Source organism: Diceros bicornis, chromosome 22 (assembly GCF_020826845.1).
Source record: "Diceros bicornis minor isolate mBicDic1 chromosome 22, mDicBic1.mat.cur, whole genome shotgun sequence".
Classification (NCBI taxonomy): Eukaryota; Metazoa; Chordata; class Mammalia; order Perissodactyla; family Rhinocerotidae; genus Diceros; species Diceros bicornis.
Genome location: NC_080761.1, coordinates 20,722,082 through 21,010,439, shown reverse-complemented (window position 1 = coordinate 21,010,439; position 288,358 = coordinate 20,722,082). Strand labels below are relative to the sequence as shown.

Sequence of the window (288,358 nt, the reverse complement as noted above, 5' to 3'; positions counted from 1 at the left end):
CTTCTCTTAAAGAGCCTAGAAGCCTTCCAGAATGGTTTTGGGAGTATTAACCTTAGAAGACAAAGCTTGATGGATGAACGTTTCCTAATTGTTAGTGTTCCATGTGCTTCTCAGGAATGAGGTATGGCTAGCCTGAAAGATCTGAAGGCAAGAAGAACCTTCTTAGCATCTGTCTATGCCTTTAGGAAGAAGTGAGTTCGTAGGCTGTGTTAGCAGACACAGACTAAAAACTCAAAAAGGGTATAAAATAAAAAGACTATGAAAAAAAATCCTAGGTGAAGTATTTAGAATACTAGAACCAAAGAATCTGACCAGGGAGATGACTTCTGATCCAGGCTCTGACTCATTGGAAAAGTAGCCTTCCCCCTTTGGGCCTCAGCTTTCTAATGCGTAAAATGAAAATATGGACTAGATCCTGTCTTGGTGTTCTCTAATGAGGATTTTTTAAAAATGAGGGAGTAGCTTTACATTTTATCTTTATTTTTATACTTCATCTGTGAGGTTGCCTTTGAGCCTTGAGACAAGGAATTTCCTCGCTAACCCACTTTCTCCCCCATCTCAACCCATGACACCGCCATCCACTAACTGTTTATGCCAGAAATCCGGGACTTCTTGATTTCTACTCTTGTTTACTGCTCCCATCCACTCTGTGAGCAGATTCTATCAGTTCTGCCTCAAATATAGTTCCCAAATCTATTAGCCGGATCTCAGTTCTATCCACTTCTTTCTGTCTCTCTTGCCATCAACTTAATCTAAGCCACAATTTAGATTATTAAAATAATCTTCTTCTTGGTCTCCACATTTTCACTCTTGATCCTCGCCTGTCTATTGCACTGCAACCAGAGATATCGTGTAAAAACATAAATTTGATCACATCACTTTCCTGCTTAAAATACTTTAATATTTTCTTTTGTGCTTAAAATAAAATTTAAATTCATTGCCATAGCCAATAGTGTGCTATGTGATCTGGCCCCTGCTTGCTTCTCCAGGCACAACTCAAGACACTTTCTATTTTACACACTCTCCTTCAGCACATTTACCTCATTTTAATTCCTCAAACATACCTTGTTTTTCATAACTCAAGGTCTTACCCTTGTTGTTCCTTCTACAGGGAATGATCTTAGCCCTGCCCTCCTTTGAACGGCTGGTTCTTTCTCATTCTTCAGGATTAGTCCTTTGTAATTATATTATTGTGTTTCTTAGAAAGGCAAAAAAAAAAAAAAACCCAGAAAAAACCACCTCCTTATGCTTATATATTGGTCTGTCATAATAATGTATGATAATATTACAATTTCTGTTTTCAAGCCTTACCTTGGCAAATTTATCAATGACTTTATTAAAATTGATCTTCTTTGAATATTCAGATTCAATAGACAGTATAACCAGATTTGTCACCCTGTCTTCACTCATAGTTAATCAAAGAATAATTTTTTTAATTTTAATTTCGAGAAGTTTCTTTTACATGAAACAACAGATATAAAAATAGTTCAGAAAAACTTAAACTGATACATTTGGCAGAATCATAAAAATACTATGCACAGTAATTTCCAGAAATTGTAAAACTGGCCATATCACTGCTTCTCCGAGATAGATTCCAGAGGCTTTCAAATGTCTCTTCACTCAAAAAAGTTTCACTAAAGTATCTTCACTAAAAATTCCTTGTAAATTCATTTTACATTTGGTATGAACTTCTGAAGTTTTCTGTAAAAAGTCAGAGAAAATCAATGAATAATAGCAAACACTGACATTATTTAATCCATTGCTTTAGAACAAATGTTCAGTTCTTGGTGAAAACGGTCAAGGCAGACAAACATTGCTCTTTCGATTTTGTGGATGCTGCTGGTCTTCAGAATTTGATTCTTTTTTTCCACGTAAATGTCCATTTTCTTGCATTTGTTGCTGTATATTTATTGGCCTTCTCCCCAATTTTTGTACACTGATCTTCCAGCAAAAATTTGACAAGCCTGGTGTTTCACACACATTGTTCAAAGCTGATTCTGTCTCTTTGCAAATGTGCTTGTCTGACTAATCTTATTTAAAAGTCCACTCCAGAAAAAAAGTTAACTCAGAAAAGAAAAATAGCCTCAGCAGAGAGGAAAATCTGACCGATCTTCCTGTGTCAGCATTTTCTTTTGGATTTTATAGTACTTCAAAGGTTGGGATTAACTTTTCAAAATTGGTCTTTGCTCTGCGTTCAGCTTCAAAATGAACACAGCATTGTGTCTGGGAAAGCCTTTCACTTAAAATCTGCAGCATTTCCCATCAATGACTCTTTTCAAAATTGATGAAAAGAAGGGAGAAATTTTTTTAAAGTTTCCCCAAATCATCATATGTGAAGAAAAACTTCCAAAATTGTGGACCCTTCAATGGTTTGGTGGGTGATTTGCACAAGGCACAGATAAGGACTGGGATTAACCTCGGATTTTTTTTTTTTTTTAATAATTTTATTTATTTATTTATTTTGTCCCCCAAAGCCCCAGTAGATAGTTGTATGTCATAGCTGCACATCCTTCTAGTTGCTGTATGTGGGACGTGGCCCCAGCATGGCCGGAGAAGCGGTGTGTTGGTGCGCGCCCGGGATCCAAACCCGGGCCGCCAGTAGCGGAGCGCGCACACTTAACCGCTAAGCCACGGGGCCGGCCCTAACCTCTGATTTTTTTACCCAAATGCCACAGTAATGGCCATAGTTGTAGCATCGTCATATCCTTGATCACAATAGAGGTTTATATCTAGTCCTTCACCACCCGGAAGAGTTGTGTTGCGACTTTGGTGTGAGTTTAGCAGCAGTTATCCCAGGAATAGGAAAGAAATCCAAGAATGAGTCCTTTTGTTCAAATTTGCCATCTGCACTATCGGCATAACTGAGAACTTCATGTTTGATCAGGGTGTGGAACATCGGGAAGATTAAGCGCTTTGAAAAAGAACCAAAGACTTGGAGACATGAACAGAAACGGCAGCTAACTCATATTGTTCCACACCCGTCACCGCACCCCCTCCACCCTGAACCTAATGTAGAAACAAATGTGTATAGCTGTGTGTCTTAGCTCAGGCTGCTATAACAGAATACTGTAGACTGCGTGGCTTAAACAATAAACATTTATTTCTCGTAGCTCTGGAAGCTGAGAAGTCCAACATCAAGGTGCTGGCAGATTTGGGTCTGGTGAGGGCCCACTTGGTGGTTTGCAGATGGCCATCTTCTTGTTGTATCCTCACATGGTGGAGGGTAGAGGGTGAACAGATCATCCCTCTCATATCTTTTCTTATGAGGGCACTAATCCCATTACGAGGGCTCCACCCTCATGACCTAATTACCTCCCAAAGGCTCCATTGCTAAATACTACCACACTGGGGATTTGGGCTTCAACATGAATTTTGGGGGGCACAATTAACTTCCATGTAGACTGTGGTGTGTATTAAAGGATAAGTAATACAAATGTGCCAAATTATAGTTTACATATATATTATTAAAACTCCACAGTGACTGCAACAATTGTTTAGAACTTAGATCAACTGATCTTTTTTCCAGAAGTATTTTATCATTGACTCTGTTTAGAATCGTGAGTGCATAGTGATAATAAAAAGCAGATTGATTTTAGTCATTTTTATAACTGCTTTTAAACTTTCTAAAGAGTGTACTGCCCCAGCACTGGGTACACATGTGCTCCTGAGGGCAGTCTTCCTTAGGTTTAGTACTTATGCCTCCTTCCTTTAACCTCAATCACCAAATTCTCTTTATCTCCCATAGAACATTTATAACACTTTGCAATTATATATTTGTTTGTTTATGTGAGATGTCTATTCTTCTACTAAATGGTAGTTTATATTCTCCATGATGGAAGAAACTACATCCCTTCTGGCCATCTTTATATTTAGAGCCTTCCACAGTGCCTGGCTTTGAAATAAATGTTACAGGCAGGCAATACATATTTGTGGAATAAATGAATGAAGGAAGATTTTAGCATAGGTCATAAGAAGCAATACAACCCCAGACTAGTGTTTTAAAGAAGCAACTTTACTCACAAACATCTCCTCTCAGTTTTATTACTCACTAGAAGTGTGTTGCAAGGCCTCATACGCTTGAGTGTATATGGCCTTACACACTTATATGTTCCCATCAAAGGTGATGATTAGAAATTATGTTTCATTAAAGACTTTGACTGTGCTTTCTCTTCTTTAGTAAGTCCAACCATATTACATTTTAAATGGAGACAGAATATCAACTTGAATTTGCTGAGGGAGTGCAGGGCGATTAAACCTGATATCCTGACACAAAGATGAAGCAAGACCTTTTTGTAATTTAGGATTTGAAATTATAGCTTCCAGTCCCAGGAAGTGAATACAGGGAGTAAAAATGATGGTGGGTGTGGTAGACAGAATAATGGCCTCCCTAAAATATCCTTTCCTAACCCTTGGAATCTATGAATACGTTAAGTGGAAAAGGAACTTTGCAGATGTCACTAAATTAAGGATTTTGAGATGGGAAGATTATCCTGGATTATTGGGTGGTCTTAATGTAATCACATGGGTCCTTATAAAGGAAAGAGGGAGGCAGAAAAGTTGGAGAAGGAGATGTGGTGATGGAAACAGAGATCAGAGTCAGATTTAAAGATTCAGTGAGATTTAAAGATGCTACATTGCTGCTGGCCTTGAAAATAGAGAAAGGGACCCTGAGCTAAGGAATGCAAGTGGCCTCCAGAAATTGGAAAAGGCAAGGAAACAGATTCTCCCCTAGAGGCACCAGAAGGAATGCAGTCCTGCTGACATCTTATTTTAGCTCAGTGAGATTGATTTTGGCCTTCTGACTTCTAGAACTGTAAGATCATAAATTTGTGTTATGTTAAGCCACTAAATTCGTGGTAATTTTTTATAGCAATAAGAAACTAATCTAGTGGGCTCTGGAACCAATCTGCTGAAGCTCTCCTGTGGCTGCTGTGTGCCTTAAAATGTGGCTGTTTATCTGAAACAAAAGAGCTGATTGCGGGGGGGAAAAAAAAGCAACTCCTTGAGCTTGGGCCTGGGAAGAGCACTAAAAGCCCACGACTAAGCACATTACTGGGATGTCACCTTCCCTCAATGAATTTCCAGAACCCATGGAAGCAGATGGAGTAGAGGATTCAGTCTCTGCCACTGCTTTCTTGACTAGACCTTTGGGGAGAGCTTGGCTGGTGTGAACCAAGCTCTATGGCCTTCTAGCCACTGTTTTGAGGCATTTCAACCATAATGAGTGTTGAGGGTTGAATTGTGTCCCCCTAAAAATACATTGTAGTCCCAGCCACAGTACCTCTGAATGTGATCTTATTTGGAAAGAGAATCTTTGCAGATGTAATCAAATTAGAATGGGGTCATACTGTATTAGAGTAGGCCCCTATACAATATGATGTGTATCATTATAAGAGGAGAAGAGTCACAGACACGTGGGGAGAAGGCTATGTGACGATGGACGCAGATTGGAGTGATGCACGCAGATTGGAGTGATGCACGCGTGAGCCAAGGAATTGCCAGAAACACCAGAAGCTAAGAGAAAGGCCTGTAGATTAGCTGCTGCAGGAATTCTGTGCTTTGGACAGATTTGCCCTTGCCTCCCAGACTGCAGTGTGTGTACTAAGAAAGGTCCAAGCTGGGAAGGAATTACCTCAGAGACTTGAAAGCATCAGGGACCTCTGGAGAACTAACAGGGAGGGGGTTAGACCCTCTGAACTTCTTGTTATTGCTTGAATGTTGGGAGAGGGGTGCAAATATTTTATTCAGGGAGTGTATCACAGATCCTCATTGGCACCTTAAACTGTGACCGGACACTCTGGTTATGCTATAACTTTGTTAACATGGAGCACAAGAGACCTGGAAAAGTAGTTTGCATTAATCAGATTAGGATTAGCTAATTTTTCAATTAAAGAAACAGAGAATACTTCACAGCAAAGAAATGATAGTTACATGGAATTGCTGGCTGTTTGCAAAACTAACCAACTAACTGTCTATATCGCTTGTACCAAGGTATGATAATAACTATATTTTAGCATATTATCATTATTTCTGTTCTGATTTTTATGGTTGTTCTATTTATCATTAAAAAAAGGGATCAGGGTCAGCAAATCTCAGTGTTCTGTATCTTCTTTTTACAAACGATGAAATTTGTAAATATTAAAATTTAAATATTAAATATATGTGTAAATATACATATATATACACTCACATAATTCTCAACATTGCCTAGAATGTGCTTTTAAGGATTCAATTCTGTATATTTTACAACATAATGTTCCAAGATACAAAGCATATTCACGTATCAGTTGTCGTGCTATTGTGGGTTGTTTTCGCCATTTTAAACCACCGCAGGATGAAGAAAAGTGAATGTAGAATTAGACATCTCACTTAATGTCTACTCTATTCAAAAAGAAATCTGTTTATTTATGAAATAACCCAGTTATAGATTCTCTAATCTTCTCTATTGCTAGATTTTGGAAGGACAAAAAAGGAATAAAATGAAGCATGAGATAGAAGAGATAGTAGAATTTATACCACGATAGCGTGCTCCTATTTTATCAGAGCTTGCCTATACTTCTGCTGATACATTCTTCCCCCATCTTGACATTTTATAGGCTTATTTTAAATTTATCTCTCCTGTATCAGGTGAGACGTGGCCGATTCAAGGTATAGAAACTACTATGGCTACTTTTATCGAGATTTTTCTTAAAGGTATTTGGGTTTCTGGGGCCCTAGACACAAAATGATTAGAAATCATGCTACCGTTTCTATGTGGAGCCGTCTCAATTTATCCTTTCTACACATTTTGTGTGTGTGTGTGTCTAAGTACTGGTGTATTCCTACAGCTATTTGAAATGAGTTCAGCTTTTAAGCTAACTGAATTTTATGCCTGAGTATTCCTTTTAACTTTTACAAATGGAAATCTTTTTTAAAAAATTCATTTACAATTGCTTTGCATTCTCAAAAATGTCAGAAAACACCCAACTTAATATTTCTTCATCATCCATAGCACACACACTCTTGACTTCTGATTCTTCAAAGTCTTGGTATTTTATAAGCATTAGTTCCCATTCTTTTTTTTTCCATGCAAGGAACTGGCTGATACCATTGTATTGGGTGTTGTCTTTTGGTCTTTGGTTTTTCTCAGCTGAGCTCATTTGTTGCTGAATAATTAAGTACGGCTATTCCCTACCAAAAATACTTTTTAGGTTAAAATTTTTTTCCTTGAATTTTTGCCCCAGGGTCCTTACGTCTGGATCCAGTGTTGTTCCAGTTTGTTGAGCATTCCAGAGGGCTGGTGTCCAAGTTAGCAAAGGTTTTAAAATGTTGACCATGTTGACCTGAATTCTTTCCAGATGCGTATTTGCATACTTTCAACAAGAGTGGTTATTTCTCATCGAAAGACCAAGATCTGGAAATAGTAGGACAAAACTATGCATTTTTCTCTCGGTGAGATCTTGATCTTAGCATTTTATTCTCCTTTCCCAGTTAGCAGCCTGACCTTTGGAATTAGAGGAGAATAATAGAAAATGGCACATGAGAAGCAATGGGGTATGGCAGAACAATCCCTGGAGTGAAAGTAGGGGAAGTTGGCATTAGGCTGGCATCGACCGCTAGCGAGCTTGAAGGACTTTGGTATATGACTTTCTGGGTACTGCTTTCTCATCTATGAAACAAAGGAGTTGGATCTGGTGATTTGTCAGGGGCTTCCTTGCTCTCTGATATTCGATGGTCTATGACAACAGTTAAAGGCTCCAGAGAGTAAAGGAAGTAGAAAATTCCTGAAATTTACTCAACTCTTTTTTTTTTTTTTTTTTGGTGAGGAGATCAGCCCTGAGCTAACATCTGCCAATCCTCCTCTTCTTTTGCTGAGGAAGACGGCCCTGGGCTAACATCTGTGCCCATCTTCCTCCACTTTATATGGGACGCCGCCACAGCATGGCTTACCAAGCAGTGCGTCGGTGCACACCCGGGATCCGAACCAGCGAACCCCGGGCCGCCGCAGCGGAGCGCACGCACTTAACCGCTTGCGCCACCGGGCCGGCCCCTACTCAACTCTTTTGTTCCTAAACATTGTTAAACTCCAAGTTGGGATCTCTTGGATAAATGCCTTAAGCAACTAGATTTCCCTAGACTTAAGAGAAATGCACACAAGTTGACCTTTCTTAATTTAATTATTAGTGAAAGGCATATGAATGACATATTGGAATGTCAGGAAATCAATAGCTTCATTTTTCATGTGTATGAATGTTTCTTATCAAGATTAAAATGCTCCACAGATATTATCTCATCTGTCCTCACAATATTCGGATGAGGAAGATGGTAGTAGCAATCCCATGCAAATAAGTGGAGTCCCCTTAGGAACTGCTTCCTTGGGTCCTTTTGGCTTTGGGCCTGACTATTAGATGATGTTACTCAGGTAGATGAATTCATGACTAAGGTTAAAAAAAAGTGGGACTATTAGCGACATCCTATTTCATTGGGAAATTTTATAAAATCTAAGTGACTCATTTAGAGTCAGATAGGCCGTAGATTATTAATCAATGTCACCAAATGAACACTTCTTTGCTTTGGGTATGACTCTGCCTGTTATATTATGCAACACAATGAAGATGGGGCAGGAAGCGGAGAGTGGATTTGAATAGGAGGGGTGAGGGTTATTAGGGAAGGATGCAAAGGATCTTAATGCTATTTGCATAAGTGTTCTCTAAGTTTTTCATTCATTCAAAAATATTTATTGAGCACCTGTGTACTATCTGCTGGGTATTGTAGGGAATAGGGATACAATACAGCAGCGAAGACAACAGACACATTCTGGTGGGGGATAGAGGAAAGAAAGATAATAAAAAGAAAACTAATGAATATGATTATTTTGCTTAAGCTATAACAATAAATACTATGAAGGCCATGAAACTGGGTAATATGATCCAGAGCGACTGAGGTGCAGGCAGGGGTGGCTCCATTATTAAGGTGGAACTCTCCCCGAAGAACTGACTTTGGTGATGAAACCTAAGTGATAAGAAGGAGCCAGGAACAGGAACATGGAGGAAGAACATTCCCGGCAGAGGAAAGGGCAAATGCAAAGACCCTGTGGGCAGAGTTTGGAATGTCTGAGAACAACCGTAGGGCCAGTGTGATTGGAGCAGAGGGTATGAGGGGCTGGCAAGACTTAAAGCCTTGTAGGCCAGAGCAAGGAATTTGTATTTTTAGTGTAATGGAAAGCCACAAGACATTTTAAGCAGAAGAGTGGCATGGTCTGATTTACATATTAAAAAGATAAGAGCTCTGCGAAGAATGGATTATGGATTGTAGGGGAGCAAGAGTAGAAGCAGAGAGACTATTCCTTTAGTCCAGATGGAAGATGATGGGGGTTTGAATTTGAATAGAAAAAATCTCCAGGAGACAAATTTAGGGCTGATACTTAGATTAATGGGTCAGAACAAAGAGGGAAGAAAATGTACCCTAAATCACTGGACTATTGCCTTATAAAGACAGAAAACTAACAAGGAGCAGAAAAAAAGAAAAGCACTAGCTTCCGAAACACAAGAACTTCTGGGAATTTCTTGAGTGCCACTTAGCAGAAGGAGTGTAAGTTAAGAAAACCAGATTTTCTTTTAGTAAAATAGATCTGTCATCACCCATGAAACTGGCCATTTTTGGCCAGGGACAAGTGTGAAGAGCAGAGAAGAATCACATCTCATACTAGGAATGATAATTGAGTTGAAATTCAAAAGTCACAGACAAAGACAGTTTTGATTGTGTCCCATATATGTGACTATCAAGTAAGAATACAAAAATTATACAAAGAGAGCCAGCCCTGATGGCCTAGTGGTTCAAGTTTGGTGCTCTCACTGCTTCAGTGGCTTGGGTTCCTTTCCCTGTCACAAAACCCTGTCAGTTGCCATGCTGTGGCGTCGGCTCACATAGAAGAACTAGAAGGACTTAAAAAAAAGAAGATTGGCAACAGATGTTAGCTCAGGGTGACTTGTTCCCTGAAAAAAAAAATCAGACCAAGAGAAGAGTGGAAACATCAGTAGATCAGAAACTCGGTGGATCTGACCACAAATCCACTGTGTGACTTTGCACAAATCACTTCTCTATGAGCCTTCTCACTGGTGAAATGGAAGCTTAGACTAAGTTCTTCCTAAGGAATTTCCTAAAACTTTCCCATATATAAATCTCAAATTGACACTCTTGTATTCCAAAAATATACTATCTGAAGCAGTTGTTCTCAATTGGGGCAATTTTGCTCCCCTGGTGGCATTTGATGATGTCTGGAGACATGTTGGGTTGTCACAATTGGAGGTGGAGGTGGAATGCTATGGGCATCTAGCAAGTAGAGGACAGGGATGCTGCTGAACATCCTACAATGCAGGTGACAGCCCCCCACATACCCACAACAATGAATTAAACTGTCCAAAATGTCAACAGTGTTGAGGTTGAGAAACCCTGGTCTCAAAGAAATGACAGAAGCGTTAACACATTGCTCCTGAAAGGGATTATGAGTGATTATTTTCCTGCTGTTTTAAAAAAGTTCTGTCCTTTCCAAATGTTTAATATTGAGCACTTATTTTATAATCATTAAATGAACAAACAATCACACAAAAAGTTTAACAACTGGAATGCCAACAATACCGCCACCAAACAAACATCTCCCCAGACCTAGGTCATGCGTCTCCTGATAGCAGACATCAGAGGCAACAGGCTTTACAGGCCTTGGCAATGTGAGTCATGGCCGGCAGCGGGAGCAGAGGCCTGAGATGTTTGATCTGGGATGCTGCAGAAGACCTTACTTAGCAAACATTCAAGGTTTCCAGTGAGTCATTTGCCTGTGGCTTTGCTCTGCTTGCTCAAGTCCTCCTGTGTTTTGGTTCAAGAGAAGCTCAAGAGAAAAAACAAGCTGTTTTGCTTCTCTTTAATTTGCTCTGTCATTGAGCAATATGCAGAACTCTGGTTGGTGCCCCTTGTTCTGTGGGCCTCTACAGCCGGGCCAGTATGGAGGGTGTCAGAACCTGGAAGAAGAGTTGCTGGGAGTTAATTATTTTAATACTAATTTTTAATATTAAATTATTTAAATATTAAATACCATTTCAGGTCGTATTTACAGAGATTATATATGCTTCCCTAGCAGCATAAGGGTAGCCAGGAGTAAAATAAAAATGCTTCTTCAGTGAGGAAAGTTGTCCAAACTGAAGACATAGGAAACATTTCTAACTTGCCAGTGTATTTAGTGAATACCTTTCTCTCTTAGCAAAATTCTCTATCACCAGCCCAACCAGATGAGAATTGAATCTTTCCCCTTTCCTGTGGAAAACTAGCATCTTGGCGGCCCATCTCAGTAAAGCTAAACATAAAGTTATGAATTTGTTAAATAATTCAGGTTACATTGTTTTTGAGATCCCAGGGTCACAGGAAAATTATGAACTGGATTATCTGGATGGACAGTCACAATTGGGCACTGCTTTGTCTCTTCACATTTGGCAAAGGCCAAGCAGCAGTCATCCAACCGGTCAACCCGGACTCTAGCTCACACAGCAAAATACAATTTCAGGCTCAGTGGTTTCCAATCTCTTACCACTTGCCATTTTCCATTGGAAGAGCGCAGATTGCTTCACCGATTTCTATTTCTATTTCATCTTTTGAAAAATTGGGTTGATAATGGTTATCTGGCATACATGGTTGTCAGGAGGAGTTATTTTAAAGCACTTTGCAAATATAAAACTGCTTGACAAAATTGCAGAGTCATCCAGACACTGCACCTCCTGTCTCCTCTAGGAAATCCATCAAAATCCACACCCCTCCCCAGCAGACTTTCTGGTCCTTCTCTCCTGTTCTCTCTTTCATTGAAAGATATTTAGATTTCCTTTTAAAATGTTTACGTGTGTGTGTGTGTGAGATCAAAAAGAATTCTGCTAAAATACTAATATCTTGAAAATTGTTTATATGTTAAACCTTTTATTTTGAAAAGTTGTGTAATTTCCCTTTTCAACAGTTCTTTTGAATATAAAAAATCCAAATAAAGTGCACTTTTCTCTCCAAATGGAAGAGTCTACTCTGCAATCACAAGAATTCTTGTTTGAAAAACTGAAGGACTAAGAAAGTTGTGTAACTTTTCAGTTTGATGCCTTACTGAATTCAAATAAGCATATTTTAAGGAATGAGTTGAGAATCTTTTTCTTCTATAACTCTTTTAAAATGAACTTCATTTAGATTTGAGACACTAGAATGAAAACTAACAAATTTCCTTTAGAGGAAAACATTTCTTTTACAGAGAGCAAGCTGGAATAGACAATAGAATAGAGATAGACAATAGAATAAGAGATATAATTTTGTACAAACATAACTTCAATTTTACACCAGAAACTTTACATGACCCGCTTTTATCACTTTCTTAAGGAATCAACTCCAATACCACCTATTCCACAACACCCTCTGAGGACCAGGTCCTATTCTGCGCTCCATCAGCACTCAGCAGTTCTCATATGAAACCACAGTCATGGGTGATACTGCTCAGCAGCAGAGAATCCAGAAAGCAAAGAACAGGGCCTAGAAAAGAAACAAATTTTGGAATGGACAAAGAAGAATCCACAAAGCAGACACTAAACTCACAAAAATATGACGTGATAGTGACCACAAAAAGAAAATGGTTAAATTTTGGAAAACTGAAATGAAGAAAAATCATTTATCCATAATCTAAATAAAAACACATGAAAAAAAGAATGGCTAAAGATAGAAGGTAGTGGTCAACCGTGTCAAATGCTGTGTAGATTAAGAAGCATCCAGATGGGTTTAGCAACAAGGAGGTCATTGATGCTGGATGCAAACACCATACCTCAATTGTCTAGGAAGCATTCGTTATTTTGAAACATGCTGATTTCAGGTTGAATTTAAGGAAAAATCCCCTTCCCTGAAAGCTGTATTTGGCTGAGGAACATTAATTCATTCTTAAACAAGTGTTTTAGAAGGAGCCTCTGGGTCTGATGTCTCCTTGATTATAAGGAAAATGAGTAATAGTTGTGTCTGATATCCATGACACATCACCCCACATTTGTTTCTAGCTTTCTACAGCTCAAAACATTGTTGAAAACACTAATTATTGAAATATCCCCAAGAGGCAGGTGTTAATACCTGCCATATGCAACTGTCAAACTCTGATAGTTGGATGGAAACAATTATGTCACGAGTCATATGTTACTACTGCTTACTTCCCAAGAGTCAAATTACACAGGTGTCTGACTGTGGAAGCAAGGCATGGAAGTATCATGGAATTCCACATGCAAATGTAAACATTTCTGGCCATTGATCTTTATCTAACTTTAATCAGATAAAAGTTAATGCTCTCCTGTGTCCTTATATAACCTGACTCAGACTTGTGCACCCGAACTTCACTCTAATGTACTCTCAATTTGTAAGTATCTTCGATAGAGTTGTTGTCATTTTTCCCCTCTGGGTGTTTATCTCCTCTCTGCTTCCCCAGGTGGTGTTTTGCGTGTTTCACAAGATCTGCTTGACTAAACTTCACTTTACCACCCAAGCAAACTTGATAATTATCGTTTTACTTTTCTGATTGCATTGGGCCTCTGTAGGGACACCGATCAGTGGTGCCATAAAACCCCCATAGTTACCGTTCTTCCACTTGGTTGCCCTTGCACATTGATTCACTGTTTGAGTTGAACTGCTTCCTGCCCTGACTATACCCTCTCATATACTCCAAGGCAAAAGTTTTGCAGGTTCTAATAAGAAAAAAGCACTTTTTCTTTGTCATGGGCTTTACATTACACCATTCTTTTTAAGCTCTTGTATGCACTCCATCCTATACTGAGTCATATGAACCTCTCAACTTGCTGTCTGACAGATATCATGGAAACAGTGCTTTTGTGTGATTTATATAATTTTTATGTAATTTACATTGTATCTATTTAGCAGTATACATTTGTGCCAGGGTATATTGTTTGAGAACCAATCTATTTTTCTGATAGTTGAAAGGTTAAGTGAGATTATACATGAAAATCACTCACATTTGTTATCACTAGGGGAGGGATAGTTAGTTTGATTCGCAAACATTGGAATACTCATTGTGCCAGACGTTGGATTAGGAGTTGGGAATACACGGAAGATACAACCTAATCTATCAAAGAGTTCCCTTGTAAAAAAGTAATCATAAAGGGATAATTGGTATAATAACAGTTTGTTAACTGTGGTATGGAAATACAGAGGAAAACCCAACTAAATCTTTGGGGATTATCAAAGAAAACATAACAGAGATGTGGCATTTGAGCTATCTTTCAGATTAAGAAGAAGGTTACCAGGTAGACAGTGGGAGTTCAGATGCAGGATTTATAAGCAGAAAGTACAGCATAGAGATATAACAGAATTTTTTTTTTTTTTTTTGAGAACAATGAGAACTTTGGGGGTGGTCAAAACTTCGACTGCATGGTTATGGTGGTGGTATGTGATGAGAGGAGGTTGGAAAGTGAATTGAGATTGGATTGGATTGAGAAAAGTCTTTGGATGAAAAAGATGAAAAATTTGGCCTTATTTAGGCAACAGGGAGCCATAGAAACTTTTAGATCATCATTAGCTTTATATTTTACAATAGTCATTTGGCTTGCCGTAAGAAACATGGATTTGAGGTTGATAGGAGCAGACTCCGAGGGACCAATTCATCAAACTCAAGTGCCAACAGTTCAAGACACAATAAAAGTCAGAATTAACACAGTGACCATGGATTCCAGAGGCATTTCAGGCATTTCAAATATGGGCTTTAAGAGACCATATGGAATGGGAGAAAGATAGAAAATGAAGGAAGAAAAGGAGCTGATGTCTTCAATGATGGATGGTGCTTTTGCTAAGATTGGGAATACCGGAGGGAGAATAACTTGGGGGAGGAGAGAAAAATATAGAATTCTAATTTAAATGTATTGAGTTTGAGATGTTATTGGGACATCTGAGCACCTAGGCGCTCCTTGGTTGTCATTTCCTAGGTGATCATGTCAAAGTCCTGGGGAAAACTCCAATCACACATTTCAGTTGTGGGTAAGGGAGAAACTTTGATTCTTGTATACCAAGCCTTTACTCTGCCATTTAGAAAAATTGTATTTTTACCAATGCCAGTTTTTTTGTTGTTTGATGAGATCAGCTAAAACATTCCCTATATTTTCCTAATTATGGTAACCTAGGGAGAACATTAAATTCTGTTGATAAAATTGTTGGCTACAGTCTGGCTGTAATGATAATAGCTTAGAATCATGAAGCAGCAATATTCTAGCCCAAGAGAAAACAAACTTTACCCTGAACACATGTGTTCCTTTGCCTTTCTCATCTGATGTTGCTTGAAAATTTTATTTTTCCAGTTTGAATAGTGGATTCTACCAACTGTTTTAAAAGTTTTTCTCCTTTTAGGGGAGGAGGGGAACAGTTTTTCCTCCCTTTTGTCTGATAGCTGAGGAGTGAAGATTTAATCGGTGAGAAAAATATACACACTACAAACCTCAGAATGTTCCTGCTGCTTTTAATGTTTGATCTGCCTGACAGATTACCCTTTCAAAACAGGATAATAGGATAGGTGGTGCTGGAAAAAAACTTTTCCATCCAAGGCAAAGCCTCATGGACATTGAAAAGAATTGATATTAGCCTAGACATGTGGGGAAGGTGGAGGCACCTCCTTGGGGCACAGATTCTATAGTGAAACGATTCCATCTCTTTAAACACACACTCCACGCTCATTCCAGAAGGTATAATGGAAAGAACAATTGAGCAAGATTCAGTAGACTTGGCATCTATTTCTGACTCTCCCACTTTGTAGGACTGGGCAAATCTTACTCCTCTCTGTGCTTTAGCATCTCCATTTGCAAAAATTAATGGGTGCATTAGATAATTTCTGAATTTAACAAAAAATAAATGCAACATATTTTTGAACACCTGCTGTGTAACTACTTTCACTGATATTTTTGCACTCAATATAAATTGATTATGAAAAAAACCCAAAGAAACTCACATTATCCATCATTTACTGATGAGGAAACTAAGGCTCGGAGAAACTAAGAGATTTACTCAGTACCAGGCAGTTAGTGTGCATTTTTGAGGCAAGGTCTTATTTTCACCAGTGTCCTTTCCATAATATTGCACTGCTGCTATACAATTTCTATTATTCGACTCGAAGAATATGACATATAGGTACATCGGAAACAAAACTACCTACTATTCCTTACCTCAGGCAGAAACAGAATGAAGAGCAACTTTGACTAAGAATTTAATGAAGTCTTTAGGACAAGTAATCTCAAAGCTTTGAATAGGTGCTTGGATATCTAGAAAGTGACTGTGAAGGGGTGTTATAACTCAGCAACAGGCCTTTCCTTTTTCTTGCCAAGACTGAAGAAGCACAATTTGAAAGCTAAGGAGGAAGTAAAACACCGAATCTATTGTGTGAGAGAGGCACCTTGTAAATTATGAAGTAGTTAGGAAAATGTTTAGCTTTTTCCTTATCATTTTATAGACTGTATATCTTTGAGGATTACTATTTGTCCTTTGGAGGGGTGGGTCTGCATTCAAGCGTTTTGTGTGTGTGCTTGTACATGCATGTGGTTATTTTAATAGTGACCGATGGACCATCTGCAGAATAACTCAAGAGAAGGGACTGATTCATACTCGAGGTGAAATCTTAGAAGAGACCAGTTGCCTGGAAATCCCTTCTCTACTGCTTCATCTACCCTCAACACTTCTGAAGGTCCTGGGGAGTCAAGGGCTATCGCTGTCTTTTCTATGGAAGCCCTCAGGAAGCCACTCCATAATGAACATCTTAGGCTTTGAGATGTGTATAGTATTGGGGTGGGTGGGAAGGGGAGAGACCAACCCTCCGGATTGGGGGGCAGAGGATGGAAAGTAGACCACAGATGTTAAAAGAACACACCCTTTGTGGAAAGGGGAGATTCAACACTGATAGGATGTGAAGGCAGGAGAAACAGGAAGAGGCTATAAGGAGACCACACTGTGAATAACTGAACATTTTGTGGTCCTTGGACTCTGATAAGAAAGCTTATTCAGCATGCAGCTTTAGGTTCTTCTCCTTACCCTTGTTGATTCTGCCACAGACTTATCTTTCAAAATAATTCCATCTACTTCTGTCTAATCTACTGCCACTATTTTAGTCCAGGGACCCCCTCCTCCTTCCCGAGGTTACCACCACCAACTCCTACCTGACTTCCCAGGACCAAGTACCATTTTCAACTTTTAATACATTCCATATAATATAGCCAGAGAGATCTTTCTAAAAATACAAATCAGGGGGCCGGCCCGGTGGTACAAGCGGTCAAGTGCGCAGCTGTGGTGGTCTGGGGTTCGTCGGTTCGGATCCCAGGTGTGCACTGATGCACCGCTTGTCAAGCCATGCTGTGGCGGCGTCCCATATAAAGTGGAGGAAGATGGGCATGGATGTTAGCCCAGGGCCAGTCTTCCTCAGCAAAAAGAGGAGGATTGGCAGATGTTAGCTCAGGGCCGATCTTCCTCACACACACAAAAGTAAATAAATAAAAATAAAATAAAATACAAATCAGATCTTGTTGCATCCCAATCTTTAACCCTGTCGTTGCCCTCCACTTTGCCCTCACGGTCAAATTCAAGCTCTCTAGTGCGGGGACATAAGTCCCTTTGGGATTTTCCTGCTTATTTCTCCTGTCTCAGGCCTCACCACCCTCCACCTCACAGATGATGTCACAGCCATAAAGAGCTCCTAGCAGGACTTTGTTTCTCTTTCTTCTCTGGCCTTAAGGCTGTTCTCTCTGCTATGAGATTCTCTTTTCCCTTCCCATGACAACTCTCTGTAAACTTTTCCTGAATAACATGTATTAATCCTTCAGATTTCAGAGAAGATGTCACTTCCCCTGAGAACACTTCTGTGACTCCTCACTGCAAGCATATCGCTCCTCTTTATGTTCCCCTGGCACCTGGTGATCACTCCATGGAAGGATTTATCATACCTTCTTGCAGTTGTCCGTGTGCTTGTCTGTATTCTCCACTATACTCCAGCTCCTTTTCTCAAATTTACTGCTTCCTCCTCCACCTCTTCTCAAACCACCAAGCTCAACTGCCTTCTTCACCATGATCTTCTCTGCCCCAGACTCAATCACAAAGCTTTACCTATGGAGAAAATGTATTCCTTGACACAACAGAGGTAGGAACACCTACTCTAAACATGTTTCTTGAACTTTTGTCTTGATCTAAATTCTCCACTTTCCAATTAAAATGGAAACTAGATTAGAATCATATTCTAGTGTGGATATGATCAGAACAAATAAAAGAAGAGGATAGCTTCGAGAACTTCTATTAATGTTGCAAGGAATCAACAACTATCAATTGAGCTGTGCTGTGAGTTGGGCACTGTGCAAGGCACTGCCGGTTCAAAGATGTAGAGAACATAGCCTCTTCCTCAAAGAAGCTCACACTGTAAGCTTCACAGTTATTATAAATAATTATTGCTGCATTACAATATTCTTGATCTGCATTCTTAAATATTTTGGGTCTTGAGAAATTTGTTTATTTCTCATTATTGTGCGATGTCTGTTAGCTCAGTGGATTCTAAAACAGTTGGCTAGCCTTCTGACCCAAGATAGCATACTGAACATTTGTATCTACTCATTGTAAGTATCCCACACCTCCCTGAAATAAAAGTGTAGATGTACAAAACGAAATAAACCTGTACAGCAAAGGGAAAGGAAGGAGACATTATCAGCAGATGAGCGATTCCCTCCAAAATTTTAGGAAATGAAAGATAATTGGGTAGTAAGACATAGAATTATCAGACATGTTTAGAAAACCAGCAGCATGAACAAGACAATCCAAGAAAAACAAACTGACCCTTGTAGAAAATGGAAGTAATTTGAGAAATATAGACAGGAACTAAAATGTAAATAATTAAAACCAACAGCTTTTATTTAGTATACTCAGAAAGAATTGGGAAATCATTAAATGTATAAAATAAGAGTAGGGTGCAGTGAAAAAAGCTGGAGTCTGTGACCAACTGTGTGTGTGTTTGTGTGTGTTTGTGTGTGTGTGTTTGAGTATATGTGGGTAAGAAACAGGAAGATGTTGATAAAGGAAGTGCTGGGCTGAGTCTATTGGTAAATTAGATGTTCTGTTCTCCAGGTGGAGAGGGGCAGGGCATTTTAGGCAGAAAGCAACATAAACAAAACACTGGGTGAAGTCCAGGAAACTACAGGTAACTAGAGAGAGATTATAGGGCTGAACTGTGTATGGAAAGAGGTCAGCCTGGCAAGGTAGACGGGAGCTAGCTCATAGAGAGCTCCAGACTTTTTTTTGTGTGTGAGAGAAAGATCAGCCCTGAGCTAATATCCATGCCAATCCTCCTCTTTTTGCTGAGGAAGACTGGCCTTGAGCTAACATCTATTGCCAATCCTCCTTTTATTTTTCCCTTTTTCTCCCCAAAACCCCAGTAGATAGTTGTATGTTATAGTTGCACATCCTTCTAGTTGCTGTATGTGGGACGCCACCTCAGCATGGCCGGACAAGCGGTGCGTCGGTGTGCACCCGGGACCCGAACCCGGGTCGCCAGTAGCGGAGCCTGTGCACTTAACCGCTAAGCCATGGGCCTGGCACCAAAGAGCTCCAGACTTTTGAAGCCATGCTAAAGAGTTGGTATTTTATGTTGTCAGTAATGAGAAATACGGACACATTTTGTGGAGATGATTGAGGAAGGGATTTATGATCAAATGTGCTTCAGGTTTATTGCTGTGAGCACGGTGTGCTACATGGATTTCAAGGGTTAAGGCCTGAGGCAGGAAGAAGAATTAATCAATGAGAGATTTTGAACTAAGGTTGTGGCATTGGGGCAAGAGTGGAGGGTGGTGGTGGAATTGATTGGACTTAATGAGCCTAGTAGCAACATTCCTGTAGACAGAGAATACAGGATGAGGAGCAGATTTCAGAGGAACATAATGAGCCCTTTTTTTAGCTCTTTGTGAATGTTCAGAAATGGCAGCTGGTGTTGCATAATTGTAAAATTGAGGCTTAGCTCGTTATTGGCTTCTAAGAACATAAACACATTCCTTTTTTCCTCTGGCCTACTCTTTGAAAATTGACTCCAAGGGGTGGGGCTCAAAGGGTGTTTTTGAGTAAGGACCTAAATGTAAATGTCTTTACATCTTTCTTTATCCCTTCTGCCCCTTTTCAACATGCTGGCTGGTTGTTCTGATTAGAATCATGGCAAAAGTTCAAACAAAACAAAACTGTGGAAAGTAGAGAATAAAATCCCTTAAGTATCTTTCCCAGAGACAACCATTATTAACAGTTTGGTCTACAGTCTTCTCAATTTTTTTTTACTGTATATCTTTTTATTTGATCGCTCATTATATTTATGGGATCCTACTATAACACTGCTTTTTAATTAATTTCTTCCATTTTTAATTTGAAAAATTTCAAATACACAGAAAAGTAGAGAAAATAACATAACAACTCTATACCCAGTGCTTAGATTTAAGAGAAATCATGTTGCCAAATCTCCTTTTTTGTAAACAAAATTTTAGTGATAGTCAAGCCACCCAACTGCTATCATGTCTTTCTCTCTTTCTCTTTCTTCTCTCTTCCTTTCTATATCCCAGAAGTTTGCACTATCCTGAAGTTGGTGTGAATTAGCCTCTTGCATGCTTGTTTTTTAAATAACTTTCTAAATATGTATATATATAACCAGAAATAATATATAGTAACATTTTCTACTATTCTATTATTTACATTAAATGTTTACAGTAGTCCCCCTTTATCTGTGGGGGATACATTCCAAGACACCCCAGTAGATGCCTGAAACCTTGGATAGTATTGAACACTATATATAGTACTATGTTTTTTCCTATATGTACATATTTGAGGTGCGACGGGAAAACTAGCACAAATTTCTTTTTTGCTTCACCGCAATTTCACAGATAGAAAATTTGTTCTTACCATAGATCTTAGCAACCTCAGCATACGATTTTTTTTCTTTCTTTATTAAGTGGAGAACTTTCACCTTTTCCCTTAAAGGAAGCACTTTATGGCTTCTCTCTGGCGTATCTGAATTGCCAGCATCACTACTCTTGCGCTTTGGGGCCATTATTAAGTGAAGTAAGGGTTACTTGAACACAAGAACTGTGATGCCATGACAGTGGATCTGGTAAACAAGATGGCTACTAAGTGACTAAGAAGCAGGTAGCGTATACAGCATGGATTCATGTCCTAGGCGGGATGGCGAGAGATTTCATCATGCTACTCAGAACAGCATGCAATTTAAAACTTATGAATTGTTTATTTCTGGAATTTTCCATCTAATATTTTTGGACCTTGGTTGACTGTGGGTAACTGAAACCACAGAAAGTGAAACAATGAACAAGTCAGGACTGCTGTATGTTCATGGTATCATCTTGTATGTATCCTTTTTCAATTTGCTTTCTTTAAATGCAATGCTATATTTTGGAGATTTATCTTGTTGCTTCATATAGATTAATTTTACTTTTTAATCTATTCTATAATACACAATTCCACATTTCTTAATATTGTCAACAGTGTCATAAAGTGTATCTTTGAACATCTCTTCTTGTATAAATATAAAAGACTTGATAGAAGTGGGACTATGCAGGTGCCCATACTCAACTTTACTAGAGATTGACAAATGGCTTTCCAAAGGGGTGATGCCAGTTTACATTCCCACTACCAATTTGTATACTTTCCTAATTCCTTTCATTTCTTGGCAACACTTGTCTTTTTTTTTAGATTTTAAGTTTTTGTCAATCTTCTTGTTAGAAAATAGTATCTGTGAAGGTTAATTTTATGTGTCAACTTGACTGGGCCACAAGGTGCCCAGATATTTGGTTAAACATTATTATGAGTGTGTCTGTGAACCTGTTTCTGGATGAGATTAATATTTGAATTGGTAGACTGAGTAAGCCCCACCCCCTTATAGGTGGGCCTCATCCAATCCGTTGAAGGCCTGAGTAGAACAAAAAGGAGGAGTAAGGGAGAATTCTCTCTCTGTCTGACTGTCTTCAAGTGGGGATGTGGGTCTTCTTCCTTCATAACAGGACTTAAACTAGACTGTACACCATTGGCTCTCCTGGTTCTCAGGCCTCTGACTCAGACTGGAATTATACCATCAGTTCCCCTGGGTCTCCAGCTTGCTGAATACAGAGCTCGGGACTTAGCCTCCATAACTGCATGAGCCAGTTCCTTAATAATAAATAAATAAATAAATAAATAAATAAATAAATAAATAAATAAGTAAAATCTCCTATTCATTCTGTTTCTCTGGAGAACCCAGACTAATACAATATCTCATTATTGTTTAAATAGGCATTTCCCTTTATAACTGGTAAGGCTGAACATTATTTTTCACATATTTATTAGCCATTTGGATTTTTTCTCTCATGAATTTTCTCTTCATATACTTTGCCCACTTCATATGTGTTTAGTCACAGTCCATCCAACTGTTCTCTCTCTCAGATACTTCACTTTAGAGTGATCCTTTCCACCTTTATCCACCTATACCCAGAAATTTCATGTAGTATCTGTTTGAATATAAACTGAAGAAAATGAAGGCTAATTCAGAATAAAGAAGGCAGATGGATAGTGTGTCCTTCTATAAATGGGGGTTTTAGAATAAGAGGAGGTAGAATGAATGTGCAACCTCAAAATCCACCACCCACGAATGGCCTCATAGTACAAGATGACATTGACGTGCCGTGCCAGTACTTCTACCCACCACAATGACCCAGAATGAAGGACAAAAGGGATGCTATTGCTAAGTCCTATGTGTGGGACTTGGAAGAAAACATACCTCACTCTAAGCCATTAAGGAAGCAGAGAATAGTTTTCCAAAATGGCGAGTCTTATTCTCCTTTGTATGGTTTATAATGATCGTAAATAACTCTCAGAAAAAAATCTCACTCGTTTCATCCTTTCTAATTAGGATTTCTGTTTCTGTAACATTTTAGTGGAATTTGTGTCAAATGTTTACTTTTCAGAATATCTTTCTTTTTCTGTCTTTTTTTTTTTCTGTTTTGATTAGGCTATACCATGCTCTGTGCTCCACATGAGTGTTCCTTGGAAACAAAACATTTTTGAGATGGCAGGATTTGGACTAGTAAAATAGAACAGAAAGAGCTATAAGCAGAGTCTCCTCTAGTACAGATGGTTAAAGAGTATTGATAGGAGATTGTGTTGAGTGACCTTCATTTAATGGGGTGCCCAAGCCATTGTATGCTCCAGCATAGGTGGCCATCCTGACTGACCTCTTGGCTTAAGAACTGCCATAGCAATATCAGGGATGCAAAACAAATATCTGAGTTATGCTGCAGAGACTGCTTCCATTGCAGAGGTTGTACTCATTTGGACTGCTCTCCAGTTGAAAATTTTCCTTTGCTACAGTCCCAATCAACCCAGATTAAGGCGATGATCCAATTTCTTTATTTTTTTTTTATAATTTTATTTATTTATTATTTTTTTCCCCAAAGCCCCAGTAGATAGTTGTATGTCATAGCTGCACATCCTCCTAGTTGCTGTATGTGGGACATGGCCTCAGCATGGCCAGAGAAGCGGTGCGTTGGTGCACACCCGGGATCTGAACCTGGGCTGCCAGCAGCGGAGCGCGCACTCAACCGCTAAGCCACGGGGTCGGCCCAATGATCCAATTTCAAAGACTGTTTCCTTTTACAAAAGGCATTTAACAACACTCTTTCCTCCAATAATATGGAATCAGTTTTGAAACTTGACTAGACATCTTACCCATTCACAAGGAGATTGTAAAAGGCGACCTGCAAACTGTAGGAAGCCCAGACTGATACAGAGTGCCAAGTTAATTTCAGATCACTTTCTGTACCTATCCTTGCTCTGCAATAGGGGTCATGAGAAGTATGATGCATGCCAAAAGTGAAGCTTTAGAAGTCAACTCCTCTGAGGAGTATTCTCTGACCACTCACCCTTTCTACAGTGCCCACATACGTTCCCACATCTCCCTGTGTGTTAGGGTTTTCCAGAGAAATAAAACCAATAGGATTGGGGCAGGCCCCGTGGCTTAGCGGTTAAGTGCACGTGCTCTGTTACTGGAGGCCTGGGTTCGGATCCCGGGTGCGCACCAACGCACTGCTTGTCCGGCCATGCTGAGGCCACATCCCACATACAGCAACTAGAATGATGTGCAACTATGACATACAGCTATCTACTGGGGCTTTAGGGAAAAAAAAAGGAGGAGGATTGCAGTAGATGTTAGCTCAGAGCCAGTCTTCCTCAGCAAAAAGAGGAGGATTAGCATGGATGTTAGCTCAGGGCTAATCTTCCTCACGAAAACAAAACAAAACAAAAAAAAACCCAATAGGATATATTGAGATATATATAAAAGGAGATTTATTATTAGAATTGGCTCACACGATTATGGAGGCCAAGAAGTCCCATGATCTGCTGCCTGCAAGATGGAGAACAGGAAAGCTGGTGGTGTAATTTAGTTAGAGTCCAAAGGCTTGAGAACCAGGGCAACCAATGAACAAGGGAAGGAGAAGATGGATGTTCCAGCTCAAGCAGAGAGAGTAAATTTGCCCTTCCTCTGCTTTTTTGTTCTTATGGAGGCCCTCAACAGGTTGGATAATTCCCACCTGCATTGACGAGGACAATCTTCTTCACTCAGTCTACCAATTCAAATGCTAATCTCTTCTAGAAACACCCTCACAAAACACGCAGCAGAGATAATGTTTTACCAGTTATCTGGGAATCTCTTAGGCTAGTCAAGTTGACACATAAAATTAACCATCATGTTGTGCTCACCCCCCATTGTTGGAATCACTCACTCATTGCAAGTGTTCACTTATCTGTCTCCACCATGAAGCTTAGACTCCTAGAAAGTTAGGCCCAGTGCTGATTGTCTGATCCCTCAGACCTAGCACAATGCCCCCATGTACTTGTGGACTGATTTCAGTGGCTAGAATTGAGTGTGGTGAGAGGAGCCCATTGCCAACTGTCATGAGGCTCTTGTACTTCTTTTGGTCAGGCTTTTCTTCCCAGTCCCTACCCTGACCTCCCTTTCACATCCTTAAAAGGAGATAAATAATCATACATTTTTACACGGGTTTACATGTATTGTCTCATTTGTATTATTATTCCAAAATAATAGATGTGGTTTAAAAACTAAATACCATGTTCTTAAATTTGCAAATCTCTGGACAGAGTACTGGGAACAATGACAACATTCTGAGCTCCCAGAAGGTAATAACTATGGGGAGTTTTGTGGACATCTGAGAGAAGTACAGGCACAGATGGTTTGCCTTTTATTGGCCCATTCCTGCCCAGAAGGCAACACTAACTGAAAAAAAGGAGCCTTATACCAGGAAGCTGTGGGGTCACAGCAGCCTTCAGGGTGGCCCTGTGTCCTTGCTTTGGTCTCTCTCTCTCTCTTGTCTGTTCTGTATTGCTCATCTTGTTACTTCACAATCCAGGGCTTGTGACATTTTTTTTCTTTAGAGTGGAAACGACAGAGCTATAAAGCATTAGTTTCTGATTGATATCTCTGAGTCAGGCAAGAGGGCTGGGGTGATTAAAACTGGGCTCACACATATGTTCCCATCAGCCAAACAAGTGTTCAGAAGAACAGGAAGAAGTGGTTAGGGGAAGGCCCCAGGAAAATGTTTTCGGTGGTAAAGTCTGTAGAAATAAGGCAAGTTTTCTTTGTGCCTAAAGAGATGCACCACTCGAGCAGGAGCCTTGTGGCAGAATCTCCATTAAGATGTCAAAGCAAGCTGGATGAAATCGCTTCTAAAAAGTAGCTCAGATGCAAAAAGAAGCAAAGTCCAATTTCAAAGAGCAAGAACTGCGATCAAGAGTTGTGTCACTCAGCTCCCACAACTATAGCAGTTGGCCGGGAGGGTAAAAATACACTTGAACTCTGAGGATCCCCATACATATCTTGGATAATCTCAGCTTGTGTGCCAAATGTGTCACGGTCTTGCCTCTCTCCTCTCACTCCTCCTCTCCTTTCTCTCTTTTTTCTCTTTCCTCTCTGACCTCTCTTCTCTAGACTTTCCTCTGGACCCTCTTCTTTCTGTTCATTCCCTTCCCTCCTCTATCTTCTCAGATCTTCCCTTCCTCCTCTCCTTCAAATGCTCAGCGCCCTTTTGCTGCAAAACACATATACCAAACTCCTGCTTGTGTCAGTTACTGTGCTATGAGCTGGGGTGTCAAGATGAATCAGTTCTGTCTCCTGCCCGGCACCAAGGGATGGTTGGGTGGGTTTTGCTCAGCCTCTCCTAGTACCGCCAACTTCTACCTCCTGGAATGCTCCACTCACCAGCCTCGGCATTCTTATTCTGTAATATGGATAACTGAGATTTTTCTCAATGTTCTCAAAATTATCCTCAGAAACACTTCACCTATAGCTATAGTTTTTTATGGACCTCTAGCATATAATGGAAGGATAAATAATGTGCTTACTGTGCAACCATCATTTCAAGTCAAGTCCCCTGAGTACAGCCTCCAACTGCTCTTTTCCAGTAACATCTCTGCCCTTTGCCCCTCCTCTTAGAAATTCTGGAACCACGTTGCTGTTCCTGCCCTCAGGTGGCTCACCACCTACGGGAGCCACATTTAGATTAATTGCCTCAAAATTCTTTAATCACTGTGAGAATGGATATGAAAAGCAGGCGTAGCTGATTTAGAAACTCCCACCCTAGCAGACTGTTGTGCTTGGGCCCACGGGGATGGGTGAGCAAAGGAACAAGACGGCAAAAACTCTCAGGGCATTCACTGGGATTGTATAAAAGAGAGGTGTGTCAATTAACACTAGTACTGGCCAGAACACCTTGCAATGCCTCCATTTCCAGTCAGATCAAAAACAGTTTACCCTGTAAATAAATAATATCTTAGTGTCTGTAGCAGCCTGCTCGAGATCAGCTAACCTCCAGGTGGAGTGCACCTCTTCCTTGCTAAAGGTTTTTGCAAACTCTTTTCAGCTTTATGTGAGGGATTACGTTAACTGTTGCAAAACTGGTTCACCAGGAACAATGACTAAGTGGATTTTTTAAGAATCCAGCATATTGTGTCTGAGCAGATATAAATATATTTGCAAGCTGGAATTTCAAGCCTTGCTGGAAAACAAACCAACTGAGTTACAGGCCTTCTCCCAGCTGGCATACTTGGTTTTCATCTTCACCTCTTGCAATTTTATTTTCTTTCTCAAGGACTTTGATTATGTCATTTTCTCTTTAACACTAATAATTTCTCTTCACCCTACTCTCGGGGGTGTGTGTGTGTGTGTGTGTGTTTGTGTGTTCTGATCTCCCCACAGGGGAGTGGAGACTCCCACGCAGGTATGTCCATGTTATTAAATGTACTATCTGCTTATTAACCTCCACAGTGACGAAAGCCAACCGACAAACAAGCAATGTTCTTATCCCTCATTTTCAGGCGGTGAATCTGAAAGCCTAGAGATGTTTTCTTTCAAACAGGAAGCGTTTCGGAGTCTGAACAACTCTGCATGTAGACAGTGAAGCTTTCAGTTCTGGATCTTGGCAATGGTGCAGGCAGAGGGTTTGCAAATACAGACTTTGCCATAGGGCAGTATTTCCTATGGCATGTTCCTAGGAGTTAGTGACAGGAGGGATGCTACAAAAGCGTTTATTGAAATGGGGATTTCCAATAAGGGAGCTTTCTTAAAGTATTAAATATGCCAGTGCGCCTTGGGTATAGTCAAGGATGAGTTATAATATGTGTCGTTTTTCATATTTATCATTGAAACCACATCACCCGCAGCCTTTCTGTAAGCCTAGCCTTCTGAGAAACATGCTTTTGTGGTGCCTGAGGGCCTAGGGAAAGAATTGAAAGAGTGAGGCATCCCAGAATAGAACAATCCCCGGTGGTAGTTCCTGTCGATGTTGGTCGGTGGATAATTTTCCTCTTTCCACAGTTGGAATTGATCTGAGGCGAGCAGACTTGAATTGGGGACTGCCGTTTGAGGATCCAAGCCTTCTGGAATTTTCCCAGTTCCTTTTTACTTTTTACCCTTCTTTGAAAAATCAACATAATCCATTTGATTACAGAGCTAGGCCCTTCTCCAGAGTGAGGGGTTGTAATCATGTGTATATTTAGGCATTATCTATAATCTGTTCATTATCAATAATCTGCCTTTTTTAAAGCTCAAGTCAAAGTTTGGTAACCTAAGCACACACTCAAACTGATCCTTTCACCACTCCCCTTTCTTCTCTGCAAGCTGCTTTCTCTGGTTTCTCCTAATTCCATTACTGCCCTTGAATTGACAACAGTGTCTGTCCAGTTCCCTGCATCACTTGTGTGGTCTCTGCTGTCCAGGACTCTTCTTGGAAGTCTCAGACTCACATTTCTCTATGTCACTGGGCTCAACTCTGGCTGGCCTCAGAATCACCCAGGCTCTTCGTCTGTCCCATTGAATCCACTTGGTCCTTTGACTCAAGAATGGGGCCCAGAAATCTCCACTCCTCAATGGCACTCCAATTGATTTTGATGCCCATCCAGGATTGAGAAATGCTGCTCTAGATCCCGGGTTCATAGCCCCCTATCCTTTTTTCCTGGAGCCTCTCCTGGGTCAAGATTCCACTTCCCCTACCTCTGCCCTCAGAAGGGGTAGAATGGAAGTATTTGTAAAGTTGCTACTGTCCCAGGTGCCTTAAATTCGTTATTCATTTACTCTTCACAACCCTCTTGTGAAGTATATAACATCATCTCTATTTTAAGGACGAGGAAACCAAGATGCAGAGAGTCTGGGTAATTCTCCCAAAGGCACACAATTAGGAAATGGCAGAGCAGGGGTTCAGACTCAGATCTGTCAGCATCTACAGTCTTGCTACCTAAAAAAGTGTGGTCCCTGGATCAGCAAAATCAGTGTGCCCTGGGATCTTGTTAGAAGTGCAACTACTTGGGTGCCATCTCAGACTTACTGAATCAATTTCTCTGGGGGTGGGGTCCAGAAATCTGTATTCTATCAGGCGTCCCCCCACCCCCAAGTAATTCTGGTGCTTCTTGAAGTTTAAGAAGCACGAACCTAGAATACCATGCATTTCCCCACTATCTTGTCTTGTCTCTTTCTCCTTATTTCTTTGCTCAAAAGAATTGCCTTATTTCTCTCCCAGCAACCCTATTATCAGCTCACTGTGCAGTCTCACTCATATCTTTCTCAACCAGCAGTTTTATTATACACATCCTTCTCATTTCCTTTACAACATTCACGGTATCTGACTGAGTGAGTATGGGGACACAACCTGGCTTCTGGTTTTGCCCCATCTTGCCTCAGTCTCTCATTATCTTCTCTTGCACATTTCAGGGCATGGAAGACATTGACTTTCAACTCCACTTTTCTAAACCTGGGGTGCACATGTCCATGAGGGTCTACACTACACACACACACACACACACACACACACACACAAGGTTAAGTTTGATTGCACCAACTGGCTACTTCATTAATTTATATACACCACAGCTGGCAAATCCCTGCTTGTGGTCGACTTCAAGCTTGGATTCCCAGACAGAGAATTGCAAACATCCAGTGGCCTTGGCAAGTTTCATTTAGCATTGAACTGTATCTCTTCAAAGTGAAGCAAGGGTGGGGAGATTTCTGAACATGGATCTGCTTGATAACATGGCACCTCCTCAAAACTATAATCTCATTCAGGGTTGGATGACATCCAAGTCAAACAAGAAACGCTCCCATTCTACTCTGTCCTTAGTCAGAGGTTTCAGGGTGGCAAACACCTCTTGCTGACTCTGCCTCTTTCTATATGTGCAGAAAGTCCAGGTTACTGGGCAAAAGTCTGATTACTCTGTACCCTAGTTTGATCCTAACTTCAAAAGAATTTTTACGCTATTTGGACTACATTTGAGAAATGAATTTATTTCAATATCTTTAGCTTCATAAATAACGCATAACGATTGGTGAAGGATTAGCATTTTGGAGTTCAAAATACATAAAGTTTCCTTGGATGGCTGATACATCATTATTAAATAGAATAAGGGGAACTAGAAGGTTGACAAGGAAATCTTAGTTTAGGGGCCTTTCGTTATTTATTTTTCTTCAGTTACATTTAGCTGCCAAGATTCTTTCTTCAATGCCACCTTAAACAAGAAAATTCCATGAATAAATATTAGGTTATATGTCTGGCTGTCTGTAATGGTCATGTTATTCTGTTCAATGGCTTGTTCATGGGATTGTATCCTAACTGGAATTGCAGTTGGTACACTGAGATGCATTGGCTACATTTATATTTTTCATTTTCCTTTCTAAATGGATTCTCATTGGATTAGAGCTCCTATCTGTGGGTACTCTTAGGTCAGCTTAATGACTAAAAGAAGAATTACAGTTTCACCATACAGTGACCTTGCAACAAGTATCAGTGCAGCTCGATTTCAAATTCTGCTTAAATTTCAATTTATTCTTGGTATACTTTGCTTAGCAGTTTATTTGCCTTCTCATCTCCAGTGTTTTTTCTGAGTAACAGCACAATAAATAAATAAATAAATAAATAAAACCCAATAATGGGGAGTGACTCAAGAGTCTGGTTATTTTTATTAGTAAACTATTTTAGGGGTGAACACTCCACATTTTAAATTCTCATGCTCCACAGCACTGTAAATAAGTCTGATTTTTTTTCCCTTGGGTTCAAGAGAATATTTTGGAGATGATTGGTAGAAAACAGAATTAGCAGAACAGTGCTATCAATTTTCATGTTGAATAACTTTAGAGGGAATGATGACATCTTATATATAACAATAAACATACAAGGATTTGGAAAAGTTGGCAAACTAAGAAAAACACATTTAGAAAATTATGCTATGATTTAATGTTCTGTCTATACAGCTGATTTACTTGTTTTTTTTTGCTAAATGTTTAAAATGAAATTTAAAGCACAGTTGATCTTGGCTTGGAGAGACAGCCTGTATGTTAACTGGGGATTTAGTTAATATCCAAAGGCTGATTTCCTTCTGACAGTGATACTCAAATAGTCTCTTGAAGTTTCCAAAGAGGTTGACTAGTCTTTTTAAATCCTTCTTTTCCCCTTCTTTTTGGCCTCTGCCTTTTCTAGTTGTATGCTAATTTGCCACATAGAATTCTGATTTTCTGGAATTGCTGCCTCAGTGTATAGAGGGAAAACAAAATCTAATAAAACCCTTGATTATGAAAATCTTGAGTTTTTCACATTAGATTTTTTTAGGGGAAATCATTTTAATTTATTTCTGTTTTAATAACCTCCATGGGTTAATGATTAAATGTAAGTTATTCAATATCGTTTTTTAATATCCTACTTGTTAACCCATGCTAAGCCTCAGAAATATTGAGTCAATGATCTACAATTCCCCACTGAAAATTTCCACAAAGCAGAAACATAAATGTCTTCACTGTTATTACAAACAAACAGACGAGCAAAACCAATGACAACAACAAAACAATTTTTACACCTACTTCTAGAATGCTATGTTAGGCTTTGCATGGGTTTTATTTGTTCAACTTGTTCTAATTATCTTTGTTATTTAAGAGCAGATAAAATAACTTCACTACTTTAACTAACCTGTTTGGCTCTGCTTCTTACCATATGACCCTTCATTAGCAGTCCCAAGAACAAATTATGCACCAAAATTCCAACTGACAGTCAATTGTTTGCCTAGTCAAGATCCCCTGTGAGAAATACAAGAGATTTTGTTTTAGAACTAAGTGCCAGGAAAATTTTGCTTCCCCCAAGCAATGGCATGTTTTCTCCTTCTAGACAACGAGAACAATGCAATTGTACATATTTTCCTCTGTGCTTTGGCTGCCAGGAAGCTCAGAGCCAAATTTGTAGTCCAACTTCTATGGCTATATAGGATCCTATGGCCCACATATCTGGGCTCTTCCTTTCTCCTTCATGTTGATCTTCAATCCTGACTTTAGTTTACAAAATATGCCATTATAAAAAAATTGTATAAGTGTCTATAGGCTGCCTGAAATTATTATGGAATAAAGTAGGTTATACATAAACCAATAAGTCAACTGCTTGAAAACCAATGCATTTTTGTAGAGAGTTAACTTTGTGAGTGGTCTTTAGGTTTTTAGTACAACCCACAGAAGCCTATTTCATTTCAGTATACATTTCATGTGCATTTACCGTGTCCCAGACAGATGTGCTCCCAGCAGGGCGGTTTACAAGTGTTAACAGGGCTCAGTGTCTCAAGTGCCTTGGAGGCTCTGGGAGGAGAAACAAATACAAATAATGCAAGACGAAATGCAATAGGTGTTAAATAACAACAAAAGCAACTTGACGTAACGGTACAGAGGAAGGAACAATTCACTCTGCAAGGGCTTAAAAGATAAAGAGGTTTTTCAAAGGCCAAAAATTGAGGGCAGCTCATATCAAGCCAAGGAGGCTGCGCGAAGAAAGCATCATGTCACTAAATTGCAGTGAGAAATGAAGGACAAACCATGTTGCTACAAAGCATTATTAATAAGCAATAGATTATCATTAAAACTGCTCCTTGAGGAAGACAGATTTATGTAGAGGTGAGTAGAATTTTTTAAAGGGGACTTCTGGGTGTTTCACTACGCTAGTCCTTGCCACATCTATTTCAATTTACGAATTATATTTCTCCTTCTTCTTGATAGAGAAGTATCATTGGGCCTTCTCTAATGTCTATCAATCATGATTGGGGCTATTTCTGAATTAATAGCCGTAATGAAGAAAGGAAGCAAAAGAGGAAAGGAGAGGACAATACAAGAAGAAAAGGGAAGGAGAAAATGATGACAGAGATTAACTGTATTTTCTGGAGGTAGAGGGAGGGCGTGAGGATAAAGAGCATATGGAAGTCCTCAAGAGAAAGGGTTTCTCTAGATTGGAATTGAACGGAATAGAGAAGGATGAAGTGAATATGGCATATGGCGACTTCTAGGCAAAGACGTCAGTGGAGAGGTCATTGGGTCAGATTGCTCTACTGTCAGGCTGGAATCTGTGATGACTGACAAGCAACACAGTTTGATACAATGAAGCCACCGAGCATCATAAGGTGTGCTGTGAAGGGATGGGGAGGTGGGTATGGAGTGGTCAGGGTGTAGGAGGAGGAGTAGGAGGAATCATATACCCTGGGGCTTGACCGTATTGATGTTGGGCTTCCACTGACCATGGCCCCACTCTGCACTGTTTGACTTTGGTAGCTAATTTACAACATCAAAAGGAGCTGCTTGAGCAGAACCAGAGGGAAATTTCATAAACAGCAATTGCATTTGATTCCCCTTGGCTGTGTGCTTTTGGAAACAATTTACACAAGGGCTGATTTCAACATGCACTAATGTATACAGTTTAGCTGGCGTTTTACATGGAAACTTTAATAAATAGTTCTAATTGTTTCTTGATTTACATAAATTAGAGAGTTCCACAGGCCCACACATTAGGGCTTAGGGATTTTGGGTCACTTGATGTAGATGCCAGTTTGATTCAGATAAATAACCAATGTTAGGAAATCTTGCTAAAGTTTACCTGATACAAACTAGAGAGTCTTTTTTTTTTAATGTCCCATGTTATTTACGTAAGCAATGATTGTAATAGCAAAAGATTGGAGACAACTTAAATGCCCATTAATAAGAAATATATAAAGTATGTCTATCCGTAAAATTAAATATGTGCCTTTAAAATAATGAGACGTAATGATAAGGCACACTGTCTAAGGTATATGTTTAAGTTAAAAAAGAAGATTCAGAACAATGTGTAGAGTATGCTAGCATTTGTGTGTTAAGAAGAGGAGAAGCCCTATATATACATATCACTTGTATATGCCTAGTATTCTTCTGGAAGGCCACAGAAGAAACTAATGACAGTGGCTGGCCCTGGGAGGGAATATGGGAGTCAGGAGTAGGAAGGAGACTTACCTTTTCACTGTCTTTCTTTTGAAACTAGACAGTCTTAACTTGAATTTCTTTTACTCACTCTTGTCTAGTGGCTTGAACTAGCTTTTCATCTCTTTCCAAGATTCAGGACAAAAGGAATCCCTGTGTGAACATCAGGCAGGAGAACTTCGATTTTTCTAGTCCTGTTCTAGGTGGGTATATCCCAGATTCCTTCACAACCTGGGGCAGAGCAGTGCTGGCCTTGGTGTGAAAGTTTTTAAAAGACTCTTCTTCAGACAGATGAAGGAGAAAAACTCCCACCCTCCGTGTGGAGGTAACGTACTGAGCAGAGCGGGATGAATCTCTGTCACCACTGTCCCTGTGGTTGGATACTGTTGTGCAGTCTGTGCACTGCACAGCCATTTGCGGTGGCCCTGAACTGGCTCACCTTTTTGGGAGAGACTGTGAGTTCTAGCCACCTCAGCTGAAGCATCACTAATGGAAAACTCAAGGTCTAGGTAGATCACTGCGCTGGCCCTACTTTTCCACCTGCTCTCACAGTCTTCAGAGTGACGAGGTCTGAGGAAGTAACTGTAATTCAGTGTAGTGAATGATGTAAGAGCTGTAGATGAGTGTCTGTGAAGGGCTTTCAGAGTGGGAAGAGGATGCAACTCGTTCTGCATGACGGTGGTTACATCAATTGGAGTCTTCCAGGTCAGTAGTTCTCAACAGGGGCCCCTTCTAGGGGATGTTTGGCAAAGTTTGGGGACCTTTTTGGTTGACTCAACTGGGAGTGGTGGTGCCACTAGTGTCTAGCGGGTGGAGGCCAGGGTTGCTGCTGAACATCCTACAGTGCACAGGACAGTGTGCCCCAACAATGAATGATCCAGCCCCAAATGTCAGGAGTGCTGCCATTTAGAAACCTGACCATATGCTGTGGTAACAAATAACTTTAAAACATCTCAGTGGCTTAACCCAACAGATAGTGATATCCCCCTCATGCTGTATGCCCAGCATGGGTTGGCAATGCAGCCCTGCTCATCCTAGTCCCATCAGGGAGGCCGGCTGATGGAGATGCACTTCCCTGTGGGCTTCTACCATCACTGTGACAGGGGAAGGGAACATAGCGGATTGCACAGTAGATTTTAAAGCTTCTGCCCAGAATTGGCACATATCCTTTCCTACCACATTCCACTGGCCATAATCCTATCATATGACTGTGTCCAAATTCAAAGCAGGTGGGAAGTGCATTTTTGTCTTGTACCCAGATGGAGGAGAGAATGGGAACAATGGTGAACTGCCCTCATGACAATCACACTGATGGTAGTGGTGGTTGTGGTGTGGTGCGAGGATCTAAGGAAGGTTTCTGTTCTTGTTACCTGTTGCTGTATAATAAACCACCCCAAACTTAGGGGCTGGCGATAGCAACAATCATTTAATTTGCCAATGAAGTTGAAATTTGGATAGGACTGGATGGGAACAGCTCTTCTCTATACCATGTGGCATCAGCTGGGGCAGCTCAAACATCGGGGGCCAGAATCATCTGGAAGCTTGACCACTCCCATGTCTGGCAGTTGATGCTGGCTGTAGACTGAGACCTCAGCTGTGCCTGTCAGCTGGACCACCTACACATGGCCTCTACATGGGGCTGTTTGGCTTTCTCAACATAGTGGCTGGCTTCCAAAGCAGCAAGTAAATGCTGCCAGTTTCTTAAAGCCTGAATCTAGAAACTAGCATAGTGTCGTTTCTGCCATAGTCTTTTCCTCGAGGAGTTACAGAACCCAAATTTAAGAGGAGGAAACATAGACTATGTTCCAATAGAAGGAAGGTCAAAGAATCTGGGCGCCATGATATTTTTTAAAACTGCTTCCCAGGCCAGTGTCAGGGTTAAAGAAATCGCAAGATTTCTGTAGATGGAGTTTGGGGAAGGAGCATTCTGGACAAATTACACAGCATGAGCCAGGGCACATCAGAGCAAAACTCATCTGTTTTCCAGCTGATCCTGCCTCATAGCCACTCACTCCCAGTGCTGACATAAACCTTACGAAAATGTTTTGATCCAACTATATAATATATATTCAATACATTGTGTTTCATGAATGTAAACTGCAATCTAGGTTTATTCTGATTTGTCTAAAATTATACACGAGTCATTGTAATGTAAACAAAGGAAATTATTAAAAAAATAAAAAAATCCCGCTACCAAATTTTTCTGTTATATGTTTATTTCTGTAATAATAGTTTAGTTTACCTCAGTTTGGGGATTTAGCAGATTAGTGGCATTCACTCTGCTTTGGATTTATTTTGCTTTGAACTTCATGGTTCAATTTAGACTTCAAAGCAGGCTGGACTTGACTTGAAGCAGTTTTTACCAGGAATCAGATGCAGGAGGGATTGAGGAATAGCATAAATGGGCCATCTTTTCTCAGATTTTGAGAAGACGATTATTATCAATATCCATGCGTGTTCCTATCTTTCTGGAGTCAATCCTAACAGTATTGGCTGCGGGTCATAAAACCATAGAATTTGAGAGCCGAGAGCATCGTTCAAGGTCATCTAAATTGAACGTCATCTTTTTGCATATGAGGAAACTGAGAATCAAAGAGGCAAAGTGACCTCCTGGAGTTTCAACTCCCTCTTACGCTTGAAGAGGAAGGGCAGCTGGTACAAGTGGAGGGAACCGCTGATGAGCTACAGGGAACTGAGTGTTTCCCCTTGGGTTTGTGTCGAGAGAGAAGCAGCTTCTTAGCTTCTGCTCCATTGGCTTCTCTTGTGACCTCTGTCCCAGCCCTTGGCTGCAGCTCCTCCATGTCCCCAGGCTTGGCCCATTCCATCTGCTTCCTGATTATGCACTGACAGCTGCCTTTCCCCTCAGCCTTTGTTCTCACTCTTAAATCCAAGCGGGAGTTGCTCCACTGATAGCATCTGAAAGCAGCTCATGAAAAATTCTATAAGAAGTGTACTTGATCGTTTGATCTCTGGCTTCTCCCACACATTTGCCCTTTATACCCTGAGAGCCGCAAGCTTTATTTCCTTGGAGCAGATTGCAATTTCAATGGAAAGGAAATAACTGTGTAGCCTTCAAGCTGAGCTCAGTTCTAATAAAGACCAAGCAAAGCTCAATCCTGGGCTACTGTGGAAACTCAGGCGCTGAATCAGGCAGTGGGAGTCTCTCTGCAAGCACAGCCTCATGGTTACGACGTTGACAAATATCCGACCTAGGTTCAAATTCCAGCCTCGCCATACCTGCTGTGTGATCTGGGCAAGATGCTTAAACACTCTAGACTCAGTTTCCCCTTATATAAGATGGCAGCACTAATTAGTGCCCACTTCACAAGGTTGTTCAATCACTCAACAAATATTTGTTAGTGTCAAACTCTTACAGTTTACAATACAGTGAGGAAGATGGAAATAATCACAAATAAATATAAAATTATAAATAAAAATAAACCCATAAACTGTAAGTCCATAAGTCAGGACTTCCTGGGCAAACTGGGATCTCTGGATCCTCCTCACCCCACCCCCACCCACCTCACCCTAATCATGATGAAGAAGGCTGGGAAAGACTTCCCCGGGGAAGGGAAGATGGAACTCAGATCTACAGAATAATTACTAGGAGGAGTACTTGGCACGAAGTGTAAGACAGAGCAACTTAGGCCAAGAGAGCAAGCAGCAAGTGCAAACCCCAAGGCAAGAGGAAGCATGGAGCCCACAAAGGACTGAAGATGTCAGTGTGGTAAAAGACCCCAGGGGTGTTGGTGTTAAATGTAGGCGCTGGAGCATTTGCCTGTTTCATGGGTGTTGGGAAGGTGAGCTTGATCCTGGCTGGTTTTAAGTAGGGGAACTGCAAGACCACATTTGCATTTTTAAGAGCTCGGTCTGGCTGCAGAGTAGAACAGGTAAGAGTTGAGTAGTGGTTCTCAGTCTTGGCCTTCAATGTGAAGCTTTTAAAAATGCCAAAGCCTAGGCCCCGCCCCCAGAGATTCAGATTTAGCTGGTTTAGAATGGATCTCACTAGATTATAATGCATGCCAGGGGTGAGATTTCCCCTAGAAGCAAGCTTTAGTGGATGTGGGGAAAAACAATTGTAAAGCTGCTGTAGTAGCCTCGTTAAGAAATGATGGAATAGGGCTGGCCCCGGTGGCCTAGTGGTTAAGCTTGGCATGCTCCACTTTGGAGAGCCGGGTTCAGCTCCTGGGTGTGGACCTACACCATTCATCTGTGAGTGGCCATGCTGTTGAGGCAGCCCACACGTACAAAAAGAGGGGCAGCGGATGTTAGCTCAGGGAGAATCTTCCTCAGCGAAAAAAAAAAAAGAAATGATGGAATAGGTTAGAGCAGTGGCAGAGGGGCTGCAGGTGTAGGGCAGTGGACTTCCAATCCCCTGAAGGGTTCGTTAAAATGCAGATTTGATTCAGTAGGTCTGGAGTGGGGCCTGAGAATTTGCATTTCTGACAAGTTCCCTGGAGATGCTAATGCTTATTTGGAGACCACACTTGGAGTATCACTGATCTGGAGAAAAGTTATCAGATTTGGTAGACAAAATGAACAGGATTTGGTGGTAGATTGGCTGTGTAGCTAAGGGTGAAGGAAAATTCAAAGATTCTTTTTGGTTTTCTGAATTTTGCAACAGAATATATGGGTCATGCCCTTCTCTGATATTCAGAAAACAGCGATCTGACAGGAGAAGATCATGAGTTCAGTACTGCACATGTATCTGAGGGTGCCTTTGAAACAACTAAGTGGATATATCAAGTAGGGACATACATATGGAACTTGGAAGAGAAGATGATTAGATACATAAATTTGGGGGCCACTATATAGATGGTCATTGAAGCCAGGTTGGGAAAGTATTGATACTGACGAATCAATAAGGATCACTCAATTCTCCTCTTCTCATTTGCTCTTATTCTCAGGTTCAAAGCTCTAGCTTCTCTTTTTCTTGGCCTTTCCAAAGCGCCATAATCCTTGCAGCCTCAGTGCCTTCTTACCCGTCGGTCCTTCTGTTTGGGAGAATGCTTCCCCTCCCCTCTTCCATAATTTAGCTCCTTTTGCTCTTTTGGATTCCATCCCTCAGGATGGTCGTGTGTGGCATTAGCAACCAGGTACCTCTGTTTCCTCCTGGAGCACAAATCAGAGTTGGTGATGATGTGTTTATTTGTGTGACATTTGCTAAACGGCCATTTCCTCTACTAGATTCTAAGAGAACACCACAGCACTTAAAGGGCTTAGCTCAACAACAAACCCTCTGAGAGAGTTGCTCAGTGTCTAGCAGGTCAGTTACGGAGACGATAGTTGTTAAAACAATGGCAATTTCTCCGGAAGGGGGAGAAGCAGTTATCTCTGGAAGCAGTTGCTGGTCTTTTGTTCTGTAGAGATTACGTTTTGTAGGACACCGGGTGTGCGTACCAGCAACAGCGCCATCTGGTGGAAACAAATGATGCAACAACTATAATCTCAGACTGTATTCAGTGTTGTTGAAACAAATGTTGCTCTGAAAGAAAAGACTCCTTTTTTTACCCTTAAAGAATGAGAGTCAAATTTGATAGAGGGAAGATAGACTCTCTTTTGGAGAGAGCTAGTTGGAAAAATTGGATATTTATTGAAAATAGTGTTCAGTTTTCAAAGAAGAGAGACACCGTAATTACGAGGGGTTTATTAAAAGGACACGCGAGGAAATAAGGAAGTTAAGAGATCTCCTCCCAAAGCCAGCACCACAGAAAACGGGAACTGGCATATCGCTGGGCTTCTCTGACTGATTTGCATTTTAGAGCTGACTAGTCAGTGACGATATTGCTCCTCCAGCCAGTTGTCTTGTGACCCCCTCCGTGATAGGTGCGGGCCTCAGTTACTTTCTGAGCTGATGCTTTGCCATTAGGCGCCTCCCTCCTGCAAAGGCGTCGTGGTTGTGGCAGGGGCTGCGTGATACCACGGAGTGGGCGTATAAGAGTGGACTCATATTTTTTCTTTATTTCTAATTTCTCTCATTGTGGGGAAGAAATGTGGCTTTTTAATTCTGTGATAGGAAACTAAAACTGTGACTATATCCCACAATTTATGTGATTGATTTCATGTGCCATCATGTCTATTTCATATTCTATCACATTTTTCTAACTCATAATTTTTCAGTGGAATGCTGGAGAATTTAAGAAATGGTTTGGGGGTGTAAGATGATGTTGGTGGGAGAGGGGCATACTCCACAATCTCCCCTCCCCATCTAGCTTGCAGCTCTCCTCTGCTTCTAATTCAGTTGCTCCTGCTGCTACCAGTAGACTCACTGCAGGACTTGAAGACTCAAATAGACTGATTTTGGTGAATCACTTCCCTGGATATGTTGCCCCTATTGGACAGAGCTTTTGTATCTGGCTACTTCATAGAGCACTGCCCAGCCTGCATATTGGCTCAAGGGTCTGATGCCCTCTTGTTACCAAACCAAGTGGGCTTGCCTTGAGTTAAATAAGACTCTATATCAGTTGAAGATGTCTCACAAATTAAAGTGTATTTGCAACAAATAGGAGGCCATGAGGAATCATTTCCAAAGGCATGGGAGAATGCTTTCCCAGAGCAAAGGGAAGCAGGAAATTTTATTTCGGTTCAGGAATGAATATCGAAAAGGGAGAGGCAGGTATTCACTTGCACAGGCTCAGTTGGAGCACAGGCTTCGGCATAATGAGGCCTAAGCTCCTCCTGGAGAGATGTTTGCATTACAAATAAGGCAGAGGTCATGGGCATAGCTCTTGTGCTGAGTCTTGGTCAGTTTCAGGATGGCTGGTGGTTATATCTCCCTTGAGTTTCTCGCTTGGTCAGTTTCAGGATGGTTGGTGGTTACATGTCCTTAACATACAAAAAGAAACAACTTGGAAAAAACAGTTAATTGCTTCCAAACCCACCTTTGAGTTTCTTGAGGCGCCTGGTCGGTGACACTCTCTTATTCCATTCAGATATTGCCATTGTTGAGAGTCACATAATATAGAACATAATCACTGTACCAGTTAGGTGTTTTTGATTCAAATAGGCTTAAATTATATGAGAATTTATTTCTTATATATTTGGAAAGTCTGCCATTAAGATGACCTTCAGATAAGAGTTGATCCAGTGGTTCAAAGATGTCAAGAACCCCGTTTCCCTTTCTACTCTGCTATCCATAGCGTTGGCTTCATCCGAAGGTTGTCTTCCCTTACAGCCATAGGTTTTATATCAGACAGGATAAACTACATTATGCTATAGTAGTGTTATAGATTGAATGCTTGTGTACCCCAGATCCATATGTTGAAGCCTTAATCCCCAATGTGATGGTGTTAGGAGGTGGGGCCTTTGGGAGGTAACTAGGTTTAGATGAGGTCATGAGGTAGAGCTCCATGATGGGATTAGTGCCCTTAGGAGAAGAGGCAGAGACATCAGAGCTTCCTCTCTCTGTCACGTGAGGATTCAGAGAGAAGGCAGACATTGTTGCAAGCTTGGAAAGCTTTGTTACCAGACACTGAATCTATTAGCACTTTGGTTTTGGACTTCCCAACCTCCAGAACTGTGAAAAAATAAATATGTTATTTAAGCCACCCAATCTATAGTATTTTATCTGGCAGCCTGAGCAGACTAATACAGAAATTGGTACCATAAAAGGGGTGCTGCTGTAACAAATACATAAAAATGTGGGAGCGGCTTTGGAACTGGATAATGGACAGAAAATGGAAGAGTTTTATGGTGAATGCTAGAAAAGCCGAGATTACCATGAAGGGACTATTAAAAGTATTTCTGATGAGAGCTCAGAAAGAAAAGAGAAGAGCTGTAGAGAAAGCTTCCACCTTCTTAGAGAGTACATAAATAATCATGAACCGAATATTAGTAGAAATATGAATGGTAAAGGCCGTTCTGATGGGATCTCAGAAGTCAATGAGGAACACGTTATTGAACAATGGAGAAAAGGTAATCCTTGTTATAAAGGGGCAAAGAACTTGACTGAATTTTTTTCATATTCTAGTGTTTTGTGGAAGGTAGAACTTTCAAGTGATGAAATTAGATATTTCACTGAGGAGAATTCTAAGCAAAGCATTGAAGGAGTGGCTTCATTCCTCCTGACTGCTTATAGTAAAATTCAAGAAGAGAGAAGTGAATCGTAGAAGGAATTGTTAAGCAAAAAGGAACCGGAACTTAAAGATTTGGAAAGTTCTCAGCCTATCTATATTGCAGAAAACACCAAGGGTGTGGTGGAACAACTGTTTGATAGGAAATTGGTATGGTGTGAACCATGAACCTAATCAGCCACTCCATCAGAAACACTGCCAGTTTGAACTAAAGGTGGTGGTGATGGGATGAAATGAAGAAAGGCTGCCAAACTTCTCAGATCCTACAGGACCGGACCCTAATGCTTTTCGGCTGTGAAAGTGTGCTGTTCTTTAAGACAAGGGAAGAATGACCCGAAAGGCCATTCAGAGATCATCAGAGCTACCTCCTTGGTTCTCTTCCTTTCCTTTCAGGCATTGTTTCCTCCTTCTCTGTAATATTCTCCTTTATGCAGATGAAAGGGATCAGATTCAGTCACTACAATAAACTAATTGCACTAAGGCATTGGTGCTACACCTATTTATCACTCTTTTCACTCTGTGGTCTACGTGGGAAAAGATAGCTGCTCACTCAGCTCTCCTTCTCTTCCTGCAGCTAGAAGAAGAATCAACAGTTGTTTTTCTGAGGCTATTCCCAGGATTTTCTGGTGAGGATGGAATAGTTAGTGTTAGAAACTTTTTTGAGTCACGGACATGGGGGTCCAACCGCATGGAGTCACGGTCCCCCTACCGATAGGGATACTGTCCTTTCTGATTCCTCCTCCAGGCCTCTCTCTTTCTATCCCTTTGCCTGAGGACACATAAGTTTTTCCTCCACTTCTTTCCAGGGCAATGAGGTGCTGATGACTCAAGAGCAATGCTTGTAATTACCTCTTTTTCAAGCCCCATCACCACAGAAACGGAGTGATAGTTTTTCCAGCCTCTAAAACATGAAGATAGTGTTCCCAGTAACTGTCATTGCTTTTTGGCACGTAGAAGACCTGTTAAAGAGTGGATGTAGGCCACAAATTGGACTTAGAAGAAATGGATAAATTTTTAGACTCATACAACCTCCCAAAACTGAATCAAAAAGAAATAGAGAATCTGAATAGTCTAGTCACAAGTAAAGAGATTGAAACAGTAATCAAAAAGCTCCCAAAAAACAAAAGTCCAGGACCAGATGGCTTCTCTGGAGAATTTTACCAAACATTCAAAGAAGATTTAATCCTATCCTTCTCAAACTATTCCAAAAAATTTAAGGAAGATGGAATTCTTCCTAACTCATTCTAGGAGGCCAACATTACCCTGATACCAAACCAGACAAGGACAACACAAAGAAGGAAAATTACGGGCCAATATCACTGATGAACATAGATGCCAATATCCTCAGCAAAATATTGGCAAGCTGAATACAGTAATACATTAAAAAGATCATACACCATGATCAAGTGGGATTTATTCCAAGGGTGCAGGGATGGTTCAACATTGACAAATCAATCAATGTGATATACACCACATTAACAAAATGAAGAATAAGAATCACATAATCATCTCAATAGATGCATAGAAAGCACTTGACAAGATCCAACATTCATTTATGATAAAAACTTTCAAGTGGGTATAGAAGGAAAGTATTTCAACATAATAAAGGTCACATATGACAGACCTACAGCCAACCTTATACTTAATGGTGAAAAACTGAAAGCCATCCATCTGAGAACAAGAACAAGACATGGATGCCCACTCTCACCACTCATATTCAACATAGTACTGGTGGTCTTGGCCAGAGCAATCAGGCAAGAAAAAGAAATAAAAAGAACCTAAATTGGAAAAGAAGAAGTGAAACTCTCACTGTTTGCAGATGACATGATTCTATATATAGAAAATCCTACAGAATCCATCAGAAAACTGTTAGAAATAATCAACAACTATAGCAAAGTTGCAGGGTACAAAATCAACTTACCAAAAACAGTTGCATTTCTATACACTAACAACGAACTAACAGAAAGAGAAATCGAGAATACAATTCCATTTACAATCGCAACAAAAAGAATAAAGTATCTAGGGATAAATTTAACCAAAGAGGTGAAAGACCTATACACTGAAAACTATAAGACATTGTTGAAAGAAATTAAAGAAGACATAAAGAAATGGAAAGATTTTCCATGCTCATGGGTCCAAAGAATCAACATAGTTAAAATGTTCATATTACCTAAAGCAATCTACAGATTCAATGCAATCCCAATCAGAATTCCCTTGACATTCTTCACAGAAATACAACAAAGAATCCTAAAATGTATATGGAACAACAAAAGACACAAATAACTAAAGCAATCCTGAGAAAAAAGAACAAAGCTGGAGGCATCACAATCCCTGACTTCAAAATATACTACAAAGCTATGGTAATCAAAACAACATGGTACTGGCAAAAAAACAGACACACAGATCAATGAAACAGAATTGAAAGCCCAGAAATAAAACCACATGTCTATGGACAACTAATCTTCAACAAAGGAGCCAAGAACATACAATGGAGAAAGGAAAGTCTCTTCAATAAATGGTCTTGGGAAAACTGGACAGCCACATACAAAAGAATGAAAGTAGACCATTATCTTGCACCATACACAAAAATTAACTCAAAATGGATTAAAGACTTGAATGTAAGACCTGAAACCATAAAACTCCTAGAAGGAAATATAGGCAGTACACTATATGACATTGGTCTTAGCAGCATCTTTTCAACACCATGTCTACTTGGGCAAGGGAAACAAAAGAAAAAGTTGACAAATGAGACTACATCAGACTAAAAATCTTCTGCAAAGTAAAGGAAACTATGAACAAAACAAAAAGGCAACCCACCAACTGGGAGAAAATATTTGCAAATCATTTATCCAAAAAGAGGTTGATCTCCAAAATATGTAAAGAACTCATACAACTCAACAACAACAAAAAAACAAACAACTTGATCAAAAAATGGGCAGAGGATATGAACTCACATTTTTCCAAAGAAAATATACAGATGGCCAAAAGGCACATGAAAAGATGTTCAACATCACTAATCGTCAGGGAAATGCAAATCAAAGCTACAATGAGATATCACCTTACATGGGTCAGAATGGCTATAATTACCAAGACAAAAAACAACAAATCTTGGAGAGGATGTGGAGAAAAGGGAACTTTTATGCATTGCTGGTGGGAATGCAAACTGGTGCAGCCACTATGGAAAACAGTATGGAGATTTCTCAAAAAACTAAAAATAGAAGTACCATACAACCCAGCTATCCCACTACTGAGTATTTATCCAAAGAACTTGAAACCAATGATCCAAAGAGATTTATGTACCTCTATGTTCACTGCAGCATTATTCACAATAGCCAACATGTGGAAACAACCCAAGTGCCCTTCTATGGATGAATGGATAAAGAAGGCGTGGTATATATATATACAATGGAATGTTACTCAGCCATAATAAAACCAAAATTGTCACATTTGCAACAACGTGGATGGACCTTGAGGTACGATGTTAAGTGAAATAAGCCAGACAGAGAAAGACAAATACTGCGTGATTTTACTCATATGTGGAAGATAACAAATACGTGGACAAAGAGAACAGATTAGTAGTTACCAGAGGGAAGGGGGTTAGGGGGAGGGTGAAAGGGGTAAAGGGACACATATGTACAGTGACGGACAGTAATTAGGCTACTGGGGGTGAGCACAATGAAGTCTATCCAGAAACTGATCAACAATAATGTACTCCTGAAATTACCCAATGTTGTAAACCATTCTGATCTCAATAAAATTAATTTGGGAAAAAAAAAGAGTGGATGCATGCAGGAATTCTCAGGAATCTCTTAAGCAGAGGCATCTGATGGGGCCAGGGTACAGATATGTGCTGCATTTAGTTACTCATGCAAGTGTTTATTTAATTTAATTTTGCCTACTAAAAGTGGAGACTAGTTTGTTTATTTTAAAGCAATATAACTTAAATGCAATAAACAGCACAAATCTTAAGTGTACAGTTTGATGAGGTTTGCACATGTGCACATCTATGTAACTACCATGCAGAACAGATAGAGAGCACTCTAGTACCTCGGGGAGCTCCTTATGTCCCTTCTTGGTCAGAATATCCCCCAAGATATTTACATTTGAGAAGAATTATATTACAAATGTTTCAAACATGAAGTATGGAGGACAACAAAATGTACCCCCGTACATATATCATCCTTACACTTATCACCCAGACACAGCGACTCTCAAGATTTTGCCACACAATATTCATTTCTTCCCCTTCCCTTTATGTGTGTGTGTGTTGAGTATTTTAAGCAAATCCCAATATCATGTCATTCTATTCCAGCATGCTTCTCTAAAAAGATGGAGATTTTCTTACATAACCATAATACCACTATTATCCATAACTAAACAATAAATCCTTGGAATGATTCAACATACAGTACACATTCCTATCTCCCCCATTGACTTTGCATAATTTATTTTTTCAAACTGGGATCCAATCAAGGTCCAGAGTAGTTCTCTCTCTTTCTCTTTTTTTCCTTGTCATTGACTTGTTGAAGATACTAGTGAGTTGACCTGTAGAATGTCCTATGTTCTGGATTTGTCTGTTTCCTCGAGATGATGTTTTACTTGTTCGTCCAGCTGCCATTTTCTTTTTCAACTGGAAGTCAGCTCTAAAGGTTTGATCCAGTTCAGGTTCAGGTTTTTGCAAGAATATGAAGTTGTGTACTTCACATTGCATCACTTCAGGAGGCACATTATATCTGGCTGTTTCAATTTAATGATACAAATATTGATTCTTGAATTAAAGTATTCACCACCTGACCTTTCCATTTCTTTATCAACCTTTCATCTAATGGTTTCCACATTAGCTTTAAACATTTATTCTACAAATATTTATCAGAGCTTCTATTGAGTACCTTTTATATGAAAGATGCTGGGGTTACAATGAACATAGGAGTGTGTATATCTTTCAAATTAGTGTTTTCTTGTTCTTTGAATAAATACCGAGGGACTGCTGTGGTAATTCTATTTTTAATTTTTTCAGGACTCTCCATACTGTTTTTCATAGTGGCTGCGCCAATTTACATTCCCACTAGCAGTATGTTCATTGTAGCATTATTCACAATAGCCAAGACTTGAAAACAACTTAAGTGCCCATTGACTGATGAATGGATAAAGAAGATGTGGTATACATATTCAATGGAATACTATTTGGCAATAAAAAAAGATGAAATCTTGCCATTTGTGACAACATGGATGGACCTTGAGGGTATTATACTAAGTGAAATAAGTCATATGGAGAAAGACAAATACCATACAATTTCACTCATATGTGGAAGATAAACAAACAAACAAACAAACAAACACATAGATGCAGAGAACAGATTGGTGGTTATCAGAAGGCAAGGGGTAGAGGGAGGGCAAAAGGGGTAAAGGGCCACAAGTGTAAGGTGATGGATGGCAACTAGACTTTTGATGGTGGACATGATGTAGGCTATATAGAAGTCTAAATATAATGATATACACCTGCAATTTATATAATGTTATAAACCAATGTGACCTCAATAAAGAAAAAAAAAGATACTAGGGTTTAGAAAGGTGGACAAAATAAACCCGTTGCTGACAAGTACAAAGACTCTTCGTGTATCTTGAACCTATTAGTATACCCCCCAAATTTGTGGTTTCTATTTTTGGAGCAGATTTTCTAGCCAGAGAAAGATGTGAATGGAAAATGCGATGGGAGCCGGGAGCTTCCCTAATGTCTTAATCAATCCTGTTACCTTCCCTTCTTTCATCTCTTCCTCATTCCATTCTTTTACCTTCCCCCTTCCATTTTCCATTATTATGCCCTTGCAGTGTGCTGAGTATAGTGAGGATAGGTGTTAGAGGTGTGGTGCACTAAATTATTCTTATCTGTATGCCGTGGTGATTTGTGATGGAGCTAGCAGATCATGCAACTACCTAATTTTGTGAAAGAGAAAACTGAGATACAAAAACCTTGTTACTTACTCAAGTTTACACAATAACTGATCCTGATCGTAAAGGACTTCTTTATTGAAATTACCCGGTACCACACCTTCTGACAAGCAGCAGGGACTCTTCCAAGATGAAAGATAGTCAAAGTCACATAGTGTAAATCTACACCATAGCACACTCGATAAGGAATTGTATCCACTGTCCCCTCTGGAAACCCAGTATACTATGTATTTTACGTAGTTGCATTGGGCAGCTTAAAGTAGTTAAGAGTTGTGTATCAGTAGGCTTCCTTTGTGGAATTCAAATGTTAAAGGCTTTCATTCCACCTTGAAGAAAACACGTAACTAACTAGAGAAGTGAAAGTTTGAAAAGTAGGAAAAAAGAACAAAGAAAAACCGTTAGAGTCTCTGGAAAGAAGTGTGTGAGATACCTGCTTGTTGGAGGCTTATATAGCATGCACCAAGAAAATCTCATGTTCCTACTTCATTTAGTGAGAATGTGGGGGGCACATCGACCCCCAGCAATCCTGGCAAATATTTGTGGATTTGAATCTCACAAATTGAAATACAGTCTGCTGAGGGCTTTGCTGCTAGCGTTACAGAGCTTTAGGCACTATGTCAAAAATGCCACGTGGGAGACTTCTCAGATGACGAGATGTGGAATTCCTAATAAGAAAAGTTTATTAGAAGAGACTTTCTAATGCTGCCTCTTTAGAGAAACACAGTTTACCTTTGTATTGGGCCAAAGTGCTAGCCACTGAGTTTTCTTCCTGCACAGAGAAGAAAGAATGACACAAGTGCTGTTCACATGGGGCAGGAGAACTGTTCTTGCCAAGTGGGTCAGCGGAACACGGGGACTGCATGCTTCCCAATAGTGCAGATTGGCTCAGATTTAGTCAACTCTGTGGAGTTACAGGGCTCTGTGACAGATTTCACTTTCTGGAAAAAGAAGGGCCACCTTGAGGGCACCTGCTGTTCACTCTCCATTAGATTAAGATTGAAGAACCTTAGTAGCCATTTGTAGCAACTGGCATGGGGTGATCCTGGCTACCCATGTGTCAGCCCCAGGAAATGGCCACATTTTCCAAGCTTCTCACCAGGTGGCCCTGAGTATGAACAAAAGTTAGTGCTTATTGGGGGCAGATAAAGGGTTGATAATGATACCTCTCACAAGTCCCTGGCCCAGATATAGGGACCACCTTTGATGTTACTGGGGGCTGTGCTGTGTGTGTTCTGGTTGACTCTCTTAATGGAGAATAATAAGAATAACAACAGTATTAATAGTAAAACCTAGATGTCAGTGCAGACTCTGTTTTCTGTCTTCTCAAGCTTTCTAAACATTCCCAGGAATGAATGTTGGTTCAGAACTGGCTCCTACTTCCCGCTTCTGGGAGAACTCATTCCCTATTCCTAGCTTCTCATCTCCCACGCACGTTCCCTTCTTTATCTCATGCTGAGCCAAATGCCATACTCATCCCCCCTTTTTTTTTTTAAAGATTTTATTTATTTATTTTTTCCCCCCAAAGCCACAGTAGATAGTTGTATGTCATAGCTGCACATCCTTCCAGTTGCTGCACGTGGGACATGGCCTCAGCATGGCCGGAGAAGCGGCGCGTCAGTGCACGCCCGGGATCCGAACCCGGGCTGCCAGCAGCGGAGCGCGCGCACTCAACTGCTAAGCCACGGGGCCGACCCTCATCCCCTTTTCTTTGAATTACATGAAAAATATACCCTCATGGGGCATTTATGTGTAACGGTCTTTACTGCATGTTTGAGAACACAGATGGGAGTTTATATCCTAGCAGAGCAAACATCTTAAATAGAAAATGGAAAAAACAAAATGCAAAAAACCAATCCTCAGCTTTCCTATTATCTTTTTGCTCCCTCCTTTATTTCTGTAGCTTCCTCCTCAGAAATAGAAGTAGACCATATCCTCAGTCTCTGCTCTGGGGATCTTCTTATAGATCCAAAGACAAATGAATGTGCTCTTGCTCTGCTAAACCATCTACTCTGGGTGTCCTTCTCACCCACCAGTCTCTGCAATTGAAAAGGGGCAGCATAGAGATTTATTTTCCCAGTGACAGGAATTAATTCCTCCCCTTGTTCTTCCAATTTGGAAGGCAGATTTGGTTATGGTCAGTTTTAAGTTATTTTTCCTCCAATAATAGAATAATGGAGCATTGTGAGGTGCTGATTGTTCTTTGTTTCGTAATGTTATCTATCATAACTAGTATCCTTTTCTGCTCCCGGAGATTGCCGCCGAATAGTGTAGCAAATACAGCAACACAGAGCCCTGATAAAATTACTGCATTCTCCAAGGCCGATGGTCTAGGTTTAGGTCATGAGATTCCTAATCCTTGCCTTTCTACTGTTGGAAAGGCTAAACTGGTTTCACAATCTTTGTCAGTGTACCATATTGAAAGAGGACTGGGAGAGAGGAAGATGATGTTTTTTGGGAGAATGCAGAATTCATATTGTAGAAACTATTCTTCCCTACACTTCTTCTTGTAGGGAAGAGGGACTTTGGACTTTTTCCTCTCCTTTTCCCTTACATTTGGGGATGTCAGAGCCGTCTTATTCCTCCTCTCCACTTGGTTAGCTGCTGACAACGAGCTCTTGTCTTAAAGTTGCTTCCTATTGGACCAGCAGAGCGTTTGAAACTGATGGGTCTAGAAGAAAGTGGTAGGAGAGACTGGCTCAACTAGGAGAGGAAAAACCAGTGGACAGCTGCATTTCCCACCATTTTATTTGCAAAGACACTTGGATTTTCCTCCATTAGGTGGATATCAAAGAAGATGGTGGTATGAAAGCCTTCTTGCAGATATCTCCAGAAAGGGCTGACCAATGGGTGAGTGGATCCCAGTTACAAAACTTCTATAAGTTGAATTTCCCAAGGAAAGGGCTGGGGAGATGAGTGCCAGGAAACCAAATCGAAGCTGGATTTTCCAAACCAGAGACTGTGCAGAGGAAAGCCCCTTTAGGATCCTCCAATGAACCAACAAATGCATGTCCAGTACCTGGACACCTGCCGTGCAGAGGAGAACAGTGGCCCTGACACGTTGGGGGAGAAGCAGCAGCAACAAGCACCAGAAAGGGATGTCAGGGTTTCCATCAGCGGCTTGAGGTTTCTCAAATAAGTCAACGTTGCCCCCTCCCTCATCGATTGCCTGAAGTTTTGGGGTAGACACAAGTTGGAGAATTGGAGAGGAGAAAGGGAGAAGGTAGCCATGAGAAAGTAGACCATGACTTCAGTGACATACTGGCAACAGTTCATACCTGATCATGAGACTAACTTTAAATTTTCAGATATTTTGCCAGTTGTTCATTGGTAGCTTGAGTCAGCCATGACAGGAGTATTCAGTATAGCGCTCAATACACAGTGGAAATAAGCCAACACTACAAATTGGGGCTTTTAGATTTTCTCTTCCCTGGAGAGCAGGTTTACCAGCACACCACTGCCTTCTTCCCACCTGCAGCAGGTGCCATCAGGAGACAGCAAGAGCCTGAGGTGGTAGCTGGTCTGACCGTTTTAATAATCAAAAGAGATTGAAAAATTTTAATGCTAGACTGAAACATAAGCAGTGATTCTTGCTCCCCAGCAAGAAAAGAGAGGTCAACAAAACAAAATTGTGTCAGTTATTAGAAAAACAAAATATCATTCTATATTTTTACCACAGTGGGTTACTATGCCTTTGTAGGGGAGGAAAAATAATTTCCCTCTACCTTTCTGAGATATAGCTGACACTCTTATAATAATAGATAGATTAACAAGAGAAACACAAACAGGAGTTTATTAACATGTATACCTCGTGTTTACATGAGAGATACCTAGAGAAAAATCAGTAACTTTCTGAGGTGGCTTAGAATTCAGACTTAAATACCATCTTATAGGGAAAGGGCAGGGGGTATGTAGTCCTTTTCGAGGAGAGTAAATGATTTTTAGGAAAGATGAATGAGCCTTTAGAAGAATGAGCCCTTAGATGGGAGATATGATAGTCTGTGACAAAGTTTGTCTGGGTGTGGTGTCGACTTCTAGTCTCCTCTCCTGTGATAGTCAGTCTTTTCTGGTTGATGAAATTCTCTGGAAGGGGATTTATGACAATTGAGTCCTTTTTGGAGGATCTGTCTTTAGGCAGATAAAGGGAGTTCAGAGAAAACCTCTCCCTACGTTTGCTGTTTTTCAAGTATCAATAGCTCAAAACAATCAATATACCAAAGTTGCATATTTTGGGATAACATGTCTTGGACTCCTACAGTCATATTTTGGAGTGACATATTCTGTTACCCTTCACCTCTGTTATGGATTGAATGTGTCCCCCTACAAGATATGTTGAACTCCTAACTCCCAGTACCTCAGAATGTGACTTTATTTGGAAATAAGATATTTACAGAGGTAATAAAATTAATATGAGGTCATTAGGTCCTAATCCAATATGACTGGTGTTCTTATAAAAAGGAGACATTTAGACACAGAGACAGACACACACAGAGGGAAGATGATAAGAAGACACACAGGGAGAAGATTGCCATCTGACTAGAATGATGCATCTATAAGCCAGGGAACCAAGGATTGCTGGCAACCGCCAGAAACTGGAAGAGATAAGGAAGGATTCTCTCCTAGAGGCATCAGAGAAAGCATGGTCCTGCCAACACCTTGATTTTGGACTTTTGGCCTCCAGAACTGTAAGATAATAAATCTCTATGTTTTAAGCCAGGTTTTGGTACTTGTCATGACAGCCCTTGGAAACTAATACAGCCTCCAAAATCCAATTGCAATAATAACTACCATTTATTGATTATTTACAGGGTGTGTGGTGTGTGCCAACACCTTGCTTTTGATAAAAATAATAAGAATAATAAGAAGTTTTTACATATTGAGGTATATGGGGAAGCCATTCTGGTTTAAATCTGATTCGGCCTAAAACTTGTTTTTCCCAGTGCAGCCTGACTTATGGCCCACCAAACATGCAATGCACTTCTGTTTCAGACATCTTCTCAAAGCAAGGAATGCACTCTTTAAAGATAGGGATGAATGTCTCCCTTTCTCTGATGCCGATACCACTACTTCCTTGAAGATAAGCTTTTGTTCCCAGAGATCTAAGGTCAAGTTGACCTGCTGTGTATGTGCTAAACTGCAGCAAAACATCCCCTTGTGACTTTGGGGGGAAAAAAGTATATTCTTCTGGTGCTTGATGTATGTTCTTTGTTCTGAAATAGTATACAACCATGCTGTAAACCATGCTTCCCCGAAGGGCTTTCTTCCCTGGTGGAGATAGTGCTTCTGGGCTAGTCCTCAGCTCAATATCATTCTTTCTTAACTGCAGATTGGTTATTGGTTATTTGCATTGATTCTTTATTTATATTACCTCAATTAGTCCTTACATAAGCCCTGCAAGGAGGAGAAAACTGAAGCATCTATTGGTCGTTGCAAAATAACATCACAGAAGTTCCCAGGGAAGGAGGAGCCTCAGACATCTCAGAATCAGCAGCAGGGAATTGTCAGTAGATTTCTCAAGGCAGACAGGGAGGAGCTGGGTACTTACAGGGAGAATTATTGTCATTCCATCTAAACTCACCCATTGCTCTAATTCACTTAAAAACTGGAATCTTTTGGCCTAAGGGACATGGCAGTAGACAGGGAGATGATCATAAACAACCAAACAAATAAGATATTCTCAAACAATTTGCAGTTAACTCAAGGTATTGTAACTCTGAAGCACTGAGGGCTCCAGGGAAGGAACTGGCTTAGATACTTGGTAGTGTATTCTGGCTACCCAGGGCCAAATGCTTCAGGCTGAATGATTTAGCAAGAGTAAAATACCAGGGGCACAGAGCAGAGCTGAGTTGAGAAGGGAAAGTATTCTAAAATGCCAATCTGAGAGGTTGTGAAATGGTAGCAAGGCTGTGAGGGAAATCAGATGCAGAGTGGTGAGTTGTGGATGAGCAACTTATTACCAGGATCCTGGAGCCAGGAGGAGTACTCAGTAGGCCAGCAAATGCAGGGTCAGCTGCTTTTAAACTGCTATACCAAGCTTATTTTGCAGCTTTGACTGAAGTCTTCAAGCCATAAAGCTTATGATTTAGAGCTTGGGGTAAAAATGGAGAGTTTCAATCCAATATCACCTGATGTAGTAACTTTGGGGTTCAGAACATCTTAAATGAAATGAGTTTTAGTGGCTGTCAGAAGAGAGTGGCAGGAGATAGGATGTTCTGTCTTGGAGGCTGTGTCTGCTAGAATGAGGATGACACCGGAACCTTGGAAGTGGCAGGGCTTTTTCTCAAAATTCAAAGATTTTGACGCTTATACAGGTGGAGGGAGGCTCCAGGCGATCACTGGGTTATCCTGGGCTGATCCTCTGACCCATGCATAGATATCACATTTTAGACCCACAGAAAGTCTGTATTTACTAAGTGTCTCTTTTGTGCTGGGTTTTATGCCAATTGCCGGGGGCACAAAAATGAAAATGCACTTCTTCCTGTCAGTAAAAGTTAAGTACAAGTCTTGTTGAGAGACAGACATTCAAACAACAGTCGTAATATGATGTGAAATTTACTACTAGAGGTCTGCACATGGTCATCAGGAAGCTTTGAGTTAGGAGAGACCCATTCCCTAGTGATGGGGGGGTGGGTCAGTGAGGAAGGATCCATGAAGAAGGTGTCATAGAATTAGGGTCCGTGCAGTAGCCAGATTACAAGGGCTCTCATGTGTCAGGTTTAAGGGAGCCATTTAAGTCTTTTAAACCATACAGTGACATGATTAAATGCGTACTTCAGTAAAATCTCTATGGCAGCAGTGTGAAGGATGAAGAGATAAAAATATACATTTTGGATCACTTTGTTCTAAATGGCAATTTTACCTTTAACTATGTATACATCTTACTGACTATATTCAAGCAACAAAATGCACAGACTTAGAAATCCTGAGTTATATGCCCGTGTCTAGCTTTGTCACTGATTCAGCATATGCCCATGCTCCAGTCTCACAGTCACACAATATCGTTTATGGAAATAGTTAAGATTAATGAGTAATAGGCTGTGTTCCAATGTACAATCTCATGATTATCACCAATACTGTAGGCTCTCCCTCCTTTACGTGAGTTTTTCCATTGTATCTTTGGCTTTACAAAATACATGAACACAATTCAATAATAGATCTCTTGGAACACAATTGTGTGGTGTGAAGTAGTCTATCTAGCAAAGTCAAAAATTAGATGGTAAGAATTATCCTACTGAAATCCTACTGTTCTCAAGCCATTGTTGGAATTCTTTTCCTAGTTATTTAGAAAAAATAAAATCAAGCATTCTCTCTCATTTAAATAGTCACAAAAAACAGAAAAGTTCTTAGTAATGAATTCTATTAGAACTTATTTTGTGTTTTACCCTATATTCTATAAGCGTGATTCTCAAACTTCAGTGTGTACCAGAATTACCTGCCGGGCTTGTTAAAACAGAGTGCTGTGTCCTACTTCTAGAGTTTCTCGTTCATTTGGTCTGGGGTGAGGCCCGAGAATTTGTATTTCTGACAAGTTCCCAGGTGATGTTGCTGCTGCTGGTCCAGGGACTACACGTTGAGAACTGTTGCTCTGAAATAATAATGACTAACTTTTATTAGGCACTTTCTATGTTCCAACTGTGTTCTGAATACCTTACTCGTATTAGCTCCTTTCACTTTCATGGCAATCCTATGATGCAGGCATTTTTAGTATCACATGGAAGGGTAACAGAATATGCTGGCCCAAAATACGCCTCTTGGGCATAAGGATTATTTTGAGCTGATTATTATAAGAAACAGCAGACACAGGAAAACCTCTGAAAACAGAGTAGAAGTTCCCCTTTGTAAGGAAAATTACATTTATACAGGAAATCTCCATGTGTAAGGGTGGTTCCCTCTCTGTACCAGGAAGAGAAGGATGACTCTAAATCACAAGAGAATCTTAGTAATGGAGAAGGCACCAGACTTCTCTTATGAATCTTTTATTACAGGAGTCTCAGCTAGAACTCAGCTAGAAGAACTCAGCTTTTCCTCAGAAGAGAAATTATTTTTCCTTCTCTACAAAATTATTGCAGATGGAGAAACGGAGACTTGAGAAAGTAAGGTAACTCATTGAATGTCACTCAGCCAATAAGTGATGGGCAAGGATTGAACCCAGAATTCTATATGAGAGTGAATTGCTGTGATTTTCCTGATGATGAATTCCTCTCTCCCAAGCATGCCACCCATCCAGAGACTATGGAACCCTGAGAACATTTTGTTGATGTGTATTGTGACTAATATTGCCTTGTTCTGGGATGAACATTGTTCTTAGTAAAAACAGTCACATTTTTAGATAAAAATTTACTTTATCCCCAATGAACATTTCTGACTATAGAGAAATTGCCAAGCTTCCTGACTCAAAACAAAAATAAAGAGCATCTACTATTTACTTTATGACTTTTAGTTTTGGGAGGTGGTAGGAGAAAGAATAGATTGCCACCCACATAAATCATTTTATTCAATGGTGTTTACAGTACTGTGCATGGAGGTGGTCTTGAGAGCTTTGTGGAGATTATTTTTTCAACAGTACAGATGGCTCTGCTAAATATTTAAGGGATCTTGGGGATGATACAAGAGTATGATCCTGACTCAGGGGAACTTGGTCATGTAAATCATTTTGTTTCAAGTGCTTTGGACTCTGAACATCTAAGATGGACACATACTGTATTGGTTTATTAACTCATTACTGGAGTCACTGCACGCCCAAGTACAACTTCATGCCTGACCACACACCAAGGACTTTTTATTGCTTATTTTTCTGGCTCTTTGCCCATTCTCCTCTCTCTACTCATAACCATGTATGTATAATGTCCAGTAATCTCGCTGTCTCTCTCACATACACACACACACACACACACACACACACACACACACTGCATTTTTCATGGATATGTTAGGTCAGAAAAATTTCCATATTCTGAAGCTAACTGTAAAACATATCCTCTGACCATGGTAATGTCATGTTTACTTTTAAAACTATTATTGTCTCAGAATATAATGGACACAAAGGCCGTCAGCAGTTGGTGATAGTTTCCTATAATTACAATCTCATTATCAAGGAGAAAACATTGATACCCAATATTCTTTTAATTTTTATGCTAATTGAAGACATTTCAAGTATATACAATTCTTCTGCTGATAAACTCTCATTGTAATCTGAACATAACTGCAAAAAAGAACTACATGTTGAAATAAACCATGAAAATTAGCTTAAAAATGAATAGCACTGAAACAAGAATATACCCTCACCCCTGAAAGTTTACAAGATATACTAAAAATTATTAATATGGTATTACTTACAAGAGACTCCTCTACTTACCAACCTAACATCCTCCCATTTCTACTCACCATCCAAAGGGAGTTGGTCGTGGCCAGAAATGTTTCTAAGTGTTGGTGTGTTATTTTTATGTGCTTATCACTATCCAGCATATTATATATTTTACTTATTTTTCTTGTTTATTGCTGTCTCTTTCCACAAGCTCCATGAGCAGAGATTTTCACCTGTTTCATTTACTGCTATATCCTCCTGTCCTATAACAGTGCCTGACATACACTAGACATTAAGCACCTGCTGAATGAATGGATAATAAACAAATCAGTGAAGAGGTGAAATATGTTGGTTTAATATTCATCATCAGAACTGAAAACCAGTTTAAAGACCCTCTATTAAGTTATGTAGAATGAATAGTGATAAGATTGGATAGAAACATTTCCTCTATCTCTGAGACTTTCCTTTCAAGAGGAAAATAGGATAAGAAGTGTTTACACATGCACTGTTAAATATCTAAGAAAGTAAGTCAGATAGAGAAAGACAAATACTGTATGATTTCACTTATATGTGGATCTAAAAAAGCCAGAGTCATAGAAATGAAGAGTAGAATGGTGGTTCCCAGGGGCTGGGAGGGAAGTGGGGGAATTGGGGAGATGTTGGTCAAAGGGTACAAATTTGCAGGTAGAAGATGCATAAGTTCTCGGGATCTCATGCACAGCATTGTGATTATAGTTAACAATACTGTATTATATATTTGAAAGTTGTTAAGAGACTAGATCATAAATGTTCTCACCACAAAAAAGAAATGACAATTATGTGATGTGATGGGGGTGTTAGCTAACGCAACTGTGGTTATCATGTTGCAATGTATAAGTGTATCAAATCAGCATATTATACACTTTAAACTTACACAGTATATGTCCATCATATCTCAATTTAAAAAAATAAGCAATAAATATTAAAGGGAAATTTTGTAGAATTATAGATTATTTTTAAGGTATGTATAGTTTAATCCATTGTTTATGTGCTATTTTCTTCCCTTTAAAATTAAATAATGTGGATGGAAAAAATAAACTCCATGCATAAATAGTTTCTGGGCAATACAGACCAAAAAAAATTTGTCTGTAACATATGCCAAAAACAATATGGCATTTAATTATAGCACAGATTTAGAAAGGCAAATCACTTGTCACCATACCACAAGGAATTTAAGCATTTAGGTCTTATCTATTTATCTTATCTTACTTATCTATTGCAGAATAAGAGATTACCCCCACATTTAACAGCTTAAAACAACAATCACTGATCATCTCACAGTTTCTGTGGGTCAGGAAGCTAGGAGCAGCTTAGCTTGGTGATTCTGGCTCAGGAGGTCTGTACTGGTTTGCTAAAGCTGCCATAACAAAATACCACAGACTGAGTAGCTTAAACAACAGAAATTTGTTTTCTCACAGTTCTGGAGGCTAGAAGTCCAAGAGCAAGGTGCTGGCACGGTTGGCTTCCTCTGAAATCTCTCTCCTTGGCTTGCAACAGCTTGCCTCTCATGCCTCTTCATGTGATCATCCCTCTGTGCACACACTCACTGGTGTCTCTTTTTGAGTTCAAGTCTGCTTTTATAAGGACATTGGTCAGATTGGATTCTGGCCCACCCCAATAGCCTCATTTTAACTTTGTCACCTCTTTGAAAGCCCTATCTCTAAATATAGTTACATTCAAAGGTAGTGGGAGTTAGGACTTCAACATATGAATTTGAGTGGGACACAATTAAGCCCATAACACTCTCTAATGAGGTTGTAGTCAGCAGTTGGTTGGGGCTGCAGTCTCATCTGATGAATTGATTGGGGAAGGATGATCTTCCAAGCTCACTCCTGTGACTATTAGTAGGCCTCAGTTCCTTACTGGCTAATGGCAGGAGACTTCAGTTCCTCCCATGTGGGATTCTCCATAGGCAGGCCAAGTGGCCTCATAACATGGCAGCTTGCTTCTCCCAGAGCTAGTGATCTAAGAAAGAGGGAGAGAAAGAGAGAGAGCATCCAAGACAGAATGTACAGTCTTTTTATAACTTAATTTTAGAAGTGACATACAATTACTTCTAATTACTTCTATATTCTATTGGTCACACAGACCAACCCTGGTAAAATGTGAGAGAGGACCCTTCAAGAATACACATACCAAGAGACAAGATAATTGGTGGTCATCTTTCAGGCTGGCTGCTGCAATTGGATTCAAAATAAAAATTCGGACTGTAAAAATTTAAGTATTTATGTTACTTAAAATATTTTGACCAATTAGTGAAATATGACATTAAACTATTTTTAGCTACTCTGATAATTGAGTAGGAATTATACTTTCTGGGGCTGAGTTATTTTTACTAAAAAGACATTTGAAATTCTTTGTCAAACAAATTTATAAATGTTGCAAATATTAGTGCCTGCAAGTGTATTCTTCTAAACAAAAAACATTGGGAATTAGCATAGTTTTGACTCCAGTCTCTAGTGGTAGAATGCCAAGGTTTTTTTGTCTATTTGTTTTTTTTTGTTTGTGTTAATAAATTTAAATCAACTTTATTGGGGTATAATTTCCATATAATAAACTACATCTATTTAAAAAGTGCAATTCGATGAGTTTTGACAAATGTCTAGTCTATGGAACTGCTGCCGCAATCAATATACAGAACATTTCTATCACTCCCAAAAGTCATCTCTACCCCTTTCTAAGGGGCTTTAACCCCAGGCCACAACTGATTTGCTTCCTGCCAGTATAGTTTTGTTTACATTTTCTAGAACTTCATATAATGGACTCATACATTATATGCTTTTCTGCCACTACTTTATTTCACTTAGTGTTATGCTTTTGAGATTCATCTACGTTGTTACATGTATCAGTAGTTTGTTCCTTTTCTTTGCTGAGTAATATCCCATAAAATCCATTTTCTTGTTGAAGGACATTTGGATTGTCTCCAGTTCTTGGCCATTAGGAATAATTGCCAATATATTGAATATATTTTGAATACATTTTTATTGACTTAGGAAGTAAGGCTTAGCTAACAGATGAGAAGGTGGGGGAGGGGTTGTTCTCCTCAAAGAACCTCCTCTTGCATAAGAAATGTATAGACTGCCTGGGTTTGAATATTGACTCTGATATTTAAAGTTGTGAGAACTTGGGCGATTTATTCCATCTCTGTTCTTCAGTTTTCTCATATGTAAAATGGGAGAAACAAATAGCATCTGCTTCATATGGCTGTCGTGAAGATTAAACAAGTTAATACATATAAAATTCTTAGACTAGGGCCTGGCACAAAAGGCATGCTAAAAAAATATTAGTTGTTTCTCCTCCTCCTCCTCATTACTACTACTACTATTTTCATTATCATCATCATCATCCAGAACCTGGTGTAATGCCCAATACATTGTCGCTACTCAACAAATATTTTTGTATGAGCCATGGACATGGCTCATAAGGAATTTACAATAGCATTCACACCAAAAGGTGGTAGATGGTAGGTACCATGGGAGCATTAAAAACTGATGACCATATGAATTTAAAAGAAACACATATTGATTTCTTTGTCATGAAAGGTGATGACATTTAAGCTAAAGCTTAAGGCTATGAAGAGTATCAGTATGTTAAGATTATGAGATAAATTATTCCAAGAATAAGAAACAATATGAGCAAAAGTTCTTTCTTCCTCTCTTCAATGGAGCTAGCGCATGAGGCATGAGAGGTGAAGTGAGAGAGAGCAAGCATGGATGGGATTGAGTTGGTGTCAGGTAACGAAATAACTTTAACATCAGACCATGAGTTTAGATTTCATTGTGTATTCACTAAGGAGGTTTTTAAACAATCAAAATGATGCCTTAGGAAGATTAATCTGGTGTAATTGTGAAAAATAAATTGAAGGAGAAGCTTCAGCTTTGGCTTGAACCAGGCTTCAAATAATATCACCAAGATGCATCTCTCAGCTCTGCTTTCTCTAGGTTGGCTCTGCCTGGGGCTCCTTATGAAGCACAGAGAAAAGAGAAATGTCTCTTAAAGAGAAAAATGAAAAAGCTTCATTTCTAGAGGGGGAAAATACCTTCTTGTATCTCATTGAGCTGAGTTCAATAATGTTGCTATTTCTTAACTAAACATCATGTCCAGGATATAGAATGGCTGCTTGGAATAAGGCACTGTGGTCCCATGCCCACAATAGGAAATGGATCAAGCTCAGTCAAATTCCCTTCTACCACTTCAAGATTTCATGTCTAGATGGATGGAGAGAATGATGTTATCATTAGGAGAAATAACCGTAGCGTTTAAGCGATGATCCACATAGATTAGTCCTTGAATTGTCCTGTCGTTTAAATAGGGCAAATTCGAAATAACTGAAATGCAACTATTTCTCTCACATCATAAGGAGGACATCAAGTCCCTCAGTAATCATTCTTTAAATAGGTATTTTTTCCTTCTTCCATCCATTGCCCTTATCAATGTAGTTACTGTCTCCGACAGTTTTATTCCCATATAAAAACAAAAACACTACCACCAACAAAAAACCAAAAATTGAATACCTGCTAGCCCTAATCTTTTTTACCTTCTAATCCTCCCTCCCTCCCTTCCTTCCATTGAAAAGCCCAAAAACTGGATTGACAGGGCAGGATCTCCTTGGAAGGCAAGGAAGGGGAAGGAACTAAAAATTTACACCGAAACTGTTTCTAACAGACACATAGAGGAAAAAATTGGGAACCTGTATACTTCAATAATTTTATTCTCATCATACCTGGAAATCATAATTAACTCTTGCTATTCTTGAACACCTAACTACTTTAATTTCCACAACTATTTCATTGACTTCCTTTGTATGTGTTTTTTACTTTGCTGGAAATATTTCTCTCTATCAAATCATCCTACCTGTCCACCAGGTGACCCTTGCCCCACCAAGCCTTACTCCTCAGGCAGTCTTTCCTAGTAGCAGCCCCCCAACCCAGACAGTGTACTTCATGCCCTCTGGACTAACGCTTTGCCTTGCACATTTCTATTATGGTGCTTGTCACAGGGAATTGTGACTTTTATTTTTTTGTAACATATCTGTTGACTCTGCTACTCAATAAATTGAGGCCAGAACCCCAATTTACATACCTAGCACACAGTAAACATTCCATAAGTGCTTATTGAGTGAATAAGTCAATGGGTGAATAAAATGGAAAAAAATTACATTTTGCATTTATTGAGTTGGAGCTCCCTGCAATACACCCTGTTGGAGAGTTAAGCTCGGTTTTGAGAATATTGGACTAGAGCTCAAAAGCAGACTGTATTAATCAGGGTTTTCCAGAGAAACAGAACCAATTATATATATACAATTTATTTTAAGGAATTGGCTCACACAATTATGGAGGTTGGTAAGTCCCAAGATCTGCAGTTGGCAAGCTGGAGACCCAGGAGAGCTGATGGTATAGTTCCAGTGCAAAGGATGGCAGTCTCAAGACCCAGAAAGAGCTGATGTTTCAGTGTGAGTCTGAAGACAGGAAAGAAGCCATGTCCCAGCTCAAAGGCAGTCTGGCAGAAGGAATTCTCTCTTACTCAGCCTTTTTGTGCTATTCAGACCTTCAACTGGTTGGATGAGTTCCACTCACGTCAGAGAGAGCACTCTGCTTTACTCAGCCTACCAATTTAAATGTTAATCTCATCCAGACACACCCTCACAGGCACACCCAGATTAATGTTTGACCAAATGTCTGGGCACCCTGTATTCCAGTTAAGTTGACACAAAATTAACTATCACAAAGACTAAAGCCTGTAGATGAAGATCTGGTAGGACTTCACAGAGGGGAGAGTTAAAACTATTATAAGATCACTAAGGCCAAGAGGGAAAGGCTAATAAAAGGAGTGGCTGGAATATTCGCTTAGAACGTTATTCGAATGCAAAGGAGATGGCAAGTTAATTTCTCATCCATAGAATGATGGAATTGAGGCAGATGATTTTGAAGATCCTTCCAGTTTTAAAATGTCTATTCTCTCCTCACTTTGAAGTTTCAGGGCTGGGTAAATGGGAACATTAAAAGAAATGGATAATGTAAGAAGATTTTGGAGGGAAATGATATCTTGTTATTTACCAGTTGCACAGAAACTAATTATTCATAAGATTCTTAGTTTTCCAGAAAATGTTATTGGCATTCTACAAGATGTAGCCTTCTGAAACTCTACTCATTTTATTTGCTTTAATTGTATTGTTGGGGTTATCATTTATCATTAGGTCCTTTGGAGAAAATTCTTTCCCTCAATTAGAAGCACCTGTAAAGGATACAAAGAGGAGCTGGTCAAAGAAGCAGGAAAAAAATCCCCTAGAATATATGGTGCTATGGAAGCCAGAGGAAGAAGTAAATCAGGAGGGAAGGAATAATGGCAAGATCTTTGCTGCAGAGAGGTTAAGACTGACAAAGTTTTGGGAAAAGGCTATCAGATTCAGTGATTAGGATACTCAGGGCAGTTTTAGTAAAGGCTGAAAGTCATGGGAAACTGAGCAAGCAGTTATGACCCTGTTGTTGTCTGATATTACGAAATTGTGTTGGATTCAGTAATCAGGGTATTTAAAATTTTTCTATCAACGTTTAGCAGCTTGAGGACATGAGCAGAAAAGGTAGAGAGCAGGGAGGGATGGGGGCATGTCTGGTACATGGGTTTGAAGGTTTGAATGGTGGGAATGGGTTTAAGTATTGTAGTTTGTTAGAAAAGACACCACTGAAACATCTGACTATAGGATTTTGTTTCAGAAAAGAGATAAATGAGGTCAGAAGGCCAGAAGAGGATTTAGGACAGAATTTTCAAACTGTGTTCCATATTTCAACCTGGATCAGTGAGTCAGAGAAAAGGCCAGTCTGTGCTGATCTCAGCATGTTCTCCTACTAACATCACAGAAGCTTTGCATTGATCAGTTTCAGATATTGAGGCTCCATGCTGGGTGTCTTCTGTTTGCCCCCAGATCCACTCTCCACCCTTCTACACTCTGCTTTGTGACCCAGGAGCCTGACCTATAAGTACCACATCAATGGGTAATCTTGCCCTCTTGCTTCTGTTTGGATTTGGTCATTGGTGATCACTAGCGTGAGATTGGGATGGGGAATGTGAGGGAGGTATTCATTCCTCTGGCCCCCTTCCTACAGCGTTATCTTAGTCCTCTCCCCTTCAGGGCTAGAGATGGTAATACAGTAATGGCCAGCTTTCTTAGCTCTTTGTGATTTCTTTATATTCTGCCATACCTTTGAAATTGCCTAGAAAAATTATTCCACATATGCTTTACTTCTTCAAATTACTCAAGTTGAATGTTCCATCTGGACCCTGTCTGACACAAGTTTTATGTAAGACTTCATTATAAAAAATTGTCATCACTAAAAAAATGTTTGAAACCAGTAGACTAGGACAAGGGTTGGCAAGCATTTTTTCTAAAGAGCCAGATAGTAAATATTTTTGGTCTTACGGGTCATACAATATCTATCACCACTCCTCCACTCTGCTGTTTTAGTGAGAAAGCAGCCATAAATGATAAATAAATGAACGAGTGTGGCTGTGTTCCAATAAAACTTTATTTACAAAGACAGACAGTGGCTTTTTCTTTTGGTCTATTGGCTGAGTTTACTGACTCCAAATCTAGGACAAGTCTTCAGTTTAATCTATGAGAGTGGTTCTCAATCTGGGAAGATTTTGCCCCCTAGGGGATGTTTGGAGATGTCTGGAGACATTTTCGATGATCACAACTGGAGGAGAGGTGCTACCGGCATCTAGTAGGTAGAGGCCAGGGGCACCACTAAACATTCTACAATGCACAGGGCAGCCCCCACAACAAAGAATTATCCTGCCTAAAATATCAATACTACCGAAGTTGAGAAATGCTGGTCTTGAAGAGGTTAAAGAGATTGTCAGTTTGCTTACCATGTCACTGTGACTTTGTGAAAAGTCACAGAATTAATTTTACAGCTGTTAGGACTGGTAGAGTTGTTACTCTTCTAGCTCTAATTTTAACATTATTTTACAGTACTTAGAAAAGTGGGATATGATACACTTATTAGGAAATGTGATCATCTCCTCACCAATTTTTTCATCCCTCAAGTCATTAGTCGTATTAGTCTACCTTAATTTACTCTTTTTGTCCCCTAAGTATCTTTTGGATGGATAGTGAAAGTGTTCATTCCTCTTTTAATAAAATTATGTCTGTCTGGCATCCTGAAGCTCTGTCTTCTTGGATTTCCTTGTCTTGCTGGTTAAGATGAAGGACTACCTGGTGAAAGAATTACATTTGGTCCAATGGAATAAACACAAATATGGTATAGGTGTGGGTAGTGGGTGCTGAGGGGGTGGGGGATGAAAAGCTGAACTTGAGAAACATTAGAATACTGAAAAGAAGTGTGTTTTCTTTGTGTGTATGGCAGCAAGGTGGACTAGTGTAGATAGACAGGATTAATGAAGATGTCAAAAGTTGGGAGACTGGGGACCTTTTATTAATAGGGAGAGGGCAAAAGAAGGAGTGCTGGGAAAATGAATGGTTAGAAAATGTGTGCTGGGGAGTGTGCCACTGAGCTAGTTCTTTTGATTATAATCTTCTGGGGCTCTGTGTTTATGATCGGCCACCTTAACATTTCAGAAGGGGAAGGAGAGGAGTGGATAACTCGGAAATGGGTTATTGTACTATGAGTTTTAAATGAACTTATATATTATCCTAAAACTATTGAACCAAAGCAAAACTACAACATTTGTATTCCCAGAACTGATACTTCCTTTGACTAATGTCCTTGCTTAATGAGGAGACCATGTCTCGCTCTCCATATTGTTAATTAGTGGACAAGTTGAAGAGCAAGGACACGTGAAAGTCTGTGCCTGGATGACATCATAATTTTGATCAACTGAACAGCCTGGCAGTGGCCTTGAGGAGATGCTTAACTTTTGGAAATCACTTCTTTATTGCAACCAAAGCTATTAAGTTTAAAGGTCCATAAAGATGAGATAAACAGTCATAAAGGCCTTTTGAAATTATACACAGTGTGTTAAATGGATTTAATCACTGTCAGTTAAATATGGTGATGTTAAAGCAATGTCCATCCCCTGGGAAAAATCAAATCATTGACTGCTTAATGGGGGACAAAAATCTTGAGAAATGCAGTAGATGAAATGTTACTTACATACGATTTCTGATTCATTTTTGCAGGGTTTTAAGGGAATAACTTGACCTTAGTGTACTGCAGTGGAAAATAGCTCTATACTTGGGTCCATCCTTCTTAAAAATAATTTTAGAGTTCATTTTTCCTAGTGGACACTTTTATCATACTCTAACTCATAGACTGACAATCCTTGAAAGATCATTTTAGAATAATTCTGATCCTGAATACCAGTGAAAAAAGTGCAGTTGAAATATTAAACCAAATTTAGCCAATTCAATGCACAGTCTAATCTTAATGCTAGCTAATATCATTTCCTGTATGCCAAGTAACATAATAAATAGTTTACATGGATTACTATTTTAGTTCTCTGATAAACTAGAGGTATGTGCAATTATTGTCACCCTCATTTTACAGAAGAAGAGACATGAAGAGGTTATATAATTGGCTCAAAATCACACAGTAAGCGGTGCTGCTGGAATTTGCGCCCAGGCAATTTAATTTCACAGCCTACACTTGACCAGTCTCTTATACTGCTTTCTTTTTCTCTATTTTTCATGGTGAATATGAGAAAATAATTTTGAGGGCGTTATCATATGTTAGATCTCAATAACCCAGATAATAAATCTGTCTGTAATACAAACAAACTGTGTGGTCTGGGGAAATCGCATAACTTGCATCAGTAAAATGAGAGATTGTACTGAGTGATTTCTAAACGTCTTTTCTATTCCAACCTGGTGATTCCAAAATAGCATATAGCTTTTTTAAACTATATCATTTAATCAAATAGTCATCCTTTTAGCATTAAATTACTTGGAATAGACATGTCCCAAATTCGCAGAATAATTTCCCAGTCCTTCTTTGACGCCATTGGTTGATGCTTACATGGAAATTCCACAGCAAAAAGGGAGAATGCTGCTTAAGTCATTCCTCTGTCATATATGGAATGTTTTGCCTGCATAGAAAACTCACAGAATTTTAGAACTGTAAAGGGCCCTAGCCATGATCTTATTCAGCCCTCTCACATTACAGATGAGGAAGCTGAAATCCAGAGAAGTTCAGGAACACGTCCTAGTTCACGAAGCTAGTAGTAGAGCTGGGCTACAGTTACCTGGATTCAGATCCCAGGGCTCTCCCAATAACCCACATCCACTTCCACCTTCACTTCCCCAAGTCATGAAAAACCACTGGCCTGTTCTAGTTTGGTGGTTTGGTGGAACAGAAAGGCCTGGGTTTGAATCTCAGCTCTAGTGCTTACTAGATGTGAAACTTTGGGAAAAATTAAAATGAAAATGTGTATATGTGTGTGTGTGTGTATATTCATGTACATTCCTATACGTATATATGTAATGTTCAGGGTCATCAGACTGAACCTAAGTCTAGTACTGACGTGGTGGGGGTTGTGTTAGCGTAAGCGGTGTATCTGCAATTGTCAAATAGGAACATATGGGAACAGAGGTCAACCTAATTTATAGTAATTGAGGCCAAGTGATGGAATGGGGCTGGTGTGCTGCAGTTTTCACAGGCATTTGAATAGAGTTAAGTGATGAGAGAATCAAACCATGAACAGGGCACAGAAGGACGGCGAACTAAATCCCAAAGAACCTGCCCTTCCCTCCTCCTGAATCAGTACAATGCTCACAATGAAGGGGATGGCTCCACTCTGTGAAAGCCATTATCATCTGTGAAGTTAAATTTGTGCTGTTGCTTGGAATGTTATTAGCATTGTAGATCTGTTTGCTTTGAGTTTGTAAAGTTGTTTAGTCTTGTTATTATATAAGAACTGTAATCCTAAGTAGTTTATATCTCATTTTGTGTTAATAGTTAATTAACATTATTATAATATACAAAATTAAGTAAAAAATTAGAGAGAGAGAGGATTTTTTTTTCTTCAAGAACTATTCATACAACTGGACAGGTTGACTATACAAGGCTTGGGAAGAGTACTACAAGAACATGGATCAAGCCATGTCTGCTCCTACTGGTGCTTCACCAGGTGGTCAGCCAGATTATAGTGCAGCCTGGGCTGAGTACTTTAGACAACAAGCAGCCTACTATGCCGGACAAGTCCCCAGGGAATGTCTCAGCGTCCTCCAGTATCTCAGGGCCAATAATAACAAGTAGACGATACAGTATTTGCTTCATTGTGTGTGTGGGGGAAACCTTTGTTAAATATATGGATGCAGACGACTTGATGATCTTAATTTTGTTTTTGGTTTAAAATAGTGTTTTTTCTAAATGTACAAAATATCTATCACTACTGATAAGAGGTTAATATTTCTGTGTAGAAATGAAAATTGGTTTGTTTTTAGTATTTAGTGTAGATGTACACATTCCAGCAAATGTATTTGCAACTATTATGTGGTCAATGCTTTGTGATATAAATTACTTTTTCAATGTATATTTTCACTTTTAAAATGCCTGTTTTGTGCTTAACAATAAATGATAGAAAATCTAAAAAAAAAGGACTATTCATATTTTTTATTCTGGGCATGAAAAATGCTTGATAATCCAGTCTGAGGATGCCTTTTATTTTATTATTTTTTTTTTTGTGAGGAAGATCAGCCCTGAGCTAACATCCATGCTAAACCTCCTCTTTTTGCTGAGGAAGACTGGCTCTGAGCTAACATCTATTGGCAATCCTCCTCCTTTTTTTCCCCAAAGCCCCAGTAGCTAGTTGTATGTCACAGTTGCACATCCTTCTAGTTGCTGTATGTGGGACGCAGCCTCAGTGTGGCTGGACAAGCAGTGCGTTAGTGCGCGCCCGGAATCCGAACCCCTGCCACCAGTAGCGGAGCGCGCACTTAACTGCTAAGCCATGGGGCTGGCCCGAGGATGCCTTTTAAATGTTAGAGATTCTCTTAGACTCTCACATGATGGCAGCTACGTGTTTCAAAGACATTAACTGACACAATACCAAAGGGTAAAAGACCACTGTGATTTGAGTAATGTTCCAAAATAATTTCATTCCTCACATAGGCATTTACATGCATTTTACAAAATGATAGCACATGAAAATAGTTACATGCAAGGCTATACACTGTAGCCTGATTTGTAAGGCGAAAGAGTGAAAACAACTCAAATGTCCACCAATAGGGACGGTGGGAATCCATGATGTTACATCCACATAATGTAAGACCACGCAGTTGAAAGAAGGAAAAAGGACTACTTCTATACAATGCCAGAAGTAATTTCCAGGATAGATTGTTAAGTGAAAAAGCAAGACAGAGAAAACATGAATCCTAAACTACCATTTATCTAAGAAGAGTATGTGTATATGTGTGTGTTTGTGTACATATATATACAAACATACGTATATAAATATATATGTGTATGTGTGATGGTTAATTTTGTGTCTACTTGGCTAGGCTACAGTGCTCAGTCATTTGGTCAAACACTAGTTTAGATGTTGTTGTGAAGTTACTTTTTAGAAGTGGTTAACGTTTAAATCAGTAGACTTGGAATAAGGCAGATTACCCTTCGTAATGTGAGTGGGCCTCATCCCATCAGTTGAAGGCCTTAAGAGCAAGCCCTGAAGTTTCCCAAAGAAGAAGGAATTTGGCCTTAAGACTGCAACATCAGCTCTTACCTGAATCTCCAGCTTGCTGGCTTATCTTACAAATTTCAGACTTGCCAGTCTCCACAATTGCTTGAGCCAATTCCTTAAAAATCACCCCACCCCTGTCTCTTTTCTCTCTCTTCCTCTGTCCCTCTGTTTCTCTGTGTCTGTCTCTCTCTCTTTCTCTGCCTCTGTCTCTCTCCATATATATGTGAATGGAGATAAAGGTGACAGGGATAGAGGCAGGACTTCTGTGGGTATAGCTTTTTAGTCAATTTGACTTTGAAACCAAGTTAATATTTTTATAATTAGAAAAAAAGGGCAAAATAAAAAGGAAAATTTCTAAAGAGAAAGTAACAATAAGCATATTAACCTAACTGTGAATCAAGTTGGCGGCAAAACCACACAAAAGAAATTATTACAAGTGATTTTAAAACATAGTAATTTAACTACACATCCCTAGTGAGATATCAACAAGGGCAAAAGAACTGCAACAATCAGAGTTTTCAACGATTACACTGTTGGGGCCAGCCCGGCGGCGTAGCGGTTAAGTGTGCACACTCTGCTGTGGAGGCCCGGGGTTCGGATCCCTGGTGCGCACCGACCCACCGCTTGTCAAGCCATGCTGTGGCGGCATCCCACATAAAATGCAGGAAGATGGGCACAGATGTTAGCTCAGGGCTGATCTTCCTCACACACACACACACAAAAAAACAAAAAACAATTACACTGTTAATGTTGATATTGTTATTCTAAAGCTATTATATATGTTACGTATATTAACATATCATGTTTTGCTTTATCTTAAGTTGTGGATGTATAGATATTAGAATGAAGCATAAACACGATTATGTTTATATCATCAGGGATCAAGATTTTCAGAGTAAGCAAAAAGAGATGCAAACATAAAATTAAAGAAATTAGTAAAAACCTTATTATCATAAGTTGGGATTTGAAACATCACTGTAAACTCATAATGCTTTTTTTCTTAAAAAATTATTTTCTAGCTCCGTCCCCTGAAAAGACCTAGCAATAATTGGCAAGCCAAGAGCAGTAGCAATAAGCTCCTCTCCTGCCCAGATGGTGCTCTCTAAATACCATTTCCACTAACAGGGATGAGGGCTCCTTGGAGAATTGGCTGATTTCAGGTACAGGGCAGAACACATACAAATGGTGCCTGGAATATCGATCATACTGGCAAGCAGGGAAGCTGTGAAAGACTCTAGGGGTTGTATCAAAACAAGTCAGGAGCCACCACGAAGAGGCTCCTGTCATCCTGAGATGGAATAACTTCAGCGTTAATAAGAATAACAATTCTAAATATCACAGATGTTCATTGCAGTATTGTTAAAAATAATGAAATATCAGAAACAATCTAAATACTCAAAAATAACAATATGTGCTCAGATATAGGACTGTCATTTAAGCCTTATAGAGAAATAGTTTATGATTTAGGAAAATATTTATGGTATATTATGAAGTAAAAACACAAGTTATAAAATATCATGCCTAGAGTATATTTCAATTTACTAAAAATAATATACGTATAAATACGCATAAAAAGAAAACTTGATGAATATATAGTGAAATGTGAATAGTCACTATGTCTGTGTGGCAGGATCATAGGTGATTTTATTTTATCTTCTCTATTTTCCAATTTTCTAGAGTAAGCATGTATAATATTGCATTTTTTTATACAAAAGATGCTGTTTAACAAATATTTATTAGAATAAAAAACAAAATTAAGAATTCAAATTTTAAACAAATGATAGCATATGAATGGCAAGATATTTTATTTTTCAGACTATAGATGATGCTTGTGCTTGTGTTCAGAAATTCAATATCCTGGGTAGGAAACTACTGATCTAGATCAACATTTTTCATCTTAAATACGAGCAAAGAAGACCCCAGAAAAGTGAGGTGACTTGCCCAAAGCCATCTTTACCAAGCAAAGAAAAGAAAAAAGTGAAAAGTAGAAAATATGGCTATAGTTTTAAAATTACATTTGCATTATTTTGAAGTTAACCTGGATCCTTCATTTGTGCACAAAACCTTACTTATCTCCTAAACCTAGAGAAAAATGGCCAAATTTGTACAAGTGAATTTATCACGGACTGATAAACAAGTGACTAAAAGATTGACCTCCAAGGATCTCAAGATCTGGCCAGTGTAGATTTGTAATGATTACGTTGCACCTCAAGAGGTATTTTCAGTGCATTGGTGTAACTAGCTGGTAATTCACCATTTTGGAGAAATTCAGCCTTGGAGAGGGATCCTTCTCCCAAGTACCTCATGTGGTTCCGAAGGAGACTGACCCCATCAATCAACAATCCCAGTGCAGCCAAGGAAAGTGCTCTGGCACAAGAGGGCGTGTGCAAGGGTTTACATCAGACCTATGAAACTCGTTTTCAGCTGACTCTAAGCATAAAGCAAAAGCATTTATGGGGGCAACAGAATATAGTCAACCACAATTTAGGGCCCAAAGAAAAGAAACATCCAAAGGAGAATAGAAAAGAAACCTCAGTAGGGAGAGTATCTCACTAGGCTGTCAAGTTTATTGTATTTAAAAAAAAGGTGCAATTTAGAACATATCTGTCTTAAAAATAATTGAACAAAAAAACTAGATAGAATAAAGTAAAATGCAGCTAAAAACTGAAAGAATAGGAGACCTGTCACGTCTTTTAAGTCTGGGGTTGGTTGATGGGCCCTTTAGCCAGACTGAGGAAAGCAAAGAGCTTTGTCGCTAGCTTTCCCTCCAATCCTAACCTTGAATCTGCAGAGCTCGACAGAGAGTTTTATTCTGCCTAACTCTGTGCTCTGTTTGCTCACCTTATCACATGAGTTCTGCTCTGATTTTCTCTGGATGTTGGCTGAACTGAACGTGCAAGAAAAGCAAAAAAAAAGGTCTCACAGATAGCAAATTAGTGGTTGCCAGGGGCTGGGGAGAGGGGCGTGGGGACTGCCTGCTTAGTAGATAGGGTCTCCTTTTGGGGCGATGAAAGTGTTCTGGAACTAGATAGTGGTGACGGTTGCAAATCTTTGTGAATGTACTAAATGCCACTGAATTTTACGCTCTGAAATAGTTAAAATGGTGTATTTTATGTTATGTGAGTTTTACCACAATAAAAAAATAAAGGCTTCAAATGTAGAGCATTGGGGACAATGATCAGAGGAAGAATGGGGAGGTGTTGGCATCATGGAAGCCAAAGGGAGACAGAGAGAGCGTGAGGGGCTGTAGAGATTGAGCTAGAATCGGTGGAACTTCTGGCTCGGACCTGATTCCTGATTTTCTTTGGTTAATCCATTTTTACATCTTTCTTAGCAGTACTTCAGCTTCTAATTCGGTTTACCCAAGAATTATGCAGAAATCTCAAGTGGGCCATCTTATAGTCTAATGTAGCTTGTAGATTTTTTCCCTAGGAGTATGTTTTGTTTTACCTTATTATTTTATTTTGTATAAATGTCTTTAGATGGGGGACACTTTCTCCAGTTTTTTATGCCTCCCAAGGATTCCTATCATTTTAAATTATTCCTGCTTCATTAATTTATGATGCATGCCTGGCCCATGAAAGCATTTGTATTTGCAACCCCTGATTTTTAAGGAACTTATCCATGCTAGGCACAATGCTAGATATAGTTTACTTCAAATAGGCTCTTGCTTCACAGCGTCTTCTTAGGATGAAGACACAATGTAAACGGCTTATTACAATACATGCAGGATAAGTGCCCAAACGGTAATACAAATTAAGTGTTTTAGGAACAAAGACAAATGCAAAGATTATATAATATCTGATTCCCTTCCACTTCTCTCATTGTCTTGAGATTTTATTGCAGTGAAAGCAGTTAAAGAAGACAAATGGTGTTTGTTAGGAAGCTGGGAAGAAATGCCATCAAATCTGTAACTACTAGTCATCACGGCATAAAGCTTTACTGTGACACACTTTTAGCTTGGGCATGAGGAGCATATTTACATCCTTAGTGAAAAAAACTTTGCCAAAATGAAAAATATATATTTGAAAAATATATATGCTTGGACCCTTAGCAATTTAGCAACAAAGCTCTCAAGAAATAAAGCTACTATTCATTGACTCCTCCTGTGTACCTTACATATGTTATTACTGATCCTCACAACAACTCTGCAAGTTAGTGTGTTAGAGGAGAAGCTTGACATTAGTGAGGGACGTCTCAAGTCCTCAATTCCAAAATGCGGACGTGGCTCTTGCTTTCCGGAATCACATTTCTTTCAAGAATGAGATGTTGCTTGAGAATATTCTCGTGTTTCATTTAAAAAGATTTTTTTCAACTATTAGAACTTTAGTTTTATCTTTGCTTTGATAGACATTTTAACAAACAGACACACAAAAATCACCTTAGAGAAAGACTCCACAGAAAACGAGTAGAGAGCAGGAGCTGGCTAAGTCAGGCAGTCAGCTAAGATTACTCACTCTCTAAGGATTTGTTCTAGCGCATCAACCTCTTAGAACTGCCCACAGGGTGCTTATCCTTCATATATTCATATTCTGCTGGAGCAAACATAAATTTGCACAGCATAATGGAGAAGTTTTATTACTATATATCCAAAGCTTCAAAAATGTTTGAATCTTTGGACTTGGTAATTCCACTTCTCAGAATTTATCCTAAGGAAAATAATCTTAAAATAGCCACAAAGAATTATGTGAATGTAGATAATAGTTTTAGTTCTAACAATGCAGACTTGCAAGGTGCCAGTTATCAGTTTACTGACTCAGCTCCAAATCCACCCTTCTTGGCCCTGCTTTGAGTTACTGTAGCTGGGTCCTATAACCATTTCTTTTGCCAGCTGGTGGTATACTCAGTTTCATCAATAGGGGGCGCCACAGTGCACTAGTGTCAGGAAGACACTTCTCTTCCAGGTTCCAGTCCTCCATAGATATGTGGTGAGAGACCAGCAGCCATAAGGAAGAGCCTGAACTGCACCCTCAGCCCATCTCTCCCTATCAGCAGCCACTTTAGAGCAGCTTCAACCTGTCTCTATGCACCAGCAATGGTTGGCCAATTCTATAGACCAACTCTGGCCCACCCACAGCACCCAGCAAAGGCAAGTCACTCCTGCAGACCAGCTTTTGCCCACCCACACCCACCAGCAATGATGAGCTGCTTTACAGACCAGGGCCAGCCTGTACTCTCAGTCACGTGTCTTTGCCACTGCAGGCTGCCTGTGGTAGCTACTCTCTCTTGGAAGGTGTTTGAATCTCAGCCTTGGGGCAGGGAGGTCCTCTCCTAGTCCTTAGTTCCTTTATTGTCTCTCTTTCTTAGCTCTTAATTTGTGAGGCCTGGGCCTCTTAGAGTCCTATTTTACCTCTTTTAGTAGGTAATTTTGGGGGCATTAAATTTTCCCCTTTCAAATAACTGTTGTGGTTTCTGTCTCTCAACTAGACCTTGACTGATAAAGAAGCTGAAGACTCAATAATAAAGGACTAATTAAATAAATGAGGATACATCCATATAATGGAATAATATTGTTTTGTTTATATATTGTTTGCTTGTTTGAGAGGGTCTTTTCTACCTTGTTCTTGTTGGCTCACTGTTGCTATGATTGCCCATTTGCCAGTATCACGGGACACAGAAGTACCAAGAGGTGCCTCAGTGAATCCCCTGGGTTTTAGACATGATCTTCCTTGCTCCTATTGAAGAGTAATTTTAGCTCCTCAAGGAAATCATGATCTACGACCTCTGCCAATACATTAATTCCTTTCTTTGTATGCTGGTTCATTCATTTGAAGAACCCAATGTAACCAGTTGATAATTGCATCTTCACGTTCAATGGGGACATTAATATGTTCCTTGGTAGAAATATCACTCTATATAGGGGCCAATCCCATATTTACCGCTTAGTTCCTGGACCCATATATTCTAGCTATTGGAGAGAAAATCATATATCAGTTATTATCTTTGTGCATATATCATATCCTGAAGGACAGTACTCAGCTCCACAAGATTTTGTCCCCACTCTGGTGCCTTAACTGAGCCTTTAACAGACTATTCCATCATTCTAGGAGTTTTTGGCCATGGGGTAAATGGTAAGAGCAGTGACTCCTGTGGTGATGAGCACATTACTGCATTTCTTTTACTGTAAAATGTAACTTGATTTTAGGCAATATTGTAAGGGACACCATGTTGATGAATCGAGTATTTTGTAAGCCCTTGGATAGTGGCGCTTGTGGAAACACTGCAGAAGGAGAAGGCAGATGCATATCCAGAGTGTGTGTTGATTCTGGAAAGCAGAAATTGTTATCTTCTCTAAGATAGCTGGTTCTGATATAATTAATATTCTACCAGGTGCCTTAGCTAGTTTTCCTGAGGAATGGTGCTATATCAAAGGCTTGGCTTCAGACTCTGCTGCTGACAAGTTGGGAACTCAACAGTGGAAGTAGCTAGATCGTCTTTGTGAGAGGGAGCCCATATTGCTAGACTATTCATAGCCTCTATTGCAGTGCTACAGACACTGGTTACGGGCTTGCTGCACAGGCACTGGGGTGGCTGAAGATAGGGGTTGACTAAGGGTCACAGGATGGATCATCCTGTGCACAAGGTCATTGAAAGTCTCCTTTACAGTAGATACCCTTTGGTGGGCATTAATGTGAGATCTGCTTTGTGTTCATGCCCAAAGATTCATCCATATACGTCTTTTCTAGACTTTCTTTTCTCTGATATTCACATCTTTTTTTCTTCCAAGTTCTTGTCCAAATGGTCAAGCCATTCACTACTGCTTAAAAGCAAGTGTATATTTGAGGATCAGGTCTCTTCTTCCATTGGTTGGAACTGGAAAACCAAGTGTGTTGCTCATAGTTTTGACCACTTGGAAGATCTCCCTTCACCTTTCTTCTTCGGGGCCACCCCAAGTGGAAATGCAATGCGATAGTAGTCTATTTCTGGTTATAGTTAATATATCACACCAACTCAGTTATGAAACAAGCCTGAGTTTTTTCTCCACCATTATTTGTTTGTAGGTAGCAGTTATGGCTGCTCCCAATGCACCACACAGAGCAGACACAGGTGGCACAGCTGCCCAAATCCATCACTCATCTGCAGTGGGTTCTGACAATGGCACCTATGTGTGGCTCAAGGACATCTACCCTAAAAGACCAACTTGGTAAAGGATGAGATGGCTGGACAGCAGTGAGGATGACCTGGAGAGGAAGAGGCTAAATCCTGGGGACAGGTGGGACTGAGTGAATGTTGGTGAAAGGCACGTAAACAGGGGAATAGGTCATGATTTCAATATGGGAAATGGTGGCTATTGAATCCCTGTGGGGTATCTGCATATAGATGTTGTGATGGTTTTAAAATATGTTTGCAAATTCTTTGACATTCCTTCTATCAAGAGGTAGAGTCTTTGTGTGCTCTCCTTGAATTTGGACAGGACTTTGTGACAGTCTTGACAAATAGAATGCAGCAGAAGTGATGTTGTGTGATGTACAAGGCTAGTTTAGAAAGGCCGTGCTGGTTTCTCTGGAGACACTGTTCTGGGAGCTATCAGTGCCCATCAACCAAAGCCCACCAGAAACACCTTGTAGTTAAACAAGTTGGCTTTATTATTCGTAGCAAGGGAGAATGCACATCATGGGGAACCATGGCACGTCTTAGTGAGAAGGTATTAGAAAGAACTTATTATAGGATTTGGGCTTTGGTTGAGTGATTTGGGGGAAGGTTTAAGGAAGCAAGGGTTTGGTCTAGATTCAATGCTGTCAGAAAGTGGGGGTAAATTCTATAGTTGGATATTTTGTGGATACCATAGGTGACTTGTTTTGGTCTGTGCTTCCACAAATTATGAAGCAGACTTGTTTTGTTTCATTTTGTGGTGCTCTCAGAGTAACCCTGTCTGTGACTGGTAATCTTGAGAGCGTTTATGTCCAACAGGAGAATAACCTGGCCTGGCTGTGAATGTCAGATCTGTTCTGACCATGAAAGACTGCTTTTTTTCTTTTTGAGAGCTTTCAGCTGTCATGTAAGAAGTCTGACCGCCCTGAGGCCACCACGTGGAGTGACTACCTACATACATATATAGGTGGCCCAGAGTTCAAATCCCCAGCTAAGTAAGTCTTCTACCCCAAGTGACAGATATTTGAATGAAGAAGACTTTGAGATGATCTCAGCCTCAGCCAGTGTCTGACCACAACTGCATGAGAAAGACACCTTTACGCAATGAGAACTGTCTAGCTGAGCCCCATTCACCTCCAGATTCATGAGTAAAATAAATAATTGTCATTGATTTGAGTCACTATTTTGTGTGGTTTATTGTGTAGTAATAGATAACTTATACAGACATCTAGTAAGCAATTGGCTCTATTGGTCTGGAGCTCAGGAGAGAGATGTGGCCTTCCTATAGATTAGGAAGTCTTTAGCCAGGAGAAAGCATCTGAAGTCATTTGAAAGGATGAAGTCACCAGGGAGATAATGTACACTGAGAAAGAAAAAAAGGAACCTACAGTAGCACCTTTAGTAACAACACTGAAGGGATCAAGAAGAAAGAAGCATTTGCAAAGAGACTGAGAAGGAGTGTACAAGGTGATCAGATAACATCCTGGAGAGATGATGTCAAGGACACCAAGAATGAGAGTACACAGAGAGAAGGGGGTTTTCCACAGAGTCAAATGCTGTGCAGGAGGGAGATCAAGTAAGACAGACTGAAAAGTGTTCTTTGGATTTAGCAATGATGAGTTTACATTGTTGACAAAGCAGTCTCAGGGAAATTGGGGGCTAGGCTGTGACGGGGCTAGAAGCCAGATTACAGAGTTAAGGAGAGAAGAAAAGATGAGAAGGAGGGTACTAAAGCTTGTGCTGTTTTATTGCATCATGTTGCCTTTCTCCATACTATTTGTCTGCATATAATTCTTTTTCTACAATTCAATAACCCATAAAAAAAAAAATCACACCATGTCACGAATGCTGCAATGCCGCAATAGCATGGATAGATATCTCCTGGTGTATATTTAGTGTTACACTTTAACCTGTAGTTTCCCGTTATAAATGTGTAATTCTGTGTGTGTGTGTGTGTATGAGTGTGTAGGTGTTTGTCTATCATTATAATCACTTTAAATCTCTTATTGTTTATTTCTCTTGCAATTAAAATAGTTCATCATTTAAAATAGAACTCAGTGTTCAGTCTTCATTTGTGCCTTGTAATTACTTCAGAAAAACAATCTCAGTTTACAAGTTATAAACTCTTGAGGCATCTCTGCAGGAGGAAGGGCTTACTTTTGCCAGAGAAGTCTGGAGAAAATTATCGTAGTCATAGTCTGCTAATTCATTGGCCTGATTGCCAGGGATCTCATTCCAGTTCACCCTCCTGGGAGGCTGGTGTGGGACTCTGCTTATCCAAGGGTGAGGGGTGAGGGGTGAGGGGGTCGGGACTGGGGGGTGGGAGGTGTCAAGGCCTCCTTAGTGACAGTGAATGCGTTGCCAGGAGATTGTGGAGAGAAATTCCTCTCAGTTCAACCTGTAAGTAGATCTTGCTATAATGGCCTCATTTGGTTCCTTCAAGCCTCTTTTTTCTACCTCTTTTCAGGGCAAATCTTACCCCATCTCCTTGATTATTTGCTTGTGGTTTCCTTGCCAAAGATTCGTGGAGGCAAGCACTATGGTGAGGATGGGAGTAAGGCCTTTTAAATGAAGAGTTTACATTTCAAAGGACTTGAAATTTATATTTCAAATGTCACTTCCAAATGAGGCTTTACACACAGACAAAAACATGATTAACAGATTTGGAAGATGACAAGTAACATGCATCATAAACTCCTGTTGTCTTCCTGGGCTACACTGGCTGGAGCATCTTTTTACAAATCCTATAGTTACCTTGTAAATATCACAATGGAGTATACTGCATTTTGAAGCATTCTTTCTTTCCATGTAAAAGTTTAAAATGTAGTATTATTTTTGAAAATCTGTTTTGGCATTTCTTCATATTTTCAGAAGCCAGAAACCTCTAAAATGGAAAATTCCTGGGCATTTCTCAGCATCTGAGAAGCCCTGCTGGGGGCAATAAGTGTGATCCTCTGTGGAAGGAACTGTGAGATGCGGAGGATGATCCTGCGAGTGCTCAGAGGGATTTGGAGAGGTAGAAATCAAACACTTATGTATCGAGCACATTTTTGTGCTGATCACTACACTATAGGCTTCACATCCTACGTTTAGTCATGTAGAATTGCACGGAATGAGGCCTGAGAAGGCAAAGTCCTGGGGCAGATGGTCAGAGCTGTCATTAGAAGGGAAACGGCAGCATGTGAGACTTAAAAACAGCTTGAGATGGGGTTTTAGGTAAGGGTAGAAGGAAAAAGATCTTGGCAAATTTATTCTGCACAAATACTTGTGTCACCCTCATTTGCGTAGTCTTTGTGATTTTTTTCTCTGGATTTATCTGGTTGGCAGATGGATGCAAACGCCTTTTGGCCTCAAGGAAGGCACACAGAAGGCGCGTATGGATTACAGCTGTGTGATAAGCAGAAGCCGAGCCTCAGAAGGCGTCTGGTGTGTGCGCGTACTCGTGTTTGTGTGCGTGCGCGCGTGGGTGCACGCGCTCGTGCTGAACGTACTACCGGTTTAAGTCTGATTTTCAACTGGGAAGGTATCACATGCTTCTCTAGTGTGTCCCAAGTGAATATATTTTTAGAAATGAAAAGTAGAGCATGTTCCCAAAGTTCTTTTCTTTTGACATCAGGGATAGCAGTACTTTTATTTATAGTAATTTCAGGTCTCCAAATACCTTCAACAATATTAATAGGGCAAACAAAAAAAAAAAATTAAGTGGTAGATGATTAGATCATGTGTTATTTTACAGAGAACTTTATTTGTCTTGCCTTTGGAAAATGTAGGCCTTCTTTTCTCAACTGTGTTTATAACTAATTCTTTTCTAAGGTTCACTTAAAAGGAGTATTCTTGCCTAGGCAGCAACAATATGGGCAGTACAATTGGCTTTGTTTCTTGGCCTTGATGATTCAAAGGAAAATAATAACATAAGAATCAGATCCTTTGAATTTGTTACTATTTGTTATAATGGAAGTATACATGGAATGGAAATATGCAGCAATAACTAGAAAAATGTCTGCTATTTATTGAGCCACCACTATGTGCCAGATTCTTTACATATATTAATTACCTCATTTGCACTCAAATAATGCTATAAGGTATGTTTTATGATCACCATTTGTTCCAATAAAGTCTCAAAAATATTAGGTAATTATTCCAAGGACACTGAGCCAATTAGTGGCAGAGCTGGGAGTTCGAACCTAGGTTTGGGTGACTCTGAAGCTTATATTCTTTCCACTCAAACAAGTTGCCCCTCAAAGTCATGCAATTACTGGGAATGACACTCAGTTCTATGGTCAGGAAGGCAACTGTGTTTATTATTCAATACTGTCCATATTCAAACAACCATTCACAGAAGAAAGCTTCTGCTTTCTTCCAGGAACGACAATAAATGATGTGGAATCTAGAGATCAAAGATGAGATGTCCTTGCCCTCATGGAACCTGCAGGCTAGTGGGAAAGTCTAAAACGAATATTAATGATTATGATGCAGGACATTAGGTGCTATGAGAAAGGACACAACAAGGTACTCTTGGAGCCTGGGAAGGGCCACAGGCTCTGTGTGTGTATATGTGTGTATGTGTGTATGTGTGTGTGGGTGCGTGTGTGTGTGTGTGTTTGAGGGAAGGTAAAGGACATTCCAGGCAAGGGAACAGCATGTGAAAAGTCATGGGGCTGAGAGCACATGGATTATATGAGAAACTGCAAATTGCTTGGTTTAACTGGAAAATAGTGGTTATGAGTGGCAGAGTGATGAGAAATGAGAATAAAAGGCTCTGAGAATGGTGAAACCAGGAATTTGACTTTTTGTAATGACCATAAACTTTCAAAATTGTCTTGGTAAGATAAATAATGTTCATTTTTCTTTTGAGTATCTATCTTTCGAAAACACACTCTTGTATTTTCCCAAAGAGGAAATGCAATTAGTACACAAATGTGTGGAGAGAATAGTTTTATTGGTAATCAATATAAAAAAAAATTTAACCCAACCAAAGCATAAAACTAATGAAAATATCTGATATTGGTAAAGACAAGATGAGATAGGCATATTCATGTTTTGCTGATTGGTCTATAAATTGGTTCCGTACTGTTGTAAAGCTATGTATAATACATACTAAGATACTTTAAATGTTTATGCCCTTTGATTCAATAACACTAGTTTTGGAACTCTGTAATAATAAAATTATTACAAATATTTGTTGCAAGTTTCTTTAATGGTGAATCATTAGAATCAGCCAAAGTATCTATGGTACATCACTTTGATGGAACTTATTGCCGTTAAAAATTATGTTTACGAATAACATTTAAAATGCATTTGATATAGTTCTAGTTGTAAAAGTAGGGTACTGAGATATATGTATCTTGCCTCCCCAACTCCCCCTCACCCTAGAAAAAGAAACTGGAAAGAAATCTACAGAATGTTAATGGTGGTAGCTGTATTTGGATGGTAGGACTATGGATGATTTTTTCTTTCTACTTTTATGCATTTTCTACATTTTCTTTAGTCACTTTTTAACTTTTATAGAATAAATATTTGTGTTAATGAACAAGAAAAGATGCCAGTCTTATTTATTTATAGTCCAGTTTTATTTTATGTTTCCTGATGTCTGGGAAACTATTTCCAGATCTATAGCTGGGCAGCAGGTGGATAATTCTATTTAAAAATTCCCAGTATTGGCAAACTTTCTCTTGGGAAAGCTTTGCTGAATTCAAATGAGATATTTTCCCCTCAAGCCATTTACCTTTTTGACTTTCTGGAAAGATGGAACTCATGAAAAATTACAGTGCACAATCTACAAATTACTGTGTACTACAGGGTCTATTAAACAGTATGACGTTTATTTTGTGAACTGTATCTCCCAGGATACAGTGCGCACAGCTAGTCTCTCATCAAATACAACCTTCTTGAACAGTCGTTTTCTCAAAGCTCCTATCTCTTTAGAAAGCAAGTTGTTGGGAGAAGCATGGACAGCAATCTGGTGGCTCTGAAAGTGTCAGCCATCCACACACTCTGCCTATTTGAAAACACCAAATCTGAACATGTGCTCTCTGTTAAGAATGAACAATCAGGGGCTGGCCCCATGGCGTAGTGGTTGAGTTCCACATGCTCTGCTTCAGTGGCCCAGGCTTAGAGGTTTGGAGCCCGGGCACGGACCTACACCACACGTCATCCATGCTGTGGTGGCGACCCACACATAAAGTGGAGGAAGATTGGCACAGATGTTAGCTCAGGGCTAATCTTCCTCAGAAAAAAAAAAAAAAAGGAATGAACAATCACAAAAGACATCAATGAAGCCTATAAAAATAAGAGTAGGATGCAAGAAAACATGACTTATGAAACAGGAGCACAAAGCCATTAAGAGAGAGCAAGCCAAGATGAAAAGACGTGAGGTGAGATTGAAATAGACATGAGAGAGATGGTAAAGAGTGGTAAGGAACTAAAGCAAAACAAGAACATAAAACATCCATGCTGAGGCAGTAAAGAGTACACTCACACTGCAGATACTCACGTGGAGAACCAGCTTGAGAAGTTTTTCTAGAACATAGAGTAAAACGACAAGAAGATGGAAAAGGAAAGGTCATGGGCACGGAGGGCAGAGAATGGAGTTATAAACTGAAGCTAAGAACTGTAAGTACTCCTAAGGAACCAACAAAGATAACATAAACTGAATAAATATTAAAAATGTAATGGAAGAAAATGACCCTCTGTTGAAAGAAGTCCAAGTATGTGGATTGGAAAGGCTCACAAATTCTAATAAAAAGCATTAAAAAAAAGCTGCAAAGCCCCGTCTTAAAAATGTATCAATTATGAGGTTTTCGAAAAATAAGCACTCAGATAGTAGAAAAAAGTCTGCCAATAAAGGTACCAAAATTAAAGTAAACTCTAACTTTTCTTACATAACACTATGTTCCAGAAGAACTTGGAGATTTATCTGCAAGCTCTGCAAGGGAACTAGTTTATGATGTAGGTATTTAAAATTAGACAAACCCTCTTTCATTGATAAAGGCAATAAATAGATGTATTTTCGAAGTAGAAGCTCTCTAACTTCTACTTGTCTGCAAAATGGGCTTGAGAGTATACATTAATCACTGAGAGATGATTTCAAAAAACAATTTAATAGTAAGAATGTTAACATTTAAAAGGCTGTGTGAAGTTTTTCCTTATCCAGGTTGTTCAACAAAGTCATGGAGCCAGTATAACCTGATAGATTTTGTTAGTTAAAGGGAAAGCTTATCTCTACTTTTTGCGGTTTTGCCCCTTTCATGGTACAGGAAATACAGTTTTGTTAACCAATTATTCACTTCACATTTAAGGTCACCTTTGTTGCTATGTTGAATGGCTACTGTAAGTCAAATGTAGTCTCCTGCCTCATGCCCACACCACTTTAAATGATGTGACTCTGCCCTCAGTTCCTGCTATAGGGACCACACTCTTCATCCTACCCAGGTGCAGCCAAAATTGGACCATGGTGGGCACCTAGCCCATGGCCATCAAATTATAGGTACTGAAGAGCATGGGAGCTGAGTCAGACTGTCTGAGTCCAAATCCAAAGTTTGCCACTTCACTTTGATCTTCATTTTCTTCTTCCATAAAATGAGCTTAATGATTATTCCTATTTGATTTGTTTGAAGTGACGATTAAATGATTTAATACATACAACACTCTTTGGTGCATGACACATAATCCTGTTGCATGTTATTACTATTATTACTATTATTTGAAAAGATGGGATAAGTCAATCATATTCTCTCTCCTTCTTGTGAATTTGATTTGGGAAACTCAGAATCAGGCAGCTAGAGATGGGAACAGGAGTTTAAAGCATGCCTAGAGAGAGGCTAAGAGATAGAGTAGGGTTCAAGGCGTGATGGTTCGCTGGAGTTTGGAGATAGTACAAACTGTGATTAAGCAGATCATGTTATTAGGTAAGTCTGGTATAAACCCAGAAACAGTCACATCACCTCACTGAGTGAGTGCCCTAAAACACTTGTTTTAGCACAGATACATTCATCCCCTAGGGATGGTTTGTCCCTTCTGTGACCGTTGGACCTTATAGCTCCACTAAGGATGGTTCCTTGTTATGGACTGAATGTTTGTGTCCCTCCAAAATTCTTCTGCTCAAATCCTAAATCATAATATGATGACATCAGGAAGTCGGTGTCTTTGAGAGGTAATTAGATCATGAGGGTGGAGCTCTCATGAATGGGATTAGTGACCTTATAAAAGGATACCAAGGAGCTCTCAAGTCCTCTTTCTGCCCTGTCAGGACACAAAGAAAAGATTGTGGTCTGCAACCAGAAGATGGCTCTCACCAAACCTGACCATGCTGGCCCCCTGATCTCTGACTGATAGACTAAGGCAATCCCTGTATAGAGAGAAATCTGCCAGAGTTAAGGTAAGAAAAAAGAATCTGGGATCCAGAATGGGGTTGAAGTGATCTTCTACCCTTCTTGTGATTTGTAGACTGCATTCTGCCTCTTCCAATCAACAGAATAAAGACCAAGCTTCTACCCATAGCAGGTAAGGCCTGATCTGATCTGAGGATGGTCCAGCTTGAAGGAACCTTTCTAAGTATGCATGGTCAAGAAACTTGTGCACATTTCAATTAGTAACATCTCTATATTGCTTGGACCTGGACAAGTCTAAGAATAATTATGAAAATTGAGGTAGCTCAGAAGACTCGTTTCCTAAGGTTTTAATATATAATTAGCAACGTGGTACGGAATAAAATAAAATGGCACAGTTTGGGGGTTGGTGCCTTATATCTTTCTGTCCCAGATCTTTCCTATGTTTTAAATACTTTCACTAATAAACAATCCAGCAACTTGTGCCTCTTTGATTCTATGGTAGATAGGAACACATCACCCTAAAGCAGTGGTTCTTAACCAGGAATGATTTCGCCTGATAGGGGCATTCATCAATGTCTGAAGACAATTTTGGTTGTCATAACTTGGGGGCTGGTGGGATTGGCATCTAGTGGGCAGAGGCCAGGGGTGTATTTGTAGGCTAAATATCCTACGATTTAGAGGCCAGCTCCCCACAAGAAGAATTATTTGGTCCAATATATCCAAAGGTCCAAGATTGAGAAACACTTCCCTAGAGAAGAAGCCTAGAACTTCTAATGAATGTTTTTTTCCAAATAACTAATGAGAAGAAATATGGACAAGACAGGCAAAAATGTCAGCAGCCTTTCATGGTGTTCAGAGTCTCTTAGGTCTGGATCATTTCAGACATTTGCTGTTCACCAGTGTCAGCCAATTTGTTTATTTTCTGTGGTTTAGAGATTTCACGGGAACATATTATTAAAATGCCTATTATTTTCTCTTTTCGTAAGTCTATTTTAATTGCCTAGTATGGAGATGACTGATATAGAGATCCTTTTGTTCTGTGTCCTGGATCCTTTTTCACTTACTCAAGACTTTCTTTGTCAATACTTCCTTCACCCTGATAATCCAAGAAGTATGAATCCACTCCACGGTTCTGCCCTGCCCCTATCCACAGTTGGTGGGTTTTCCACAATGATAGAGTAGATAGATATATAGATATAGTATATATAGCTATAGTATATATACATATATTGTAGATAGATATATAGATACATAGTTAGATATAGTAGCTCCTAACAGTTTCACAGTTAGAACACCCTATTCCTCTGAGCAGGTCAATTTTTAAAATTAATGTCTCTGTAGTTAACCATAACCATTTAACTCTTAATCATTCTTCTAGTGTCAGTATAGAAAACTAAACTATTACAATATTAGAAGACATTCTCAAAGACCAAGAAAGCCTCATGGATATCCACTATAGTAAACATAGTCTATTTCCTATCAGTATCCAATAGGATCAGATATATATCTTGAATATTTTCCAGATAAATAAGTTGACAAATAATATTGCTAAAGAATCCTAGAAAGTAGTGGCAAAATCTCTTCTATTCTAAGTTGTTCCGAGTGCATTCTTGGATGTAGAGGATTCTGCATGAACATCTTTGTAACCGGAAAAGTACAAGAGAATGAGTATTCCAATAATAAGGAATCTTTGATTTTTTAAAATAAAGATAGTCTTGCACAGGAATGGCTACCTAGTAAATTTTGAAGTGAAATCTGAGGGAAATTTTTTGAATTGCTGTAATTTTCAGAGTTTTGTCCCAAAGTAGTGTAGAAGATGATCATGTCCTCCATTCTGGAGACCTCGTTTAGGTCTCAACTCAAATGCAACTTCTCAGAAAGTCCCTTCCTGGTCACCTGTTTAAAACATATGCCTTCTCTCATCCCCTATCACCTGTGCGTGTTATCCTACTCTCTCTCTATCCTATTACTCTTATTTTCTATCTAAAACAGTCTTATTTATTTGCTTATGCATCAATCATTTATTGGTCCCCTTACGCTATAATGTCTGCTTTCATTTCGTGAGTAACTGAAGCACAGGAGCCTGGGAGTTATTTTTGAATCCTCCTTTTCCTTGCTCTTTCCCACGATTGTTCTGTTTCATCCGCTAGCCTTAACTGTTCTAATTCCAAATATGTCTTGAACTCGTGTGCCTCTCTCAGCGTCTGCTGCCGTCGCTCTAGTCCAAGGCCGCCATCCACCCTGGCGGCACTGCAGCAGCCTCCTGCCTGCTGCCTGACTCGACTGTTCCCCTCTCTAGTCTATCCGCACAGAGCAGCTGGAGACTTAATGAAAATACAGGCTGTGTGGCGCACTGTCGAGCTGGAACAGAGACTGCCATATGTGGCTTCTCAATAGTATTGGCTGAAGGAATGAGCAGGAAGAAAGAAATGAGCACAGAGAATGAATTGACAGAAAGTCTCCTTCCGTCTTACCTTACAGAGAGGGCTAGTGACACTTGGTTAAAGACACCGAGCTACTACATGTCAGACTTGGGACTGAAACCCATGTTTTCTAAGAATAGTCAAGGGTTTATTTATAGAAAATACACTGCCTCATCACCTCAATCCTTCTTACTCCCATCAAATTAGTAGCATTCTATTTTACTTACTGCACAAGCATTGTTCATCTTGATTGGAAAATTGATACCCATTTACTGTAAAAGTTGTTAAATTACTGAAGAGTAGAAAGAAATTAAGAACTAATTCATAATCTCTCCATGCAGGTAAGTTTTATTCATCTTTATACTTTTCTTCGTTATTATTTTTTTTACCGTATGTATGCATTTATTTTTATAATCAGAAAATATATAGAATTATATCAATGTGTAAAGAATTTCATTCCTGGGAAATAACTGCTGGTGATATTTTAATGTAATTTATTCTAAAATTTGGTGGGTTTGTTTGCAATTTGTGTGATATGAATTTCCATAATATGTAGAAAGATAATTTAAAGAATGCTAACCATAAGTTTAAGAGAGTAGACTTCATAATTTAAGCATAGTCTACACAATTAATAAATATAAGAAATTTAGCATACTACCTCTAATCTCTTGAGTTTTTATAACTGTCTTTAAGAACTGCAAAATGTTCAGTTTTAGAAACCTAATTATTTCTTAGAAAAATCCTTTGAGAAAGGGAAAATAAATTTACAGCCTTTTTATTAGGTAATGATAGCAACAGCAAAACTCTACCTATGTATTTATATTTATCTATGGAAGCCACATTGATGTGTATAAATACTTGACATTTTCTCAAGGGTCGTCTTCTTTTTTTTTTTTTTTTTGTGAGCAAGATCGGCCCTGAGCTAAGATCTGCCAATCCTCCTCTTTTTGCTGAGGAAGACTGGCCCTGGGCTAACATCCATGCCCGTCTTCCTCCACTTTATATGGGACACCGCCACAGCATGGCTTGCCAAGCAGTGTGTCAGTGGGCGCCCAGGATCCGAACGGGCGAACCCCGGGCCGCTGCAGCGGAGTGCGCGCACCCAACTGCTTGCGCCACCAGACAGGCCCCTCATGGATCTTCTTTACAGAAGTGTTTTTGGATTTATGTATAAAGACCTGAAGTAATTTATAAATTTCATCACTGGTCTCCACATATGTTGGCAGAGTCACTCATGTGAAATATGTGCTTGAAATTTGTTTAATTACTCTGACATTTGTTATTAAAATAAACATTCTTACCTAATACATAGGGGAATAAGTTAAAGGAACTTTAACACCAAAGTTATCCTTTCTTAATTAAACAAGAAAGACTGTATTTTAAAATTACATATATTCAAGCTGCTCTCAAATGTAATTTAATTTTCCATTATCTACATTTTAAAATGGCTATTGAATTTTCATTGCTCATCTCTCAATTCTTTAGGCGCTATCCCTCTCCCTACTCCAACAACCAAAATTAATTCCAATTTGCATCAAAATAATTTAAAATAGACCAAAGAACCAATTTCATAGCCTGATTTTCAAGAGCATTATGCATCTATATATACTATCCAAAAAATGTATTTCTGATGTTTTCTGTCTAAAATTAAAAAATAAAATTAAGTACTTAGCATAGTGCCTGGCACAGAAAAAGCACTTGATACACGTATGGTAATGTCTTTGTGTCATTTTTATTGATGATGTATATCGAGACTACTCAAGATGAATGGGATGCCTGCATTATGCATGATAATATTAGGGTGACTCTGTGTCATAGCTAGCCTAGCAGAATCATGGTTTAGGTCCATTGTCCCAGTGTCCTCTCCAGCTTAACATTTTAGCACTCTTAAAAGTGTCCTGATTTGGATGGTCAATTGTATGGTCACCAACTTAAGTGCAAAAGTAACTGTGATGAGAAGGCCCCAGGGCAGTCATCACTCCCCTCTTGATTTGGGCTTCATTCCGTCCACACCTAGTGGAAGGGAGAGGAGCCTGAATGGCAGTCAGCTTTCCAAAAGTAGGCAGATACATTTAAAATTAATATACTCATTCCAGTGCCTAGCTCCTCTTATATTTTGTAGATGAAGAATCAGACAACTTTTAAAAGACTGAGACCACAAGCCTTTACCTCTCTTCACCCTTCCTGTCAAAGTACATTTTAGTTGGGATTTGGTTTTGGATGAAAATTTAAAGACATTTCTTAGACATGTCTATATTTTCATTTGGCAGACAAGGTGGACTAGAATTGTGGTGGTCACAATTATGTTTGTGGATATGGCCCAAACCAGCACACTTGAGTGTCAGTCTTTTCCATACAGCTATTTGGGATTTATTTTGAGATTGTAGGCACTACCTCCATTCTTGCTCTTTTTTTTTTTTCTTTCTTCAGTGGCCGTCTAATCTGTCAACTCGAAAATAGCCATGTAGTCTGATTGCCTCCCTCCAGGTGGTTTATCTGTTGCTGCTGTGGTTTGTCAACACACCTCAATTAGGTCCTATAACTTGAAACTGTGCTTCCCTCTGTCTCTTAGATCTTTATGACAATGTCAAATGGATGTACCATGTCAAAAGCACTCCTCTTCACTGTCCTCTAATAGAGAAAGCTCAGTGATGGCTCCAGAAGCTCCTGGATTTAGTACTCGCTACATAATTTGTGGGGCATAGTGCAAAATGGAAATGTAGGGTCTCTTGGTCAGAAATTATTAAGAATTTCAAGATGGCGGTAGCAGAACATTGAATTCAGCATGGGGCCCTTCTATTCCCGGGGTCCTTGTGACGGCACAGATATTGCACCCATGCAGTCGACCCTACTTGGATCTTTCATCTTTTAGTCGTCTTCATTTTCCTTCCAACAATTATGGACCACTTATTATGTATGAAGCGCTATGCTTGTTACCGAAAATAAAAGTATGCTTACTTTTAGATTCTAATATCCCTACTATTATATTCTGGTGATTAAGACCTCCATGAGATAGATGAAATAGCACCCAAATTGTGGCTGTACTTTTGTCTCCTTCAGATCAAATCCTCAGATGTAATTTCCTATATATCAGTCTTAAGTTACAAATCCTCTCCTTCAGGTTTTTATGATCAACGTACTAACTATGTGATCCCAGCAGTCCCCAGCTACCTGGATCTCTTACCATCCTACCGTTGCCTGTTCCATTGCTACAGATCAATTTTATTCGTGGCTAGGTAACAGATCGTGCTCATAAAGGTGTTAGTTGAAATGAGTTTAAGTCAGGGGCTTAAACACTGATGTTTCTGGGGACTGGGCAAGTAATATGCCATGAACAGTAAAACCACCAGGCAGAGGTTGACTAATGACTGCAGAGAAAAGAGCAGGCTACTTAGCTACAGAGGGTTATTGCCATGTAAGAATGTGGTCACAGTGTTGTCAAATCTTTTCAAAGAAAAGTTAAAATTCCAAAAAATTATATGAAATGTTCTTTTTCTGTTGTCAGTTGATTTCATTTTTAAAAAAGACTCCATATAGGCAGAGAAAAATAACGGCAGCCCAAAGTTAACACAAGAGGTATCAGTTTCTAATTTTTCTTTTTGGTGATATTTATTGAGATATAATTCATATATAATAAATTCACTCTTTTAAGTGTGTAGTTCTATGAGTTTCGAAAAACACCTACATTTGTGTAACAACCACCACAGGCAAGATATACAATAGTTCTACCATCCAAAAAAAATTCCCTTGTGCCTCCTTGTGGTCAATTCCTCCAGCTCCCAACAACCACTGATGTGTTTTCTGCCTCTATAGTTTTGCGTTTTCCAGAATGTCATATAAATGGAATCATACAGTATGTGGCCTTTGGAGACAGGCTTCTTTCACTTAGCATAAAGTATTTGAGGTTTACCCATGTTGTTGTGTGTATTTGAATTGTTTCTGTCTTTTTAAGTGTATTTTTTTGTTCCTTGAAGTCTTGAAGTTAGGTAGTGTAAGTCCTCTAACTATTTTCTTCTTTTTCAAAGTTGTTTTTCCTCTTCTAAGTCATTTACATTTATATGTAAATTTTTGGAATCACAGCTTGTCAATTTGTTCACTTTTATTGCCACATATTCTGTTTTGTAAATATTCCATAATTTTTATATTCTATAATGTATACATTTATATATTTTTCAATGTTTTGTTATTATTATCCTATTATGAACAGTGCTGATAATATGAACAGTATATGCCTCTTCATAAACATGTGCAAGAGTTTCTTGTGTATATTCTTAGTGGTAAATTTGCTTAGTCATAAGTTTAGCAAAAATTCACGTTTAAAGAATATTACTGGATTGTTTTCCAAAGTGTTTGAACTAATTTCTACTCCCATAAGCCATATATAAGAGACCCTATTTATCCTAATTCTCCAAGATCTGGTATTGTCAGACTTATTGATTTTGCCAAATGGGTGACAGTTGATACCCTGTTGGAGAAGGTCATCAAGAGAACATGACTGCCGGTTGACCCATGAGCTGGGCCTGAGCAATCAGAGGCTTCTTACCCACTCCTTTCTCCTTGGAATGTGCGTTCCACCCATCGTTCTCATTGCTGGAGCCATTTCAAGGGCACAGCCTTGAGAGAGTAAGATGTTGCTGAGACCATCCGGACTGATTGCGTGACTGAACCCAGTTAAAGCCTCTATATAAACTCTTAAGATTCTGGAGTGCTGGTGTAGAGATCTACTTGTCTTGTGGACACCCAAGACAAGCCTCACATGTAAGTTTCCTTATTTATTAAAATTGCCATCTACCAATCTGAAGTGGTCTGCCTCTTTTTTCGGTCTCCCTTTGCCTTCCGTGCATAGGTGCCAGTTTCAAATTTCACCCAGGGAACTCTCAAGGCTGTGAACCAACAGTTGGCAAGCCAGGCAGGAGACTGAAGAAACGGATCCTGGGAAAGAGGCATCTGTGGGGAAAATCTCAGGTTGGCCATTGACCTGTATGCAGGGAAGGGTGGCCCATATATTAGATGCTTGTAGATCACTGCATGAGTATGGTGACGCCCCAAAAACACCTGCTGGTTTAATGCATTTGTTTGAAGAACTGCATGTAGCCCACTGTGGCAAAGAAGAGAAATGAATGGCTGCTGCAATGGGCTGGTCTCTACTGTGGCCACCAATGTCCAACTAGAGGCTGAAGCTTGAGTTAGAAAGTTGGAAGGAGAGCTGAGGTTAGAAAAGGACATGTGGGTGTCCACCACTCTGCTAGCTAGCAGACATGGTGGGAGAGCAAGGTAATAAGTCAGAGACTTTAGCACGCCATTTTGCAAAGCCAGGAGGGTGCAAGCTGCCTTGGATTAAGGACCCAGTACTTGTGACAAAGCCTGGATTGGAACGCTAAGAGGTGGAATTTCTCCTTAAGGCCAGATGGGCACGTTCTATTGTCCACTGATACCATCATCTGTCCGCTGTTTCTCTTCCCTACATTGGCCCGGAGGACATCATAGCACACATAGAAGCCCTTACTAAATTCACCCAGCAAGCCTTAAATGATAGCCAGCAAAGCCTGTCCTTACTAAACACTGAAATGTCTCTAATGAGAAAAGCCGTTCTCCAAAGCAGGGTGGTATTGGACATTATCACTGCCCCACAAGGAGGAACCTGTGCCGTTATCTGAGCAGAATGTTGTATGTTCATACCTGATGAGCCTGCTAATGTATCACCTTTATTAAAGCACATGAGGATACACGTGGATGCCCTGAGTGGTCTGACCCCAAGCCTAGGGGACTTAATAAATCAGTGGTCTGGATTACTGGGCTCTTGACGGAAAAAATTGCTACCTACTTTGGGAATCATGATCTTAGTCTGTGTTTTCTCTTGCGTGTACTTATATTGTTACTGTGGTATCTGCCTGCAGTGCAGCCATATAGCCGCCAAATGAGCCACCTCTGTGCTAATGAAACCATTTACTGACCGCTCAGGGCACACTGTGGAAGAGGGGGAGCATGTAAGATTATAAGGGTCAGTCACGAGGGGTGGAGTGTTGGAGGAGGTCATCCAGAGAACATGACTGCTGGTTTTCTGTCAAGCTGGACCCAGGCAATCGGAGGCTCCTCACCCACTCGCCGGTCCTTGCCTGCCTTTCCCGCACCAGAAGCTGCCTCAAGGATGCAGCGTAGAGAGAGTAATGTGTTGTTGAGACCATCTGGATGGTATACACAACTGAACCTTGTCAAGGCCTCTATATAAACTTTTAAGATTCTGGTGGACAGGTGCAGAGAACTACTCGTCTTGAGGCAGCTCAAGACAAGCCTCCTAAGTAAGTTTCTTTGCTTATTAAAACCACCACCTACCAATCTGGAGTGATCTGCCTCTTTCTTTGTTCTCTCCTTGCCCTCCATGTACGACGGCCAATTTCAAATTTCACCCAGGGAACTCTCAAGGTCGCAAACCAACATACTTATACCACTAGTGGCCTTGATTTGCATTTCTCTAGATGAGATTGGGCCTTTCCTTATATGTCTATTGGCTATGTGCTTCATTCTTCTGTGAAATTACTGTTCATGTTTTTGTTCATTTTTTATTGGGTTACAGGCAGTTTTATATCTTTATGTGTGAAGTATTTGTTCAACTATTTTGCCACTTTTTTTTCTTTTGGGGTGCTTCTCTTCTTGTTGATAGGTAAAGTTTTTTATTTTTTATACTGTTATGAAGTGCTATGTGAGTTGTAAATATCTTCTACTTTTCTTTAGTTTCGGTGAAACGTCTTTTGATGAATAGAAATTTTTTTTCTGTTTAATGTTGTTTAATGTCTGTTTAATGTTGAATTCATGCATTTTTTTCTTTTATGGCTTCTGTCTTTAATATTTTATTTAGTATTTTTTAAATAATTTTCTGGATACAAGGAGTGCAGAACATCTTTTGCTAATTTATTCATATGTTTATTATGGTTTTTGTCAGAATAGTATTTAGAATTATTTAATATATTTATATTTAAGTTAATGTAAATTAAATTGTACATTGTTCTCACTCTAGATTATAGGTCCAATGATTTGCAACAAAATTTCTTAATCTCTTATAAATTTCCAAGTTAAAGAACCACTCTGGGTATCTTTAAATATAGGTATTTGTATCAGCTATAGCCTATTTTACTATTACAGTTAAGATCTACTGTCCGGAGGGAAAAACTAAGTGAACATTACCTTTACAGAACTTTGTTTTAAGCCATAATTCTGAGTGTGCTACACACTACTTTGACTAGAATCTATGTACTAGTTTTATATTCTCGAAGGGTCAGATCTGTGTACAAACCCATTTGTGAAGCCAAAAATTGCTCTGGTGTAAATGTGTCACCAGGATCTATTTCAAAACACCGCTTCCTCTTGCCAAGGTCAGTGGCTATCACCGAGGTAACCAGAGAATGTCAGTGTCCCCACTCTCAAAACGGCAGCCTCTTCTGCAGTGTTAAATTCTAGCACTTTTTGTCCCTTTCTCTCTTTTCAAAGATGGAAATCTTTTTTGTTTATCATTTTAAAGCAAAGATTACTACCTTCTTATGAGAAGTTTTGACAGAGAGAAAAAAGGTTTTAAAATTTTGCCCAGAAAATAGCAATTTCCTCTTATAGCAAGTTTTGTCTTCAGAAAAGTTGAGAAAATGAATACAATGTCTCCAGGTTTCCCCACAATGGAGATGATGACTAAGGTGAATGCTCTATAGCTTTGCTGCTTACACCCGAACTCCAGGTGTAAGAGTATCTTCTTTATTTACTCATTTAATTTACCAAGTATACTCAGGGGTCAGTATTTCTCACCTCTCTAAGAGTCCACTCACATTGTCCTCAGTATATGTAATTAGGATAAAGCCCTAGCGTGGAAGGCGTTTAAAATGAGGCAGGCAAGCACATACGGAGTGGGAGGAAGCCAGATTCGCTTTAAGTAGGACTTACACGATCAGTTTAGCTTTATTTCAAACATAAGCACCAAATACAACCCTTTTGACCGGAGTACTCCATCCCTAAATGGCAAACTAAACATTCATGAAAATTTAATGGTGAGGAAATTAGTACCTTCTTAAGTTTCAGACTGTGAAATGGCACCAGGGAGCACTTTCAGCAAGAGGCAGAAGTGTGTGGATGTGCTGGACCAAACCTGAAACGTTTGCCCCTTCAACCTGCCACCCTTCCCCAAGTCAGCCGGCAGCTGAGACGTTCTGACAGGACACCCCAGGATGCCGCCCAAGAAAGGTATTTCAAAGTAAAGACCTGGTTATAAAATACTCTACCTTTCTTCGGGATTGGGCACTTTGAAAAGTTTGTTTTCACAATTTTTGTTCCCTCTTTGGGGCTTTCCCCTTTCTATTTTTCTGTATTTAGAGTCCCTTTGTTTCTTTTGAAGTTGCGAAGTGTTCAACATTTCTTCACCTTCTTTTCTTTAATACGTGTATGATTTCACCAACTGGTAAGGGCTTGAACTTACTTTTTTGTCGTTTAGGAAGACAATGGGGGAAGGCAAAACACACTGCGATTCCAGTGCAGCAACTCCGACTCAGGATTCGGTCCGCAGCAGTGACTGTTGTCGGACTGCTGTGTGGGACAGCTGTGTGAAGGAGACCTGTCCTGCTTCAGTGTGTAAATTAAATGCAGTTCTGAACCGAGTAAAGTTAAAGAAAAGAGGAAAGTGGATTGAGGCAGGGAAAGCAAAGAAATGAGACATATCCTATTGGAGAGGTATTTGGGTGAAGGGATGAGCAATATGATGAAACACGCTTTTGGGTGCTGTGACCCGGCAGGGGTGCATTTTCAGTACCGTGGAGATAATGTGTGGCATGTTCAGCTGTCATCCTGTGATGCTTACGTAGCTTGTGTTTGGATCTGTCGTCAGCCTCATTTTAGTCCTCAGAAGACAAACTGGTAGGATTTTCCATCGGGAAAACCTGGAAATGTTTGCTTTTCAGTATAGAACTTCTAATCCAGATGGCCTTGGTATTCATCATTCCTTTAGCTGATGTATTTAATCTTAGAATGAAAAGCGGTGACAGAGACCTCAAAGACAATCTATTAAAGTCATCCAGCTTTAGGCCTCTGTCTTGAGAATCTGAACAGTATCTTATTTAATAGTTTCCATCATTTTATTGACTTCAAAACATCTGGACAGTCTTAGGAATATCATTGTCAAGTAGGTCATTGCTTTCAGAAAACAAAAACAAAAACAACCACTTCTTGTGAGGCTCTCCACATTTTCCAAAGAAGCTATTGGAAATGGCCCGGAGTTGTGTAACAGCTTTTAACAAGGTGGGGTTGGTTTTCCATTAGTAAGGGCAGAGTTCAAATCTTATGTAAGATGTTCGACTTCAGCACCTTTAGGATTTCCCAACCTGGGATCCTCAACCTCCTGAGGCTATTTCAGTAGTTATGGTATTTTCAGACATTTTAGATCTCCAACAATTCTTACAAAAACTCACAATAAGTCCACCCAGGCTATGTTAAATGCCAATCATCTCATTAAACAAGTAAGATTAGAATTGATTATTCTTGCTGTTTATTAATGCTCTCTATTAATTATCACTTATATCATTTATTAATATTATTATTTATCATTTATTAATCATTTTTTGTTATGAATAGAATATGTTATTGCAGAAAATGTTTAAATTTTAGAAAGCTATATTAAATGATGACACCAACAAAAACACAGAATCCCACCACAAAATATCACCATTGACATTTGGGTATCTTCTTCCAGATTTTTTCTATGAAAGTTATGTTTGGTTTATATTTAATAAAGTGGATACAAATGAATTAATACATAACAAATGTAGCTTCTTACACGATGTTGGGGCTTCATAAGAAGGGAAAAGAGCAATAGCATTGCCTATTTTGGTTACATAATATCATAGTATCACAACAATAGCTTCCATTATTGAGTGCATATCACATGCCAGGCTCTGTACAATGTGCAGTGATGAGTTACCATAATGGCTAGATGTGAAGCAACAAGTGATATCTTACTGTGGTGGTTACCACTTTCAACAAGCCATGAAGGGTCATGGCAGTTCAACTGGTAGGTGCATTGCTCAGCATGTTGAACTTCTCCACATAGGATACAAGGAAAAACTGTGCCTAGGGGTAGCCCATGAAGAGATGAAGGAAGGCAAATTTATCTGCCTGGTCCCTGATGTCTCCTGTTTTCACCCCAGGGAGACATAACACAACACACTTCTGAGTTGTTTTACCCAGCCCCTTCAACAGGGCATCGCTGTAAGTTGCCAGATACCTTACCATACCAAGTTGCCAGATACCATCCCTTGGATGGTGTGGTGCTCCATCCAAGTCTGAAAGTGGCAGAGACCCTAAGATCTGGGCTTGCAGGTGATCGGCTCTGCTGTGTGCTTGGCACTTCAAGAGCAAGTGATTCATTGAGGCTGGGGTGCTGTGGTAGCTGAAGGAAGGAGTTTGATGATGTAATAAGGTTTGCGTCTGATACAGAAAGGAAGAACTCCAAAAACATTTGGAATATAGAAATACTAGTACCTGGTGAAATCGAATGCAGGAAGATGAGGGAGAGGAAGTTGTCTAGAATGATTGCCAAGTTTCTGGCTTGGTCAACTGAGTAGAGGAAAATTCCAGTAGATAAAACAGAGAGGCAGCAGCAAAAAAAGGTTTGTTTGGAGTATGACTTGATGTCTGCAAGGTGTTTTCTGGAGCTCAGGAGAGAGGTGGGTGTTGGTGACAGAAATGTCAACATCATCTGAAAATTGAAGATACCAAAATCATGTGGCTTCCTGGGAAGAGTACATATATAGAATGACAAGAAAGGATAGCCAGTAATGGCCCCCTGGGCAACGTCAGCATTTAGTGGTGGGTGGAAAAGGATAAACCCATGGAAGAAACAGAAAGGATGGTTCAGAGGGATAAGAGGAGATCCTGGAGAAAGAAAGTCACAGAAGCTAAGGGAGCAGAGTTTCCAGAAGGAGGGCTGACGGTCAGTTAAGAACAGTAATACATTTCAAAGAAATATCTTGCAATGTAAACTAACTACCATTAATGGTAAACTAGTTTTACAAACTACCATTTGTAAAAATTATAATTCTGACCTGTAATTTAAAATGTAATCATGTTGAGATCGCTCTCTCTCACTATTGTTTAAAACAGATTAGCAAAGTGTAAACTAGAAAAGTCCTTGGAAATTTTCCTTCAGTGCATCAATAGATTCTGTGATCTATAGATAGAAACTGCCTATTGGTAAAGTAGTCCTCCCAAATGGCTTAAATGAGTTAATGCTTGTAAAGCCATTTGTAAACTCTGAAATGATATACAAAATAAAGGTGGCAATCATCACCATGTTGTATATGTATGCTATTGTTTGACCATATGATTTTTCAAAATGCAAAATAAACCTCATCCCGGCTTGTACAAATTCTTCAAAATTCTAAATTTTTGGTGCTCAACTGAATGATGTTTTACTATACCTAAAGATGAATAGATAGCATTTCTTATAAGAAATAAATAGTATATAGAGATGTGTTGGGATTACAAATTCTCATAGAAATTCATTATATTCATTCATTTGGTCACTTATTAGTGCATTCAACAAATAATTCATTTGATTCTTTTTATGTGCTCTGGGAAGAAAGTGATGTGACACAGTCCTCCTTCTTAAGGAGTTTATAGATTAATGTGTTTGGGGCAGTATTGAAAAATTATCAGAACAAAACCAGAGTCAGAAACATTGCTTTGCAAACTATAGAGGGCCTTTAAAAATTAGGAACATTGATGCATTTGTTTCTAACTTGGCCCGTGCTTTCAGAATTTCTCTGAAGTGGACAGCACTTCTTGGGTTTGAAATGTCCAGAAGTGATGACTAAGGGACAGTATTCCTCTGACTGATAAAATGTTGGCACCACTTTATTTCCATTTCTTTCATTCCACTTTTAAAAACATCCTTATTGAGGTATAATTTATGCACAGTAAATCGTATACATTTAAGATGTACAATTTGACAAGTTTTGACAAAGGCATACATGCCATAATGACCACTGCAATCAATATTTCCATTTCCTCCGAATGTTCCTTATGCCTCTTTGGCATAAATCTACACATTCCACCCCTACCTCCCATATACTCCATCCCTGGACCCAAGCAACTCCTAATCTGCTATTTGTCGCTATTGATTAGTTTGCATTTTCTAGAATTTCCTGTAAATGAGAATATACAGTAAGTACTCTTTTGTGTCTGGCTTCTTACATTTAGCGTAATACTTTTGAGATTCATTCACCTTATTAGGTGTATCAATAGTTTGCTTCTTTTTATTGCTGAGTAGTGTTCCATTGCATGGGTGTACTGCATTTTCTTTATCCATCCACCTATTGATGAACATTTGAGTTTTTTTCCAATTTGGGGCTATTATGAATAAAATTGCTATGAACATTTGAGTACATATGTGTCTTTGTGTGAATGTATCAATTGGAATTGCTGGGTTGTATGGTAAACGTTTGACTAACTTCATAAGAATCTACCAAATTACTTTCCAAAACGCCTACATAGTTGTGTATTTTCACCAGCAGTGTATGAGAGTTCTAGTGATCTATGTCCTCACCAAAAATTGATATTACAAGTGAATCTTTTCAATTTTAGCCTTTGGGAAAGGGTGTAGTACTATCTCATTGCAGCTTTCATTTGCATTTCCTTAATGACTACTAATGCGTAATATGTTTTTGTACTATTTTCTTTCTCTGGTCCCATCTATTCTTTGTTCTTTATTCTCTTTTCTTATCTTATTTTGGATTAAGTATTTTTTTATTCCATTGTATCTCCACTATTGGTATATTAGCTCTACTTTTTTTTGCTGTTACTCTATTTTAGTGGGTTTACATATACACCATTAACTTATCACATTCTACCTTCAAATACTGGTATACCACTTTACATATATTTTAAGAATCTTACTATAGTATAATTTCATTCTTCCCTCCTGTACTTATTGTTTTTGTACATTTTCCTTCCACATATATTATAAATTCCACATCTATCATTATTATTTTTGCTTTAAACATTCAATTATCTTTAAAATAAATTTTGAAAAATAAAAAAAAGTCTTTCACATTTATCCTCATATTTACCATTTCCAGTGTTTTTTCTCCCACCTTTCAGATCCAAATTTCCATCTGGTATCATTTTCCTTCTGCATGAATAACTTCCTTTAATGTTTCTTGTAGAACAGGTCTGTTGGCAACGAATTCTCTCAATTCTTGCATGTCTGAAAGAATCTGCCTTAAGTTTTGAAAAATATTTTTGGATGAAATTGAATTCTAGTTTGATAGATTTTTCTTTCCTTTTAGTGCTTTAAAGGTTTCTCTCTTTCATAGTTTCTGATGAGAAGTCTGTGATCATTCTTATCTTTGCATCATTTTTCTCGGGCTCCCTTTAAGATGTTCTCAGTATTACTGATCATTTTAGCAATTTGTTTATGCCACGCCTTAGTATAGTTTTATTAATCTCTTTTCCTGCTTAGAATTCACTGAACTTTTTGGATTTTTGGTTTCTAGCTGCTATCAAATTTAAAACAATTTTGGCCATTGTTTCCTGTTTTTGTTCTGACTCCCCCTCTGAGACTCCAATTACGTGTATTTTAGATTGTTTAATATCATCCCACAGGTCACAGATGCTCTTTTTATTTTTTAATCTTATTTTTCTTCTGTGGTTCATTTTGGATAAAATCTATGTCTTCAAGTTTGGTGCTCTTTTCTTCATCAATCTCTAATCCACTGTTTATTCCATCCAGTGTAATTTCTCATTTCACATATTGTGTTTTTCATCTCTAGAGTTTGATATGTATTTTTAAAATATTTTTTATTTTTCTCATTATGTTCTTAAACATATGGAGTATATTTATAACAGCTGTTTTACTGTTGTTGTCTGCTAGTTCTATCACACGTGTCATTTCTGGGTCTTTTTCTATTGATTCATTTGATTGCCCTCCTGGTTGAGAGGCATTATTTTCTTGACTTCTTTGCTTACCTAGTAATTTTTTATTCACTGTTGGAAATGTTGAATTTAACATTTTGGGGCCCTAGATTTTTCTGTATTCCTTTAAATATTGTTGCATGATTTTCTGGGGTGCAGTTATGTTACTTCAAATTAGCTAGATGCTTTTGAGATTTGCTTTTAAGCTTAGTTAGGGTGGGATCCGAGCAGGGCTAATTTAGTCTGGGCAATAACCTTCTGAGGACTCTAATCAATCCTCCATGAATTAGGAGGTCTCTCCTCTCTGACTGCTGGAAAACCTGAACTGTTCCTGACTCTGGTGAGCTCCAGAAACAATTCTGCCCACTCCTTCTGGCGTTCTTTCCCTGGCCTTGGTAGTCACCATACATCTATGCATGCATCAACCAAAGTTTGAAAAGATTTGTCTGCAGATCTCTAGAGAGCTCTCTCTGTGTAGCTCCTTTCTTTCTGGTACTGCACCCCACAAATTCCGGCTGCCCTGGACTCCCTGAAATCAGAACCTTGTCTCTTCAACTCAGGGAGACCACAGGCCTCTGTTTGGGCTACCCCCCCACCCCCCCCATTTGCAGCCTAGAAACTCTCCTCAGGCAAAATGATCAGACAATGTCAGGGCTCCTCTCATTTGCCTCCCTTCGTTCAGGGATCACTGTCTTGGACTGTCCGTTGAGCAATGTCTGAAAAGAGATATTTCATATATTTTGACTGGCCTTCTCGTTGCTTAAGGACAGAGGGTTAATGCATTCCTAGTTACTTCATTGTGGCTGGAAGCAAGATTTCAATACTGTGTTTGTAGTATGTTTTGGCTTAAGTGTTTGAGGATTCCCTTCAGTTATCATAACTTTTAGATGATGTAAGGAGGTAAATATCTTCAAAATATATTTTTCTACTTTGGGGTAACTCTCACAGGCCTTATTTGTACTAAAGATATAGATTTTTAGTTTCTGGGTTCCATATGCCAATATTCATAAATATTAGGTGTATGCATATAGTATGTTACAATGGGGGGAAAAAGATGAAATTCCACTCTCATCTGATGTCTTCATAGTTCTTGGAGATATTGAAGAATGGGCGTGAAGTCCATAATTCTTTCTCAAGTGGGACATTAAAAGGATCCAAACCAAAATTGTCCTAGACAACGAAAACTATTTCTATGAAGATGCTGAATCTCTAACGCTTTTCTTCCAGTGACACATTCTACAACAGTTGCTTCAATTTGGAAATTTATCCCTAACACTAATTTAAATATCTCATATTAGTATGTGAGAATTCTTCCTCCTCTTCTCGTTGTGGTGTGGGAAAAGTCAGTCCCCATCAATGTAGAGATTCATATTTACCAGTACTATTATTAAATTATCCTCTTATTCCCTTGTGTTTGAACAAGCTGTGTACCTTTAATTTTAATTCAACTCAATATTTATTGATTATTGAATAGAACGAATAGTATAATAGATACAACTTCACTTCAAGAAGCTCATAACCTATTTGAGAAGATGAGACAAAGACATAGAAAATATTAAAAAGCAGTATAAGACCATAATGAGAAAAATGTTTGGCTCCAGGATATGAAGTATCAACTGAATTGCAGAGGCAATATATACTATGTGCTTTTTCTCATTTCCAACTCCTTAATCTTCTTCTACGGGTCTCTAGTGAACATTCTTCAGTTTATCCAGATCATCCCTTAGATACAAAGCTGAAACATTCAGCAGATATGAATCTGATCCATTCTGAATATGTTTGGATGATTACCTTAAAGTTCTGAGTGCTACAGTTCTGCTTATGCATCCCAGACCTGGTCTTGTACTTGTACCCACACCATATCATTATGTCTTGGCAGTGTGAGTAGTGGGACACATGTTGGAATCATGCAGACCTTGTTTGAATCCTGCTTCACTTCTTGCAAGCTTTAGATATTGAGTGGGGGTATTAGTTAAGGGCAATTTGGTTAAAGACAACCTATACCAGCTTAGCTAGCCTAAGCTAAAAGATAGCAGGGGGGGACTCATGAAACTCAAAGGCAAGAATGAAGTTGAGTCTCAGGCTCAGCTAGACCCAGAGATGGAAGCACTGTGGCAAATCCAGAAAATTCTTTGTCTCTTTCCTCTGCAGATCCTCTTCATTCTTCTTTCTGGCTACATATGATTTTCCCTCTTTTATAAGTAGATGTGACAGGTAAGCCCGAGGCTAAGAGTGCCTACAGCTTTCTTTTTCTCAGCCAGTGGGTGAATAAATGTGTGTATGTTTATGTCAGTGCACAGTTTACAGAAAATGTTGGGGAGGTGATAGAAAAGTTCCCATAAAAGCAGGGTAACTGGGATAGTAAAATGATGGTTGTTCACTGTAATTAATCATTTCATCTTTTAGTCCAACCTATATGCATGAGGCCCTCCAAAAATATGAACTCTCTTTTCCCTTACTTCTTTTCTAGCGAATTTTCACTCTCTGTCCTAGGCAATTTTTCTACTAAGAGTATACAATATGTGCTATCCACAAACAGGAATATGTCTTGATTTGAAATTATTGAAATATTATTGAATTATTGAAAACAGCTTACATTTCCATAATTTATCAAGGCAAATAGTCATATATATTCCTCCTGGGCCAGGTAGTTGCAGTGGAAAGTAGCAGAGATTGAATGATTTTAGAGTCATCACCTAAGAAGGTTGCTTGCTGGGGTTAGGATTGTTCAGATATGGAGGCTGCCTGTGGGGTGACCTATTTGGGTAGTACCTATGGAAGTGTTGCAAAAGACCCTCAGGTGAAAGCATTAACCAAGTCTAGAAACCATAGTGTGAGAGTTCCCTCAGGGAAAAAGGGATGGTTCTGAAGAACTCACAAACTTTCCTACGCAACAGCACTGTGTGGGCCACAACAAGGCATGGTAGCCACCCAGTGCGAGCAAAGATGCTTCACTTTTTGCCCTTCTAATACTCATTCTACTATTGTAGGCCATGCAAGAACCAGAAGTCACATAGTAGTGGAGAAGGAGGCATAAGTCAGGAGAAATGGTCAAAGATATGCCTCCATTCCCTTCCCCATTACGTCTCCATGCGTGAATTCTTGGCATGAGTTGGGGAGAAGCTTAGAATGGGATGTGCGATTGCAGTTTTAATTTAGATTGGACTGGATATTTTAATACCTTAATACCAGAAAATTAGTATGAATTATCAAAGTGAGGTGGTTCTTATAACTGTAAACGATCAGAAAGCTACAGGATCTGCCTGAAATGTTATCCAGGGCTGGGAAAGTGAAATACGATGGAGCCTATTAAAGGCAGCATTTATTTATCCTTTAAGCAAATGATCTACACTTACTGAAGTGAATTATAGTTGTAGTTAACAGGGCACACAGTAGATTTTGACATAAATATCAAGTTCTTGCTCTTAAGGGAACTAGTTAGAACCTTTAAGCAAGAGAGCTACAGAATTTCTTATGGAGTGGTGTGGCTCATCCACCAGCTGTGTGCTCCATTCTGATCCTGGTCTGATCTTAGCTGGGATCTCTATTTGTGAATTCTGCACCTTAATTACCTAAGACAGAGAGTTCACAATCTTTGCTTTCTAACTCTGAGTATGGCCACATGATGGTACAAATCTTTTTCTACTCCTGAGGACTAGTGATCTATCTGTCTTATTGCTCATGTCTGTCCTTTCCCCTTGAGGAGAGGTTGTCTACACACTGTGTAGATTGAAGAGGCCTTCCTATGCCCTTATGTTAATGCAACCTTCTGCTTAAAGTCTAAACTCAAAATGGGTACCTCATTTATGCAGCACCATGACACTTCCCGGGTAACAAATAAATAGCCTTCCCAACAGTAGTACCTGTTTTTTTGTTGTTGTTGTTGTTGTTCTTGTTTTTCACTTCATGGCCAATATTGGGTGCAAGTTAAACTTGCAACTAGCCCAAGGCCTCACATATGGTGATTTTGTGAAATAGAATTCTCTACTTCAATTATAGTTCCTTTTCCTTGAACTTATTGAATTACATTCAAGTCAATTCTCCAGTTCTTAAATATCTGGTTTTTGTGAGGTAATGACAAATGCAATAGCATCTTCTCCCCCAGTTCTATCTGCTTTTGAAAATATACATATATATATATTTTCTGCTGAGGAGGATTTGCCCTGGGCTAACATCCATTGCCAATCTTCCTCTTTTTTGCTTGAGGAATATTCGTCCTGAGCTAACATCTGTGCCAGTCTTCCTCTATTTTGTATGTGGGTTGTCGCCACAGCATGCCCACCGACGAGTGGTGTAGGTCCACGCCTGGGAAGGGAGTCTGGGCCACCGAAGAGGAGTGAGCCCAACTTAACCACTAGGCCATGGGGCTGACCCCTTGAAAAAATATTTTTGACTCAAAGAAGAAAAATTTTTCTTCCCTTCTACTTCTGTTCCAACTCCCTAATTACATTAACAGTTTTTCAGAGTTCCAGAGTTTCTCTGACTCCACACAAAATATTTTGCATATAGATACATATTGTCAATACTAACCTTCCACTGAACACTTAGAATATAAATGTATTCTAGTTTTCAATGTCTTCATGGCAATATGAATAGACAAGGTTTTTCTTGCAAAAACATCTCCTTGGACCCTGCAGGAGATGCTTGCAAGTTTCAGTCAAAATTATAAAGTATTTGTGTCTTCCTGTGTCTCCTCCATATTGTAATAATACCATTGAGATCTAGGATCTGGTACTCCAAAGCTCTCAGTCCTCCTTTTCATTTTAGCTTGGTTTCATCCAGGTATCTGGGTGGAAAATGTCAACATATTATTTTTATACTAGAATGTAAATTATTGGTAGTTAAAGGTGTACTTTTTAGTTTTCAGCCATAGCTCATATTTTTTCAGACTGCCTAATTCCTAGAGTATCATTCAATTATGTCTCCTCCTTCATCAGAAAGCTTAGATGGTTTTGCATCGCTGCCAGGTGACATAAAGACTCTCCAAAGTGGTATCTCATTGTCTTCTGCCATTTGAATTTTGTGTTACTTTAAGTTCATATCTAATCTTTTTGATCTACTCTCCATTCCCTGTGTGTCCAGCACAATTTCCAACCTCTATATTTTATTTTATTGAAGTAATCACCTTAGCCTTTCTCAATCTTTGCTTATCCTCACCCTGTCCATCTTCAAGGCTCATCTGATTACCACTTCTTCTGTGCTGCTTTCCTGGATTTCCTCAGTAAGACATAATTTCTTCCTCTTGATACTTCCTGTGGCATTAAGTATGCATTATTTACATGTCACTCTTCTCCAAGTGCTTTGGAATGATGTTATTTATGTCCCTTATATGGATAATGACCACTTTTTCCAGATCAACTATTGAGACACTTGGCCAGATATTTTTATCCCAATTTGTGAGATTATTTATATAAAATGTATATTTTTTTACCAACTTATGAAATTAAATTACATTTTGTTAGGTTGTGAGCCTGAAAAAGTCCAAGGATGTGAGCTTGAAAAAGTCCAAGGATGAGTCCAATTGGCTAGTTGCTAAGCTCACTGAAGATTCGTGTCTGCTGGCCAGCACATTATTGCCCTTGAGGAAATCTATATGGAGACCAGATCATAATGCAAACATTGCTTGGAGAGCCCATAATCAAAGCCAAGATAGATTGATAGACTTAAGGGATATTTTGCCAGGTCTGATGGAACATTCCAGTTTTGCCAGCAGGAAAAAAACATTGCAATGGCTTGTCTTCTCCAGAATCTGGATCTCTTTAACTGGATCATGGTTAGTAAACACTAACATCACTTTCTCTTTGGCTTCTCGTTTTCTGTGCTTGTTTTTCTGACCACTTCCTCTCTTCCTATACCTTTGTTTTTCTAGTGTATCAATGTCATCATTTTGGCTACTTATTCTGCCTTGGTTGTCATTCTGTCCCTTTAGGAAGCCTTTGCCTGTGTCAGGTCTCATCTTTAATAGCATTTCATGTTTAATAGCATTCAAAAGTTTTATTTTGTTTTTTAATGCTATGAGAGGAAGTGTGCTCATTTAATAAGCTCTATATTCAATAATTTGTTATTTTTTTAATAAAGAAAAATAAAAAATTCTGCAACAATATGTTAGAGCTGGCAAAATATTTGTAATCAGGACTCATCCAGAAATTTCAGGGTGTGTCATTATATCACTGAGTACATTGGAAGATCTGGGAAAGCAGGGATGTGGCTAACTTTCAATACTATGTATCCCCTACTGCCACAAGAATAGAATAGATAAGATGTAGTAAATATTTGTTGAGTGAATGGTAGACTGTATGAATATGTAGATGGAAAATGAGTGGAGTGAAACTAGGTTTTATTAGACACCTCCTGAGACCTGCTTTCCAGTGGGCATTCTAGGAAATTCTAGTCAAGGGCCCTACTCCTTGTTCTTAGTTCCTGCTTGCAGGGGGTATTAGAAAAGGAGGTTTGCCTCTGGTACTATTTTCTTTGGTAGATTATATGGGATCAAAGGCAGAACTTAAGGAAGTACATCTGTTTTTAGACTTGGTGACTTATTTAGGTAGATTGCTATAGAAAGTGGTGCAAAGATACTTTACACGTAGAATATCATCACATCCAGGGTGCTTTAACGCAGCATTCAAATGACCTGGGACGGGATGGGTGGAAGTGTCTGCACACTGAAATAAGCCACTGCAAGCCCCTCTTTGGAATGCACAAGTCTGGCAACTGGTGACTCAGACTGTGGGTCAGGAGACCCGAATGTTATGTCTGGCACCGTGATGCCACCTTAGTTTATAGACTTGGAGATTAATCTAACAAACTTCAATAGTTTGCTTCATTAAAAAAATCTGTTTAGCTTTTTGTTCCCCTCTAAATTTCTCCTGGTCTATGTCTAGATGTAGGTGAGGGCGCTGGATGCTTGTGAGCCCTCAGTACCGACTGTTAGGAGGAAAAATGATCCCACTCCTGAGCGAGTGACATTTGCTTTCTCTATGAAGAGGAATGATCTGCATTATGACATTTAGAAGTGGGGAACATAGCTTGCAGTCCCCTGCCGTGGTTCCTGTCAATTCTGCAGTGGTTGCATCTCCTCTGAATGGAGCAAGCTTGGGTTATGTGAGGGGCAGAGCTGTCAGGCTGCATGAATGCAGTAGTGAGAAGATGGAGAATTAAAATATCAGAAATTTCAAGAGGAAAGTTTTATAACAGCTCCATTAAAAATGCTTTGATATTGAGAGGTATGAGAGATGTAGTTAAGGAAAATATAGGATCTTCTTTATGGAAATTAGAGAAGAGCCCTGAAGAAGCAGTCCTAACCTAGTCTGGCAAATCTCTACTCTATTCCCTCCATGGCCTGTGCCTCCTTCCATGTGACTTTGCTCATGATCTTCCTTCCTCTTGGAAAATTTTGTATACTAATCCAAAGACCCCAAGACTCAGGAGAAAATGTGGTAAGTCTGAGACTAGAAGGAAGTTACCATATAATATCCCTATTGTTCATTGATGGATTGGTTCATTCATACATTCATTCATTCACTCATTCATATCACAAATATTTACTGAGTGCTTATTATTTGCCAGGCACTAGGACAGAGTTGAAGATCAACAAAGGTCCTGTCTTTCTGGAGCTTACTTGTTTGTGGGGAAAACAAACAGTGGATCAATTAACAAATAACTAGATAACATAATGTCAGGTGGTGACAGTGCTATAAAGAAAACTAAAGTAGGGTGGGAGAACTAGTGATAACTGGTAGTTTTTGGTTTCTCCGTCTGTCTGGATGCTCTTGCACCCCGGTGAGGTGGAGTGGCAAAGGAAACTTCCAATGTTGGCTTTCAGGTGAGGGCAGTTTTCTATCCCACGTCTCACCTCTACCCTTTCCTTCCAGCCTCTAAGATCTGACCCCTGGATTCTGGTAAGTGAGCTTCCTTCCTCTTGATTGCCACCTCACTACATTCCTCTGCCTAGATAAACCAGAAACCTCTTCTCTGTTTTCTCATTTTTGCAGTGTTGTAGAAATCTCTCATCTGCTGATGTTCTTTCTTTCCTTTTGTCTTGTGGGTTTATAGCTTTTAAAATTCCTTCACTACAATATGTATTTGGGCCATGAGAAGTACTGATGACAAACACATATATACAATCCACCATATTTCAATGGACTTGTCCACTTAGTCTATTTAAAATTGAGATAATAACACAACCATCACTCAGTTTTCTCTGTGGACCCTGGGAATTTTTAATCCTTGCAGTTTTAAAATTGTTTAGCAGTAATATGGTCATGTAACAGCACTCGTTGTTATAAATTCACCCACCCTTCTTTTACCCCAATAGGGCTGTCCTTCCTCTCTACCAATTCTACTTCTTTTTTAGAGATTTGGTTTTACCTCTCAGAATAGTCCACATGGAACCTCCAGCAATTCATTAATTACACTTCAGATTTTGCTACCCAGGACTAGTTTCTGCAGAGCAGAGGTTTCTGCTTGTGGATTTCTACTCCAGTTAAGTTGTGATTCTCTGTGTCTGCCTGTCTGTCTCTCCAATCTGGGGGCAGTGGTTTGTCTTGTGACCTGAATTCTCTGACAGATCTAAGAGTTGTTGATTTTCAGTTTGTTCAGCCTTTTTCTTCTTGTTAGGATGGGAGTGATGACTTGAATGGATTAAAAATTGCATTGTTATAGAGCTAGAAAAAAATTTATGTATCAAAAATGATAATAGCCTTATACTGAGTACAAATAATACTTAAAAGCATGTGAAGATTTAATCATTTGTGATGTTACTTATAAAAAAAAGAAGAATAGGGGCCAGCCCAGTGGCATAGTGGGTAAGTTAGTGCACTCCACTTTGCCGGCCTGGGGTGTGCGGGTTCAGATCCTGGGCGTGGACTTAAACACACTGCTCATCAAGCCATGCTGTGGCGGCATCCTACATACAAAATAGAGGAAGATTGACAACAGATGTTAGCTCAGGGCCAATCTTCCTCACAAAAAAAGAGAATATAAACATATTTCTTGAAGTGTTGAAAGGAAAATAATACTTTACATTCTTTATCATATTACTTTTTGTAAGCATTGAATATATTCCTGTTTATTTTTCTATGTTCTATTTTGTAGCCTTAAGAAGTATTTCAAACATATCTAAATGTATAAAATAAGAGTAAATGCCCTACATGGTGGGATGCTGTGTTATACATAAAGCTGTGTGCATATATTTAAAAAAAGGTCCTTACATCTAGAGACTCGGTTTAACCTTACCTCTTTCACGCAGCTTGCTCTGAACATTTCAGCTCCCTGGGATGTCTCCTCTCTCTTAGTTCCTATCCTCGACATTAAATATTAGGATACTTAATTATATTTCACCTCACACCAACAGTTTTATTTGTGCATATCTTATCTTCTAGCTAGATGAGGACTGCCTGGAATGAAAGGAAAATACCATATTCACTTTATGGCTCCCCAGATCTCATTACATTAGTATAGATTTGAGTGCTTCTATATAACAGACACTGCCACATATATTTTACTTCTTTATTTATCACAGCACTCCTATGAGATTATTTTTCTTGATCTGTTGAAATGGAAGCTGATGCTCAGAGAGGTTGAAAGTTACCTGTGGTCACATTTTCTGAAGTGACAGTGCTAGGTTTTGAACTCAGGTCTGTCCGATTCTGAGGACATGAAGGTACTCCAACTAAGCCACACAGTCCTTCTTAGTGCTCTGTCTCCATAGACACTGTGGAGTCTTGTTCATTGTATTCTTGTTGATTGAATGAATTAATGAATGAATTTTCTGGACCTCCCTTCACTACTGTTCTCTTCTCTGTAAAGTGACGATAATGGCAAGAACCTGACCTAAGAATAAAATAGTCAACTGAGGTCTCTTAATTTGGCAACTAAAAGAAAGTAGAGTTAATTAACTAAAACTGTCTCCCATTACTTCTCTTTAAACTTCCAGAATGTTCCAGAAGCAATTTTCTGAGCTCCATTACAAGGTGGAACATTTTAGCCACTACTGAAGAAAGCACTATTAACATTTTATGAGTTGGCTCCTTTTTTCCTAACAATGTAGGAATAAAATGTTGTTTGCTAAATTCTGGCTGCTTTATTCCCCTTTTTTTCATGATGTTTTATAATCCAGGCCTTCTTTATAGGGACACAGGGGGTATGTTTTATAACTGCAAAAGTCAAGCAAATAAGAGTTTGCGTGAGATCCTAGGAAAATTAGCTAAGCAGTAACCTCTGACCTTCTGTAGCTTTTCCCCCAAATTTTCCCTCACTTTTTGTCTCTCTAAATCTCATTCTTAAAAAACAAAAACAAAACACAATTTTGCCTTTTTATAGATAATATTCATCTACTTTTTTAGATGATGTATAGATAATATTCATCTTTCTCAATTATTATTTCCAACAATAATAATTTTGAAAATACAGGAAAGGTCTAAAGAAGAAGAAAATAACTTCTCACAATCTCATCCTCCAGATATGGCTGCTAACATTTTGGCATATTTCATCTCAGTGCCCTCCCCCCACTTTTTTTTGCATGAGGCGTTTATTTCAAATATCTTATATCCTATAGCATATAGAATTTTCGTAATCTTTTTGTGTGATATATATCATAAATATTTCTGCATGTCATTTAAATATTTATAATCATTATTTATATTTAATGGGTGCATAGTTAATTGATGTAACCATTTCCTTAAACTTGGTAATTCCATGTGGATTGGATGTGAAACAAAAAAGAAAGGGGTGAGAGGCAGCCACCCCTCTTGACTCATGTTTTTTCCCATGCGACTGGGAAAAAAGAACTCAACTTAGAGACTTTTAGAACATTTAGCATGAATAGATTTCTCACTTGGTCAAGATGGAGTACAGGTACTAATTTTACTCTTGTATCTGAAACAAAAAACTGTACAAAATATATGAAACAACAGTTTTCAAGACATTATATCTCAGACAGCAAAGGATAATGACCTCTGAGAGATGGAAAACGAATGAAGTGAACCGCGTGATTTCCCTAGCTGACTGTCTGGAGAGAGTCTCCAGGCCACGGTGCAGGGAGGGGGCATGTAAAGGGAGACTAGTGAGCTCTCTGAATTGAAGAGAAAGAGCTGAGAGTCTGGGAAGACTAAGGCAGCTAAAATTTACAGAGAAGACTCCCAGAAAAGAGAAAGCTGAGCAGAGAGAGAGAGAGTTCTAGAGATCAGCAGAATCTTCCTACTGACTCTTCAATTGAGTAATGATCCACCATGCACGTGGCTGGGAAAAGAACCACCCAAAAGGATCAGAGGTAACAATCCCTAAAGCTCACACAGGTCTTGGAATAGTCCCTCTTTGCACTAGTAAGAGTATAAAACCTCATAATTCATGGGATACCACGTAGATTACTCAGAAGGGTTTGCCACAGCAGTAGGGAAAAATTAGACCTAGACTAAAGGTTGTTCTGGTGCAACCTAACATAGCTTAAAAGTGAGACCATAAAGTATAAAACTGTTTTGAGGTAATTTAAATGTGTACCAGAACAAAGCTGAAGAATATTTATAGACATATGGAAATATCTAGCATCCTATTAGAAAAATTCATAACATCTATCATGCAATCAAATATTAACATGAATATAAACAAGCATGAAAGTACCCATAATTAGCAAAAAAATCAATTAAACATAATTGCCCCATAAATAACACTGGTGATGTAATTAGCAGACAAACAGTTGTTATAACTGCATTACACATATTCAAGAGGCTAATGGAAAAATTAAGTAGTGACATAGATGAAGTTAAAAAGACAAAATTAAACTTCTACAGATGGAAATTACGATGTCTGAGATAAAGCATATGTTGCATGGGATTAATGGCAGATTAGACATTGCAGAAGAAAAGATTAGTGAACTTCAAAACATGTATGACAAGAGTTGCACAAAATCTGGAAGGGAAGAAATGGAAACATATTGGTGTGAGGTTTTACACTATACATGAAATGGTATAATATCACTTGAAGGTAGAGTATGACTAGCTAAATACCGCTTTACCCTAAACCAACCACTTACTATAGAAAGAGTTACAGATAATAAGCCCTAAAACGTGATAAAATAGAATCATTGGAACAGTTAATTCATCTTTTCAAAAGAAGGAGGGAAGCAGAAACAAAGAAAAAATGGGACAAATAGAAATTAAATAGCTGGGAAGGCCCCATGGCCTAGTGGTTAAGTTTGGAATGCTCCACTTTGGTGGCCTGGGTTTGGTTCCTGGGCACAGATCTACACCACTCATTGGTGGCCATGCTGTGGCAGCAACCCACACACAAAATAGAGAAAGATTGGCACAGATGTCAGCTCAGGGAGAATCTTCCTCAGCAAAAGAAAAAAAAGTTAAAATTAAATAGCAAAAGGATAGCTTTAAACCCAACCATGTGGACATGTACATTAAATACAAATGGTTTAAATACCCAAATTAAAAGTTAGAAATTGTCAGATTGGATTAAAAAAAACATAATATCCAACTATATGTTGCCTGTAAGAAACCCACACTCAGTGTAAAGATACAAATAGGTTAAAAGTAAAAGGATGGAAAAAGACATACTATATTAAACTAATCCAACAAGCTGGAGTGGCCATATTAATATTGGGTAAGTTTGATTTCAGAGCAAAGAATATTATTAGGAATATAGAATGCCATTTCATAATGATAGAGATAATTTTTTCAAAAGGAAATAACAAATGTAAACAGTTATACACCTAATAATAGAACTTCAAAATACATAAAGCAAATACTTATAGAATTGCATGGAAAAATAGACAAATCCAGTATTATAGTCAGATTTCAGCACCTTTTTCTCAATAATTGATAGACTAAACAACAAAAAAAAATCAGCAAGCATATGGAAGACCTATACAACACTATCAACCATCTGGCGCTAATTGACATTTATATAACTCCACCTAAGAACAGCAGGATACATATTCTCTTCAAGTGCACATAGAACATTTAGCAAGATACACCCTGTGCTAGGACATAAAATAAATCTCAATAAATTTAAAAGGATTCAAATTATAAAAAGTATATTCTCTGACTACAGTGGAATTAAATTAGAAATCAATAACAAAAGATAGCTGGAAAATCCAAAAATATTTGGAAACTAAATATTACACTTCTAAATGACTCATGGGCCAACAAGAATTCAAAAGAGAAATTAGAAAGTGTTTTGAACTGAACTAAAATAAGCACACAACATTTTTAAATTTTTGAGATGCAGCTAAAGCAGTATTCAGAGGAAAATTTGTAGTGTTATACTCCTATATTAGACAAAAAGGAAAGATCTCAAATCAGTGATTTCAGTTTGTATCTTAAGAAACTAAAAAAAGAGGAGTAAATAAAACCCAAAATAAGCAGAAGAAAGTAAATAGTAAAGGCCAGAGCTGAAATCAATAGAAAATGGAAAAACAATAGAGAAAGTGACATCAAAAACTTGTTCTTTGATGGGGCCGGCCCCGTGGCTTAGCAGTTAAGTGCGCGTGCTCTGCTGCTGGCGGCCCGGGTTCAGACCCCGGGCGTGCACTGAAGCACCGCTTGTCCGGCCATGCTGAGGCTGTGTCCCACATACAGCAACTAGAAGGATGTGCAGCTATGACATACAACTATCTACTGGGACTTTGGGGGGAAAAATAAATTAAAAAAAAAAAAAAACTTATTCTTTGAGAAGATCGGTAAAGTTGATAAACCACCGGCCAGACTAAGCAGGAATTTATCAAGAGGAAAAACAATTTTAATTAAACATTTATCCACCTAATAACAGAAGACAGAAAGGAGAGAGGTGGCATCACTACAAATTCTAGACACTAAAAGGATAATAAGGCAATAGTATGAACAACTCATGCTAGTAAATTTGACACGTAGATAAATTGTACAAATTACTTGTATGATAACCTACCAAAGCTCACTCAAGAAGAAATAGAAAACTCTAATAGCCTTACATATATCAAAGACATTGAATTTATAGTTAAAAACTATCCCACAAAGAATATATCAACCTCTGACTGCTTTCCCTGAAGAATTCTACCAAATATTCAAGGAAGAAGTAATTCTGATTCTGCACAGACTTTTCTAGGAATTGAAGATGCGAGAATATTTCCCAACTTTCTCTGAGACCAGCATTACTCTGACACCAAAATCAAAGACATGCCAAGAAAACAAAACCACAGACCAATGTGCAAAAACAACAATCAGAAATCAAAATTTTAAAAATATCATTTATAATATCATAAAAAAATTGCAAAGCACTTAGGAACAAATCTGACCAAAGTGGTGCAAGACCTGAACTCTGAAAACTATAAAACATTGCTGAAAGAAGCGAAAGAAGGCCTAAATAAATGGATATACCTCACTTGTGGGTTGGAAGATTCAATATTATTAAGACATCAATTCTCCCCAAATTGACCTATAGATTCAACACAATTCCAATCAATATCCCAGTAAGCTTTTTAAAATTTTTGCAGAAAATTGACAAGCTGACTCTAAAATTTATATAGAAATGCAAAGGACCTAGAAGAGGCAAAACATCTTTGAAAAAGAACGCAGTTGGAAGGCATATACTTGCCCTTAAGGCTCATTATGAAGCTACAGTAATCAAGAAAATGTGAGATTGGCATAAAGATGGACAACCAAAGAAAGACAATTTCTAGGTCATGAGAGTTATGTTTCCTAAAAGAAGGTGGCACGTGCTTCTTAACAGGAGCCTTATAGCAGTGGTTCCTAAAGTGTGGTTTGAAGACGAGTAGCATTAGCATCACCTTGAAGATTTTTAGAAAAGCCAATTATTGGGGCAATGCCAGACCTACTGAATCAGCATGTTTGTAGATAAGGCCCAGGAATATGTATTTTCACAAGCTCTCCTGGTGATTCTGATGCACATTAAAGTTTTACAAGCACTGCCTAGGCCTCTCCTGCTAGAAATCCTCCAGGGTTTGGGGGAATGGGGTGAAGGGGTTTGGAGACAGTGGCATAATTCAATGTTACAGAATGAGGAAAACTGATGGCCTTTGACCATGGAATCCATTAAGATATACTCTCAGTGCTGCTAGGCTGAGCTGGTGAGTAAAATATAAGCTAATCTTATTTCTAGCAATTAGGCTATTGATGATAATTGGGCTTCAAGGTGAGCAAACAGCTTTACCAAGCACAGGCAATTGTCAGAAGTTGTCATTTGGAACTAAATTATTGTTAAAGTAGGTGGTTAAGATGAATGCAGAGGCTGTGAAGAGAAATCCAAGATTCTGGGATCTTTCCTTAAGTTTTTAAAAATTCTCTCTTTCTTTTAAAATTCTCACATGGACAAAGATGACAGATTAATGGTTACCAGAGGGGAAGGGGGTGAGAAAAAGGGGTAAAGGGGCACATGTATATGGTGACAGATAAAAATTAGACTAGTGGTGGTGAGCATGATGCATTCTATACAGAAACTGATAAATAATATTGTACACCTGAAATTTCACAGTTATAAACCATTATGACCTCAATAAAATTTTTAAAAAAGACAAAAAATCTCTCCCTCTCTCTCTCTCTCACACACACCCACACACCCACACACATCCATGCACACACACGAGCATATGCATGTGCACATGTGAATTCACAGTAAGATTTCATGACACTTGAGGCAGGATGTGGAACTGAATAGTTCTGATGAATATCTGAGTGATAAGATCACCTTGAAGAGCCAGAGCTGAAAGTCTATTCTAGCTAGGTATGACCTGGGAACTAGTTTCTTGGGGACTATTTGATTACATTAGGGAGGGTGAGTAGCTTCAAAGGCTGCCATCAGAATTTTAGTCCTACCTTTAATCGTCTGAAAAATATACTGTATTGGCTTAGGGAACTGATTGTAATGTAGTGTGGTTCTACTTTCTGGAATTAGAAATAACCAAAGTAATTCTGTCTCATGGACAGGAAAGGAAGGGATAATGGGGAATTAAAAATATAATGAACACCTGAACTTATTTGTTGCTCCTTTAATGGGATCTCTCTTTATCAGCATCAGCTTTCTTTCCTACCTCCCACCTGGCTGTCAGAGAACTAGGTTTAGATCTTAGTATTTGACAATTGCTCTTCTCTACAGGACATAATAGTTACAATTACAGTCCTAAACTTCTGGCATTTAATCAAAATGAAATTGATTACCTTTAACTGAAAACAAAAAATCACTTCTAATCAGGATACCACTATATTAGCAAAGACAAGGTCCTGACTTTTAGTGGACTTGGCAGACTGTCAGGCTCTTACTAAGTACTTCCCACCCTACACCTCTTTTTTCTGTTGCCACACAGTCACAATAATTTGTCTTCTGGGTGCCAGAGTACTGTCAAGAAAAGGGATTCGGAAGCTGGTCATGGGAGAACATACAAATCTCTCATTCCAGAGTCCACTGACTTGTGTTTCTTTGTATGGAACTAATTTTATAATTTCTGTGGCACTAAAAGATGATTACTTGCGATGGCTGTCGGTCCCTTGTTTATTGGTCAACCTAAACCTGTGCTACAATTGCTCCTCCAATGCTAACAGGCAAGAATCAGATGATTAAGCTGACCATTGGCTCAGGCAGCATGACTTTCAACATTGGTTGGCATCAAAAACAGGCACAGGGAGGAGGAGCTAAGAGGACCAAGAGACAAAGTTCAGAGTAATATTTTATTCCTTGTCTTTATCTTTTGGTGAAATGGCTTTTCATATAATCTCAGACTGAATTATTATGGCAATTTTCCTACTTGCAGAGTCCAAAGTATTAAGGTAATGGTCAAAGTAGATGTATCTTCCTTATCTTCTGAGAATTTTAGGTGAAAGATGTCAAAATTGTGTGTGTAGGTATGTGTTAAAGCATTTGAACATCGCTCGTAGATTATTTTAATCTTTGCTATGTTCCAGGCACTATATTATGTACATTGCATGTGTTGGGGAAGAGGGAGAATCCCGCTCCACCCCTTCCCTTAAGGTTCTTGAGGATGACCAAGTAATTAAAAGACAGGTTAGCAGGAGAAAATCAAACATAGTCTAACATGTATACATGGGAGAAACTCAGAAAGAGAACTGAGCAACTCGTCATTCTGACTAAGCTGCTCGCTTAAGTATTTTTAGCTAAAGGCGTGGAAGGTATTGAGGGGGTAGGGGTTTGGGATTTCAAAGAGGAAGAAGACAATTCACATGGAAATGGAAATGCAAATGTTTTTCCAGTTGCATTTCCTGACAACTCTTTTCAGGGCCACCTAGAGAATGTGGCTGGGGAGAGACAGAGTTTTTGATAAGATGGGCTTGGTGCCTTTCCTATCTTTTCTATGGCAGCATCTATTTTACGTTATACTACAGCCATCATATGGTAGTGGCTCCTTCCTGGAACAGGTCTTCTATGTTAAATTCTTTAGGCAGTTTGGGGGAGGTCAAATGTCCGTCAGAGAAAATAATCAAGGTAAAGAGACATGTTTCAGGGTGGCCAATTTTGATCTCCCACACATACATTATTATTACACTTAGTTCTCACAGTAACCTTGTATGATAGTTAATGTCCCTTCCTTTCACTAAGGCGTAGAGAATTTAAATAAATTATCCAAAGTTATAAGATGGCATAAAATTGTGGCAGAGCCAAAACTCAAATATGAGTCTGACTCAAAAACTCAGAATCTTTCTACTAAGCCAGTTGCCAACTTGAAAGCTCTGAGCTGTCTTTTCTAGTTCTATGGTATGAATGCAATAGTCTTAGGGACCCAGAGGAGCAAAAGTCTTTTCTTACTCATATTTCTCAGTACCAGTTTAGTCATGGAAATAAATTTTGTTCTTCATGGCCATGGTCTTGAAGGAATCAGGATTAATCCAAAGGAAAACATATGTTTATTTATATTGATTAGTCTGCTGCCTGTTTTCAGAAATATTTGTAGAAATGTAAGAGAAAGAAAATATCCTGAAACTCCTTAATGAATGTGGTCTTGCTCTCTCTCTTATGGACTCTAACAGAACTTTTGCTTGTATTTCTTGATGGAACATGTCAAATTATATCTTATGTTATTGTTTCTAGTATTTGTCTGATTCCATCAAGGTAATCTTGAAGGCCGAGACTGTATATTAGTCAGGGTTCTCCAGAGAAACAGACCAATAGTTTAAACATCTCTGTGTCTATCTGACTATATCTATCTCCCTATATCTATCTATCTCTCATCTATCGAGAGATTTATTATAAGGAATTTTATTTATTTATTATTTTATGGTTGTTTTAAAACATTTATATTTATTATTTTAAAAATAATTTATTTTGTTAGTTATTTATTATAAGGAATTATAATATATACAATATCATATTATAATAATTTATCTGCCCTTAGGATATAAATTAACACATATACCACATTCTATGTGAACCATTTTAATAAAATTACAGACCATATACAAATTGCTTATAGGTTTAGTCTAATTGAATATTATAAATTGAGTCTATAAGAAAAAAAATTGGAATGGGTGGATGGGTGGTCACAATTCTTATAAACTCATGAGGACACCTAGAATTCAATTCCTTTTCATTAACTGACAATGATGTTAAGTAATATTCCTAGTTGGGTAGGAAATCCTACAAAATGTGATTTTTCCCAAACAATGAAAGAACAGAAAAAAGAATGATTCATTTTAGTTAATAACTTGCTTTTTCTTTTCCTCTCTTTTTTTTTTAGAAAAAAATGTACTAAATCATATCATTCTTCTTGATGCTGTTACTATTTTTCCAGGAAGACAGGTCTTCCAAACCTCAGGACACTACAAATTCAAGTCCTAAGCCATTCTTCATTTTCTTTTTCCCTTGGCCTGCCTTCTGTTGCAGCAGAGTTGTCTCTCACCACTCGGCCTTCGTGCTGACTCTACCCTGCCCCACATTGCCTTTTGTTCTTTAGAAGACACTCATTAACATTTGCTAATGTATACTAATAAGCAATAATTAGCATCTTCTTTGCAAACAAAAGCGGTGCTAGGAAGGAAGGGTAAAGACTATACAGAGCTCTGCCGGCCTTGCCTCATGCTTCTTTATGTTCTAGGAACAATCATCTTCTTTCAGTTGTTGCACAATTCTTTATTATTTTTTGTTTGTTTGTTTTATTTTGTTTGTTTATCCATGAATCTTGACGACCATTCTTCTTCGTGACTTGGAATATTGCAGCAATGCTTTGGGGTACAGAAAGATTCCTTTTTATTCTAAGCAATCCAAGGATATAAGCCTAGCCACCAAGGCTTTATCACACATTATTTTCATCTGGTTGTTATTTTGGTCTCCTATTAGTATAAAAGATTTTAGCCACAAAATCTCACACAAGAGAATGGGTTTTTGTTTCAGCACACTTATTTACAGGGGTTGCCCTTTATGGTGGTAATTGCAATGTGAGAACACACTCTGAATATGTGTAATGACAGCATGGTTAAATAACAAATGTCCCCTCCCTGCAAATAATCTAAATGCAAAGAAAAAGCAAGACACAACACTTACTTTTTTTGTAACCACGGAGAGCTCTAAATGTCTTTGTAAACAGCTATTTATTTATTGAATATGTATAGTTAAAAAGAAAAAAGCCAACCCTCCAAACCACGTAGAATAAGAGAGGTTTTTGTTCTTTCTGTAGACTAATGGTATCATGAAATATCTAATTACAGTTTCTCACAAATACTCCAGTGTATAATTCGAGATTTGAAGAGCTATGCTTCAGCGTTTCCTATTTACTCCTCCAGTTCAGGAGCGGTAGAATTTGGTAACATACCAGCTACCCACTTCACTCAGCCTGCGTTCAATTGTAATTTCATGTACAACAAAAACAGAAGAAAAAAGTGCAAAAAAAATTTGGTGTGCATCCCCTTCCTCTCCTTCTTAAGCATATAAAAAAGATTTATTTTCATTGTAAAAGGATAGAAGAGATTAAGTGGATCTTCTTTCTTTTCTCTCTGTTCTTCTCAGGGTTAGCCATTCTCTCTCGGGGACTTCATAGTAAAATGTTTCCCTACAGAATACATCCTGTTCCATATGACAACTACAATATATTATATTGTGTTTTTAATAAAGCACACATCAGCAGCTATTTATTCCCTACCTTAAAAAGGGCCCCAGAGCCTCAAAAAATAAACAGAATCTAGAAGGAAAAACATTGGAGAATGACGGCTTCTATAGCAGTTGTATTTCTTGTCTGTTCCCCTTTTTGGGTGAGTCTTACTAAAAGACAAAATTATTATTCTTTTTGTAATTTTATAACGATAGTGATTTAAAATAACTATATAGTATCTCCAAGATATTATAATGTTTGAAAATATGACTAGCCTTGTGGCATTTATTATACAATTTTCCGTTAGAGTGTTTTTAAATTATGTGCACATGGTTTGTTTTCTCAATGGTCTTAATGGAGATAAGAAAGATGCTGGCACATAGACAGAATTTCAGCCTAGGTCTGTCAAATTAAACCTTTTTTCCCAGATACTTGGATGATATTTAAGTGTAATGATCTCATTCGGTTTTTCCCACTCCAGAGGATTTTTTAAATGCCCTATGGTTTACAGGTTTATTAAGGTATTTGATTGATATAAGAACTAAATAATTCTTCTCTTTACTCAATAGCTTCCAAAATATCATGCTTAATTCCATCATTTGAAGGACTTGGGATTGTTATAAACGAATGTCATGAGCATCTTCCTGTCTTTACCTAAGTAGCAAAAATGAAGGGAGCTGCTGAGTTAAACTGAAGCAGATTTAATGTCTTGGGTAGATATTATTATTGAGGAAGAAGAATCACAACCCATCATTTTCATTCAATTTTGCAAACAGTGGCTCCTGTTTCCTACTTCACAGCCACCAATAATAGTATGATCATAAATGAATGGAAGCAGAACACAGTGGTGTTCCCTACAGGGAAGATGATACTTCAATATGGTTTAGTGACCTAATCTAGCATCCAAGTGGCTCACCATTGGGAAATTCTTCTTCATGCCCAACTATTCATTCCTCTTGAAATTTAAATTGGCTTACCTTCCATTTGGTTTTTAGAAAAGCAGAATATCTAAATGCTGTTCTTGGCTGTAATTTTCTCCATATAATAATCTGCATCACCATCATTATCATTGCTATAATCAAAAATTAGTAATTTAAGCAGCTACTGGATGGTATCAGGCCTAGAATTTTCTTCAGAGCATAAAATTCACAGTGTCTATTTATAAGTATGCTACATTTAAAAGAGATTTTTTTTTTAGTTGTAGCTTTTTTTAATAGTTTCACTAGTCTGTCTTCTCTCTCTTTTCTTTTTTTTTTCACTTGAGGGGAGAGATTTCATGTTTTTGTTAAGGGGCTCGTAACTCTCATTCCTTATAGAACAGGGCAAATTTTACTTTGAAATATACTATCTTAAGAAAAAAGATACCTTTATTTTGTTCACATGTTTTAGCTCCTTAAACTTCAAGTTCTTGTTAAAGAAAAGTAATGATAGGAGAAATAGCTGAAGATGGTCTAGTTTTTGTTAACTTGAGGTATTTCTAAAATATAGAATAAGTATGTGAATTTAGAATTTATAATATTTTATGTTTATAATATTTGTTTATATAAACATAAATATACAATTCTATTTATTTATGATAGGTAACAAAGACAACATGCAATTTTTTGCTTTATATTTATACTTTTCCCCTATGATTTACTGTAATTCTCACCCCATCTTTAATCTTCTTTTTGTGTGTGTGAGGAAGATCAGCCCTGAGCCAACATCTGATGCCAATCCTCCTCTTTTTGCTGAGGAAGACTGGCCCTTCTTTGTCTCTTGTTACAGTTTTTGTTTTAAAGTCTATTTTGTCTGATAGAAAGATTGCTACCCCAGCTTTCTTTTCATTGCCATTTGCATGGACTATCTTTTTCCATCCTTCCACTTTCAGTAGGTAAGTGTCTTTAGGTCTGAAGTGTGTCTCTTGTATGCAGCATATGTATGGGTCTTGTTTTTTAATCCATTCAGCCATCCTATGTCTTTTGATTGGAGCATTAGTCCACTGACGTTTAAAGTAGCTGTTGATAAGTATGTACTTACTGCCATTTTGCTACTTTTTTCCTGTGTGTTTAGTAGTTCTTCTCTGTTCCTTTCTTCTTCTCTTGTTTTCTTCCCTTGTGATTTGATGGCTTTCTTTAGTATTATGTTTGGCTTCCTTTCTCTTTATTTTTTGTGTATTTACCATAGGTTTCTGGTTTGTGATTACCGTGAGGTTCATATATAATAACCTATATAAATAGCAATCTATCTTCAGTTGATGGTCTCTTAAGTTTGACCTCTTACTGAAAACTCTACACTTTTACTCCCCTCCTCCTATATTTTATGTTTTTTATATCATATTTAACCTCTTTTTGTGTGTGTGTGTATTTCTTAAAACTTTTGGAAATAGATATTTTAGTACTTTTGTCTTTTGACCTTCATATTAGCTTTATAGGTGGCTGATGCACTACCTTTCCTGTGTATTTGCCTTTACCAGTGATTGTTTTCCTTTGATAATTTTCTTGTTCCTATTTGTGGTCTTCTTTTCCACTTAAATAAGTCCCTGTAAGGCCATTTCTTGTAAGGCCAGTTTATTGGTAATATCCTCCTGTAGTGTTTGCTTGTCTAGAAAACTCTTTATCTCTCCTAACCTTGCTAAGTAGAGTATTCTTGGCTATAGGTTTTTTCCTTTCAGTACTTTGAATATATCATGCCATTCCCTTCTAGCCTGTAAGGCTTCTGCTGAGAAGTCAGCTGATAACCTTATGGGGTTTCCTTTGTATGTAACTTGTTGCCTTTCTCTTGCAGCTTTTAGGATTCTCTCTTTATCTTTAATTCTTGACATTTTAATTATAATCTATCTTAGTGTGGACCTCTTTGGGTTCATCTTGTTTGGTGCTCTCTGTGCTTCTGGAGTACCTGGATGTCTGTCTCCTTCCTCAGGTTAGGGAAGTTTTCAGCTGTTATTTCTTCAAATAGATTCTCTGCCCCTTTGTCTCTCTCTTATCCCTCTGGGACACCTGTAAGACAGATGTTAGTATGCTTGGTATTGTCCCAGAGGTCCCTTAGACTGTCCTCATTCTTTTTAATACTTTTTTCTTCTTTCTGTTCAGCTTGGGTGATTTCCTCTACTCATTCATCCAGATAACTGATCCATTTTTCCATGTCATCTATTCTGCTGTTGATTCCTTGTAGTGAATTTTTCATTTCCATTGTTGTATTCTTCAGTTCTGATTGGTTCTTTTTTATATTTTCAAGTTCTTTGTTGAAGTTCTCACTGAATTCATCCACTCTTTTCTCAAGATCAATGACCATCCTTATGACTATTAGTTTGTACTCTTTATCAGGTAGATTGTTTATCTCTGTTTCATTTAGTTCTTTTTCCGAGGTTGTCCTGGTCCCTTATTTGTAACATATTCCTTTGTCTCCCCATTTTGCCCACTTCTGTGTGCTTATATCTATGAATTAGGTAGATCAGCTACATCTTCTGATCTTGAAAATGTGGCCTTATGTAAGAGATGCCTTATGGGGCCCAGCAATGGGCTTCCCTCTTGTCACCTGTTCCAAATGTTCCAGAAGTGTCCCCTGAGTCAGTTACATTTGTCCTTCTGTTGTGGAGGGGTTGCTCTTGCTTTGGGCATGTGGGTAGTCTAGGCTGGCCCCTGGACTGGCTGGTTGTAAGGCTCAGTCATGTGCAGTTGCTACAGTCACTGTAGTCACTTTGTCGGGCAGGACATGCCCCTGAATGGCTGGTTGCAAGGTATAATAGCACACCACTGCTGCTATTTTGCTATTAAGTGAGTCAGGCCCTCAGCAGGACTGGTTGCTAGGCTCAGGGGTTCACAATTGTTACAGGCCTCCAGTGAGGCTCCCTGTGGTGCCAGGCTGTTGTCAGCTCTCTCAGGATTGCAGATGGGTGGGTCTGGCCCCAGGTGTGACAGCACACAATTGTTTCAGGTGTTAGCAGGTGGAACAGATACCCTGGGTGGCTGTTTGAGATGGCCAGCTGCACAAGTCTGCTGTGGCCAACATGCACCACCACCCATGGGTCCACACACCCTGCCAGTGCAGGTCTGCTCACATGCATGCCCCACTGAGGCAGACCCACTCATTCCACTGCAGAGATCCCACACATCCTGCCTATGCAGGCTCACAAGTTCACCGCGAGCTTGCTGGTGCATGGGGCCAGTTCCTAGGGGGGCTGCCTGTCTCAGCTGTGCTGTTTAAATCAGTGCTCTAGCGGGCAGGGCAAACCTCTGCACTAATAGGCAAGAGGAAGAAGTCCAATGGTGTCTGCCATCATCTGTGTCAGCATAACTGCACTAGGTCACAATAATGGCTACTGTCAGTGTCTCAGTCTCTGGGGGAGGCTGGGCCCCGTTGTCTCCTGCCTCTTTGAAATATGCTCAGAGCTTAGCAAGTGAGTCTCTTTTACTAAAGGATTATGCATCTTTCCTTCCCGTGTTTTTGTGTTGGTTTCTGGAATGGGTGAATCTGTGTGTGGGCTCTTTAAGAGCAGGCTTTTCTTTCTTTGAAGTTTGATAGTTTTTCTGGGGGTATTCCTCATTGGTTTTAAAAGCCAGCAAAGCCAGGTATTATGGGAACTCATCTGGGTTGTGCTGAATTCAAAGGCTGGGATGTCTACTGTGGCATAAATCTCCTGCTCAGATCCCCCTGCTCCTCTGGGAAAAGCTTTGTACCTTTAAGATTGCTCCCAGCCATGAAGTGACACAGCTAGGATGTGGTTTTCTCCTCAGTAGAGATGTATTTCTGCCTCTCCCACCCCTGTCAGTGTTGTCCCTTGTTGTGGGATTCTTTTTATCCAGTTTCCAGATCTCTCTCAGAGGTAATTGTTCCACAGGTAGTTGTAGATTTGTTGGGTCCATGGGACGAGATGAGTTCAGAGTCCTCCTACTCTGCCGTCTTTCCAGAATCCTGTCTATTCTCTCTTAAAGACACTCAAATTCAGGCTTTTTCTTATACCACTTCACGAAATCTATGCTTATCTAAGTCATCATTGACCTCTACATTGCAAAATCCAATGGTCAATTTTCAGTCTTCGTTAGACTTGACTTACAAGCCTATGACACATCTCTGTGTTGCATATCACTTGCCTTCCACAATTTCTCATTTTCCTTCTGCTTCACTGATTGCTCATTTTCAGTCGGTTCAGTTGGTTCTTCTTCTCCTCCCTGTCCTCTCAATCTTGGAGTCTTCTTTTCCTGTTTTGTTTACATTCATTTTCCTGGTGATCTCACTTGGTCTTAGGGCTTTAAATAGTATCCATATGCTAATAATTCTCAAATTTATATTTCTAGCCCAGACTTTTCGTCTGAATTCTAGACTCAAATATCCAACTGCCTACCCAACTCATGCTTGGATGTCTAATAGGCATCTCAAATCCAACGTGTCAAATTAGACTCCTGATCTTCAAACCCTCCCACCTACGCTATTCGCCCTACAGCCTTTCCATCCCCTTTTCTTGCAACTCTATCCTGGCAGTTGCCCAAGCCAAAAACCTTGTGATTGTCCTTGATTCTTTTCTTCCTCTCACAGCCCACACCACACCCCATACTGATGACATGGGTTTTTCAGGTAAGATTTGGAAATGTCCTTGTTACGGCAAAGACTAATATCCCTCTTAGGGCAACTTAGTCTGAGGCAAAATTTACCCCATTTACATGCGAGTGGCCAATGTCAACATTTTCTCACACACAAAAAGGAACCCTGAAAAGAAACACACAAAAAAGCCTAATAAATGTAACTAATACATTGCTGCTATAACCCAGTAAGCTGGATGAGATACTCATACCTAATCTTGGATCTCATTATTATAAAGTTATTCTTTTGCATAAAATAGCAAGACTCCTTACAGACAGTGATATTTTCTTCTACCCTACAAACTCCCGCCCCAGAGCATTTTGCTCTGTACTCCCTGTGAGCGCACAAGAAATGCTAATTGAATAAATGAACTTTCACTTCCAAAGTAATAACCTGGTGCTACAAACATCCCTTAAATAGCTAAATACAGGTCAGAGGAACAGGCAACACCATTCAACTCTTCCAGCTACTTGGCCACTCTGATCCTGAAGAATCGTAAAATATTTTCAGTGCTATAGATTGAAAAAGACAGCTTGGAACAGCATCCACTTTCCGAACAATTCCAATGCCTCTGAAATGTGACATTTTACTGTTGTCTCCTTTTACTGTTTTTAATTACTGGTCTATTTGCATGAAATGAGGATCTGGGTTGCCTAGGAGTTCATCTGCTCCTATTGCATATTCATCTCTTAAATAAGCATCATTCAGTGAGTTTGGATTGCTGCCTCCAGCATTTTGACAGGACTTCCCCCTCCTCTCCTTTCACTGTCCTCCTCTCACTCCCCAGGAGAGAGTATATCTTTAAAGTACATAATCAATAGGCTTTCGGAAGCAGCCAAAGCATGAGGGGGTCATATGATTGGGAGTAAGCTACCAGGGATTGCTGAGAGAAGGGATGGCAACAGACCATGCCAAAAATTGTCTGAGAAGGGAAAGAGAGTCCGTAGCTCCCATTTAAGTGTTCTGAGTTATTCTTTTGCACAGGTTTTTGTCTTGGAGGGTTTCCCAGCTTGGTTCTTTAGCATCACTTTGAGTTATAGGAGATACAGGCTAGTATTGACAGCTGCTTTTCAGGCCAACTAATGTCCCGTTAAAATCAAGCTGGGTCTGAGGTTCTTGGTGGAATCTTAAATCTCCTGGTCATAAGTGCTGCTGTTGAGTTCTTGATGCTGAGGATTTGAATCAAAAACAAACCAATTATTATCTCAATAGCTATAAAAACGACTATTCCACGCCCCCTGACTCATCTGCCAGATAAAGGAATGCTGTTGAGGAAAGAAGGCACCTGATGAGAATGTGCAGATGATCATGCACAGATGAGTGTTACAGTTGGAAAGTCATCTCAACAGAGGGTAGGAGCTATTTCTGCAATACCCTCCATTACATCATTTAGAAACAGTAGCTCTTTTTTAGTTCTCTGCTTGCAACCGCAGAGATGTCTCCTTTTATGGATTTTTAGGTTTTACTTAATGGTCATTTATAACTATCCTTCCTGTACCTGAGAAGATAATCCATGCCTCCAGCTTTGCTTTTTCTCTCCCTGGTTATCACAGGAAATTGATTTGTTGCTCATTTCCTTGTTTTGGGACATTTCATTCTGCTGCTTTCATTTAATATGTGATCCTTCCTAAAGATTTTCTTATATTTTTGTTTGTTTAGCATTATTTTCTATTTCATTATTTAACTTTATTTAATCATGTCTAGTGAGTTGGTTATTACAAATCAGTATAATATTGTGTGTGAATTTTTGCTTTGGCTATGCATGTTGCAGAAGAGGCCGTGTGTCAGCCTTTGCTGTTTGTCCTCAGCTGTATCTATATTACCCACACTGATCAGACTCTGCTCCAAAGCTAATCTTATATCATTAAAATGCCTTCCTGGGGAATTCTTCTTTGACTGAAGAAGCTTGGTGGCGGCATTAATTGCAAATAAAAGACAACATCCTATTGTTGAATGTAGAATATTTTCTAAGAAGTGTCTGCCCTCACTATTGTGAACTCTCAGCAGTGACATAAAGATCTTTGTCCTGTGCAGATCCAGTTACAGCCAGTGACAGAAGGCGTATGTCCACTGTGAACAAAAGAACACTTATTTTCACATTCCGTGGCTGATGTTGAATGATAACATTTTTGCATATCCTAAAAATTTTTATGCAGATGCTGTTTAAAGGCAAAAATGCTTTTACAATAATCTTCTTTGCGAATGGAATTTAAACTCTTGGTATGTGTTGCCTTTCAATATGCCTGTCAAGTTCTGAATAATAACCTTTGACAGTGTGTGAGCAGAAACAAAACCAGAGGTTGTTTCCTCTGTTTGCAGCAACGTTGTTTGTCATCTGTGCTTTTTTGGACTTATGCCCATCCACGTTAAATAAAAATAAGATAAAATTAATATTTTATAAGCAAGTTACTGGACTATGGTTCTAAACAAAGTCTACTGTAATTTTTACCACGGCAAGTTGCAGATCTTTGTCTCTGGCTGACTAAACCTCTGATAAATGAACAGTAGTTGACAAGGGGAAAAATCTGCCAATTAATACATTTTCCCGTCTTACTGTACCATTACAAATTTCATAAAACCTTCATATGCCTTTATAAAAACGGAGCAAAACTAAAAACAAGACACTGTCTGAATATGGGGTGAGAAATAAACAGAAGATATGTTCTTTGTCTTGGAAAGAACTATAGAATCACCTGTCTCCATATTGTCAAGGTAAATTATATATAGGGAAATTTAGGCTGTGTCCATATTATACCTATACAAATAATTGAAATAGGAAATAAAGCCTTTAAGTATTTTTTTGAAAGGCTCTTTGACACTGGGTAGCTGGTTAGAATGAAATATTCTCTATTTCAATAAGGTAATTTCGTTATAATAACCAAATTGTTTGTGCATGTGGATATAGCTTTACTAACAGTTCAATTTATTATAGAATGAAATAACCCAAAAAACCTCAAGTCTACTTACTGCAATACAGAATTTATTTTGGTTGAAGTTATTTTGAATTGAGCTGACAGGCTTATAATTGATATGTTTTGCAAATCCTTGAAGGCAATGAAGCAGAGAAGTCTTTGCATAACACTGTACAAGATGCTGTAGCTGTATATCTTTAGCAAAGAATGCTTTTTGACAAATTTATTGGAAAATGTTTTTATTAACTGCACAAAAAACTTTATGATGAAAATAGTAGCAGAAAAAACCAGTTACTAACAATTGTACTGTCATTTAAAGAATTGCTATATTTCTTCTTCTTCAACAGTACAAATCCAAGTGGAGGAAAAAGAAGATGATACTGAGGAAAATTCAAGTAAGCGGGGCTGGACCCACTTGGGATATGTTTCCTGTGAAATAGCATGAATTCAGGGGATTCATCTTCTTATCTTGGGGGATTTTACTACCACGTGTAAGCAGAGGAGCATGTGTGGATGACTTTTGATGGTCTCACAGAAGAGATCAAGTCCAGCAAATAGAATCTCCTTTCTAGATTCCATTAAACTGACACACACACATTCCACCCAATTTGTAAGTTACTCGTGATCAAGTAGATGGTAGTCCAGAAAAATTGGCTTTTTTATTTCTCTACTATTTTCCCTGTTAAAGTCTTTGTCCTAAAAGCTTTTCTCTAAGGCTGAATCTATTACAATAGAGCAGATTGGTCATTTTGACTGAACTGATCAGGTGGTTCAATTAAAATGAATAAGCACATTTTTAACACTGAATTCATGGGTATTTTGTCCAAATAGCTCTGTTGTTTTTACTTTGTTTAGGTTCAGCTCAAGAGCCTGGACCGTGATCCCTTTCCAGACACACAGGCCACTCATGGACTGGAACATGAGAAAGATCATTACATGAGCAAAAGCTTTGCATTTAGCAAAACTGAAAAAAAGAGCAGCATCTCGAGAAGAGATCAATAAGAGAATATATCAACACCATCAATCTAACAACCTGAGCACAAAATGGCAGCCAGTGAATGTTCATGATGCCAATTGTTTTCGCTAATTTGGTGTATTCTATGTGAAAACAGCTCAGAGTCTCACACAGATCCTGAATGCCATGGCTTGAATACTGTAGGGGAGGAAAAATAATTTTCTCTCTACTCTTCTGAGTTCTTAACTGAGACTCCTGTAATATACGACAGTTTACAAGAGAAGAAAACAAATAGAAGTTTATTAACACGTATACCGCATGTATACACAGGAGATACAAGGAAAAATGAGTAACTCTCTGAGGTAGCTTGGAATTTAGACTTAAATGCCATCTTAATAGGGAAAAGCCAGGGGGATGTAGGCCTTTTAGGAGAGGAAAAAATGATTAAAAATTTTTTTTAATTTTTTTTTTTTAATTTATTTTTTTTTGAGGAAGGTTAGCCCCGAGCTAACATCTGTTGCCAATCCTTTTCTTTTTCACTGAGGAAGATTAGCCCTGGGCTAACATCCGTGCCCCTCTTCCTCTACTGTTTATGCTGCCACAGCATGTCTTGATAAGCGGTGTGTTGGTCCACGGGAACCCCGGGCCGCCATAGCGGAGTGTGTGAACTTAATGGCTACGTCACTAGGCAGGCCCTGAAAAAATGATTTTTAGAAAAGATGAACGGGCCCTTAGAAGAATAGATAGGAGGCATGGTAGTTTGTAACAAAGTTTGTCTAGATGTGGCAGACAAACTAGTCTCCTCTCCTGTGCTGAGTCAATCTTCCCTGGCCATGAAGCACCCGAGGAGGGGATTTATGACAATTGAGCTCCTTTTGGAGGATCTGTCTTTAGGCAGATAAGGGGAGTTCAGAGGTAGCCTCTTCCAGCATTTGTTATTTTTCAAGTGCCTACAGCTTAGAATAATGGATATACCAAAGTGGCATATTTTAAGGTGGTATATTCTGAACTCCTGCAGTCATATTTTGAGGTGGAATATTCTGGTACCCTTCAATACTGAATGGAGCCGACTCCAAAAGGTAACATTGTAAGCAAATCTTATTAAGTAGGCAACCGTAAAATATTCATTTTTTTTTTTTAGAACTTGAATATTTAGAAACTAGTTAAAGCACTAAAGACTGCCTTTTTGTTCCTAAGAGGTAAAAGATAAATCTAATGATACACACTTCATCCATAGTAAAACTCTGCAAGTTTAATAGTTTAGTCTTTTTTTCTCTCTCTTTTTTTCTTCTCTCTCTCTCTCTTTTTTTTGTGAGGGAGATCAGCCCTGTGCTAACATCTGTTGCCAATCCTCCTCTTTTTGCTGAGGAAGACTGGCCCTGGGCTAACATCCGTGCCCATCTTGCTCTACTTTATATGGGACGCCGCAGCATGGCTTGACAAGCGGTGTGTGTCGGTGGAAGCCCAGGATCCGAACCCTGGGGCTGCGCAGCGGAGCGTGAGCACTTAACCGCCACGCCACGGGGCCGGCCCAATAGTTTAGTCTTAATACAAAATGTACTAAAATGCAGAGTACTAAGTGGCTGCTTGAGTTTTTGAGTTACTTGTGGGTGAAATTGTTTCGCAATCCCTATCAAGTTCTTGTCCTTTCTGTAATTAATGACTAATGTGACTAATAAAGGCTGGGTAAGTTTTCAGAATGCCAAATGGCATTCAAATATCACACAACACTTGCCACAATATTTAAGAAATGGAAACTCATTCTTGGTTTTGATTACAGAGTATAGTTTTCAAAACCTAGTTAGAGAAGTTAGCCTCCTGTTTCTTTCTGCTAGCCAAACTTTAGTAATATAGGTGATATTTAGATCTTAGATTTGAAATGTCAATAAAAAGTTTTGATAAGTAACGTGAAACGATAATTTTCACAAAAAGATAAAATCAGGACATTCACATATGTAAAAATGAACATATGTAACTAATTAATGAGGACTTTGGTGATGTGTTATAGCCAGTTCAAAAAAGAATCCAAAGGACAGATACATTTATGGATCAGGAATATTGAAATGATCATGCAAATGGAGGCATAACTGTTTTGTGGTTTTTTTTTCTTTTGGTAGCGGAAGATCGTCTCTCCACTGGACAGAGTTCATTTGCATGCCTACCGACAAGAATTATTTTTGCATTGCTATCCAGTTATCTATGTCTTACAGAGTTACAAATAGCTCCCATAAAATCAGAATCAGATAACATAGAAGGGTATGCTACAGACAATTCATAGTTTTCCATTGAAGTATAGATTTTTTCCTATCGTAGCTTCTATTTAAGAGGATAGTGATAATTATGGGTAATGTTTGATTTTCTTAATAATAGTTGATTCTCAACATCAGAAGTTAAGAAGTAACAAAAATGAAAGAGAAGTAGGGATTGTATGTTATAAATTGTGAAGGAAGAAGCTGAATTCTCTCTCTACTCTTTACCTGGAAGCTTCCTAAAAAGTTTGGACATATGAGACATTAATTGTTAGTTGATGAATAAAATAATGTCATTTCTCTCAGTTCTGCATTAAAATGATATTTACAAGTCATCTACTTCCATTCATAAGGATAGAATGATCAAGAAAATGTATTTATTATCAATTTCTTTTAAGAAAGGGAAAGAAATATTCAGGAAAAAGACAGAAGGTATATTGGAATCAAGAATGAGGATAATTTGAATTGGGAGGAATCTCAAGCAATGAATTAATTTTTTCAAAATTACTCTAGGTAGCATTTCCTTGTCATTCTTGTCCTTTGTTCTAAGATAGAAGTACCAGTAAACACATAGTGGTTAATCACTCAACCTTTATGTGTTGGATTGGTAACTCTAAACTTGGTCTTAGAGGTCATGGTATGACATTAAATTTCAAGTCATCTAGTTACCCAAGTAAATGAAGACTAGAATTCTAAGGATTATTAAAATGTGGGGATCCGTATTCACACACTTGAGTAAATGAACCACAAAAGAAATGAGAATCTAGGTAAATGTGTTTAAACGGCAGGCTATGAAATATATATGGCATGGTGCATCTTGTGACGTGGAGAATTGCTGGATTGTGGTCTCAGAGGTGTTACAATGATAATTAAAAAGTAAGAATACGTTTGGTAGAGGGACAGAGCACTTGCAGAGACGGCTCACTGAAGCATTAACTCCTGTGTTTAGGTGAAGAGGAAGAAGAGGAGGATAAACTACCTCGAAGAGAAAGTTTGAGACCAAAGAGGAAACGGACCAGAGATGTTATCAAGGAGGATGACCCAGAACCTGAACCAGAGGATGAAGAAACACGGAAGGCCAGAGCAAAAGAGAGAAGGAGGAGGTTGAAGAGAGGAGCGTAAGTTAGCTCTGATCTGTAACTGAAATTGTTGCTCATTCGGAAGTGCCTAACTCTGAAAGAAAACCACTCCCTTTAGACACTCTCTGGCCTTAAACTTGGTAATTAAAACCACTTTTAGAAAGACAGGCTTAATCTGATGCTGCCATTTGACTCCACTTAGTTAAATGCACTTTAATATTAAAATAGAATTTAAAAATGAATATATATTAAGATGGACTATGAGAATTTCCCTTATAAAGAATCTAAATTGTCATAGGTCATTAACATACTATAGTTAATTCAAATATTTTAAAGTTATCCCATTAATTATATACATTGTTATCAAAGTTAAGTGGAAAACTCCTTAACGATGAGCCCAAATGTCTTTATCTTACAGAGGAGGGATTGGCAAACTACGGTTAATTCCAGGCCAAGAGCTTAGAATGGTTCTTACAGTTTTAAAGTTATTAATAAAAAAGCAAAGATGAATATGGGACAGAGATGTATGTAGTACTCATACTAAAATAGTAACTATCTGTCCTTTTACAGAAAAAAAATGTTCTGGTCCCTGTTACAGAGGATTGGGGTTGTCATTTCTTTTTTAATACAATCTTGCACTTTCAGTTCGACCAGGCCAACATTTTACTGAATGCTGACTTTACGTGGAATGATATATTAAGCACTGTTTAGGAAAAATTCAAGAAAATAATTTTCTGGTCTTTAGTTTCTGGAAACTTGCAGATGGTAGGCAGGTAGGAAAAGTGTGCATCTAATAATAGGAAACCTAGACCTCTTAGAAAGGATTTAAGAGAATGGCTCCTCTGCCACTCTCAAGTAGCAGGGCCATGGGAATCAACACGAGGTAATGGAATCTCTTCCAAAACGCTCCTAGGACTTGACATGATGAGGAACTTTCTCAGACGTCCTCTCAAGAAGACACATTCCAGTATTCAATAACTAGCTATTATTTTTTTCCTCATAAATAATTAGAATTAAATACAACTGTATGAAAATTTTGTCAGGTAGAGAAGCTTAGTGTTAATAGGCAATGGTTCCCTTTAAAATAAAAGAGTAATTCCACCTACTTCTTCGTTATATTTTTGTTGATTTAGGGTTTTTTTTTTTTTTTTGCTGAAGAAGATTTTCCCTGAGCTAAAATCTGTTGCCAATCTTCCTCTTTTTTTTTTTTTTGCTGAGGAAGATTAGCTCCAAACTAACATCTGTTGCCAATCTTCATCAATTTTGTGTGAGCCACCACCAAAGCATGGCCACTGACAGACGCCTGGTGTAGGTCCACACCTGGGAACCAAACCCCGGCCGCCAAAGCAGAGCACGCCAAACTTAACCACTAGGCCACCAAGGCTGGCCCTTGATTTAGGTTTTTAAATCTTCCTTCTACTCCTCTTTCTCTTCCTCTTCCTTTATCTCCTTCTCCTCCCCAAGCTCCTCCTCTTCCTTCCATCTTCGAATACCAAGACATCAACTGTTTTAAATTTTGACTCTAGTATTTTTTATTTGTATTTTCTTTTCAAGTATCTTTATGCTTTGTTCCTTTAAAAAACAAGGTGCCTCACAATTCTAAGTTTCATATCTTATTGCGACTGTTATTACCATTATTAAGTAGTAATATTTTCTATTAGTAAAGCTTATGCTCTCTGACAGTGGTATTTCACTGAGAATACATCATCAGTAGACGTATGCATGATATAGATTGTGTTCCAGGATTTGCTTTTCCTCTCCACTTGTGCCTCAGAGAGGTCATTTTAAAAAGGTGAGTCAGGTGGGAATTCCTCTGCTCTCTTGGTCTCCTTAAGGCCCTCCTGTCCACTACTCAGCCTCTAGGAATAGGAATACATGAATCAGCCGGGTCTTGACTCCTGCTGCCTGAGGGAATCTTGTCCCTGTGACGGTGTCTGTTCTTAGCTGGTCCCGCTCATCCTGATTCTGAGAAGCCCACAAGACCTCTGTTTCCCCACAAGCACCCCTACCTCTCCACTCCTCCATAGAGCCAAACTTGGCTAAAACGCACTTTGTCTCCATAAGTTTTTCAAATTATATTATTACTGCCATAACTTGTGCAAGTTATCTAAATAGTATCATAAATTGTTTGTTTTTTTGTTTTTTTGTTTTTGTGAGGAGATCAGCCCTGTACTAACATCCGCCAATCCTCCTCTCTTTTTGCTGAGGAAGACTGGCCCTGGGCTAACATCCGTGCCCATCTTCCTCCACTTTATATGGGACGCCGCCACAGCATGGCTTGCCCAGCAGTGCCTCAGTGTGCGCCAGGGATCCGAACCGGCGAACCCCGGGCCGCTGCAGCGGAGCACATGCTGTTAACCGCTTGCGCCACTGGGCTGGACCCTCATAAATTATTTGTGATGATTTATAGTTCTGATCTCTATTTTAGAGTCCATTTTCTATTGTTTCCTTTGAGATAATCATTTTTTTAAAAGAAAATGTATTAGCAAGTATATTTCGTGAAAGATTAGTAGGCAAATCAGGGCACGTTTATTTAGGTTAATTAATTCATGATCTTTTTTTATTTACATGTTCAAGCGAAACATCTTAGGGAATTTCCCTTGCGCTGACAAAACGTTTAAAAACAACTAAAACCAAGGTTGTAAAGCTAACTATCTTTGGAGATGGTAAAAAAACACTGCCTTGTTAGACATTTTGGGATATTTCTAATAATATTACATGCTTTTCCTGACCCAGTTTTAAGTGAATAAGTAATATGTTCATAGCAATGAGCAATTCAGCACATTATGCCTCTTTTTTCCTAACAACTGTTGTTTAAATAAATCAAACTTAAGATAGAAAGTGATTCTTGCATAGATTAGCCCTAAAATTTTAGAAGATGAGGTGTGTCTATGCTATATCCCTTCAATGTGTTTAGCACTTTCTTTGAGTGGTTCCTAGAAAAGCAGTTTCCCTGTAATGTACTGGTGAGCAATATTTTAATTACCTGCATATTTGAAGGTAACTTATCCAATAACAACTATACCTTGTAGCACAGCATGATCCTCCTGGAAAAATCAGCAATTAAGAACAAAGACTTTAAAAATATACTAGTCTAGAATCACTTAGTATAGGAATACATGTCTTTCCCTACTACACTAATCTTGGAGGACGTTGTTATATTTTACTGTACTTCAAGCTCTGGGTTCATGATGATAACCATGTCATCCAGAAAAATTCTGTACATAAACATTATTCAATAAATATTTATCCAGCTCCACTTCTGTGGAAGATAATTTGCTAATTTTGGGGGAAGACATGAATATGAATATGCAATTTCCTGCATTCTCTAGAAGTTAACAATCTAGTAAGGGAAAGGCCATGTAGACGCAAATTATTACGAAACGAGACAATATAAACATACCAGAGAAAGAAAGTACAAAGTGGTTTGGAATCTTAGAGAAAACTGTTCTCATAGGGATAATGAGAAAAGGGGTTATTAAAGACATTTCATATGGGTTTTTAAGGAATCTTAGAATTTGGATAGGTTAAACATATAAAGTATGTTTAAGAGAGCAAGAAAGTATATAATTAGTGTCAGGAAGGTTTCCATTAAGTGGTTTCTAAAAAATGGCATGTAAAGAAATAAGCTTTAGTTACATGGTAAATCCACAGGTCAAATAGATCATTCTTTCATTCTTTGAAGATGCTGGATTAAACGAGATGCTGTTTTATATATGATTCTTAATGGAAGTTCAGTAATGTAAAAGTTTAAGGTACTTACATGTAAATGTCATGAATTATTTTGGAAGGATGGGCAAGTTAAAGGTTTAAATATCAAGCAATTGAATTATTAATCTTAATTCTTTTTTTTTGTTGTTTTCTAATTAACTCCATTCTTGATAGCTTCTGGACTTACATTTTCTTTTCTTTTTGCCAGCTTCCATATAGATTTCAGTAAAGCAATTATCTATGTAATTTAGATTTTGTCTACATCTACATGGAAATAATTTCAATCATTTTTACTAAAATGTATTTCCCTCCTAAGACAATCCAACTGGCATATTATTCTAATTGGCCAATTAAACAAACAAACTGTGCATATAGTTGTAGCAAAAAAATCCTCAAGTATTTTATGTTGTGGTTGTACAGCACCATAGGTTTTTATATAATAAGCATTGAGTAATTAAAACAGAAGCAACCTAATGGCAATCGGAGTTGTATCTTAGTAGAGTGTACTTCCATGGTTCTCCTGAACCAGGGTTACTATTCTAAGCAAAATATCTGAAAGTGTTATTTTAGAGGGTAATATGAATTTCTGTTTCAGAAATCATGACATGATTAAAAACTATGGATTGGTAGGAAAGAAAGGAGATTGCAAAGTCATTTTGTAGGGTGGGCTGTAAAACCATGCATGTGTCCTCCTGTTCCTCAGGTGGAACTTTCAAAAACAACTTTGCCACAGTGCTGCTGTGTGTAGTCGTGAGTTTAGTGAACAATAAAATGTTTCTGACTAACACTTAGTCAGATTACAATTTCTTTGTCAGTCAGGGTCTAGTTAGGAGAAAGAAACTTCCACAATTAATTGAACCGAGAGCATTTAATAGGAGAACTGTTTAGTAAGTACAAATAATTGTTAACTAGGTTACTGGAAAGGTGAAAAGAGAACACTAAGGTGTCATGGTGACAGCAGCTCTAGGAAGCAGCTACCAACCCAAGGACTGGAGGGACAATGAAAGGGGTTGAAATGAAAACTTAGAAGCATAGAGGAGAGACCCATGGAGCTGAGACCCAGACTTCTGCAGAGGTCCAGTGGTGCTGGTGTCTACGGGTGCAACGATGAAGCTGCTTCTGCTAGTGTTGGAAAAATTGGCAAACTAGATTCACCCGTGGCTATGGGAAGGCCTTGCAGCTCCTGGGATGAAGAAGCATTGCTAAAGAAGAAGTGCCATCCAGGAAGCAAACAAGAAACCAAAGGAAAGACAGGTCCCTTATTAGTATCCCCTATTGGCCTCCTAATTGAGGCCTAATTGAGCCAGCTGACATAGCAGAAATGTGCCCTACAGAGTCCCAGCCCCAGCGTCACAGTATTAAGTATAGAAGGGTAAGTTTGAAGTTGAACAACAATTGCTTAATAACCGAAACAATCTATTACAAAAAAAATTGATCTCCACAATAGGGCATTACATTCTTCTGTTTAAAATCATGTTGCTCATGTTTAGATTTTGTTTTCTTTGAGTTCTGAACCCTGGAGTATTTCTCAATACTAGGAACATAAAAGAGAAAGATTCATCTCATTTGCTCAGCAAGAAACTAAATTCCTTTGAAGATCTCTTCAAAGGATTCACTTTCACCAAATATACTTCAAGTTGAATTTTATCAATTGAAGTTTTGAATTTAATTAACAGATTGTTACCTTTGAGAAATAGATTTTTAATTTTTCCATAGTTCAATTTTTCTCTTTCTCTTGAGACAGGACTAACTTAAAATTTTTAAGGGCACTTCAAAGATGTCTTTCACCTCTAATTTACTATCCTTATTGAAAAATAAAGCTTTTAAATGAAATGTAGAATTGGTGGGGAATGTGTATAAGGCAACAAAGAAGAGAGAAAAATATCTTCATAGATTGGTAACTATTCTTTCTACAGATTTTCTATTTCTGAGAGTTTGAGGCTGTGGACTATACAGTTTCAGGACACCAAAACATAAACACTATTATTTAAAGTTATAATAATTCCATATATCCTGCATCAGTGTTCAGATACAAGCTCTAATGCTGATGGATCTTAGCATCCACTATGTACAGCCAAGTCGATATACATGGACTGAATTTCTGATAGCATTCTTAAGTTTGGAAGTCAAGCAAAAGTAACTTTATTAAGGTATTTTTTTTTCTTTTATTTTAAAGAGAAGAAGAAATTGATGAAGAGGAATTGGAAAGATTGAAGGCAGAGTTGGATGAGAAAAGACAAATGATTGCTACTGTCAAATGCAAGGCTTGGAAAATGGAGAAGAAAATTGAAGTTCTCAAGTATGTTGCTACTTTCCATAATTAGAAACATGTTACCTGATACTTATCTCCTAAATCTTCTATTACCAATATTTTGTAGATAATAGTAATATAATATATATATAATACTCATATATACAATCCTCACAATCTATTCATATATAATATATCATACATATATTTCATATCACTAGAGAAGCTGGACTAATGATTATAAATTAAAAAGAACTGTAAGCAAATTCATTGTTTGGAGTCTTATAACCTCTGTGGTCACCTTTAACCATGTATTCCTCGAACTGAGAGTTTCCTTAGTTTAATACATTCATCATTATCTCTCTGAAAGAGACAACAGGTTTGAATTTTACATGTTTGCGTGGATTGCATACTCCTGCTTCTCTGCGGGGTCCCAGCCTCAAATGACATTTTCATGTGACAGCTCTCATTAAAGCGTAGGGAGGATGATATACCATGAGAACAGTGAATAGAATTCCGATTAAGGGTCATGCTACTAACTATTCCCTAGTAACATGTCAGTGACTGAATTTCAGTCTAATGTGGATGCTGATGGGAGTGCAAACACACTCAGAGGCACACATATTTACAAACTCCCGATAGGAAAAGTCAAATGATCATCCTTTCCTGGGGGTTGGAAGCAGATTCCCCTCTGAAGATCACACTGTATTTCCTCGCCATGGTGATTGGAGGAGGCTGGGTGTGAAAAAAGGGAACATGTCTGTGATAATAGCCATGTTTGCATCTCTCAGTTGTTCTACAGATTGCATTTTTCCACAGAACCATTTTTTAAATAGTGGTAAATTTCCAAAGCTATCCCTTCACAAACCTATTTAACTAATAATCTTAAATATTATAGTATACATATAATAAAGTTAAAATTATAGTATAGTGTTATTTTCTCTAAACTGAAGTAGATATCAAGACAATTCATTTCTTGACTTGGCTCTGCAAAAGCTTGTGTGTCATTTAAGGAAACTGCCTAACCTCCTGTGGCCCCAGTTATCTCATATCCAAAACAGAACAAGATAGTCTAGATCTACCCTGTGAGGTGGGAACCTAGCCATCATTTATAACGGTGTTGTTTTGCTTTGCGGAGTAAGATTTTCCGTGTTCCAAACGGTGGTCTCCCCAGCACGCTTTTGCAACACCACTCAGTTGCAGACTTGGAACTCCTTGTGTGGGTGCATGTACTCACCCGCCATGAATGAAGGCAAAGGGAGACAGCATCCTGGTTCCATGGAGCAACTAATGTGTGTGCACCTGCATATGCATGTGTGTGTGTGGGTGTGTGGGTGTGGGTGGGTGGGTGGGTGCGTGGGTGTGCATGTGCACATGCGCTTATGTGTGTCTGTGTGTCTATTTAAACTGTTTTGATTCAGTGAAGTAATAACGATGCTAAATGATAGGTTTAGAAATATCCTGGGGCTGGCCTGGTGGTGTAGTGGTTAAGTTCGTGCATTCTGCTTCAGTGGCGTGGTGTTCCCTGGTTCAGATCCTGGGTGCGGACTTACTGCTCATCAAGCCGTGCTGAGGCGGCATCCCACGTAGACAAGCTACAACTCTACAACTATGATACACAATTACGTACTGGGGCTTTGGAGAGAAAAAAAAAGAAAAAGTGGAAGATTGGCAACAGATGTTAGCACAGGGCCAATCTTCCTCAAAAAAAAAAAAAAGAGGTCAAGTTAATTAAAAAAAAAATCCTTACTTGGCAAAACAGAAGTTCAGTAACCTTATGTTGGCTCCCAATATACATTTTGAAATATTACTGGCCATGAAATCCCCAAACCTGGGAACCACAGGTAATTGTACATAGAAAGTTATAAAATTGGAAAGCGATAATATTGTGAACTTTCAAAGCACGGTGTGAAATTGAGTAAGAATGCAAAGGAGTATATCCTCCCTTTCCACCTTCATGGAGGTGTAGAAATACATCCACCCCTCTCCCTTGCCTGCATCTTCCATGGCATGGCTTCAGACTTGAGTTTCAATCTCAGATCTTCCATTTAATAGCTGTACAAATTTGAATGTATTATGTAGTCCTCTGATCTCAGGTTCCTTATGAAATTAAACTAATTTACAAGGTTATTGGAATCATAAAGTGAGATCATTCATTTCAAGTACTTAGCATGGTGCTGGAACACAGCGCACAGCTGAGAAATACAATCTGTAATTATTATTTCATCTCAGGACCTACCTAATGTTGCCTGATTCCCTGTTGTGTGACAGGAGAGATGGAGAGGGTATGGGACCCAACAGGGCTAGGTGGAAGCAGACCTAGCCACTGATAACCCCAGGAGCCTTGGGGGATGGTAACACAATGGTTGCAGTCTGGAAGGACAAAAAGATTTTGACACTCCAACAAAGGAAGTGGGGTATCTTGACAATTTGGCAGAATCCAGGGCCAGATCACTCTGGGGATTTTCAAAATGTACCCTCAGCGTTGTCTTGTGGCAGATTCCAGGACCTGGGGCTTTGGGCTGGAGTCCAGGGATTAAGCCATTTTTAGAAGTGGAGAGAGATAGGGATTGAGATGGAAGGAAGGGCAACAGCAGACTCTATTACTAGGGCAGAGGTTGAAAGTGGGGAGTCTGCAGCTGAGTCTAGACTATAGGTGGTTTTTATTTGGTCCACATGCTTTTTCTTTTTCTTTTATTACTTTTTTATTGTAGCAAAATATACATAACATGCAATTTACCGTTTTAACCATTTGGAGATGTCTTTTTCTCTAATAATATTTTTTCTTTGTTGTCAAACTTTTAAATGTGGAAGTTTTCACATAAAAGGAATCTGGATGTCCAGTTTCTCATGGACAAGTGAAAGATCTTGTCCAAGACTCCTACATGAAAATAACAGCTGGGGCTAAGCAATAGCTGCTGCCTACAAATAGGGCCTTCACTCTTCAGTGTGCACGTTGCCAAACCATCCACGTCACTTGTTCATGCTACTTTGCTGGACCTTGTAGGCGTTCGAGTTTACTGCTTCCTACCTGTGCAGCTGTGGAGCAAGTTAGGCATGTTACCAAGACAGTGATTCAGAACATCAAAGCCAAAGCCAGCTCACAGAATGGAAGCACAAATTTAGCTCCAGAGAAGAAATAACTGTAGCTTTCACCCATCAGCAATGCTCATTGTCTTGCAACAATTCTCCATGGCCAGAAATGGCTCCTGCTTTGTGACAGCGCAATTCTCTGCACAGCTGGTGCCAATGGCCATGGTCAGCCTGATTATCTTGGTTTCAGCCTCTGTGATGAAGTCGTTGGTACTATAGTGCTCGACTTGTCTCCCTTGGTAGGTTTCTGAATGCTGTATTGAACTTCTCTTCCATGTATCCCAATCACGTTAGAACAAGTGGTCAATGCTTCACAGTACATGTAGGTAAAGGTTTCTCTGCCCAAAGTTACCATGGGAGTCAGGCAGCTTTCCTCCCACCCTTTATTTCTTTCAGAACATCTGTCTCTGAAAGAGTGTTTCTAATGATTATGTTATTCCCAGAATTAACCCTCACTCATCACTCCTGGCTAAGTCTATGGAATCCAAGACACTAGGCTTAATATAACTGGAGCGGATATCTTGATAACAGGTTTGGATGTGTGTCTACATTTCAAGGCTTCCCATCTGGCTCTGGACTCTGAAAAATGTGTGGAACAGATTTTAGAGAAGGTCAGGGTTTCAAGATATGTTTTAGAATAAAGTGTCTGGAATGGTGGCTTGTGGTGCTGAGGATGTTGTGAGAGACTCAGGGATAGTTCCCACATTTTGAAAAAATATCTACCACTAGGAACACGAGCATCCTCAGGGCTTAAGGTCAAAAGATGGTTAACATAAGCAATTAATAAAGAGACAAGAAGCTCTAAGAATGGGTTCTAAATCCATACGAACTCTTAAATATGGCTCAGGAATTGGAGGTTGGCATTTTGAAGGCAGCAGAGTTGGCTCTTTAGGGCTGAAGAGAAGCTGTGTCCTTTCCACCGTCACTGTGGAATGGTGGTTTTCAATGTATGTTTTCCTGTGTATTAATACAGTTTCGTACATTCATGTAGCCTTAAACCTATTGAATAAGAATCTCCGAGTGAAAGGACAGGTGTGTCTTGCCCAGACCAGGAATGTGTATTTTTATTTTTCACTCTAAAAGTCATTGATATATGGTCAGAATTGAGAGCCCCTGTCTTCAACTCTGAGAAACAGAACACTTCATTAAGCAGAACATTCTACTCTGTGGACTGTTTATTGAATGGGTGAGAATATGTGTGTGGGGCTGCTGAGGAAAAGGAAATGGTATATTTTCCAGTGATTTGAAAGTCTATTCCTATTTTTTATTAGTTACCTAACTAAGAAATATCCAACAGTGAGGATTTTAAGCATAATCTGTTTTTAAGTTGTTAATAGGTTTAACTCAGAAGTTGGATGACTAGATCTTTCCTACCTGTAAGAGGTGGTCGCATTATCCTGGCAGCAGCCACCACGGGTGAAATAAAATAGCTGGTGGAAAATAATGGGTCCACTTATTACTCACCCTGAAACCTAAAACCTCCAGAACATTCTTGGTGGTAGATTAAAAGCCCTCATGACTAAACCTAAATAAGCAACCACCATATTTTGTTATACTAGAGTAGGTTTTGGATTGAAAATTAAGAGATTTGGACTCCAGTCTAAGCTCTACCTCTAAATTCACCTCTCTGAGCCTCAGTTTATTTATTTATAAAAAGAAAGGATCAGATTGTAGTCCATGGTTGTCAAACTGCTGTCCTCAGAATTCAAGTGTTTTGGTGAAATCCTTTCAGGGCAAGGGCGGCTGACCTATGAGGGAGGGCTGCTCGGCCACAATGCCAGCTTCAAGCAGAGGAGACCTGTGGTTTCTCTCTTCTACACAATGTATTTCCATGTAAAGCATTCATTTGAAGAAAAATGCTTCTGTGCCTATTAACGTGATAAATAGTTTAAAAAATCCCACTTAACTAGATATTTAAAGAAACTTATTTTGGGGAGGGAGCAGTTTTAACATTTTATAAGTCTACAAGTTAGGGTATGGGAATACTCTGTAGGGAAGGAAGACAATTCCGCTGCCCTCTAGGTCCTTCTGGCTGGTCTAAGAATCAAATTGACATGAGACAGAATAACAGGAGAAAACCAAACAAAGCTTTATAACATGTATATGTGGGAGACACTCAGGAAAACTGAGTAACTCTCCAGAATGGCCAAACCCACTGCCTTAAATACCATTTTCAGCTAAAGACAAGGTAGGATGTTGGGGGTAGTAGTTTGGAGCTTCAAAGGGGAGGAAGGCAATTCACATGGAGATGGAAAAGCAAATGTTTGGTGGACAGAGCTTTGATAAGAATGGGCTTAGCAAGGACCCTCATAGTCTACTGATACCCAGAGTTATCTATGGTGAGGGCCTGTCCTGAGGACAGGCCTTCTATCTTAAATTCCTTTAGCCAGCTAGGGGGGGAGGTCAAAATTTCTTTCAGATTCTCTTGTCCTTAACCAAAGAGACACATTTTAGGGTGGCCAATTGTGATCCCCCACAACTCCAATGTGCTTTTGCATGGAAATGGCTCTAAGGTAGAAGCCATTTTAAAATTATTTATTTTGATAACAAAAATGTTTACTTAGCTATTGTACTGACTGCTTTAATTTCTGAACTTTGTAGCACTCTGACCCAGTGTTTCTGGGAGTTGTCCATTAGCTGACCAGGCCTGGTGATTTATTCATGAAATACCCAGTAAAGTCAAGAAAGTTATTATTAGGATTTTGTTTACATTTTAATAGGTGCTTGAAACTGTCAGCTGGTCCTTAAGGTAATATTCTTACTTACTTAATCTCCCTTCATCCTCTCACACTTCTTTTTGTTTTTTATTTTATTCTACTTTTTGGTTGGGGGAACTAATATATTCCTAGGAAAGTGAGAATAGACCGGAGTTGATTTCCTCTGTTGCAACCGTCTGGGAAAACTACCCCTTTGTCTCCCATTCTCACCTCTTTCTCTCAAGTTTCCTTGGAGCTTAAGATTTTCGTAGGTAAGAATCATGATTTCTACTTTGGTTCACAAAGGCCTTTCCTTCATCCATCATTGTGAAGGAATGAGGGATTCCACACAAGAGGACTTTTAAGCATGGGTACGCACCCACTAACACACACTTCAACCATTTGGGCTTCTTTTTAACCAATAACTCAACCAAAGCATAGGTCTTCAGTTCCTATACATTACAGGTATCTTGGGCATATAGATTTTCTCATCCAAAGAATGGAGAGTCTATAGGCGATCAGTACATCTGAATTTTGTTGATCAAAATGTGACATTGACATCTGAAGGGGGAGGAAGAGTATCCTCTACCCACTCTGGGTCCTTTCTGGCTGGGCTACAAGTTAAATTGACATGAGACCAAATAGCAGGAGAAAATCAAACAAAATTTAGTAACATGTATACATGGGAGAAACCAGGGAAACTGAGTTTCTCAACAAAAGGTGGAAGTTTTCACCTTAAATAGATTTAGATAAAGACAAAGGAGGATGTTGGGGGTGGGAGATGAGACAGCTGTGGGAGATTACTAGAAAGCACAGCAATCAAGAGTATGCAGATTTAAGTCCTCTCCTTCCATACTGATAAGAGTTTCCAGAGATAAGTTCATTCCCCCCTCGTTCCAGCACAGGGAGGGAGATACCTTTACAAATGTAAATGTTTGGTAAACAGAGCTTTGATAAGAATGGTCTTAGCTAGCACCCTGCCAGTCTAGCCATACCCAGAGTTAAATTTGTTTAGGCAGTTAGTGGGGGAGGTCAAATGTCCGTCAGAGAAAATAATCAAGGTAAAGAGACATATTTTGAGGTGGCCAATTTTGACCTTCCACACATCCAATTTTTCTACTATTTAATAAGTGCCTACTAGGTATCAAGCATTATGCTGTGACCTTTGGCAAGTTTCTTAACCTCTGCATCCTTGAGTTGCCTCACTTATAAATGGGGATAAAAGTAGTACTACTTCATAGAGTTATTGAGAAGATTAAATCAGTTAATAGATCTAAAGCACTTAGAATGGTGACTGGCACATAGTAATCATACATGTTAGCTACTATTGTTTTACTATCATAATTTCATTTATCACTCTCAACCATCCTTCAAGGTAGATATTGTTATTTTGGCTTTGCATATAAAAAACCCAAAGCTCTGGGAGGATAAGTAATTGTTTATGTTCAGATAATTATTAAATAGTAGAGCCATGATTTGAATTTGTGTAGAAAATTACCATGATATGATGGAAGTCTCTAAGTATACTACCAGGCAAGCTCTCCCAGAGGTCATGGGACTGAAAGGTTCACAGACCAAATTAACATGCTCAAATCACATGGTTTATTAAGTCAATTTAAAGCATAGTGAGAAGTGAGGGCAAAGAGATGGGATAAATTAACATGCTGGGCATAGAATGGCAATAAAGTGGTACAGTAGGCCACGGAATCACACTTAGGGAATCCTGAGTTTCTCAAAGTTCATATGCCCTGTCCCTTTCATCCTACTGACGGTGTGATTAAGAGGATGGAGTCCAAAGGAGCCCACGGAATGAAGATGTCTTGGGCCAAGGATAGCCATTTACTCTATCAGAATGATACAGGGCCAAGTACGTCTGACCATAGCAGTACCTAGTCAATTAGCCTGTTGAAATGCCACGAGTTATAGCTGCTTTTCTTGAGCAGAACACATGTGGGGGAAAAGAACCATATTGGATGTCACCAATGGGTGGTAAATTTAGCAATGACAGATATCAGTCTCAAAGTGACAAGATCACCACTGGTCTTTCCATCCCTTTCTAACTATAATATTCTTATTTGTTCATCATATTTTCTATCTATTTTCTGTCTTTCTTTGGAAGGTATTACAGGTTACTAACTTACTATCCTGTATTGGAGCACATCTTATAAATTAGGCCTATGTGTCACATGCTGCAAGTCTGTTTATTAGTTATACTTAACACATCTTATGTGCGAGACCTGTAGCAAAACGAAAATGCAAGAGTTCTGAAAATGCAAGAACTCTTGTTAAAAAATAATTAAGAATTTAAAAATGGCAATGGTAGAACATTAAATTAAGCACTGGGCCCATGTGAGTGTGGGGCCCCGTGTGATTACACAGGCCACAGGCCCAGAAATTGACCCTGCCTATGAGTTTCACCTGAATATTATGAGCCAAGAGCTTTCTTATTATCTATCCTTAATACTTCTTGTGAGTTCCATCCATTCCAACTGTAGAATTCAATATTCTCAAATAATTCAGCAAACTCACATTACAGAATTCAAGCCTATATAACTCCAAAGACAGTGCACTATAGCCAGGGTGTTCTTTTTAAACACCACTTTGAACATTTCGTCTCCATATTCAAAGCCTTCAACATCTGCCCAGTAATTAACAAAGTTTAAAAGCTTTTGCTTAAAAAAATTAGTGAGCTCCACAATCTGAATTCACAATCTGAATTCCAGCTCTCTTTCCAAATCGTAGGTTTTTGATGATGATGATCATGAGAGTTTGGAGATGGACAAAACCATCTCCAAATTTTTCTGAGTGTCTACAACATAGATTCTGTGCTAGGTGATATTGCACACATTAACTCATTTAATCCTCATAAGAACCTTGAAAATGGAAAGCTATCCCCATTTTACAGATGAGAAAACTTTATAGAGGTCAAGTAGCCTCACACAACTGATAACTGTCAAGGTGAAGATTCATATCCAGATTTCTCCATCTCCAAAACCTCATGGTTTTTCTATTGTGCCACACTACTTCTCATTTGAATCATGTTTTCCAGTGAAATGAATTTAATCTCTAGAATTCCGTGTAGATTTTCTCACTTCGCTCAGGTCTCTTCTCTACTTTTCTGTATCCTATGCTTCCTCTAGGCCTGAGTTCTATGTTCTCCATGAATTATTGTCTCCTCCCTGTGGTCCTTTCTCTGCCACTCCTATAGAAATAGGACTCAAACAGACTTTCTGTTATTCAGTTGGTTCTGTTGTTATGCTGCATTGTTTTGCATTTTTAAATTTGTATGTAAATCTCCTTTCTTTCAGAGTAGATTTTGAGCTCCTCACGATGGGAAAGGTGTCTTCCAGGTCTTTATTTCCCTAAGGCCTAGCATCGTGATCCGTACATCCTAAGCGTTCAATTACTGTTTCCTGTGTGGCTGACAGTGTTAATGGTGATTTCTTTTGTTGTTGGGCACTCATTCCCAAGACAAGAGAATCGTTAACATGACTGACATCTTTTAAGGGCCTGGATGCATATGTGAGTAAAAGGAAGAAATGTGCTGGTAAAAAGCCTTGATTTGTAGTGTTTGCCGATTTATATGGAGTAAATACTCCCACTATGATCAATTTCAAGCTACCAACAATTTAAAACCAGCTCACAAAACTCCTGAAAATTTAACAATCAGTGGTTGAGTCAGCTCCAGTGGGGGATCTAGTAATGCCCTTTGATTAACTAAATTTATGTTAGAGGGACCTTAATCTGGAATAGTTGAGAGCAGAGGCTAAAGAAAGAACTGTTTGTTATGCTATCACATATTTTCTTTATTTAATCTATAATCAACAATGAAATGCTTGAATTAGAACTGCCCGCGAGAGGGACAAGCTTTATTCTATGATTTCACAACTCCAGATAAAGTCCAAAGTGCATTAAGAACCTCTCATCCTAGTTTTTTATCTTAACATCCTGCTAAATGTCTTTCATTTTATATTCTAAAATTTCTTCTCAAGTATGTTAGCATGCACAGAGAGTTTCAATCTTTCCCCTTATCCTCCTCCTATTCTGCTCTTTTTTCTTGGATTAAAATTCATCTTAAGAGAAAAAAATTTCATTTAAGAGTAATCAATTCTTGATTGAGATCAGAAATCTCTTCTGGCTTATTCACATTAGAGTACATCTGGCACAATTGCATTGTCGTTTTCAGTGCATTAGAAGGATTCTTTCCGTATTAAATAAGAACAACGTCCCTGACAATTCTTTTTGTCTCGGGATTCAGCCTGTTAATATTTGGTGTATTATTATTATGAGTGCTTAGAAAATTATTGTGGTTAGTTTTAATAATGCTTTTCAAATCATATTTTGAAATTCTTACTTAAAGGATACTGAAAGGAACTAAATGAGAAACTTGTTTTTTCTTGGAACTTAATGTGTTTTGGAAAATTTTTAAATTGTTAAGGAAGTCAGTTCTGAAGCATTTGGGATAAATATACTTTTGTCTACCTAGAATTTTCCTTCTTTATTTCTTTTATGATCCATTTGATCTCTCTTATCTACACTGTACCATTTTACCACTGAACCTGGAGATGTTCCATTTTTCACCTTGGTTTGGCAGGCTTTTCAGGTTGCCCACTGGGCTACTGCTCCTATATCTTTTGGAGAGATGTGAAGGCATTTATGGCTCTTGTACTTACCACAAAATCTCAAGCACACAGCCTTGTTAAATCAGCCTGAGATTCTGCCCAGATGGTTGGTGGAAGGATAATAGTCATTGGGACAATGGATCTGAAAAAATGTTAATATTCGAGGATGCTTTCCAAGATTCTTGGCAATCGATCTTATTTGCTACCTTCCAGAAACACTTACTTATCCAGAATTCAAATAACCCCAAAGTTCAAATAAATAGGGATTTTTTTTACAGTACACTATAATTATAATAAAAAATATATATAGCATATATATTGTATTGTATATATTGTATAGATATATAATTGTGTATATATAATTGTAATAAAAAATAAATATTAGACATAAGAAAGTTCTAAAGTTTTCTTCTAGATAGTTGAAGTGTGGATATTATCATCTTCTTCTTAATTGCATTTCATCATACCCTATTTCCTAGAACATTATCAGTCAATGTATTATATATGATAAGACACTCTGAATCAGTTTTCTCAGCTTGTCAGAGCATCCTACCTTCCAACAATTTTTGATAAATAGCAATTTACATAATTTACACTCTTTAGAATTTCAGCTATCAATGACAGCTAATTTTCACAATTTGTTATTAAACTATCCATAAATATACTATCTTTGAAAAGTGATTAAAAGGAGAAATTCATTAATTATCACTTAAAAATTATCTAGAAATGCTTTCAAATATATTTGACATAATACATTAACAGTAAAAGGAAAGAAAATATGCACTTGATAAGTACAAAATAAGATTAATTTGAGAAAGGTGTCCTTATTGTTTCGGGGAAGTGTCATCCAGATCCCAGATAAGGTACTAATTGGGAAGACAATTCTTTACTTTATCAGGTTTATAATAATAGAATAGCCACGGCCTTTTTAAGGACGTCTTTATGTACATAACCAAAGAATGGCCAATGGAATACTACTTTGGAGGGCTTAAATAAACTTGTTATTATAGGATAAAAAGGGTTAAGCCTTAGTAAAAAGCGTATACTAAAAGTAAATGTTTGAAGAACATTATATTAGAATGTCATAACAAATTAGACGAGAGGAAGAAAGGAGAATAGTTTTATATATCTAATATAATGTGTCAAGATTCTCTTCTGCAAATTAGAAATCCTGAAAATTAAAAATTTTTAAATAATATAAATCACTTGTTTTAAATAATTGTGTTAATTATGCTTTTGCAGTGTGTATGCATGAGTTTACATATATACACGTATATATATATGTATATATTATTACACATATACACTTAGATATCTGCGTAAAGATACACGACTCTTTTGATGAATTGTTATATTTTACCATACACTATTATAGTATTTCTTGACCAGTTCTTGGTCACAGGGATCAGGAAAGGTTAGAAGAGTGGCTATGGAAGGAAACTGTGAAATATTAAGACTGCAAGTCCACTTGGCAGAAGGACTAATTCACATAGGAGCACCATGTGCTGTGTGGCTGACCTCACCTAAGTTGTGTTGTCAAGCGCTTAGGGCAGATCTCCAGATTTAAGTTTGTCACGTGGCAAGCAATTAGATTTATCAGATCGTCTTGATTATTTGCAGAGCTCACTGAACTGCCATCATTTTAAATTTCTTGCCCACTCGCGGATGGAAAGGCAAAACACACTGTTCCAACAGAAAACTAAGGCTTTTCAGCTCTCCTAAATATCACCAAACATTTAAAAAAAAATTTTAGTAATACTTAGAAATGTTTACCAGGGTATAAATATGAACACACAGGTATTGTGCAGAAACATTTCAGCCATACTTTCAAAGCAGAATGGCTCCTCTCTCTCTAAGGCAGCACCCTGTGAATTCTTCTGTTTCACAGTATTCAGAAATCACTAAATGTGCTTGATGAGAATGCAGACAAACCAAGCAAAATTAGCACAATCTTTCTATCAGCTCCTGTAAATTGTTCTGTGAAGAGCTCAATGTTCGTATATCTAAGAATATGAGATTATGTATGAGATTCATGGTGGAAATATTTCCTTTGTTAGGGAAATTCCTGCAAACTGATGCCTAGAATGCCTTTCTCTGCCTACTTAAATTCTATCAGGCCTTTAATGTCCAGTTTAATTTGTTTTCAACAAGCTCTCAAACCACCACTCTCCCCCATGTCACTTCTTGGCTGTCTAGTACCGCTATGTAACAATGCTACGGGCGTATATCTCATTTTTCTTAATAGAGTTGAAGCTTCAGAAAGGAATCTACATGTGCCTTTTATATCTTTCAAAGCACTTAGCACATTCCTAAGAACATAAAACACAATAAATACTTAGAAAAAATGGTCAAGTAAAAGACAGGATGAAGGTATGATAGAAATAAAGTAAATTTGCTTATTGACCAGAATTTCAGATGGGTCCCTTTTGCAACTATATATAGCAATCTATATTTTCAGTGCTATTTCTACCTACTTCTGAGAATAATTTTCCCACAGTGAAGAAGGGGAGAGGAAACACCTCCATTTTGCAAATCTTTAGTGATGAAAGTGGTTGAGGTAAGGTTTTACACTTAGCTTTTCTTATCACTCTTGGGATCCTGTCCTTAAGGATTCATTTGTGGCTTTAAGAACACATTTTCTCCAAATCTCATTTCTGCTCAAAAACCAAAGCAATAGTACTAAGCTGGGATCCACCTAGATGTCTTAGGGACATGGCCTAGAATTCTGCAATCCACATAATACCACCCCTACTTTAGGTATGTGTTGCTAATTTCATGCTTAATTGATTTATTAAAACAAAAGACAAAAAAATTAAAATAAAACAAGACATCCTTGATATAGAGCTTAATAAGAAGATTCAGAGAGATCTTTATAAAGTTACTATTATAGACTGCTTTGCACTGAGAAACAGTTCTTTACAGCAACTTACTTGTACATTGTCTCTGCTGATAAGGTTACAATTTTAACATTTTTTGGTGTCCTTCTGTGGAGGAAAGCCAATTTACGCTGTGATCAATATCTAAAACTCAACATAAGCTTTTAGCTCCTGGGGAAAACTGTATGGTCTCTCTCCTGCTATTATAATATGAAGGATTTTTTTTGTTCATAAATTGAATCTGAAATTAACCAGATAGAGAGCAGAATTAGGAAAAGACTTAGCGAGTAGGAAGAGGATCTACTATGCTGCTTCTTCTTATTATTATAATTATTATTACTGTTAAACCACTAAAGCCCAGCTATGTCGTTTCTCCCTTGATTTATCTAAAATCACTCTAAGATGTCTGACTGACTTTTAGGGTATGACTAAAATGTGTTTGAGCCTTTGACATTTAAACTAGCCGTGAAAATTAGTACTGTCTCATAGCCCCAGGGAGCAAAGAAGTCATCCTAGGTCTGAAGAATTTTTATAGGTAGTAACTTTGAACTTAATACACGTTTGACCTGCCCGATCTTTGCTTTCGTTATTCACCAACACCAGCGGCTGGCTTTGACACGTCTCCATGAATGTCAAGAGCCAGTGAGAAAATTGCCTAAGAACTCTTTGTGCACAGATCACTCTAATGTTTACTGCTGATAAAAATTTTAGAGGTCTTGGGGCCGGCCCGGTGGCGCAGGCGGTTAAGTGCGCGCGCTCCGCTGCGGCGGCCCGGGGTTCGCTGGTTCGGATCCCGGGCGCGCACCGACGCACTGCTTGGCAAGCCATGCTGTGGCGGCGTCCCATATAAAGTGGAGGAAGATGGGCACAGATGTTAGCCCAGGGCCGTCTTCCTCAGCAAAAAAAGAGGAGGATTGGCGGATGTTAGCACAGGGCTGATCTCCTCACAAAAAAAAAAAAAAAAAAAAATTTTAGAGGTCTTGGTAACCTCTCCCTATGTGTATATATTTTTAATCTGTGAAGTGGTGCTATCTAAAAGGAAGCACACCGAAATAAGCCAGACATATAGGCTAAGAGGTTCTATGAATGCACAGACCACTTTTCAGCTTACTGTGTTTGTTGTTTGTTTTCAGACGGTCATTTAGTCAGTTACCCTTTAGGGATATAAGATGAAGAGTGAGCTAGGGACATGAAAAGTAAAGTTATTCATCAAAGGCAATTTATCCAGTTTCAAAATATGTACAGTACTGCCAGTCCAAGGGAACACCAAAACAATTTTATGTGATATAGCAGTTTTTTAGCCCAAACCTCCAACAACTGCTTGATCAATGTAAAGACTTCTTAAATTTAGCAGTCCCTGCAAATGAATATTGGTTTAGTTCAAAATTTGGCCTCCAACTTGTTGCATATTGGAATCATTTAAGGAGATTAAAAAATACTAGTGCCTCTGTCCCATCTCTAGAGATTGTGACTTAAGTGGTCTTGGAGTGGGGAGACTTGGGCTTTGGAATTTTTAAAAATTCCCACCGGTGATTCTCAGGTATAGGCAGTTTAGGAGCCACTGGCCTGACTGTCATCCAGTGTTCTTAAAGGTGTTCATTCATTCAGTTAGCATTTGTTGAAACTCACTTCTGTGCCAGGTGCTATATTAAGCACTGGGAAATTAGAACAAAAGACACAGATCTTGCCTTCAGGCAATCGCAGTGCAATGGTGAAAATGGACCACGCGGTAACTACTACATAAAGGACAGAGGTTAAATCAGGCTGACCTGGGTTGGGAGGAGAGTGTTGGAAAGAATCAGGAAAGGCGTTATGGAGGAGCTGTAGTGTTGACCTGACTCTTGACCTGAAAATGAAGAAAAGGAAGAAAACAGGTAGAGAAGAAGGGAAAGGCCATTCCAGAAAGAGGAAACAAACTATATAAAAGCATTAGAAATCAAGGTGCATCCAGCCTCTCATTTCATTTTCCCCTAATTCATCTTGCATATCATTGTTGCAGCGTTTTTCATACAGCACTGTATACTGTACTGCACTTAACACTTTCCTGCTCAAAAACACTCATGGGTCTTTACTGACATCAGAATGAATTCTACACTGCTGAACCTGGCATTAGGGCATGTCAACTCCTTCTGTAAAGCATTTAGACTGTCTTCATCGTCCACCTGAAGACCCCAGGTACATTTCCATCTCTCCACCGTCGCTCACACCATTTCTCTGTGCTGAAATGTGCTTCCTGTTCCCTTGAACTTGTAGCTGAATCATCCCTCCCTTTGTTTAGGCTTCCTTCTAACCACCCTACTCTCTCCTCTGAATCTTATCGCATTTACTTTTACTGGTAGTAATTACATGATACCCTAAATATTTTTCTATATCGTGGCTTCCTAATAAGGTTGTAAATTCTTTACAGAAAGGTGTAGGACCACCTTCTCTCTTATTTTTTCCCCTCTTCGTATGGCACAGTGCCTTGAAACAAATAAATAAAAATCTCTCTTTTTATTACTGTGAACAACACTGTATGACAGTATTATAAGTTTGGAAAATAGACAAATCAATCATTTGCATAATTGCCTAGTCTTTGGTCATTGACTCACGCTATTTTTATATAGTTATAAAGAGAGTGTAAAAATTGTTCTTTATTCAGAAGTTTTATCTGACATATCATCAACATTTGCCCAGAAAAATAATAAAGATCTTTGAGTAATAATCAACAGTACCATTTACCCATGATGTACCAAGTACTGCTTTGCTTATGTTATCTCAACTTTTATATATCCTTTTACCAATCCCACGAGGTAAATCCTGGTGTTATTCTGGGGAAACTGAGCTCAAATCTCAGCCAAGCTGAGCCACTTTGTCTTTCGGTAAACTTGGGCACTTATTTTACTAATTTAATCCTCAGTTTCCTCATTTCTGGGATGGGGATAATAACAGTTCCCACCTTGCAGGATTTTGTGGGGTTTAAAGGAGATGATGGACATAAACAGTGCCGGGCATATGGCAAACACTCGGTATATGTCAGCTGTTGCTGCTGTGACTGTTGCTGATCACATTTTACAAGAATGCTTGGGATCAACATCACCCCAAGAGCACACAGCTATTGTGTGACAGAGCCAGGATTCAAATCCGTGTCTCATTTGTAAGATACAGGACACCAAATTGAATAGAACGAAGTCCTATTCAAGGGAGAGAGATCCCTTTTTGCCTCTTGTCACAGAGACACCCACGTGTCCTGAGCTCTCCGCAGCGGCACGGCGTGGCTGGAGCAGGACTTGGGTGAGAATCCACGGCTGCATCCTCCTGGGCTGCATCATAACTGCGGCTTCTGCAGCCCGACACCTGGGCCCTCTCATCGGGTCTCAAATGTGGGGCTGAATCCTCTCCTGCACATTTAGTAACAAGAACAATTCCCACTATTCCCACATCTCATTAGGGTGACAATCTGAGGGGAAATGGACTGGCTTTCCGTGGGATTTTGCCTGGAAGTATCCAGTCCTTTCTCAACTTTATAATTTGGAGACTCAGCATAAAAATTGAAGTCAGCCCTATTAGTATTTTGCTATTAATAGTAGTTACTATTTATAGTGCTCTAACTGTTTGCCGTGGACACATTACATACATTATTTTCTATAAAGCATGCTAAAACCCTACGGAATAGCTGTTATTGTCTCTATTTTATAGATGAAGCTACTGAGCATCTTAACCATTACAACTACTGCCTCCAACATCCTCTTTAAGAAACATGTTTTGAATCATCACTTCCAATAATAGGATGATTTTAAATAATTCTACCAATCTAATTATAAAGTTACATTATCTAGGAGGCCTACAGTCCTTATTTTCAATGTCTGCACATTAGAATAGCTTCTTACCTCTGTACCTTTCTTTCAATTCCTCAGTAATATTTTAGGAAAGTCTGAGTTCTGACTTTTAGTCAGTTTAAATGGTCAAATTTTTAAAAATGACAGTACTTGTTAGGAAAAGACTTCTCAGTCGTCTCGTCCCTTTGCTGGGAAGTGTTCGTGAGTATAAGTTTTGATTACAGCTGCCTTAAAGAACAGTTTTGAAATGTCTTTCATTTGCTTAAGCAATAAATTGGTTGCTCAACTATACTATCAAACTGAAAACAAGAGGAACAAAAAGTCAACCTAACCCAAACAGGGAACATGTTTCCTGGAATGAGAATGTGTCAAAGGCAGCATAGCATGTCCTAATTCCCCTGTGTCGTCAGAGTTGCATCATGTGTTACGGGTAAATTATCTATTTTGTAAGTTAGGCCAAAGTGTGCTCCTTCAACTGACTGTGAAAGCATTCTTGAAAGTTCATGAAACCTTATTATTCTAATTACCAACACAAGGAGTTGATAAATGAGTTATGAGGCCAGGTATTATTATCATTAAATAGACCTCACTCAATTATTTATCCCTGGGCCTAGCGTTACAGCTCAGAGAGCTGTGCGTATTGTACCAGGGCTTGCTTGAGCTCTGAGATCTGGAGATCGGATTACAGTCTTGGCAGGTATCTTTTGTTGAATGCAATTTAAGGGCTTGACACACATTTTTTGGTCAGACATTTGGACGGTTTGAGGCCAATAGATATTTAAAGTGTATCCACAAAAGCCTATTTCATTTTAGCTGTGTAGGAAAATCCCTTTAAATTATCCAGATAAATACAAATGGGTAGGAAAATGGATTAACTATAGGAAAAATATGAAGACATTTTCCTGCTTTTTAGTTCTCGAAGATTCAGCTCTTTATTTTCTTGCATTCTGATATCTGTCCTGGGCACCTTAGTGTAATAAGTATTAGTCAGGGTTTATCTCCATACTGGATGCTTTCTTTTTGTATCTTGTCTCTAGTAACACAATGAAAGATGTTGACTTCTAGTTAAGAAATCTGTTATCAGGGGCTGACCCAGTGGCGTAATGGTTGGATTCACATGCCCTGCTTCGGAGGCCCGGGGTTTGTGGGTTCGGATGCTGAGTGCAGACTTACGCACTGCTCGTCAAGCCATGCTGTGGTAGCATTCCCACATACAAAATAGAGCAAGATTGGCACAGATGTCAGCTCAGGGACAATCTTCCTCAAGCGAAAAAAGGAGGATTGGCAACAGAAGTTAGCTCAGGGTCAATCTCCCTCACCAAAAATATAAATAAATAAAAGAAAAAAAAGAATTCTGGTATCAGGGAGGATGGGGTTGGGTGACGCTAGTTTTCTTCCATCCTGAAATCATGCCAGCTCATGGCAAAGGTTAACCCTGAACATGAGGTTAAGGCCTGACCTCTTCCAGCCCATTGGCCCTTCTTCTAGGCCTGCAAACTGTAGGAGTGCATCTTTACATCCCAAGAACATCAGATTAGGGGGATCAAGCATCTGTTACTGCTAAACAGTTATTCTCTGCTATCCCATGGCTTTGCTGTAAAGTCACCCCCAGATTTCTTATGAGTGGAGTCTAGTAGTAATTTTGGCCAGGGTGAGCAGTGGGGAGCAGGAGGAGCCAGAATGGCTGTTCAGTGTTCCTTTTAGCATGAAACTTGGGGGAGATCTCTCGGAGAATGGAGGAGGGGGTAGGGAATTAGGAAAGAGAAGAAATTCACACCTGAGATTATGTGGACTAGAGTGAAGTCCAGACTTTTGTCTGAAAATCAAAGTCAGGGTATGTATGTGGATGGGTGGCTGGAACAGTAGTTGGGAGAGAAATATGAAACTATGCCTAGCATCAGGGAAAACTTGGCGACTAAAGAGACAAACAACAAAAACTTGTTTAGGTTGTTCAAAGGAAAATTATATTTATAATAACTGACAAAAGCCTTATGAATGCCATGTAAATAGGTTTTTATAATGTTAAATGAATTTATAATTAATTTTGTGGTGATTTTCGTTTGGTTATAACTCTGACTTCCCTCTCTCTCTCCCAAATCTTGCAAGTTTAATGTTCCTGTAATATAATCATCAGCTCACAAAATTAAAAATCTTGTCAGAAATATGGAGTAGAATGACTATTTCTTTATACTTCTAACTGATTAGAGCAGTCAAGTTTTCTAATTGGCCACTGATCTGGAAAGTTAAATAACTCTAATAGGCCAAACTGAGTGTCTTCTAAATTATCTGCTAAATATCTAGAGTAGTGGATATGCCCGTGAAGTAGACACTTATTACACTTGAAAAATAAATTTTAATTTTACTACTAAGAAGAATTTTTGATTCCTTATTTATATGTGTTTATTATAACGGAGAATAATGTGATAATTTCTATGTATACTTGGTTTTATGAATTTCAAATTTCTTGATGTCAAATAATTGAATTAGAGTCACTTCTGCTATAACACGATGTATGGGCTCCTAAAAATTAACACAATGTGTAAAATTGGGAAATGAAAACCACAGGGTTTATATAAAAATGGTGAAGGGGCACAATATTCAGAAACGTCATCAGTGACACATTAAAAAAAGATAGAAATTTAATAAGATGGCAGCAACATTTTACTAATGTAAAATGGTTAAGAAATACATAAATACTGCAATAAATATGGCATTTACCTTGAAAAATACCTGAAGTTTGCTTCTGGAAATGCCCTTCAGCAGTTTTGCAATTTGTGATGTATTATGAAGTGTGGCAAGCGGGTCATTGTAACATCAGATGTGAATGGATGTGGTTTTTCTAACACGTGTGGTGCAGTGAGGTAGCTGGTCGATGAGGTGTGTGCCCTTTTGTGTATTCCTGTATACACTGTTAGGTTTAGCTGGATGCAGTTTTCTGCATTCACCTCGCATTTCTTGTAGATAAGATCGCACGTAAGCAAACACAAAATTTGTGTTATGCTTAAATTGTTCCATAATCTATCAATCATGTTAGAACAAATCTTCAGTTTCAAAACAAATGTTATGGGAGAATCAACTGTGTAATAATTCTTTCAACACTTTCATATTTACGATCTCACCTTATTCTCGCCACCAGCTTATTCCCGGCAGGCAGGGAAGCAATTGTCCGCCCATTTGTTTGTTGGGAAATTCTGACCTGTTAAAGGCCACATAGTAACTGAAGGAACATAGGCCAGAACTTGCTCAGGTGTATGCGAGTCCTGGGTAAGTGCGCTTTCCTCTGAGAAGCAGGACACTCCTGAACGTGTACAGAGAGCATCAAAAACGTGGGCAAGGTCAGAGAGGCTGGGTTAGAACTCAAGTTACCTGACTTTCAGTTTAGATCAGTTCAACGTTTTATAAATGTCTGCTAGGTGCCCTACTCACTCCTGTCTTACTATCTCCAGAACGCCTTGTTAGTACTTAAATGTGATGTGTTTTCTTGATTGCATGGATCTAAAAACCCAGCCATGAGAACTCAGTTTATACTTTTTGATATGTCTTTATTGAACATTTTTAAATGTGTAGAATGTTTTAGAAACCATTTTTTAATTAATCTTCACAACCCAGAGTCACACCAAATGTCAGGGCAATTGACAACAAGGCTACTCTAGTAACTGTTCCTCATTTCCAAGAGTCTCTCTATTAAGTTACTCAAAAGACTGATGAAGAAGGGTGCAATCACAAAGTCTAGGAATGACTTTGCTTTTGAGCATTAATTGATGTGGAAAATACGATTATTAGATACTCGCCTATTTACATCTACCCTGAGTTATGCTGTTCAGCTCTATTTCCAGAAGGTTTAGGCTTATTGAGCACCTCCTATACTCAATGTAGTGGTCAATGCTGTGGGAGATACAAAAGGACAAGACATTGTCCCTGCCATCAAGTAACTGATTTGGGGGGTCTGTTTGATGACTAAAGAGAATCTTCTCTATTGTGCTTGTATTTTTATGGCAGAATATGGATGGGTGCAAGTGCACAAGTGAGTAATGAGGCACCATCTCTAGCAATCAGCTAAGTCAACAAGTGTGTGTTGTGTTTTGATCACTGGGTGTTATAAAATCATGAGTTTAGCCCTGACACTAAGGAACATCTTACAAAAAAATCCTTCACCAGCTTTTCATTTTTTTAAGATTTATTTTGCGTGTTAATAAGTTTCTTTATAATCAGGTGTCAAAAGGTCTTGTCTGTAAACCCCACATCCCAGGGGCCATCCAACTGATGACAGCACTGCACCTGTAGAACCACAGCCCAGGTTTGGGTTTTCCCTTGGATTCTCTTGGGTTCTGCCCTCTACACCCTCCGAGGGGTCAAGATAAGCCTGGTCTACCTCTATTTTCTAATTTCTTTTCATATATCAAATGACCAACAATAGCAAAAATGACCAAACAAGGTTACAAAATTATAGTATATTTAACATGTTCACATTATCCAGTTTGATGAATTAATGCTTTTTCACACACAAAGACACTACTGTGACTACTGTAAATGTATAAATGTTTGGGAATAAAGTTAAAGTTTAAATTTGAAGCTCTTTCTGAATGCAAGCCCAAAAGATATTCTTTCCCTTTTCCCTCTTTCCTCAACCCCATTCGTTTCACATAGTATGATTTTTCTGTTTTAAGTCTTAATTGCTTTTACGAGATTAAATACCGGGTCAATAAACGTGTTCTATGTCAGTTTGACCTAAACTCTCTGACCTATTTATAAAAAAAAAGTAATCCTTAAAAAAGAAAGAAAGAAAATATTTTAAAATAAACATTTTGACTGCCAGAATCTGATGTAAACTTCAGATTCAATTTTATTGAAATGAGAACTAGGGTTCTCTATTTTTATTTTTTTATTTTTTATTTTTTTGAGGAAAATCAGCCCTGAGCTAACATCCGTGCTACTCCTCCTCTTTTTGCTGAGGAAGACTGGCTCTGAGCTAACATCTATTGCCAATCCTCCTCCTTTTTTGTTCCCCCAAAGCCCCAGTAGATAGTTGTATGTCATAGCCGCACATCCTTCTAGTTGCTGTATGTGAGACGCGGCCTTGCTGCCGGAGAAGCGGTTCGTCGGTGCACGCCCGGGATCCGAACCCCGGGCCGCCAGTAGTGGAGTGTGTGCACTTAACCGCTAAGCCACGGTGCCGGCCCTGGGTTTTCTATTTTGATACAGCATAAATTCCTTGCTTTTCAATGACTCCAGCTGATTAATAAATAAGAATAAAATACGTATCTTATTCTCCCTGGCCAGAATTTAAAAACTTAAACATCCGTTATAAATTCCTAGGTTGTGAAATTCAGTTTAGATTCACTTGTTAAGGGTCTGGAATAAAAAGATAGCAGATCTAATAAAATTAAATGTCCACTACTACCTCTATATTCTATTAATTTCAATCCACCCCCCACCCCTTATTTTGTTTTATTTTTTCAGGGAAGCAAAAAAATTTGTGAGTGAAAATGAAGGAGTTCTTGGGAAAGGAAAAGGAAAACGGTGGTTTGCATTTAAGATGATGATGGCCAAGGTAAGTATTTCGTAATTCAGTTTGGTTGACACCATGTATTCTCAATGGAAGCCATATTGCCCCCAAGGGTGAGAAAATTGGTTCCGTTCTGAGGGAGTGAAAAAAATCTTCTACTCTATATGTAAAAAGCACAGATACATATGTAGGACATACACAGCATATCTGTGGTATTAAAATTTGGGGCAGGGGGCAATTCAGAAAAAAAAAATCGTCAAAAAATGCTCCTTAGAGGAGTTAACATGAAACATAAGTTGAGAAACCTTGATTTATGGCAAAAGACTGACATGTGTGATTTTGTCACTTCCAAATGTAAGATTGTGCCCCTTTCATTTTCATTTCCTGGTAGTTAAGGGGTTCTGGGCCAAGGTTTCTTTCTCAAAATGTCTGCAGGTTACAGGGATGTATAGCTCTTCTCTACCAGGAACATCAACTATAAATTGGATAGAAAATAAGAAAAAAAAAATGATATACCAATATAAATGCAAGTTTTTGGAAAAGATAGAAAAGAACTAACATTTATTTAGTATTTACTATATGCCAAGCACTGAATTGAATCCTTCTATAAAGTTACCATATTTAATTCTCAAAGCAAAATACGTACGTAGGTACTATTATCCCCTCTTTACAAATGTTATGCCACCTGTAAGCTAACTGTATTCTCATAAAGATGGAGTTTTGTGAATAAAGTTTATATAGCTTAAAAATGAAATATATGTAGATAGACACATCTATGATATATTTATATATCTGATTAGTTTTGCCCGTTTTTACAATTTAAATAAATTGAATCATGTAGTATTTATGCTTTTATTTCTGGCTTCTTTGATGAAATATTATGTTCATGAGATATATCCATGGTGTGGGAGTTATAGTTCATTTTTATTGGTGTGTTGTATTCCACTGTATGCAGATATCACAATTTATTTATCCATCCTATTGTAGATGGACATTTGGATTGCTTCTAGTTTGGGTAATCTTCTGAACTTCAGACTTGTCTCATATTATTATTATTATTTTTTAATTTTTTGTTTATTGCAGTTTATAACATTGGTTTATAACATTGTATGAATTTCGGGTGTACATCATTATACTTCTATTTCTGCATAGATTACATCATGTTCACCACCCAAATACTAATTACAACCCATCACCACACACATGTGCCAAATTATCCCTTTCACCCTCCTCCCTCCCCCCTTCCCCTCTGATAACCACCAATCCAATCTCTGTCTCTATGTGTTTGTTTATTGTTGTTATTATCTACTACTTAATGAAGGAAATCATACGGTATTTGACCTTCTCCCTCTGACTTATTTCACTTTGCATAACACCCTCAATGTCCATCCATGTTGTCATAAATGGCTGGATTTCATCGTTTCTTATGGCTGAGTAGTATTGCATTGTGTACATATACCACAGCTTCTTTATCCATTCGTCCCTTGATGGGCACTTAGGTTGCTTCCAAGTCTTGGCTATTGTGAATAACGCTGCAATGAGCACAGGGGTGCATGTATCTTTACGCATTGGTGTTTTCAAGTTCTTTGGGTAAATACCCAGCCGTGGAATAGCTGGATCATATGGTAGTTCTATCCTTGATTTTTTGAGGAATCTCCATACTGTTTTCCATAGTGGCTGCACCAGTTTGCACTCCCACCAGCAGTGTATGAGAGTTCTCTTCTCTCCACATCCTCTCCAACACTTGTTGTTTCCTGTCTTGTTAATTATAGCCATTCTGACGGGCATGAGGTGATATCTCATTGTAGTTTTGATTTGCATTTCCCTGATAGCTAATGATTTTAAACATCTTTTCATGTGTCTGTTGGCCATCTGTATATCTTCTTTGGAGAAATGTCTGTTCAGGTCTTTTGCCCATTTTTTAATTGGGTTGTTAGTTTTTTTGTTGTTGAGATGCATGAGTTCTTTATATATTTTGGAGATTAAGCCCTTATCAGATGTATGGTTTGCAAATATCTTCTCCCAATTGTTAGGTTGTCTTTTCGTTTTGTTGATGGTTTCCTTTGCTGTGCAGAAGCTTTTTAGTTTGATGTAGTCCCGTTTGTTTATTTTTTCTATTTTTTCTCTTGCCCGGTCAGGCATGGTGCTTGAAAATATGTTGCTAAGACCGATGTCGAAGAGCGTACTGCCTATGTTTTCTTCTAGAAGTTTCATAGTTTCAGGTCTTACATTCAAGTCTTTAATCCATTTGGAGTTAATTTTTGTGTATGGTGTAAGGTAAGGGTCTACTTTCATTGTCTTGCATGTGGCTATCCAGTTTTCCCAACACCATTTATTGAAGAGACTTTCTTTTCTCCATTGTATGTTCTTGGCTCCTTTGTAAAAGATTAGCTGTCCATAGATGTGTGGGTTTATTTCTGGGCTTTTGATTCTATTCCATTGATCTGTGTGTCTGTTTTTGTGCCAGTACCATGCTGTTTTGGTTACTATAGCTTTGTAGCATATTTTGAAATCAGGGAGTGTGATACCTCCAGCTTTGTTCTTTTTTCTCAGGATTCCTTTAGCTATTCGAGGTCTTTTGTTGTTCCACATACATTTTAGGATTCTTTGTTCTATTTCTGTGAAAAATGTTGTTGGAACTTTGATAGGGATTGCATTGAATCTATAGATTGCTTTAGGAAGTATGGACATCTTAACTATGTTAATTCTTCCAATCCAAGAGCACGGAATATCTTTCCATTTCTTTGTGTCATCTTCAATTTCTTTCAGCAATGTTTTATAGTTTTCCGTGTACAGATCTTTCACCTCTTTGGTTAAGTTTATTCCTAGGTATTTTATTCTTTTTGTTGCAATTATAAATGGGATTGTACTCTGAATTTCTCTTTCTGCTACTTCGTTGTTAGTGTACAGAAATGCAACTGATTTTTGTATGTTGATTTTGTATCCTGCAACTTTACTATATTCATTTATTACTTCTAAAAATTTTCTGGTGGATTCTTTAGGGTTTTCTATATATAAAATCATGTCATCTGCAAATAGTGACAGTTTCACTTATTTCTTTCCAATTTGGATCCCTTTTATTTCTTTTTCTTGCCTGATTGCTCTGGCTAGGACTTCCAGCACTATGTTAAAGAGGAGTGGTGAGAGTGGGCATCCTTGTCTGGTTCCCGTTCTTAGAGGGATAGCTTTCAGTTTTTCACCATTGAGGATGATATAACCTGTGGGTTTGTCATATATGGCCTTTATTATGTTAAGGTACTTTCCTTCTATACCCATTTTATTCAGGGTTTTTGTCATGAATGGATGCTGTATCTTGTCAAATGCTTTCTCTGCGTCTATTGAGATGATCATGTGATTTTTATTCTTCATTTTATTAATGTGGTGTATTACGTTGATTGATTTGTGAATGTTGAACCATCCCTGCATACCTGGAATAAATCCCACTTGATCATGGTGTATAATCTTTTTAACGTATTGTTGTATGCGATTTGCTCGTATTTTGTTGAGGATTTTTGCATCAATGTTCATCAATGATATTGGCTTGTAATTTTCTTTTTTTTGTGTTGTCCTTGTCTGGTTTTGGTATCAGGGTAATGTCGGCTTCATAGAATGAGTTAGGGAGCTTCCCCCACTCCTCAATTTTTTGGAAGAGTTTGAGAAGGATAGGTATTAAGTCTTCTTTGAATGTTTGGTAGAATTCCCCAGGGAAGCCATCTGGTCCTGGACTTTTATTTTTGGGGAGGTTTTTGATTACTGTTTCGATATCCTTACTGGTGATTGGTCTATTCAAATTCTCTACTTCTTCTTGATCCAGTTTTGGAAGGTTGTATGAGTCTAAGAATTTATCCATTTCTTCCAGATTGTCGAATTGGTTGGCATATAGCTTTTCATAGTATTCTCTTATAATCTTTTGTATTTCTGAGGTGTCTGTTGTAATTTCTCCTCTTTCATTTCTGATTTTACTTATTTGTGCCTTCTCTCTTTTTTTCTTGGTGAGTCTAGCTAAAGATTTGTCAATTTTGTTTATCTTTTGAAAGAACCAGCTCTTGGTTTTATTAATTTTTTCTATTGTTCTTTTAGTCTCTATTTCATTTATTTCTGCTCTGATTTTTATGATTTCCCTTCTTCTACTGATTTTGGGCTTTGTTTGTTCTTCTTTTTCGAGTTCCTTTAGGTGCATTGTTAGATTGTTTATTTGAGATTTTTCTTGTTTGTTGAGATAGGCCTGTATTGCTATAAACTTCCCTCTTAGAACTGCTTTTGCTGTATCCCATAAATTCTGGCATGTCATATTTTCATTTTCATGTGTCTCCAGGTATTTTTTGATTTCTTCTTTGATTTCTTGGTTGACCTAGTCATTGTTCAGTAGCATTTTGTTTAATCTCCACTTATTTGTGTCTTTTCTGATTTTCTTCCTATAGTTGATTTCCAGTTTCATACCGTTGTGGTCAGAAAAGATGCTTGGTATTATTTCAATCTTCTTAAATTTATGGAGACTTTGTTTTGTGGCCTAATATGTGATCAATCCTGGAGAATGTTCCATGTGCATTTGAAAAGAACGTGTATTCTTCGGTTTTTGGATGGAATGCTCCTGGCTCAGGGCCCCGCTCCACTAGGGAGGGCTGCGCACCTTTGGGTTGCTCCCTGGCAGCCGTGAGGCGCTGCGGCTTGTGAAGCCGGTGTTTTTTCTCTCCAGAAGGGAGTTTCTGCCTCTTCCACCTCAGTTAGGATTGTCTATTGTTGCAGGAGTTCCTCTTATCCAGTTTTCAGTTCTGTCTCAGGGGTAATTTTTCCACGAGTAGTTGTAAATTGGCTGTGTCCGCGGGAGGAGGTGAGCTCAGAGTCTGCTTACGCTGCCATCTTGACTTCTCTACCCACATTGTATCATTGTATTTCTCTCATACTATTATTTAGGCTCTACGTGCCTGTCCAGCTCCCACATTATCCCAGCAGAATGTGCACATATGCAAAGTTATCTGCCTCGTTCCCATTCTTCCTAGTGGTCAGCTTGACCATGGATTGCCCAATAATGTGGAGTAATATGGAAGCAAGAACTTTATAAAAACTAGTTTATGATACTTTCTCTTCTTTCCTTTCCTATGACACCAGACCTTTCCATTTAGCTGACTGCTCTACCTCTACCAGAATGAAAACTGTGCCGTCATCGCACTTACCATCCTGTATTGAAGTTACCTGTTTGCGTACAGTCTACTCTAGTAGACCCAAAAGCCCTTCAAGGCAGGAACTATGTCTTACTCATATTTCATTAATTCCTTCATCATGAATATTAAACACATACCATTTGCTGATCACCTTATTACGTGCTAACTCGTCTCCCCAGAATAAACAGATCTTTCTTGGTGGTCATTATTTTTACTGTGAAACAAGGAGTCAATAAACATTTGAATTGAATTGGTCTAGGGGTGGGTGGGGAACAGGGAGGCAAGTGAAACCTACTTTTACTTTTTTCCAAAAAGCAATATGCGGTGCCAGAGAGATCTTTCCAAGCTCATTGTCTTGAGATATTTTGGGATGGGGTGGGGGATAAATATCTTGACGAACAAGAAGTTGGGTTTTACTGTTGCACTTGGCTTCCTTTTCAGAAATGGGCAAAATTTCTCCGTGATTTTGAGAACTTCAAAGCTGCTTGTGTCCCATGGGAAAATAAAATCAAGGCCATTGAAAGTAAGTGCTCAGCAGCTCTCATTAGATGGAGAAGGTTGTCTTAGACAAATGTCTCACAGGCTTATCAGATGTCTTTCTCAGTTTCTGTGTTATTGGAAGATTAAAAACAAGAAAACAAATAAATCAACAAAAACATTTTTTATATCCTCTTTGCTCACTGTGAAGATTTGCTAGCACTTATCAATCACGGCACTGGAGATGCCACTTTCTCTTTCTACGTTAGATCAAAATATTCTCATTTTGACCTGTTTTATCCCCTACACAGGGAAGTCAGTATTGTGCACAATGACACTGAGTCATATCATTGGGAAGGCAGAGATTTTATTTTGGCAATAACATGACATTGAAAATATATACTCTCATGAACGATAGACATAATCAAAATGAACAATGTCTAAAAACAGTGAATAAATCTTAAAGCCTCATTTTCAAACCTCTGAAGTAGAATAAGCAATCATCATCTAGGAACTTGCTATGAATATCGTATTGTGCCTTCATTTTTTACAATATTCATAGTGTACAGAGAAGGTGGGAGAATATACTCAATCAAAAACCTATCGAGTACCATGTTCTAGGCTTAGAAGAAGGCAAATAAAAATGTCAAAATATTGTAAATATAAGTAAATCATTTTTAAAAATAATAAAGAAGGTAAAGAAAAAGAGATAACATTTAAAACAGTTTTGAGCAAATCTTGCCATCTTCTGGTTTCTAAGAGTTGTGACTGGGATCTGATTTTCTTCCAGGCCACTCTAGATCGCGAGGCAGGTTTTCCTGCTGGTTAAACGTGGCGTTGCGTAATTAAAATGGAGGCTCCATAGGGAGCTAACACAGTTGAGGGATATTGCACTGACATGATCGGGCAGGTTTCAGGAGTGACTATCCCTCAGTCCTCTGTCTCTCAAAACAAATAGCAATGAATTAAAATACATCCACTCATTAACTGCGCTTCTTCCCACATATTCCTGTACTATCCCTTTCCTGCTTTGTTTTCCTCCTTAACACTTATCACTATCCAAAATACTATATTTTTAATTAAATTTAGTTAAAAATATTTTGGTTTATTTTCCAGTTTTATTGAGAAATAATTGACATACATCACTGTATAAGTTTAAGGCGTACAGCATGATGGCTTGATTTACATAATTTGTGAAATTATTACCACAATATGTTCAGCTAACATCTGTCTTCTCATATAGATACAATAAAAAGAAAAGAAAGAAAAAAAATTTTCCTTGTGATGAGAACTCTTAGGATTTACTCTCTTAATAACTTTCCTATACATCATACAGCAGTGTTAGCTATACGTAGTCATCACGTTATACGTTACACCCCTAGTACTTGTTTATCTGATAACTGGAAGTTTGGACCTTTTGATCACCTTCCTCCAGTTCCCCCTCCCCCTGCCCCAGCCTCTGGTAACCACAAGTCTGATCTTTCTTTCTATGAGTTTGGTTTTTTTCTTTTTTTAGATTCTACATATAAGTGAAATCATAAAGTATTTGTCTTTGTCTGATTTATTTCATTTAGCATAATACCTTCAAGGTCCATCCATCCAAGGTCACAAATGGTTGGACTGTAATTTCATTTCATTTTATTTTGTGTTCATTTCTTCCAATGGACATGAAAGCAGAGATTTTGTTTTGTTCATTCCTGGATCCCCAGGCCTAAAACACACTTAGCCTTAATAAGCATCTCAAATAAAATTAAATAGTAGAGGGGCTGGCCCAGTGGCACAGTAGTTAGGTGCACGCGCTCTGCTTTGGCAGCCCAGTGTTCACAGGTTCAGATCCCGGCACGCACCAATGCACTGCTTGTCAAGCCATGCTGTGGCAGCGTCCCATATAAAAAGTAGAGGTAGATAGGCATGGATGTTAGCCCAGGGCCAATCTTCCTCAGCAAAAAGGAGGAGGATTGGCATCGGATGTTAGCTGAGGGTGGATCTTCCTCACACACACACACACACACACACACACAAAATTAAATAGTAGATACCCTCCAAGTGTCTACCATTCTAGGAAATGGAAAAAGGAATTTAGACACATCAAAAACGAATAGGCATCATGGAATTCTTAGGTTTCAACTGTGCAGCTGAAATATGGTACCTTGAGAGGCATTGAGGAACATAAGGCCATTTGGAGCATTAAGATCCTCATACAATTTGTGTGGGAAGAACTCTTGATTTGCTTCTTACTTTGCCACAGATTAGCTGTTGACTTTGAGCCATCATTGAATCTCTCTGGGCCTCAGTCTACTCGTTTGTAAATGGTAGGGTTGAATCTCCAGTTAAGAGATGTATCCCAAGAAATTCGTAATCAATGATATGTAAAATATATACATTTAAAAATTATTTATTTTTAAGGTACACTACAGCAGGTTCCAGCCTATCTCAATAATAATGTCATGCTCACTTATGTTACAATAGCATATTCTGAGTGGGATAGAAACAGATGGGATTATTTTTACTGCCAAAAATTGCACACAGGAATGATAATTGCTGTGTTTGTGATTGCACACAGGTAATAATTTCACAAATTATGTAAATCAAGCCATCATGCTGTACGCCTTAAACTTATACAGTGATGTATGTCAATTATTTCTCAATAAAACTGGAAAATAAACCAAATGACCACAATAGATCATGTGTGTCACAGTGAGAAAGACAGATTGAGAGCTATTCAATAATACTTTCAGTTATCTTCCCTCTTCCCCTTGTCCTTCAGAAAATTTGGAACAGTCAAGCTGAAGAATTCAAGCAAATGTAGATTATTTACCCTTCCATATGTAATTTCTTATTTGATTAGGTTGTCCTGATTTTTTCACCTTTAATGGTGTTTTGCCTCACTAGGTAGAATTGACCCTTGTTTTCTATTCTATCAACAATCACCACAACCACCGTTTATTGAGTGCTACCATGAGTCAGACACTCTACAAACATTATTTCACTTAACACTCTACAAACATTATTTCATTTAATCTTCAACGCGCCTGCAATGTGCACATTAGCCTTCCCATTTTAGAGTTGTGGTTACATAACTATACCAGAATTAGTTAGTAGAGGGGCCGAGATATAAGGTGAAGTCTGTCTGGGCCCAAAGCTTGTGCTTTTCTCAGTGTGGCATGCTGATTTTTACTTTGAGGAAGATTTTATAAACATTTTCGTTTGCACCAGGTCCTAGAGAGGATTCTACCAGGCCAATGGCAAGATGAGTAGTTGTAGATTTCCTTGATAGTTATCCTGTTTGCAAAATTATTTCCCATTTTCTTATGTATTTGTTTTTGAATAAGTTATTTGTTTAATTATATATTTCATATTCTATATGATGCTTAAGATGCTTAATATACTAAGATTTTTGTGATAATCATAAGCACACCATATGATTTTGGACTATTGTGTCAGTTGAAAAGTATGAAACCTATGTAAGAGTGTATTAGCAGAGTCATTGTGTCAGACTAACCATCTCATAGAAAGTACTCTACCGAAGATAGGGAAAGAGTGATGATCTCTGAAGCTGGACTGAAGGGAGAGGGGGAAAAAATGGGACATGAAATTGGTTTTCTAAAAGTCAAGATCTTTTTGCCCCTCACTGGTTCCATAGTTTGGGCAAAGTTTTACATCTTTGGCCTTCTGTTTCTACGTTTGGAGTTTCCACAAAATTCGGAGTTTAACTAGTTACAACACAAGGCCATTTCCAACCCAACATTCTATGATTTATAAATTACCATCAGTTTTAAATGTACATGTAAGCAAGTGAAGTTCTTTACTTTATCCTTTTGAGGGATAAATTATTAAAACAGTTAAATGGAAACATTTATACTGAGAGACCTGCATAATTTACATTCTCTGCAAATTCTTTTCAGAAAAAAGTAGGTTAAACATGTATCCTATTTATAAAATACATATTTTATATTATAAAATGAATGTAACTGCTTTTCTCTTAAAGAAATAATCTTACAAAATTTTCAGAAATATTGTTATATTCCTTTTGAAAGTCAGAATCGTCTAACATATATCTCATTTAATCTTCAGAATAAACTTGATTAATTAATTGAGCAAATACATACTGAATGCATACCATTTATTAGGCATGTTTCCAGGCATTGGGGATGCCATGCTGATGAAGAAAGGCAAGGACTCTGCCCTCATTGATCTTACATCCAAATGTGTTAATGTGTGTGTGGAAGGGTAAGGTGGGTGCAGAAGACACATTATAAGATATAAGCAATTAAATAAAGAAGATGATTATGGGTTGTGGTAAGGTGCATATTCAATAGAGGAGCAGTTGATCTCCATTCCCAATGGTCTATCTAATGCACCTAACCCTCACTCTCTGCTCAATCTCTAAATAAATGCTAAACAAATATTTTTAAAATGTGGTTTTAAAGGAGTCCCAAATTGCCAGGCTTCACTAAATTTCCACAAAGCTCTGCCCAATCATTGGCAGAATCAAGAGTGGAACTCAAGTCAGAGTCTAATACTCATGCTGTTTCCATCTTGAGTCCAGTAATTCCTGGAGCCTTTTACTCTTGTGGACCAAGTATTCACCTGATGACTCCCAACTTTTTTTTACATAGAAAATAGATCTGATAATTCCTGCCACACAGAGATGCTGTGAAGTTCTACATCACATGGGGATGCTGTTGAGTTTTACTGTCCTGCCAGCCTTGTGAAGGGGTCACACCTAAAACCTTGGGGTTGCCCACAAGAATGCACCTTATTTAACCACATTGTATTGCATATTGTGCTGAAGAAGCTGTATATTTGTACTCACAGGAAATATAATCTATACCCATTGTGGCACCAGCATTACTGTTAAAACCATGAATTAAATCGTTGAATGTCTTTCTAAGCTGGAGATTACAAACCTTTCTCAGAATTGAAATCCACTTCTTTCTAATAGTATATTACAGCATCAAAATTAAAGTGTGAGAGACCTATTTTTATGACTGGAAAGATCTTCAGCTAGGTAACCCTAAGCATGGAGTTTAAACTTCATGTTTCTTTATTGGCTTAAGGGCTCCAGAAAATACAAATCAAATTTGCCACATTTAATGCCTTATCCCTAGACCAGGCTGAAAGAAGCTACTTCACGTCTTAGCCTCACAAGACGGTGTTTATATTGTACTCATACAGCAGGTGAATTAATCGATCTTTTCCCATTTAGAAATGTTTATGTTTATCTGCTTGTCTCATTACCCATCTGTTCAAGGGGAAATTATACATGATGACAGATTACAAATTACTTTGCCTTAATAATAAATAACCGGGGGGAGAGGTGAAACTTCAATCTTAATTTAAAAGAAACACAAGAAAATTCGGGAGCAAGAATATTGCATAAGCTTAAGGCCTCACATTAATACAAACCAAAGACTCTGTTTTAATATATTAATAATTCACGATGGAGCCAGCATTTATTAGTTAGATTAAAGAAAAAAAGAATTGGTCATTTATGGGCACTGTAAATTTGTGAATTTGACCAGCATTAGCTGATTGATGGATATTATCTGTATCTATTCTTTCAGACACACACATTCATTGCATATTTATTCTATATAGCATAGTTTTTTAAAGAAATTAATTTAACTATGACTCTACTTGAAGGGCAATATTATAGCATTGTGGTTAAGGGAGATCTGGATTTGGAGTCAAACCTCTATAGATCAAGACTACCTGGTATAGAACCCTGGCTCCATCATTTACTAGCTATGCAACCTACGGAATTAAGTCTGTAAAATGGGAGTACAATAGACTCTCTGGCAGGGATTTGAGAGTTAAATGAATTAATACAGAGAGATCAAAATAGGTGTCTGAAAGATTCATTAAATGTTAGCTATTATTACTGTTAATCAAGTCTTAGATCAGTCAACTGCTATATTCAAGTTTTTGATTCCCCATCCACACAGTGGGACTAATAATACTTAACCAGGTTCTAGAGGCGGTAAAATGAGTTGATTCCAGTAAAGTTCTTAATATACGTGATTGACCATCAAGATACTTTAGTTATTATTATTATTATTATTACCCATTATTGTTCTTTTCAAGAATGAATCGGTTTTATCTGATGGACTAAGCACAAGGCAATGACTGTTGTTTTCATTTATGATCTTTCAGCCACACTGTACTAAGGTTTCTGTTTTTGGTGAACACCAGTTTCAGTCAACAACCTTTGGAAGGATAGAACCGCTGGAATAAATGGGTGTGAAGAAAGAAGATTTCTTTTTTTCATTTTTGTGTTGAGGCAGAGAAAGGTCCCATGGAGCTTTGATGTCAACCAGTTTTTCTCTCCCTTAAGCTCTTTGTTTTGTTATTGTTCTCTCCTCTCTGCCACTGCTAGGTGTGATGTAGAAGAAATTGTCTTCTGGATTCCTCAGTCCCTTTCACCTGTTTCCGGGTCGCTCCTATAATCACTCTAATTTTAACGAAATCTGTTTTGCTACAATTCATTTTCTTTACACTTAGGATTCTGCAAAGGAAAGGTTTAGCCATCACTTCTCTACCTCCAAATAAAATAGTTGTGAAGCCACTTTCAAGTCTAAAAACTGGAGTTTGGAAGCTTTGGGCTCTAAAGTATATTTCATCCATAATGAATATGAATTATATATGGGGAGGGGATACTTTCTGAAACATTTTAATTTGCTCCTCTTTTTTGTCTTTAGGTATATTTACACTCTAGACTCAATGTAAGGAACTCATTTGCCAGGGGTTGTGAATAGGGGGCTGGGAGAGGGTGAGCTGTGGTGCTGATTAGAAAAGCAAAACTGTAAAAAGCCAGGAAGGAAGGAAGGGAGACAGGAAGGAAGGAAGAAAGGAAGAAGGGAAGGAAGGAGGAAGGGAAGGCAAGAAGGAAGGGTGGGTCAGTATCCTGTGCTTGGGACTCTATACCAGATGGTCTCGTGTGTTTCCAAGGAAAAATTTACCCTGGATACCTAGAGAGGGACGTTCTCCTCCAGTTAATGAGTAACTGTAATGGCTAATAAGCTGGAAGGCCACTGCCTTCAATAAAATATGACGAGTGAACCTGGCTGAGGCAGTCCTCAGGTAGTCGTTACCAGAGAACATAGATAACAGCCATGACATGACATGAAATCACTGGAAGCCGGGTGGATGATCAGATGTCCTAGCTGGGGTGGATCTGCTTATCATTTCTGCAGATAGACCATTGCATCTGGTTACAGCACCTGGGGGCAGGGAGTGTTTATCAAAAGCATACGCTTCTAGAAATGTTGTAGAACTCTGCACCCCTCCACAAAGTGAAATGAATTGAGGTCTTTCTTTTGAGCATAAAGAAAAACAAATATTCAGACTTCAAAATAATTGATTTCTTTCAAAATGTCCAATTAAACATTGACTTCCTTCTAAATTTCTGTAAAAACTGTTGCTGTGTTATGGGAATAGGTAAGATGGTACCTAAAGAATAGACTAAGTTCCAGAAATAGAGGGATGACTCGCGTGTGAGATCAGCCTCACGTTAGTAAGCAGAAGCTGCAATTTGCTCCACAACAACCTCCCTCCTCCTGAAATAATGTTTCCCCACCGGGAATGTTTCAAAGCCAGAAAGCCCAAGAAAACCATTGGTCTCACTGGAGGTACTTTGCTGAACGGTCAGGACAAAGGGGTTGATGCAGCGGGTTGCTGAGGATGTTTATGGTTTCTTCTTGGGCAACTGAGAATGGAAATTGGGCAGATTAGGAAAACTATCAACTTGATGTTGAACCTTAAGTGATTATCAAAGAACCTTTGGCTTTTGTTAATCTGCGAAATCTCGACCTGAGACTTCAAATTCCTGTTTGTTTTGCCTCTTCTAGTCTCTGATTTAAGAAAATGCTGTTTTTTCCCTCAATCAATAAGAATTGGACAGATCACTTCTCTTTTCACTGGGGTGAGTGCGAGTTGACAGCACATCCTTGCCTATCCCCTCTCAATTCACTCCCCAAGCTGAAGTGATTTTCAAGGTCACGTTCCACCCCACCCCCCACCCCCACTGCTTAACACCTGTCAATGACTTATCACATGTAAAATAAAATCCTCACTTTTTCCCTTTCCTTGAGAGGCCCTGACAATGTGGTTTGGCATCTGTCTTCATGCTCATCTGTCACCACGTTCCCTTCTTCCCTGTCCCCCAACCACATAGGCCTTAGTTGTATTCCTCAATTGTCTCAAGCTCCTGCCTCCCTCACAGTATTTGTTCCTGCTCTTTCCTCTGCTTGAGCTGCTCTTCCCCAGCTCTGGGCATTGCTGCCTCTTCCTCCAACTTCCAATCTCTGCTCAGATGTCGCCTTCTCTGATACACGTTCCTCAACAAACCTATCTAAAGTCAGTCCTCTCGATATTTTATCTTCCTCCCTCTAGGACTTATCTGGCTATAATGATTATATATATATAATTTTTATAATAATATAATTCTATGTAATATTATATATCATATATATACAATATATATTATATACAACATGCATATATAATATGCAATATATAATATGTATACATGCAGTATTACATATCATATCTGGTATAATATACCATGTTTAATATATATATGATATATATCACAATAACATGCATATATAATATATAAAGTACATACATATAATATGCATAATATATAATATTACACATAATATCATACACCCATATAATATGTGATATATTTTTATTTTTTATTTTTTAATTCCTGCATATTTATTGTTTCTACCCCTCACTAAAATGTAAGTTGTGTTAGGGCAGCATCCCTGTCTGTGACATTGTGTTTCACATCCAAGATAATTCCTGACAGAAGATACTTTAAGTATGTGAAGAGTGAATGAGTGAACTTCAGCTTCTATGCTGTCCCTGTAGAATGCCTGTTATGCAGGGAAACAGCACAGGATGGTCTGTAGGATAATCAGTCAGAAAGAATGAGGTCAACTTTTTTGAGGAAAGTATTGTTTCCTGAGAAAAAGGTGGAAGAAGTACAGTAATTATAGTGATAATGATAGCTAACTACTGGCCAGGCACTGTAGTAACCACTTTACATATATTTGCTTGCTTAACTGTATTAACTCAAGGAACAAAATGGGCTCTTCAAATAGCAACTCTACCTGTTAAGCAAAAGGCAGCTTTCCCTGGATGGACTCTAGAAGCATGGGTCACAGTCATTCTATACAACTACATCTACATAGCAGAGAGGACTTTCATCTGATTAACAGTTTCTCTTCCTGGTTAGAAAAAGAATACTACACACTGTAAATGTGGAGAGAACCAATGTGTGGCAATGAGCAGATTTGTTTTGGAAGGCACCAAGTCATGACTTTTGTTTTGTTTTGATCTCTCTTTCAACCTTTTTATTTTCTTTTTAATAGGTCAGTTTGGCTCATCAGTGGCGTCATACTTCCTCTTCTTGAGATGGATGTATGGAGTAAATATGGTTATGTTTATCCTGACATTCAGCCTTATCATGTTGCCAGAGGTGAGATTCTGACTTCCAGTACAAACCATGCCGAAACAAGTGTCTCATGCTATCACTCTCTTAGAACAGTTCTTTTCTCTTCTTTAAGTGTAGAATGACTGGCTACATTCACTCTTAGAGTCACAGTGTTTGTTAACAAGGTTAATGTTCAAAATGGTGCCCATGGGCCAAAGGTCCTAATCCTTGCTCCAAAGGGTATGTGAGCCTCTTGAAATCATATATAAAATGTCGTGTGTATGTTTAAATATACATTTTTATGTGGAAAGGTTCATGGCTTCTATCAGATTCCCAAGGTGGTCCCTGTGCCCAAATGTTAATTGCTCAAGAGGAAGGTTTTGACACCTTGTGAGTTGTATTTATTTATTTTGCCAAGTTTGCTTTGAAATAAATGCTTCTTAACACAACTCAAGACATCCAGCTGTTCTGTCTGAAGAAACACAAAGTGAGCAAATTTTTTTCAGATATAAAGTAAGATAACCCAGACACACACACACACACACACACACACACACACACACAGTGGGGTGGCATGGGGTGGGGTGGTGTGGGGTGAGGTCTCTTTCGACCAAGGTCAGAGAGGAGAGTAAAACAGATAGTGGGTCCAGATGGAAGAAGAAGGCAAAGCTTTGAGCTGTTTTAGAGAAAAGAGTCAACCAGCTAAGGCCAAGAAGAAAGACTGAGGTTGGGGTCTTCACCCATTAGAAGTTAAATGACTCTGACCTCCATGGATGCTTAGCATGCAAAAGTTGGGTTAGGTATGATTTAAGCTACAAAGGGTCTTTTCAGGTATCAGTATTTCAAAGCCAATTTGTTCGATACAGCATTGGCAACGGCCAAAACGAAGTGTTTTGAGTGACTTTTTATCCCCATGGTTTCATATCAGGGCCAGTTTCTGGATCAAGCCTCCACAGGAGCATAATAATACTAACAGTGCCTTACATTCATGAAGAGTTTTAGCTTTTAATAGTGCAAGGCACTTTCGTTTCTTTTACGTACTGAGCCTTACAACAAACTTATGAAGTAGACCATAGAAGAGTTTTTCTTCCCTTATTTTAAAAATGTGGAAACTGAGTCACATAATGCTTATTGGACTTAGTGTTACCACACAAAGGGCATGATCTGCTTGCCGCGAGACAAAAACAGTTTGTCAAGAGGCAAGATGGTGGAAAAGAAAGGGCAGTTTATTACAGCTTGCTAGCAAGGGGGAAGATGGCTGACTAAAGTCTCAAAGAACCATCTTAAGGGGGCACAAAATCTTACAGCAGTTATATAGGCTGGTGGGTGATAGGGGAGGGGTTTAGGAATGTTGACCCTCTGGGACCAGAGGGATGTTGACCAGACTGGGAGTCGCCAGATCTTTCAGTTTTCACTGATGATGGCTATCAGCATAGACTCTCTGTTCGGGGGTCATCACATTCCTAAGGAACTCAAAAGAACAAAGTTATCATCTTATCGCAGCTGGGAGGTACATGCACAAGCAGTGGTTGTAAAATCTACAGAGCAGTTAGATCTCCTGGAGGGTGCATATCCAGCTGGGTTAGTTTGTCAGAGGTCATTCCAAGTTAAATAGGGTTTCTTTTCTACAATATGGTTTCCCTTATGTCAACCTTGTCTTGAGCCGGTATCATTAGCTAATGTCTCCAAGTGAGTTTTGTTTTTTGTTTTAAGCCGATCTGAAACTACGACTCATGATTCCATCTTTTGTCCCAAGATTTTGCACCCTAATCCACTAGTTTTACAATCCTTGAGATAATTCCTGGGGTTCTATGGCTATAGGGCTCATAGAAGACTTAAATCAGAGGTCCTGTATAGTTTATTTCCTAAGCAAAAACTTTCAGGCAATGCAGCAGAATGCATGTATTTCATCTATTTCAAATTAACTCCAGCTTTATTTTTGCTCTTCTCTCTAAGGAAACCTGAAACTCCACCACCAGCTACTATGATGCTCCTTAGTGTCAGATGCAGGGTATAGTGGAGTTTTATCAGCTGCACTTACTCTTTCCCCCACACCATGCTGCCTCCATGTGGAGGAAATGAAAGGCTGTAGCTAATTCGTTCCAACTGTACGAAATTGCAGAATGCCTAATGCGTAGTGGAGGGAGCTGATATGTGTCCGATTGGATGTATTCCTACAGGTTGTGTTAGATGCTGAGGGGCATCCTGTTTTCTGGGCAATGATTACCAACTCCAGTGAAAGAACAAAAGAGGATGGGCACTCTGTATGCTGTCTTTACAGAACCACCACAGGGCAGGACTGGTCACCTTCTGGCAACAAGGCTACGTGTTTCAGCCGCCTCCACCCAGCAGCCTCACTCAGCATTTCTCTGATGTCTTTGCCCTTTTGCCCAAAGTAACTATGTCCCTGGACAAGCCTGAGACCCTAATCTCCTCTGTCCTCTGTGGTCCCCAACTTTGGGGTGAGATAGCATGGGTAGAACCCACTCTCTGTTCTGTTCAGTTCCAAGAAGGCAGGAGGCTGCCCCGGCAGCCATGGGGCTTGCATCAAGGGAAGGAGTAGGGGCTGATTTCCAGCCCTCGCCCAGTCAGGCTCTGCACCCAGGCTTCCATCCACACTCATCCTCCACCCCCCAGCCCCAAAGAAAGGAAGTTTTCATCTCACAGGAGCAGCAGCATCTGCTTGGCAAGCCATATGCCTGCCCTGGGTGCTTTTTCCATTTCTCACCATGGCACCTAGTATGACCCTATTCTTTGCCCTCACTAGCTGGCTCTGCCCCTAATAACTTCTCTTCTAATCTGGAGCACCAGATCAGGGCAGTGAACCTGAACTAGTGGTGAAGCAGATATCACAATCAGGGCGCAGGCTTCCCTCCTACTTGACACCCTCACATTCTGTGAGTGAGTCTCTTGAGTCCTCTCTTCCTTGACACGAGGGAGGAAATCTCCCTCCATCCCCACCCCTAAGGGGTCTTCTCATATAAAGACGTGGGTAGGACAGTTTTCTCGAACACTGTAGTCCCTCAAAAGGCCACCTCTTTCCTTTCCAGACCTCCCCTAAATGAGACCAGTTTGGAGGTGGTGGTGGGTACTGGGGCTTCTCAGCAAGCCTCTGGGCAATGTGGTTGGCCCAATTGCTGGTAGTCTGTCCAGTGAACTTGGAATGCAGGGTCCTTAGCACTCCCTTTGTTCTTAACCCAGGATTTTGTAGTCGATTCCCAGAAAATGGGACCCCACGTGGAGACCCACAGAGTCCCTACGAAAAAGTTTCAGAAGTGCTTTTAAACAAAACCATTTGTGATCACGTGTGGCTCAGATTTTGTTTCCAATTGTTAACTGCTTTCTTTGCTTCTCCATGTAGTACCTCTGGGGTTTGCCATATGGCAGTTTACCTAGAAAAACGGTTCCCAGAGCTGAAGAGGCATCTGCAGCGAACTTTGGAGTGTTGTACGACTTCAATGTGAGTGTCCACACGGCTCTGCTGGTAGGAGGACGGATGTTTCCTTACTCTCTGAAAGCCCGTGGCCTCCTTTTCCAGGGCTGGATGAAGGTCTTAAGAGAGATGTCCCTGCCTTCTATTTAAAAAAAGAAAGAAAGGAAAAGAAAAAAAAAAGTGAATTCGGGTTTAGGAATATGATAATATGATTAAATAGGAATATAGGTTACTGAGTGAAGGTGACCTCAGAGTTCAAAGACTTGAAGCAAATATTCTTATCTCTAACTTTGGAAAAGAGCAAAGGAAGTTTGCAAATGTGCTTTTTGGAAAATCTTGTTGGATTCTTAGGGAATTAGAACTTTTACATTTCATGTTAACCTCTTCACTTCCTTAACAAATCTAGTTAGTATTACCAAATAGTCAATACCAAGTAAAGCTAAATACTAAATACTAAACAATCCTATATTCTAACTTCTAAATAATACTCTAAATATGAGTATCACTCAATTGTGGTACCCAAATGAGCATTACTCCACTATAATGCTAAAATAAATATTACTCTCTGAGCTGCCCTGTGTGGGGATTATTGTTATGGCAGAGACTCATTCCTGCCCATTGAAAAATCATTTCGGAGCATGATGCAAGTCTGTGACAACTATTCAATTCCACACATTGTTTTTAAATAGTAACCAGACTAGAAATATTTGAAAGTGTATGGAATGAGAAAGTAGCAAGGTGGAGATCGGGGGAAATGATATTCAAAGAATTTTTGAAGAGTAGCAAATGAGAATAAAATCTTATGTAGGATGGGGAATGAAGGAAGGACAGAAAAAGAATACATAGTTTTCACATTCACAGTGTTAATATATATATTTCACAGATGTTTTGAATTCTACCTTCCACTCCCCTAAATTGTGAGCTTCCTAAAGAGAGGATAGCATCTGCTACATCTTCTTTGAAACCTCTAATATACCCAACCGGTAGAGGCTTAATGAATCTTGTTGACCGACAATCCAGAGTAAGGCGGAGGATTTGGAGAGCCTTGAGAGAAGAACCATAGAAATTAATTTGTGTGAGCAGTATCAGAAAATGTCAATTTTAAGAAAGGTTCCCAGTCAAGCTAGCTCGTAAGCAGAAGGCATGATGGCAGCTCTGACTTTGTGGCATTTGGAATCTTAAAACACCCCTGCCTTTCATTTCAATTCGGCATTTATTTATTGAATGTAAACATGCGCTGGCTTTATAAAGATGAATGTGACATGATTCTTGACCTCAAGGTACTCATGACAGAAGAAAGATACATAGGCAAATAGTATACAATACGTTGTGCACTAAGATAGCAAAATGAAAAAAAAATCATGGGCAGCCATGAGAAAGTGGTTGTTAATTTTGCTTGGGAGGGTCTGGGTTTCATCGAGGAGATGGCCGTTGAGTTAGATTTTACTTCTTACGTTTTGTTTCGCCTTTCTATCACTTCTTACTTCTTCCATCTCTCTCTCTCCCTCTCCCTCCCACTCTCATTTAAATTTCAAATAATTTATTGCTATGTCCTTTGAAACTATTTTTATTTCTAATTCTCTTCCTTTAATTAGCAACATAATAAACTTCCAGGCTGGTTAATAAGAACAAGAACTAATAATATATCATTGGCATTTTCTGATATTTTAGTCATACCAGAGGAAGGAAGAACTAAAAATATGAACAAAAGGCCTTTGGATTTTTAAATATATATTTCTAATGTTTAAGCATTTATAAATTGGTCAACTAACTGAAATAAGAAGTTTTGGAAAAAAATGTCCATTTGAGATTTGAAAGATATTAATCAGTGGAGGAAGATGAAGAGGAAGCTAGGGGAAAGGGAAAGCTAAGCACAGTAAGTGAGCTCACCAAGAGTTTATTACTGCCCTCGACAGCTCTCTCATGTCCAGTTTGATGAAATACTACTTATAGGTGGATAGAGGAAGACAGAAACCAGAGTATCCTACGATATTCATTTTTCTTTATAATTTTAGGCTTGCCTGACAAACAATTCTAAGGTGATGAGAGAATATTAAAAGGCCAAGAAAAAGTAAGAAAGTCATTAAAATGATATTATTCACTTATAGCCTTTCTTAATTTTTCTGCACACTGTAACCACTCAATTATTTGGCATGTATCACAAAATAAGAGATTTTTAGAGGTAGAAGTGCTTTTAGAGATCTTCCATCCCATGTCCCATATTAGAAAGTTAGGGAAACTTTGAGTCACAGAAGCATGTTTAGGGTCTTATGGCTAATAAGTAGCTCCTAGTCTAGTGCTCTTTCTATGTCCTATATCACATCAGTAATTTTCCTGTCACAATTTCCAACATCCTTCTCACTGACTATTTCTGGAATGCACACTGATTCCATTTAATGCTATGTCTATCTCACAATGGGGGAAGGAGTTGAAAAAGTTGAATTCCATTTTCACCTTTCATAATAAACATGCAATTCCCAAATTAGCTTCTCAAATAGAAAGGTTTGATATTTACTCTTGCCTGAGTTCTTGGTGCCTGGACCGTCTAATTGGGCCATGGGTTGGTTTGTTGCATCTAAAAAGGTTAATGCGCCAGTTTAGCTAAGCAATCCCATATAGATACAAGTGAAGAAAGGCAGAAAAAAATTTATAGAACATTGTAAAATAGATGCAAGCATGACCTCTTGTGGCAGAGGAGCCTCTAGGACGGGAAGGCTCAGAGAACCTTTGGGGTGGAGGTGGGGGAGGTTGTGAGGAGCTGCTTCTCTGTTGAGTTTCATGCTGGAACCTCATAACTTTCCTTTGGACCCCCCTGGAAATACTTTCCTGGATCTCAGTGTTCTATCACTTACAAGCATGTATCACAACTCATCCAAATTCCCTTTAATTAATAGTAGTCAATTACCATTTAATATATGCAAAATCAGCCAGTCATATGGCATCTCAAAGTCACCATGTACAAAGCACCATATTTTTGATCCTTTTATTGAGTACCTAGTGATGGGTCTTACTCATTAGGAGGGAAATATATTTTACTAAAATAGTAAGAAATTGGGAGATTGTCTAGTATGTATGCTATGAATCAAATTGGCAGAAATGGTGTTATTTGAAACAGTAGAATTAGGAAAATGAGTTTTAAGTCAGTAAGAAGAGGATGTCTTCGTTGGCAACATACTTGGAGACACAAGAATGATGTAGGAATGATAAAGAGGAAGAGACGCTATGGTTTTGATATTCTTGTAAGGGAGAGAGAGGGAGGAACTGAGGTGGAATTTGGAAGGAGCTTGAGATGATATCAGATGGTGAGATCATATGGGTGAAGATGAAAAGGTAATGCATTTAGCTTTCCAGCTTCAGGGCATCTTGTACATTGCATGTGGATAAATGGTGAGTCAAATTTGCCTCCCCTTTTCTGCTGGTCCTCATAGATGTGGGAGGAGGGGGAAGCCCTAGAAGGGGCAGGAGAGGAGAGTGAACACCTTTTGTGGGTTAAGCAGGCATATACGTTAAATTTTATCTTCATAATTACCCTTCAAGATGAACATCAATAATCTCTTTTGTTTTTGTTTTTTTGTGAGGAAGATTGGCCCTGAGGTAACATCTCTATTTTGTACGTGGGACGCCACCACAGCATGGCTTGATGAGCGGTGTGTAGGATCCGAACCTGTGAACTCTGGGCCACCAAAGCGGAGCATGCGAACTTAACCAGTACACCACTGGGCCAGCCCCAATAATCTTTTTTATAGTTGAGGGAATTGGGACTCAGAGAGGTTAGTTAATTTGCCAAAGACAGTACAGATAACTAGAGGAGGCACTGAAATTCAAGCTAAAATGTGGCTGACTGTAATGTCAAATTGTTTGTTTTACTCTAAAATATCATCCCAAGCCTACTGCTCTGCCCTGCCCACTTTTGCCACATCTTGTCCTTGAGAATAGACCGTCTCAAGGAGACTGTCACAGATATTCTGAATTTTAACAAACAGCACTTCAGTTCCTTTTTTTACCAGCATCAACAGTTCTTTTAAGTAATAATCTTCCAAAGTAACAACGTCTCCTCTCAGACTTATCTCAGTTCTCTCAAGTTCCTTCATCTCTATTGTACTGGCCACATTTAGAAGAGATATTTTTGGATTCACATATGGAATAACATGTCTTTTCTTTAGGATTATTTTAGTAGTTCAAATACATCTTTATTTTCAAGGAGCCCTTATGAAGGGTGAATCATTTTAGGTTTCCTGAGAAGTAGACACCAAAACAATATTAGATGCAGGAGAAATTTGGGGGTAAATGCCTATAAACGAGAAAGAGGAGAAGGAGCAGGAGTAGGTGGGGAGAGTCTTCAGACGGCAAAGCAGGTCTGATACCTGTGAAGGGAGCGAGGGAAGAAATATTGAGGAAGAAGAGTCTCAGATTACAGTACAGTTCTGAAAACATCTTGGTCAGGCTAATGGTGAGTTTCCAAGCAAGAATGTCCACTGGAAGATTCCCATATCACTCAGGAACAACCTGGCTCTAGTATTCCTCACCAGGCTCAGTCATTGGGGGCCGCCTGGGGAGATGTGGTCTCAGGATGAACACATGATGATCCATTCTGGTGAATCCAAAGTGGCGGCAGCTGAAGGCTGTCTTTTGAAGGAGATCTGAGCAGCACACCTGTATGGCTGCTATCGGGGGTCTGTTGGCTCTGAAAATGTGACTTGGCTTCTCTACTCTAGATCAGAACTGTTGCTGTTGCTGCTGTTGTTTAGTTTCAACAAGCTTCAAATACACTAGCATGACCTCTTTGCCACAGCCATTGCCTCAGCCTAGCCTAGGCTGGTTCAGCAGAGACTGAACTCCTAGATCATAAATAAGCCCTTGGTGAGGGCAAAAGTAAGACCCCAAGCCAGACTGCTAAAGCCTCTTGGGGGCAAAGCTAGGCTTGTAGATTCTCGATTCCACCCAGAGATATGATTCTACCCTGGAATGGAGATGATGAGACTGGAAAGGGTGAGGATCTTCTCAGCTGAATACATAGTAAGACTCCTTTGAAGACTTGACTGAGCAGAGGTGGGTGCTGCTCAGGCACAGGGCACTGGGATTGGCAGCATCTAAGGGCTGTCCACCCTTGGCTTCTATATTTGCTTCACTTCCTCAGTGTCCAGTGCAGGTCCCTCTGGCTGAATAGGCTCATGAGGTTTGATGAAAAGAAGAGGCATCTCATATTCTGTTCTCAGTCATAGGTTCTTTCTCTTGCTTCACAGGCTTTTTAACCTGCTACTCCGGGACTTCTGAATGTCACAGCTATAGCTTGTGACAGGAGAGATCGCTGGGTCTGCTTTTAGCTTTCTTGGTATCCTTTTGTCCTCCTAAACTTGGAGAACCGATAATCTGCAGTCTTATCAGTGCTTTCTTTGCTCAGCAACAACTTCCAGTTTTCAGCACCTCCCTCAAGCTGCACCTGACCAAACCAAAGATGAGCTTTCTTTTTGCAATGTTTGGGGTACCTATGACCCTGATGCAAGACTCACAACACGAAAACAGCATCCTTTCTTTGGATGTGATCACAGAAACGAGTCTTCTTTTCGTGAATTCAGTGAGCATTCATTGACCAGTTGGCAGGAGCCAGGTAGTGTGTCAGGCATTAAGCAAAGGTGAGCAAAATCCAACAAGGTCTCTGCCTTCAGAAACTTACAGTAGAGCAATCAAATAATCACAGAAACGAATGTAACTGCAACTGTGCCAAGTGCTTGAAAGAAAGGTAAATAGTATTAAGAGGATGTATGACAGAGAACCTGACCTGGTTTGTGGCCTAAGGGAGGTGCATAACAGAAGTTTTTCTGAGAAAGTAATATTTGAACTGGGCTCTGAAGAGTCAGTACAGCTCCCCATTTGAGAGAAGGAAGAGGCATTCTAGGTAATGAGAACAGCAAGTGCAAAGGCCCTGTGGTCAGAGAGGGTTGCTTTACTCAAGGGACCAAATGACAGCCAGTGAAACTAGAGCTCAGAATGTGAAGGGATATCAAGGGGAGATGGCATTGGAGAGATAGAAGGGTATCAAACCATGTGGGACCTTCTAGAATCTAGGCCATGATACTTATTTTTTTCTCAGAACAATTGAAAGTAATTTAAGTGGATGGTGGGTAGGTAGTGGCATTGTCAGACTTGGATTTTGAAAAGGTCAACAGATTGGAAAAGGGCAAGAGGAAGGTGAGGAGACCAAGTAAGACTCTATCAGTATGCCTAGGTGAGAGGCTAAGATTGTTTGGGAGCCCTCAATTTACCTAGTAGGAATTTGCTGATATCTAAATACAGCCAACCTAATAGATTAAAGCTGAGCCATTGAGTTAGGTTAAAACCTCATGACCTGTGAAATTATATTCTGTAATACAAACAAACGTCACCAAATTATGGGTCTGACACATCTGCTGTGACAAATAGATTATTAAAATTTACAAACATTTGAAAGCAATTCAGTAAAAACTCTATCTTATGTTCCAGCATCATATATCTCCAGTAGATATTATTTGCTTATAAATTGTACTTTAAATTAATTACATTCATTAATCTTAAATACTAGAAGTAAAATGTATGCTGCTCATATGGGATTGAAAATTTCTGAACTCAATTCATTTTTTCCAAGTAGTTTCAGTATTTTCTCTACCTTTTTTTTTTGTATTTTTATTTATTAAAAAACTCCTTTTTAAATAGATAATACTAAAGTAATTCCCAGTACAGGCTATGTCCAGATAACCACACACATCTCTTTTCATGTATGAATTCACAAATCCAGAAATCAATTGAAAAACAAAACTCCATAACATACTGCTTTTAATCTCTACCTTGTGAAACAAAAAAACCATTTTTATGTGTGAAGAAATCATACATAGCAGCTCATTTAATAGCACTGAGATTATCTCATTTTGTAAGAGTTTTAGACAATTAGACAGTAGAAAAAGTAAGACATTTTGCCAGCTTTGGTGTCTCTCAGACACTTTCTTGGTGTTTTGATTCATTAAATCCCAACATAGATTGTTATTGTCATGTTACTGTCTTGAGTGATTCACTCTATTTTATTAAAATGGGTAGAAGACAGCAGAAAAATAGAAAAGGGTGGTTTAGATGATAATTTGAAGGAGCTTAATCTAACTGAGGATTGCTAACAACCAGCAGAAGCAGTTTCTCTGTTCCTTCAGTCATTCCACAAACACAAATTGAATGTGAGATGCTGGGAATACAAAGATAACTAACATGTATTCCCTGCCCACAGACACCTTGTGGTCTAATTGGATGTGCAGACAAACAATTGCCATACCATGTGACAATCTCAAGCTAACAGATATATGTCCTAGGCCCACAGAGGCATAATGGAGGGAAGGTTCAGTGTTGGAGTTTACTGCAGTTTAGTTTCTGGGAATCCTGAGAGGACCCAGTAAACAGTCACTCTATTTCCCATCTGAGTTCTGTTTTGATAATTTGTTTGAACGGAGAGGCAAATGGGCACCAAAATCCCACATTCATTGCTAATAGAGGCCAAATTGGAGGGCCAACCTGGGACTCTTAGCCAAATGGCCTTGCTAATATGGAACCCCAAATTAGTCCAACTTACATCTTATTTCCTATAGAAAGAAAGTTATACTTGGGCTAGGCAAGCCCAGTGAATTCGTTCCAAATTTACGGATCAGGGAAGTCACTATACCTCCCCTGGGGCAGAATGAGTAAAGGAAAGGAAGAGGGCTGAGGAGTAGTCCATCTAGTGGAGCTTCGTGCGCCAGAAGGAAATCACCAATGATTCCCCCGAACAACTGGCTCTGGTCTAGACATTAGTAAAGGCTTTACAGAGGTATCTTGAACTAGTTTTAAAGTAAGATTAGGAATAAACTAGGCTCTGAAATGGGGAGGATAACTGGGAGCAGTGTTCCAAGCAGAGGGATCAGTATGCACAAAGGCATGGAGGCACAAAATGGTGCTCTGCACCCAATACCCACGAGTGATTCAGCAAAGCTGGTATTTGGAGAGAGTAGAGTAGTGAAAGATGAGTGTGTCGTCCAAAGAAAGGGGTCTAACCAGGAAGGACAATTTCGTTCATTATCTTAAGGAGTAACTTTATTCTGTAGGCAGTGGAGAGCTCCAAGTGTTGAAGCAGGATGGAAATATGGTCAGAGTTACCCTTTAGGAGATTCTTTGTGAACATGGTATGGGCTTGGTTGGACTTGGTGTGAGATGGAGGCAGAGAGGCCTGTAAATGGCAGTGGTGTGCAGAGAAGGGATCAGTAGCAGAAATGATAATGAGGCAGAAACCACAGGACTCAGCGAGTAGCTGCACATGGCTTATGGGTGAAAATGGGAAGATAATGAAAATACCCAGGATTCTGGCTGAGGTGACTGGCTGGTGTTGGTGGTGTCATTCCACCAGATAAGAGGAAGAAGCAGGTTTGGGGCAACTTTTTAAGTGTGCTGAGTTCAAGGTTCCGGAGGGACACCCAAGTGGAGTGAGATGTATAATGGGCATTGGGCACAGGATCTAGAATTCCCACCATTAGTGTCAGTTGTGGACTGGGGCACAAGAGGCAGTGCTCTTTACAGAAGCCAGCATAGTTAACAATACAGTGTGGCATGATGAAAAGAACTCAGTCATGGGATTTAGAGACTTACATTTGAATCCTGCCACATACTCCCTGTGAGACATTAGACAACCACTCTGGGCCTCTTAACTGTCATGTGTGAAATAGTAGTATTAATACCTACCCAGCAGGCTGGTGTAAAAAATAAATGAGATTGTGTGTGTAAAGTGTTAGCACAATGCCTGGCACATGGTAGATGTTTAATAAATGGTTCTTTCTTCAAATGCCCACTGAGGATATTTAGCTCATGAAAAATGCCCATTTCTTGGAGGGACAAGAAAACAGGAAGAGGGAGCCCTGACAGTGAGACATGGTATCCACAAGCCAGACGGGGGAACGGGGCACCAGCTGGCTGGGAAGGAGGCAGAGGGACAAGGGCATTGATTTATGGATGGGCACCGGAAGAAACTGTCTATTTCACAGCGTTTGGAGGGCCAGAGCTCACTGTCTCCAGTCCTATAGACAGGTAGAAGTTTATTCCCTCTACTGAAATTAGAAGATCTGCTAAGGCTCAGCCCAGCTTCCTCTTTGTAATCTACATGCTAAGAGCCATGGAGAGTCAGTTTCATAACTCTAGATCTGGGTTGTAGCAAAAGGAAAGGAAACTCAGAGGTGAACCAAGCATTGGGTGGAAGCTTGGCAAGTCTGGTTGGAGAGAAGGAGAGTGGCCATGGGCTGGATCTCAGCGTGTACCCCACAAGTGCCAGGCTGACTGCTGTCCTTGTGAAGTTAAGCGAGGTTTGGTCAGGGTAGTGTTAGCCTTCTGACTCCTTGCTTCCCTCCTGTGTCCCATGCTATCAGATATTAAGTGATGTCATTCCCTGTCTTTCATCCACACTCGAAACTTTCTTTAACTTTAAGGTAGAAATGATAAGAGCTCAGAGAAAAGTAGAAACATACCCCAACTAGTGTGGTACCACTTCTCCTTCACATACTCTCAGCAGGCGTGGTTCAGAAATTATGTCTTTCTTTCTCACCAGTTTTGACTTCATGATTTTTTTCAAAATAAGGGGTCTGACAATTACCACAAACTAAAAAGAATTTCTACGGACAGTGAAACTCCTTTATCATCCTGGGGATAGAATGTTATCTTTCACAGTGAGTATTTATTTATAGTCATGAGAAACACAAAGGGATGGAGTTCTAATATAATTTCAGGTGACAAACACTTATGAAGGGGATATTTTGCATGCAGAACTTTTTTATGAGGACTCTGTAATCCAGTCTCCTACTCCATCTATGCATAGTATTTGGCAAATAGTAAGTTCTCAATAAAAGTTAGTTAGATAAATAAACATATGAGTTGATTCCTAGCAACCACAGATCAAAACATTCTCTTTCTTGTGGAAATGTGTTAGTGACTATGGACTAGACCAGCAGCAGCATTTAAACAGAAGTTAGAGTCTTAACAGATGATGCGCAAGCATGGAACCCAGAGTTGAATGAGAATTTTCTGTGCTCATTTGAGTCTTGGCTCTGACTGTGGTTTCTCTGTCACAGATTTTGGAGAGGGAGAGTGCTCCCACAGGGAAGGCCATGCGTGCTGACATGGAAACCAAATAGAACCATGGCTAGGCTAGGAGTCATTGCTATTTTAGTCACTTCCAGATTCTGCTGTGGAGTTTTAAGGGAAAGGGAACGATACGTGGAGTGCAGTGGGCCAACTGGGTGGAATGGGAGGGGTGTTCCTCTTTTAAGCCTTTCAACTAGTTTTTAAAGCCACCCTTCAATATGCTACCAAGATGGATTGGATAAAGCTTTTTTAAAATTGTGCTCTTCAATAGTACCTCTTTCATTTACATGCTTGACTGCATGTGTAGTAATAGGCAAACTGAAGAAACCTTTGTGTAATAGTCAGGATTTAAAAAAAAAAAAGGACCTTTATCCCTTTTGGTTACAATCTAATATTTATGAAGGGTCAGCCATTGAACATACATTGAACGGTGCATACACCAGATGAGCTAAGATGCTCCGGTAGCTACTGTGCTAACCTAACAAGCTCACCAGATGCTTGTTATATATCTACATTCTCCTTTCACGTTATTTTGGAGGTGTCTTTTAATCCCAATACTGTCATTATGAATTAGAAAAAGATGTCAGGTTATAATGTTTGTGTATGTGGAGACGAGTCCCTTTGAAATCTTTTCAAAAGGAGTGGTCAGGTCCTTTCCAAGAGGTCCTGGTACCACCATGGACCAATCCAGGAGTATAAGTCTAAAGGCCCTGCTGGGTTGGTTGGGTTTTTCATTTCTTTGTTTTACTGGGAAGGTAGGGCGTTAGCACGATACAAGGCCTGGTAGGCAAAGAATGCATAGGAGAAGCAGTATAGCACAGCTGTCGAGGACATGAATTTGAAATGGACAGAGCCAGTTCAAGTTCACATTCTGTCACTTACTAGCTATGTAAATGTGGGCAAATTATTTCACCTCTCTAAAGCTCAGTTTCTCCATCTGTAAAATAGGTGTAGGGCTAGCAGCTATCAAGTCTTTGTTGGGCAGCGGAGTCATGATAAATAACACCCCCTACCTTGTCCAACTGGGTCGTGAGCTCACCAGAAGTAAGACAAAGGGTTAGACAGATGAAGGTCAACATGTCACCTTTCCTGTTGATATTAAAGAATGTGGCCTCTTTTTCTGGGCAAGTGGGCTTCACAGCCAGACCTTTCTACCCAGCAGCCCTAGACCAGGACAGGACTCCCCCTGCAGGGACAGAGCACAGCATGCGCTCTTTCAGGAGGAGGAAGAAAGGTGAGCCACATTGTCCCCATTTCTTCATCCATGCTCTACTATCAGAGTAGTTTCTCCTCCCTGGGGCTAGGGTGAGGTAGTGGAGAGAGACTGGGAGTGTTACATTTGTAGATCTTCTCCACATAGAAGGAAACATCAAGTGGAGGAAAACAATTGCCCCTAACAGTTGCAACTTCACAGGTTCTTGGGGGATTCTGTGAGATGAAGTAGCGTGTTCAGTAAATGCTAAATGCTTAACAAAATTTACTGATTGATATTATTACTGCAAACGTGATCACCAAGTATCAGGATGGTGGCAAGGAAATGGGGCAAAGTTCAGTCGCAGGGAAAAATAGAGGAATTTGGAAAATATGTGTTGTACTCATGGGAAAAAAATAAGCAGTTCAGGATCTCTTTAAACCAGACAAGAGGGCAAGTACCTATACTTACCAGGTTCTGTTATTGTTACCCTGGGACAGGAGGGCCAGTCTGAGGGTTTGGGACAGAATAGAAGGAGACTGGATTGAAATAGCTGAGAGGAAGCAGAGACCTTAACTAGATGAGTGTCAAACAAGATGTCATGGAACCTGGTGCAGGGAAATCCTGCCAATGATGATTCTCCTGGGATGATTTCTGGGTCTTGGGCAGTTGGCCAATCCACATCTATTTGGTTTCCTATCATGGACACAAGATTAGTCCACTTGCTTCCCTTATTTGTGGTTTCTACCAGTTGTTTAGCCCAAAATTTTCTTTTGGGTTGAAAAATGCAAATATAGGTAGGTGAGGTGCTCGGAAGCACTTCGGTTTTTAGCTACACCGCTCTCGTACCATCCTGATACTACTTAAGCCCATGAGCTCTTCTAAGATTTTCTGGAAATTTTTTTCTTGCTAATTCTTACAGGCTATTAAAATATAAATATGCTGCAAATTTTGAAACCAATAGTTTTCCCAGATCTCCATTGGCCTCTGATTTGAGCTAGGTATGATCTTTGTTTAAAACAATTTTCTAAATTACTTCTCTGAACTCTTCCTCTGGAAATTAGCCTCGAGGGCACCTCCTCCTCTTCCTCGTCCACCCATCCTCCCCCGATTCTTTTCCTCCCTTCTTCAGTAATGGGTGTCAAAGTCCCTGGCTTGGTATAAATGAAGTTCAAGGCAGCCAATTGGATTTTGTAAGATTAAAGGGTGACTCCCTTGACCTCAAGAGGAAGCCTCACATTGGCAAGTTATCTTCTCACTTCACAAAACATAGTAAATTTAAGTTATCTCTAGAGAGATGAAGTCAGAGAGAAGCTGGGAAAGTGGATATATAGTAACAGGAAACAGTGCTTCAATGCTGAGGGTGAAAAACACAGTGAATATGAGAGAGAGAAAGCTGAAGAATGTTACAGGGAGGCCGCATCAGAAGACGCCACTGTTCTGTGTGCAAAGAGAGGTTACACAGGGGGCTTTGGGAGATGGTGATTCCAACCCTGGCAGATAATTTTTAGGAAAGAGCTTATTATTGGAGAATGCTATAACAGCCTTGATGAATAGAAGGTTGTGTAGATTGGTTCCAGTTAATCTCACCTGCTCTTTGTTTTTGCTAAGTGTGAGCTGAGACACGGCCTCTGTGGTTTAAGGAGAACCAATGTAACTGTGGCTCAGGTGACTGGAAGTGGAAACCTGCCGTAGCACTTTGAGGAAACACGTTTCAGATCCTCCCCCTAATATCAAGCAAGCTCTTCAAATTGTAAATCTAAGGACACCATGATGTGTGTTTTGATGTTTAAATCAATTGGCATTTCACGGTAATGGCTCCACAGCTGAGCAAGCCTGTATTTGGTTACAAATTTGGTCTATTAAGAAGCCCCTGAATTTCGAGTAAACTGAGAGGCTGCCAATCAATGTAGCAGCTGAAATATCTACTCTATGAAATAACACAATAGGGCTCATGTCAGAGCCATCTCCCAAGTTTGAAAATCAATGTCATTTTGTTATTCTTTTTAAGAGTTGATCTTTTTCTTTGAGTTGCTCTTCACAGCATCTGCTAAGTGGCTTTGTTGTTGGATTTCAGGGCTTGGCTCAATATTCCGTCCTCTTTTATGGCTATTATGACAATAAACGAACGATCGGATGGATGAATTTCAGGCTGCCGCTCTCCTATTTTCTGGTGGGGATTATGTGCATTGGATACAGCTTTCTGGTTGTCCTGAGAGCGTAAGTTTCATTTGTCTCTTGGGAAGCAAGCAGTGATTTCTGGAATCAAATGGGGAAATTGAGAATTGGATATAATTTTGTTTTCTGTTTTATGTCTAGAGGATGCAGAGTCTGTAAGAGATAAAATGCGTTTTAATACCAACGCTAATGTTAGACTATGACAGCCCCCAAACAAAAGGGTTGAACATGCTTGTCCTACCTAAGCATACTTTTAAAACGTGCCTTTTTGTACTTTAAGGTGTGAATCAATGTCTTAAACAAAACGGGGAAACAGCTACCAACCCCTCTTTTTGTGCAGAGAGGTTTGCGACTTGCAGAATCAGGTCGATCAGCAGAATCTGTTGTTCTCTGTTCTTTTTTTTTTTTTAACAGAATAGTCACTCATCCAAAACATTTCAGCTGTGTAAGACAGCAAAAACGAATGGCCCCCAATGAGACCATCATGATCAACTGTATAAGCATGGTTTGTCTTGGAAAAGGATTGATGAAAGCGTGGGGAAGAATTTCACTTGGGAACTGATGGAACTGCAGTTCATTTCTTACTCCTGCTTGAGACAAATTTGTAATACTCCGCTTGACGACACTGCGGGAACCTAGCACAGTCATTTGGGGCTATGAATAATCCATCTCTTAGCTAATTTTATGAACTAGTTTAGAAGTGTTGAAACATCTCAATTAATGTCCCCACCCTTTTATTTGACTATGAACAAGTTGAATTGGCCTTTTGCCTCATTGCCGGGAAGGATCTCTGACTGAGGGTCCAAGAGGGATAAAGTGCACAGTGACCCTGAACAAGAGCTCTCTGGAACAGTATGTGACAAGCCTTGTGTCCTGTCCCTGCCAAACTTACTGGTTCCTCCAGAGAAAACTGTCATATTTAGTTTTCAAGCCCTTTCAGGACTTGAAAAAAGCTTAATGGAGATCCTACATCCAAAATCTGTATCTATTTGTCCAAGCATAATCAGAGATCCTAAATAAAAGGTGTCTGTCTAGCTGATAGACTACCACATTCCAAAAATCTAAGATATTTCTAGTCTTTTGACCATTTTGATTTGTCAGAACTAAAGCCAAGAGTACCAGTTACATTACAGAGGCCTCATGAGTATCATTTCTGTATTGGTCCCTCAGTCTCCACAGTCCCTGGGGAGGCACATTTTTGTATGTCCAGTTTCTCAGCTTTTCAGTGACTCTGCAAAGGCTGTGTAACCTAGTGGGCTCTCAAGCTGTTCTGCATGGATTCAAACCTCAACTCTACCATGTACTAAAAGACCTTTGACAAATTGCTCAGCTCCTCTGTTCTTGTATGTCCCCTCTCTAACACAGGTGTAATAACATCTTCGTTTTAGTATGACCATGAGGACTAAACGAGTTAATATATACAAAGCATTTAGAACATGCCTGACATACAGGAAGTGATTGACAAATGCTAACATTTTATTAGGATTATAATTCATAGGCTTATTGAAGAACTAAACAAAGCCAGCATGATTGGAGTTGACGTCACATGATAGCCCTAACAACAAGGCAGTCACATATGGCAATGCAGTTGCACATTAATAGACTTGTGTATTTATTATGACAATTTTCTGGCAGATGAATTTAAAGTATCTAGAACAGCATTGTGCAAAGAAATACAAGATGAGCCACATATATAATTTAAAATTTTCTAGCAGCTATATTAAACAAATACCTGGGTAAAATTAATTTTAATAATTTCATTTAACTCAATATATCAAAAGTATTGTTTCAACATATAGTCAATCTAAAATTATTAATGAGATATTTTCTCTCTTTTTTGGTACTAAGTCTTTGAAATCTTGTGTGTATTTTACACTAGTCACATTTCAAGTGCTCAGTAACTACAAGTTGCTGGTGGCGACCATATTGGATAGTACAGCTCTAGCAGAAATGGCAGCTGTTTCAAATTAGCTCACAGATGCCAATTAGGATAGCTGCAGGGCACCAACTCCACATTTTCCCCCTCAAAGTCATCCACGTTATGCCAACCAAACCAGCTTGGCTTTGGTCCCTCCCTCCGGCATGGACCTTTAATTCCTTGTTACCTGACTGGCAAGTGGTTTAAGCTCCTTGGCTTGTATAGCAAGAAAATTCCAAAGCAATACATGACTCTAACTCTTCTTCCAGACTTGGAGACAAGCCTTGGTAGAAAAAGAACTTACAAGATATAAATGATTGTAGAGAATCATTTATCATCTCTTCCTCTTCCCTGCCCCAATCAAATATATTCTTGGATTAACGAGAGTGGCTTAATGGGATACATTACTCAAACCAAGCAGAAGGGAAGCACAGTTTTAAAATCAACTAGGCTACTGATGGACTTTGTCATCTTGCCCATACTGTTTGTCTCAGCATCCTCATCCACAAAATGGGGGCAAATATCTATTTTTAATTTCCTAATAGGGAAATTGGAAGGTAAAATGAGATAGAAACTCAAGAACGTACTTTGAGGTTTTAAGACAGAGTGTCTAACTGTGTTGACCCATTACACTCCTGGTTTTAGCACTGAAAATCTTGTGTTCTGGAAACCCAGTCAGTCCTTGGCAAACCAAGATGGTTGGTCACCCTAGTTTTAGACTGGCCCTTCCTTCCTTGCTTCCTTCCTTCCTCCCTTCCTTCTTTCCTTCCTTCCTCTTCCTTCTTTCCAGGGCAGTATACATTATTAACCACATCAGAAGCTTAGAGATCTTCCTTGTAAATAGTTATATAAGTATTAAAAGCAAATTAATACAGTATAATGTAAAGTTACATAATACGGAGACCGTTAGCTCCTTCACATGTTGTCCTCACCAGTTTGAAGTTTCGTATCCCAAAGTAAATGTGGTTTGGTTTCAAGACCTAATTGTTCCTATTAAAAGCAGTTCTCTCAGCTAAAACTTCTGGTATATTTCACAGCAGCAAACTTCTGGGAACAGCTGAATCATTCAGGACAGGCATGCCTTAATGAGAAACTCCTTACTGTCTATGTTATCCCAATAGGTTTTTCCAAGACTTTCCCCTATTGCAGAGTTCTTTGGGATTAGATATACTTCTTTTTCTGTTTATGAGTCTGGCCATAATAATACTCATAGAATAGGCTAACAAGCATATCATTGAATACCTAAGTAATGTGCCATGTATAACCCTCAAATGGTGTTAAAAATTTTGTCCATATGGACTATCCTATATTTATCATAAACTTACATATACCACAAACCAGCCTCAAAACATGCATATAAATATTTTTAAATTTAGCAAAATGGGAATATATTCATCCACAATTCTGAATCTGTAACAATAACCATAATTTATATTTGGAATAATAATAATTAACATTCCCATCTACCATGCATCAGTTTAAATTACAGTATCTTTAAACATTACAAAATAGGGGTTTGTTTCACCATTTTACAAATAATGAAATAAATATTAGAGATACTCAATGACCTGCCCAAAGCCATTTGACTGTAGGACATCTTTGCACCTCTATTTTTCTAGTTCAAAAGGCATTTTCTACCCAGTATACCTCGTGACCTCTGTGCTTCTCCATACACAGGCTAATTTGTTCCTTCCATCAATCTTCTATACTTGGTTGAGCAGATATTACTTATCCCTGTTATATAGATGGAGAAATTAAGGCTCAGCCGAGTTTGATGATTTGACTAAGCTCAAATATCCAGTAAGTTGCGAACTGAGCTTTGAACATCACCCTCTAATTCCAGCATTTTTCCCCTAATCACTGAGGATACATCTATGGTGATGAGGGCAAGGACATGCCTCTATTTTGACCTGGGTAACCTTTTAACTTCTATATTAAAATTGTTTCTTATCTGTTGCCAAATTCTTTAGGAGTTATATAGACGTGATTTAACTCCTGTGGTCGAAAATTTTGTAAAAAGAACAAAATTATACCCATCAAGACTATGTCTTTGTCTTACAAGACTACATTAAAATCATTGCCAACCTCACACAACATTTCTAAATAAGTGAAAATTTATTTTCTCCCTTCTACCTTGATTTCTAGTGTCTTTATGTACTTTCACATCTTTTATACCCACTTACCCAGCCAGCTGTTACTTTCCTGATTCCCTACCCAAAAGTCTTTTATGTCTCTTGACACCCACACACAGGATCTTAGCCTCAAAGTTGTTTCTCCTTCCTCCTCCCAACTCAACTTTTCTTTGCTGTAGGAATCTCTCTTAGCTAGCTGTCTCAGAGAAAAGCTCAGAGAGAGAAAAGCTCAGAGAAAAAAATCAGAACCCATCATAGACTTTAGTCTTATGTGTTACTTCTGAGATATTTTCGCTGGAGATAACAATGTTGAAGTCTCTAGTGATGGATTTCAGACCCCCCAGCAGGCCATGGAAGAGTAAATGCGGCTGGCTTATGGAACAAGAAGTCCTGGTAAATCCCACAAAGCACCATTGTCTACTCTTCCTCACGCTATGGTTGACCTCGTTTCAAAAGTGTCAGAATTTTCTGCTTCAAGCGGAAAAGTGGTGAAGTATGAGAAACTTGAAGTCACCACATTCCATTTCATATTACAGCTTAATGAACTACATCTAAGATTATGTAATGCAACTTGAAAAATTCTTCTCTTGTAAGCATAGACTTGGGATAGTAGTGGTCCAGGATGAGTGGCAACCATTTATGGAGATGATGTTGTCAAAACCTATCATGATGACAAGGACAGAACTGAATAACAATAGCATAAGGAGCATGTGATATGTATTGTACCATGTGAAAGCTTTTTATGCTATATGTATTTATTTGGTGAGGCTCTTTCAAGTTCTAAATTTACTTCCAGAATCACAATTCATGTATTTTTTCATTCATTTAATAACTATAGAGCACTTACTGTGGGCATTCTGTGGGGCTATCTAGTGTCTGAGGCTAATGGTGAACAGAACAAAGTCCCTGCCCTCATGGTGCTCAGTTGAGGAAACAGACTGTAAACTGAGGAACAACCACTGGTGTGGCCAATATATTATGACTTTATATTTTTGTGTTATTCTTTACAGTCAAATATTTGGTGCAGTTTCTTCTTTCTCAAGAATCTAACACAAGCTGTTTAGCATAGTCCTTGCTATAATTTTCTCTTCCTTGTGTAGTGGTCTTATTCTATGATCTTCTAGAGAGTTGCTTCCTACCTCCCTTTCAATCCCCTTGCTTTCATTTAAGCAGAGCCTACATTAGAGCGACCCTTGTTGGCTTAGGATTTATGAAGGCATTATTGATTTATTACAAACCTCCACATGCACCCATAAAATGACCAAATGACCCCAATGCATAAATGGAGATGTAAACTTGTGGTCCAAGGCAAGAAGTTCAGTATAAAACCCGAGACAAAGGCATAAATACAACAATTTCTTCCCACAACTTCTCAGCAAAGCAAATGATATGTTGAGGTTGCTTCTCATAGATACAGCAGTTCAGAACTGTAGCCTCCTTCACAAAGGAAGAATTTTCATAAGTAGGTACTTTTCCTCTCTAGGCAAGGGACAGAGATGTCCATGGAACATTTTATAGCTCTTAGGGCCATCTCTCAGCAAAAAGGTAACGTGAGCAGTTTGCCTTCGACATCCTTCCCTACTTCTTTCGGTATTCAACTTCCTTTCTTGTCCATTCCCACATGCGGAATGTTCCCAGTTTGCTTGTTCAGCTAGAGTTCCCTTCTCTGGGAGGCCGTCTACAACTACGGAATTTTGCCAGTGATTAAGCTCTGTCCAAAACTTACCTGTCAAGTGACCATTTTTACTTGAGGCCTTGCCCTTTGCTCAGTGACAGTACAAAAATGGATGATGGCATCGTAACAAATGAATAATTTTCTCCCTAGGTTAAACCATCTGAAATGTTTGATTTCAACCCTTTTTGGCCTACAAAAAGGCACTTTAAATGGTTTAACATATCTCACGGTGTCCTAGCTTGGGCACCAGAATCAAGTCAGAAAACCTAAGCCCTTGACCTACCTCTGTGGTTGATTGCTGGGTAATGTCCAGCAAATCACTTCATAATTTTAACCCTCAGCTTTCCCATCTGTAAAAAGAGAATAATATTAACTACCTTGACCTGTTGCTAAGTTTTTGAGGACAAATATGATAATACACATAAACACCATTTGCAAAGGGTAAAGTGGTAAACTGATGTAACCAATTATTTTTGGTTATTATTTATAACACATTAGCCCATTTAAAATATATAAACCTCTATAAGGAGTGGGACTAACAGAGGGGGAATTTAGATGACCTTAAAGTTGCCTACCAACCTATAATGTCAGCTTTATGTCATTCTAATCCTTTTTTTTTTCAGTTTCACATCACCATTTAATTTTAAAAACCAAAACCTTATGGGAACATTCTATAATGTGTATCACATGAAAGTTTAATTTTGCTATTTATAGTGATAAAGGAAAAAAAGGAAGTGGAGTAAGTGGAATATAGATCTCTAACCACTGAAATACACCTGTAAGTAAAGGCATTTTAAACTCTCCAGCCAAAAAAATATTTAAAAAAAATCACTGATTAGATATACGTAACTACTTGGCATCAAGGGTGTGTAAAAATCTCGAGTTTTGTTCAAAAGTTGTAGAGTATGGAGAAATTTCAGGCATTCAGTGTAATCACTCTTTAGGAAGAGATTTTAGGAGGAACTGAAATCTACGCAGAAATTTCCTGACCCGAGTTAGTCCATCCCTAGGCTTCAAGGTGTCTGGAAACCAATTCAAGTTGTGTAGAACAGCTCAAGAGTCTATACATAGTTTCTTTCCTGGGGAGGGACCCAATGATTTTCATCAAATTCTTAAAGAGATCCTTATTCCACCAAAGGTTAAGAACCAAGTATATGACTTTAAGAAGACAAAAAAATATGTATTTTTATATAACTTGTTAAAATCATGAATACTCAGTAGTCTTTCAATCTTGAAGGCCTGGAAAATGAAGAGTTTAAAAAAATTTAAAAATAAACTTTTATTTTCTGGTTATTAGAACAAACGTTTGAAAATATATGTCTTTTAGATATTGCTTCTCCAATTTGCCTGTAATTATGATGTTTTGAAACTCCCTACCCTCCCTCTTTCTTTTTGTATTCTGGCTGCTGGGTTAAACTCTCTGTTTTTACAGGATGACCAAAAATATTGGTGATGATGGAGGTGGTGATGACAACACTTTCAACTTCAGCTGGAAGGTCTTCAGCAGCTGGGACTACCTGATTGGCAATCCTGAGACAGCAGACAACAAATTCAATTCTATCACCATGAACTTTAAGGTAAAGACTCCAACTTCAAGAGAGTCTTTGTATCTTTGTATCTCTGAGAGTAAAATTGGAGCCATTCCATATGGTCTAGTAGCGAAGCATCTTGACAATTAAAAGAAAGATTAACTCATCAGTTCTGCCTACCAGGATCTGGACAGGGTTTTGATCCTGACTGGAAAATATCTGATGACCCATGAAAGCACTATTTCTTCTCTAAATTTGGTAATAAAACAATGCCATTGGCTTGAAACAAGAGACCATTAGTAATAGAATCAGATATTTTAAATAATAGAGCAATGCTCACTAATTATTTACAGGAATAAGTTAGCTCAATATTTAAAATGACTCTAAAGTATTATTTTGTAGCTTTCTTTTTAAACTCTATTGGAAGAGATTAGAATGAAGACTATCCTAGTACTAAATCAATCAGAGTTTGTAAGAATTCTTCCTTCTTTCTCTCATTTGTTCTCACTTGCTGGCAATATTCACCTGGTTTATGGAATCCCAGATTTAGTTTACATATTCATTCCTCATATTCTAATGTTTGCAAAAATAATTCTTGAGTTCCTGATACTTTCTGTAACTCAGATATTCCTTTTTTTCTGTTTTGCTTGGGTACAGGAAGCTATAATAGAAGAAAGAGCGGCCCAAGTGGAAGAAAACATCCACTTGATCAGATTCCTGAGGTTTCTTGCTAACTTCTTCGTGTTTCTGACACTTGGCGGGAGTGGATACCTCATCTTTTGGGCTGTGAAGCGATCCCAGGAATTTGCACAACAAGATCCTGACACCCTTGGGTGGTGGGAAAAAAATGAAGTTCGTCTCTGCCTGCTTTTTATGCGATTAGAACATGACATTTGTGATTTTGTGGATTGCGTCTATGGTGGAATGTTAAATAAGGGCACTCTTGACCTATCCCCTCCATCCTGCCCTGAGAGTTAACCAACCCTGCTGCACATTTTCCACTCTTTTCCAGCCTTATTTCCAAATCTATCTGTCCATCTGTTTTTCATTTTGTGACATTATGGAAAGTTAGAGTTGGAAGAGGAATTAGAACGCATGTATTCCAACCAGTACATTTTACAGGTGGGGGTAATAAAACTCAGATTAGGTGATGTGTTCACGGTCATAGAACTGTGGAGAAGAGTGCGAGTTAAAACCTAGGAATCTTGATTTCAAGCCCAACACTCTTTCCATGACCTAGAGTTGTTTTCTCCATAGATCCTGCACCTGTTGTTGAAAGATCCAATTGTTGCCTGAATTCTTTAAAGCAGCGATGAGAAAGCCCTTGGTTCTTATGTTTATCTCACTGGAAACATTCAGATTGCACCCCTCTCCCCTGCTTTGGGCAAGTCTGGGCTTCTCTCTGTTTTCACAAGCAGCCTAACTGCACGTCTCCAGCTGCTCCTCCCTCTGCTGTATTTCCTCCCCCTCCAAGTGCTATTCAAATGAGGAAGGCCAGCTCTTTGCCAGGAATTAAATATTATGATTGTGATTTTTCTTCAGGGTGTCTGCCCATTTAGCAGGTCAGAGAAAAGAGGTCAGAAGTGGGTATATAGAATCAGGAAATCATTGATCATGTGTTGTTGCTAGGGCCTGCTCCCTTTCATAAAACGTTCTGGCGTACAATGTGGTATCATTTTGAACTTTGGCATTTTCAAAGTATGTGTAGATTTAGGCTGTGGGAAGTCTAGACTTCCCACACTGAATCTTCTGCAGAGCCTTGTAAACCAAAAAGATTAATAAAGTCTTCATAACTGTACAATTTTCTAGAAAAATCTTGGACAGAAAATGATATAACCTACTTACAACAAAAGGCTCCAAATAAAAATATTCTAGGTTTTTCAGTAACACTGGAGATGAGAGATCATATATTCAACACAGACATTTTGTGGAAAACTGTAAAGCAGAAAGTCATTAGATAGAGAGATTTTATTTATTTAAAACAAAGGAGAACCTCAAAGCATTTCCTAAGTTTGCTGTCAAATTCTCTTGTATAGTTGTAATAGTATTTACAGGCAAAATTATCATGCCACTTTGGTCCATGGTTCATATTGATCATATTTTTTGTATAAATGAACTGTATTAAAGTATGGGTAGTTGATTATCACTAAAAGGGTCACTCTTTCTAAGAATCTGTTTAACATCCATTTTAGGGGACCCTGAGCCTTAGGGGCCAAAGGTAATAATGGGGATTCATGAATAACTTTACAAATTTGATGAAAAAGAATTTAAATTTACCTTATATAAGATTGCACAGGATCTGCTAAGTTTTTACTTTAGCCTGAAATTATATCATGCTGACTTTATATTATGTCATGCTGATTTTTGCTCCTGTTAGTCATGCTTATATAATGTTCTTAATAAAAATGGAAAAAACACATTCACAATTATTTTCTAAATATAGTCGGGTAGTTCTCATCATTCAAAACATGGAGTCCACAGGAGGAAATAGGAAATGTTTAGTGGTGACAATTTGAGCCAGATATTTAGGAAAGACAGTTGCCAATGTTACTTGAAAATTTTATTTAAAGGAGGCTTTTTCCCCATCATAAAAGTGGTACACGAACTGGACTCTTTTCTGTGACTTAATTTAGCCTAATAATATAGTCATAAGGGTGCCAGTCAGTCAGGAGATAAGGACCACACATTTCTTTCTTTTCACATTTTCGTTCTCTCTCTCTCTCTCTCATCATTCTCTAGCCTTTGGCATTATAAACCAGTTCTTCTTTTTTGAAACTTTCCTGCCTTGGCTTCAATAACATTATGCCACGTGTTCTTCTTTTGTTTCTCTGAATGGCCTCTGTTTTCTTTGATAACACTCATTCCTTTCTTTTGTTTGTTTGTTTTTTTGCCTCCAGCAGTTTGCCTTCTCCGGAATTCAGTATTTAGTATGTCTCAGGGAGTTCATCTATTCTAACTCATTAACCTAACCCATACGCTGATGATTGTCCAATTAGTGTTTCCAGTTTGGATCTTGTTCCTCAAGCAGCTCATTTTCCATTTCCTTTAGAAATCTTGTTGTGCAGTGTATCACCATACCAGAATCGGTTACCATGTAGAACAATATGTGTTTTTTGGATAGAGAGTGACGTAAATCACATCCTTCCTTATACTAGAAAACAGACTGTTATTTTTGCCACATACACAAGCTCTTACACAAGCACACCTTGAGAATGTGAGTTGAATGTTGTCTTTGGTGTTTTATTAAGAACAAATTTAAAAAATGCATGAGATAATCTTCTTTAGTCTTACAAAAGATCAAAGGAACCTAGCTGGAATCTTGCAAAATTTCTGAAGGAAAGCAGTAATAATTTTTAAACACCATTAACCTAGTTCATCCCTTATGTCTCCTTGTAGATGAACATGGTCATATCCCTCCTGGGGATGTTCTGTCCAACACTGTTTGACTTATTTGCTGAATTGGAAGATTACCATCCCCTCATTGCTCTGAAATGGCTACTGGGACGCATTTTTGCTCTTCTGTTAGGCAACTTGTATGTATTTATTCTTGCCTTGATGGATGAGATTAACAACAAGGTAAGTCTCATGTCTGGATTGTCCTTGCCATCAGCATGTTGTTACATTCTCAGTCTCAAGATTGCCAGAAATGTCTTTCAAATCTCTGTTCTCTTCATTTTTGTTTCCATCGCTTTGCTTTCTAGATTGAGGAGGAGAAGCTAGTAAAAGCCAATATTACTCTATGGGAAGCCAACATGATCAAGGCCTACAATGCATCCCTCACGGGAAATACCACTGGGCCACCCTTTTATGTGCATCCTGCAGATGTACCTCGAGGGCCCTGCTGGGAAACGATGGTGGGACAGGTAATGGCACAAACAGAAGTGCATGACGATTAATGTATTAAAAAAGAGCAGAATCAACATTTCTTCCATAAATGTGGCCTATTTTTTTATTGCTCATTGATATAAAATAGCTAACATTTATGGTTTGCTTACCATGTGCTGGCTGTGAATTTTATATATATTATCTCATGCAGTCCTCACATCCATCCATTGAGGGAAGTACTACTTTTACACCCCTTTTACAGTTGCCTATAAAGGAAGGATATTTTCAAATGGTGTGAGGAGATGTTTACTATCTATTTGTGTTGTAATAAAGCACCTAGATTTAGATACAGACCCAAGTGAATATTTAAATGGAACTCCATTTAGTGTAATCTGTTTGTCATAAAAAAATAGATTCTTTTGGGAGCATACACCAATAGTAATTTCAGTAATGTCAATTTTTGTCAAATAATTGCCCCTTAAGCATTAAAGGAAATACTGTTTTAGGTTAGTTGCTTTCATGGTGATTGTGTAAATGGCCCTAAGCCAACACTAGTGGTATTTTATCAGAGAAAAGAAATAATGTTTCTTATGGCTGTCTGTCCAATAAGGAAAACCAAACCAAACAAAAATGACAAAAAAACCCTATTTCAGGTCTCTTATTTCTATAAAGATCCAATTTATATTTTGAAAGCCTTTAATTTTGTCTCATTAGAATTGACATTCCTATTGTGCATTTCATAATCTAATTTTGGCCTTTGGTTCATCAGTGATGAACAGATATTTCTAAATATATCATAGTACTTCTGTCTGTTAGACAATAGTTCAGTTTCAGAAGTAATGTGATCTTTGTGAAATTTAGTTAGTTTTTACTGTGTATTTATTTTTGTAAGATAAAAGGAAAATTGAAAGATAATATTAGTCTTATAAAATTAATATAATTTAAACAAAGATGGATATGATTAAATATCCTCAGGCCTCAATCAGATGCTCATTGGACTTAAGCCAATCAACTGTGATTTCAATTGTGGAAAAATAAATAAGGAAAATGTTAAATGCTAGACATACATCATTGAAGACTAAGTCCGAAAAGTACGATATAATTAAGGATTTTCTTTTACTTTATTTTTTAAGCTTTCAGGGCCGAGATAAACCCCTCTCTTCCCAGTTACATGTTATTAAATACTTGATGTTCAGCCATGCACATTTCATGCATGTTAATAGGAAGGTATTACATATGAAATAACAAATGAAATGAAATGAAAGCTGCCTGTGTTTAGTGGAGAGGGGCTTGTGATCCACAGTGTGATGGACAGAATGACAGCTCCTCAAAGATGTCCACGTTCTAACCTCTGTAACCTTGACTGTGCTACCTTACACGGAAAAAGGAACTTTGCTGATGTGATTAATTTAAGGATATTGGGATAGGAAAATTATCCTGGATTATGTGGGTGGGCCTATTGAAATCATAAGCGAAGACAAAAGAGTCAAAGTTAGAAAAACTAGATGTGACAGTGCAACCAGAGTTGGGAGTGATATGCTTTAAAGATGAAAGAAGAGGACCATGAGCCAAGGAATGCAGGCGGCCTCTAGAAGCTGAAACAGGCCAGGAAACAGATTTATCCCTGATGCCTGCACCTTGATTTTAAACATCTGACCTCCAGAACTGTATGAAAATAAATTTGTGTTGTTTTAGGCTGCTAAATTTGTGGCAATTTGTTACCATAGCAATAGGAAATGAATACACAGGAGTACATGTGTTTCCATATCTCAAAGTTCCTTGAAGCAAAATATGATCATGGTGCTTAACACAAGTCTGTTTTATCACATAGCCCTGAATCTTCAGCAAAAGTTGAGATAAATTAAAAATATGAAGTAGAGTTTTCACAAACTCAAAGAGTTTGAGACATTCTCTTCTGTACATCCTAGTATGCAGGCTGGCATGAGGGCTAAGAAATTTACCCTTTAATAGGCAAATACCTATTAAACAGGATGGATAGAATTAACTGTAAAGAATAAGATTGGGGCTGCTCACTTCTGAGAAGGAGGAAATGTTTAATAGTTATGAATGCCAATGCAGTCTAGGAGAATACTTAGGTTTCTGATTTTGCAGAAGCCTCTGTGTTAGTCCCACAACACTCACTTAAAGTAAAGGAAAAGTCACTTATTTAATTCTTCTTGGAAGCCCTTGGACCACGCTACTTGTCTTGTCCTTTTTTTAAAAGACTCCTGTGTGTAGTGCTTTTCCTTGCTTCATCATCTTTCCTTACTGCCGTTCGTAGTTGGGTTGCCCCCTTCTCTTTCACCTTCTTTTCTCTGAAGGAGCATTCAGCACTTGTGGGAAAGCAGGCAGAAGCTGACCAGAGGGAAGGGGTTGTGGTTCTGAATGGAATGTTGATGAGGGAGGTGGAATCCATGGGAACAAAGAGAACACAGGGGACATAAAAACCCTGAGTTCTGGGAAGGTCTGGCCCTTCAGACACCAATCTCTATACCCATGCACCTGGAAACATTTCTTTTAGCCACTTAAAGTGACTCCAGAAGAAATAGTAAAGGCAGCTGCTTTGCAAGTAGTGTTAAAGATGCACCCCAAAGACTTTCATTGTTCTATGAGAACATTCCAAATGTTCCCTCTTCTCCTCCATGGATGCCCTCTGCTTTGTTTTTCCTCAAGCATGCTGTGGGACTCAAAGCTCTCTTTGAATATAAATATAAGATAATTTGGTGGCTCCTTTATCTCTCCAGAGAATCTCAAGATATAGTCATTTAGTCTCATTTCCAATGGTATCTGATAGGTAAGCAACAGAGTCATTCTTGAGAGATTGCTACTTGAAGCTATATACTGAGTCTGCATTTCAGGGAAGGAGAGAAAGCAGCCAACGGCTGAAGATAACAACAATGGCTAACATTTATTGAATACTTCTAGCGTGCCAAGCATTACTTCCTTGGATTTTTCAATTACCCTCCGAGATAAGTTATATTATTATCTCTATTTTATAGATAAGGAGACTATGACTTAGAAAGGCTCAAGACCTCAAAGGAAGTCAATGTGAGGAGCCCAAATTTAATCTACAGTCTGATTAGAGTTTGTCTCCTTGTCCATAGTGCTGAATTATCCCCCAGAAACATAATCAGCATCAACACATACTCTGCAGACTCCTGCCATGGAATATCTACAGTCTGTGGCCCATTGTGATGTCTCTTGACTATTGTTTTCTCTTTACCTGCTAATCATTCTCTTAGGTTTACTGATCAAAGCTGCCCAGATGTTTTAACTAAATGACATGAGTGTAAAGTCGTTAGGCATGGAGTGCAGTGCTCAACAGGAGGCTTGTGTGGAGATCGTGCTCCCATCCTGACTAGCACGCTAGGGACTCAGATTGCATGATGTCCCCGAGATGGGCCGGGCCACCTTTCTTATAAAGCAGTGTATTCTGCCTATGGTGTGTGAATAAACCTTTTTACATTTCCATATAAAGTTTGAATCCTGGTATTTTATGTGAAAGTTACGACACTGCTTGGGAGAAACAGAATTTCAACCATTGAGATGAGGATGCTTAGAAAGACATGGAGGACTTCAAAACCACTCTGAAATTTTCTTTCACCTGAGGCAGTCTTCCTGACCTGGCAGTGGAAACCTAAAAATAGCCCTCATAGCCTACCTCTAATTGATGCTGGTTATTAGGATCTGAACTCAAATTGCTGGGGGAATGAAAATGAGAATAAGAGTAGGGAAGAGAAAAGTTATGGCTAGAAATAACTACAAGAATTTACTATCATTCATTCATTCATTCCATGTTTATTGAGTGCATGCTCAGTGCCGGGCATTGTGCTAGATACTAGAGGTACAACAGGTACAATAGTGCTGCCCTTGTGAAAATTACAATCTCTTTGGGGAACAAAGCCATTAATTAAATAATTATGAAAAAATTGCAAATTTACAATAACAACAAAGCACTACAAGAATGAAATGCATGGAATCTGAGAACTTCTAGGAGAGCTTGTTCTTTTCAGTGAGGTGAGAGAGGCTTCTCTAAGTTAGTGATTCTGCAGTGATGTATACTAGTTGGAGTAAACTGAGTCAAGAGGTGAAGTAAGAGTGATTGAGTAAACTGAAGATCACATGCAAAGGCCCTGTGGCATGAAAAAGTATGGAGTTTGGGGTTCTGAAAGAAAACCAATGGGGCTGGAAAGGAGACGACAAAGAGAAGAGCAAACACAAGAATAATTTGGAGAGCTAGAGTCAGATTATACTGAAACTTTCAGATTATGCAGAAACCTCACACTCCTGGCCCACCATTTGAGTCTAGCTGTTGCTGCAGCAAATAACTGCATGCAGCTGTTACCTAATAGCATCTCAACTGAGCTGTGCACATAGTCTCACCTTTATCCCAGAGGCTCTCTGCTGTCACCAAGCGAGTTGTTAATGTCACATGGCGCCATCTTTGACTAAGGGGAATGGGAGCTAGTGGATCAATACTTCCTTTTTCTGTCTCTTGAGTGGGTAATTCTGAGGCTCATTATATATGGCTACTGAGTGGGTCCCCGGAAGAATCAAGACCATTTGCCCCAGTAGTGATAGCTTTGAACACATCCTTGGGTTAAGATTTTCTCTCCTTTCCTGTTTCATTCTTCCCAATCCCCACTCTGTTCTTTGACAACACTTCCCACAATGCACTACTTGCTTACAAGCCCTTGTCACAGGTGCTACTTTTGGTGAGAACTAATGCTGAGATAATCTTTTAAATCTATATTTTTAAGTTTTCAATATAATATTTTTTGCCTTTATTGTATTTATGTTACAGTTAATTTCTACTTATGGCATGTGATATACACCTTCTATTTAAAATAGTAGCAGTTATCTTTTAAAAACAAGTATATTAAAGTTAAAAGAAATATTAAGTAAATAATATTTCAGATAGTACTTGGACATGACAAGAATCGTGACGGTGGTACATGACTACCCGGAGTTTAGGAAGCATTGCTCTGAATTATGAGGCTAGAAATCAACCTAATGACTGCTAGTCAAATGTCCCTTTGTCCTATGAGATAATTCTTTCTCACTAGTTATTATAGAAGGGAGATTATATAGGTAGCTGGAAATACAAACCAAAAGTCTTCTCATATTATGGGAGAACACTAGTATTTCTGGAAAAATATATCTTAGATATTCAGTGTATTCAGTCTTAGGGCACAAATATTTTGGAAGGAACAGAAAGGGAAGAGTGGAAGTGACTATCATGATGAAAATTTATAATTATATATGTCTGTTCTTATATTTATTGCCCATGGTCATACAAGTCCCATGAGGAAATAGTGAACTTCCTCTCCAACCCACAGCACACACACTTTGCACAGAAATTCAAGTCCACACCACCGAGGTAACCAGTTTCTAATTTTTCAAACCTTTTCTATGCATATATCTATACATATTATACATATACATATACGTATATATACATAGGGTTTTTTGTTAACAAATGACAACATATCACATCTCCTGTTCATAAATTTTTAAAACCCTGTTTCTTATTAGACCATAGCATTTTAGCACTTTTTAAACAACTTCATTGAGACATAATTCACATAGGGTACATTTCACCCATTCAAAGTACAGTCCTCCCTCGGCATCAGCGGCGGATTGGTTCCAGGACCCGCCAGGGACCCAAATCACCCACGCTCAAGTCGCTTATGTAAAATGGTGTAATACAGTGAATACAGTCAGTCCTCCGCATCCACAGGTTTTGCATTTGCAGGTGCAATTCAATTCCTCTGTATCAGCGAAATTTTGATCTGTGGTTGGTTGAATCTGCGGATGTGAAACCTACGGATACAGAGGGCCGGCTGTGTATAATTCAGTGGTTTCTAGTTATATGTTTGCATAGTTGTGCATCCATAACCACAATAGCAGTTTTTTTTAAGAGCTCACAATATTCCGTTGTGTGGACACCCTGTTTTATTTAATTTATCTCCTCCTGAGCACACTTAAATTATTTCCAATTTTTATCTGGAAGAAGCGATACTCTCATAATTATACATATAGATTTGTGCACTTGTGTTAATATTACTGTAGGAAATATTTCTAGAAGTGAATTTCCTTGATCAAACTCCACATAATTTAAAGTGTGCTGGATATTCACAAATTTCCCCCCAAATGTTGCACTAGTTTAACTTCCCCATCAGTTTATGACGGTGCCTGTGTCACCTCACTCTCACCACTATGAAGAAGCACGGATTTTTAAATAAATATCACTCTGTGAAGCAACAGCTCACTGTTTTAATTTTCATTTTTATTAGTGGGGTTTAAGTATTTTTTAATGTTTTAATTGTATATTTTCTTCTGTGAATTTCTTATTTGTTCCATGTACCATATTTTTTCATTATTGGATTGCCCGTCTTTTGTCATACTGATTCATAAAATTTTGAATGCGTTAAAAAACCCAATCCTCTATCATATCTGCTACAAATTCTTTCCAAGTTTTTCTTTTAACTTTATAAATAGTGCTGTTGGCCAGATTAAAGTTTTAAACTCTGTATGGTCAATGTCTTCCTGTCTTGGGTTCTTGTGTCATGCTTATTTAAGTTTCTCAGTAAGAAGGCTTTTGATACAGTGATTTTGGAACAGGAAATAATTATTTTTAGACTAATAAAATAGGGCTGAAACATTCTTCATTTGCTAAATATGGCTAGCTACTTCCTTTACTATGAATTGAAGTTTCCAAGCTGATACTATTTAGAAACGACAAATTTGATGTTAACAGAGAGAAATGTACTTTTTTCTTTTCTTTTTGCTGAGGAAGATTCACCCTAAGGTAATGACTGGGCCAATCTTCCTCTATTTTGTATGTGGGTTGCCTCTATAGCATGGCTGATGAGTGGAGTAGGTCTACTCCTGGGATTGGAACCCGCTGCCACACTGGCACACGCGGAACTTTAACCACTCAGCCATGGGGCTGGCCCCCGAGAAATGCAAGTTTTAATGCAGATAATATCTCAATAGGAATTTGTGCGGCTGACCGTTTCTGATGTTCTGACCACCTATGTCACAATCCTCATCGGGGACTTTCTCCGGGCATGTTTTGTGAGATTTTGCAATTACTGCTGGTGCTGGGATTTGGAATATGGATATGTAAGTAAGATATTCATTTTTCTCTTATCAGATTATTCTTTTATAGTTCATCACTTACACACACCATGCAAGAGGAAGACACGTCAGAATTTAGGGGGTGAGATCACCTTTGTAGATGTCAGTAAATGAAGATCAATGAGTACTGTTTTAATTCAGAGAGAGTCAGACTTGAGTATCATGGCTTACAGTATTCTCATAAAATTAGCATAGGATAAGCAGTAGATCTTAACCTGTCAGTTAAAATGGTGAACTCAGTAAATCTTGCCCCTCGTCAGCTCCCTCCCCATAAAGCTTGCTGGCTTTTCTAGAAGCAGTGCAAGATGGATAGGATCAACTGCACATTCTATTAATTCCTTTGAATCCTACTAAACAAACTCTGGGATACTTATCATATACCAGTCACTGTGAAGTACATTGGGGACAAAAGGAGTCAATAAATAGGGTGCTTGCTTCATAAAGCTCACAGTCTGATAAGAGCTCAGCAGAGACACAAGCAGGGAGCTATAGAAGTTTCAGGGAACACCCCGTTTGCTGATAGGGCTCTGGCAAGTGGTGGAGCTGATTTCCAGCAAGATGGCTTCCTTTCCCACAACAACAGCACTAGTTTCTCTGAGCCCCACTGGTGTGTTGACCCCATCACCAGCTCAACCTCTGTGCTCAACCCCAGGCTCCCCCACAAAGTTTGAGGCAGCAGTAGAACACACATCACTCTGTGGTCTAACGCATTGCCGGGTGTCCACTGTCCCTCTTTCGCAAATGAAACTGTCATCTTGGGAAATATGATCTGAGGAGTCGATAGTCCTTTTTTGCTTAAAATCTTCCAGTGGCTTTGTAAGTACTTAGAATGAATTCTAAATCCCTTTCCAGGGCCTGCAACATTCTATATGACCTGCTGCTTTTCTTTCTCTCTGAGCTCATTTCCTCCTAGTTCTGCTTTTGTTTTGTAAAGTCTACAAATATTGAGATTCTTCCTTATGCTGAAACACAGGATGGTCCTTGCATTTGCCCTAGCTGTTCCTCCCTCTACGGGTGCTGTTTCCTAGAATTTGGCATGGCTGATTCCTGCTTGTCATTAAGGACTCAGCTAATACGTTACCTCCTTAGAGCTCTTCTCTGACCTTCCAATCTAATGTGGCCCATCAGGCAATCTCTATTTTAGCACACTGTTCTATTTTCTTTATACAGGGTATAACTCTTTGACATGCCTTTTGTAAACATGCTTATTATCTGTCTCTCTCTGTTAGTATGAAGGCTCTATGAAAACAGAGGCCTTGACCTCTGTACTTAGAACTGTGGTTGTCACATGGCAGACATGTGTTGACTGGCTGATTCAATGCTGAACCTCCACATTCTAGCACCATCAAGGCAACACCATCTATTGACAGAATTTTGCCTGCTTCCAAGAATGTGCCCATGCAGTCAATTCTGGCTTAGTATTCTTTAGCCAATGATGTTTGTCTCCTCACCAGTGAAGGGATATCCTTTACTCCTGCTCTCCGTCCTGTCTCATGTCCTCTAGTCTCTGGAGAAGTCCTACATTCAAAACTGTTCTCAAGACTCCAGGCCAGATCCTCTGCCTGGCTATCTGACTTTGAGATCGTACCTTTCCTTAGGTCATCTCTATCAACCTCACTGAAAGTGACTCCCAGAGGAGCCAAAAGCAGTTATGTAATGCTGTTTGGTGAACGACAGTGAGGTAATGCTATAGATCCAGGATGTTGTTGTGTTGCTTTTCCATTCCCTGCTATGAGGTATTCAGCTGGCTTGGTTTCATTTCTATTTTCCTTGCCTGATTCAGCTCTTCTGAAGCAGATATAAAAATTACCATTTCTTTCTTAGACCATCTCTTGGCTTATGCTTGCCTTTTATCCCTTGCTGCTTTCTTCTTAAGTGCTAGAAAATTTTGCTTCAAATGTGAAGTCAATATAACATGACCTGGATGCATAAAAGCTGTAATTAAATGACTATAATTTATTATTTATTGAGTGCTGACAGTGTTCTTGGGTTAGTACGAAGTACAGGAAAAAAGACAAGTTCCTGTTTTAGGTCGTAGGAGTGAATTTTATTCCATGTTACTTTTGGAAGGCTCTTTAGAGAGAAACTCAGCATCGAAACAAGTTGTAAAACACTAAGGTTGAGTGATAGATCTTTGCTGTGGATACTATTATCACTGACCCACCAAGTGGAGAGCTTACATAGTTGAATGCCTACTAGGTGCAAATCATATGAGCAAACTTCTGCAGTGGGTGGTAAGGGGATACAGAGATATGAAAGATGTAAGCCTAAAAAGTGGTTGCCAACTTGGGCCTGCAGGCTACATTCAGCTTATAGATATTTTTTCCTTTGATCTGCAGAGTGTTTTGTTTGTTTGTTTTTTAATGAGCTAATATTTAAAAACTGGGAATTTTACATTAAAAACATATGGATTTCTTACTTTTCTTGACATATTGGAAGGCCTGGCAATATTAGACCCATAGTTCCACTCCGGAGAAATTGGCTGGAACTGAGAAATCACTGCCCTCCTCAGATGGAATGTTCATTCACCAGTTCCTCAGTCTTCACTACTCCTTAATCTGGCAAGCTCCCATTGTAAATACAGAGCAAAAAATGTAAATGCCAGAGGAGAAACCAATTGCTATGTGACTTTGGGACAGAGAGAGTGAGAGAGATCAGAAATTCAGACCTAATGGAGGAAGAGACATTTGAACTAAGTCTTGAAGGTGGATCAGAATTTCAAAAGATTGAGATGGAAGAAAGCGTTCTCAGTGAAGGGACCAATGTAAGACAAGCCTCAGCAGCTGGAAAGTGTGGGCAGTGCAGGCAGAGATGCAGAAACCCAAAAGCGGGCCGTTTGAGAGAAGACGCAGATGAGAATGTTTCTTTGATACTCTCCTGGACTAAGTGATGAGTCCAAAAAGTACCTGTCATAAAGCAAAGGAGAATCTGAAATAGGCAGAGAAGATACTTTTGAGAATCCTTTCAGGAATGAAAGAGAAAAATGTGTCCATTTTTGCCAACAACAAAAAATTTTTTTTTCTTTTTTTTTCTGAACTCTAAAAATAATACCAATTCATTGTAGAAAATCCGGAAAATCCAGTATAAGCTAAATATGAAAATAAAAATCACAGGTAATCCTACCACTCATGGCATTATTATTTGGATTATCTGAATTGTATAGTATTAGTATTTATTTATATGTAGATAAACAAATACTATAGATTTATATCTGGTATTATAGAGTTTTATAAATATATATATATATTTGTGTATGTGTATGTTTATACACTTATTGACTTGTTACCTGTTATTTTCACCTAATAGTGACCATTTCCCTGTGTTCTTTTATAATATAGTTTTTAAATGGCTGTGTAATATTTTATATATGAATGTACTATAATTAATTTAGTTTTATTTGTCATCGGTTAAACTGCATCTAATTTTTATTACAATAAATATTCTATTTACATTTATTTATATCCACATGGATAAATATTTTCATAGATAAATCACAGTGGTATGCACAAGTTATTTCCTTATGAGAAATTTTTCTAAGTTGAATTGCTCAGTCATAGAGAAGCTACCTCTTAAAAAGTCCGTTCACTTTTATTACAACAACCTTGATAAAAACTAAGCTCTACTCCAGCGTTAGATTCAGAGACCCATAGAATGTTAATGTTGGGTGGAATTTTGACATAATTAATCATAATGTCTTCATTTTACCTATGAAAAATTGAGAGTATGAATTGAAGTGAGTTGCCTAGGTTTATGTGGCCAGGGAATAAATAAGGGCAATGAAGTATCCTTCTGGACAAAGCCACTATGTTAGATATACTGAATTATGTACTTGTTACAGCTGAGAAAATTGGGTTAAAAGTGACCCTGTATATTTTTCCAGTTCTAAATTTATGGCCAAAGTATTATCACAACAAACCTATGAAGATGACCTGAGGTGGGGAAATTCCTGCCTGGGAGCAAACTGTTAGACCATGTAATGTAAGTTAATCTTTCCCAAGGCTTTTCTGAGCACAGCAGAGAGTTCTCAGTGTTTCTAAAAAGCTCACTGACTCAGAGTGAGTGGAATGGTGTGCTCCCAGGAGGGATTTTAACCACCCTGATTCAGCACAACTGCCCTAAGTCCTCTCTTATAAACTCTTTGGGTTTTCTGCAATAGTTCAACACGGAATGCTTTTACTCTCACCTTAATTTGTGACCATCCTTACCATTTATCAATAATGTAGATAAAGAATATCTAAGAAGAAATAGAATCTAATGCATGGCATGGGATAAGAACATGTTCAAACAAATTAAAACCTCAGAATCTTATTTAAAATTATATTTTTGAGGTGGTCCTTGTTAAATTTACATAAATAGAAAATATGGGAGATTTCCCTGAGAGCTGATGAAAGGGCTCAAATAAGAGGCATATGATTGACAGACCATCAGAGTAGAGTCCTATATTGCATTATATTTTTATGTTGTGCTTATTATGTGTCAGAACTTCTACAAAATATTTTACATATATTATTCTGTGTATTCATACCAGCAATGCTATGAATTGTAAATTATTATTTTTCCCGCTTTACGATAAACTGAAGTTTAGAGGATGGTTAATAATTTGCTCAAAAACATATAGCTGGTAAGTGGTGGAGCAAGGATTCAAACTCATGTCTGATGGACTTCAAAGCCGTTAACCAGATTTCCATCATGTTGAATTTTCACTATAATGCTTAACTCTAGAAATTTGAAAGACTCTGCCAAATCATGACTAATTCATGAACCCCAATCTACAGCATTTGTAATTCAAGGTACTCCCTTGCAGCAGAATGGAGTTAGCAAGATGGGCTGGAATATAGAATTGGAAGATAAACTGATGTTCTCTAGCTGGGAATGAGATATTATTTAGCAGTTCAGGAAGATGGCATGATAAAGAGTCAGTAAGAAGTCATGCATATCCTGCGAAGGGCTGAGAACATAGGAAGAGGGACAGCATAGGCTGGATTTGAAGTTCCATATGAATACTGGTCCAGAGTCTGTCTGCAGGGAACCAGGGATGCAGTGCAAAGCCCAAGGTGCTGAATCATCCTAGTAGATGAGGGTGGGATTTGTCCTAGATCAGTGGTTCTCAGATTTGAGCATACATCAGAATCCCCTGAGGGCGTGTGAAAGCACAGTGTTTCTGATTCTGTAGGTCTGGGGCAGGGCCCAAGAATTTACTTTACTAACCAGTTCCTAGATGCTGCTGCTGCTTCAGGTCTGGGGACCACACTTGAGAACCACTGCCTCAGAGCCACAGGCCAGGCCAGCCTGCAGCTCTTAGTGATTCCAGCTGTGGGAAATGAGATTTGTGTGAAAAAAGTCAGGCTGGCCATTGCAATGAAAGAATTCTCTCTGAGATCCTGAATTGCATTTCCCAATATCCACAGGTTGATGATCTACCCCAAATAACTAAACTTGCAGATGGAGGATGGGTTTTCCCAGGCTCTTTAATCCAGTGAGCACCATATGTCTTCCCTCTGGGTAGATGACTGACGCTAGCCCACAACAAACAAAGATCCAAAAATAAAACAAGATAATTTCCAATCCATTGACTATTATGGACCTCAACCCAAATCCAAATGGGTTCCTCTGTTGCTGGTCCCTAAAAGTCTTATTAGGGATGAGCGACCCTTAGTGAGTTTATTATACTTATCTCATTTGAATCATTTCACTGTCTGAGGTTTCAAGACAAGCTGTTTTTTTCCAAGCATTATTTACTTTTACGTTTTTTATATTTTAGAGGCAATTAAACAAACATATTGCAAATTGATTTACACTTACATTATTAAAGTATTGCTTTAAAAAATTTAAACTAGAGTATAATCTCGTATGTTAAAAAAATCTACCTCTAAAAGAATGAGGCTTGAATTTAAACTATGTGTGTGGTGGGGGGGAGGTTGCCTTCTTACATTTATTTCAGGTTTAGAATGCGGGTTTCTGAGTTTAATGCATACATTATTAAATTCCATTTCTAAGGTATTTACAGAAAAGCAATTTTTTAATAACTGGGTCTAATTTTCAACCAAATACAGATTTTAGATTAGAAAAGGATCTTAGAAATTATCTAGTTCAGAAGTAGGCAAATTTTCTCTGTAAAGGTCTGGATAGTAAGTATTTTCACTTTTGCAGGTGTGATATTGTGATGTAATAAGAAATATATATTTTGGTCTTCATTTCTGGTTCCTGGCTAGAGCTCCTAAAACCTTTGTAACTTCCTAAGCAACTGAGGTGCTAGGAACATCTCTTGATCTAATATTTTGTCTTTGATCCTGGTTTCTGACTCAGAGCTCCTAAATTCCTTGGAATATCTTGGGTGATAGGAGTATTTTTTGGTAGGCAATTCTTGGTGGACTCCTGGATAGCTTCAGGATGCAGGCTGGTCAGCAGAAAGACCCAACCACGATTAGAAGCTCGGAACATTCAACCCCACCCCGCCCTTTTATTCCAGGGAAAGGAGAGAGCCTGGAAACTTAGTTGATAATTGATTATGCCTACGTGATGAAGTCTCCGTAAAAACCCCTAAACTATGGGATTCAGAGAGCTTCCAGATTGCTGAACACATGGAGGTACTGGGAGGGGAGTTCACCACCTCTGCACCCCTTCCCCTATTCCTTGCCCTACGCATCTCTTCCACCTGGCTCTTCTTGAGTTGTGCCTTTTTATAATAAACCAGCAAGCTAGTAAATAAATGTTTTCCTGAGTTCTGTGAGCCATTCTAGTAAATTATTAAACCTGAGGAGCAAGTCGTGAGAATCGCTGATTTGTAGCCAGTCAGTCAACATAGATGACAACATGAACTTGGGATTGACATCCGAAGTAGGGCAGTCAGTTAGGGGACTAAGCCCTTAACCTGTGGGATCTGTACACACTCCAGACAGTTAGTGTCAGAATTGAGTTAAATTGTAAGGCGTCCAGTTTATGTCCACAGGGAATTAGGAAATTGCTTGGTGTGGGGGGAAAACCCACACATCTGTGTCAGAAGTATTGTGAGTAGAGTGAGGTAGTAGAGGAAAGCAAGGGGTTTTCCTTTCAGTGGCCATATGGTCTCTCTTGTAACTACTAGACTTTCCTATTTTAGTCCCAAACAGCCATAGACAACACATAAATGAATGAATGTAGTTGTGTTCTAATAAAACTTTATTTACAAAAACAGGTGGTGGTCCCGACTTGGCTCATGGACCGTATTGTGCCAACCCCTGACCTAGCGCATGTGAGGTGTAGGTTTAAGAGAGAAGTTACTCCCACCAGCAGTGTATGAGAGTTCCCTTCTCTCCACATCCTCTCCAAAACATGTTGTTTCCTGTCTTGTTAATTACAGCCATTCTGACCGGCGTGAGGTGATATTTCATTGTAGTTTTGATTTGCATTTCCCTGATAGATAGTGATTTTGAACATCTTTTCAGCCAATATGGAAAACAGTATGGAGATTCCTCAAATAATCAAGGATAGAACTACCATATGATCCAGCTATTCCACTGTTGGGTATTTATCCAAAGAACTTGAAAACACCAATTTGCAAAGGTACATGCACCCCTGTGTTCATTGCAGCATTATTCACAATAGCCAAGACTTGGAAGCAACCTAAGTGCCCATCAAGGGACGAATGGATAAAGAAGCTGTGGTATATATACACAATGGAATACTACTCAGCCATAAGAAACAATGAAATCCAGCCATTTGTGACAACATGGATGGACATTGAGGGTATAATGCAAAGTGAAATAAGTCAGAGGGAGAAGGTCAAATACCGTATGATTTCCTTCATTAAGTAGTAGATAATAACAACAATAAACAAACACATAGGAACAGACATTGGATTGGTGGTTACCAGAGGGGAAGGGGGGAGGGAGGAGGGTGAAAGGGATAATTCGGTACATGTGTGTGGTGATGGGTTGTAATTAGTATTTGGGTGGTGAACATGATGTAATCTATGCAGAAATAGAAGTACAATGATGTACACCTGAAACTTTTGCAATGTTATAAACCAATGTTACTGCAATAAACAAAAAATTAAAAAAAAAAAAAAAAAAAGAGAGAAGTTACTGGCCCAGCTCACCCAGATAGGAAACGGCAGGTCAAATATTCAGATCTGAATCCCAGGTGAGCGTCTGTACCACAAAAGGGCTGCCGTATACCCTTTCTCCGCCTCAGGTCAATATACACATCAAAGATTTTATTCCTCCAGCTGCCCCTGCTGCAAGCCCAGTATGAGGCCAGGGGTTCCCAGTGTGTCCTTAGTGTTTTTCTCATCACCTAGTTATAAAAATTTCTCATCTCAAATGGTCTTTAAGAGGTTTATGTGCTTGTGAGAGTAAATGTACTTGGCAAAGTTTGAATTTTTTTTGTTTTCCATAGTTTGGTGGGCTAAATCATGACACTCTTCTAAAGAGGCCAAGGTTGAAGGTTTGATTCCTGAACTGACACAGAGAAGAGCTGTTCCAAGGCCACAGATAGTGCGGGCCACCCGACTGAGCATTTATCAGAGGTGTTCTGTGATCTCACAGGGCTCCAGGAGAAAAGAATAGATGATCCAGAGCAAAGCACTCCCATGGAAGAGGAAAGACTCAGAATTAACAGAATTAACATTTCTCTGGATTAGAAGCAATTTATTTTCTCCATCGAGGACATATTTTTTTCATTGTTGATTTTAGAACAAAACTGTCAACCAAACATCTTTGCATCTTGGGCACGTTATGCTTCTAGATAATTTGCAAACAGTGAAACACTTTGTGTATCCTTTAGCAGTATCTTGAGTGAATTGATGTTGAAAGCATCAGGTCATCTTTGTCCTGTTTAATATAACAGGGCCACGTATTATCTTATTATGTATCGTCTTATCATTTTATCTTGTTATTTAACCATTCTTGTTATGCCATTCTTGCTGTTTACTCCCTGAATCTGTTACAAGGCACATTGCCTGTATCTTTCAGTTGACTAGGAGAGGACTAAAGCCTTTTGGGAAAGTGATGAAGTTGAGGCCTGGATTCAAGAGCTCTTGAGGCAAAGCATTCCAAAGTTGTGATAGTTTTGTTGGGTTTCCAAATCTGAGACCTGTTCTGTCTTCTTACAAATATATTTTTGGGTTCTTGGTTTTGAGAAAAACAGAGACGCTCTCAGGTCATCTTATTGTGTGTGCTTCTGGCTGTGTATATGTGTGAGCATGTGTGCCTGTGCTGTGCGTGTATGTGTGTGCTGGGGAAGGAGTTATTATGAGGATACATAGTCTGAAGCCACTCCTGCAGATATCAGGATCCGGGGAAGTAATAGGGAGCTGCCACTCTATCAGTCTCTCTTTCATGCTCTTCTTGATCCTCTCACTTCATATTTTTTGCTATTCTCTTTTTCTCTTTTTACCAATTAGTCAGTTTCCTGACTGATTATTCTCTATCTCAAATTAAATAGGAGTCAGTTTTGTTGTCTTTGCTAATTAGCATTACTCCCATTTACAGAAGCTTTCCTTCTAGGATGTCTATTGTGTCACCAGGACGCCTTTGGATGGGCCACCTAGAACAAATGCCCATCTCACTTCCTATTGGTGTACCCTCTGCACAAACACCAGCCTGCTGGTGCTACTCTAAGCAGGATGGTATTATCTAGAAGACAAACACTGGACATTGACTTGAATAATTTCTTAAACTTTTGTTGTATTTCTCTATATTTATTTTATTGTAAAAGAAATTCACATTTTTTGTTGAAAAATATTTTAAAATATACAAAAATTAAGGAAGAAAATAAAAACCATGATCCATCACCCACACATAACAACTATTAATTTTGCTGATTACTTTCAAGTCTTTTCTTTATGCATAGTTTCATATCGAGTTGACAAAAATAATGAATGTGTGATTTTATAGATTTTTTTTGTTGAACATTAGAGCATAGTTTTCTCTTGTGTATGTAAATATTCTTCCAACAATGATTTTAATGAGCTGCAATATATATCATAATGTAGATATACTGGATTCACTTAACCGATGTTGCACATTTAGATGGTTTCATCTCTGCTTCTTAAAATTTGTCAGCATTTAGGATTACTTTGTTAAAACAAATTCCTAGAAGTAGACTTACAGGGTCAAAGACAACGAGGTTTTTAAAGCTTTTAATATGTATTGTCAAATTGTTTTTCTAAAAGTTTGCTCCAATGTTTACTTTTACCATCAGGGTGTGAAAGCCCATCTTGCCATAGTTTCACGACATTGAATGACAGCATTTTAAAATGAGTCTTACTATGTTAAAAAGGGTACTTTATTATTGTATTTATCACTAATTATTTATTATATTGATTATTCTGCTGCAGTTGATTATTGTTGCTGCAAGAGAGCAGTTGAGAGCCTCGCCCATACCTATGCAGAAACATGAAACATTTGCCTTTCAATTTTAACCACTTAAGATGCTAATCCAAGGAATGTCTGTGTCTCCTCTAGCCTTCATACACCGAATTTGACATCAGTGGCAATGTCCTCGCTCTGATCTTCAACCAAGGCATGATCTGGTAGGCCAGCTGTTGGACAGTTTATCACTTGTAGAAAAGCCTCCGAGATCATTATTGCATAAAGCACTGTAGTCTGGGGTCAGAGGAGTCCACGATCTAACTCAACATTTGCCTTGTGAAGTGGATGGCTATGAAGAGATATTATATATATATATATATATATAATTATTATCTTATGTCTTAAATCTTGGTCCTCAAAGGCATCTGCCTGTTTTGCAGAGCACTGTTTCATCAAACACTGGGAGTCCATGTTCTGGTTCATAGATTATTTGAAGGCTTTTTATATTTTTATATCCTGTGACACTAGGATCTAACAGTGGAACATTAATGATCCCATTACCACATATTAAGTATGAAATAAATTAATGTAAGGTATTACTGAGAAATTAATTTTATTTTGTCATCACTATTGAATATATTTAAAATACAACTTACAGCTACTTTTAAAAATAATTTCTTACCAAATTCAATAGTATATAGAGATGAAACACGTTTTAGGAAGGTCAAGTTAAAAATATGATCTATATGTTGTAACTTGTTTCATAGGGCCATTTGTAAATCAGAATCATTTCTTTTGATGTAAAAAGGATTGTCATGTATTTTATTAAGTGAAAGTACTCTCACTGTAAACTTTGACAGGTTAAGATGAGTTGATACAGTAGAAGCTATTTTTGAGTTTAAAAATTGAATCACAGAATGCAATTCATCTGGGGACCATATGTCTTGGAAATCTGTTACTCTTAACTAAGAACACCCCAACTCACAAGCAGTTACAATTAAGCTTCTTTATCCTATTGACACATCTAATATAATATTGTGTCACCAACCACACCATGTCCAACGTACAAGCACCAGTAACTAGCTTCAGTTTTTGCACAGTTTCCTATATTACACAACTCCTTCAACCATAGCTGGCCTGAATTATTAAACCTTTGTGAGACTGGACCTCTGCAAATGTTAAAACCATCTTGCGTCAGTAATACAAAGACCACAGTCAGTGGCCCCATCGTCCTGCCATGAGGTCTGTCAATTTCCTGTGCCTCACTAGGTCAATCAATATGAAGAAAAGACTGTAAAAAGATTATCTTTTACGTTGTCAGGTATGCTTAAAAATGTATTTCCTGTCCCCTCATTTTCTAAATTTTGCAAGTTATGGCTTACGTGTCCAGAGAGCCATTAAGGAGTGAAATACATCCTTTATTCTCTAAACAGGGAGGAAAGTCAAGGTGGCCTGATGTGTGACTATCAACAGAGATAGTAAAGGGAGCAGCCTCTATGGGTTCTGGATCTTTCATTTCCTGGAGGGGATTCTGCTGTCATGGCAGAAAATGGCTAACATTGCTATTGGAGAAATGAGAAACCACTGCTTTGTATCAGTTTTAAAAATCCCTGGCTCTTACACCGAGCGCCATAAATCTCTCAGGCCTCGTGGGTGCCATTTGTGCAGTCATATGCTGCCTGTCTATTTCTTGTTCTTTCAGAGTTAAGACAACAGATTGGCCTCAAAATTTATTTTCATTGTCAGAAAAGCTGTTGTAATGGCTGTCCTGATTGCTTTCACTTGTAATTTTGCAACTATTTAGTCCACTATTGTTTATATTGAAATTCTTAAATATCTAAAAATCTTCTCCAGTTCTCTCATGGGCAGATTTATTATCAAAATCTCTGCACTATTATTACACTATCACTTTCTATGTGTTCATCTTTTAGATATTGGTCAAGCCTGGCTTCTGGTTAGTTTGAAGAGGAATTTAGAAAGTCATTTTTTTTTTTTTTTTGAGTATACAAAGGTATTCACACATTACCCAGAGTTCCAGAAGCAAAAGAACTATTATTCACCTTCAGGTCAACCCTTTGTACAAATAATCCTTTCCTAATTCCTGGAAGTCGGTAAGGCAGTAGGGGTGTGGTGTGCGGGGGAAGGTGTATGGAGTGTAAATCTAAATTTAGTAGGCTCCCCCTGCACCAGGCTGCTCACACATGGTTATCCACTATTTGATGAGGCATGAGGATCTGATACCTGAGTTGGCCGTTTTCTACAGAAACAATCAAAAGAATATGGGGATTTTGTATTCAATCCTAATGGTTTGTGACTGGAAACATTCAATTACTACTTGAGGAGTTTCTGAGTAGCAGAGGTTGTTTATGCTCATGTTATTAAAAGCAAACAGTTATAGGTAAAATCCATTTTGTTATGAATTGGCTGAAATGATCCATAAACCTTTATATTACACATTTATTTTTAAATTAGACAGCGTAGGTTTTTGTAATCATGTTTTTAAATGATGAAAGCACATCATGTCTCTACTCTGTCATAGCAGGATGTAGAGGCAGCAGAGAAGACACAGTGAGAGAGAAGGTGGGTCTGGACATTGATCCCAAACTGTCTCATTGTGGGCTCTCCCATCAGTCTCCTCACCTTTTGCTAGCTCATTTTCTCAGTTGATCAAATGTGAATAATTTAACTGACATGTGCCATGTCACTGGAGTAACAAGAAGAGCTAAATAAAAGAAGCTTTCATTTGCTTTGATCTTCTTGGAAGAAAAACATTTTATAAGGCTAAGGTATTACAATGATCTTTAACTAACAGATGATGGGATCAAGTCTGGCTAAGGAACTTAGTGAGCCGAGCTGATTAGTGAGTCTCAAATAAGATAGGATGAACACTAAGGTTCAGATATCACTGTGCCAGGACCTGTTTTTCTAGGTTATGGTTCTTGAGTCATTTGCTCAAAATGCCTATGTGATATTTATTTTGAAATTTGTTTATCTATAGATGTGCATCCATATCATGTGCGTGTACATATATATGCATACAGACAAATGATGCACATAATACGTGTAGGTACAAATATATGTGGCTTTAGGCAAGTCTGAGTCTTGAATTATTTACAAAATTGTGTCTTAGGATAGACTAGGTTGAACAGCAATGAAACACAACCCCAAAATCTTAATGGCTTACACAAGGAAAAGTATTTCTTGTTTACTCTGCATGTCCAGCGGCTGTTGGTAGAGGCTCTTCTCCTGTAAGTTACCCTTACTGTGGAGTCCTAGACACTGACAGAATAGGATCCACCTGGAACATCACTGGTCAGAGTAGCAGAGGAAGAAGAGACCAAAAAACCCCACAGGGCCCTTACAATTTCCACCCAGCAGTGCAACACCTCATTTTTATTTCTATTTTATTGGCCAAAACAAATCACATGACCAAGCCTGACTTTCAGAAGGGGGAGAGCATCATCATGCACAATCATATTATGTTACAAATGTTGGCATCTGGGAATATAATCTAGTGCTTTGTAATTCTGACCCCTCAGCTGGGACTGTCCGTCACTCATTTGCTCATGTTTTTGGGGTTCCAGGTTTTCTCTTGCTATGCTATAACCAAGATACACTGTGTTGTTCCAAAATCTGTTCTCTCATTTTTTTTTTAATTAATAAAGTTTATACTGTAGAGAAGTTTTAGGTTCACAGCAAAACTGAGTAGAAAGTAAAGAGTTCCCATATACCCCCCACACATGCACAGCCTCCCCCACTATCGATATCCCCCACCACAGTGGTACATTTGTTGCAACTGATGAACCTACATGGACACATTATTGCCCAAAGTCCATACCATTTATTTTAAATGGTTTGACTTCCTACAAAGTCTCTGGTCAGTTCAGTACGTTGAAACATCATTCAGATTTGTTGTGTGGAATCCGATTTGTTGTGTGGAATCCTATTGACAAAATAACCCAAACTGTGACAAGATTTCACTTTTCAATGAAACAATTTAACGTTGGCTTGTACAAGGTCAATTATAGCAGAAACTAATTTCTTCATCTAACTCAACACCCCCCCCACCATAATATACCAAACTTACATTGGCTTGGTTAAAACAACAGCACTACGTATAAAATGCTAACCCAAACTAGAAATGCTGAGGAGTTTATTATAGTGGGATAATTTAAAAGATAGGACTCTGCTTAAACTTGTAAAATGAGTAACTTCTAAAACCTTTTTTGGTTTTGGACTAATTAATTGCTATTCATATGGTTTTATGGTGCTCATGGATTTTCTCATAAAAGAAAATTAAATTTATTTTGTTGAAATAAACGATGACGCCATAAAGTAAAAGTGACCTCATCTAAGTGGTTCCTGTTTAAAAATGGCATTTAAAAACACATTTAAAAAATTAGATGTACAAAGTGGTGAATTTCCAGGACAAGGTAAAGTCATAAAGTAAACAGATAAACTAAATTACATGGATTTGTTGAATTTTCATCTCAAAAACACATAAAGCTTGCTATAGGATATCAACAAAGCATAGTATATTATTAGACATAAATACGTCATTCCCATCAGCTCTAAAACACCATAGCAGCCACAAATAGAAAATACATCAGAAAAAAAAGCTTATTTTAATTTTTTCCCTTTCATTAAGCAAAAATTAATTAGTCATGACAAAAGTAATTAATCCAAATGTGCAGTTTATTTGAGTAGAATGAGTGGTTTTAAGGGTCAATTATTTTTAAAAGTTAATTTTTTAGCTATATTTATCATTGATGTGAGTATTAGGGGAAATGAAGTCTATTTTAGAAGCAGAAGAGGGAAGAAAAACAAATGTAATATATTGTTTACTGTGTTGTAGTTTAAATGTACTAATGATAGCAGATATGGTTAGTGAACAGCATAATTTCTGTGAAAGAATCATGTGTACAATACCTACAATAATGAGGGAGATGGTAAAATGTATATAGAAGATGAAATAGATTAGTCACATATTTATAAAAAGTTTGTGAGGTTGAAAGTGATGATACATTTTCTGCCGTTGGCAAATAAGCATGAGGTGAAATAAACAGGTGCTGTGTGACCTGGTTATGGAGAGAAGAGTGGAACTGAGCAGGTTCTGTTTTTCTTTCTAGGATGGGCTCCTTCTTTGCTCCCAGCCTCCCAGGCATCAATATCCTTCGGCTCCACACATCCATGTACTTCCAGTGCTGGGCCGTGATGTGCTGCAACGTTCCTGAGGCCAGGGTCTTCAAAGCGTCCAGATCGAACAATTTCTACCTGGGCATGCTCTTGCTCATCCTCTTCCTGTCCACCATGCCCGTCCTGTACATGATTGTATCCCTCCCGCCGTCTTTTGATTGTGGCCCCTTCAGGTTCTTGTCTTTGAAATTCCATTTGGGCATAGTTTTGTTTTAGGGATGGAGATGGGAATGGTCACTCATTGTATGAGCTATTTTTTTTTTTTTCCTCCAAACAATGGCATTTTGGTCTGTAGAAATGAGATCTTTTCAGTATTCAGGCTCATTATATGACATGGAGATGCTTACGCAGGTTCCATCTATTTTTGCACTGGAGAATTGTAAGAGGGAAAATGATTTAACTGCTCCAGGCTCTGCCTGGGTAAAATACTGACAACGAACCTCAGCTCTTTCCGTATAAGGAGATAGCAAACAGCAAGGTTTGGCAACACTAGTCTGGATGTGAAAGTTTTCCTGATGTTAGACCTTCGCATCCAGACATCAGAAGCTATTGCCATGTCTCACGTGGACCACCAAACTGAATAAATAATAAATAAAGTAGATCATCTCACAAGCTACCTCAGAAATGGGATCATTAGTAGACAATAATGACTATAAAGAGGGTCACACTATTTATAATCCAAAATGTTACATGCTAGTAAAAAAATAAGGATGTTCCTCATGTATTTTCTCCCCAAATAACAGGGATATATCACTCAAGTTAGTAATAGAGTCAGGAAAGCTCTTTGATCCAAGTTGAAATGTACTTTTCTCCAGTTCTCTACAACAGAATTCTCTCTATCAAGTATCTTGATACTTATCAAGAAAGCAAAGTCCCGTGGAATTGAGGGAGGATTGAGACTTCATTCCCTAAGGGGCCCGAGAAATGAATCTGCCTCAAGCTCCTCCGAGACTACCTGCGTGTTACGTCACTGGTCTGCATGCATTGAGTTATTTCTCCTTTTCAGAGAAGGAAATGCGAGTGTGAAAGGCCGTTTGAGTGACAAGCATGATGCAATAATTGACGCACATAATTTCCCCTTCATGCTGTCAGACCCGAGTTATTAAGTCAACGGTTTGTTGCCCGCAGACTTAAGTAAAAAAAAGGCTTTTTCACTCTGACGATAGTCTGAGTTATTGTTGCTTTACTGGAAAAGAAAGAAAGAAAATGTTAAGCCAGCTGATAGGGCAAAAACAGCTGGAGTTCTGTCATACTTAGGAAGCTGATGTTGACAAGTCCTAGTCATCACTCCGCCCCCTACCCCCGCCACGAGCTGACATAAATAATGCAGACAGTGCCATCTGGAGGCTAAATATGAAATTGCAATCTTGAAGGAGAGAGTGGTCTTAATAAATCCTTAATAAATCTCAGCGTACAAAGTTCAACAGATAAGCCATTCAAAGACTGTAGTTAATTGCAAATTACCCACACAACTAGATATCCATGATAAATTTTAGATATGCTTTTAACTTTTTAATTGGAAGTTAATCCTTAGAAAACATCAAAGGAGCTTAGCTATCTACAAGGGGAGCCCCCACAATGTCAACACAGAGCCTGGTGGTGGTTACAGAGGTGCATTCGTATTAAAAATATCATTGAGCTAGACACATACAATGACTGCACAGTTTTAGCTTTTTGAGCCCTAACTCCTCTGCCTCCCTTTATATCACACTGAGTTACTATAATTTTAATGAAAAAAATTTGTCTGTATCTAAGGCATAGTATCTGATTTTGACCAAATGTTTCCTAATGGGCAAACTTAGGCAAAATTACTGCATATGTAACACAGCTTTGAGACAAAGGAAATTTAAATATTTTCAGTAGAGTATCAGGAGAGGCATATCTCTATCCTATTTAAATAGTTTATTTTTCCTGCCGGTTTCCTCATTTTGGAGCAAAAGAACGTATACTCTGTTTATTTGTTTGAACTTAAAAGTTTAAAAGAGTTGTTCTGCCCTAGAAATGAGGAGAAAACATATATCAGTAGGAGCCTCATGGCTTGCCATTCCTAGGGACCCTGAGTCTGAGATGGTTTGCTCAGCCTGCCTAGTGAAGGGTGCCTGCCTCTACTTGGCACCTGGGTAGGCAGCAAATTTGCAGATATGCGTTTGAGGTGGGTTAATGGAGACCGCACAGCGAAGGCCAGTTGCTCCAGGTGGAGGTATGTTTTCAGGTAAGGTGGCTACAACACCTTAGGAGACCCATTTTGCAAAGCAATTTGATGAGATATTCTAGCTTGTTCTGGTTTCATAAGATCTGGCTAGGGAGGGTGAATTTTCCAGAAATTATTCCAATAGACTATTAAGTGGATTTACCTTAAACAGTTCGACAATTTAAAAACTATTACTTTGGTGTCCAGATGAAGAAAATTCTTCTAATTGCTCCACCACATTTCCTGTCTCTTGATGTTTCTCCTCCCATTCCCTTGCTAATAATTCTGAGCAATTTCTAGTTCTCTAGGTTCTTACATACCTCCCTGCTAACGTTATGGTAATTATATTTTTACGTATTTTCGTCTTACTGCAAAGGTAATATGTGTTGATCCTAGAAAACCTGGAAATTGTAGAAACAGTTTCACTTGGAAATAAACACTACCCATAACGCCAAAGACCTGAAATAACAACTCTCAACATTTTGGCATTTTGTATTCTTGTTTTCTTTTTATGCAGATTTTTTAAATAACTGAGATCATTAAATGTACAGGTTTATATTATATTGTGACACTGCTATTACATTACTCATTTGCAATTACACTTTATGTGTCTATTTTTATTAATAGTGTAGCTGACTTCTAGAGCTTGAGGACAGAATATTTTCATCTCCATGAATCTAAACACAGTAGAGTGTTGGCCAATAATTTGAAATAATGAATGAATAATGACTGCTTATTGTGCACTAAGCCCTAGAGGAGATGTAGGGGCAAATTGGGCATAGATTCTGGTCCAGAGGAGCTTTCTGAGCTGGAAAGACAGGCCTCATAGACTGTTCTAGTCTAGGGTGGATGGAGCTATGCCCACAGGAGAACTATAGGTTAAGTGCAGTACCATTTCACTTGACTGTATAATCACTGCAGACTGGAAAAGACTTCTGGGAATATCACGAAGTGGCATGCTTGGGCTAACCTGTCAGAAAAAGAGAATGCTAAGTATCTGTAGATGCCTCTATAGTTTGTGCATAATTAAGAGGGCTGGACTCTTGGTAAGAGACCTGACCTGGAAAAGGCACCCGAGAATCCCCAGAGATGCTAATTTGGGACGCACTGGATGCAAAGGAATCCTTTGTGGGTAGGTCTATTTTGTAAAATTCTAGTCCTCCCATTCTAACTACATTTATCAGCCACAGCCTGAGAGGCTGGCGAAAGGGAGGGTGGATTGTCTTATCTTCTCTCACCCCCCTTGCCTACCTCCTTCCTCTAGCTGTATTCTGTACGGCTGGGGGAAGCTTAGAATGGATGATGAAGAAGAAACCTTAGTGGAATAAATTGGTATAATCTTAAATTGTCAGTAAAACTTTATTCCCTCTTATGTATCATAGGTCTCGCTAAGTGGGTAGATATATAATTTGTGAATCAAAACTTATACCTCTATAGTCCAGCAACTCCCGACAAGATACTTAGAGTCGCTCTCAGTCTATTGAAAGATATTATTAGTTAGATTAGGAGAAAAAAATTCTTTTTTTTTTTTTTTTGTGAGGAAGATCAGCCCTGAGCTAACATCCATGCCAATCCTCTTCTTTTTGCTGAGGAGGACCAGCCCTGAGCTAACATCTATTGCCAATCCTCCTCCTTATTTTTTCCTCCCCAAAGCCCCAGTAGATAGTTGTATGTGGTAGTTGCACACCCTGCTAGTTGCTGTATGTGGGATGTGGCCTCAGCATGGCCGGAGAAGCGGTGCATCGGTGCGCGCCCGGGATCCGAACCCGGGCCGCCAGTAGCAGAGCGCACGCACTTAACTGCTAAGCCATGGGGCCGCCCCCAGGAGAAAAAAATTTTTCTTCTGGAACTTGTGGGTCATGTTCATTTAGCAGTTGAGAATGTTTAAAGATCAAAAACACAAACCTGAAACCAAAATATTAAGTTCTGACGATACATACAACTTGGTGATAAACAACCTAGTATCTTTTCTAAAAATTACATCTTTTCATAGTGGAATCAATATGCATACACAGAAAAAAATAGCTTGCCATGATGGATATTACTTTCTAATTCTGAATATTATGTAGTAAATTAAGATTGACATTCTGCTCTCCCTTTTCCAGTTTTTAGGGGCTGACTCTTTCCTGAATGGGTTGAGAACAGACCCATTTCAAGCAGATAGCTGTGAAAACCCATTAAGGACCTTTGCTTTTTAGGTTTATTTTCCTTCTCTTCCCATTTTCTGTTCTTAGCTGTGGAACTAAGCTTGTCCTCTTTAGGGCCTCTGCACAAGAAAAACTGAGAGAGAAAGGACTTACCGTTCAGTGTGGTTACCTATTAATAGCTCTGATGAAGGAAGTCTGGTGGAAAGTGAGATAGAAGCTATTGCATGGACAGAGATGTTGGATTATTTATTTTATTCCTTTAAGCTGTTCCTTATGCTCATTTCCAAGGCTAATTAAAAAACTGAGTGCAGTCTTCAGTCCAAAGAGAGTGTTCTCCTAGAAGGACAGCTGGCTGAGGGGTAGACTTATGTGCTATTTATAAAATATATTTCAATCAAAATCTTAGAAATACAGCTTTAAGAAATCTCCTAACGCTGTGGTTAATTTCCTAACTGCTTTGACTGTGTACTGTGTTGGGATAACGTTTCTCCTATCTTACCCACATGTTGACAAGATGAGGTGCAAGTATCAGGAGTAATAGCTAAACATCAGATTCCTAACCTGAAAAAGTATTTAGGTAGTGTTTGAGAAAGATTTCTAGTTTTCTTGCTGTAACCATGGTTTTTCCATATGTTTTAAATAAACTTCTCTTTCCTTTTTCTTCCCCCCAGTGGTAAAAATAGGATGTTCGAAGTCATTGGAGAAACACTGGAGCACGATTTCCCAAGCTGGATGGCAAAGATCTTGAGACAGCTTTCTAATCCTGGACTGGTCATCGCTGTCGTTTTGGTTATGGCGTATGTTTTCCCTCCTCACAGAAAGAGGCTTTGTAATGTCTTCCTGGCTCCTTTTAAGTTCCAGCTTTTTCAGCTCTCTCTCTCTCTCTCCAAGGGTTGTGCTGTAGCCTAACCAAATTCAGCACTGATTACATGGTGGTGAGAGACTAAAATTCATGAGCCATTTTCTGATCCTAGTGGATGTAATTCGCAACCATCTGCATGTGTCTCTGCCTGCCTAGGATTATAAGATTTGTTCCCAAGTAACCAAAATAATGATCAGTAAACAGCTAAAGCAAGGGAAACATAAATGCTAAATGCTAAATCTAATCAGCACATTGAGCGTCCCCCATCCCCGGCCCCCACCTCTTACTCCATGAAGCAGATGGCTGTGAAAACACAGAAATGATGAGCCTCTAAATTAATATTCCTCTTGGAGGCCCTAGAGGCTGTATTTTAGGGCTAATAGCTTAAGGGGCCTTAAACCACCCTGCCCTTGTTCCTAGAAGGCCTTTGGTAACTGTGTGCCCACAGTAATAGAATCAGAGGACCAGAAGGATCTTGGAAAGTTCACTTAGTCCATCCCTTCAAAGTCAGAGGTGATATCCAGAGGGGAACTTGGGATGGGGCTTTTGTTCCATATTACTTTCATTGGCTTCTGACTCTTGGCCACCATAGATAAACTTGCATTCTAAGTCAAAATATATGCTTGCTATGGAAGAGCTATGACAAGTGCCCTACCCCTTCCTCTCAACCCCCGAGGCCCTCCTAAATAGAAAGTCTGGAACTGCCACTGCTCTCAGTCAAGGAGGGCAAGTATGAAGCCAGCCTCAGAGATGCTTTAGAAACACTGCCGACACAAAGAGTTGGATTTGTTTAAATAAAGGTAAAACTAGGAAATCTCAGGGAGAGAACTCCCAATGATTTGAAGTAAAGAGCTGGGTTCTGGGCCAAGTCATCTTTGTATCCTCTTTGGGATGGTCATGATCACGAGCCACGTCGGCAAGGGCAGGTGTCATCTTCAATTTTATTGATTAAGAAACCAACTTAGAGAGGTGAAGTGATTTTCCCTAGGTGAGAATATAGCAAAATGGTAGTGGTAGGATTTTGAACAGCAAAGCCAACACTCTCCCCTTTACGCCATGACGCCCTCTTCAAGGGAGAGCTAATAGCCAATAGGGATGATTAAACAGTAAAACAGATTACTATGATATATTACAGAACCTTGATTGTGGAGTGGCATTAAGACTCTGATAGTAAATCTCTGGTGCAGACGTGTTAGGAAATGACCTGCTGGAGGCTGCATGTTTCACCAGATGGCCCTTGAAGGGATTTTCCTTCTCCACGTTTTCATGATCTAGTGGCTTCTGAGAGCATGTTAAGTATCCGCTAGCCTTTAAGAGTCAAGATCATTCAGTGGTATGAATGAGACCTTATTTTAAAAAAATCCACAAAACTTAATGTCAGATTTTATGACTATATTCTTAACTTATTGAGAGACAGATTTAGTTTTAGGCAAAGGAGCAACCTTGTTCTAATGCCACTAATTCAAGATTTCATAAGCTGTCTTGGGAGTGTGGAAGAGGAACTAACACTGCCTTTGTTCCAGGCATTGACTGTATATGCATTTAATTTCCATAATAACCTTAAGAAGATGGCCTCATTAATCATATTATTGATAGCACATGGCAGATCTGCCCAAAGCAAGTGGCTAATAAGTAAAATCAAACCCATGTCTTCTTATTTCCCACCTCGTATTCCCTCCCACTCATTTGCAGCGCCAAACACTGAGTCTAGGATGAGTGCGAATGTTTAGAAGGGCTGGAAGCCCCTTGTCAGGGATGGTCTACACCCAGGGCCAGCGCACTTTTTCTTAAAGGGCCAGATAGTAAATATTTTAGGCTTTGTGGGGCAAGAGACATTATGAGGTACTTATATAACTATTTAAAAACGTAAAAACCCCATTCTCAGTGCATCGGCCATACAAAACAGGCTGGCAGTCAGATTTGCCCTGGAGACTATAGTTTGCCAACCCCTGATAGAGACTGTCTAGAGAAAGCTGGCAGGATTTAAGGTCAAATAGATGACCTGCAAGGTTGATTTTAGTTCCGAGCTTCTGGTTTAAAACCCAAATTTCAGTTTATCGCGGATTTGATTTTTCAGATCCCAAGGTCTCATCTTCCACTTTATGAGGCCCATACAATTGGCTGGGCTTTTTATTACGTTTAATTAGAGAATGTTACATGTTACAAGCATTTTGAATTCCCCTGATGGATCATATTAAATCAGCATGGAGGGTTTTTGGGTAAATGAGTAGAGTTCAGGTTAGTTTTCTGCAGACAGTTTCATTTCTTTGGAGACTAGAAAATAATTTATGAGGAATACTCATTTAGGTGCATCACAAGGCAGAAAAGACGATGAATGGAGAATTCCAGAACTGCAAATGACTTGTGAGGTCTTTGAGTTCATTCTCCAAATCCACACACTTTTCTAAGAAAATCCTTATCTCACACACACACACACACACATGCACACACACACACTCTCACACATTTATTGAGCACCTGATTCATGCCAGATATTATACCAGATGCTTTCGTGTGTGTAATTTCATTCAAACTCCTATCACTTGTATAAGAGATAAACAAATGCAGCTAAACCATATCAATAATTGTGTTGCTAGCACCAGATGGCTTATAAAGGATATATTCTGGCATGTTGGTGAGCAGAGGAAATGTGTTCAGTATCCAGTTATTTGCAACAAAGAGCAATGCCAGTTACCTTTTTTTACTGCATTATTTCTTTGTTTGTTTGTTTTGCTTCAAGTGAAGATCAACATATTTATTTTTGCACAAATTTTTGGCTGGAATTTGCTCTTTCTAGAAATGTAAATGTCACTTAAAAGCCAAGAATATTTCTTTATAAAACATTTTCGTTTTGAAGGAGGGAGAAATGCAAACAATACATCCTATGGGGAAAAAAAATCCATGTTAATTAACTATGACTATAAAGAGTACGTCCTTAGTTGTAAAAGCCAAAGGGTGGAATTTAAAGTGGAAAATCAGTTTCGTTTTTATTCAGCACATTCCCTAAGCTTCAGTAAATTTTCCATTCTCCTGGATGCTGTTGGCATCAATTTAAAATGCTATTTTCAATTATAATTTAAACTGATGTTAACTCGTTTCCAAGAAGAAGCTACAATTAGGCAGCGAGGTATAGTGGACAGAGCCCTGGGCTGTGGAGGAGGAGCCTTGAGGCCCAACTTCCCAGCTCCACCCTAGTGTCTGTGTAAGTCTGAGTGCGCTCTTTACCTCTCTGTACCTCAGTCTTTTATCTACAAAATAAGAAATTTAGAGTAGACAATATCTTAAAGTCCACTCCAATGCCAACATTTTATGATTTAGTTAATGTAAATTTAAAAACAATCTTGAGAAACTGAAAAATACCATACATTTTATTATTTTTCAATATTTAGTTTGACCATCTATTATCTCAATGCTACTGCAAAGGGCCAGAAGGCAGCAAATATGGATCTAAAAAAGAAAATGAAACAGGTAGGATGCAATTTACTTCATCGTAATATTTGTCTTTATTAATGTCAAGTAGTAGAAAACACCAGGAAATCTCACGTTCTTCTTCTTCCCTTTTTTTATTGTGTAGCAAGCTTTGGAGAACAAAATGCGAAACAAGAAAATGGCAGCTGCACGAGCAGGTTGGAGATAAGTTTATGTTTGCAATTTTTTTCCCCTAAAAACAGTATGCTCTTCTTTTTTTATTTTCTCCAAATGGGGCATTTGATACAGAGTGGCAGTATTGCCCTAAGCAAGTCACTCCACAGTCCTTACTATCCACCTTTTTAGACCCTCTCAGGCATCATATACAGAGGATTTGGTTGTTCCCCAGTGGGAGAAAGAGAAGAAGAAGAAAAATTCAGAAATGTAAACTTAACAGTAGTGATAGAAAGGTGACTTTGCAAATTGACAGAAGATGAAGAAAATACCCATATAGTCATATACAAATAACAGACATAAATGCAGAATCTCTCCTGCCCGTTTTGACTATTTTTATACATAAAAGGATACACTGGGAAGATACCAACAGGGTCCACTGAGCTCACTGCCGTTAATTGTCAAAGCCTTTTCTAATTCGTTAGCCTCTCTTGCTTTTTTTTTTTTTTTTTGGTGAGGAAGATTGGCCTTGACCTAAAATCTGTGCCCATCTTCCTCTATTTTTTACATGTGGGACACCACCACCGCATGGCTTGATGAATGGTGCAAAGATCCACACCTGGGATCCAAACCTGCTAACCCTGGGCTGCCGAAGCGGAGCATGTGAACTTAACCACTATGCCACTGGGCTGGCCCTGACTTCTCTATTTTTTCTTTTCTTTTTTTTTTTTTTTTGCTGAGGAAGATTTTCCCTGAACTAACATTTATTGCCAATCTTTCTCTTTTTGCTTGAGGAAGATTCACCTTGACTTAAAATCTGTGCCGGTCTTCCTCTATTTTGTATGTGGGTTGCCGCCACAGCATGGCCACCGACAAGTGGTGTAAATCTGCACCCAGGAACCAAACCCACAAGTTTGGGCTGCTGAAGCAGAGCGCACTGAACTTAACCACTAGGACCCGGGGCCGGCCCAACCTGTCTTTCTTTTTAATCTCACTTATTTTTAAAATATTAGAATAAGGCATACTCCTGTTTGCCAAAATTACTGATATGCTTTGAGTTCCTCATGGAAAACTGATACCTAAGAAGTTCAGTGAAAATCTTTTGCAACTTGTCCCTCATTCCTAACTTTAAAAATCTTTAGATTAGTAGGGCTTTTTCCTCCCCTATTAAGAAATAAAACACTCAACCCAAATTGGTTTAAGTAGGAAAAAAAGAAATTTATTAGTCCACACAAATGAACAGGAGAGTGGTATGTATGATTTCAGGCCACGTGGTACCCTAAGTTTATAAGCAGTCAGGGCTGAGCCCCGTTTCTCATGGTTCTTTCGACACTGCTCTCCTCTCATGCTGGCTGACCTTTATGGCAGCAGGAGTGGACGCAGCAACTTCCAATGCTGTGTCCTCAGATTACATTTGTCTTAGATTTTTTTTTCATCATTAAGCTACTTGTTTATTAATTTTATTTTTAAAATTTTTTCAGCTTTATTGAAGTATAATTGACAAAATTGTAATACATTTAAAGTGTACAATGTGATGATTTGATATGTGTATACATCATGAAAGAATTCTTACCATTGAGTTAATTAACACATCCATCAGCTCACATATTTACTTTTATTTTTTTGGCCATAACACAAGTACTACCCTCCTAGTGAATTTCAATTATACAATACAGGGTTATCAACTACAGTCATTGTGTTATGCATTACATCCTTAGTTAGACCTTATTCACCTTGCAGCTGAAAGTCTGTACCCTTTTACCAACCTCCCCCATTCCCCCACCCCCCAACCCCAGGTAACCACCACTCTACTCTGTTTCTATGAGTTCAACTTTTTTTTTTGTAGATTCCACTTATAAGTGATACTATGTAGTGTTTGTCTTTCTCTGTCTGGCTCGTTTCGCTTAGCATAATGCCTCCCAGATTTGTCCATATTGTCACAAATGGCAGGACTTCATTCTTTTATAAGGCTGAATAATATTCCATTGTATATATATACCACATTTTCTTTATCTATTCGTCCATAGACAGACTCTTAGGTTGTTTTCATACCTTGGCTATTGTGAATAATGCTACAATGACCATGGGAATACAGATTAATTTCATTTCGTTTGGATATATTTCCAGAAGTGGAAATGCTGGATCATGTGGTAGTTCTATTTTTCATTTCTTGAGGAACCTCCATACTATTTTCTATAGAGGCTGCACCAGTTTACATTCCCACCAACAGTGCAAGGGGTTCACTTTCCTCCACATCCTCACAGCATTTGTTATCTTTTGCCTTTTTGATAATAGACATCCTAAAGGGTTTGAGCTGATATCTCACTGTGGTTTTGATGTGCATTTCCCTGGTGATTAGTGATGTTGAGCACCTTTTCATGTACCTATTGGCCATCTATTTGTCTTCTTTGGAAAAATGTCTATTCAGATCTTTGCCCATTTTAAATTGGGTTATTTGGTTTTTTTGCTATTGGATTGTATAAGTTCCTTGTATATTTTGGATGTTAACCCCTTAACATATATGTGGTTTGCAAATATTTTCTCCCATCCCATAGGTTGCCTATTTATTTTATTAATGGTTTCCTTTGCTGTGTAGAAGCTTTTTAGTTTGATGTAGTCCCACTTGCTTATTTTTGCTTTGGCTGCCTTTGCTTTTGGTGTCAAATCCAAAAAATTATTGGCAAGATCAACATCAAGGAGTTTTTCCCTGTGTTGTCTTCTAGGAGTTTTACAGTTTAAGGTCTTACATTCAAGTCTTTAATCACTTTGAGTTAATTTTTTTGAAGATAGGGGTTCAGTATCATTCTTTTGCATGTGGATATCCAGTTTCCCCAACACCATTTATTGAAGAGACTATCCTTTCCCCTTCATATATTCTTGACACCTGGTCAAAAATTAATTGACCATATATGTGTGTGTTTACTTCTAGACTCTCTATACTGTTCCATTAATCTTTGTGTCTGTTTTTATGCCAATACCATACTGTTTTGATTACGATATCTTTGTAATATAGTTTGAAATCAGGGAGTGTGATGCCTCCAGCTTTGTTCTCCTTTCTCAAGATTGATTTGGCTATTTTGGGGTCATTTGTGGTTCTGTATGAATTTTAGGATTGTTTTTTCTATTTCTGTAACAAATGCCATTGGAATTTTGAAAGGGATTGGACTGAATCTATAGATTGCTTTGGGTAGTATGGACATCTTCACAATATTAATTCTTCTAATCCATGAGTACAGAATATCTTTCCAGTTATTTGTGTCTTGTTCAATCATTTATTGAAGACATTTATTTCAAGACATTTATTTGTGTCTTCCTCAATCATTATATAATGACCTTCTTTGTCTCTTGTTAAAGTTTTTGGCTTAAAATCTATTTTGTCTGATATAACTATAGCTACCCCTACTTTTGGGTTCCAATTGCATGGACTGTCTTTTTCCATCCCTTCACTTTCAGTCTGTGTGCGTCCCTAAAGCTGAAGTGAGTCTCTTGTGGGCATCACAGAGTTGGAAGCAGGTATGTCACATGTATCTGCAGGGCTTTCATATTTCCTCCAGATTGTGATGATAACTTAATATCATCAAATTAGTATTTAAAATGGTGAGTGAAAAGTTCTGACTTCTAAGATCTGAATTCTAGGCAAGGTTTATTGTCAATTTTATTGCTTAAAATAATGATATAATGCTATAGCATGCTACTTATCTGATATTTTCCTATAATTTGTACTTAAAAAATATGTATGACCTTTGTGAAGGCAGAGACTGTACTTTATCATAGTTGTTTCCTCAGGACTTAATACAGAACTTTATACACAACAGTCACTCAATAAATACCTACTGAATATCTACTGGACCATGAGGAATTTTTTATCAGAAAAATTGGAAAGGAATACATTTCTATATTAATTACATAAGCAGTAATAAGTAAATATTACAAAAAGAGAAGAACTTTCATTCTCCCATCTTTAGAATTAGTGAGGATTTTGTAAAATAAAAAATATAGAAACATTTTGAATATAAAAATGCTAAATATTATGGCAACGTGGAGCACATTTGAAAGATACGGATTTCAGGCCACCTCATTCAGAACCATTAAGCACACTGAAAGCTACGTTTTCATTTGCTTCTTCTTTATCTCTCTCTCTCTCTTATTTTTATTATTATTTTTTTGAACAGCTGCAGCTGCTGGTGGCCAGTAACTTCTGGGCCAGCTGGGGGCCAAGAAGTACTCCTCGCCTCGCTGTTTAAAAGCACTGACGTATGTAAAGGCCCGAAGAACAAGCATTGTAGAGTTGCTCTTCTCTGTTCAAACCCTGATGGATTATCAAGGTCATGCTGCTCTATCAAAGAGCGGTCCTCATTCTGCAAGAAAGATCTCCACCTGATTCCAAATGAAGGATTTGTTCCTGTACCACCACTTTCTCCCCTGACCCATTTCCCTCACATTTTCTCTACCAAATTGAGTTTAAAAGTGGAAGTGATCCAGCAACACAAATTACTAGTTTACTCGTTGCGTTCATTTAAAAATCTTTTGCTCATGTGGACTTTCATTTTATACATTTATTCTGCCTTAGTTTTCTTGGCTTGGGAACAGGGATATTTCACCCTCTTTTTCCTCTAAGGTCAGAAATATCATCAAAAGCTATTCATTGTGATCATTCGTTAACTCAGAAACGAACATCTTGTTTTCCCTTTTTTTCTGTCTTCCCATCCATAACCCCCACAAATATATACCCAAGACCTTTTTATTTGCTGCTGGATTCAGTATGAGCAGGAATGGGCTTTTTATAAGAAAAATCCTATGAATTAGGGGCCTGATCAGCACCGGGTTGAAGGTCTCTCACCTTGAGGAGGTACATGGGTCTTCGACATCCCAACTCTTTATGGGTTTAAAAAAAATGATACCATAAGTGATTGCTGTTCCATCACAATCTGATCATTTGACCTCCAATGATCATATCTCCTGAGTTCAAATTCTCATATTCTATAATTTGTCTTTGCTTTTTTGTTAAGGTCAGGGAAACACACACTTTTATGGGGGGCGTTAGTTTATAGATGTCTTTAAGCATTATTATTTATTTAAAGTTTGAATTGACTTTGACTAGTAACAATTGATGCCCTCAGCCAGCCTTGTTGTATGACTTCAGTACTCTCCTAACTCACAGTGTCCTCTTCCAGAGCTAAGCCTATTTGCCTGCCATTCCCTGCAATTGACTTGCCGATTTTTACTACCCGGTCTTTGAGTTTCTCCTTCTTTTCAGTCTTCTACTGGCCATAGAATGATCGCCCTGTTCTCCTGCAAATCCATGTGCTCATTGTTTCCATCATACTAAACTCAAGACTTACTTCCTCTGGTCAAGTTTTGCAGATTAGCCTCCATTTTCAATATGCCACTCCTTGACAGTCTTCCTCTGTACTCTTGTGTCTTTAATTCAGAGTCTATTATTTTATTGATTTTCCTGTGATTTATAATGGTCTTTATTGTTTCTTGTATGCATGGGTCATCTTTCCTATTCAGATTGTAAGCTCCCTATGAGCAGGGATCCTGTCTTCTAACTGTTTTGTATGCCTAGTATAGTGCTGTGCACAGGTAGGCACTGAATAAATGCTTGTTAATTAAATTGAATCAATTTAACGTACAGCAGTTGCACTGTGAAACAAAAGCTTCTGTTATCTGCATGAAAAATGTAAGTTACTACAATGTAAGAAATGGATTATCTGTTGATATGCTGAATTTATTATCTCATTAGATTATAATGCAGATGAGTAAATAAAGCTCGTGTTTATTTCTACTTGGATCATTTTTGCAGTGTAGTAATAAGATGAGAGAATTGGTTTATGTGTGGTGCCAAATTTACAGTGTGGGTGACATGCTCTTGCTCTTGACCTACTTCCTAAGGAAGATGATGAGAGATTACAAACCATCCCCAAGGCCTTCATGTCCTAAAGGCAATGTATTTGTCAAACAAATGCTCATGGTATAAGCATTTGGACATAATATGCTAAGTTTCAGCCTTTCTATAATTTAAAAAATAAATTGGATTTTTATAGCACCTAAATACCCACCTGATTTAAATTAAACATTTTTAGAAATTTTAATCCTTTCAATTTCCAGAGAGCTGCTGAAAATATTTCTCTACTACTACATGGACAAACAGTGAGTGCACTTCCAAACCTGTTTACAGCTATTCAGAGAATAGCCTTGCACTGGGTGGGCTCTGATTGCTATGGTTTATTTCTATATTGTTATTTGTGTATCTAATGATCAAAGCCATAGGAAAAATTTAGAAAGCAAACAGACAAACAAACAAAGAGGACTGCACCTTTTATTCTTTCTGAGGGGAATAAAAAATAAATTCTGATAAATATATGCAAAAACTAATTTACTTATCTGAAGAGCTTTAACATTCATTGAAAAACTGGAAAACTGCATTTTAGCACATTCTTTGAATTATCTTGTTTGGCTTCTGAGAGGAGCCACATCAAGGGGTTTATATTAAGAAAACTTTGACTTGAACTATGTTTTCGCATCCTGATGGATCCCTACAAGTACCAGAGCTAGAGTCCATCCTGGCCAAGTCTGGAAATATACTAGTGACTCAAAACTTATTGTGTGGTTTCTCTAGTTGCTTTGGGGGTTCAGCCTTTGCTATCTTCATTCTTCAGTGGATGAGTCAATAAGAAGGGGTTTTGCATCAGTTTCCCTGCCTAATACTGCAGTGTACTTTGTGGACTGGAGCCCTGCCTTTAATCCAGTCACTTGACTGGAACTTGGACTATTTCAGTTTGCTTTACAAGCCCCTTCCCCAAAGAGCATGTGCAAATTGCGAGGGAATGGGCTTGTAATAGACACTGGGACCACACTGGGTGCGTGATCACTAGGAACCACAGTGAGGCCACTGCATCTTCATCCGTTTGCTAAACATTTATCAAACACTATGTGTCAAACATTTATCAAACATTATGTATCTCAAGTACCACCTTCTCTCTAAATTGTCTTCCACTGTTTTGCCCCACCTGCCATATTGATCTTGGTCTTCAGCATCTTCCAGAATACTAGATATTAGAACTTGCAAAGCTGTTTTGGGATTGAACAAAATTAATGATACCTTCCCATTCAGAGCAAGACTGTCCCTTTCTTCACAATGGCACAGATATTATAGTACACTATCAAACAGAAATTGGAAAAGAGCTTTGCTTTCTCTTACTCTCCATCAAGTGCAATGTCAAACAAAATCCAGATATTATCCTTGTTTTTTTCAGCCCTCTTTCGAGGTTAGGATTTTTTGGTAACCCTAGACCTTAGAATTGGCATCACATGCTTAGCGAATGGGATACGAACAAATAAGTTTAGCCTGCAATGGAGAAACCAAGTTGTCGTGGGGAAAAACAACGAAGTGTTTCAGCAGAAGGAAAGCGATGAAATGAGAGTGAGACGGGAGTCTGATGACTTTTATTTCCTCCTTGGAGTCAAAAATATGGACCTGGATATTATCCAATCATAACTTTATTTTGCCTTGTTTAGTTTACAAAGGTAAAAGTGTCTCCACAATTTATTTTTAAAGAAATATATAAGAATGGAATTGGCAGGTGTTCTCAGCTCTCAATGCAGATATACACTTGCGTTTTTGGAAGAGACATTGAGACCTAAGCATAATTTTTTTTGATGAACTACAGTTATAGCCTTTATTCGTATCTACTTCCTGCAAGAAGAAAATGGCATTATAAGATGGTGTCAGGAGTTCTCAAGCACCTATATGAGATTTCTTCTTCTCAAAGTTCTCTTGTAATGGATAGCCTTGGATACCTGGACTTGGATTTTCCAGCTGCTTTGGCCAGGATGGGTCTTGGTGACTTAACAATTACGAATAATGGAAAAATGTGTACATGAAACACTTGACCTCCTCTGGGAACTTTGATAGTCTATATAACACACATCTTCATACACACCAAGAAGTTTTTATACAAAGCCTCATGGTTATTTAAAAACTTACAACAGTGGTACAAGTTCATTGCAGCAAATTTAGAAATTTTTAATAGAATAAAAAAGTAAAAGAACGCCGTAATTCCACCACCCAGAATAACTTCTGTTAATATTTTGGTGTATTTATTTTTCTTTTCTTTCTTTCTTTTTTTTTTTCGGTGAGGGAGATTGGCCCTGAGCTAACATCTGTTGCCAATCTTCCTCTTTTTGCTTGAGGAAGATTGTTCCTGAGCTAACATCTGTGACAATCTTTCTCTATTTTGTATGTGGGACGCCGCCACAGCATGGCTTGACAAGTGGTGTGTAGATCCGTGCCTGGGATCTGAACCCACGAACCCCAGGCTGCTGAAGTGGAGCACACGAACTTAACCACCACACCACCAGGCCAGCCCCTATTTTTTTTTTTTAGACTCACACACACACAGACTCAATAAAATATTTTGGATCATAAGATAGATTTAGTTTTCATCCTATTTTCTTATTTAACATTTTCCCATGTCCTAAAAATTTCTTTAAGACATTTTTTAATAGCTATAAAATATTCTTTCATATTATAGCACAATTAGTTTAACTATTCTACTGTTGTACATTTAGTTTGATTATTTAAAGATTAAATATTCTTTAAATTTTAGAACACATTTTTGTACAAAAGCATTAATTTGTTAGTATAGACTTTTAAATCAATATATATGCATTTGAAGACAGTTTTGGTCAACTTATTGATACAATTATGTTACTTTCCATTACTTTTCTAATTCAGAGCAATTAGCCTTAAATGTCACTAAATTTTCTCTTGATACTCTTTTGCTTATGGGTATATAAAAGCTCTTTTTAGGAACTATTTCATTCTTTTTTAGGAGTTTTAAGTTTAAGGAAAATATTTTAAATCCTTTTTTTGGAAGCCAAATCTCCCATGCTGCACCAAATTAAGTATCATCCATATGATACTTGATATGATAATCCATCCAAAGTGCCATCTGGGAAATCAACGTTTTTCCTATTTTGTTTGGTTTACTAAAAGCTTAGTCACAGTTATTGCATTTATGTTTTTATTTTTGTTATTAAAAGTACCTCGTCCAAAATGATCTCTCCAAATCAAAGAATATCAGTTAGAGTTCCTGGTATTTTATTGGAAGTTTAATTTTTGTGTTGCTGCTGTTGATGAGGGCCATGTTTCTCAGGTTACCATCACTATTCAAAGGAAAAGCCTGGATGCATGACCTTGGCATCTTTTCCCTTGCTGGAAGGATACCAATCAAATTCCTTCTGCATCACTCACTTTGTGTTGCATGTAGACTAATAGAAACTCCCTAGATCTAAATGAAGTGATACAATATTCCATAATGTAGCAAATTAGTAACTGGTCATGTCAAGTGGATCATGGCATATCCAAATGTATTCAGCTTGAATTTAGAGGGTGATTTAGGTTCTGAAAGCCCTTACTGACCATCTGAAGACTTCATCAACAATTTCAGGGCAAAAATATCATCCTTAAAGTGGATTAGAATACCCATGCTCCCCGTAAAACTCTAAAATTGTAACTCTCCATAAACCACCTGAGGGTAACTGATTAGGTTCATCAATTACTTTCTCATCACCAAAGCCATTATTAAGAGCAGGCTCTTACCTGTGGATAAGGGTGGATTAAAAAGGTCTGGACATTATAAGACACCATTATTCTAGTTCATCTTCCGAGTTTAGCTTTCCTTTGTAAACAAAAATGTTCTGCACCAGCCAACACATTGTGCTTAAGAGAGTGATGCGGATGAACTGGAAAGAGTAAATAAGAGATAATTTAGTGTTTCAGACAGGAAAACACATTCACCAATTTGCCAGATAATTATTAGTAGCTATTTTAGATGCCTTGATCTTCAAAGAGAAAGCAGAGTTCTAACTTTCTGATCTCCATTGAGAGAGAGTACAATTGTGCTCCTTTTATACAGGAAGAAAAGGAGGCAGGCACAAATTAGGTGACCTGGCCATTACTGCAGGTGGAAACACCATGGATCAGAATCTGGAGGGTCCTAGAGTTACTTTCAGCTCAGCTCCTGGAGGGGAGGATGAGACTGTGCTCAACAGAGCACTGGACCTAAAGAGAGAACCCTCCAGCTTTATTCTTTGTGCTGTATTGTTTCTACTGAAAACAGAAATACATTATTTGCAACTAAAAAAGAAAATTGGCTAATACAACTGCTGAAATCTTTGAAAAACTTTGGCTCTTTTGGAGCTAGATTCTGTAGAAACACAGCTGGCTCATTCTGACTTAGCTTTGGTTCACACTTATGTATCTGGTTGGCCCACCTGGGCTTGGGGCTCAGTGCTGGCCCACGATAATAGTGAGAATGTGTTTAAATGGAGCCACAAAAGGCATCTGTTGCTTTTCTTCAATACTGCAGGTTAGAAACCACCAAAATGTTACTCATTCTGTTACTCATTTGTCTTTTCCTTTATTCAGCAGTTATGCCTTGATTTTTTTGTTTATCAGTTAGTCAACCAAACATTCCCAAATACGAATGGTCATGCTCATTTAAAACCGGCAAAAATTGACATACGTCATGTGACTTTAAGGCAATTGTTCAACCTCTCAAAATGTCATATTTCTCATCTCTAAAAATGGGAATAATAAGACCCCTACTCCAGAAAGGTTCTATTTGGGATTAAAAGAGATAAAGCCTGCATAGAACATAGCACTGCGCCTGGGACATAGTTAGTGCTCAGTAATAGTCATGGTTGTCATCCTTGTTTTTATGGAGTTCTAAACATTTGTGTCGTGGTATAATTAATTTTTCTGCTCAATTATACATATAAACTCTGTGAAGTAATTGAGAACACCATTGAAAAGAGAATTAGCCAGAGCCTGATCCGATCATGATTTTTACAGGACTGTAACAGTGAAAATATGGTGATCTCTAATAGCTAATCTTACATAAAAACAAGATTAGTTTTAAAACACCAAACTTACATGCATGATGAAGTCAGAGGCTTCTTTCTGAAAATAATAAATCCTGCTTTGTTGGTTTTCTAAACACTTGTTTACTTGCTCTATCATGGATTCCAGGCATGGAATTAGCAATCTGTAAGGCTGGCGTGCTTACAAATTAGAGTGTGAGGCCTTATAGGCATGGTTACTGTCTTGCAGGAATTTTATAAATGGGCCAAATGCATAAGGACTGTGAGTCAACAGGAGCAGAGGGTGTGACTGAATTGAATGCTAAAATCATAAAACGCTTTTTTTTTCTTTTAGGATCGAACATTTTTCCCTTATGACTATTACTCAGATTTGATGATAGAAGTAAACGGGAGAAATGGATTCGGTACAAATTTTTAGAAATGAATCTATGTGTTAAGGCAGATCAAACTGAATGACATTAATTAAGAGAGATTTTATGGGAACGTCACATTGTTGTGCACGGCGTGAGGATGAGCCTGAGAAAGATCACAGGTAGAGTAACAGGTCTGAAGGGCAAGGTGCTTGGGTCGTTGACTTTGGAATTAATAAATACATTTGTAGTGGAATTCAAAATGGCATAAATGGCTATGGAGTAGCCCATCAGCAGAGGATAATTAGCCTGCAGCAAAGGGAGACCTGGGGTGGAATTACAACTGATCTCAGTTGAATGTGGAGTGAGTGGATTCCGTGGGAAAAGCCTGTCCCTAGAGGAACAATAGACAAGATCTAGTGCAAGTGCCCGGCCTTTTGGATCTGTATCACAGAAGAGGTTCTCAACTCAAGAGACTACTAGATAATTGTGGGGGCTGAGTGGTGGCGTGAAGGAGCTCTGGCCTACGAATTGGCCAAGGTTGGAGTTCAAGTTCTGTTCATAAAAGTGCTGCTCCCTGGCCCTGCGCTTTCTTTATTGTCATTATTAGTTTTTGACCCGGGCTAATTAACTTACTCTCACTAAGCTCAATTTCCTCATCTTTAAAAAGGATTATAATCATCTCCACTTGAGTTGCTGCACAGATTGCGGGATGCTGTGAAAAACCCTAAGCACCAGGCTTTGCACGTAGTTAAGAGCTGGGTAAATATTACCCATGATTCTCCTTTTTTGTCACTCAAATATTTTTTTTTTAATTTTATTTATTTACTTTTTTTCCCTCAAAGCCCCAGTAGACACTTGTATGTCATAGCTGCAGATCCTTCTAGTTGCTGTATGTGGGACGCGGCCTCAGCATGGCCGGAGAAGCGGTGCGTCGGTGCACGCCTGGGATCCGAACCAGGGCAGCCAGCCATGGAGCGCATGCACTTAACTGCTAAGCCATGGGGCCGGCCCTCAAATATTTTTATTTGAAACATTTAGTTATGTTGTAGCTAAAAATCTAGACTGATTTTAATTGATCCTGTTCAGAGAGTTATTCATCAAAAACCAATTGCAAAGCAGGATTTACTCAATTGGAAAAACCTAATCTTTTATAGGCCCAATAAAAATAATTGTCCAGATTGTTCTGGCATAGTCTGAGTTATTTTTTAGATGAAAATTTTTTAGAAGCAGAGTGGCTTAACAAATTTAAGGTAAGCAGCATTTAGTGAATAAAAATGCATGAGAGTGAGCATTAGGTCCCCGTGTTCTAGTCCTGTACCTGCTACTGATTAGCTGTTTGACTTGCTGGAAATCATGTAACCTCCCCAAGTCCCATTTGCAAGATAAGGGGGTTGTGCAGTGTGATTGTGAAAATTCTCCCCTATGCTCTGAAGCTGAGCTGCCCAGTACAGTAGCCACAAGCCACATGGGACTCTTGAGCACTTCCAACATGACTGGAAATTGAGGAGTGCCATAAATGTAAACTACACGCCAGATTTCAAAGATTCTGTATGAAAAAGCTAATGTAAAAAGTCTCATTAATGATTTTTTCATTTTGATTTGTGTGGGAAAGATATTATTTTGGATATATTTGGTTAAATAAATTAGTAAAATTACTTTCACTTGTTTTTTTTCCCTTTATCGTGGCTACTAGGAAATTTTAAATGACACGTGGCTTGCATTTGTGACTGCATTCCATTCCTATTGGACAGTGCTACTCTAAAAACCTGAGTTTACGAAATAAATTTTAACAAAAGTTTCAATTAAACTGTACACAGAACTGGGCTTCAGATCTACCAGCACATTTTCGATAAGCTGATAGAGCTGGTGGCTCCCTTCCACGTGATTGAAGAAGTTGATTTGCATGGGGGACGGGGGTGCCACCTTAGAGGAAGTGGGTGAAAGGAATGGGAACGGATTAGATTAGAGTCCAGTGGAGACAGACGAGACTGCAGACAGGACTCGGTGTGGCGGTTGGTGGAGGGAGGATTCCGGGACAGTGGGGTACACGTGATGCTCCGCTAATGGTCGGGGAATAGCACCCAACACACAGAAAGAGAGAGAGACGTTCGCTCACCTGTGAATGGAGCATGACATCACTGTGGTGCCACCATCAACTGGCAGCCTGGGGAGCACAGGAAATGGTCCACATGAAAGGATTCTGGTGTCCTCACGGCAGACAGCCATGACAGGTACTTCTCCGGTATTGGTGTGAAGGACTGGGGAAGCAAAATAAGAGCACAGAGCAAGTCTCACGGGGAAGGAGACCGATGGATCGGTTCATAAACTATGGAACGACAGACATAAACAGGTGGCACTCCGCAGAGTACTAATGTGTATGTCCCAAAACGTGGGTCTAAAAATATTTTGGATCTTAATAAATATCTCCTTTGGACCTAAGGCTGGTAAGGTCCAGGGACGTTTTTTAGCTAAGCAGCAATAATAACCTTTTAAAAATAGAAGTCTCTTGAAAGCAATGACACGTCAGGGTTTCCGTACTGTGGCAAAAAGAAGGCAGCACGCTTGCAGTGTCTTGCCCAGAGTGTCTTGGGGTGTAGGCGGGCAGCGAGAAGAGGAAGGAAGTGTTGACAGACATACACTTGACCACTTTTGTGTTGTCTTGTCTGTTGCTTTATAGCCAGTTGGGTATAAATGAGGTCACAGAGCTTCCTTTTCTGGGACACAGGGATAATATTCTTGAGGCAATGGCAAGGTTAAGTGCTAAGTTGCACCATTTCCCAAGCCAATAAATAAAAGAAAAATTCAAATTATTGCTTTGTGACAAGTGTTTGTGTTTAATTTTTCTTATACATGTTTGTCACATGACTATCGATTGGTTCTCCCTTGTCTCATCTCCCTGGAGACAACGCATGAAAATATATAGCACCAGCTAGTGTTCAGAATAGGTTGGGAAGCACCACTCTATAAGGCTCACAGATCTTTATGGGGCAGTTAGTGCCAGGTGCTGTACTAGGCTCTGGAAGCCAGCACTGAACACGGCAGATCTCTTTCCATAAGGAAGATACAGAAAATAAAGCATTACAAAAGCAAGTAAACCAAGTAAGTGAAAGAGTAGCTTAACAACAACAACTCTGCTGCTGATAATGGCTAAGAAAAAGGTAAAATAGGGTGAATCTGAGAGAGCGGTTGCAGCGCTGCTTTTGCAGGGTGATCAGGGAAGCTTGCTTGAGAAGGTGACAGTGGCGTTGAGACGAAACTGATGAGAAAGAGATAACCAGAGGACACCGCTTTGAATGTTTTTGATGACTTAAGACCTCTTGGGGAGGGGGAGGGACCTCATGAAAAGTGTTTAAATTACTGTGAACTGGGTAGTTGGAAGCTCGACCATAATTTGCTTGTTTTAGAGAAATGAACATTACTTAAAAAAAATAGTGTTGTAGACTATAATCCATACGTGCTCTACATACTCTATTTTTTACTCTATTTAGTAAAAAAAAAAGCCCAGCAGGATGAGTATAAGAAATGATGAGAATACAGAGGCTTAAAGATACAGGTTGTTTTTGCCCAGTGACCCAGTCAGGAGGTGAAAAAGCCAGGAACCAGAAGAATCCTTTATTCCATGTTTTGTGCTCTTTCAACAACATTGGAGCCTCTTTGCTATGCACTTCCTGCTTTAAGGGATCACAAACCTAGAAGCCAACAGCAGCCAAGAGAGCAACACAATAAGTGCTATTGTCTAGTGGGACTATGGTGAGATGAGGAGCACTGTCCTATCTTTAGGCAGCGTTGACTCAGTTTTAGCTAATTATTGCAGACTCAAACCAGATCTCTGATTTTTAAAGAGAAGCTGGAAACCTGGATCATTATGCCATGTATCAATATATTTTATGTTAGTAATTACCACAAATTAATACACACACATGCTCCATCTGTCGGCAGGATGCTGTCCAAGGGCCATCAGTGTACCCTCTGATATTTCTGATATCAGAAGTCCTTTAAATAAACAGCCTTCTTTGGCACATTCTGAAGCCATTTTTCAGAACTTTCCTGGTCTTTCTCTTATTTGAAAAAAATGCAGTTTCTGTCCTGGCTCGCTAAGATTTATTCATGCGTTTCTTGCACGAAGAATCTGGGGTTTGAGTTCAGCTCTTCAAATGTACTACCACAAGGGGGCGCGCCACCTTTTTTTTTTTTTTTTTTTTTTACATGAAGTTAACATTAGTTAATGAACTGAAACTATTATCCCGTCACATTTTAGGTTACCACTTTCTGCTGAGATTGCCTACATGGGTGATTTTGTTACGAATTGTTTCACTAACTGTAAAAACAGACAGCAAACAAACCCTCCTAAAACCCGTCATAAGAGCATTTCAGCCTAATTTTTATTTTTATTTTATTGTTTTTATTGTATATATTTAATTTAATTTGTTTTACCATGATATGTGCTCCAGGCAGAGGTAAAGGAGCAAGAAGAATATAGACTTTGGAACCACTGGGGTTCTATATGCTTACAATTCAAATTTTAAATTTAAAATAGAAAAAAAATCCGGGATTCTCTGAGACAAGAAATATGTTTTTGTTTAGATAAAGGGAAATCAGTGGTTAGTCCCTACGCGCTGAGGGACCTACGGACGTCTCCCCCTTAGCACCTGGTCCTTTCTCAGGTTTCCAGCTTGATTTCCTCTGATTCCCATGGAATCTCCGAGAACCTCCCTCTCCTAACACATCAGTCCCACACCCCGCCCTGAACTGAGATGTCGTTGGTTGGTTTGCTGTTTCGTTTCCTGGTTGCTTCTGCGTCTGGAAGGTGCTTTGTCGGGGGCATCCAGACTCTAGTTGCTTTTTGTTTTTCAAACAACTCTTGTTTCAAGGCTCAGCTGGAATCTAAAGCTCTCCAAGAAGTCTTTCCAGACCTTCTCAGATCCCTTTAATAACCTACACTCCCCTCATCATAATGATATTAATACAGGGTCCGAGCACCTCGCGTGGGTTCACGCATGCAGTCCTCACACCGGAGGTTGTGTGAGGGGTCTCCTGGCCTTGCCAATAGGGCCGTGAAGGCAGAGAGGCTGCGTGGATAAGGACAACGGCGCTGGAGCTGGGTCATTCTCATCCGCGAGGTGATGCCAGATGGGTACAGCACAGGCTTCACGGCCTTAGCGTTTCTAACTTCTCCTCCTCCTCCTGCTCATCACCATCTTCATCACAGCTGCTTACTTATGTGTCTATTTACCCCATTAGAGTTTGAGCTCTTGAAGATCAGAAGCCAAGTCTTGTCACTGTTCAAAACTCGGCTGTCCCCAAAGCATAGCGGGAGCACACAGATAGATCCCTGGAGAAGAGAATGAGCTCTGAGTTCAAGGTCCAGGTGGCTTCCCAGCTCTGCCACGTGTTAACCACGTGACTTGGGGAAACACATGTTGTCTTGCAGCCTTAGTGTTCTTCCCTGTAAAGTGGAAAATAATAGAAGAATAGCACTTCCCTCATGAGGCTTTGTGAGGGGTGCTTGAGTTCAAGTCTGTGAAGGGCTCAGTGTAAGGTCTGGCGCGTGGAACTCCAAATGTGCTGGGAATTATAGCAGACTTTTGATAGAGACGAATCGTGTTGAATTGACATTCCTGGAATTCAAACTGTGACATAGCTCATGGTTTTCAAGACAGTTTTTTAAGCTTAAAAGAAGAATTCTAGCTAAATTATTAATATTTTACTCCCAATTATCTTTAGAATAAAAAACGTTTAAGAACTAGTTGGTGACTAGCAGTGATAACACAGGCCTTGACTTTGATTTACATTTCTAATCCTGGAAAATCCTCTTGATGAGCAGCACACAAAACACACAGATTTTGAATAACTGGATCCCGATTTTATATGCAGTATATGTAGTATAGTAAAGATTCAATTTTGGTTTTTTTTGTGAGGAAGATTGTCACTGAGATAACATCTGTGCCAATCTTCCTTTATTTTGTACGTGGACACTGCCACAGCACGGGTTTATGACAATAATAGGTCCATGCCTGGGATCTGAACCTGCAAACCCTGGGCCGCCAAAGTGGCGCACGTGAACTTAAACCACTATGCCACCAGGCCCACTCCACTATGAATCCAATTTTATATGCGTATTAGCAGGTACATTTACAATGAGAAAACAGAACTATTAACCTTGGTCTGTTTTTCTTACATCTGGTGAATATCTCAGTCTCCTGTTAACTTCTGCTAAGATAATTCTTACAATACACCTGAAGAAATTTTAAATTTCCTATTAAAGCTGATTCTTCACTCTCTAATTGACTGAAGTGTAAAAAGATAATAAATGTGTGTAGTTATTTTATAAAATGTATATCAGGGTCATGAAAGAGAATCTAATCTTCAATTACAACATATTCTTTATGGGAGATTTGATTGAGTTTGCATCATTTTGACTTACAGGAAAGTGGTCAGTCCCAAGTAAAAGCATTCTCTGTTCCTCTGTGAATTGTATTATCCATTAATTTATTTAACATATATTTACTGAGTGCCTATTATGTGCCAGACACTGTTCTAGTTACTGGCATGCTTCTCACTTTGAAAACAAAAGAGACCACAATACTTATATTTTCTTTATAAACAATCAAAATCAAGTGAAAAGACAAATAATCAGAATAGGTAAATGAAGGCAGTTGCCAGTTTCAATGTCTTAATAGTTTACAAAGAAACTAAGGAGAGTTAGTCTAAGACGCTCCTGAGTGTGGGTCCCCTCATGTTCTCTTTGGCCTTATCCAGTCTCAGACCTAGGCGCTCATACTCACTGCTGCCACCTGGTGGCAACCTGCTGTCTCCTTAACACTGCTGCATGGGGTGAGTGGGGGCCCTAAGAGTGACTGACTGGGTGGGCCTGTTTACCTGTGCCCCATCTACCTCCTGTCTTTGACCACTTCTGAGCGTGGATTATTATAGGTTTCCAAATTCCCAAAATATATTAATCTTTGGGATTTGAGAACGAAGAATCAGAATTTCCAGGAATTCTGAAGTGATGTTATTCTGTACATTAAAAAATTATTTAAATATTTTTAATTAGCAGTGAGTTATAATAATAAACAGTAAATCATTTTCTCCCATAGGGTTTACTAAAAGTTCAGAGATTTTCTTTATTACTATTATGAACTGATATATTGGAACAAAATTATATAGTTTAATGACATTAAAATGATTTCTACTTGATGTTGATATTTATAGTAGAAAACATTGAAAGAAGGGAACATAAAAACAAAACAAATGTAAAATAAAAATCATTTAAAAATCTAAAGATTATGTCATATATATTTAATGTTTAAAAGTTAACATTCTTGAATTTTAAGATACACAAAGAATTACTTGCCCTATCTGATAGTCTTGATTTATGTTTCCCGACAAAAATTCCTTGTATTTTGCATTGACATTTGTTCGCTCATCCAAAACCATCTTCAATTTGGGTATTAGGGGACATATTGCTACATGTAAGCTTATTTCCTTTTTAAAAAATTTTGGCTTTTTTGTTGAAATCAATATTGCATTTGCACGTTCAGCTTTTACATCAGTTTCTGATTTCCTAAGGGAGTATTTTTCAATAATATTCACATCTTCTTCTTGTGATTCCTCTCTTTAGGTATTTACAAAGAACTGGAGCCTAGAGTAAATATTCAGACGCTGGAAAACGCCAGAAAATATCGTTGGGCATTATTTGAGTAACGTCACCTTAGGATGTGCCAGCAAAGCTCACAGTCCTGCCCAGAATCACTAGCTGAAGTGCTTGAAGCACTTATTTGACTTTCCAAACTAGTTATTTCTTGACACACCATTCATAGGATTTGTTTAAAGGATACTATGAGAATAAAATCATTGATATTTGTACTATTTGTAAGAATAACTTACTGTTCGCAGCAGACAGGGCCATAAATCCCCATTTATAACATGACAACAGCAGCAACAAGACTGATTAGATGCTTCCTGCTCCTCTCCTCCACGCTCCTCTCCAGGTTCCTGGACACGTCGGCGTTCACGTTCAGGCCCCAAATGCCTTACTTTCAACCAGATATCAGTGAATTCCTTGGAACCAGCAACACTTCCATGTTGATTGCTAGCCTCACAGAAGATTTAGGTAGTTTTTCCCTTTTCCTTAATTTCTCTTGAGATTCTGAGAAACGTACATTTCCCACAACACACTGGGAGAGTTTCCATAGTGCAGAATACCCTGGGTGCTGTTCCCACCTTTTCTGCTGGGACTTTCTCTTGTTCTGTGAGTTTCTGCTGGAACTGCTGGAACACCTCTCTTGTTCTATGAGTTTCCTCACAAAGCCAACATGTTGAATTTCTTACAATTTCTTATCTACTATATTTCTTTTTAAAAAATTTTCAGTATGGCTAAATATCCTTTAAAATATGTTTTCTGTTCTTTCTAGGGGTTTGGTGTGAGAGGGAAAGAGTGTGTCCTTTCTACAGTCCTGAAATGAAAGTTTAGCATTTTCATTTTCAGGCTTAATCACTGCAGTAAAGAGATAAGTAGATCCCCTTTATAAATACAGTGTTGGAGGTGAAGGGGAGGCAGGATTCGACCTGCTTTAGAGACAAAGGGTGCTGTATTGAGCTGTTCATGTAGGCAGTGCCTGGGAGGTAAGTAATTTGATCTGCAGAGGTTTGATTCTTATTTTTTAATGTCTATTAAAATGAACCCTTCTCACTGCAATAATTGCTTTAATATATTAATCAGTGCTTTCTGATTAAATGCTATATTCCATTATACTGTGCTAGTGAAATGACAGGCTGTGTGATTAGAGACAACTTTCCTATAATGAGCAACCTGGCTTCATATCTGTTAACTGCTCACACCTGCCCTCCTCACGACCAGACCGCTCTAATTAACAGGTGATTGTTAGAATATTCAAGGTTGGCTTCAATCCTAATGCTCTTTATGATGCCCATTTCTTTGTTATTCTGTTTTTATTTGTATCATGAAGGCTTTACAGATAAAGGAGCAGAATTATTGAGAGAGAGACAAGAATCTCCCTCCACGCCTCTGCCTCTCCCCACAGCAGTTTCCATCAGCCTCAGTTTAACAGCAGGCGAAGGAGAGGGGATGAATTAGCTCCCTCCTGGGAGAGGACACGGAGCACCCAAGTCCTGGCCTATAGTATGTTCATAGTGGAATTTCATACAATTGAAAAATGAGCATTGCAAGCCCCCAATTTGTAGTGCTGCCTGCAAATCAACATTTTAATTTGACCCAGGCAATATTTGTACACTGAGGATCAAACAACTGAACAAGAAATAGGGCATTTTTAATCTTATTTTATTAAAAAATTACAAATTGGGGGCCGGCCCCATGGCTTAGCGGTTAAGTGCGCGCGCTCCGCTGCTGGCGGCCTGGGTTCGGATCCCGGGCGCGCACCGACGCACCGCTTCTCCGGCCATGCTGAGGCCGCGTCCCACATACAGCAACTAGAAGGATGTGCAACTATGATGTACAACAATCTACTGGGGCTTTGGGGGGAAAAACATAAATAAATAAAATCTTTAAAAAAAAAAATTACAAATTGGGAAATTGAAAAAAACAGGTAACAATGCAATTGAGATAAAAATGAACTTCTTTAAAGATACTTAATGGTAAATCCTACTCTATTTATAGCTCTTCGACGAGGTGTGTAATTGAGAAGGAAAGGAATAAATTTAAGAACGTGTTCAAAATGATGGAAAATTCTGTCGTAGTGAACATTTGCCACTTTTTGGCTGTCTGGTATCCAAGCCCACTGACTGTATTAATCAGGGCTCTCCAGAGAAACAGAACAGAACCAATACGATGTGTGTGTGTGTGTGTGTGTGTGTGTGAGTGTGTGTGTGTGTGGAATTGGCTCACCTGATTATGGAGGCTGACAAGTCCCAAGATTTGCAGTCAGCAAGCTGGAGACCCAGGAGAGCCAGTAGTGTAGTTCTAGTCTGAGTCGGAAAGCCTAAGACCAGGAGAGTCCAAAAGGTGACAGGCTCGAGTCCCAGGAAAAGCCAATGTTTCAGTTCTAGTCTGAAGGCAGGAAAAACTGATATCCCAGCTCAAGGCAGCCAGGGTGGAGTAGTTCCCATTACTTGCAGGAGGATCAACCTTTTTGTTCTATTCAGGCCTTCAACTGATTGGATGAGGCCCACTCATGTTGGGGAGATTAATCTGCTTTACTCAGACTATAATTTAAATGCCATTCTCATCCAGAAACACCCTTACAGACACACCCAGAATACTCATGGCCCAGTGAAGTTGACATATAAAATTAACCATCAGAGTACCATTGGGAAGACTGGCTTCTGTTTGTGGATTTGGTGGGAAGTATTTTCTCCCCTGTGGAAGCCAAATGGGCAACATCTCCTCTGTCTCTACTCTGATGCAGCAGGTGGGCAAGTGACCTGAGTTCAGCCAATCAGAAACTCTCTTTGACTCTCACCTGGTTGACACACTGAGATATGCTCCCCATTGAAGATCCAGTGCAGGGAAAAATACTAAATGAATATACCTTGACTGAAGATTTTTATAATATGTTATCTTTCTGAGAGTAGAACTTTCCCTACAACACATGCACCCAAAAGAATTACACATTTTATAAGCATGCGTTACACACACAAGCAGAAGATTGACTATATCTCAAGAAAAGAACCAACCATATGGCCCAAGGCTGGTGCTATATGGAATGTCCTTTGAGGAGATTTTCAGTGCAGATTAAGAAGAAGGAATGAAAAAGGAGCATCCACTATGGAATTTCCTCACTTGTAAATTAGAGATAATATACAGACCTCATAAGATTCTAAAGATGAGATGAAATGAAATCTATAGTACTTAGAAAAATATCTGTCACTTGTATGCGTTTAATAAATGTTTGCTTGATATTTATGATGATGATGATAATGATGATTATAATAATAACATGTGGTGATGCTTAATTTGGGGGATCATCCAAGCATATATGTGAATAAGAGCCAGAAAAGTAGGTGGTAGGAAAAGAACCATTTGAGAGTTTGAAACAACAGTACCAAGGGGTAGTAGCGCTGGTTACAAGTGGTCAGATTATTCTGAAGTGGTTAGACATTGATTTAGCAACTCAAGAGATAAAAAGGCAATTCGGAGCACAAACAATGATGACATATCTAGCGCTAACATCTTTTCTTCCTCTAGTTACAGGATGTCAGCTTCAAAATGAAGCCTGGAATTCAAATGAATCCACTTGTACTGTGGAATGATGAGTTTATCTTGAACCCTGAATAATTATTACCCTACTGTGGACTTGAGGATGTGTCTCATAAATTGGTAAACAAATAGATGACGTATACCTCTTAAAATTTCTCACAAAGACAATGACAGAGTCAGTACAAATTCCCAAAGTTTTAATGAAGAAGTCAATAAGACGCTGCATAATGGAGCGGGAAGCATCTGCAGCTCAGGAAAGTCTGAGGAAATCCAACCCAGTCCCATCAACTGCGGATGAGTTTAGGGAAGGCGTCAGAATGGGGAACGTACATGATGTATGATGAACGTATAGCATGAGACTGTTCTGAAACGTGTGTAAGACACTATTTCGCAACAAATACGCCACAGCTCATCTCATCAGATTCCCTAGTAGGGATGAGAATGGTCATTAAAGGTGCTCATTAAATATACAAATTTCTGACCTCTACCTTTTTTTCTTTCAAATCTTAATCTCTTCTGAGTGGGGCCCTAAAATCTATATTTTTAACAAACTCCCTAGGTGATTTTTTTTTTTTTTTTTTTTTTTGGTGAGGAAGATTCACCCTGAGCCTACATCTATTGCCAATCTTCCTCTTTTTTTTTTTGCTTGAGGAAGATGGTCCCTGAACTAATGTCTGTGCCAGTCTTCCTCCACTTTGTATGTGGGATGCCTCTACAGCATGGCTGATGAGAGGAGCAGGTCTGCACCTGGGAACCAGGCTGCTGAAATGGAGCGCACGGAACTTAGCCACTCGGCCAAGAGGCCAGCCCCTCCCTAGGTGTTTTTATGAACAGTAACATTCAATTATCCCATCTCTTCAGACTAATAGGGATCCTGGATAAAATGAGGTCCCTGGAAAAGGGACTCTTTTTCCTTTTCCCCACTGCCCCCCATCCCAAGAAGAGATGGAGTTAGAGGGAATATGAAGTTCCCTGGATTGTTGAGCTTGCAGTGAGAATCTCCGAGTTGCCAGGAGTGTTGAGGCTGTGCCAAATGATTTTTGCCATCAAGCCTTTAAAAGAACCTTTAATATTAGAGGCTATTGCAAGTGCTCTCCTCCAGAGAGAAACTGCTGCATGACTTCAAATGTAGTCGTGGTTTGGTTTGAAAGTTTGGCAGCTGGACTGGGCTGGAAGGTCCAAGATGGCCTCCCTCCCGTATTGGTGGTGGTCACTGGTTGAGATGCTTAATCGCTTTTTCAAGTCTCTTTGAGCCTTATTTCACTATAATTTCAACTCCGTGATTCTTTTCCCTTTCTTCTCATTTTTCCAAAACCTATTGCAACATCTCCTGACATTAACCGTGTGTACAAAACTTGTAAAAATTTGGATATAAAAAGTAATAGGGTCCCTGAAATTCACGCTTGCTATGAGCTAAAAGTGGAAAGTAGACTTTGTCCCTAGATTAAACATCACATTTTCCAAACTGTAAATTCTGTTTGAGTCCTACAACTGATTATAGTTGGAGGAAATAAATTTTTTAAATGCATCTAATTTTGATGTAAATTTAAGGACAGAAGGCAAGGCAATTTACAAAACCATGTTTCACAAAATTTGAGAAATGGAAGGGGGGTGGAATTAGCAGTGTTACAATTTTGATGTTATTTCCATCCAGTGTTTAATCCATGTGTTTTATGATATTGTCACAATTATTCTGAATGCCTTTAAAATAAGCTTCTGCCATAAATATTTTTTTATATTGCTATATCATATTCAAAATATATTTTTAGTGCAGAGTTAATTTTCCATCTAACAAGTGAACTGTAGTTTACTTAACCAATTCTCCATGTGTGGACACGTAGGTTGTTTCTAACTTTTTTGTTTTGTTTTTCTTCTTTTTCATTGTTACCTAAGGCCAAATTCCTGTAAGTGCAATCAAAGCTTATGAACATGTTTATGATTCTTTATAAACATGAGTTCCAAAGAGTTGCACCAGTTTATTTTCCCATCAATAATACATGAGCAATAGTTTCTGCCCTCCCTTTCCAGCATTTCCAGTACATTTTCACAACATATTACCCTCTCAGTAATTTCTTCAAAAATATTTATTGAACACTTTACTATGTGTCAGGGTCTGGATATACAAAGAAGAATGAAGCCTAAAGGGGTTTGCTATTAAGTAGGAGAGAGAGATATTTTTAAAAAAGTATCTCCAGTTCAATTTTAAAAGTCCAGTAAGAGACATTTTCAGTCAAAATGGCCCTACATCATCATGACTGCAATGTCCCATCTGCTTCAAATATATAACAATGATAAATGAATGATAAAAAATATAAAATTTAGAAGGCATGGCTGTATTAAAAGCCGAATACAGCTGGAGTCACAGGCTTGCTAGGCTCCTGGTCTCTGGTAATTAGGTGTCTATGGCGTTCGTTCAGGGAGAGAGTAATATGCTGACAGATCCCTCCCCCAAGCCCAGTGAATAATACTCCTATCAGTGTGTGGCATTTTACAGAGAAAATAAAGGTGTTGATAGATCCTTTAGCTCCACAATGGGAAACGCAAACTACTTTTATTTTGTTTAATGCTTAATTCATTAAACTTAAAACCTTTTTGTTACTAACACTCACTTAAACATTGAACAATTACAATCTCTCTAATATTTTTATACTACTTGCAAGGCTAATCCATCAAAACTTATAGAGTAAAGTTAAACTATCTCAAATATTTAAACAATTATGTACTTATTTAATTTTACTCTTCTAAATATTGAATTAAAACCAAAACATAAAATATGAAATTCTCTTAAATGCTTTAAACAACTTAAGGAGCAGATAAAACACACACAAAATATCACACTCATTACAAATATTATAATCAACTTCAAATAATTGTAAAGCTAATGCTGAAAACATTTAACTACATTAATTCATGATTTCATTTTATATTTATATTCTTATTTTTGCTCTTATGCTTTTACCGTCCCAGCATTGCAGTAATTTTATTAGATGCTGATTTTTATACCTTTTTCAAGGTAGAAATAATATTTCCAAACCCCAAAGTAAAAGAATATCCTTTCAGACTTTCCAAGGTCCAGGGTTTGTGTGTTTGATCAGTTGATTCTCAGTTGAGTTGCAGGGCACAAGCAGTGTGAAGTGATGCAAAACTGTGCCACTTACTGAGGATGAGTCCTTTCTTATAATGAATCTTCTTCATTAGGTCATGAGACCTTAAGTCCATGTATTTTAAGACTTTGAAACTTGCTACTTTTCCAGGAATAATGTACATTTTAAAATGTACAATAGTACTAATTCATTGTCCTGTCATTTTGAGATATTTTTTAGCATCATTGGAAATTTGTTTTTATAAGTGTTTCATTATTACTGGTAGAGTCGTCAGGAGTGTCAAGTTCTAGAATGAAATGAATGAAGCAGTGTGAAAGGAACAAAGCTTTAAGTTTAGAAATTGTGAGAAGCAATTTTAAAAATTCAAATTCATTGTAAGGAGTAGGTTTTGGGCAAAAACAATATAATCCAGATCCACATAGACTTTTGTCTTTCTTCTCTATGGCTTGGAATGAGCTACCCTCCAAAGCACCCTGTGCCCCTTCAGTTCACAATAGTGTTACAGACCAAAAATACATGCTGGATACATCTGAGTGGTGGGGGTAAGAAAACAGATTAACTTAATCTTCTTGGTTAAGTCAATTCCTAAGTATTTATTCTTTTTGATGCTTGTAAATGGAATTCTTAAAATTTTCTTTTTGGATTGCTCATTGTTAGTGTATAGAAATTCAACTCATTTCTGCATGTTGATTTTGTATCCTGCAACTTTGCTGAATTCACTTATTAGTTCTACCAATTATTTTTGTGTGGAATGTTTAGAGGTTTCTACACATAAGATCAAATTGTCTGTGAACAGAGATAATTTCACTCCTTCCTTTCCAATTTGGATGCTTTTTTTCCTTTGTTTGCCTAATTGCTTTGGCTAGATCTTCTAGTACTATTTTGAAGAGAAATGGTGAAAGTGGGCATCTTTGCCTTTTGCTTTATCGTAGAAGAAATTTTTCAGTCTTTCAGCATTCAGTGTGATGTTAGTTGTGGATTTTCATATATGACCTTTATTATGTTGAGGTAGTTTTCTTCTATCTCCAGTTTGTTGAGTGTTTTTTATCATGAAAGAGTGTTGAATTTTGTCAAATACTTTTTCTGAATCAATTGAGACCATGTAGTTTTTGTCTTTATTCTGTTAATGTGGTGTATTACATTGATTTATTTTAGTATATAGAACCATCCTTGCATTCCAGGAATAAATCCCACTTGATCGTGGTATATAATACATCTAACATGCTGTTGAATTTGGTCTGCTAGTATTTCCTTGAGGATTTTTCTATCAGTATTCATCAAGGATACTGGTGCATAGTTTTCTTTTCTTGTAATGTCTTTATCTGGTCTTGGTAATAGGGTAATGCTGGCATCATAGCAGGAGTTTGAAAGTGTTCCCTCCTCTTCAATTTTTTGGAAAAGTTTTAGAAAGATTGGTATTAATTTTTCTTTATGTGTTTGGTAGAGCTCATCAGTGAAGCCACCTGGTCCTGGGCTTTTATTTGTTGGGAGGTTTTTGGTTACCAATTCGATCTCCTTACTAGCTATAGGTCTATTTTAATTTTCTATTTCTTTATGATTCAGTGTTGGTAGGTGGTGTGTTACTAGAAATTTGTCCATTTCATCTAGGCTATCGAATTTGTTGCATGCAATTGTTCATAGTACTCTTATAATCCTTTTTATTTCTATAAATTAGTAGTAATGTCCCCTCTTTCATTTCTGATTTCAGTTGAGTCTTGTCTCAGTTTTCTTCATCAATCTAGCTCAAGGTGTGTCATTTTTTTTAATCTTTTCAGAGAAATTAACCCTTGGTTTCATTGATTCTCTCTATTCTTTTTCTATTCTCTATTTTGTTTGTCTAGCATGTTGTTTTTAAAAGTGCTATAATTGGGTAACCACAAGATTGTCAGGAAAGGCTCCCTTGAATACTATTTTAAGCTGCATCCAGGAGAGGAAGAGTTAGCAGATACCTACTACTGTTTTAATATGCGTTACTTTGATTAATTCTGAAGTTAACTGCTTTTTAAATCTCTTTGTTGACCAGTAGTTTAAAGAGGGGAGTGATAACATTTAATTTGTTTTTTAGAAATATAACCCTGACCTCAACGTGCAGAATAGTTTGGAAAGAAAAGAGACTCGAAGTAGAGAGAAGAGTTTGGAGGATCTTGCCATAGTGCAGTTGATGAATGTTTGAACTAAGGCAGTGACTACAAGTATTTTTCCAGTCTGAGATTTCCTTTCTCATTTGTGTGGGGTTTTTTTAGTTGAAAATTTTAAAAGATTTACATGTCTATGTAGGCAAACACATCAGTCTTTTCCTGTAATTTATTATGTCACTTTTAAAGCTAGAAAAAAATATATATCACATAGTTTCTTCTGTTTCCTTCTATGCTTTTCTAAAAAATATTTAACTTTTTAAGTTACCAGGTCATTTTCCTTCATTTTCTGAAATTGATCTGAATCAGAATATTTAGGCCTTGAGACAGAATTGGGTCAGAAACCCTGCTGGGTTTTCCAAACAGATGAATCTAATACAGGAAATTAGCTGTACTCAAGCCACCCTATGTTAGGTAGCTGCTGGGAACAGAAACAATTCCTCTGGCTGGAGGAATAAATGGAGGCAACGGAATCACTAGAGTCCAGGATCATGGAGGAAGGGCAGCCTAGGCCAGTCTTGAAACTACAAATGAAGCACCATCTAACAGGTGCTAGGACCCTGAGGGAGCTCTATTCAGCAGATGATGGAAACTTTGCTGCGGGTGCCGAAGTGCTAAAAGATAATGATGGAGTGCCTGTTATCCCTTGCTGCTGGCAAATGCCAACAGAATCTGGAACAAGAAGCAAATCTCTTCTCCCCACTCCTGCCTTCCAAACTCCTGCCCATACTTCCCATTGGTAGAAACTAACCAGAAGCCTGCTGGCAAGTAATAGTGAAAATAGAATATGCAGGTCCCTGGACTCTTAAAACGCGTGACAGAATGAGAGCCAAGAGTCATAGGCAAATGATCCTTCCAACCTATTTCTTTTCAGGGCCTCTAAGTGGGTAAAACACATCCCAGAAGGTCATCTATTTGACTTTTTGGGTATGTGTCTTTTCCTTTTGAGAAGTGAAATAGGTCTGATGCCTTTTTATCCTCATTGGATTGGTTTATTTCCGCAGGTTTTTATATCTCCACCAGGTGGAGTCAGAGGCCAGTTTACTAAAGGGTTAAACTTAGGAAGTAAATTTGTTTGAGGGTTTCACTTTCAGACTGGATGAAGCAAAGATAAACAACACCGATGGGACTGCTTCTTTCCTCTGTTTCCTGCTAGAATGTTGCCTTGTTATTATCATATTTGCTTTGACTGTTATGTCAATGTGCCCCATTCTCTGACTATGACTTAGGACACTTTTGCTGCAAGGAACAGAGACTCATTCCAGCTGGCTCAAGAAAAAAGAATTTTATTATAAATATACAAGAAGAAATATCACAGACAATTTTGGAAGAGAAACAAAATACAGCCAGGGCTTACCAGGAACAGGGGCTGCTCTTCGCCCCCCTTAGGGAACACATAATCACTCCTTTCTGCTTCTCACTTATTCATTATTCGTCCGTGAAATATGCACCGAGTCTCTACTATGGTGCTGGGGCCTTGAGATGCTGGGTAAATAAGCCATTAAATGGGAAGACAAGCATTAAACAAATAAATACACACATAAAATTATAAATTGCCATAAATGCTATGTATTCGCATTCTACATATAAATAAAATGTACAGCTTTTAAGAGAGAATGTAACGTGGGAACTTAATCACAATTAGGTGGGTAGGGAAAAATTTTTTTAAGTGGCATTTAAGTATCAGTCTAAAAAGACAGCCAGGAGACAGCCAGACTAGAGTGGAGCAGGAAGTTTGCTAAGTTATAAAGGGTTTGAAGGAGGAAGAATTCAACCATTTCCTATGTATACACGAGCACTAGGCTGATTATTTAAATAGCTGATTATTTTAATATGGGCTAAACATTTGTGGTGAATGGGGTAATCCTATCCAAATTAGTGAAAACCCTTAATTGTGGAAATCTGTGAAATATATATAGTTCTCTTCCATTTAGATTGGTTCTTTATTTTATATTTATGTAATATTTATGTAGTAATTGAATGTAGAAACTGTAAATTTGGTATCAGCACAATGTTTCCCAACACTTGTTCTTAATGTAATTTAAAAGTGCGTGAAAATAACTTGCCTTGTGGTTTAAGTTGGCCAATCTCCCTGCTTCTTGGGAGATGTTTATTACATTAAGGAGCAGATCAAGTTCTCTTTCTCTCCACTGAAATGGCACAAAGGCAAACTTAAGCCAGGCCTATAAACAATATCCCACCTACCGATGATTTCTCTTTTAAATCAAATCATTGAAAGTCCCAACACACCATAGGATGTGTATCTGGTGTTGCTGTGTCCACGGTACAGACTGGGCTATCAGAGATCTGACATACAGTCCCTGTTCTCCCTGCCCCACCATGTGCAGTAGGCTCATTATGAGTCAGTGAGTCGGCCACCCGGATCCAGAATTTTGCTGGTGGCTTTCTTCCCCCAGTTCCTGATTTCACAGACAACAATCCATAATTAAATCCATTGATTTAATAAAGCTTCAGTGACAATTCTGATTCCTATGTTGATGTTCCTGTACTTACTGGATTTGGGGTAATGTACTCATAAGACCATAGATATTAAAAAAAAATTGAATAACAAGGAGCAGATCTTCATAGTGTACTGGAGTAAAAGATGATTGTAAAATTACCACTATTCTCTCCTGGCTACATAAACCTAGCAAATGGACTATTTAAAACCCCTGTCTATAAAGGGAATATTCCACTTAGAATTTTCTTAAAAATAACTAGAAAATGTAACTAATGTAAATTTACTTGCATTGCTTGAATGATAGAATTGGCAATTTAAATGAAAACTTTCTAGTAACCCTGAGGATCCCTTGCAGACATTTATTTAAGGAGGAGGAGGCTTCCAGGCCTGCTTTTTTGCCTGTTGTTGAATCACTCCAATAGAAATAACAGGATGCACTTAGTCCCAACCAACAGCATGTTATTATCTTTAGGGATTTTTTTGGCCTCCACAGTTAGCGGTTGGAATGCCAAAAGATAAACCAAGATATAAAACTTATTCTATTCTTCAGAATTAAAAATTATAGTCTCTGGATATATGGGCAAGACTCCCATAACTGAATCATCCAACATAAGCTAGATTAATTAGGTCCAGGATGGATGAGTTAGAATACCCACAAAGGGATTACACTGCATACAAACTTGTAAATATTCATTCTCTTATGTTGATAGTTTTATATTTAGTCTGAGGACGTGTAAAGAAAATGAGTGGGCCTAGCAAGACTTTAAAAATGCTTTTTGTACCTCAGTGCCTTGAGTAAGATGACAGACCAGGACTCAAATCTCAGCTCTCCCAGTCACTACTGTACAGCTTTGGGTCAATTATTAAGCTCTTGGGGCCTGAGTCCTAGCCTATAAAATGGGCATCATCACTATTTGTACACATCATAAAGCTGTTATGAGAATGGAGTAAGACCAGGTTTCTAAAGCACTTGGCACACAATAAGCCCTTATTTAAAAATCAGACAGCATTATTAACAGCCTGCAATTTTTTAGTTTCGTTGCTTATCTCCGCCTTGGTGCACCTCGAGGGCAATGAATCTCAATGGGGGGCTACCTTGCCTCCCACCGCCGGGGGATATTTGACAATGTCTGGAGACATTTTTGGTTGTCACAGTTGGGGAAGGCGAGGGCTACTGGCATGTAGTGAGTGGAATTCAGAGATGCTGCTAAAGATCCCAGTAACACGTGTGTAAGTGTGTGACTTTGTGTTTTATTCTCTGATTTACTTTCTGCCCTCCCCCCCCCCCAACTCTTCTAGACTGGGAGCCCCTTAGGGGCAAGTTCTGGGTCATCTCTATCACGGCCATGCCTGCAGTGTCCAGCCCTGACCCAGAGGAGGCCTCAGTAAATGTTTGTTGAAGGATGTTTTAAAAATGCTTTTCAGAAACTCTGTAGCAAAAGATAAATCTCTCATTGTGGCCTATGCATAAGCTTGGGACACTTGTTGTAACAAGGTATGAGAATGTTTATGGTGCAGTAGTCAGAGCATGTGTTTTAGAATTAGAAAGACCTAGATTTGAATTCTGCCCTGAATTTACCACTTAGCCTGTGACTTTGACAAGTTACAAAAAATTACAAAAATGTTGGTAATCATGCCTTCATTCTAGGGATGTTGTGCAGATTTCTCAAGATAGTCAGTGTGAAGCTCCTGGTTCAGGACAGTGGTTCCTAACAACTAGGACACTGCTATGGATTTGGGCAGATTCCCGTCCCTACCTCCAGCCACAGTCTTCATCCGTAAAGCAAACATCATAACTTCCTTGCACGATGTTGCAAGAAATAAATGAAATAATGATGTGCTTAGCAGAATTTAATAAATAGTAACTATTATTATTATAATATTTTTATTTCAGGGGCAAAAAACTCAAGAAAAGAAATGGTTCTCTGTCTTGTCTTTTTCACATATGCCATCTCCTTCATTCATACTTCCTGAAAGCAGCAGGAAGAAAACAAAACAAAACAAAACAAGGAAACCAAAGAGAGGCATTTAAAAATATTTGTTACGTATTCCAAAATAGGGAGATGCATTTTAAGCTTTCTTCAAAGGAAGAATTGGACACCCTTGTTCTTGTAGCTACATCGACTGGAAAAGCACTGAGGCCTTTTATTTGTGCTTCTGGGCCATTCTTCAAAGTATTGAATTATCCCAAAATGATTTGTTTCTTTTCTTGGACATGTGACAAGAAAAAATATATTGTGATGATTATCGTCACCTCCTGCCCCTGTCCCTTTTTTCATGTGTAGATGAAGCTGCCTAAACATTGAAAAGTGGCATATATCACACATATGGCTGTGTAGGGCAGAGGAAATAGTATGGGAGCTTTGGAGCCTATATTTCCATTTTTTAATATGGGACTATTTCCTATTTGGTTGTGAGTGTGTGGGGTGGGGGGTGTTGAGAGGTGGGGAGGACAGAGAAAGGGAGAGGGAGAATAAGAATTAGTTAGGTTTTTTTGATTGCAAGGGTCAGAGATACAACTTAGAGGAAACTTTATTGGCTCACTGAACCGTGCCTTGGGATGGATGCTATTTGGGCTGCATTGAGTTTTATGTCCAACCCTGCAGAAATCTGGGGAAGAAGGATGGAATATTGTGTTTTTCCCAGCAGTAGCCTGGATGGAGTTCACCACTGTGCCCGGAGGGTCAGATACTGTGATGACAGGCCCCGCTGGAAGAGTTTCCTCAAATCATTTCCTTAACCTTTCTTTCTTTTCTGCGCCCCCCCCCCCTTTTTTTTTCCTAATTTTGGTGGTGGTATGAGACCCAGTTTTTTATCTCTCTCCTGGGACCTATCCTTCTTTGTGAGAAAAGGGAAATTTAAAAACATCATAATCAGTTGGTGGATGTGAGAAACACCTGCTTAGTGTTCTGCTTCCTAAGTGATGCCACCGAGTTGCTTGTAGTGACCCTGAAGGTTTTTCAGAGTCTAATATGGGGAGCACGCCTCAGGAACCCTGGGATGCCCAGGCCGGCATGAAAGCCATAACGCCTCCTGGAAGATAATTTTTAAGAGACCGTGGGGCTTAGAATCCCTGGAAACCAGCATTAAGACATTCCCATAAAAGAGGGCAGATCTATATCACTCAGTTTTGTTTGGAGAGGATGTCCTGTCATGCTCAGATTCACCTGCACAGAATGTCTTCTTAATAATAATCTGTTGAATGAAGGAAGATGGAGAGAAGCCAAAGTCATGGCTCCCCTCTGAGATATGGGCTTGCTATGCAAAGGATCCTGTGGAGCCCTGCGTCACACCACCCTGAGACTTTCAGGCCTGTTTAAGGTGGGGTGAGGGCGGCCAGGCCAGAAGGATTCAACCTTTTCTGTAACCCTTTTTCAACTACAAACCTGTCATTGATGCACACTGTGTAAACAGAAGCAGAAGGGAGATATTCTGGTTGGAGCTGGAGGGAGCGGGAGAGGCTCTCCTCACTGGTCCATTCATAGCTTGCCTTGTCTCACAAACAACCCCTGCCCCGCTCCATCAGACACAAACCAGAACGGATGCACTTAAAAGGGAGATTGTCACTTTAAAACAGGCCTGTCTCCTGTTAAACCAAAGAACGATAATCTCTTAGAAGCCAGCTCATCAAAGTAGAGCTACAGGGGCCGGCCCCGTGGCTTAGTGGTTAAGCACGCGCACTCTGCTGCTGGCGGCCCGGGTTCGGATCCCGGGCGCGCACTGACGCACCGCTCCTCAGGCCATGCTGAGGCCGTGTCCCACATACAGCAACTAGAAGGATGTGCAGCTATGACATACAACTATCTACTGGGGCTTTGGGGGGGGAAAAATAAATAATAAAAAAAAAAAAAGTAGAGCTACAAGAGCCATTATACTGAAAGAGCAAGACTGGTTCCTCATGGAGTAAGCCGTCATCTTCAACGGAATCCAAATTATCAGGTTATTGGTGCGGGGACCACAGTAACAGGGAAGGGGGTGGGGAGCCAGGCACATGCAGTAAGCAATCGTATGGGCACAGGGCTCCCTCATTAAGGTCATGGAGAAATAACAGCCAGGCACACAGGGTGGGGAGGTGTTAGTGGCTCCTGGGACCTTAGGACTTGCTAAAGGGACCTTGAAGCCTGAACAGAAGGGTGCCACAGATAGAAGTAGAAAGTGAGAGAGAAGATCCGGAGGTGTTTTCTTTGTATGGGAAACCTCACAAGGAGAAACCACTCAGGGTGGAATGGGCATAAGGAACCAGTGGAGACTGCTGCCAAATACCCTTTGATCCTGGACACTGATGTTTTAAGGGCTTCTTGCCTTACCAGCAAGAGTAGGTCACTTTAGGGCAGCAATCCAAATTGGCTTTTGTGACCCAGTGATGACAAACCTGGAAATGATAGAAGTTGTTACCTTCTCCATTGGCCTACCAGGCTGGTCCTGCAAACATCCTAGCTCAGGTCTATTACCACATGTAAGACTTCTGACTTCTCGGAATGGGAATAAGGCACATGACCATGAAATCCTCAAGGCTTCAAGCCACTTCCCTCTTGAAAGTGTTCTGGGTTCTGCAGGCTAACAAGTTTGGGTGAAAGAGCAAGTTTGGTTAGCAATTCGTTAAACAAAACTTCCTGGTCAGGTATATTCAGGGAGTTTGGTAGATTTTCTTCATACAGGAAAAAAGAGAGCAAGGAAGAGTTGATACGAACTTTGACTTTGTTTTATGATAGAGATCGTGAATTTCTCTCTTTTCCACAACGGGACCATCAGTTTGGGGGTCTACCTGGGGAGACCTGTTTCGAGCAACACTCGCAGGGAGCAGGTGTATCAGCAATCACTCTGTGTCCCTCACCCCACGTCCCCTCAAGGGTGACCCAGTCATTCTACAGCCGCCCTCAGACATTTATCCTGCTTTATGTTTCTTCTAAGCACTTATAACCAGCCAAAATAATGTATATTTATTTGTCTATTTCTTTATTATCTTGCCTCTCTCATTAGAGCATATGCTGAGTAAGACCATGGAATTTCTCAGTGTTCTTTGCTGTGTCCCCACCACCTAGAACGGTGACCGGAATGTGCCTTGCCATGTGTCCTAAGTGTTTTACGTGATCCTGTTTAACCTTCTCAACCTGTGGCTTGGGTACCATCTTCATCCCCATATTACAAGTGACAACTTTAAACTTAACCTGACCAAGGTCACACGATCAGAACGGGTAGAACCAGGACTTGAACTCAAGGCTGCCTGGTTTTCAGGCTTCGGGCTTTCAATCCTACTTTCTCATCTGCAAAGTTTCGATTGAATTAAAACCACTCTTTTGATGAGGAGATTCTTTTCAAGTGTTGTATTGCCAGTTTATTTTGTGCCTCTGTCTTGTCATGAAACTAGTAGTGATCACAGTAGCTGGGGAGCTGGGTGTGGGTCTGGAGTCTTCTTTACTCAGAGGGCTGGGCAGGAAGATTCTCTTGAGCTCAGGAGTCTCTGGGTGTGGAGGTTTGACTAAGGAGGAGTTAAACAGAAGAACATTCAGAAATAGGGCAAACTATAAGAGAGAAAAAATAGTTAACAAATGAGCAAGTAAACCAGCCCGTGAATGAAGAAATGAACGGATTAGTTGGGTAGATAAAGCATGCAGGGTCAAATGGAGACATCATTTCATCCTTATTAACCTGGTCAGGTTCTTATTCAGGACTCTGATGAGGGGAGAGAAAAGCCTCAAGCCTCCTGTCCCCTAATTCTTTTTCTTCCGGCTTTATTGAGGTATAGTTGACAAATAAAAATTGTATATTTCTGAGGTGTACAATGCGATAGTTTGATATCTGCATACACTGTGCAATGATTACCACAGTCAAGTTATTTACCCTTTCTTTTTTTTCTTTTTTTTTGGTGTGGTGAAAACACTAATGATCTACTCTCTTATCAACTTTCAAGTATACAATGCAGTATTAATAACTATAATCACCATGCAGTGCATTAGATCTCCAGAACTTATTGATCTTATAACTGAAAGTTTGTACTTTTTAACCCACATCCCCCCATTTTCCTCTTCCCCCAGCCCCTGGCAACCACTATTCTCCTCTCTGCTTCTATGAGTTCTCTCCATTCTCTTTCTCATTTCTACCACACGTTGGCTGGTCCAGATGCAGCAGAGTCAGACATGTCTATTTGTATTACTTTAAGAAGGTTTGGAGAAAGCCTTGTGCCCCCTTTTTTATTCTGGTGAGGGGGACTCCCTTTGAAGTCATCCCAGTCAGGATCTGAATGACAGTTTTACAACTTACTAAGCTTGTGACCTTCAAGAAACAACTTACCCTCTTTGTCCTTCAATATCTTTCACTATATAATGAAAATTCTTCATTCCCTAGTGATATTACCAGGATGAGGATAAGTTGTATAGCATACACACACACACACACACACACACACACACACACCCCGCCCAGTGCCATGCCTACTGCTCAATAAATATGGCTGTCATTTATTTAGGTTGAGAAGGCAAAACAAAAACAACAAAGGGGGAAGGTGACATACATTGTGGTAGAATTGTCGTGATTGATATGGGCAGACAGTTTTCAGAGTAGCAACTTCTCTTCCTCTTGCACTTATATTCTAGTAAGGTAATTCCCCAGCATCCTGTGTTTTCTTACTGAAGGATAGAGCCTTTTGACAGCTTCTATATTTCTTTTATCTTTGGGCTTCTTACAGTGTCTTGCTTTGATTAATGTCCAGTTAGATAGTTGTAGATTCTTCCCTTTTTCCTAAATCGCTTTGGAGGATTTACAGAATCTTGTTATTCTGATGTATAGATGCTGGACATTGCAGTGGAGTTCAGAGGTTTGGATGTTATATTTGGCAGCGAGGTGGCAGAAAGAAGCACACAAATGTCTCTGGGTTAATTGCAGATTGCATTCATCACAGGAAACCGCACACCCACAAAAAGAAGAAACGGACGCCTGATGGACTCGAAATTAGATTCACTAAAACATTTCCTCTTCTAGCCCTTTTGATAATAATCCTATCTGTATGTTGTGGGGTGTGCATTGCTATGGGTGATGGGAGGATTGGGAAATATTATACAGAAAAAATGTCTGAGCATATTTAATATTTAGGAAAATGTAGTCCTTCAAACTGGCTTTGAAATATAATGCATTTTCCTGCAATGGTGGCAAGAATTATAAAGCTAATAAAATTTCTTGAGGTTCTGTAAGCCAGATTATATCTGTAATGTATCACTTCTGGACTGAGACAGTTAAAAGCTAGTGTGCCTCTTCCATCTCTCTCTTCCCTTAAATTGACTACCTTGAAGGTTGTGTGTTCCAGACAGCATAGCTAAAAGATGTGAGAAGGCCACAGTACCCATAGAAGACTTTGCGTGAGAGTAATAAGCCTTCCCTGTGCAAAGCCACTGAGATTTGGAGGTTTATCTGTTATTGCAGCACAGTAAGGCCTATCCTGACTAATGCAGGGGGATTAGGGAACTGCTCTTGAGACAAAGCCACAGGAGAAGAATAGCAGGTGTAAAAAGAAAGTCAGAGTAAGGTCATCATTCAGAGATCAACCTGAGTTTGAGTCCAGGCTCAGCCACAGCCCGTGACTTTACAGAACACCACTAAACCTATTTTCTCATCTGTAAAGTGGGAAAATAAATATAGTATGTACTTCAGAAAGTTGGGGTAAGAACAAATGCAAAATCAAAATGTTTTACATAGTTCCTGGCACATGATAAGCACATAATAAAATGTTTGATGATATCTTAGATTTAAAAATATAAAATAATACAAAAACTCATCTTATGCAGGATGTCAGTTAATATTAAGAAAGTCAGTTCAGGCCAAACCACAAAAGAGAGGCTTTTTAGTTATAAGACGCACAGAAGGATTTCAGAGGGTGAGTAAACCTCAAGAAATTGTATGGAAAATTATGTGTACAGTCGTCCCCCTTGTCTGTGGGGGAATACGTTCCAAGACCCCCCCACGGAGGCCTGAAACTGCAGATAGTACCAAACTGTATATGCTATACTTTTTCCTGTGCATACATACCTATGATAAAGTTTAATTTATAAATTAGGCACAGTAAGAGATTAACAACAATAACGAATAATAAAATAGAACAGTTGTAACAATATACTGTAATTAAAGTTACTGTACATCTTAGCAACCTCATCATATAATTATATTTCTTTCCTTATTATGTTGAGAAATTTCGCCTTTTCACTTAAAGGAAGCACTTTGTGGCTTCTTTTTGGCATATCCAAATTGCCAGCATCACTACTCTTGTGCTTTGGAGCCATTATAAAATAAAATAAGTGTTCCTTGAACACAAGCACTGTGATACCAAGATAGCCCATTTGATAACCGAGATGGCTACAAGTGACTAATGGGCGGCGAGCGTACACAGCGTGGATACTCTGGACAAAGAGATGATTCACATCCCAGGTGGGATGGAGCAGGATGGTGGGAGATTTCATCATGCTACTCAGAACAGCACATAATTTAAATCTTATGAATTTCTTATTTCTGGAATTCTTCATTTAATATTTTCGGCCTGTCATTGACCGCGGGTAACTGAAACCTTGGAAAGCGAAACCGTGGATAATGGGGAACTACTGTATAATAAATGTACTTTATCTAAATACAGTGAATCCTAAGAGAAAGTTTTACTGAGAGCCTCACTTGTCATAATAGACCATAGGAATGGAGAGTGAAGTTTAGATATACAAGATATTGTAGTGAGAGTATTAACAGGAAATGACAGCTGATTAGATTATGCTGAAGTGCAAGGATTCAAAAAACTTAATCATCTGGGAGTCTGCAATCATCAAAGCTCAAAGTCTCTTGGCTCTGGTCATTTGCTCTCCTTCAGTCTGCTCCAGTCTCCTTTCCTCACTCCTTAGTCACACTTCCACACCCAGAGACTACTGAGCTCTAAGGAACACTCTGCCCAGCCCTCTGAGTAATGAGGACTCGGCTCACACCACCACACCCAGCTCCCCAGCTCTGTGGCCACTACTGCCAGTTTTATGACAGGATAATGGGACTGAACCAACCAACAATACAGCACTTGAAAATAAGCTCCTTACCAAGAGATTTGTTTTATTTCAATTGAAACTTTAGAAATGAGGAAGCAAGAAATGAGAATGCTGACTCAAGTTAGCTCATTTAACTGAAATGTCCCAAGGTAAAACCTGTTCAGGTATGGCTGAATTCAAGAGTGCAAATGATAATATCAGGACTCTATCTTTTCCTATCTACTAGTTTTACTTTTCTTTGTGAGTTGATTTTATTGTTACCTGGGCTTTTGCCATGGAGGACATAATTTTATATCTAGGTAAATAAAAGTTTCAGCTGAATCATCAAAGTTCAATATCTATTGCATTACAAAGGAGATGCTAAACCATAGGTGGAATTTGCAAAGAGTTAACAAAAATACATTACACAATGATGAAAATCTCTCACCTTTATCTAAAGGGTTGGCTTGTGTGATATTAAGGAGGAGTTAGGAGAAAACTGTGAGAAGGTATGCGTGGGGGAGCTTTAAAGGAATCACCCTAAGAGCTTGAGATGTGTCCCCTACAATCAGTTTCTGCTGTGAGTGACCACTCTCTGACTGTCTCCTGAGAAATCTAGATGATGAGAAAAAAGTTGGCTAGCTTTTCTACAAGTAGAATGAAAGAGAATTGCTGCTATGTTAGGCTTGCACTTCCAAAGTTTGACAGCAAGGTTGATTCATAGCTGTTTCCCCTACATCATGCTAGGGCTACCATAACAAAATACCATAGACCGGATTGCTTTAACAACAGAAATTCATTTTCTCCCGGTTCTGGAGGCTGGAAATCCATGATCAAGGTGTCAACAGGTTTGATTTCTTTTGAGGCCTCTCTTGTTAGCTTGCAGATGGCGGCCTTCTCGCTGTGTCCTCAGAAGGTCTTTCCTCTGTGTGTATCTGTGTCCTAATTGCCTCTTTTTATAAGGACACCAGTCATATTGGCCCACCCTGATGACCTCATTTTAGCTTAATTACCTCCTTAAAGGCCCTTTCTCCAAAGACAGTCACATTCTGAAGTACTGGGGGTTAGGACTTTGATATGAATTTGAGGGGGACACAGTTCAGCCCGCAACAGGCCATTTGTGGGCAACACATATGAGACAGCTGTCAGGGTAGCTCTCTTAGATCCTGTCAAAAAGAAATATTGAATTGCAGACATTTTATGGCTATGGTAAGAGTAAGTTTCCAGGCACAAAGAAGAAATAGTCAGCTGATTGAGGGATGGATGATGTGAGAACCCACCTGAAGGTCTCCAAGGAACCCATGAAAATACCCACAGGAGAGAGTCAGAGGCAGAGAGCACAAAGCGGGAAGACAACAGTGCCAGGCAAGCAAGAACATTCCTGCCACCAAACTTCCTCCTCTCCTTTCACCCTAACCTACCTCCATCTCAGATTTGACCCTAAAGGCTAAGAAATCTGCTTAGCAAGTTGGGGAAGGAGGAGCTAACGATGTAAGTTGGGAAAAGAGAGAAATAAGAAAAAAAACCTGCTCTCACTCTTTTCCAGTCTGTAAGTTTTTATCTGCCACAAGCTCGAGTTATGGGAGGACAAGCAGTTGGACCTTTGAGGAAAGGTGGGCCTTTGACTAACAAACGGGCTTTGACATTCTAAATGCTGAATTACATCTTAAAAATATAGAGAACTTTTTATTCCTTGAGAGTGAAAGAAATTCATTAGTGTTTTAGAGTTCTCATGCAGGCTCAGAAGAACTTCTCCCACTAAAGGAAAGAGTGGGAGATAAAAATAAAACTGTATGCCAATGAGATTCTTTGAGTCTCGTTTATTCTATATGCCAGATGTATTAGTAATTATTTTCTGTAGTTCTAGCAGTAGTCCTGGATAGTGTTCTGATTGGCTTAGCTGGGATCATGTGCCTAACTCAACACCAATCCCCAAGCGCAGGAAGATAAAAACTCTGATTGACCAAGCTCAGATTGATGCCCATCCCTGAAGTTAGAGGAATTCCATGGGTTCCAACTTTCCCAAACTGTATGGAGTGAGAATGGAGAAAAGCTCTTTCCCCAGATACACGCTAAGCCGGCAAAATGAAACGACGACCAGCAACATGTGGAGCAGAAACTCTGAAGTCATTTCCAACCTGAAGATGCAAAATACTTTATGTTTAGAAAAGTGGCAGGTAGGATGATGCTGGGAAATGTCCCGATCTACAAATCAGCAATCCTGGATGCTATAGTCGTGAGGCTGTCACTAACTAGCTGTGTGATAGCAGCCATCTCACTTGACCTCTTGGAACCTCAATCTCTTCATCTATGTGACAATAGGCCTGGACTAAAATGTACCCTAGATCCTTTCTCACTTATAACCCCCTGGCAGGTTTAGGAAGACTTTGTCTGTTTCTAGAAGGAGTTTGGCTTTGCAGTCATTTTATTCTGACTTCCTCCTCAAATCTACAGCAAATTATCTGTCACAACCAAAAAAGTCCCAGAAAGTTCACTGATGTGTGGATAACTTACAGAAATGTAATTTCAGGGCTTCTCTTGTACCTGCTGGGTATAATCATGTCCTAGCTGCCTACATTTCTTTGCTTCTAAAAATGCTTGTAAACCAGAAGATCAGATGGGACTTTCATAAGCCCAGTAAAACTACTCTCTTTTTTTAAATTGCACCATCTGCCTTCTGGGAAAATCCTACCCAGCTTCTCCCCTCCAGAATGTGACTCTAAATGATTGGAGGAAAAAAATGATAATGCAACAATGGAGAGAATATCCTGCAATCGTTTAATATCCTCTGCACAGTCATTTTCTACCTATTCTTGCACTTTGAGATCACAGGATTCTTGACAACCTAATAACACTTCATGCCAATAAAGTTGAGATGTTTGATGCCTTTTTGTTTGATGTTGCTCAGAGCATGCAGTTATCCCAAGAGCAGGTTGTAGCCAAACATTTTCATCTACCCCAGCCCTTTCTGCCCAGAGAGAGGATGTGACAGACCTCTCAGTTTCAGTTATCTGCAAAGGTCCAGATTTGCGAGGTTTGGGGCTCTTACCTTTCAGAATGCTTGATGCTGTAAATCCTGTTTGGGGGAGATTTTTGGCTCTTTAATAATGACCATTTTGCTTCCAATATTTGTTTGGGTGAAAGATCTAGAAATTTCTGTAGAGCCCCACCTCCACTATTCAGACCTTCTTTGGAAGGTCTGAATTTTAAGGATATGAAGGGAATTGCGATCAGATTCTCAGGCTCCAAATAGAGAGCACTCTGTGGGGGAGGTAGAGATGACATTCTCCAATCTGCTCCTGACATTCTAACTCTGTCCCCACCCACCCTGCTCTAAGCTCTGCTTACTATTAGAAATATATGTGAGTGATGCTATGGGGTCATCCTTCCAGTGGCATTGAGCCCTGCATCCCTTCCCAACAGAGCTTTCCTTGGAAATCTATGGGCAGTGTGACAGAGAAATGTCACCCTGCCTCGGTGCATAAGCACCACCTTCCTTCCTCTTTGCCTGCAGCCTCCCTGCCCCCAACAGTGACTTCTTTCTTTGCCATAGCTCCTCCTCTGGGAAGCTCTGACTTTAAAAGTACAGTGAGAGAAAGAATGATTACTGATGTGAGAGTACTGTCTAGGAGCCTGGAGTAATAAAATCAGAAGATTTTAGCATAAGCTTTGTACCATAGTGTCCTTCCTATGTAAACTTGAACAAGTCAGTAAATCTCCTAGAAGTTAAGATTTTTTATGTATCCAGTTGGATAACATTACCTTCCCAGCTCACCTCCTGAGATGTTACAGGAATCAAATGCAATAACATGTGTGAAAGTGCCCTATAAAGGCAGCAAAAATGTTAGCTGTCATGAATGATTGAGCAGCTAACGATTTCATGCCTAACTTGTACGAATCATGAACTGTGGGCTGAAGACCATGCTAATTTACATGGGTTAATTCTCACAATCCTCTGAAGTTTTCACTGCTATATCCCCATTTCACTGACTAGATGAAGAAAATAAAACCTAGAATGGTTATTCTACCCAAAGTAGCACAATTATTCACATAACAGGTAGGAGCTGGCTCTTTGAAGCAAGTCTGTGTGATGCTAAAGTCGGCTCCCTCTTGTGCAAAATCTCTATAGTATCTCTTGTAAGGAGCAACATGCCTCCCTATGTTAAGAAGGGTGCGTTTCTGATCCTTGCTTTGGTTATTGCTCTCCATCCGCAGTCTGTGAAATGGAGTGGCTCTGGCTCTCTCTTAGCCTCCATTTTCTGATTACTGGTATCCATGCCCTTTCCACCATCCCCTGATTTAGAGGACTGGGAAGAGCAAATGGGAAAAACGAGAGTCACGGCAAATCCAACATATATGTTTTACGTATAAAACATATTTTTTGGAAGTGCAACCAGAGCTTGCAAAAGACCAGTGTGTCAGAGTGCAAATTCATTCTATAAGTTTTATTTGAACTCCTAATACGTGCTGGGCACTGTACTGGATCTGGGAATGTAAAACAAAAGCATAGAATCAAATCTCAGGTTGGCATTTCTCAGTCTAACGTGTGGAGCAAACAGAGAGCTACAGTTGAGAACAATAACTTCTAGGTGAGAGATTAACTGGGTGTGCTATGGGGCTTATCGGAGGGCCAACTCACTGGAAGAGTGGTAGAGAGGAGGGTGCGGGAGGGAGGCTCCTGGATTAAGGGACCGCTGATTTAGGTCTTAAAGAAGCATCACCAAAGTTAACACTACGGTAAAATACAGCTGTTCCTCCCCCTTCAGAATCTGTGCCCACAATCTCCCTGTGCTCTCATTCCTTATTTCTCCAAATCTGACCTTGGTTTTTCCCTTAGCCATCATTTAACTATTAAAACATTCTTAAATCCAAATACTTCCTCCTCCACCTTTTTCCTTAAGACTTCATTTGCCTAAAAACTGGCACTCCCTTTGCTGGAGGAAATGAGCCCTAATAAAATTCTTTATCTTTGAAAATCAGCTGAGAGTAGCTTAAAAGTCTTGAAACGTTCTAAAAGGACAAAGATCACTTCACTTGGCTTAATAAGACATTTCAACTCCATTCAGAAGTTATAAAGATAAAAAAGAAACTTCTCTCTAAAGATATCTGACTTAGGACTTGTCAAGATAATTCTCATTACAATCATGCATTTTACATGTATTATGATTCGATGCATGTAACAACTTGTTGGATGAATCTCCAGAGAGATTCATTTATGCTAAGTGAAAAAAAAGCCAATCCCGAAAGATTGCATACTGTGATATTCTTGAAATGACAAAATTATAGAAATGGAGGACAGATTGTCAGGGGTTAAGGAAGAGGTGAAGGTGAGAGGGACATGGTGTGACAATTGAAGAGCAACACGAGGAGTCCATGTGATGATGGAATACTCTGTATCTTAGCTGTAGGACATCATTATTTCAATTGTGATATTGTACTAGAGTTTTGCAAGCTGTTACCATTGGGGGAAACTGGGTAAAGGGTACATGGGGTCTATTTCTTTTGTTTTTTACAACTACATATGAATTTACAATCATTTAAAAATTAAAGTTAATTGAAAAAATTCAATCTCAATGAATTTACTGTTCATTTTAAGGTTCCTCTGCCTGTTTTTACAGCTTAACTTGAGATTCCATGATCTCACCCCCAACTGCCTGTCCGCCTTTGTCTCCCAACCAAGCAGGACCTTCACTGTTTACTATATAAACCTGGGGCTGTTCCACTTTTACTCCTGATTTCCAGGCCAGGACATCATTCCTGCTTCATTTACACATGTTCAGGTCCTACTCTATGTCAGGCTGGGCCACGTGCTGCCTGCTCCATGGAAGCCACTCCAGGGAGAAACCATTTTCCTCCCTCCAAACAACTGCAGATTTTGTTGCTATCAATCTTACCATATTTTGTACGTTCTATCTTTTACTCCATGATTTTGTGTATATTTCTCATCTCCTCTATTAGATTTAAGCATTGAGAAAGCAGGATCCTTCATTTTTATATAAAGCAAATAACCTCTGTAAGGCACCAAGAACTGTGTGTGCACAGAACAAGGACTTAATACTCATGATTTCTTTTGCAGTCCACAGTATTTTGTACATAGTAGACTTCTGATAAATATTAAGTAAATAAATATAATGGATTTTTGTTTTTGTAACTAAATCAAGGCACTTTGCAAGTGATTGAAATTAGTTTACATTTGAAGGCTTATAAAAAATTATTATTGAGAGTTTTTCATTTTTTAGACAAAAGGCATAAATTCCAATAAATAAAATACAGACAAACAAAATGTAACAATAGGTATTACATAACTTCTTCTTTTTTAGACAAATAAATAAAATAACACAATGGATGTTAATATATTTAATCAAGTATCAATTAAACATCTATGATGCCACATGGGACACAGGCAGAGCACAGAACCAGAAGTTAGAATAGAGAGGTATTAACCACCTCTGCCAGTGGTAATTTGGTGACCTTTCATGTGTCGCTTGATTTCTCCATGCCTCTGTGAAATGAAGTTACTGGGCTAGAAGAACACTAGGTTCTTTTCTAGCTCTGACATTTTGTGGTTACATGAATGTGGGATGACTGAACATCGAACACAAATGCTAAGCCATGTGCTTTTAAGTCTCCTAATCCTTCTCATTGAATTCATGTGGGCTGAGTCTCTGACTCAATCACCGGCTGACCAACTTGATTGTGGGCTCCTGTGCTGCCTTGGAAGCCAGTCTCTTCTGTTTGTCATTCACTTAGTCCCACTGTCGCTGATTATTAGCTTAAAGATTAATCACTATGACTGGCAACTCAGGGGGGAAAGGCAGTTGAGTTCATTTAATTAGAACTAACCTAACTTTGGAATTAAATGTATTTAAATTTCCACCGTCAACTCTAAGCCAAGATTTTGCTCACATTCTTCTCCACCCTGTTCCTTCTTTGATGGTAAATTTTAATCTTTATCTGAAGGGAATGATTTTTTGTTTTTTTAATGAGAGAAGGAGTGAGCAAATCACAATTACAGGGTCCTAACTGAGATTAGCCTAACAGCTAGGACACCAGCTGCAGGACTGAGAAATAGAACATGTGGAAGTTACCAAGTCAAGGTCAAGAGAAAGATACTTTCTTTGGTGTCTAAAGAAACTTTATTATTTTTGTTGATATTGTTATTATTAATGCTAAGACATTCATCAGTAGATCAGTAATGTATTGGGCACTTGATATAGCCCAGGAACCCCATTAAACATTTTACAAACATTATTTCATTTAATGGAATAATACAATTAGATAAGTACCATTATTAATTCCTTCTTACAGATAAAGCAACTAGAACTTAGAGAAGTTAGGTATCTGATCCCAAATCCCAAGGCCAGTGAGTGCACAACAGGGATTTGAAACCAGATTCCTGGGCTCCAAGGACCCATGTGATTACATGGAACATTATATTGCTTCTCAAACGTCAATAGCCAACGTTATCTGCTGAATGATTGCTAAATGAGAAAGGTTTAATAATTGACTAAGATAGTACCACCAGTGAGGGGTAGAACCAGAATTTTCCATCTCTTTGACTCCGAAGGTCAAGATCTTTCTACAAGTGTACTTTGAAAGGAACATCATTTAAAATGTTACTATGTGGCTAAGAAATTTGTAACTAATTAAAAGTAAAGTACCTCCCCAGATGTCACCAGAATGTAGGCAACCTGTTAGTGAGGAAAAATATTCAAATGAATAAGCTAAGAAGTGAAATGAAAAAGGGCAATATTGCAATAATACACACAACAGGCACTAATACCCTCAACGGAACATATAGCTTTGTCCAGAATTGTCCAAGGGAGAAGGCATATTTTTCAGCCTATATAAATATTCGTATCAATTTATCATGAAGGATGGTAATTAATAATCCAATCTTGAAATGAAGTATTTATTCTTTAAAACCATTCAACCTCCTTTTCCCTGATTCTTGTTAACTCAGTAACTCTGTGAGTTTTGTGTGTCCTCTAGGTTTCTCTCCAGGCCAAGACAGTACTAACCAACCTGGCTGAATATTAGGTGTGCTCACAAGTTATATTGCCATTATGAAGGAATAGTAAGACAAAAGGAAACCATGGTAAGTAAATGTAGTGCATGATCCTGGATTAAGTTTTTGATCAGGGGGAAAATGCCATAAAGAACATTAGTGGGACAACTAGAGAAAATTGTATGTGGATTGTGTATTAGATACTAGGATTTTGTCAATGATAAATTTTCTGAATTAGGTAATGTGGAAATTAATAAAAGAAACCTTAACGAAATAGGAGTCTGAAAGGCTTGTAGGGGGAGCTGTCATGCCCTATCACACACCATCAATTACCCCAAACAGGAAGAGACTGATGCTTGCAACTTAGATAGGAAGTAAAACTACTTTACTACTGAAGGGAGACTTCTTTCCCCACCAAGCGACAGCCCAGCCAATGAGAAACACCATAGCTCAGCGATGAGAAGCCATTGCCACCCTAAACTGCTACTTTCTCCCAATGGACTTCTGTTTAGCACAGTTCCTCCCTTCTCCCCCTTTTTCTCTATAAAGGCAGCTCCCTTTCTTTCTTTTCCAGATTTGTCTATGGTTTACCATAGCATGCACATACCGAATTGTAATTCTTTTGACTATTCCTGGATAAACTCATTTTGAAATAAAATAACAGGCAAATTTGCTTTTAAGTTGACAGTAATTACACTGTGGTTTTGTGAAAGAATTATGTTGTTCCTAGAAAAAGATACTGAAGTATTTGGGGGTAAAGAGACATGATGTCCAAGAGTGATTCTTAAAAGTTTGTCTCAAGAAAAAAATGAATCTATATTGAGAATGGGATTGAAAAAAATCAATGTGGGAAAATATCAAAAATTAGTGAATAAAAGATACATGACAGTTTTTGTGCTGCTAGAACAGGTCATCCAAAAGTTTGAAATTATTTTAAAATAAAAAGTAAAAAAGAAGGAAATCAGTTGGCAACCTAATCAGTTTTGCATTTTCATATTTAGTATATTTTTCTAGGCCTGATGAATCTTTAAATAAGGTAATTGACAAAAAGTAAAAACTCTAAAATCCTAAAACTCTGGTGAAAAGATATCAGGATTGTACCATGTCAGCCTCCAATGAACATTTTTATAAAACTCAGAGATGTCCATTTAAAAAAAAAAACAAACAAACTGAATGCATGTGAAACTAAACAGCACATGATACAATAGTAAATGTGTGAAAAGCATTGATATACCTTTGGCATAGATACTTCATTAGGCAACGAAGTTGTCTTTCTAGGAATTTTTGAATTGTCCTAAATATTTATGAATGTTTATGGATGTGACTATTTTTCTTTGGGCTGAAACCACCTCCCAGAATCTAGGGACCAATTTAGAGACATGATAATCTCAAGCTTCTACTGAGAATTCTGTGGCCTTCCTTTCAGAGAAAGAGATACCATCTCTACTCTTCCACAGAATGTCAAAGTGATAATTGAGCTATTTCTCTCTCATTTGTGTCTTGACTCAGGATGATATCTTCTAGAATACCACAGTCTCAGCACGTTTCGAGAGTAAGCTTTTACTGGCGGTCACTGAATTTTGGTAGCCAGGGAATTTAGCTATCATTGCCAGTTCTCCTTCCATATATTCTTTCACCATTGAAATGGGAAGGATCAAACGCATCTCCAGAGAACATAAAAAAAATCCCAAGATAAATCAGTGTGGACAACAATAACAAAATGGAGTAATATATGTCCAGGCTTCTAAAATGGAGCTGGGAGGCCATTAAGGAAATAGGGCTTATGCACACACACCATGTCTCTACCCAGATAGAATGTAACTTTTGAACTTCACTATTGTCATCCTGACCTTCTTTCAAAAAATGTGCTTACTCCCATAGATAAGAACTTTTTGCCTTAGAGATGGCTTTAGCAACCAATCACGTATAGCCAATAAGTTACGGTTGTTGCCAGCACCGACCACAAATTTTGCAAAACAACCTGTGTAATTTCTCTCATTTTGCCTTTATAAACCCTTGCCTTCTTTGTCTTCCTTGGATGTACTTTTGGTTTGCTGCCAAGGTCTATGTTTCCCTGGTTTGCAAACTGTATAAGCAATCAAGCTTTCCTAACTGAATTCTTGTATTCCAGAGATTTTTGTTGACATCAGCAAATGAAATTCTAATTGTGAACTTGTGTTTCATGTGAAAATGTAACCTGGTTATTTGATATATTCTGAAAAAGTTACCAAAAGATAAGAGTTTAGTTGATGGTACATGTGCACTTCTAAAGGTCCAAGTGAAATTAGATGCCAAAAAATTACATGCATTGCCTGAGGAAAAGGGTCTTTTGGGTTCATCACTCCCTCCCAAATTATGTGAAGATATGGCTAAAATTCCCTACTTTTGAGTTACCTCTATTTTCAGTTGGCCACAAGAATTAAAAAAAAAAAATTCCCCATTTCTTCTTGGCTATTTCAAAACAAATCCGGAAGCATGTGTCCTGAAAAATAAATGATAATAATAAAAAAGGACACTAGACATTTGAGAATCCATATCTGACCCCGGACGTTACCTCTGCCTCAAAAGTTACTTCCAGTCTCTGTGACTTAGTTTGATTTTCCTGGAGATGAAAATACTTTCTACCATGTGGATATTGAGGACAATGAGATCATATTTATGATTGTAGAACTGAATTCTTCATGATAAGATTTCATATTGTATTTCATATAGCACATGGGCTAATAAGATACCCTTTAACTTTTCAAGGTTTTAAGAATTATTGCCAGTACGGCTTTATAAATCGGAGGAAAAGGAATACAAATAATGTCTAGAGAGTCAAGATGAGCCAATATTAAACAGATATTTTCTGTTTAATCCTGTAATGTCTTATTTATGCAATGAAGATTTAATTTTCAAATATTTAAACTTGCTTCTGGCTTTTGTCTTGTTCTGTGTTCACCCCTCTTTGTTATACATTTAAAAATGTTCTGGTGAGATGCCATTACAATATTAACTTGTCTACCTATTAATTTATCTACGCATGGTTTTAAACAGATCTTTTTATAGTGTAGACACTGTCTGGTTTTTGGAAAACACAACCCTCCTCTGTATTTGGATATTTTCCCTTCTCAATGTCCAAACATCTTTCAGTTCTCCCTAAGACTTCAATTACTCCAGTTTTCAAAATGGTAGAATTATGTCCCAGATCTCATAAGATAGTCCAGATTGCAAATGTTACATAGGCCCATACAAGTTTGGGAAACTCTTGCAATTGGAGTTGAAATTATTTCAGGTTAAGAAGCTAGAATTTCATTCATGCACACATTGTTGCACTCAACTGTGGCAGCTATTATAATGTCCTAATAACAGTGTCGCTGAGGTATCCATTAATGTAAAATGATAAACTTAATTATTTATACAAAATCTGAATCTGAAAAAAATGTTATCCTAAAGATTATTAGGCTTAAATTTTAAGCTGCTGAACTAAGAATATTTTAGAATAAGTACAGTAATACACACAAAAATATTCACTTATTTTACTTGAGCTTAATCACTTCCCACATGGGAGCACAAGAAGTGGAAGGTCTTTGTAGAAGGGCATAAATATGTAAGTATGGTCCAGTTAGTTTTACAGAGGACATTTTCCCAGCTGCTTCCCCTTGATCCCCAGATCTCTACTCTGAACCTTCAGTGCTATCTTGTTGCGTACAACGGTATCTTCCAATGTGGGTTTCTTAATGTCGATTGGTATTAAATGAGAGTGAAGGGAAGGCAAGGTCTCCAGTCAGATAAATTTAGAAAA

The 288,358-nt window shown here is 38.7% G+C and overlaps 1 protein-coding gene across 1 annotated transcript; it reads left to right on the top strand.

Annotated features, from left to right (window-relative positions):
* The first annotated feature begins 72,127 nt into the window (after nucleotides 1-72,127).
* TMC1 (transmembrane channel like 1) lies at nucleotides 72,128-241,655 on the top strand. The gene is made up of 24 exons (XM_058565372.1): nucleotides 72,128-72,358; nucleotides 76,825-76,967; nucleotides 95,748-95,891; nucleotides 96,139-96,275; nucleotides 127,153-127,191; nucleotides 130,457-130,504; nucleotides 134,263-134,431; nucleotides 140,280-140,402; nucleotides 162,920-163,010; nucleotides 168,569-168,650; nucleotides 177,988-178,094; nucleotides 181,411-181,509; nucleotides 194,868-195,010; nucleotides 202,126-202,270; nucleotides 202,880-203,074; nucleotides 205,619-205,798; nucleotides 205,924-206,085; nucleotides 213,047-213,175; nucleotides 223,636-223,703; nucleotides 228,612-228,851; nucleotides 233,688-233,813; nucleotides 237,268-237,346; nucleotides 237,453-237,504; nucleotides 241,633-241,655. Exons 1-24 carry the CDS (start codon nucleotides 72,128-72,130, stop codon nucleotides 241,653-241,655), a joined length of 2,955 nt encoding a protein of 984 aa, XP_058421355.1.
* The last annotated feature ends 46,703 nt before the right edge of the window (nucleotides 241,656-288,358 follow it).

Bases quoted from the DNA above. Each gene is read 5' to 3' on its own strand.
- TMC1 (XM_058565372.1), top strand. From the start codon at position 72,128: ATGTGGTTCCGAAGGAGACTGACCCCATCAATCAACAATCCCAGTGCA. The intron at 134,432-140,279 runs GTAAGTTAGCTC...TTTATTTTAAAG, and splicing joins AGGAGGTTGAAGAGAGGAGC to AGAAGAAGAAATTGATGAAG. The intron at 237,347-237,452 runs GTAGGATGCAAT...TTTATTGTGTAG, and splicing joins TAAAAAAGAAAATGAAACAG to CAAGCTTTGGAGAACAAAAT.